We start from the raw sequence: 288,358 nt of genomic DNA, 5'->3' as shown, positions 1-288,358 counted from the left end.
AGTTATTTATGTTGTGGCTGAATCCTTCAGTGTGCCACTAGACCCAGACAAAAATGACAATGCCAGCCCCATTGTGGAACAGTTGTGAAAATTCCTTCAGCTTTTCATGTATAAGTTTCCCTGCATTCTCCATGTAGCTGGCAGCAATATTGTGCATAATGCACAAGAAATGCATATGGTGGGATTAGAAGTGGCAAAATCCATGAATTTTTATACAGAAAGTTCCAAAGTTGAACTCATTTATTTGCAGTTGTGACCACTCGATGTTATTGATTGCTATGATTACAGAAAAATTAACCTTTGATTCCCAATGCTTAGATTTAATCTCATGAATATGGCAGTGGGATGCAAATAAAGAAAAGGATCAGTTGAGAGTTTGAAAACTCTGTTTATATTCTTGACTCAGACACTGATCTGCACCATGTTCTTCACAGGCTTCATTTTTCTGTGCTTGTCTTTCATTCCTGTTTTGCAGATTATAAGTAACATTTTCAGAAAATATTGTCTCTTATTATGTGCTTCTACTATGCCTTATTTAATGAGGTGCCAAATTCATTGAAGCCTCTAAACTTAACTATACTGTACATAACAACCCATAATGCACTGAAATCATCCTTCACAAACTGAAAATTAAAGTTTGTTTTTCCAAATTGCCATTAGCTTCCTGTGCTTCTGACAAAAGCCTCTGCAGTTGTTCATGGACTTGTCCCACAATTTTCAGACAACATGGCAGTGTTTAAAATGCAAAATGTGAACATATCTCTTAGATAATCTGCACTAAATCATTCATTGCTGTGGCCATTAAATAATTTCCATGTATATGGCATGGTCTGCTATTCTTGCTTGGATGTTTAAAGTAAATAATCACAAAAAAGTAAGCAGAGCTGTGTGAGCTCCGTGTACACAACAACATATATTTAGTTTAAGAAGGTGATGCTTATACCAGACAACTGGCATAATTTATAGCGCTGTGAATCAAAACTGACATTTCAAGTTGGGGCTCTAAATTCCTTCTTGGTGTAATACTACAACGTTTTATGAGACTACACCAGAAACTAACACAGCCCAACAACAGAAAATTACTATCTGCCACTTTGGGTTTGGAAATGTGTTGTGAAAGGAAAATGCCTTTCTTACTGCAGACTTGAATGTCTCTCAGTGATGGTAATTAAAGACTTGATTGCACAGATATTTCATGAGAATGGCTCTTCCTTGTTCAGTCGTGTCAGTGATAGCAACCAGATATAGGTATACAATAGATAAATTTGGGTAAAAACCACTCAAGGGAATAAAACCAGCACTGTTTTTCCACATCAAGAATAGGTTATACTTTTTTAAAAACTATATCAGGAAATCATTACAAACTAAAATGTCTGCATGTTGGAAGACAACCTTCACCATTGAAAGGAGAAAAACAGAAGTGAAAATTGTACTTTTATAGAGGATGAAAGTACATTGAAGCAAATAAAAATGCGTTGAAAGGAGAAAAACAGAAGTGAAAATTGTACTTTTATAGAGGATGAAAGGAAAATCGCAATGACCAACATTGAAGCAAATAAAAATGCAAAGACTATAGAAAGCAAGAAGTATTAAAGTAGGTGAAGATTAAACTTGACAATACATATTTTGGAACAGTTATGAATGAGGCTAGAACGAAGAGCAAACTTTCTGTTGTAAACTATATTGGTGGTTCAGGAGCTATACATGAGTCCATGCTCTGCAAATCTCCCTCTAGAAGCTATCCTGCCTTTAAAGAGACTCTCAACACCCTGACAAAGGTTGATAAACTCTGAAGGCAAGTCTGGGTAAAGACCTAATGCAAATATATACTGCACACAGCATAGAAGGCAGCATAGGATCAGGGCCTTTAAATTATAAATTGCTTAGGACAGATATAGATCATGTCTGGTTTCCTCTGGGAGGTAGCTCTTGTCTGACACAAAAAAAAAGGCAACTAGTGGTAGTGTCAGGTATTGTTCATCTGTGAAAATACTTCCAGCTTTACAAAAGGAAGATGTATTCTGCTACGTCCCTATGCAGGGCACAGCAGAGGCCACAGGACCAGCTCTCCGTGTATCTCCAAGCACAATGACCACATCCATGATGTAAAGAACCAGGCCATGGGATGAAGCACTGGTGTGCCCATGGAGAGGGTGCAGAACACCCTCCTGGGCTGGGCATTGTTCAAGGGATAAGGAACTGCAGACAGGATGGCAGGAGTGAAGCTACCCTGTTTTGAGTGGGAAGAGAGCAGGTGCAGTGAGTGCCACGCCATTGGGTCTTGGGGTGAAAGGATGGGTTTAGCCTATGCTATGTACTTGCCAAGGGGTTTCTGTGGGAGAAAATCATCACTCATTTGTGGCATACCAGCACAAACCAGCACAATACCCAGTAGCAGTGCCAGACATCTGCTGCTCCAAGGGAAGGTGGAAAAGGGGCTTGGCTCAGCCAGAAGTACCTGGCATGGGGGAGAGGAAATCCTTGCTAGTAATGTCTGTGGGGACTAACATGTTCTCTGGGCCTATGCCACCTCCTGTTCTCACAGGTATCTAGCTGGAGGAAAAAAGCAATAGCAGCTCTGGCTCATGGGGCTCCACAGTCTCACAGAGAAACTTCCTTCACTCGCAGCTCTCCCTCAAATCAGCTTGCAAATAAGCATGTGGGGAGCTCACTCCTCTGCATGGCCAAGTGAGATTACAGACAGCATTTCACTTGTGTGAGCCCTTTGGCAAGCACCCACTGAAGTGAATGATTACACAAAAAGTCAGTTATTCTTCTGTTCAAAAAAACTCCTTTTTTAAAAAAGGAATCAACAAAGCAAATTTTCCGCAAAGTCATTAAACAAATTTTAGTTTAAAAGAATTTATCAGCACTGAAGGATTCAAAGAAAGAGAAGAATTAGGGAAGCCATACCCAGTTAAAAAAGAAGAAAAGAGAAGAGAGGGGGGAGAAAAGGAGAACTGATTTTTTTCTGAATGTTTTCCTTAAGCTGAGGAAGTCAAAATGATCATGAAGAAGAAAGGAAAAATGTGGCATCTGCATTAATTGGCATTAAGCACTTAAAACAAGAAGCTTGAATAAATGTGCAAATTTAAATTTTTTAACTTCTCCTTTCTATCCCTCCTCATTGATATTCATAGGGCAGTAACCACTCTTTGCAAACAAAGATGAAAAACAGTATTTACTCTTGCTGGAAAATGCAGCTATAATTTATTATGAATGCATTCAATTTGGTGTGAATCACTTTGTAAAACTTTCATAATATAACCCAAATAAGAGCTAGACAAAGAAGTAGTTTTTTCATCCAGTCACTAAAGAAAAAGGGGAAAAAAAATATAATCAGTTGAGTTTGAATCAAAACAGATATTTTATGGTTTTTGGAAAATAGGGATTATTTTAGAATTAATCTAGTTTGTAATGACTTTTGCTTTCATTTTAGAACCTTTTTTTTCAGTGAGTTATTATTAAATACTAAAGATAAGTTTCTTTAATAAACATCAAAAGTAAACATTCTAGCATTCCTAATTTTTTTTTTTTCAGAAAATTCAGTAATTAAATAATTATTTTAAAATATAATATCTGTTTTACTCTTTATTCATCTAAATTTAGCTATGGGTGATTCATACTTGCAAGCAATTTCAGTGCCCTAAAAAATGCTGGTTTATACTATTACCCCAAAATTCACACAATTTCAGTAAAAAACAGGAGCTACTTCCTATTTGTCTGGAGTTCAAGTCTGCACCTGAAGACTCAGGATATATTTTGAAAATGAATGTTTATTTGCTTGGCTTGGCCTGACTTTTCTTGGTTGAGTAAAACCAGGCCAAGTTCCAGTAGACTGCAGTGACTTAAATGTTTGACTGGAAACTCCTGAATGTCTTTCTGAGGAGTTTCATGCTGAGTGCTAAAATCTCTCAGCAAGTGAGAACAACTCTACCACTCAGGTCTACTGGCTCTCAAAGGTCCCAAGCACTGGAGAAGTTCATGCAGAGCTTCCTGTAGTACAGACAAAATGGAGATTGACTACTTCAAACATCAGGACTCAGAGCTGGGCTATACCTACCAGAGGTGGCCTGATAAGAAATCTGCCCTTAAGGCTGCTATTAGAGTGGGAAAAACAAGGGAAAAGCATGCTGCTGGGAATGGACATCCTCCCTCTGCCCCCAACACTTGCAACTGCTCCCCACAGCCCAGCAGAAGCAAAGACTTTCCAAGCCATGGCAGAGGGGAAAGCAGGAGCAGGCACACAGCAATGGTGGTGGGTGCCACCAAGGAAGGTTTGGTTCCACATCCTGCCTCTAGCAGTGGCCAGGAGAGGCTGGGGAAGCGTGTAAGTGAGGATAAGCATGCAGCAATGTCCCCCTGGCTTTGAGCACTCTTTGAGCTGCAATGCTTTCTTAGTCAAAAACAGCATCTCTGTGTTCTACATCCCTCAATGGGTTCTTCTTCTGTGGATTTATCTGATTCCTTTTGAAGCCATGTAAACTTCTGGCATCCTTAGACACTTGTGCTAATGCCATCAACAATATAGCTATGCTTTCTGTGAAAAAAACTGCTTTTTTTATTTTGTTAAACCTGCTATTCCATGTCCTTATTTGTGCACCTCCCTACTCACCATTCAAAATTTCTGTTCCCTCCATCCTCAGGCAAATTTTTCCTATCAGTATACCAAATTTATGTAATCAGTCTTCATCTGGAGATTATTTCATAGTTTTGAACATCCTATCAACCTTTTCTAGCTCTGGTCTACCCTTTCTGAGAGGCAGGGGATAAGAACATATGCAGTCTTCAAGACATGTCTAACTCACAGACTTACAAAGTACTTTCTAACCTTCTCTTAATAATTCCAAGTGTCAATTCCAGAGTCAACCCCTGGTGCATCAGTTTACATCTTCCCACATGGAATGGTTTCTGCTACATTTTCATTCAGCCAGAACCTTAAGATACTTTCAAAACTCTCCTGAATTGCTAGTTCTGTTTCATAAAGCTGTGTCACCTTATTTTGTTGACTCCTTGAAACAGAGCTGCATGTATTTGAAAGCACAGAGTTCAGCAATGATCTCTGTGGGTTTCCACTGGTGCATCAACCAGGAAAGCAAACAAATCAACCTTTTATTTTATTTTCTACCTCCAGACTGTCTATTTAGACACGCTAGGATCCTTCCTTTTGTGCCCCAGCACTTTATTTCCTTAAAAGCACTTGATGAGAACTTCCTCAAAATGTTTCTTGGAAACCTAATAGAACATATCAAAAGGATTTTCCAGTCCAATATTGACTGATTGTTGGCTGATTTCCTCAAAGAAATCTGCAATTTATGAATAATTCCCTAGGTAAACACAAGGATTGGGTCCCACTTAGTAAATCATGTCTGAGTATGTTCACTGGTTCTGTTCTCTATGATAACAGTCACATTTATATATGCTCATTGTTTCCATTCTTTATTACAGCTACTACCAATTTACTAAATGCACTTGTCAGATTTGCTAAGCTTTATATATCCTCAACTCCTCCATCAAGTCTTTTTTTTCTGAAATTGCATCATTTTATTTTCATAAGCAAGGGGGAAGTTTTAGAAAACTGGATGCCAAAATTAATAGTTCACTCCTTTCATAGCTAAGTTCCTACATAACTCTTAAGTGAGCACCACATGCTCTGGATGATTTGTTGCTATTCTAGTTTTAAAAAGTCCAAGTTATATAAATACGTAACTTACATATTCCTACTTCAAAAATAATTATTCCTCAAAAATAATTATTTCTTTCTTTATGTTATGATGAGTTGGATGATAATAATCCTGATTTCACAGTATTTTTTTATATCACATCAGAGCTATTTATACACAGCCACCACAGAGAGCATGAGGACAGGCCAACCCACAGTGAAATATCCAGGAAGAATTTATGGACCACATTGCACTTTCCTCAATGCCCTTCCCCTCCTCCTTCTTTGGAGGGAGTACTGACAATGGCTTTTTGCTAGTCAAGCAAAACTGGTGTTTTATCATCTTCCCCAAAGCATTTGTAAACTCTGAACCACAATCTGGCCCCTTTTGTTTTATTTGCATAATATGACAATTGAGTATAAACATTCCCTTTCTCCAGTAATCTCAGTTTAAGATAGAAAATGGGGTATATAGAGTACAGAGTATATAGGGCATATAAAGTACAGATTAGATACGGCTGAACCTAACTTTGAAGTTGTTGTATTTATGTTAAACATTAGTGAAATCAGAATCCTTTCTTTGGTGCAGGGCTTGATAAATAAAGCAAAAAGGAATAACAAAAAGTAGATTCAAATAAGCGATGTCTACACATATTTGCTTAGGCAAGTGTGCTTCCCACCACTAAGAGCCAAAGACATTTCCCTCCTCATCAAGGCTGTCACAGGAAAGAAACCTGCCTGTGTGAGCTAGAATGATACATTGCCCAATCTGAACATTCTGGGGAGTGATTCTGAGGTGGTCAGAGCCTTCTTGCCACAGAATGGCCATGACTCTGTGTTCTATCTGACAGCCACAGCTCCTGTGTGGCTTAGGCAATGAAATGACTGATCACACCTCCCAGCAAAAGCAGGGTTACCAACACTGGTGTAGGAAAAAGGTAAATGTCAGCATGTGGCACCTGGGCCTGTGCAGCTTAGCTCCCACTCACACACAAAGGGGCAGCTCTTTGACACAATAACAGCTTGGCAGTGGAGGAAGGTGTTTCCTATTGCGGGTCTAAGGCAATCCGAAATTCTTTTAATATCTGAGTTTTGACTAAAAGTCAAGATCAATTGAAAATGTTTTTAGCATAAGACCTTTCAAGGGAAAATGCTGATTTAGTTAGCTACCTATAGAATAGTAAGTTTCATTAATTTTTCTCTTTAAAGAAAACCCTAGAAGGTTTTAAAACTGTCAAAACTGTTGTTAAACTTTTTTAAAATTTCAAATATGGAGTTACTTGAAGTATGAAAAACAAAAAATAAATCTAAAACCTTTAAGGTCAGAATTGAAAGCAAGAATGGTGAACCTATTGCAATATTTCAGCAAGTGCAATCTGCTTATCCGTTAAATTATATTATTCCTGTTTAAAAATACATTTTGATTTTTTCAATCTGCTTTTAGACAAGAGGAGTCTTTTAAATAGTGGAAATTCACACAGAACAAGCAAATTGATTCTCTTCCCAATTCCAGCTAAAACCTAAGTTCGGAATTGTCCATCATCCTGTGCTATTTTTGGCCACATATTAACGAATCATATAGAGCAGAGGACAGTCTTGTACTTGGGGCATTTTGACAAGTAGGAAACACACAAACCTTTGCAAAAAATCCTGAAGTTAAACCTTGAAATGACGCACACTGAAGTGTGTATTATGTGTTTACAGCACTCTAGTATCTAACTTTATTTAAATTCAGGAGCCAAAATGTGAGCTTGGTGAACTGGGTGGAAATTTTGCTAGAAAGTTAGGTGGGACCTGGATCTGCATGGATCAAATTTCTGCATGGAAGTGGCATTGATTTGAGGGTTTGCATCAGCAACACATGTTTTATCAAAGCATCCTATCTCACTTTCATCCCACTGCTGCTGCCCCTGATGTTACCATGCTGACCTCTTATTCACACCACAGTTTTGGTTTCCTATGAAACAGAGATTTGAGTTCAGGATTTTACTGATAACTTTCAAGGTTGTTCAAGCCTTGACCCCTTTGTTGTTGCACAACCTGGTCCACATTTCTGCTTCCTTTCGTGACCTACTTTCTGTTTCTCATTTATCTCCACTTTCCCATCACTTTTTAACTCGGCTGTGTCAAAATACAGTGCTTTTGCAGAGTTGACCCCAGTGTGGTGGAACTCCATTCCTCTTGATATCTCCAGATTTGGGAGATAAATTCCCTCCCTCTACCTCTCCAAGATGTCAACAGCCTGTCTCATAGGGTACAAAGTGTGGTCAGGCCATGTGATGCAGCTTTCATTTCCCCCAGACATCCTCCTTCTTCAATTTTTTAAAGTGAAGGTCAGACTATGTAAAAGAATCAGAGCTCACAGCAGAATAATTGGAGTCATCTGAGACTCACACAAAGGTCATGCAGGTTAGTGCTTTTGAGGAATGTGTGATAAGGCAGTGCCTGAGAGATATTTGTGATATATTTGTGCAAATATTTCTGCTTAGTGTAATTTATGGGAGAATTTTAAACAAATTCTAACAGGGATAAAGCCCCTTTTCCTCTGCTTCTTACCATAAAGTTTATGAATGTTGTGTCCAATATTGGACATGCAAAGTTCATGTCCACTTGTTTTCCTGAAAAATACTCATTGTAGTTGTTGTTACTACTGAAAGCTTTCTTCCTACACAAATAACTTGAAGACTATCTAAGAATTCATTGCTCCTTTAAACTATTGCTTTTCAGAACAGCACGCTTTGATTTTGAGAGAGGTATGAATTAACTGGTAAAATGATAATTGCAACGCCATATTGACTTGGCTTAGAAAAATCCTTTGGATTTTGCTCACATAATTTTGTATTTCAGAAAACCTGGAAACAGTTGCACTGCTCACGTTTCTTAAACTAAAAAAGGAAAAAATGTCCTTTCATATTTTTCCTATATAACAACAACTTTTTCATTACTGTTCCAGGCTATTTTATCTTGGTTTTGAATTTTATTATAAGAATTAATGACACCAGTCAAGCATGTTTCTTTATTAAGGTGTTTCTTACTGTGAAGCATTGTTGACATCACTGCAGATTCTTGAGTGAGGGCTCCAGTATGGTTAGCACTGAAGGAGGCTGAAGAAGATTTTGTAAGTAACTCAATTATTTATTTTGGTTGAGCAAAACTTTGAAAGTCATAAGAACAAACTCTAAGAATATCTAGGGTGTTCTGCTGCTGCCCTTACCAAAATGCTGTTTTCTGTATTTGTGACCAAACTCCGTAGAGAGAAGATTTTAATACAGGTCAGGAATGAAGGTTATAACTTGTGGGGCTAAATTGCTATGGACAGGAAGTGGAAACTCTGGTGTGGATGGAGAACTTGACCACACTAGCTTGGGGGTTTGTAAAAACATACGAACAAAGAAAGAATATATTTGTGCTCTAACCTTCTCTTAGAAATAACAGTGTGTTTTTCTTTCTGTCAGTGAACACTTCTCACCCAATGCCAACTTGTCATCGTGTAAGTCAACTTGAGACATTGAGAAAAGAAGTAGACAGAGAAAACTTTATCTCTTGCATTCAGACTTTCTGGAACTCTGAAAATAATAAAAAGCAACAAATAGTAATCTCTACTTTGCAAAAACAGAATTCAAACCTCTGTTTCAGCATTTTTTAGAACTCAAGCAAGAAAAGCACTTTCAAGTGTATATTTGGAAAATCAGCACTCTTTCAATCTATTTACAGTTCACCTTTCCAGCTGTGCAGTGGCCTGACTTGTGTGTGCCATTTCAGGGCAGACAAATGTCCACAGTGATACAACAAAGCTCGAACTTGCATTGAACTTTATCAATTTGTGAAGTCTCTCGGGCTCAGGTGATTTGGACCTTTCAAAGAACCATTCAGTTAAGCCCTGCCTTGGCAAGAACAAATACTTGATAAATGTTTATCGCTTCATACCACACTTCTCTCCTAAGCTGACTGCCATGTCATCAAAACTTCATCAAAAGTTCCACCCAAAAATGGATGGAATTCAGAAAAGTGACTATATCAAAAACATGTGGTGTTTTGCCAAAGGGAATGATTCTTCACCAGTCCCTCACAGTAGGCCTTTACTTTACAAGCAGAATTAAGCACTGCTTCCAAAATCTGTTTCCTGCGTAGTTTACAGACCTTTTCAGTGATGCAGGATTGTTGGGTTTGCTAAACAGCAAATATATGAGTTGTAAACATTCCTCAGGAGAGCAGCATCCCACAGCATAAAAAAGGGAATTATTTCCCCCCACTCTTTTCCAGATCTTCTGAAGTATAACAGATGGTTGTTATTATTTCTCCTTTTGGTTTCTATTCCTTTTATCTTTACCCAAAGTATTTCACCACCACATATTTGTATTGTCAAATTGCACCATGGTGGAATTATGCACACTTCTGGAATGTGGGATGATCCCTTCAGATCTTCAGCTTTCCTACCACTTCCAGATAACTCCTCACATTTACTGACATTCTGCTTCCGAGAATCATTTTACAAATTACATACATTCTCATTCAACCTAAATCACAATCTCTGCTGTTTAGGGCAGCTTTCAGTTCTACTATTGTTTTTTTCCTTACTTTTAATTTCAAAACATCTGGATATTAAAATACTTGTAATACACAGTGTCCTTTACTAAAAATTTGGTGCCAGAGAGCATCTCATTCTGGAAAAAAGACATGATCCCACAGTACTTCCAGTTCTATGTCACCACCATGTTTATAATTTCTTTGGTACCTTGTTTTCTTCCTCCAGACATAATCCTGCAGAGCTTAAAATTTTTCAGATATATCATTTAGACTTTCATTTTTCTCTTTATCAGATCATGACTGTCTCCTAAGGAAACTATCTTATCCTTCATTTTCATATGGGCTCTTCAAACAGCAAAAGATACCTTTCAATTGTTATCATATTGTGGGATATATATATTTTTAATTAACATTGTTCTGGAAAAAAATTTAATTAAATCTGTGATCTGTTTGTAACTCCTGTAGGAAAAATATCAGCTGGCACTCAGTTAGTTAAACTATTGGTTTCCATTTATACTGCTCTACTATAATTATGTATACAATTTTCTCTTGGACTCATTTGTTCAGTCTGGCTATGATTAATTTCACAATGTTCATCATGATTCAAACAGATCTTCCACTGTACATAGGCTTAATATTGTACTCATATCATACCTGTTAAATAAGCTATTTGTGCTACTTCAGCACAAATATTCTCTATCAGTTGCATTTATACTACAAGACCATTAATTCTGAGTAATAAAGCAAGACACATTTTATTCACATCTTACACTCTTCTGAAGATAAACATGTTTATCAAAATTCTTGTTATGGTTGGTGTTTGTGGGATGGGGTTCAAGAAATTACAAATTCACTTTGGGGAAAATATTTCTTCAGAATGCTTTACCCTGCCTGTGGTCCCAAGAGCTATGTCTTCAATGTGCTTGAAAAGGTTTCTGTATGAGCAACAGGAGCACAAGTTTTAATTTGAACAAAACAGGTATTATAGAAGAAGCTGCATATGAAAGCAGCAAAAAGCCTTTGAGGTTCAAGAGGCCTTTATTATCTTCCTAAGGGGCCTGTTTAGCTCTGGCATGAAAAGTAATTTATATACATTTAGTCTTCTTTATTTTCATAGGAATAATTATTTCTTCCTGTTGCGTTTTTTCATCTGTTGCTACTTTCTCCCTAGTGCAGTTTAACCTCTTTGTAACATATAGTTACAAAACATTGCTTGCAACATTAATTTCAAAGATGTATCCCAACTTCCTTTGAAGGTGGCTGCAGTTCAGCAGCTGCAGCACTTCTCCCCAATTGAGATTTTCCCCCAAATTTAGTTAGCTGGTTTTATGAAAGAGGAGTGGAACTGCTGACGGTACAAAAAGCAGAAAAGACAGGGTCTCACAAAAGTGAAAAGGAACAGATAAGCAATGACAGCCTGACTTGTGGGTTATTTATAAATGGCATACACTTCTGCTGGAAATTATCTCTCTATCTAATATGTATCAGAACATCCTTGCTACTCTAGCTTTACTTGCACAAGTCAAATGTCAATCTGGCTAGCTCAATAAAGGGCCAATGTAGCAGGTAAAAGGCATCTAGAAATGGTCTCATATCAATGAATTGATTTGCAACTTAGATTTAAAAATTAGGCAATCCAGAGATGGCTGAATTATTTGTGTGATTAATCTCTCACTGAAGCTGGGAAGCTGAGAGCAAAATATCCCTAAAATGAATGACCTCCTAAGCAACTCATAGAGGACCATATTATAGGAAAGGAGAATATAATTTCCCAAAGTTGTCAGCCTCCTGTGCCCAGCTCAGGTTTGCAAAAAGAAGCTGGGCACTTTCTCTTTCTTACACTTCCTTCAATAATACACAATGCTTCTGTAATTCAAATTGCACTCTTTTTGTTGATACTGATTGAAGCAGAATATGATCTAGTTTCTTTTTCCTCTAGTAAGCTGGTTTATATCTGCTGCACAGAAAATAAACCATAAAAATGTGGTTTTGTCAGTTTTATGCAAGTAGACAGGACTGAAAGACATGTGGGGTTAAAGGTTGAAACACTTTCAATTCATCATCCAGCCCTAGCTTTTAAGTATTTGCCTGTTCAATTTTGCAAGCACAAGACAGCAATTATATGTGGAAATTGAGAAATTAGAACTCTTATCAAGCTCAAGTATTTGTATAAGGGCACAATTTCAGGGGAAAAAAAAATGTGTGTTTAAGGTCATATACAAGGACTGAAATGTGGTTTGAAAGTGCCCCTGAAAAATACAGAATCTGTTAAATGTTTGCTGACCAGAACCCCTATACCTGTATGTGGAGGGCAGTGGTTCCTAAAAATGCCCTTAAAAATGATAAGCATTTCTCCATAACTTTATGAACAGGGAATTTTGGTTTTTTGAACACATGGTGTCTCTGAATATTTCCAAGAATTATTATTATCCAGCTCCATAGAGATATAAAGTAAGTGAAAAGCACTGAGTTGAACATTCCACAAACATATATAATGAGTATTTAAGCTCTGAAAATTGTTTTCACTATATACAACTACTAGGTTTTGCTACATTTAAAATCGTATGGGGCTTGATTTTCAGAATAGTCTCATTTTTTACTCATAAGAAACGGCTGAAATTTTCTAAGCAAAAATTTGCACAAGTGTATTATTCAATGACTGATCCTCCTTCCAAAAACCAAAAGCAAAGGAAGGACTCACCTATAGATAAGGAGATTGAAACTATCCTTTTTTTATTTCCATTTCTTCTTCTTCTTTCAGTGTCAGCTTTCTCACTCTTTCCCTTGATCCATAGGTGAAATCAACTTGCAAAGTTTTCCCCCTAGTCAGATATGAGTGGCTATCCCACAAACAAATAATCTGCAAGATACAGATCCCACAGACTGAAAGCCAGATTGTTAACCAGGGACTCTGCATCTCCAGTTCATCAAAGCCTCTATTCTGCTTAGAAAAAAATGCAGCAAATTTAGACCTCACAATTTCATTTATTCATTTATTTATATTTATTCATTTAGACCTTGTGATCTAAACAAGACCTTGCAAGTTGATTCAGCAATGCTTGCTGAAAGCTGATGAGCTCTTTCTAAAGACAAAAAGACAGGTAGATGCTTATAAGCTAATTGTTTCTCTACTTATCTTCAGAACACACATCATGGCCATATGGAACACAGGACTGTGGCAATCCTTTTAATAGGAGCTGTAAAACCCCAAACCTTTTAATTCATTTTACCCAACTGAAAGGTTTCCTTTTCAATCAAAGAATTTTCTGTGGGATGGGAATTTTAAGAACTGACTCTCACTTTCTGGAAAGTTAAATTGTGCATGAAACTTGCAAAGTTTGCTTGTAGTGATTAGAAGCCGGTGTCCGTATTCTGTCTCATATACTCTGTGCAAACCAGGAACCATATTGTTGCTCCTGGCTTTTTTTTTTTTTTTTTTCATTGTCACTATCACTCTCTTGAAAAGCTGGGATGAAAACTGTTGCTACAGTGATTTCGGGATAGGTGGTGAATTAAGCAGAAATAGTTACAATTAAGTCTGTTCACAAAGTGACTGCACACAACTGACTATGAAGAGCTGCCACTGGCCCTCAGAAAGAATTGAAAGTCAGTTCTAAACAGAAAACTTGGGAATGCCTTGAGGTTTACCATAACCACATCCTTTTTTAAGTATGTTTATACATTAGAAACAGTGCTCACTCAGGGGTAGGACAGTGCCCTACTTTTGTATCAGCACAAAGTCCCAACACAGTAGTAGTTCTACAGTCAAAATCCCCTCTGTCAGTGCTACTTCTTTCACTCAGGGCCCAATGTCTAAGGAATATCTTCAGAAGCCATCTGGCAATATTAACTGTGTCTGCCTGACATGAATTATGCCAACAAAGTCTTTTGCATTTCCTTGACTCCTGAAGAACAGCAGAGGAAGGAAGATGAGCCCAGTATTTGTCTAGCATCCAACCATGTTGCAGTGAGGAGTGGGACAGTTTGTTTTCAGAGAATGCACAGATTAGGCTGGTTTCAGTCTCTTATCAAAGTTTCTGCTGTCTTCTGCTGCAGGGCATGTCCCTAGCCACATGTACCCCAAAATGTAGATTCCAGTGCAGAAACAGTATTTTACAAAAGAAAATAAAGTTCAACTGCAGTTTTGAATAATAAAAATTCAAATAGCAACACAACTCAATTAGAATAGTAATAACTGGAACATAAGTGAAAACTTAAGAGCAGTTTGGATACTCATCCTCCTAGACTCCTTCAAGTAACTTGCTGATGGAGTAGCATGATGCTCTAAAGGTAATTATGCTGGTAAAAAAAGGTGAAAAAAGTTTCAGCTATTTGCCATGTTTTTTCAGATTCATATTTCATTTTGATATGAGGATATCTGAGGTACAAAAAGCAAAGAGAAGATGAAAAAGACTTTTGTTACTAAAGGAATATTTATTTTAGTCATCTTGATTAGCCTAAGTTGTTATGTCAAACAATTTTTATTCTGTTTATGGAATATAACACCTCTATAGGCCAGATGTTCAAAATATGCCTGAACTCAGTGCCTAGTTATTTGAAGCAAAATCTCTTGCACAAACCCTTTTTCCTATTGGCAGATGACAGCAGAAGTGATTGAAATCACTTTTACATCAATCAGGTTTAAAAAAAAATTAAAAAGCAGGAACAAATGGAGAACAGGACTTCTGGGTTTAAAAGTTGTTATTTGTTAACACAAACAGTAGCTGACAAAAGAGAACATGAATGTGACTTTGGCATATATGAATGGAGATCACACTAAGTCTCTGAAAATTTGACCTTCACTAAATTTGCAAATTGTTTCTTATGCTACCCAAACAGTGTTGTACTTGTCACATAATAACAACCTAGATTTAATGTTAACTGTGCCTGATAGTTTAGGTATTTTTATCTTTCAGAGCTCTAGTTTTAGGGCCAAGTCAATGCTGTAGATCCTTCAACTGTACTGGAAATCTCCAGTGATTATTTTTCCCTCATTCACTGAATATTCTCCCCTCATTACACACAGTGAAATTCCATTAATATCAATACTGGTTTGGTGTACAGAATACACAATACAGATCCATACTGAAGTTCAAGGATCACAATTTTGCTTTCTGTATTAAACTTCAGCTCTTTTATTGATTTTTTTCCTGCCCATTCTCCTCAAGGATAAAACTAAATTGCTTGCAGACTTCATTGTAAAATTATAAATTGAGGGCAAAAGAAAAAAATCACTGATGAAACCTGTAGTGATTAATACGTCAAACAAACAAACATTCCCAATTTCCCTATGTCTTATTTCCTCATTTTGTAAGAGACACTGAAAAATAGCCTTAAAAATGTAAAAGTGAAATATTGTCTTCTTTCTGGGGAATAGAATCCACAAGTTTAAATCATTAAACTATAATTATACTCTGAACATTGGAAGGATTTACAGTAAAAATATCAAGTTGAGATTAAGTCAATAAAATTAATCACTCGTAACCCTGAAGGAGCAAAAGGGTTGAAAAATGCTACAAAATTGAAAGCTACCATGAGCAAAGGGACTCAGGGAATTCATTTTAATTTACCACAGCCAAGTTCAAATACAAGCTGTTCTTTGTTATCCAAACTGAGGTATTATTTTTCATACAGACGCTCACATCTGACCAAGCCATAATCACATACTGTAGAGCTTTCTTTATCTGATTGTAGAAGTTTCCTGTTTTAGTTAGTTTCCTGTTATATTCCATAATATATTAACAATGAACTGCATATGGATGGGGTGGTGCCACAGAGTGGACTCCATTCTGCTCACCTAACCACATCTATCGGCGTATTAAGTGCCTTAAAGCTGGGACTTGAGCTATGGTAAGTAAAGTTGGTTTTTAGCCACCAATGTCTCTCTCTTACATGGGCCTAACAGACATTTTATATTGTGAATTCTTTGCTTTTTCAGCAGCACAGACAGCTCTCCTGCAGTGGTCTCAGTGGTCTAAGAGCAGATTATGAATTGCAATAACCTTTTCTCTCTCTTCTGGGTTTAATGATTGACCATGCTGTCTAAAACAGTTTTTCGTGGACAGTACATTTGTTTTGGGGTGCAGTCCTCTCCACCCCAAAAGGAATGCACTGTCAATGAGAAACTGTGAACAGCAAATGTAGCCATGTCCCTTCCAAGGATCCACATGCTCTGACAATGGGCAGAGACTTTTTAGTAAAAATTACTGAAGAAATGAGGTGTGAGTATAAAAGGTTGAGAAGGGCATAGGAAAGGTGTTAAGGACAAGTGACCAACCCCCTAAGAAGTAATTTGTAATTCAGATAGAACATACTTTCACTTTTGGATCTGAAGTGACTTGGTACCTCTACTCTGAAAATCAAGATGTATCTGTGAACTGTGAGACTGTGCATTATGGCTGAATTTTAATTTGGCTGCAGAGATTTAGGTTCTTCCTCTAGGCCCAAGAAAATTAAAACCAATTAATGAGATCTCTTTTGCTGCAGTGTAACCATCTCTATTCACTTCAGATATTAGCCATCTGATTTTACAGCTACAAAAGTGGGGACAGCTGTGTTTGAAGACTTGGAAGTAATGGAGAGAATTGCTTAATACATGATGTAAAGTAACACTTCCAAGTGAAATCAACCAAAGTTCAAAGATTTTTTTTTTCAATGAGTGCTTTGAAAAACTACCAACTGAGGAACTATTTATGTTACCAGAAATAGTGAAATAGGGGCTGCATGAAAAAGTATATATGCCATTGCCCATTCATAAGCAAAATCAAACATCATAGCCAATATTTGCAGTAAAATAGTTTCAGTGAGAATATAACCTGTGATAGTGCAGCTCCATATGATCAGCCTGACATGGTTTTCTTTCCAGAATATTTGCAAGAATTTGCTGAAACCTTAGTTTATTTACAAGATTTTCACCAAAGCTAGTTTAAATAGACATTTTTCAAAAAATATTTCCAGAAACATATAGCGGCCATCTGCAGGCAAGTTTATTTCTGAAAAGACATTTATGAATTTACATCCAACATAAATAAAGAACTGTTAGGCAATTAAGCTGGAAAAATGTGCATTTTTCAGACAGAAAATAAACATTTGTTTCCAGCCAGTTGATGTACAAGTACCACAATTTAAAATGTGAAAACATAACTTTCTGCACCCAATGTTGAGACTGACTTTCTGCTTTAAAAACATAATGTCTAAGTGTTCTTGATGATATGATTTTTTAAATTCTTCTCCATGTGGAAGATGCTAATCTTAAAAGTGATCTTCACTCAAAGCTTTATTCTTATTATATATGCAAGACTGTCTTAATGAGTTGTGCCATGCCACACTTTTTTAGGCAAATGCCTGTTTCAAGTCAATGAGAATTTTGCTTGACTGTCCTTGAAAAAGGACTTTAGGACTAAATGTAATTCCTGGAATTATTTACATATCACCTAGGATATAGGCAAAAATGTAACTTTATTTTAGGCTGCAAATTCTTAGGCAGAAAGCACTGAAGAGCACTATAGTTTTGCATCAGTCACTCTATTGTAAAGATAATTTTGCTACCAAGCCCCAGTTTTCATCACTTTCCTCAGCTAGTACTTTTGGCCTGGAACATTTTTCCCTTGTTTCCATCCTCACTGATGTTCCCTATATTTTATACTCTACATGCTTGAAGAACATCCAGCTATTCCTTCAGATATACAAGACTTAAAATAATGTAACAATATTTATTTAGCCAAAGATCTGATAAGATATCTTTGGAATAGGTTAGGCAAAAACTATTTGGCTTTAAAATATTACATGTAGAATCTGTGTAGCTCCTTGTGAGGAAACTGACAGATTTTTGTGACAGAAGAGTTGTGAAAGAAAAGAATGAGATTGCTACAAGCCATACTGTTTCCTAAGGTGTATATGAGGTCTTGGTCCAGCAGCAAATCAGAGGATGATTTTCCTTATCTATGTGAAATCCCACTAGCATTACTAATAGGAAACTGCATTAATGCATTTCTTAAAATTAGTCTTAGAATTACACAGGCTTGGGTATTCTTCTGGGATTACAAAATGAGTGACCAATGAAGAATGTGACACAAGGTTGTTCATTTTTCATTCAGTTGGATAAAACTGTATTTCTTATGCACAGGAAAAAATGAGGTGACACAAGCATACTGGTCTTTTAAAGAAAATAATTATAACATAGCTATTTGGAAAATTATTTTCCTGTAAATAATAGCTACAGATTGCTCTTATGCTCTAAGCCATTAAAGCTGAAAAGAATAAGAACATTACAAGTTTTTAAACTTGAATTGAGGAATTGAGAATTGAGGTGTGGTTCCCTGACCTGCTCATGGAATAAAAATGTGTTTGGAAGGAGTGAGCTAATGGTTTCTGAGCTGTGTTGTCCTCACTCCCTAAAATCTCTAACAGCATTAGCAGCTCATCCACATAATTTGATCTCTTACTTAATCTCCATAGTATTAACTTTCACCCACACTAATATTTATATAATCTTTGGTATTTACCTAGTTTTACTTTACATTTTGTTTTAGAGAAAGGAATGGATGTGGAGGACAGGTCCATTAGTGTCTGTGGCACAGGATGATCTAGATGCACACCGTGGCTACACAAGTCCCTATAGAGCTGCTGAGTGCCACTATCAGCAAGTTAAATTAGAATAAACCTCTTGCTGTACTTGCCCTGTATCTTATATATGTACCCTAACTAGTCAAAATTGTCCACCATCAGAAGGAGGAGTCTGTGCTAGCTGGGTTTGGGGTTATGTGGTACATTTTTATATTCCTAATGTTTGCATTTTCACGGTACTCATCACAGCCTCAGCTGCGGGCCAAGACCCCCTCCACTAGATACTGTACAAGAAGAACATTCCTGTCCAAAAGGACTTCAAATAAGTGGAATGGATACACTTTGTCAGAGAGGAGCACAGAAACACCAAAACAAGTAAGAAGGTGTTTGCTCACTACACAGAGAAAACAAACAGCAAATCTAACTTCAGCTCTCCATTCTCTCTATGTACTGAGGGATGCAAAGTAACGCTGATGTTGCAAGTCATATGCACGGTAGACTGAATTTGCACCCCTTGCCTGTGGTTAACAAGACACAGGTCTCTGCACCATGGAAACCAAAAGCTGTGATGTCTGTAGAGAATGGCAATGCTGCAATAATAGGTGGAAACCAAACCCCAGTTCTAAAGCCCGTGAGCTGCAACACAAAGGCTACCTGTGACAGAAACTCTCCTAGGGACACCTGAGAGTGTTCAGGTAGTAGGACACAGAGTCCTACCACCTGAGAGATGTGGAAATCAAGATGATGGAGACATCACTCCAACCCAGAAACTGAGACCACTGTGTGTTATCTGAGAACTATGGTAGCACATCACAACCTTTGCTCTCCATTATCTTCAAAGAAGAGTTTACTCCATGTCTGTGCAAGTATTAAACTCTCTCTCACACACACATAGTTTTTATTTCCCTTTAAATTATATTCCTTATGACAGGCAAGGTGAATTTTAACCTGTATAGGAGTTCAGAAGCACAACAACGTTCAGAAAAATCAGTTCCTAGATGCACAACAGCCACATAAGGTCTTGAACATCCATCTCTCAGGTATCTAAATCCTCACTGTAAACCATAGTAAAGTCAAGCTAATAGTCTCCTGGTGCTCCACTATTCCTTGTAAATTATTTTCTACATAGATTGCAATTAAAGGGTTCCTAGAGTTAGCTAGTCCTATAGTCCTCAGTAAAAAGGACTAGAGACTCCATGGATTATTTCCTCACTAAATGAGACTTAAAGTACTACTTCCTCATAAATATATGCAAAGTCAGACAAAATCTTCCATGTCTTGAAGAGAGATTTTTTTAAAATCTGGAAAGTTGTCTGTGCACAAAGAAAAAAAGAAAATAAAAGGATACAAAAAAAATTAAAAGAAGAAGTAGCAAAAGTAGAAAAAGTTTAAAAAGTAGAAGTAGTAGAAGAGAGGGGAAGAGGAAAAAAAACTAAAAGGAGAAAAAAAAATAGAAAAAGGCAAAGAAATGAACCCATATTTAAGCTTTACATTTTGCGTTCCTTAAGAATCCTGCTTATTTAAAACAGACTTTGGAAATGTTGCCGTAGTTTCAGACTGCAAAGCAACAATTTGCAATGCTAAAGATATTTCCTTTTGGAGTACTAATTCAGGATCTCCTTTTTTTTCTTGATTTAAGAATATTTTAATTGGAAAGATTATATTTTTTTTAGTTCACTTAAGCAAGCAGTTTTCTTCTAAAATATCTAGGTTTTCTGTTAGCACTGTTAACTACTTCATCTTCCTTCCTATGCACATACACGTCATGTCTGGAGCAAAGCTAAATAAGAACCACATGTTCCATATAAACATTTAGATGCTTTGCATATAGATGGTGCTTAGCTGGAACAACTATAAAGGAATAAACCAAAAGGAAACAGTAGGTGAAAGACTCAGCATTTTAGTAAGAGAGCAGGAACATAAGCAATTAATCATTAATGTGGAAAAAGAAGTGGAAGGAAATGGGAGGAGGAAAGCAGTTACTACAAGAGAGGAAAAGGTTTGGTTAAGCTTACAGTCTAGGTGAACCTCACCCAATCACAGCTTGAGTGTCATCTAAAATACACATCCAGGGCTACACTCTGCCTTGATAGAACCAGTGTCAAGTCCTAAACATTCATTTTCCGTAGATATGAGTAGGAAGAGAATTTCTCCTTTCATCATTCCATAAATGTTCTGGATGTATTGTTTACATTTCAAGTGTTCAGAATCAAAGACAACAATATAACTCAGACAGGATTAATTGCATCTGGTAAAATGCAGAGTAACTCTCCTAAAATAAACTCTGATACTTAATTTTGTTGAGTAAACTTCAATAGAGTTACAGAGATTTATCATTGTGTAACTCAGACCAAAAGCTAATTCAGTCAAAAGCAGTATCAGAGTGAGTAGTGCCAGACTTGTCAAGCCCCATACTTCACACACGAGATATTCCTCTGGCTCCATCTTGCTCTCTTCAATGTGGTGTTTTTGTCTCGGGTGACCACACAACAGCTCCTCAGCTTCCCTCCAGCTCTGGGATCCAACATCAGGTAGATGAGTTTAGATTGCTGACAAGTCCTGTTTGGCAGACAGGGCACGGGGGAATGGGGAGGGATGCTGGAGCACGCTCCACAGCTGGCAGCGGTTGGTCTGCAGGGACATCCCACCCTCCAAGTCCTGCAGGTAGGTAGCAGTTCCCCAGCTGCAGCCTCACTCCACTCTTTCCCCATGTGGCCCAAGACCCACATTCCCTCTAAAAGCAGAGCATTTCTGTAAAAGCAAAACTGAGCTCTTAACCTCAATGACAAAAGTATGTAAAGGAAATTACTTCAATGACTCTCATTATAATGAAGAGTTTTCTAAACAGAACCATAGGTTTACAGGTAAGGTGTCACCATTGTACGAAATTTAACATTTTCTTAACATTTTGTAGGACATGGTGGTTCATAACTATTGCATTTTTCATTGTGATCACCATAGTGATGCACTATAAATTCAGTGGACAGTCTCTGTGAAATATATTTTCCTTCTAAAAAGAAAATAAAAGAAAAGAAAAGGAAATCAAATACTCTACACTGCTAAAGAATGTTAAGTGTGTATTCTTTTTATTTGCTAGACTTGCAGCCACATCCTGGCCAAAAAATGAGAGGCAAATGAGAACCAAAATTTTCTGAGAAGGGCAATCCCTGTACATTACATAAACCTATATAGCAACATCTTCAGTTCTTATGATGCATAAAAAAACAGATTGCTGCTTTCTGAAAATTTTTGCAAGCTCTACCTGATTAGTGGATATTCCATTGTTCATTAAATTACTAATCAAAATATTCCTTTATTGTTAAACCAAATTATTGAATAATAGTAGTCCCTGGTTACAGTCCTACTTTTGATTTTGATTTGCAGAGGTAGTCCTGCTACTTTGAGATTATTTCCTACAAATGGGGAAAAAAAAAAAAAAAAGACAATGAGTTTAAAGATTTTACTTGCTCCAGGCTACAAAATGGTTAAGATCCAGATTCTGTCTCCATCTTGCCAGGCCTGGGAACAATGGGGGCTGGGAGACAGGGTAGGAGGTCAAAACCAGTGAACTTCAGTGACTCTTTTATCTCCATCTTCCATCCATTATCTTCATCACTCACGTGAAATTGTCTTTTAAGGATAATTAGGAAGCAGTTTAGTTTAGAGCAGCCCTGTGGCTGTTCTAAAACAAATGGTTAGAAAAAGAATGATCGAAAATAGCTTCATTTTTTTTCTGACATGGAAGCACATGGGACTTAATGAAAAATATACAGAATTAAAACCAGAGAAAGCTGAAGATTTCCTGGCTCTTAGTTCTGTCTGAAACTCCTTATTCCTCATTCAGACACAGAGGGACTTCAGAGCTTCATTCAAACTAAATCTATAATGGGATTCTCTACCAGATAAGGGTATAGGTCCTTGGACTACAAATTAGGAAGGAAAAGTCACTGAATTTCACCAGTGATCAACTTTTCAGTTCACTGTCAAAAATATAAAATAGATTGAAAAAAATTGTTTGAATCTCAGTGATAATAAGTCTTTCTTGAATCCTCCTAAAATAAGCAAACAAAAAAAAACCAACTTTAGAGGAAAAAATACTTTGTTAATTTTTTTTTTTTTTATTTCAGGTTTCTTCCCACTCTTGAAACAAAGAAAAAGGCTTCAAGAGGATGAAAATATACATATCATGCAGTCTGCATCTCACTGATGCTAACCTAATCTATCAACAGTCTGGGAAATATGTGGCTTGACAAAGGGAAGCAGATGTGCTCTTAATCCTCCTAAAGCAAACTATGGGATGGGTATCCTCAATCATCCAGAATGGTTTTTCTGGTGCCCTTATGTCTCTTGGTAAAGGCTGAACAGACTTATTTGTCATGGAATTAGACCTTCACTTGGGATTTGTGTACTTTTTAGTCCTTTGATCAAATGTCTCATATTTTACCTTAACTGAACCTTCATGGACTTTTGAAGATAATCATTGCTTTCCATTTTTCATCAGAGAGAGCTACTGGCATGAGCAATCATCCCTCTCTGCAAGCACTTCTCTTGAAATTAGGAAGCCACTTGCCTAGCCTACTGACAGGCAAATAGGATACAGTAGGTGCCAGATTCAGGCTTTTTTTTCAGAGAAGAGTTGTTAAATCTTTGCTGCTTCATGTTGATTGGAAGCTTGATTAATCTTTCACAGATGAGATCCAAAAGAGGTGAGAAAACACCTTCAATGCCAAAATGGAAGTAGTATTCATTACAGCTTGTTGGTGACCAAGATACCACGGTTTGTATAACAGAGTGTGCAGAGAGCAGTCACTGAGCTCTGCCTGACACTCTCTCTAGCACTGTGTATATGGCAGGCTAAGGCATTTCAGACAATTTTTGAGACAGGAAAGCTGCCTTTACCAGTTTTCAGTCAGATTCTTTGTTGATGAAGCCAGATGTCCAACTCAAAAGTCTGAAAGGAATACACCTTGTATTTAAATACAATATGCACAATGAACTCAATTCCTTTGGATTTTGTAGGAAAGAATGGAGAGCAGATCAATGCAGTCATCAATGAACAGCATTATCATGAAAAAAGTATGAGCTAGGGTCAAATCAACAGTCCTAACTCTGTTATCAGCAATTTTCTCTGAGACTAGAGCCCCCATTATCATTATCTATTCCACAGATTCATCAGAAAAAGAAGAGAAATATACAAAGTATTCTTCACTGCAGCAAATCCAGACTGACTTTTAGCTACTGCTCTAAACACCACCAAAGCCAGGACAGAGTCATTCAGAATTTTGGAAGTCGGTAAGTGGTTCATTTCCTCTGTACACAGTGCCCTTGGCAAAACAGTGTGTGCAGTGCAGTATAGCAACCCTCTCAGCTTGACTGAGAAAGTAGTGTAGAACCTAACCTCCTAACCTTTGCTAGAACCTAACCTCCTTTAAAAGATATTCAAAATTTGGTGTATTGAATTGATTGCAGGACAAGGCATTGTGCACCATCACACAAAAGATCGTGAGTCTTCTGCATGTCGGAAAAACAAAACAAAGGGCAAGCAATTACTTATCAATACCACATAATGAGGCAGACAGAGCTGTGGCTGAAATACAGGGCTCGTGCCACCCAGATCCATGTGAAAATTGTGAGGCCACAGTTTCTACAATCACATTACTTAACCTCTGCATGTCTCATTCTCCTCCAAAGTAAAACAATATGCCGTAAGACTTTTTCATCTTCAATTTTTCCTTGACATAACTGGTGTGCCTAGCATTAATAGCACACTTGGAAAATATAAAGTACTCTGTAGAAAGCAGCAAAAATGTTAGTGGCTAACGGCTTGGTTATATACAGAAGGAACTAAAATATGGAATTAAACTGCTACAGGAATATTCCACAGAGACAGTGCCACAGGAGCCTTCCAAAGCCCAGACTAGCTCAGATAATCAACACAAAGAACTCGTTCTGTGGTACTTTGCAACTCTGGAACTGGACCCTAGTGAACCATGATTTGACAAGATTTTTATGCAGCTGAATTGCTCATTGACAATGAGCAATTTTATTGCGCTAAGTATTTTATTGCGCTAAGTAGAGAAAATGGGTTGTTTTGTATAAAACTGACTTGTGATACCGGAGTCCTGGATTCAGCTGCCATCTCTACCACGTATTCCTATAGGACCTTGAGCTAGTCAATTGCTCTTTCCATTCCTCAGCTCCCCCTATGTAGCAATTTCATCAGCAAAGCTTCTGGGATTGACAAAAGAATTGGTGGAAAAAGTTCTACAATAAGTATTGTAGATTGTATATAGCTATCAGGGCATAAATTGTACAAAATCCATGGCTCTGTATCTTCTAGACAGAAAGTGTGTGCAAGTATTCCATTTTGCAAAGTTAAAAATTTCATCTGGTTCTATTTAACATGTTCTTAAGCATCCAATTTTTTCTTTCCCTTAGCTGCCAATGTTTTTTGATTAGAAAACATTTTGTTCTCAAAGTCTCGCCATGCTTTCATTGCCATGTTTTTATGAACTAAGTGACAGAGGAGATAAATGAAGGCTCAGCTGTCCATGGTTGGAAAAAAAGAAAAAAAGCAGTTAAAAATTTAACAATAGGGCATAAAACCAAGAAAGACAGATGATTATCTAGTGGTTACTTCCATTAAGTGATTTAGAAGGATGAATATTTAAGGAAAAATTTTAAAATATTGTTTTCCTTGACTTTTTTGATTTGTTTTATGAAATAAAACCACAACCCTTTCCCCACCACCTTTAAATTCCATATATGACCCTCTAAATCAATTACATTGGCACAGACAATGTCAAAGAATATAACCTGGTACTGTAGGTGTAAGCCATGATGAATATGAAAACTGCAGTAAAAGGTTTGAAATCATTTAGTAGCCATGAAACCAAAATCTAAGTTGTATCTTGTTTACTGAATTGCCAAATATAGCCAGTTTTACCTAAACAAGATTTCTGTGTAGCCATATATTGAATATACTCTCAGACTTTCAATTTAGCTACTCACTGTATTTCACAATTCAGTGCTGGTCTTTGGACTGAATTTTAGTGTTGCACTCACCCCACCTAGCTGCAAGCTGCAGGAAAGCCAGCTAGACAAAAACAAAACAAGCCTTATGAAAAAGAGTGCAAATCTAATTTAAATAAAAGACAGAATGTTATTTTTTACAGAAATAAACCTTGCAACATTTTTAGTTGTTCTCTCTCAGTACTGGTTAATAACTCACCGAGAATATATTCTATTGTGTGTTACTAACACAGTTGCAGCACTTCTGCACTTTACAGAAAATCTATGTCACAAAAACATTCTTAAAGGTGCACAGTAGCACACTGAGAAGTTTAGAAATTTAAAAACTAAAATTCTTTAGGAAACAGAAGTAATTTCTTTAGTTTGCATGCACTATGTTTCAAACTTTTATCAGTTTGAAACACTACCTTCCCCTATGGAGAAACAAACCAAAACCAGATCAACAACTTGATGATCTCAATTCTCATCTGCTTACACAGCAGCACTCCATGTCCTCTGTCTGTCTCAGTCTCCTTGAGAACAACATAGTCCTTGCCCCTGGGCACATGGGGGAAAGGTTCCCCTGCCCACTCTACAGAATCACAGATCACAGAATATTCTGAGTTGGAAGGGACCCACTAGGACCATCAAAGTCCAACTCCCAGTCAAGTAAGTTTTAGTAAGGCTTTGATTTCCAGACAATGCTTCTTGCTAAGAATTTAACAGAGCTGCCCTTTCCTTTCCCTTGTCCCATTTGTTCTCACTGCCACACAAAGGGAATGAGTTAATACAGAGCGGAGGAGAAGGGAACAGAGAGCTCAGCAGAAGACTTGAGAATGAGCATGGTTAGAACACCTGCAGGAATAAGACTTCACAGGTAAAAGGGGCTCAGGAGTAATGGGCACACTGGCAGGAATCCCAGGTACAAAACAACTGTTTGTACAAACTAGTTATATATTTACTTCTGCCTAGTAAAAGGTTGTAAGAGTTTCCTGTGCTTTGTAGCACATTATTGGCCATTTGTAGATGGCATAAAGAAGAAATAATTCATAGTGAAACAAAATGCCGTAGGGGAGGGAGGACATAAGTGGAGAGGGATGGAATTTCAGTTAATAAACTGTAAATACATAGTTTCAAATAAAAATTTATTAAATAACAATTTATACTAAAAGCATTCTTTTTTTGTACTTAAAAGCTTCCTTTTGTGAAATAAGAGGTAACTAAATGGGTTGCTATGTTTAGAAACCATTGACATTTCTTTAAACCCTTTTCTTGTACTTTAAAGTGAGGCCCGAATTTAAGATGGACTTAGCAGTTAAACAGGACCTACTGTCCATTGCATTTTCAAGAAAACAACCAATAAAGAGGGAAGCTCAGTTTAGGGGATCTATTAATAAGCTCCATAGCTGAAAAAGAGCTTGCTGACAGTGAGAAAAAGCAGAAATGACCTGTAGAAATCACATCTCCAGAAATTCCCTTAAATGTGATAATGGGTGTACCCTGGTGGTCTGTACAAGTGAGAGAGAGCAGAGAAGCAGGAAATCAGGGACAAAGATAAGACTATAAACCAGCAAACTACAATGAGTTCCACATAGAGCCTAGAGTAAGTAAAATGGCTACTTTTCTTGCTTTGGGGAAAATGTCACCTATAAGCAGGCTAAAGAACTGATAGTTTTATTATTTATTATTTTTTTTCTAAAATTTGCTAGCCGTTTCTTTGTTATTAATGGTAGTTGCAATGCCACCACATTGGCTTGCTTACATGTGCTGTGCCATGAAAGTCAGCTGAGTCCCTCCAGCCTGTCTCAGAAGTGAACTTGCACTGTTGTTAACAAGCAGGGCTCTGTAACTGCCTCATTTCCCCTCATGTATGAAGATCTCATAAAAGCCTACTCCCTCAACACTGGTGATTTCTGCTTCAAACCAGCCCTGAAAATTCCTTCTCCTACAAACCCTGTGCTAAATGAATCAACGGTGCACTTTTTACTTTCTTGTTTAAATGTGGATTTTGGAAGCTTAGCAGAAAAACAGAACTCAACAAGAACATCTTTTATCATTGATAACTATATTAATTCCTCGTCCTATTCTCTCACTACTGCTTGTTTCCATAATATAAGTAATTATATAGAGTCAACTCCGATTGCAAATTCTTTGGGACAGTGTTCTCATTTTTGTTAAATAGCTGCTCTGTTTTAGGAAGGGATATTGAAAATTAGAATCATCATGAGCACACCCGGCACTCTTAGTCAAAGGTGCTGCCCTTCCCTAGGATGTCATGCAAATTCACACAACTTGATTAAATCGGTCAGCAGTGAGATCTGAAAAGGTAAAATAATAGTTTGTAGTTTCTTGTACAGATATAATAGAATTTCAGCTGGTGGCAATTCTCCTCCTGTTCCACATTTCCTCCAAGTGAAACAACATTTCCAAAACAAATAATTTTAAGGGAGCATATGGCATATAAAAAAATAAATGTCTAGGGCATCAAAAGCCCAAAGTAATTTTTATTTTGACTGCCAAATAAAGTTTTAAAATTTCTTTTTGGCTTTGCATACAAAGAAACAATTGTGAGGCTTTTAGTGGCACTTTTTCTGTCTCCCCTTCATCTGAGAAAACTAGCATTAATCATTAAAAGTCTTTTAAAAATACCATAAACATAGAATTTTTGTGCCAGTGTTTCAGCTCTATCAACATGAAACATTTGGAATTCCTTTTGCCTTCAGACTTCAAGTCATCTGAACAGATCCTTTTGCTTTTTTTGCCCTGGTTCCCAACACCTCAGTTCTAATCTAGAACCTTTTTAACCCATTCCTTTGGACAGAAAGTTTCAGGCAGCCTTATTAAGGGAAGTGAGATCTGTATTTCTTGTTCTGTTACAACTGCATTGTCAAGGGCCAATCTCAGATAGAAAAGTTCTATCTTACCTTAAACTAGTCATTCTGTTCTAAGACTGATTTACAAGTAATAAATTTTCAGTTGCCTTGCTATATTTGGGTCTCTTCTTATATTTTCTGATTTCAGATTGTGTCAGGAAGAAGCTGATTCTGCATTTATTTGACTGGAAAATCAGGATATTGCTTTCTACAAAGATTCTACTCTCAACATCTTACAGCAAAGGCTGTGTGCCATTCACACATATCATTCCTAACAATAGCAAATCTCTTATTTGCAAAATTGAGATGTGCTATTTTCACACAAACTACTACACTTAAAAAAAATTATCTCATTATTGCTCTTTCTAATGTGGGGAAAAGAAAGAAAAATAAAATTAAATTATCATTTCCCTCCTGAGGGAATATTTTAAGTAACACTTATGCCTCTCTCTACAGTAAATTGGATCTTCCTGAATAGCTAAGTTTATATCTAAGATCATCTGTTAGCAGAGAGGATTTGCACTCCTACAGCTCATGTCTGCACATTTCCTATGTATGAATACATGACCTCCTACTATGCAGTGTAATGAAGTCAAGGCCATAGATATTGTCATAAGATAGATTGTCTTTTTTAATTACCTCTGTTACTGGGCTCCCAGGGCATCAGGCATGTAAGAAGCTTAACAAACACTGAAATGTCTACAAATAGGAATAAGTCCCAAGACAAGTCCAGGTCAATGTCTAAAGTGTACTGAAAGTTAAGACACCTACTTAACTGAAGCAGCCAAACTAAAATAAGTATTTCTGTCATCAGCAGCCTCCCACAAAATGCATAAAACTCTGGTAGGATATTGAGGTCAGTCTCACCTCTAAATTTATCAACATGTACATAAATTCTCTTCTTTACCACAGAGGAAAGAGCAGTGTTTTCATTTCTGTTAAGAATAATTTCTTTAGAAGGAAACTTCTAGAAGTTCATACAAACTGCAGATTCTAATGCAATTATCACTTTGGGAGTTCTGTGCTTACTCATCTTTCTCTCAAATCCAGACCCAAGAGTATTTTCAGTGAAAGACACAATGGCTGATCTAGACCAAATGGACCTTATACATAAGGTTGTTCCCAGAAACAATGTGCTTCTTTGTATTTGTTTCAGGGATGAGTTAATTTTATTCTTAGTAGCTCATACAGTGCTGTGTTTTTGATTTAGTGTGAGAGTATATTTGGTAAGACACTAGTATTTTTATTGTTGCTAAGTAGTGAAAACATTAGTGTGTCACCACCTTAATCCCTAAGTCGAGGACTTTTCAGTTTCCTCTGCCCTGTCAGATAGCAGCTGCACAAGAAGGTGAGAAAGGGCACATCCAGGACAGCTGACCTGAATTGACTAAAGGCACATTCCATACCACAGAACATCATATCCCAACATATGAACTCCAGGAAGTCAGCAAGGAGCTGCAGGTCACTGCCCCGGGGATAGGCTCTTGGTGAGCAATTGTATCACTTGTTTTTCCTGGGGTTTATTCCAGCTTTTCAAGCTGTTTTCTATAAGAAAGGAATTGTTTCTAAAAGTATACACCGCATATATAAAACACTTTCCTACACAAAGTACATGTGCAGGCCTTTGCTCTCAATTATCTCAGAGTCCAGAAGTTTTTTTCGAATCCCCCTTTATGTCAGAAAACATGATAGAAAATTACTTCCCTCCTGAAATTTATTCTCAGTGTAGAAGAAACACTGCCATTTACCATCTCTAGCTGGCTGGCTTTGGCCTTCTTGGCTGTAATATAAGCAAATTATTCTGCAATAAAGGAAGAGGATTTTTATTGGGTTTTAATCCTTCTCCATGATGCTGAGACAAAGTGGGTTTAACAACTCAGGCCTGTATAGAAACTTCTTGTGATTTATATTGTGGCTTCTTTAACAGCTATACAATTCCTACTCTGCCATCATTTCTCCCCTATCATAGCAGTTTTGCCCAGGTCTGCCAGTAATATACTGCCATTTTTTGTTTATCTTTAAAATAGCTATCATCCTAGTAATACTGAAGAGTGTATAGTCACATAGAGTAGGAGAGTAAGGAAAGATGTTTGCTTTCCAGAATGATTTTTCCTCTTCAGAGGAGGTGGCTTTTTTCCACTGAGAAAATTCTGCAATGATAAAGCACACACCATTTACAATCTCTGATAAGAAGCAAGTAAAAACTTTACTAGAAAGAAGAATGAAAAAGCATAAGCAGAAAGATTCCTACCAATTTTTTCAGGGAAAGATTAAAATCAAGGATGGAAACACTGAAAACATAATTCTGCTTTTCTGAATATTGCAATTTAAGAAACATACCTTATTCATAAGGTATTTTTTAAGGCTGCACAATGACAAAACAACTAATCTTTCTTACATACTTTTCATATACAATTGCACTTTTTACATTCCCTATTAGACTAACATCAATGATCACACTGACAAGATACATATTTTTCTGTATCTTGCAAAGTTCAAGTAAAAGACTCCAGAGTCAAAGAATAACTTTTTGGGAGGCATCTTTAGAAAACACCACATTCTGTCTCCATCTTACAGCATGCTACTTACAGAGTTAGATCAGGTCACACAGGCAGCAGTCAGATACTGAAAATTTGCAAGGATGATTATAGCACAGATTTTCTGGGCAGTCTGTTGCTTCACAGACATAGAATAGCCATTCTCATTGTTCATATCTAATCAGAAATCCTCTTTTCCTTGTCCAGGCTGGACAACTGCAGTTTTGTTAGCATCTCCTCATTCGTCAAGTGCTCCAGCTCCCTGAATGTGTCTCAGTGGTCCTACAATGGACTTTCATTTTATCAATATCTCAGCTTCAGACTAGAGATAGTCTCAAAGCACATTCCCATTATCAGGATGGCCTGAACAGCATTCAGTGGAAAATCAGGCCGGGTATATGAGCATCTACAGAGATGTGTATTTTCACTTTAAAATCAAAAGCATCAAATGGGTCTTTTCTTACCAAGAAAGGTCATGTCTGCTTTGAAACATACTGTGAACTTTATATCTCATATGTACATTAATTAATTGGAATATAATATCACATGAATTACTTCCAAAGGATTCTATACTCTGATTTACTGCTGTCAAATACAATGAGCTTTACCCTTTCTAGTAACCAATGGTCACTCATTTTTTTCCAGTTAAAAGCTGCTATGGCTGTATTTGGCCTTTGTAAAATTTCTGCTTTCACATACACACTAATAAAAAAGAAGTTAGAGTTTTTTGTTTCATTCTCTGCATTCGCAAATAGAGAGAAAATACATATTCCTTAACAAAAACTCTGGGTTGGGGTAAATGGTATAGAGATTTGTCATTATTTGTAACTTATCATGCAGTTAAATTATAACTTCTAATAATTAAGTCATCTTTCAAATATATCTCCAATTATTGTCCTAGTGATTTATTATATTAATCCTCTACCAGTAGTAAAAAGGAAGGAATTGCTGTTCTAGTCTGGCATGTTTCATTCCAATTTTTACTCCCTATAAATGTGTTACAGTCCTTCTGCTGGCAGTCACAGAAACTCTCTATAAAAGCAGCATTTACTGCAGTTTCTTTCAGAGCCAAGGAATACATATGAAGCTTGACATTCTGGAGTATCTGTTTTCAAGCACTGATCTACAGGAGTTATTAGAATTATTGCTCTTACAATTTTACACTGTCTTAAAAGTGCAGCTTATGGCAATTTTTATGTGTTCACTATAAAGGAAAAAAATGGCATTGCATAAAAATGAATGTTGAAATGGACAAAAAGTCTTCATACAGTCACTGTAGGTCCCTAGGATGTTGACCTTTTTGGTTGCTGGTAAACAGCATTATGAAAAATAAAACCAGTCTCAGAACTCCTGAAGGCCCTTCTCATCTTAATCATGCACCAACTGCAAATTTAGAAAACCTGATATTTCAAAGGCAATTACTTCCACTGACTCCTGAGGGATGTGCATAATTTTTCTCTTATATCACTTTTCTCTTGAAACAGTAACAGCTAGACAATTAAAAAATCCCATTTTTGCACTCTGATTTTCTGCTGCAAAGAAAGACCAGCCCTCTAATCATAACACTTTTGAAATCACAATTAAGACAGAAATGAAACTCAAGTTCTTACTAAAAGACAAAAACAACATTTCTCTTTTACAGGAGTCAGGATCAAGCCCCCATGGCACCCATGCCCTTTCCAGACACTTCTAATAAGAAGAAATTGTGAAAAACACAACTGTGGAACTAAATATACAGTAACAATAGAAAACTAAAAAAACTGCATATACACGAGTTCCTGGATTAGATTTTTCCTAGATTTCTGACCAAAGATAAATGACTTGGGATTATAAACAGTAGCCTAAAAAGGAGGAAGAAACAAAGGAACTCAAACTTGCTTTTAGCAAGACTAAGTGAAAAGATCAGTTGTATGATCAGAAGAAAAGTGCATGTATGTATGTATTTGGAGGCCTTGCAATTTAACAGTAGAAACAAATCTGAAAAACAAAATTATCCTTCTTTATATTTTAGGGGCATCATGTTACTTATTTGTGTATGATAAGAACCCTCTTAGAGTAGTCTGATCAGCCATGAAGGCTTCTGTAGCCTTTAATGAAACTGCCCCCAAGATACTGTAGGTAACAGACCCACTTTCTTACATCTCCTTCAGTCATTCATTACAGTCTGGGCCATCACTGATTCCATTGAAATCCTAAGCAGAAGCACAGCAACACATCTCTAGAGGTCAGTTACCTTCACATTTGACGAGGTCAAACATAAAAGCTTTCTTACAGCCACTGTAGACCCAGTACTGACATTAGTACGTTCCAGTACTAATGTCAGAACATTTCCTTACAGCTGTTTATTTAGGGAGAAAAATATTAATAAACTTTTTCAAAACAATACAACTTTTAAAATTACATAATCTGGCCAAGGAATTTTCACACATTAGGTTCTCTACTCATGAATAATAGCTATACCAAATTAAGCAACAGGACATCATTTTGGCTTCAAATTTCCATTTAATTAGGACAAAATTGCCACTTCTATAAATTTCAGTTATAATCAAGCTTTTCCAGTCCTTTTATCCAGCTGCCTAATGTACTTTACAGAGAATAGAAGGGTTTATTGTTATATGTTTAATGTAGATTTCTAGCTGTATGAGACAAACTATTTTATCAGTGAAGCTTCTTGATGAAGGAAAAAGGACTTGCAGTTAGTGAAGACCAAGTCTATCCACAATCCTTTCAGCACAATCAATGGACAGGATTTTTCCCTTGATACCTGTAAGATTTCTTTCAATGTGTGCATTAGATAAGGTTAAAATACCAGCCACACAACCAGAGATAGCAGTTCTCAGTTCCTCTCTTTGAAAAATGCCTGCAGAAACTCCATGTAGTTACTTACTTTCTGCTCCAAGTGACCAAAACATTTCTAGAAATGGTCTTTAAAAGGCCACTTAGTTTTTACTGTACACAGGCAACCTCAGGCACTGGGTATGTCACCTACCTGTTCTAATCTGCCCAAAAACATTTGTGCTCTGTTCAATTAATCACAAAGGTTTTTAGGTCACAACCCAAGAAAGTGAAAACCAGTATTGTTTTTCTCCACATTGCTATTACTATAAGAATTAAGATAGGACTCTATCCAATTTTCCAGAATATTTTTAATTTTCACATCACCCATGGTAATGTTTTTTCTCAATGTTTTCCAAGAAACTCATAGGATAAGTAGTGTTAGATGATGCTGCTAGCTGCTTCGGTCTTCAGGAATTGCTTCAGGCCCTGCTTGTGATCAATCTCCTAAGAACACACAATGGCTTTTGTCTAACTATTTTGACATCCACTCTGGCACATGCCAAATTGCTCTTTGTGTGATTCTGCACCACCACTACTCTATTATGTTCTTTCTGGAGCCAAAGTAGTCACCCCTACAGCCCACACAGAAAATCTAATAGCGAAAAGTCATTAGAGATCTAATAGCTAGAAATCACCCACATTAGAGAAGCAAAGTGTTCTTCACAAGTGTTGATCAGCTGACTGCCATGGGGATCAGAAACTGCATATACCCTCACAGGACTCTTCTTGAGTGGTTCTTCATGTGGAGGTAAGCTAAAGAAAAACCACACAATGCAACCAAGTTGGATGAAAAAACAATATACTGACACTTATTTTTTTTCACATTGGCTGCAAATAAAAAAAAGGAAAAAATTCTAACTAAAATAAGAAAAGGCAAACAATTATTTTTTAAACAGCTAAAAATGATCCTACAAATTAGTAGTAGCCTAAGCTGTTAAAAAGTTAATTTATACTTCAAACTTGAAAGCTCAACACATGAATGTTTGATCTTACTATGGAGCCAAATTACATTACATTAAAGTTTCAAAGCATCATTTTAAAGAAATGTAAAACGGAATCTCCCACCCTCAGAGGAGGAAAAGCTAATATGAATTGAATCTTCTGCTAAACTTTCCCAGTTCTGCATGACCTCAGTTTCAGAATATTCAGCTTCATGGACTCCTTCCTGAGAACCAGTAGAAATTATGGCCTCTAAAATGCCATCCAGAATTTTCCATTAATGTTTTCGCCCAGACACTCCCCAATTACACATTATAAATAAGTGTTCTAAATAAGAGTTCAAGAAGGAGTCCTGTAAGGACAGCATATAGGTTTTTTCCTACAGCAATATCGTTCCAAAGGAGGTTTTGTCAATAAAAATGGGATGTCACAACACCTGATTCTGTCTGACTTTGTTTCATGGTTACTAAAAAATAATACATTCCATTTTGTAAAGATTAACTATTATACAAAATCTTATTACAGCAATAAGATCAAAAATTTTATAATTGTGAAAAGCATGCCTTTTCAGAGACCCTCTTTACTTAACAGAAGTGTATTTCAGTTGAGTTTCACCACAATGTGTCATTTCTTGGGCTTTTAAATAAAGTTGGTTGTACAAAATGCCCATGTTTTCTAATTTTCCAGCATGGACACACAGCTCAGGAAATTACATCACTCTTCTAGTGCCAAAAATCAGATTGGAAGTCCTAAATCTCAGCACACTTTCTCAGCCAGTGACGCAAGCAGCCTGCTAAAGTGAATGAAACCTTTGTCCTATTCAGTGAAACTTGGATTTTCGTGTCTTTTTCACGAGCTCTAAAAAATCTACCTGTTGAATATATTAATGAATTAAGTTTCAAAAGGTAAAAATCTCAAAAATGACAAAATAGGTTTCGGAATAGGATTCAGGCCTTTAAGTTTCAACTTGTGGCAATGTTCCTTCTGGCAATGATTTTTAAATAGCAATCAATTTTTAGTTTTAAAAAAAAAGACCATGTTCATAATATGATCCCTTACTTTGTAATAATTGCCAACAATCATGCTGATTCAGAACAGAAAATAGCCACTGCAGTAACACCAAAAAGAACACCAAGAAGCCACTTCTTTCACCAAGTGTTATATCAATAATTTAGGAAATGCTTCAGCCGAAGATCAACACACCCCAGTACAATAATTTAAATGTAGCTATCGATATACTAATATAGTTAATGGAGATCAAAATTATGGTCCAATCCAGGTGATTATACAGTATATGTTTACTTTAGGGTAAGCTGATTCACTTTGCAGTCTCTGTTCGCTGTTTAGCAACTCATGTATGACACGAGGAGAGGCCTTAAGCTACAATCCCACCAAAACAGTACCTGATACCATCTGTTTCTTCCATTTCTTTAATTTCTTCCACCAGTCTTGTTTTTTGTTTGGGTTTCTTTTTTTTGTTTTTTTTTTTGGTTTGGGTTGGTTTGGCTTTTTTTTTTTTTCCTCCCAAATGGCATGAAGCCAAGTTATAAATAATACTCATGACACGGAATTCTCACACTGTTAAAACAGGTCAGTGAATTTAGACTACAAAGCATAAAAAATCCCAGTGGTAACCCCTCAAGAGCATAGAATCAACCTGTTAGTTTTCTTGAAGTAGCAGATATATACATCCATCAATCTTTGTCTTTCCCCTACTGGAGCATAAAAAACTTAAAGAACAACACCCAGAGCACATCAAATAGAACACTGATGAAAATCACCACAATTTTTTAATCAACAGTGAGTGCCATGAGGTCTCCTCATGTTTGTAAACGCTCAGCATGTTTGAGCAATACAATGTCAGTCTTTACAAGAGCTAAACTTGTGTCTTTAAAGGAATATGAAGTACCATGCATCACTTCCAGCTCCACAGCAGTTAAGAGCTTCTGGAGAACCACTTCAGAGCTTAGATACTGTCATTTCTTGGAACAGAAATGCAGTGAACATGAGGTCATGCAATATTCTGGAACAATATGATTGAGGCTACTCCTTTAGCAAATACAAATCAAGTTCTGGCACTGTTTTGTTCTCTCCCTTCAGCTCTAATGTCCTGCACAGAAGTTTACTAGTTAAGCAGTATTGCTTATTTCTCTACACCAGGAATTCTTTTTTTTTTTCTGTCTTGGCATCAGAACCTGTTCATGACAACAGTTCTACAGAACTGTTGCAACTTACACCTCCAAAGGACAAGTAAAGTGAGTGGAAAATTACCCAAGGTCCCTTCACTGGGGCCAGTGAAAGAAGCAGTTTCCCTAATTAGTAGATGTTTTTTTCCTCCCCTAAAGCAAACTTCCCAGGCTTTACATTTACCTGTGCAAATGGTCCAGTAAGTGCTTTATTTTGTTTACACTGAACTATAACCCAACAAAGAGATAAATAGATTAGCTCTGGATAATCATGGATCTGCCATTTCTAGTGCTGATCAGACATGTGGGGATCACAGCAGCTGTGTCACAATTCTGCTCACCTCCATCATAAAAATATACAACTGGCCCATGTGAATGGAGAAGTTAGGAACAGTATAGAATTGCAACAGTAAATATTTATTCATGCACATGAGGTGTACCAGCCAACATGGGGCACCATGAATGTGACTTTACACAGTTTCTTTTAGCTTTCCTACATTCAGGTACAACACAATTTGTCTAATCACTGATACCCATGCTGCTGATAAGCAATCATAGTAAAACTTTGCAAAGCAACTATATTTTTCCAGGATTCTTGCTGCTTGTCTGCTGATCCCGATGTCCCTGGAGCCAGTCTTGCCTGTTATCTATGATACAAGATGACACTGAGAGGGTTTCAAAGACGTGTCAGAGAGGCTGGGATGCTGGTGGTTATCTTGGTTGTCCAGGCATATCCTTTATCCTTCACAGACAGCTCTAAGCTTCTCAGAAGCAAAGGCATTTACTTCTAGGGCCAGGTAGTGCTTTAGTTTGTTTTACTGGAGCATGAACAATACTACAGTGTCCAATAAAATACCACAGTTCCATTGCATTACAGTATATAATGTATACATTAACTAACATATATATTAACTAAATCTCATACTGGAAAGACTGACATACATATATACATTAGGGAAGGGAATTTTTCTAACAATTCACCACAGTTCCATTGCATTACAGTATATAATGTATACATTAACTAACATATATATATTAACTAAATCTCACACTGGAAAGACTGACATACAATTATTAGGGAAGGGAATTTTTCTAACAATTGCCTGATGTGTTGCAGCTGCAGGTGGGCAGTGCAAACGACTTGGGCTCGTCACCGTCCCTCTTGCAGAGAGATTGTCTGGTCTGTGCTCTTCCCTTGTACCAGCACAGAAGACATGCCCCGTGTGTCACCCCTTGGCCGGGTTAGACTGCCCTGCTGAAGCAGCACAATCCTTTACACGAGCTCATCAAACCCCATGGGGGATCTGTTTTCACCTCACGAACTACGAGCCACGTGCACTGACCACAAACCGTGGGGCTCCTCAGAGCCTCCGATCTAAAATCAGCCGCGGGTGTCCGACAGGCCCTGCCCTCGGGCCGCATTTCCAGAGCCGTTTTACCCAGCAGCTCTTTTGTAGCTGAGCCAGTCGCCAGAAGATGGCAGTAAACGATAAAATATGCTTGAATTTCAGTCGCAGCTATTGCCCGCAAAGATGTGCTCCCCGGAAAGACTTTTTCAGAAAGGCTTCGATTCACTGCAGCAAGCGGTGGGCTACAAACCGCTTGTGCTCAACTGACGTAGTTTTTAAACCGTCGGGTTTGTAGCAGCAGGTAGGAAACAAGTTGTTCTTTAGAGAATGTTCAAGTTTGGTGACAACAAAAGCTGGAGTCATGCAAGGGAGCAGGAGCCAGGAACACAGGCTGGGCAGCTCCAGGTGTGGGGCTTTGAAAACACTGAATTGTTTGGGCTGGAAGGGACCTTTTAAATGTCATCCAGTTCCAACCTCTCCACCATGGGCAGGGGCACCTTCCACTAGAACAGGCTGCTCAAAGCCCCATCCACCCTGGCCTTGAGCATCTGCTGCCATGGGACCTGGCAGCACTCAGCCCTGTCTTCACAGAAGGGCTATCAAGAAAAACAATAAATCTCTCTCAACAGGTAAACGATTGGATCTGCTGTAAAGTCCTCAAGGTTACATCTGCAGCATCCAACCAAGCACTGATCACAATATTTTGTGGGTAAAACAGGAGCAGCATGAGGCTCCACGGGAAAGCGACCATACCACATTCCCACCTCCTGATGCACACCCAGCGGGTTAGGTCTGGCTGAATTTGCAGTGCATATTTTCACAGCAGTTCCATCATCATAGAATCACAGAATCATACAACGGCCTGAGTTGGAAGGGACCTCAGAGATCATCCATTTCCAACCCCACCACCATGGGCAGGTTGCTCAGAGCCCCATCCAACCTGGCCTTGAATACTTCCATGGATAGGGCATCCACAACTTTCTGTGGGCAGCCTGTTCCAGTGCCTCACTACTCTCACAGTAAAGATTTTTTCCTAGTATCTAATCTAACCCGGTTGTCTTTCAGTTTGAAGGCATGCCTCCTTGTCCTTTCACTACATGCTCTTATGAAAAGACCCTTTCCATCTCTCTTGTAGGCTCCCTTCAGGTACTGCAAAGCTGCAATAAGGTCATCCCAAAGCCTTTTCTTCTCCAGGCTGAAATAAATCCTTTTGCCAGGGTGTTAGTGAGGTCTTTGGAAGTCCTAAGTACTTCTCCCAGCTCTGCTGTGTCTGTGGAACTCTTTATTTGTGGTGGCAGGAGATTTTCCTATGAGTACTAAAGCTAAGTCTAGGATATTCTTTGTTCTTACCAGTACTTATGGGATTACATGACCTGACATACCAGCTCTTTTTTCCCCATATATAATACTCAATAAGGCATGAGTTCCAGTGTGGTACCATGATTTAGAAGTAATCCTTATTAAGTAATGACATTTAAAATGTATTTTGAAACTTGCTGAAATATGAAAAAAACCCATATATTTTCCATTTTAGCACCAAAATGTATTAAAATAGTTAAAGTTTTAGGAAGTTATGGCTTCTTCAGATTTTGTAATTGTTGCCTGGAGCACTTCATCTCAGATACTGTCAGAAATTCTGGAATTTCTAAAAATGCACAGGGGATGCTGATCTGTCAGGTAAACAATCTGGACAAATTTGAAGAGAAACTGGTATACTCACTGGTGAGTGGTATTGTGCTGAAATGTGGACATTCCATTAAATTATTAATTTCTTCCATGTTCTAAATGGAGTTTCATTAATTACACTTGACCATATAAAATAGCAGAATAGTAGGAAAATAACTCGCTTTTATACCTTCATATGCAATAGGCTGAAGAGATTCTTATTCTGAACCTTCATGTAAACTTGGACAATTGTGACCAATCATAAAGAAATATGTACTCTAATAGTTCTACATATTTAATATACAAATAACTGATTTTTGCTAGAAATAAATCTTTGTTGGTACCTCAAATATCAAGTGCCTATTTGAAGCTTCAGGGTCACTTAACTAATTAGCTGTACGAGTTGCAAGCTTACTTAAATTACCTTCCTTGATATATTATGCCTGCAGAATAAATTATTCATCTCACAAAACTTCTTAGGTAAAGAGTCTTGCCTCTTCCTAGTTACAGTCTTTTCATTAAAGCAACAAACAAATACCAGAGTATTTATCTTAATTAATTAAATTATAAGGAATAGAATCAAATAGTGAATGCCTGGATCATATACATGGAAAGCTTTAGTGTCTGATTTCTTCTGTTGCCTCTTATAACAAAATTTACTTTCATTTAGAAAAAAAAAAGCTTGCTGTACAGAAATTTGATGGGACACTGGTTGGAATGGTTAATATAGGTTTGTCTAACTTCACAGCTGCAGACAGGGGTTAAAATTACATTTTTTTCTAATTGTTTTTTCTTGTGTGGGAACATTTCATTTTCATCCTCAGTGCCTGTTTTTTCATAGACTTAGGTACTTTCATTTAGAAATACATATAAGAGAATAGAAATTTTAGCTGTTACATAGGACCTTGATTCTAAAATATTCATCAGTTGCCTCATTTAATAAGTTTTCATACTGCTATGCCTCACCAGTGATTTCCAAAAGAAAACAGATGCAAGAAAACAGAAAAAAACCCCAACAACAAAAACAACCATGCTTTAAAAACCATGTCTTCCTTACATCTCCAGCTCACCAACTTTTTAGCCACCAAGCCTAGCTGTTTGTTCTGTAATGGTATCTGTTCTGCACTGCTTTGAAGGAGAGAACATTTGTCTCTTTCTGAAACACAAGCTGGTCCTAACATAAATAACACACCTATATGTCCCTATGGCAAACGTTTTTATAATATGCAGTCGGACTAGCTGAATAAAATAGATCAAGTTCTACCTGAAATTTGAGTTAACTTCCACTTGCTAACAGCCAGTTAACATAAATAGGTAATCAGTAATCAGCAGTACCTACAATGGGTCTGTGAAATCGGGAGCTTTACATATCTTACCTGAATCACCTGCCTGCTTCAAGCAAGCCAACTCAGCAGCACTCTGGGAGACTTCAGTGTTGAGACTCCAGTGCAGCTGAAGAGCAGATGGTAGGAGACAGACTGTGACAAAGGCACAGGTAAGATAGTCATTAAGTCAACATATTTTTCATGCAAGCTCACACTGAGGTGGAGGTAAATCTGTTTGGTTACCACGCACTGTGACAGGTATGCACTAAGGCATTTCTGTACTTCATTCAGTACCATCTGCCACGCAACTCCCACTAGATACAGTGGAAGCAGATGCATGTCCTGGTCAAATAAAACCTTCACCATGGTTATCTCTCAGGGGTGTCTCTTATTTTCACACTTGATCCCTTTAGTATTCACTATAATAAAAAGTGTTTTCCCACCAGGTCGATTTTGAACAGCAGGTCAAGAGTTACAGCAGAGCTGTTGGACATGCTGTGATGGTGATGAAAGACATCCCCCTCCTCCCTTGCCATTGTCTCTGATGGGCAATATGATTTGTCTTAAGGTGGGAACACCAGGTGGGAATTGCAGGAGGAATGATTTGGATGCTCACATAATCAATCCATTACAGAGATGGGGGAGTTGTGGTGATTGCTATTGACTTTGGTATGCATCAAAATCTATAAAAATCTGCAAAATCGATAAAATGCTCCTGCAGACTGGGCCAGCTGCGTAAACTGGTATCCTGAGGTTGCAGGCAGATATCTGGTGAATCCCCAGCCCCACAGGGACACCTGGGGACAGGGTATGTCCAGCCCTAAGACAGGGAACACTCTTGGGTGGGTGAGTAAAGGTGCTAAGATCTGGTAAAACACAAAGATAAAATCCTAAAGTACCTACATAGGTGCTTTGTAATTCTGAATTCTGCAAGGCCAAAGACTGTAAACCTGTTACTTTGTAGCCAAACCTGCTTATATTATAACCTTTTACACCTGCTTATATTATGTACTGCATTGACAACATTTAAATGCTGTATTAGCAACAAGTCTAATCATAATAATCTACATAATCAGTGTCATATTTCTCATGCCTGACCAAGAGTCTTCTCTCTATCACTCTGCTACATATACATATAAGAAGGTCATATGCATTAATAGGAGGATTACTCCTTCACAAACTATATTGACCAAATACAGGCATTCAAAGCTAAAACAAACAAACAAAAAAACCAATTTCTCACCACAAAATCAAAACAACACCAAAAAAAACCAAAAAAAAAACAAAAAAAAAAAACCAACCCAAACCAAAACCACAAAAAAGACAAACCTAAAAAAATCTTTTTAATTTAAGAATTTAAGTTTAAAATTAACAATGGCATGATTATTGTATTGCTGCTAGGAAAACATCTGACTGCTGTCAGGTATTTTTTTCTTACAAGATGGATCAGGGAATCTTATGTGATCCATATGGGAGTCTTTCATTCTGATATGATTTTTCAGGAAAATAAATTAAGAGTTTCTATTGTTATTAAGAGGTATTGCTGAAGTTATAACACCTGAGAATACACAATATCTGTGCTCCTTACATGTTGGAAGAGGTTCTATATGCCTGTAATTTTTTTTTTTTTTTTGTATATTATTTGTAATTTACCAGCAGCATATTGTGATCTGACAGCTCTCTGATTCTGGCTTCAGCAGACTGTGACAGAATTTGAATCTCCTAATCAGAACTTTGTGATTATCACACATGGTCTTTAGGCTTCATCTTTGGTTTCATAGTCCACTAAAGCGCCACAAAGAAAGTCACCAGGCATACATTCTCTGAACAGTGAATAAAGGAAACAGAAGAGGTAGGAAGAATGGGGAGTCTCATTGTTAGAGAAAATGCTGTAGATGAAGAAGCCTTTGTCCTTGCCCACAGACACAACTAAAAATTAGGTCTGATATTCAGAGATGTTTCAGTGCCATTTTATATATGAACATTTTTCAGTAATAAATTTAATTCTAAATAAAAATAATACTAGGTCAAAACACCAGTTCTTCTTGTTTTGGAGAATGTCTGATCTGTATTTCTTACCTTGTTAATCTGTTTCACTTTGCATATGCTGTCAAAAGCAGTTTACATGTTTAACGTATGTGAATTTAATGAGTGTTAGAGTTATTCAGCACTTTCTTACGTTCTTGGGCAAGTGAACATTATTAGTCAATTCTGAGAATTAAGCAAACAAGATGAATGCCTTTCTGTAACTGAAAGTTTAATTGGCTAACCAAGTTGTGAATTCCAGACAGCTTGCCCTGCATGAATGATAAAGTAGGAATTAAAATAGCTGAAGTAGGAAATCATACTCTATGGGTTTAGGGTTTTTTCCTCCTAGGAGAGAAAGTCCTGCTCTTCCAATGTTGAGAGGATATGGAAATATAATTCCTTGAGATATTCCATCTAGTAGTTTCCACACTATTCTATTATAGTTTATCAGTATGGTTACCGTGACTTTCATAGTCATGAATTAGGTGTTAAGCTAAAATCCAATAGAATTACATGGATATAAATCTGTAAGTAAAAGGAAAATTAGGCAAATCAATTCTTAGCATTAACTAAAGAACCCATTTAATTATAGGATTTAGAAAGTTTGTCATTATCTTCTAAATTGGATATTTACTGATAAATTATTATCTAAGTGTCACATGTGTGTGAAATTCTACTGACATCTGATTGCTAGTCCTACAACAGGGGCATCTAACAGTCAAGAGGAATGTCACTAACACAGAAATGACGATTTATTTTTCCCTCAGGGGTCTCTGGGCCTTTGTAGTTGCTGGGAAAAAAAACCTATTTGTACAGGCTTTGAGGAGGTAATTCAATTTACTGACTTAGGAACATATTTTTAAGAAATTAACTCAAAATTATGTTCCTATAAAAATATTTCCTCTATAATAAATTCTTCTCATTTTCACTTGCTATTTTCCTCTATAACATGATTTTCCTTAGTGAAATGGCAAAGTCTGAGAGCTTTACCTGAAACAAATGTCTTGCTTCAAATTTTAAACAACAGATAATGCAGACATTTTTCATTCCCTATGATGGACGGTGTTTTCTTTTTACATAAATGGTATACATTCCTTTTTGATAAAGGTTGAGAACATTGTTTGGTAAACACAGGAATGCACATGACCTGTACCTATTAACTAATTATTTCAGACTTTCCCCTGAAATGTAATGGAGGAGGAAAGGAAAATCTTTTAAAATGTCAGATTGTAGATGTAGTTTACTTTGGTAGTCATATGGGTGTTTTGTTGCTAGGACACCTAATTGACTTTTTAAAAAACTTGTTTGTGGTCAGTAATACTGTGCAAATACTGTTTTCTTTTGTATTTTTGTTTGGTTTTTTGGGGCATATCCTGTCTTTGCTGGAAAATTCAGACAAGGAAAGAATGTATACTAAAGGAACCATATTCAAAAGCAAAGCTGAGATCTAAGTTAATTCCGAAAGACTTTGAGTTTTGTATTTAGTAAAGCAGCATGATTCCAAATGCAGAATAAGGAATCCGTTCCCATTGCAGCTGGTACACGTTCCCGGGAAGCCTTTTTCCTTCCTTTGTGTGTAAGCCTGTGCCATCCATCGCACCATCACAAACGGAACCCACCTCAGGGGGAACTGAAAAAAAGCACAATAGGACCACGTGATAACAAGTGCTGTTAGCCTTTCAAGGCACACATTAAGAAGACTATTAAATTATCTCAGAATATTGCTCTGTATTTGCTGAGGTATAGAAATTGTATGAGCATTTAATTGCCACGTGCCATATTCCCCATTGTGCTTTTAACACACTTCTTCCAGCCCGTCTGGCACGACAAGTGCATGGCAAGTAATTTTAACAGGGGGGGCTACAAATCCTTTGTTGTCATCCTTACACAGTCTGCGGCACACGCTCGGGAAGCTCGTTGTATTGCCAAGCCTTAGATCGAGCTGTAGGGTCCCTGCAATTGTGTGAGCCGCGCGCAGGAGCAGGAAAGCACCTGGAAAACCAGAACTGTCAGAATTCGCCTTCTCGCCAGAGACGCGGGATTGGCGGGGCAGCAGAACTGGGGTGCTGCCCGTTCAGAGCCCGTGTCGCAGTCCAGCGAGCGCCGGGCGCCTCGGCAGCGCTGTTCTTTTGTGGGCAGCGGGAGCCCCCGCCTCTGCCCGCAGGGCGCGGGGGTGTGGAGAGGGGTGTGGAGGGGGGTGTGCCCACCGGCGCTGTGCGCGCCCGCTGCCCCCGGCGCCGCCACCGCCCTGCAGGGGTCGAACCCTCTCCTCCGGGGACGGCTCCGGCGGGACTTGGCGACAGCCGGGCGGGTGGGGGTCGCCGGCGGGCAGAGGCGCCGGGAGCGGCCAGGGCTCGGGGAGGAGGTGCCGGCGGCGGCGGGAGGAGGAGCGGGCGGCCACACGTCACTTTCCCCGGCCGCGTGTTTACGTGGAGCTGAAGATGGCGGCGCCGGTGGCCCCGCCACGGCAGCTGTCGTCGCTGTGAGGCGGGACGGGGCCGGACCGGACCGGACCGGACAGCGAGCGTGTGCGCCTCGGCTGAGGGGAGGGCGCGGGGCGAGCCCCCGCTCCTGCTGCTGGTAACACCCTGCTCTCCCGCACAGACGCCATGGAGGACGAGGAGCGGCTGAAGAAGCTGGAGGCTGGGAAAGCCAAGGTAGGAGGAGGAGGCGGTGGCGTGGCCGGGAGACAGCGGGGTGAGGGCGGGGGAGGTTGTCAGCGGGGCCGGGCCGAGCCGCGCGGTGCGGCGGCGGAGCGGGGCTGCGGCAGGGGCTTGGCGCGAGGCCCCGCCGCGAACAAAGCCGCGGGCGGAGGAAGCGCTTTGTGCCGCCCGCCCCGCGCTCCCCCGCCCGCCGCAGGGCCGGGCTGCGCTCCCGCCCGGGCGGTGGGTGACAGTGCCCGGCGACACCGGCCCCCGACACCTGGCATGCCACAGGTGCCAGTCACGGGGCCGGACGGTGACAGCCCGGACAGCGCCCGCTGCGGCGCCGGACGGAGGAAGAGCCAAGGAGGAAGGGGAGAAGGAGCCTTAACCTCATTACCCTTGGCAGCCGAGGCGCGAATCCCGTTTACCTCATAAGCCTGGGAAACCCTGTGAACCTTTAAGGAAGTTTATGAAACCGACGGCTGTTCTCAGTGTGGACCTAATGCCGTGAGAGAGGATTAGCGGTGCCTCCAGCGGCGCGGCGCGGTGCCCGTGCCGGCGGGCTGGCAGTGCCGTGACTCCCCCGCGGGACCCCGCCGTGCCCGCCCGCACCGCCGTGCGCCGCCACCGCCTCGGGGCTGTCCCGCGGCTCAGGCGCTGCTCTGCGGGCTGACCCCAGGGTTAGGCGGGGAGCTTATCATTTTACTCTAAGCATGGCTCAGTACACGCCGGCTGCACAGCGTTTCGCCTTCTGGGCAGCAGACCAGACTACACTTCAGGAGGACCTGTTTTTAACTTCAAAGAAAGCTTTGGTGTGTTCAACGAGATAAGCTAATTAATGGCATTCTAGATAAAATTAGTGTTTTGGCGTTAGGTATCATCTATTTCCTTCCTGTAGTTATAGCTAAATGATAAGAGTTCAGAAGTTGGTCAGTCATTCATGCTAAAGATACGCATGTAACTTGGCAGGAGCTAATAGCAGAGGCGAAATGAAGACAAGCTAAAGATGAAACTATGAAACATCATTTTCACATCTTATTTGTGTGTACTATAGAAAAGATATAGTTCATCTGCAAAGTATTGAATAGGTATTTTGCTGTATTAGTAAAAAACTTCTTAGTGTGTTTCTGTTTGAGTTCAAACTGTCTGTTGGGAAAATCTCCTAGATGGAGTTGTATGCTTATATAGAAAAACCTGTTCCTTAAATGCTTAGTGCAAGAGTGCTGTTTGCACAACATTATATAGTACTCATAAAAGGCACTGGGACAAATTAGATCCTGGTGGCAGTATATTCTGTTACAGACTGGCTAATTCTTTTGCAGAAAATTAGAAAGTAGTTCATAAATGAAATGGTTGAAGTAGATTTGCCAGTATTATAAAGCACAGTGAAGAATTTAGATTTTTCTGCCCATGTTGGCCTGGGGTTAGAAAATTAATGACAATTACTGAAAATTGAACCAGAAGACAGTAGTCTAGCAGGAATTCAGTGGCTTCCTTCAAACTTTGAGAAAAGCCATGTACAGTTTACTAATTCATTCTGTATTTTAAGAGTACTGCCATAACTTTCACTATTATTCTAGTCTTTTCTGTCTAAAACCGAATGCTGTTCATGTAAGTTTTTGCCTGAAGATTTTAGTATTTTATGCTTTTAAATGTCCCCTGTGATCCAAGTCATTATCACTCCTTAAAACTATACATGGTTTATATGAAAAGGGACTATAAAAGCACTGTGAGTTTTTTCAGATTTTTTGCTTGTCTTCTGTGTTGCATTTACCCCATTTTTACATGTGAATGTAAAAATGTGTTGTATAGTGGAGATTAGGTCACAGTCTTTCAGTGACAAATGTCACTGATAAAAGCAGAAAAGAAGAAATTGTGTTAGCAGAGAGTGAAAGCAGGAGTTCCTCCTGCAGTTGCTTTTCTTGTTTTCAAGCACATTCACAGAAGTGTAATAAGTGCATCTCCTAAAATTGCTTGGCTCCAGTGGGTATTTTCTGCATACCACAGCAACAAGCATCCAGAAAACCTTTGAGCTTTATCACTTGAGAGTTATTTAAATAAAGTAGCTGAGAAAATGTGTTTAAGTGTATGTTGTTATTGTGCCAAAACGTGAAGGTATTGCTATACTGCAGACACCTTAAACCATCCACCTGAAATTACAAACTTTAAATAAGATGTTCCATAAACTGCAGGATGAATGTAGGTAATTGGGAATCTGCTAAAAGAGCCTAGTAGATGCCATGAAGGTGGCTGGTACACTGCTAACTGTGGAGTTATTATACACTGTGGAGTTATTCAGACTTGAGACCTGGATTCTGGTTTGGTTTGGTTTCTTCCTTGTAAAGTCGGCACTGCTAAATCTCAATGTCTGCATGTTAAACCATATGAACTCTCTTGTAAAGCAACCATTTGGTTGTTTTATAATATCAAGTAGGCAAATGTAGCATTTGGTTTTGTGTGCATTGATCTACACTGAAACTTCTTCTTGATGACTTCTAAGACATTGTCCCCCCACATAGATCTTTTACAGAGAAGTGTATTAAAAGTGGATTTTCTGCAAATTAATTTCCTTCTGAGTCCTCCTTTCTTGTTACTGGAAATGAGAAGCTCTCTTGTGAATCTCACCTTGATTGCATGGTGCTAAGTGTAGTCAAGCCTGGCAGAATAGGTCTCAGTGTGAACACACAGCCTTTGCCAGTACATGATTTGAAAATTGAGATAAAAAGTCTTGATGTAGGCTCACCAATATTCATGTGTACCTGCTGATCTTCGGAGACTACACCCAAGTGTGCATTATGAAGCAGTTTGCCCCATGTGTTGTTGTTCTGTCTGTTACAAGTCTCCAAAGGCAAGGGAGGCACAAAGTTAAATTCAGTCAATTACATGCTTCCTTTTCCAGACCTGTAGTCATTCATTTTCTTTTGCCGTGAGTAAATCTGCTGAATATTAACCCAGCCTCTAAAAAGTCTGTCTCCCTTCCATTGAAAATGATATCTCAGTTCCTCTGTAGAACTCCCTTCTCTCCCAAACAGGTAGTTTCTTTATCTTATCTCATGATGTCATTATGGAAGCAAGAAGAGTGTGTGTTAGAAAGCCAGTTAAGGCAAACAGTGTTGACTGTGGTGGAAACTGGAAGGAAAGATGTGTGCCAGCAATAGAAATATAGATGCATGCTGTAAGGTTGATCAATGTCCTAAAACACAGTGACGTTAGAAACACATCAGATGTGTTTTGTGCTTTGCTGAGGAGATTCTGGAATATTGTTGGTGGCCTGAGATAGTGAATGTGTATCTGGTCTTAAAAAAGGACTACGGAGGATGGTGGTTGAAGATCTTGACATGGCATACTACATGTGGATTCCTGTGTGCATCAGTTTGCTTGGAAAGCTCATCTGACATTAAAGATTATTTATTCTAGTTGGGTTGGGTATTTTAATTTCATGTATGTATTTAGCAGCTTAGTAACTGGCTTTTCTTATTAGGGTGTGGGACTGTCCTGATCAGCTCTCAGAACTACAGAGAGTAGTTTGCGAGCTTCAGAATGAAACCACGTGATTGGATTCCCTTGTCAGAAAGTGGCTGAGGGTATTTTGGTGTAGAGCTTCTGAAATTTATAAAAATATTTTAATTTCTATGCACACAGATGCACATGAAAGGCACAGCTGTTATAACTGGCAAAATTGAGATGAAGCTATCAATAGCAAATTTTGTGGAATGATCCATTTTACAGTACTGAAATTTAGTTAGCAAAGTATTTGAATAAGTGTTTAAATTTCTAGTGAGCAAAGGGCACTCCTTAGCTGTATGATTGTTTTTCCTATGGGAGGGGCAAACAAGGGAACGACACTAATACACTTTGTAAGTTCTCTTGTGTTGGTCTAGGATTTCAAGTCTAATGTTAGAATACATAATTTAGTGTTTTGTTTTTCAAAGCTTTTATGAATGTTTGAAATACATTGTTGCAGTGTTTTAAGAAACGGTGTAATTGTTGGAGAACCTGAAGAAATTAGTGATTTGGTTTCGTTTAAACACTTGAGAACAGAGGCTGTTACTGCTTTTGATCTATACCAGAAAATCACTGAGCAGATGGAGCAGTGATGTCGGCTGGGGAAGCTCTAATGGCTCTCAGTGGACAAGTATTACAGGTTGTATAACTAATTTGGCAAGTTATCTTCACAAATTGAATAGTCAAAAGAAATAATTGCATATTTTGTCATCTGGTCATGCATGTAAATATTTCAGATGGCTGGAGATGAAAATGATATGTATTATTAAAATAGCATTGTCTAAGAGTCTGGGAATGTTTGGTGTTTGCATTGCTATGTCTTTCTTTTTTGAGAGGAGAAAAAGATTTTCCTCACTCACCTTTAGCCTCCTTGGACTGAGTAGTTTTGGAAGTCTCAAGGAAAGGTGTTGATACATTTGGGGCTTTTTTTTAAATAAAACACTCATGCAAACATGGAATAGTTATGTGACTCAGTGATTAAAGCTCTAATTTAAATCCCCCAGAAGTACAGATTGTGTGTAAAACACAGTCTTTTTAAACTCCCTGTGATTTACCTGAAGAGGAAAAAAGGCAGCATCTCAGTGGTTATTAAAGGGTTTTTCATCACTGAAGTCACAGATCACAGAATATTCTGGGTTGAAAGAGACCTACAAGGATGATCAAGTTCAACTCTTAAGTGACTTAAGACAGTTACATATGGGGATTGAACCCACAGGAGTGCTGTCAGCACCATGCTCTAACCAACAGAACTAATTTAAGAGTCAGTCAAATTAAATAGATTTGAAACTTACATGTCATTAAATAGCTGGGCTATTAACACATCATCTTTTGCTTTGAAGTGTAGACTGTTCATTTTGTTTATCCTGTCAGCCTCAAATAACTTGAGCAAAAATAAATGGAATTATGGAAGGAAGAATGTAGTTTTAAGTCTGCATTTTCCTACTCTCCTTTTCTCTTAAAATAAGTCATATTTGCCATATCACAAAGTGCTGATTTCACCATAAAGCCCTAGTCATTGTGGTCACTCTTCATAAATTAAGGACAGAAGAAGCTTTTTGAGTTAAAAGTTCACAGCATGGCAGTGGTGCTTTCTGTATCTGAAGATGCTGGTGTGTATAAATGGACAAGACAGGAAGCAACTGGATCTTTCAAAAGTTTCCTGGAAAAATGTGGGAAGGCTTTGGCTTGAGAGTACAGTGAAACTGAAAAAAATACTATAATGAACAGTTTATTTTAAGGAACTCTTTTTCTTGCACATGAAGATCCTCAGAAATCTGTATCAAATCTAGTTCCTGGGCATTCTTTTGTTCTACTGTAAAGCTGTTTCTTTTTCTAGGTCCTACTGAGCTTGTAGGGTTTGACTTCTTTTCGTTTACAGGTTTCAGTCTGCTCTCCAGTCTGCATGTCTGTCAATTTTAAATGCAAATAAGAGAAGGTATGTGGAATTGCATGTGTATATTTTGATTATGAATATGAGTAGGTTTAAAAGCTTATTTTGTGTTGCAGAGAAAATCACAGATATAAGGAGTGAACATTGCCCTGGAGAGAGCACATGTGGTTTTAAAACTTTTTTTGAGTAAAAGAAGATAGCAAAGAAATTGAGTAGAGGTGAGGAAGGAGCAAAGTGTGAGGTGTTCAGCTTGTTGTGCATGCATTTATTTTTGTTCAAAACAGTGGATGTTGTATTGTAGAAAAAGAGATTTTATATACATTTGAGATATAAATATATTCAGTCTAAATAATTGATTGCTACTGGGGTGGTACATAAGCTTGGGTGAGAGATTAAATGGAAATCCGTGAGACTATTTTCAAGACACATTATATGGGTAATAGCAGAAAAATTGGAATGACTAGTTTAATTTTTCTTATGAGGGTAATAGGACCACCAGCTCATTACAGTTTACTCAGTGTTCTTTTCTTTTTTCTTTGAAAAAATAAAAAGAAAGTTTAATTTTTTTCTCACATGTTCAAATTTTTATTGACTCTATTGGGTATTTGTTAAAAAAAAGGTACTTCAACTGAAATCCGGGATTTCAACTCTATTTCACATTGAAACTACTAGAAGTCTTCCTGTTTCTGAGTGTGGTTTTTTTTTATGTTGTTGTTTTGATGTCCATTTCCCTCATTCCAGAGATCTGTTCTTGCTTTTGATACAGGGCTTGATAATTGGTTTTAGATGTTATTGTCAATGCAGCCTTTTATTCAAGTCTTTAAAGTAGCTCTCTACTTTCCAGTGGTGGTGCAACATAGAACGAGCTGTAATTTATACTTGTTTTCTGCTGTGAATGCAGAGAAATATCAATTCAAAATAATCTTTGTTCTTTTGCCAGTTTAGAGAGAATTGTTCTTTAATCCAGAATGCTAGTTCATTTCACAAAAATAGAGAAATAAGCACAGTGTTGTTGGTAGCACAGTGAAAGCAAGAAATGGCATTGCAAAACTGCAGTTTAAAATGTTTTCTTGCTCCTTGTGTAAGGAGAAAGAATTACAGAAAAGTTGCTCTTTGCCTACTTTCAAGACATTCTTAATTTTTGTGCAAGTCTCTCCCTCATTTCTGCGGTCTTCTTTACAACTACTTATTTTCTTAGTATGTGTGTTGCAATAGCAAAACAGAGATGACTGCAACATTTGTTTCCCTGTTATAACTAGAATCCAGAAAAGGTTGTTGGTACTTACTTGGAAATAAGCTTGATCACCACCACAAATTAATTCTAAAGGACTTTCAGTAAAGTGCATCTGATACTCCCAGGAAATTGGACTTTTTGGCATATGTAGGTGTTGCCAGAAAATCCTGTATTTTTTCCTGACAGGGAATAACCAAACAACTAGATGCTTTTAAATACTGGTGTACAAAAGTATTAACTGTAGAATAATACACGGTTACTCCAGCATATTAGAGTTTGGAATAGTGAAAAATTTGATGAAAATGAGGACAAAAGAAAATAAGGTTGCTGAAGTAGGTCCAACTTTGTTGAACCTACCGTATATTGCAACATAAGGTTATATGCTAGTAGCACAATTGTTGGAAATCCTAATTGAGGGTCTGAAAGCTCTGTCTTAAATTACCTGCCCCACAGAGAGAGATTTCAAGGTGTTTCTATGTATTTGTTTCAAAATAAGTTTGTTACTGATACATGCTAGCATGTCACTTTGAATTTGGAATTATAAATGTACCACAGTTCAACAGAACACAATTGATAATCTCAGTCTATTAACCGCTATGCTGAAACATAAATAGTTCTTGAAATTTATGTTGATGAGATGCTTGTCTGTTGACTGCAAAGAGTTGGCACACCCTATTGTGTTGATGGTTGTGGTGTTCCTGTTTATTGAAGGAAACCTTGATCTTCGTTTTCTTGTGATTTCTTGAGAAGCCTACATTTTATAGCTACCTTTCCTACAACCAGTGGAGAAAAGACTGAACAATTAATAAAAATGTTCAGATTTCTTAGAATTCTTAGTTTCTTGGAAGTATGAGTTCTCCTGCTTCTCTCTTCTAAAAAAGAGCCTCAGCAAGCTCCCAGATGGAACAAATTCAACAGTTGTCAGCTGGCAAAGGAATGTGACACTCTAGATACCAAACACTAAGTTGAGGGTAATGAGGGAGTGATCAAATCCCAATTGTAACAACACTGAGTTGTAACATCATGGCAAAACGAAGAAGAGGTGGTCTATTGGACTATGCTTCTAAATCTCAAAACATGAAGAAATTTTAAAACTCTTGACAATGGGAGATAATAATGATAAGAGACTATATACAATTTTTGTGATATTTTCTGAGGAAAGCCTAGATTTGATGAAAACTGTGCTGCTGTGGCAAAATTGCAGGATATCTCTAAAACTACAATAGCAAGCAAGACCCAGGAAGATTGTTGGAGTTGAAGAGATGGAGTAAATGGGATTGTTCTGGCACTGAACGTGTTTCTGTGCAAATATTGATAAAACAGGTGTTCCAGAGAATAAGCACAGTAAGTTGCATAACATTTTATTCAAATCTGAGTTCAGTGGTAGGCTGTGATTTGATAGAAGAGGTTATCCCTTAATCCTGCCTTTGTTTGCTGACCTTTTTGCTTTACTTAAACTCTTCCCTGTGAAGAAACCTCCAGTATCCAACCACAAAACAGGGAAAATATTTAAGTATTTCTAAATCCATTTAGATTGTTTAAGGGAGGTAGCCAGTTTAACGTAAAACCTATATATTTGCATTGAGAATATATATTTTTCAATTAAAAGGTATATAGGAAAAATGTCTTACTATAACAGGTAATGCTCAATAGCAATGGTAAGAAAACCCTGTCTGGGTCTGTTCAGTTGTATGCTGTGTTAGCTAGCCTCATTTGCTGTGTTAAAAGAAATGAAGGATGTCCTGATACAAGATTCCTTAAAGATGAATGTGTTAGATTTTCTTCATTATTTGTATATATTCTAGGAATTCAATTTAGCTTTCTTAAAAAAACCAAAAAACCAAAACCAAACAAAAAGTGAAAACAAGACTCCAGAGACAAGTGCAGTTTTGTGAGCAGTATCAATGTCTTTGTGAGCTTGCTTTTCTCATAATTCAGCAGCGTGTAAAAAGTGATAAAAGCCTGTCAGCATCGTACAAGCCTGTCAAGCCTTGCACACTGAGCATGAAATTCATACAGTTGGTTCTTCCCTTATGTCTGCTCAGCTCCTCTCAGAGCTGTCTCTCTCTCACAAGCTGCAGTTTGTGGGCTTTATTCTCACTCTGTCCATTCGGTGCCAGACGTGCCACATGGTGGGAGTTAATGTAAAAGTTATATAAACTAGGTGGGAAAATGGTGAAGCACAACTGAGTTTGACTTCTTCTAAAATATTTGCAATTTACTAGAAAAGAATCAAAACTATAAATATCTCTTAAAATGAAAATTTAAGTTTTATTCAGTTTCTATATGGAGTTGAAGCACAGAGGTGGCCAAAATGCATATGAATAATAGCTTAAAAATGTATTGAAATTCTCCAGAATTTCTGCTTTTGACAGCTGAACACAATGTTCCTGAAAAGATTGCATTGACAACTGGATGGAAGTCATCATATCACTTGTGTTTATTAACAAGGAGTGGACTGCTTAGCAGGAACTGAATTTAAACAATTGATCTGTATCTGAAAAGCTGATTGTCTTGCTGACAAAGATGTAACCTTTCCAATTCTGTGCCAGTTGGCACTTGTCAAGTTAAAAAAAATTATAATCTTGTGTTCGTTATTAATAAAGCCTTATTTAGACATAGTCTGTTCATTCTGAAGGTGCCTCTTTCTTTCAGACTTCTTGGTTAACGAGAAATTAGATGCTAACACAACTCTTGAGATCTTGCTGTGCCTTTACATTTTTTCTCTACCTGTTGGGTTTATTTCTCTCAGCTTTTGATCTTTAAATATCTCTGTTGTAGCTACATTTTTACTAAAGAGGACACTGTGGAGAGGAAAAAATGTAGATGTATTCTACATAAATGCAGCTAAATTGTTTCCTGTTAAGATGAAAAAGTTAAATTTGCATGAATCAGGATAATGTAAACAGTGCATAGTGCATAGAGACTTAAAGTAAATCAATATTTTATGTGGAGAGGAAAAATGTAGATGGATTCTACATAAATGCAGCTAAGTTGTTTCCTGTTAAGATGAAAAAGTTAAATTTGCATGAATCAGGATAATGTAAATAGTGCATAGAAACTTAAAGTAAATAAATAGTTTGTGCTTTTTCTAACATCTAAAAATACTTTTGTTGGCCCTTCTCAGCCAATATCTAATAAACTCTTCTTCCTCTTTTAGTATAATGACTAAATGTTACCATGCAGGAGGGAGGAAAAATATGCATTGTTGGGCAGTGCAGGACTTCTGCTGATCAGGAAAAACATGCAGTGGGCTGCAGCCCCTTTCTTGAAGCATCAGCACAAATGACAAATGCTTTTGTCATTCAAGTTTTCTTCCATTAGCTGCCTAGAGAAGTCTGGGCAAAGCCTCTTCAAATACTGATTCTCTCCATGCAATTCATTATGTGTTGCAGTATTGTTGCATCTTTAAACCCTTTGCTCTAGAAATGGTAGTTTTTTAAAGTTAACTGATTAGAAATTGCAGTTGAATAATTGCAGTGTGTTGTGGAAGAAGGAACTATGGAATCTGGAGTGGAGTATTGATTAGGATCCCACAGGATGTAGTAGTTGCCTGACTACAATTTTCTGTGGATACATCAGGACTTTTGTTGTGGTTTCTAATCGGTATTCATGATTTTTGAGAAACAGTTGATTATCCCCAAGCTTGGGCCCTGGAAGCCACGCTGATGCTTGATAACACACTGTAACCACAGCTGCAGTTATCCTGCAGTTATCAGTAGGACTCTCTATGTGCTCATTAGGGAGTCTCAAAAGACTGGCAAAGAGTGCTCTTTAAACGAAACAGACTTCTCTGAATGAATTGTCAACATTAAGGTTCTTGGGGATCTGCACAACTGTTAATAGGAGACCCCCTTTAGGTAACTAGGGCTGGTCTGACAGGACTCGCTGAAACCGTTAAAGATTTTTGACACTGTGTGATATCATCTCATAAGCAAACCAAAGAGTTGGTTAAGGTACAGTCATCATTTCATGTTACAAATGAATAGTGAATACAAATGAATACAAATGAATTTGACTTAGTGTTATTTGTTTTAATGGCTTACTCTCAAAGTAGGTGGTCATTCAGTCTTCCACAAAGCCTGTGTCACTCAGTATTTACATTATTAGCTGTGGAAAGAATGTGTGTTTGTGTGTACACAGTACTAAACTGAAGTGCGTGGCAAACATAGTGAAGAGGCTTAGACTTCAAAATAATCTGGTGCAAAAGGATATGGAAGCAACTCTCAAGGCTTTTTTTGCTTCTTTGTGGTAAGGGCTGTCCTTGGGCTTTCCAGGTCCCTGAGTTTAATGACAGAATTGGAGGGCTGAACTGTACAGATCAAATGGGGAACACTTAAGCAATTTTGACGTATAAACATTTATGGGACTGAGTACAATGCATCCCAGCATCCTGCAGAAGCTGAGTGCTATTGTTACAAGGCTATTTCTTCGCTCATCTTTGAAAGGTCATTGCCTTCAGAGATTTCAAATGAAGCAGGAGGAAAAAAGCAAACATCAGCTCCATATTCAAGGAGGATGAGGAGTATCAGGATATGTAGGCAGGTCAGCCTGGCTCTGGTGTCTGGGAAGATGATGGAGCAGATCTTCCTGGAACCTATGTTCAGGCACAGAAAGACCAAGAGCATGACTGGAATTTATCAAGGGCAAGTTAATTGTCCTCTGTGATAAACCAAATGTCTCATGGATGGGGAGGGAATGGTGGATGTTGTTTACCTTGACTTTAGGAAGGCATTTGATGTGATCTCTAAGAGGCTGTTTGTGCAAACTGGAGATAGGTGGCTTGGATACATGGTCTGCAAGGTGGGCAGAAAATTAGCTGGACTGCTCTGCTCAGATTGCTGAAAAGTAGTGTTCTTCAGGTGTACAGTTGGATATTTTGTAAGTGACCTGCATTGGAGGGAGTGTGCCTTGTGTGTCCTCATGGATGGTACTGCCTTAGGGAGGTTATTGAATTGAGGCATAGGCCTTCTTATCAGAGGCACTTGGACAGTCTGAAAGAACAGGCTGGCAGAACACTCGGGTTATTGAATTGAGGCATAGGCCTTCTTATCAGACACTTTGACAGTCTGAAAGACCAGGCTGGCAGAACACTCATGAAGTCTTAGCAGCATGAAAGATGGTAGAGGAAAGTTCACACACTTTCCCATTGGCAGGAAGGAGGAATTTTTAATTCCATTTCATTACAGGGCTGTAAAAGTAGCCTACAGAATGTTCCAGTGACTAAAAGAAAGAGGTGATATTGTGTCATCCACTTTGAAGTCAGGAAGGGATCCTGCATTTCTCAGTAGTGGCCAGCAGGGTTGTTTTCATATCCTGAAACAGGAGGAGGACCCCCAAAATTGATTTCTGCCTACAATCCCAATTTTGGAATATTTTTTGTTCTCACTACTTCTTTAAGCCAAGTTGTGCTTTTCTGATGTGGTCAACTGGGGTAGGTAATATTCTTGGGTTTTACCTGAAAAAAGGTAAGAATAACTTGAGGAATAGAATTATGTTATTTAATAGCATTATAGCTGTTACCTGGATGATAATGGGCTAATGTGATCAAATACTGATTGAGAAATTAAGGGGTTCTTCTTTACCTCTCTCCTGCTCCTGCCCATGTAATTATTTCATTGCAGCATGTATTGGGGTGGCGATCAAATACTGATTGAGAAATTAAGGGGTTCTTTTTTACCTCTCTCCTGCTCCCCTCCCCATGTAATTATTTCATTGCAGTATATATTGGGGTGGTGGGAGAATGGAGGAAATGGACAGATATGTTTATTTTTCCCAAACAACTGCAATAAGATAATCCTTTGTGTTGGGAGAAATACATTCAAATACTTGATTTCACAGTGCCAGATTAAACACAATATAAAGCTAATTAAAAAATACAAATAAATAGGCATATATTAGTACTATACTGTATCTTAAGGAGCTGGGTTAATCTATACAACAGAAGGCTTATATAAAAAACTGCATTTTTCTGATGTAATGCAGTAAGATGACTAGCAATTAAGATAATTTATGATACTGTTTCACTCCTTCCATGCTCCCTAAAATAAGTCTTTATTTTCAGGTGTTATCTTCATCTATTCAGGTTGGGGAAGAACACCTCTTTAACTTGGAACGTAATGTCCATGTAACTAGTTGTGTGAGGGAAATGCATTTCAAGTGTTTTACAAGAAATCCACTTGAAGTAATGTACAGAATGCTATAAAACAAGAGAAAGTGAATTTGTTCTGGGGATTTTTCTTTGGTTAAAAACATAGATTTTGCCTACAGTTATTTCTTCCATAAATGCATGTAAGCAAAATATAAATGAGTCTGGTAATGCTCAAAATTAGAAACATGAGAATCATTATTTTCCTCCTCAAAGCTTTTTATTTTCTCATTGCATAGTTTTAGTCTTAATTGTTCAATCTTTATAAAAATGAAAAATGTCAACTTTAACTTTTAAACGTGTAAAAATTAATAAGCAGAATGAAGTGTCTGTGTTACATACAAACTTGCAGGTTGCCAGTAATTTGATTGACAAGCACTGTATGGAGTTCCTGGAGGCAACTGTTGCTTCTGCATACTTTTGTATTTTTAGAGTTGCCTTCTAACTGGCAGGCACAGATGGGCATAGGTGATGATTTTTGTATGTTTCTGAATTAAATAAAATATTTATATGGTATTTTAAATTACATTGTCTCAATATCTTGTGTTAATTACTCTATATGGGTTTTGATATTAATTGAGAAGTTAGAGTGTGGGATTTTTAGAACTGATAAGAAGAACATTTGTTCTCATTAAGCAGTAAGTGCTATCTTGTGGTAGTAGAAGTTTAAAGTTTTCTTTAAAAAATTATTCCAATTTGACACCTTTATCATGCTGATAATAAAGAATGTTCTGCCACAAAATCACAGTAAGTTGTTTTAGTGGTATTAAAGTCAAAAGACCATAAAGTATTTAGGACTGCTCTTACCTAGAGTTTAAAACGCTTTTAGAGAAACCTTCTGAACTTCTGTTTGAAATATCAGGCTTGTTCTGCTTGTCTGTGAAGTTCAGTGTGCTATATAACTTTTTCCTTCCTCTCAGATTCCTGTTAAAAATGAGGGCTAAAGTCGTATTCTAGGATATGATAAATTGCAGTTATGTGTGTTTAATACAAAGAAAATTATAAATGAGAAGAAAAATTAGCACATAGGAGATATGAAAATAATTTCTCTTCTTCCAGAACCAGACTCACCTCTTTCCATCCATTATTACCAAAATTTAGATTGAAATTTAGCCTTGCTTTGGGCTCAGGGAAAAGGTAGACTCACTTTTTCACTCCCTTACAGTCTCAGGAATGTTTTCCTAAGGTTATTTTTTGGGGAAGAAGGGCAGCATGGGAAGAAAATTACAGAACAAGGCAGAAATTTGCTGACTACCTGACTGCTTCTAGTATTTAATTACATAGTTTCATTGCTTTTTAGACATTGCTATTCTGTCAGACATTTCTTTTGAATTGAGTATTTTTAAGACCTAAATATAGTGGAATTAACATGCTTATATGCTTAATCATGTTACTGTATTGCAGTTGTTTTCCTAAAATAGTTACCCTCTAAGAACTCCAAGGGATTAATTAAAGGAGTCTCCAGCTGTTGATTTAACTATATTTAGTCAAACAGCTGATACAACTATATACTTATTAAAGAACAGGTGTTAAAACTAGTTGCTTTAAGAAGAAATAAATTGAAGTTACTACATAAGGAATCCTCAGATTAGTAGTAAATTTATTTTGGTGATACATACAGATATATGTCTGATAACTTGCTGCTTTCCAGAAATTGAAATTCTGAGTAGATTAATGTTTTAATGCTTATATTTATGCTGATTAATGTTTTAATGCTACTATGCTGTAAAATAAATATTGGGTTCATTTTTTTCATAAGCCTGACTGAAGCTCACTATCTGTGAAAGTCCATTACTTCTTTTTGTATTTCTTGTGGTTTGTGGCATATTAATCTTTATGGTTTATTTAAATATTTAATTGTGAACAGTTCATGAGGTATGATTCTGCAGGAAAGAATGAGAAAAATTGATCCTATTTGTAGCTCAGTGAACTTCACTGGGTCAGTAGAAATCAACTGCAGTAAATGTAAAGCCTAGCCTACAATTTTGTTGAATCAAACACAATATTGAAGGAAATAGCAGATATAAAATTGCAACCTAGTACATAGTTTTAATGCTCAAGTGTTTTTTTCCTTCTGCTCAGGAGGGCAGTATCTGCCTTTTACTTTCAGAAGATAACTTGTTTCACAAGGCTGAATTCATCAAGAATTGAGTGGGAGATAAGTACTTAAAATCTTAAACATATATGTAATTATACAACTACAATGCAGAAACCTGTTAAGGAGTTCACCTTTATGAAATAATTGTGGCTTCTGTCTAATGATTTTTCTGTCAAGTGTGTTTTGTTGGCAATTATTAATCTATTCCAAAGGCTTTAAATGTGATACCTTTTGCAAGTTCCAGCCTTTTTGATTGTTTGTTAGTTGTTTGCTTTTGTTTTACCTGTATCTTCATCTGATCAGATTTATTGAGCACAAGCTTTGTCTTGATTGCTGTGTATGCCTTAAGCCAGTAGAAACACATAGCAATCTACCTTCCATTTGGTTGGTGTCATGTATCATGTGTACCCTACCTAATTTAGTCTAATACATGCCACCAGTGGATTAGTTTTATTAAGTTATTCTTACGTTTTAACACAGTATTTGACAACTTTGAATTTTGACAACTTTTCATTTAGATGAAGGGGTATCATGGTGTTAGATATCAAGATCATGATAGGTAGGGTTGTGTCTCTTTTTGGAGCTCAAAAATTTTATGTATTATTCTGCCTGTCACAGCCTCTGCCACTTACTGTTCAGCTGTTAAGTGTTACTTATCATTTGATAGCTTGACTTAAAAGACCACAGATCAAATTTTCTGTGCACTTCCTAAAGTCTGTCTTATGTTTGTGTCAGCAAAACATATTACATCCTGTGCTTTCATTCATAGGAAACTGATACTAAAATCATAGTGTAGACTTATGTACACCTTTAAAACAGCAGCTGTTTCAGTTAATACAATCTCATCTACATTTACATCTTGTTTAGGGTCCTGCACTTCCGTGAGATTACTGTTCTTGAATGGATGTCACAGCTGAAGTTACCCATAGCCTTATGTGGATACCAAAACACCCCAGAAAAGTGCCTGAAGATAAATATTGATACTTTTGTTTCTAAAGGATGGTAGGATAACGTGTTCATACAGTCCAATGAACAGTACTGTAACTGTATGGAAAACAACTAATGCTTTCAGAGTATAAATCTAATATTAGGATGAGTTTTTAAGAATGAATATATAAACCCATCTTCAGGGTGCAGATTTTCAAAAGACTCTTGTGAGATGTGAAGGATGACATGGCAAAGCAGTGAAATTTTCTAGTTCAGAAATTAGTGGAAAACATCATATAACTTATTAAAAACTTGCAATTTAGCAAAGTAGTAAAACCTTTCTTTGCTCATTCTTTTATAAAAGTTACAATTAGTTGTAACATTTGTATCACCATTATTAACATTTATTCAGTAAAACTTTAGCTCTGGTCTGAAATTTACTATGGCAAGTTGGATTATTTTAGAAAAACTTAGGGAGTAAAGGAAGAAACATTTTAAACTCCATTTGTTAACATCGTGATAAATCCTCCTACTTCCCCACCTCTCCTCAGAAGTTGTTTCAAAAGGTTTTAGGACATTGAAGACTTGACTGTGCCGTTTGGGGTTTTTTAAGCCTAGTTGAAGAATATTTCAGGACCTAGTTTTTAATTAAAAGCTGGCGTTAAACAGAAACCTGGTGGAGCAAGAGTGCGTTTCCGTCGGTGCAAAACTCTTTTGCCCTCCTGTTGTTCCTCTGAAACTTGGCAAAAGTGACTGATAGACAGTGCCTTTTGAGACAGCACCCAAGTGGTGATCCTCGTCACTTAATGGAGAGAAAGTGAGACTCAGTTTTATGTCAGTGCCTTTAGCCTGGATGGCCAAAGATCCTAATGTTTTAGGCTTCAAGTATGGATGATCTGTGTTTTTTTAAGAAAGCAGCCCAAAGCTTCTGTTGCCCTCTCATTTTTGTCACTAACAGCTTGTACCAATCAGTTTTTTCCTCGTGGCTTTGGGAGCATTTGGTACCAATGTGGATCAGATGATTTTTTCACCCTCAATATCACCAGAGAGGCAGCATTCAATATAAGAAGAGTAAAATTAAAAAGTAGGTAGGATCAGTATATAAATCATTAAGGTGGAAGCAGTTTAGTTAAAGACCAGTTGAGCAATTTTTTTAGAAGTTAGTTTGAGACATGGCTTTTGTTGAAGCTGTCCAGCATTGAAATGTGCTTGGTATACTTGTGTTAGTCATTGTAACCTGACTTAGAGTGAATTGTCACACACTTCCATTCTGTGTCCAGAAAATACCCCAGCTGTAATGAACTTAGCTGGTCCTAGATCTGTTCCTATTTAAACTCTTGGGACGGGGAAGAGCAGACCAGATCAGAATTCCACTAATTCTGAGGCTTTCCAGCTCGCAGTGCCATCTGGCGGGGTTCATTCCAGTTCAGCGCCCTTGGTAATTAGCACTGCCAGCAGTACTCTTAACTTGATAAAGACTGGCTAAAAAGAATCGCCCGAGGTGCTGTTCCTCTCATTATCCTGTGTTGTCCTTCAAGATACCATAGCTATCTATAATTGTAAATTCTGGTGATCCCGTTGGTTTTCTTCAGAGGACTCCAAAGGAATGGCTGTCTCTGAAGCAGAAAGACTCTTAGACTTTTATTTAGGAAGATGCTAGGTTTTCTTCTTTGGAAATTTTCTTATTATCATCAACTAATACTCATGAGCTACTTAAGTTTCCATAAGGGGAGACTTTCTAAGATCTTGTTCGAGCTGTTTGAGAAAACCTGGCTGTGAGTGCAATATAAAAATCAGTAGATTGAAAATTCTTCATTTCTGGGTGATAATTTCTTGTTCATTCAGCCTAATGTTTCCCATTTAGTAAATTCAGCATCTATTGAATAGAAAAAATAACCTAAAGCTGTGTTTGGCTCAACAGATAAGCAGATTGAAACTTGCAAAGAACATTAATTCTTTACTTACAGGTTGGATTTTCAGCTATGTGACATAATATGTTTAAAGTATTTGCAGGTTGCTTGCTCATTTATCTTCTTTCTGTGGGTTTTTATCTCAGGATTTGAAAAGAGTTGTGATACTCTCTTATTTGTTGATTAGCAGAATGGAACCAGTAGACTTCACTAGGAAGACGTCTGTGTATTCTCTGTGTTGGCAATTTTTCATTCACCTTACTTTCAGTTATCCTTTGCTTAGTATAGACATTGGGAACCTAGAAGGCACTATAAACTTACCTATACTTCAAGAGTTAGTGCTTTGCCAAGACAACCATTAGTGCTTGGACCTTCAGAGAATATGACAAAAGTGACAAAGTGCCACTTTCTTCTCTAATACCTTCTCTTCAGGGGACAGACTAGCTTTTACAAAACTTGATAGCCTAACAGCAGATGAGTTTTAAACAGCTCAGGTGAGGTTTGCCTTCTAAATCTCAGTGTTGTTTTCTCCATGACTCTTGTGGGTGACAGAGATTATGGCAGGTATTTTTTCAGTTGTCCAGGGTAAGGTGAGATGGATAAGCTTAAACCACAGCAAATGTCCAACTTCTAAACCATGCCAAAATTTCAAATGCAGGTTGCCTTTTTTAGTTGGTCACTAGTGGCTTGCAGGACACTCCAGTTAAGAATTCTTGAGATGTATATGTGCTTAATAAATTATCAGAACAAATGCCACTTCAGGGTTCTGCTTCTTGTGTTACTGAAATCTTCTGTAGGAATAATTACTTACCTGTGGTCAAAGGGAGTAGGCACTTGCCCTGTCATTGCTAGGGCAGGTGACTCTTAAATTAGTCTTTCACCTTATAAGACAGTCTGAATCTATGTATTTTGGTTTCACTCTCAGTAATCTTTCAGAATTTATGTGTTGTTATCATTCAGTGATGGGGGATTAGTAGCAATATCATTAGAAAAGCCTGAGCCTTTCTATCACAGGACTGGTTACGATCCGTCATGATGAGTTTCATGATATATCCCAGTGTTACTGTGTACCTGCAGCCAGAGTCTGTCTGGGTCGGGATATATCATAGTTACCACTTACACAATATAGTTTACCACAATGCATGTTGTACATTCAAGGTGCAGCTTAAAGTGGATTTTGTAGCATTTGCTCTATATGCAGAATAACTGTACCTTTCTGAGGCAAATTTGTGCCTTTTGTGTTCGAGGAAAGTTTAAAGCAACACCTGACAAAAAATTCTATTTCACTTTTTCTTCCCCTCATTATGCTCGGTTGCAGATACTGTTCCTGTAGAGACTTTCAGTGTGCTAAATTGGAAGTTCAAAATATGTTTTCTACACTTAAATAAAGCATTTGCATTGAAGCACTGAAGCCAGCATTTGTTTGTTAGGCTTATTGGGCTTTTTCTGCTCTATTCTGAGGCAGTCTCAAATAACAAATAATATTATTATTTTCAAATTCTGTTCTACAAAACAGGACTGCATGGGGGCTTTTCAGTCATACCATAAGTATTTAATCACCAGACTGATGTTTTAGTCATTTACTGTGGTAGGCATTGAGAGTAATTTCAAAGTTGAATGGTTTCACTTCATTGCTGCCAGGGCATGCTGCTCACTCTGGGGTGGCCTGCCAGGTTAGCTCTCTGGTCCTCTTCAGCAGAGCTACACACCACCCTGGTGAGTTCCCAGCTGTTACTGCCATGTGGGATAGTTCCATCCCGGGTGCAGGACATGAGGTTTATTTTTATTAACTCACATGCAGTTCTTGTTGGCCTCGGCTTCCAGCACAGTCTGGAAGTGAGGTCTCACTATATGGTGGCTCTTCCTTCTGCTTTATCTGGCTTTCCACCACTTGTGTTGATCCATGAGCTTGCTTAAGATGCATTCAATTTTATAATCCAGATTATCTATAAAGAATATTACAGGGCTGTCAGTTTGTCTTTCAGCCATTAACTACTGTTTTTAGCTAGAGACCAGAAGATTCAGAAGTCCTTGTCTTCTTACATTGGATGAGTGATCTGAATGTGACCTGGTCCAGCACAGAACATTTCTCATTGGACACCAGACTGTTTGAGAGCTTCTGACAAAGAGTAAATCCTTGTATGTGAGGACATGTTAATCTGAAGTTTAAGCAGAGTCTGGAACATCTTTTGAAGTGATAGTAGTTGAGAAATGCAAAATCATGGTGTGGATCTCCATTCATCCTCTTTTTGTACTGTGTAAAAATAAAAAAGTGTAATTACTTGCTTGTAGCAGCTTGTCTGAGGTTCCTTTTTGTTGTCAGTCTGTAAGTTTGTGACTCATCCTTCTATACTTCTTCCTTAAATTAATTTAAAAAAAGAAATAGGGGTTTGTACTCAACAGAAGCTGTGAGAGTGAGCAGACCCTGCTCTTTCTGTAAGAAGTGCCTGTGGCAGTGAATTGGAGATGAGTTTGATTTTAGAAAGTTGAAGTTTGAATCTAATAATGTTTGTGTACAGGTACATGAAGTGTGACTGTACAGCTGTACTTGTACAGTATGTGCTGTACCTATGAATTTCTTCACTATTAGAAGAGGTTTTTTAACTGTAACTACAACAAGTATGTTTTATATTATTTCCAAACATCCTTCTTTGGAAGCACTGAGCACTTTCAATTTCTGTTATACTGTAATACCTCTGAAATTGAGGCTGCCCAGATCTATTACATTATCTGAGAATGTTAAGGAATAACAAGCATTCATAAAGCAGCATCCAGTTTTAAATGGTGTAGAATGTGTTTCTGTTCTAAAAAGTATTTTATGCATGTGAACTAAAAATATAGCTATTGATGCTTTACAAATGTAGCTTCATTGATTTTCAGGGATGTTTTTCAGTATTGTCTTCTACTGGTATATAGGCAGTGATTAAATGTTGCAGCTTTTGTTCAGACATTTTTTGAAGTGCTTAAGTTTCACATTATGTTGGAGCCAAATTTTATTTTACTATGGACTTTTACTCTAGAAATAGTTTGGTCAGACCATATTTGAAACTAATCAATGGACAGTGTTACCCAGTAATCCAGATTGCTGGCACAAGTGCCAAATGTCAGAATTTGCCGAAGGTAGCTGAATAAATAGATAATGCTGCTGTTGTAATTGTAGCAGTACATTAGCTATCATAATTTACATGATTTGCACAAGCAATCCCCTCCACTCTGCAAGTTAGTTCACTTCTGTCTCAAGAGTAAGTATTTAGTTCCTAACAGCAATTGATTCTTCTCTGCATTTCTGACTTTCTGCCAGTTGGAGGATAAAAAGTGAAGGTAATGTTGTACCAGGGTGTTGGTAATTTTGGTGCAGTCTGTGATGAGGAAATTGGTGCTAGTATATTGGTTTGGGAATAATGAGTAGGAAGTTATAATTAGAACTAGATAAATGCATATGTCATCTAAATACCTAAGTTCTTCTATTCAATTGTTCTTTTGCTGTGGGAAATGATTTTTAAAAGTATACCCATTGTCAGTCTGCATGCTGCTCTCTTTTAGTCCAGTGACTCTCAGTGTTTTTCTCTTTATAACAGACATCTTGTGACAGAATTTAGTGCTAATATCCATTTCTTCATTTTCAAACTGATGGAAAGCTGAGTAGCTGTTGTAAATGGCACTTCTGAAAATCTGGAAATAAACAAATAATTCTTCCTGCGCAATTTTATTGTCCCTTTTTATGCATTAAAAGGAAATAAACATATTTTCATTCTCATTTCATTGTACACTGGATATTTGATAGAAATATTTCAGACAATAATTTATTTTTTTTCTAAATGCTATGAAGTGAACATGCCTGTTTCCAAGAGTGTTGGGTTTTTGCCCAGAAGCAGGACTTGAAAAAACCTGTGAGCTGGGAATTGCAAGTTGTTAGTTTATTTAGTTGCAAAAGCTCAGAGTCAAGGAGTGAAATCGATTGCTCTTCACGGCTGAAAAATACAGATGGAATTTTTAACGGAATTCAGTACTTGCTTGCAGGATCCAAGCAATGTCTTATCAGCATGGTGGGAGAAGCTGGAGGCAATGTCTTGACAGATAGGTGAATAATGTTAAAAAATGCTCTGGATTGGTTTTCACATGTGCTGAAAATGCATTAAGTGGATCGTGGCTGACTGTGTTCCCAGTGCTTTCCCAGGGTAAGGTGCTCATTCTCTTTTGGTTCTCAGAGGTGTATCAATGGAGACAGCCTGTTCTGAATGTCCTTCAGCTTCTGTTTCTTTGCATCCTTCCTCCTTGAGTACCTGCTGTGTTTACATACTTGGCTCTTGTTTGCAATTTTTGTAACTCAGCAGAGACTTGACATTGAATTGTTTCAAATCTGCAGATTCAGAACTGATGGAAGCAGCATTAGGTTCTCCACAGGCTTAGTTGTGGCCTGGGGGACAGGATAAGACATTGTATCAGTGTGTATTTGTTTCACATTTTGTTCATGCTGGAAAAATACATTTTTCTAGAAATATAAAATCTGGAAGTATTTTTCTTTTTAATTGAAAATTTTAATTCTAAAGAATTTCTTTTCCTTGGCTCCCATGACTGCTGGTAGACTTTTCCTTGCTTGTCATTGGAACCATGATAGATTCTCAACTGTAGTTAATGAGAAGGAATTTGCTATCTGAGACTCCCCTGTTTTGATATGAGCATCACAGAATGTGTTTGGTCTGCAGTAGCTTTTTGCTGTGCTGCTTCTCTTATTTCTAGTTTTAAAATTTGATTAAAAATATGAATTTAAAGTTATGTTGTATTAGTAGCTGGACAGTTCTTTGTGGACCTGAATGTGTGGGGTTAAACATATTATGATTTGTGCATGCATCCATCACTACTAGTGCAGTTATTTCCAAAGTCCTAGATCTTCATATGGAATTTGTCAGTTGAGAACTTGTGTAATACAAGAGTGTAACATTTTCATTTTCACATGTGTTTAGCTTTCATATGTACTCATCTTTGTCAGTGTTTAAAGAGGAAAAAAAATAGGATCTGCTTGTAACTGACATGGTAGATTTTAATCTGTTAATTCTGAAGAAGTGAAAGTCAGCAACTTTGAAAGGAGGGAAATCTGGCATGCCCAGATGCTTCAGTTAAAATATGCAAAATACTTGAGGAGAGACAAGGAGTAATTCATTCGTCCTTGAGCTACACATCTAATTTTGTAGACAAATAAAGACTGTAAAGCTGCTTTAAAAAAGCCAACTTAACTTTCCATTACAGAAGGTTTCAATCAAGTTGGGGAAGAGAGTTCTTGACTGGTGGCACTACATGTAATTTATTACTTTGAAATAAAACATTTGAAAAAGCAAAATCTCTCAGTAGTTACACTTGAAGTCAGGTTGTTTGCTTTCTCTCATTGGGACATTTGAACAAATTCTGCTTTTCTTTTTGATAAAATGAAAATATTTTATTGAGATAAACTTAAGAGTTTTAGGAGGATGTAGTAATATACTAAGGGAACAACTGGAACCTTTACCCTCCCCATTTTTGAGAAACTAAATAATTTTGAGAACCTAAATCTCTCATTAGTTGGGTTTGGGCGTGTTTGGTTGGCTGGTTTGGGGTTTTTTTCTCTTAAACTTTGAAGTAGAAGGAGACTTTTCTTTCTTTTCCTGTGTAGAATTTTTTAATTTAATGGATTTTTCTGAAATTACAAAAGATACACATTTTAAAAATAGAAAAAAAATCACAAAGTTGAACTAATTAGAAAAGTAATAGGGAGGAGGTAAGTATTAAGTACTTAGGTGAGCATATTTGGCTCAGCACATGTTCAGGTCCTCCTCCTGTAAACAGAGCATGAGCCATATGCCAAGCTGTCGTCCTAAGAAACCAGAGGAAGCTGAAGAAACCTACAAAGAAATACAAGTAAAGGGGCAAAAGCGTAAACCAGCTGCAAGTCAGAGCTGATCTCTCAGTGATGTATTTAGACTGGGGCTTCTCAGCTCTCTTGGGGCCAGATGAGAGCTAGAAAGCCCTTCAGGTGGCATCTTGCACTGTAACCAAACGGTGACTGGGAAAGGGGATCCGTGTGCCCTGTTCAGTTTGGGCGTTCCTGAAGAATTTGGATGGAAGCCTGGCTTTCTCGACTGGTGAATATCACGAGCAAATATGCTGTATTTTCTATATTTGTTTTCTTACAATTGCAACGTATTTGTTTAAGAAAACATGGTATTTGAGTATTAGTTGATGTTGAAAGTTTAAAGCTTTAGAGTCTTTATTTGTATGCTTTACACTGGAGCTACATTTATGAAAAGTATTGTAGTACATAATGTTGGATGCTTCAATTGGAAAGTAATGATTCTTGTTTTCAGGTTTTATTGGTAAGATCTTTTTAGTTTTGAATTTTGATTGATAAACCCTGATGTGCTTGTTTTACTTACTTGAACAAAACTTCTGTTCTTGTTAAAAAAAAAAATAAATGGATTTCCTTGTAAACCACTGTAAAGTGATTAAAAGTGATAAGCTCTTCAAAAGGCAGTGTCTTACTCTATTTGAATAGCTTACATACTAATTGGTTTTTAAACTGTGTGCCTGGCTCACCTGTGACTTTTTGTTCATCAGCATGTTTTGCTACAAGGTAGTGTGTCTTGTAATCTGCTCACTTTCTGGTATTAGAGTATTTCCTTAATACGTATTTTGCTACTTTGCTATTTCTTTGTGTTTTCAGTAACTTGATCAGCTTTTTGTGTTATAGCAAACTTTTTTAAAAGCTTTGTATGATGCTTGCTTGAAGAGAAGTTTGCTTTTATCTGTCTCTGAAATAAAAATTATAAGGAATTTCTGTAAATTATTTTATAGTTCCTATGAAATTGAAAAGTGAGATCAGGCTATTTAATTGCATTTGTCCTTTATAATGACATTTGTACCTTTACCTTTGAATGTTTTGATTTTTAGGTATCAGTCTGTGGAACAGTAACTTGCGTATATGAAACTGAAAAGGAATTAATTGAGTGTTGGTTTACATTTAAGATTTTGTTAAAGCAAAGTATGTAAATGGAAAAATAATCTGAGTCTGTCTCACATATGCAATATTAACTTCCACCTTGTTTTCACTAGTGATTAATTTGAAGTTTTATGTAGAATAGTGGGTAAGGCTTTGTAGAGGATGTCATTAGTAATGAAGAGGAAAACTTTCACCTTTAACAAGATTTTGTCTTCTCTACAGCTTGCCCAGTTTAGGCAGCGGAAAGCACAAACTGATGGTCAAAATGGATCAAAGAGGCAGAAGAAGAAGAAGAAAACAGCAAACATCAAAGATGAAGAATCAATACAAGATGGGATTGAGACCGATCGATCTCGAAGTGATGAAATATCCACGTGCAGCAGTCGAAGGGGAGGCGCTGCTACTGCTGACTTTGCCATTATCAGGACTTTGCATAGTGGAGAAATTATCAAACACACCCCAGCTTACACCATTGAGGTAAGTTTCTCTCAGGCTACAAACAGTCACTTTTGTGAGTGAGTGAGTGAGTGAGTGAGTGAGTGAGTGAGTGAGTGGGCATAAAATAATCCTTCATTTTGAGAGTGGGAAAAAAGCAATTGAATGAGATTTTGCACACTATTTCCTCTCTTCTTTTGTCTAACTTAGTATGTCCAGAGAAGACACTTTCTACTTGACTGCTGGCATAATTATTTCATTGTAGTCAGTTCCCTGTAGAGTATGGATAGTGTGTTTGTACTTCTGTACTCCTTAAATGTGCATAGATTAATTTTGTTTTATTAGAAGTTGCAAATTGCAGCGAATTTTTGATCTTTGTACCTATGGCTACACCAAAATGCAAAACTAAACATCTTTCTTGTATTCATGATGTAATTTGAGTCACTCTGGTTAATGAGGACAAGGAATAGATTTAGAAATCACTACTGAGAACTGAGTGGCTTAAGAGATTGTTGAACAGTTACTCTGCTTTTACTACTTAATGAAATATAATCCTAATTGCCACTGGCTGAAAGTACATGCTCTGGGAAGTTTGGAAGATGTTGTGTGACATACACTGGCCATCCAATTTAGTTCTGAGTGGACATGAATTCATGTAATGTCATTACAGATAGAAGGGACAAGAAAGGCTGATATTATTTACAGAATAATTTACTACATTTGTGAAACCAGTGCTTCTAAAATGACATGAGTGGCATTCTGAGGAAGCATCTGAGTGCAGATTCCCAGCCCTGTGCAGATGAATACAGTAATTTTTGAAAGATGTAGTGCAGATGAATGCTCTGCATTTTGACTTGACAGTCCTGTGCTGGGATAGAAATTTGTAACCATTGTAACCATTTTGGTTCTATTATTGAATTTCCAGCAACTGAGGACTAACTGAGAAATTACACTTTTTGAAATGTTTTCACGTTTTGGTAAAAAAAACCAAACTTACTGTGGTGGAGGGGCAGACAGACTAAATAATACATGCAAATGAAAACTTGTTAAATAATTAATCCATTTATTTTACAGTTTTAGCCTATAATACATAATACAGTTTTAGCCTATAATATATATCAATAATAGATGTAGCAATATATCAGTACACTAGACATTTTGAACCTTGTAGTTATGTGCCTTTAATATGTAGCTTTTATTTCTTAGAAAGCACATGTTAGGACTTCAAAACTGTAGTAACTCAATAAAACTATCTGTTCAACAATTTTCCTGGAGGAGGTAAGAAATTTGATAACAGAATAACTATTTTCTTACATGAAGGTATGACTTCTTTGCCTTCTAGGAAAAGAGAAAAATGTATTTTATAAAATGAATTGGATTATCTACAGCTAATGAGAGAGGAATGCTAGGGAAGAGAGGTGTTTAGAGACCCACTTAAACTGTTGTTTTAATAATGCAATAGCCTGAATAAATAGGACAACGGTATGAATTACTTTCCTTGATCAAATATATTTTGAAGTTGCAGACGGACTCTGCTAATGGATTTCCTTTGTTAGGATAAATGTCTCTAGTACAGTTGGAGAAACAGGATAAAGTACAGAGTCATAGAATAACTTGGGTTAAAAGGGACCTTTGAGGTCGTCTAGTCCGATCCCGAGGGTCTAATTAGATCAGGTTGGTCCTAGTGGCCTGTGTTGGCCTCTAAGTGCATACAGTACAGGACAGATGATTTTAGAAATGGAAAAAATATCTGCATTGCAGTTGCTAAAGATTGTATGCATAGATACATCTTAAGATGGGGTATAATTTTTCTGATGTCCGTCTTACTCCCAAAGCAACTTATCTTCTGTTTAAATAAAGAAATTTGGAGATGCACTGGTGTTTCTGGTTTGTTGGGGGGTGTTTCTTTATTTCTTTTTTAAAAAGAAATTTTTGTTTGTTTCTTTATTTCTTTTTAAAAATTCTTTAAAAGAATAAGCATTAGAATCATGTAAATTTATAATTTGACTCTATTGAGTTACTTAGTGACTTCTAAACCAGTATTCATTTCCCCAAAAAAGGAAAAATGCCCTGGTCCCAACTGGGAGGGCATTTTTCTTTGTTAAATGTGGTCTGTAGCCTCCTTACTCATACTACTTAAATAAATAATTGATATTTTGTAGTTGGAAGTTGGATGGCTAAAGTCTTTGCAATATTAAAAGAAGAGGAAAAACTCTGAAAGTGTTTCAGTGAATCTCATAATTTACTGGTTTTAGTTTTACAAGTGCAATGATTTGGACAGAGAGCCTGTATTACAGTAATTGGATTGGAGCTTGCTGAGTTGAGATGGCAGCCACTGTAATAGGCAGTTTCAGGCTAATCTCTGCCATGGAGAATTACAGCTTTGAGCTGTTTGCTTTTTCACCCAGCCTTAAGTCGTTGTAGGTTGCTGTGTCAGAAGAGTGAGACAGGATTACTGGAAGCATTATGTGGGATCATTTTCAAGCTAAACTTTGATTCTACTTATTTATTTTATCTTTTACTGGAACTGATATTTAGAATTGTTCTTTCTGTACCACAAAATACAGACTCAGAACATCTGACTATATTGTCTGTTTATCTGAAAATCTTGGTTGGGCTTCTCAGTGGTAGTTTTGTGGGTAGAAGTTTATCTCCCTGCAGTTCTTATAGTATGATTTTAAGTCCCCAGTGGAATTAGCATGTCCAAATACAAGTAAAAAAAGTGTTCTCTTACTCAATATGAATATCAGAAAGTGAAAGAGAGACACTCCTCTGAGAGGTTATTTCCATTGTGAAGGCAGAAGCGTTTCTTTTCAAAGAGGACAAAAGTGTTTAGAGTACAAAGAGGTTTTTTGCAGTCATCCAGCTGCCTTTTTTGTTTTTTCCTTCTGTGTTCCTAAGGGTGAGTTCCTCTATCCCCCTGTGTTCTCTTCAGTTGCAGAAACTAATTAGAAGAACTCTGGAGGAACTATCATTGTTTAGCCGTTGCATTTTACATTCCATCTGAACTCAGTTGTAATCTCTAAGATTTCCATCCACTGTCAGAGGAACAATTTACTAAATTTCTTAGAGAAGTGCCAGTTGGTATTTATTTGGTCTCTTTTTTCATGTTGAATGCTTTTTGTCTTGTTTTCACAAAGAGAATATTTTTGTCTTTATTCTGTTTTTGTCTTTATTCTGTATTTATTCTATAGTGTCCTTTAGGTGTTGACATTCATAGTGTCCTTTTCCATATAGAGGTAAAAATAACCTAAACCACATCATAAAATGAACTGGAATCAATTAAAATATTGGGTTTAGGATTGCTTCTTTTTGTGACTTCTGCAGCTAAAAATGGAAGAAAGCAGAAGTCGCTTCTAAGGTAGATAATTGTTGACATCATCTTTTCTGGGAAGACTTGAAATGGTGGATTAGAGCACACTGCTTTGCAAGAATGTCCTAATGCCAGAAAAGCAAAAGAAATTAACCTGTGTCACAGTAAAATTGTCCTTGAGTCGCCTGGGTAGTAAAAGCTATTATATAAAGCTTCTTAGAAAAGAAAAGTTCAAAGTTCTGTGATGAAGAATACCTGCTAATTGACTAAGGTTGGATTAGTAACTTGTCTTTTGGTTTTTAAAGGTCCTTTTGGTAATAGTTTTAGAATAGCTTAACTGTTAACTGAAGTAGATGGTAAAGCTCCATGTTCATTGTTTGATTTCTATGAGGTATTCCAGTTGTTACTGTCTGAGATTTTGACAGACAAGGATCAGCAAGTGATTAAAAAGGAGACCTTGGATAGTATTCTTGAGAACTGACGAAGAAAAGTGGGAGAAATAAGAAATTATGTAAGCAATATGGAGAAACAGTGAGGATGCCTCAGTGAGAAAAGGTGTTAGTGGTGAATGTGGTAAGACATTCCTGTGATGGAAGCATGATAGCAAAGATCAACTAAGGGCTTTGAATAGAAAAGAGCTATTCTGGGAGGTACAGTAAGGTGGAGGAATTGAAAAAAAAGTGGATAAATAAAATGTCATAAAAATTAGCCTAGTCCCTTCAGATAATGGAGCATCCATTGAAACATGTTTTGAAATTGAAGAATGAAGAAAAGCAAATGTTTGGAAATAGTCTGTTCAGTAATAAAGTCAGTGCCACAAGAGAAGGTAATAAATTCTCAGCAGCATATGGTTCTGATTGAAGCCAGTCATTCTTTCTATTCACAATCTGGTCAGAAAATTGCCAGGATAACTTGCCAATTTTATTAGATTCATAAGACAACCTCTGGTATAATGCCTTCCTTTATCTCTGTAAATACTCTTATATAATAGATTTACTGGCACAGAAATTACCTGTATTGGAGAATGGTTTCTGCAATTACAGGGTATTTCACTTTAGATTAAACATTTATAAAGCCATGTTACCAAAGAATAGAGACCTAATTGAATGTGTAGGTTACCACTATTGATGGTGTTTTCTGATACCATCAGAGCTTTACGCACTGCAGAGTTCAGTACCTCGCTGCAGGTTATATGCAGCTTTGGCAGCAGTTTATCTCCACTGAAATACACTCAGTTTAAATTTGATCATAGTAAATTGGTGTGGGTCATAAATTACCAGGGAATCTGAGTTGAATGTTTTTTGATATTAGGAGCTAAGGAAGACATGATAAGGCAATATAAAAGAATAGCCCTTCATATTCAGAACGTTCTATAAGTATTAAAGGCCCATAAGGTTCAGGATGACCTAAAGAGAGGTTTTATATCTGGCATATTCTGTTTACATTCTCTTTGCCTCATTTCTAGTCATGGTCTCCTTAATTAGACTTACTTGTGATCCTCTATGAATTGCTAGAAACCCATCTGAAAATGGCAGTCAAAATAACTTGGTCAATAATTAATCCAGCCTTTTGTAGTTACATTTTTGTGACGGTTTTCACTGAGGTCATAAAAAAGTCAGTAGTTTCCTTCAGGTAGAATTCTGTTCCATGAATATTCAGTCTATACCTTCATCCATTGCAACTGTATGTTGGTTCTTGCAAAATATTTTAGTGTCACCTATGGAAGTTTTCCAGAGAAATATGAAAATCACTTCGCAGGTTTTGTGGCCAGTTATGTATATGAGTTGTTTTGTGAATTCTGGGGTATTGTTGGGTGCCCAGTGTCCAAGAACATGATTTTTGAGCAGTACTTAACTGCATACAGGAACAAGTTACTCTAAAATGGGCCTGCTGTATTCCACAGGCCGATACTCCTTTTTTTTTTTGCAGTATTTCCTCTGGTGTATATGGACAGAACTTTTTAAATTTTTCTGAGTACTGTTACCATTAAAGGCACCATCTGCAGAATTGATGGAGATAGTTGCCTATAAAGTCTTTGAGATATCTCTTCAATGTATTTTAGCAATCAACTACATTGTCAGTGAAGAAAATACTAAATAAGGTGTTTAAGTATTTTGCTGGAAGAGAGTAACCATTTGCAGCAAGAAAATGCTGTGGAACATAGTTTATAGAATACGTGCAAAACAGCTGCGAGGATGTAACAAACACCTGTTTCAAATTCCATGAAGCATTGAGAGACCTGATAAATAGCCTTCTTGGCATTATCCTGTCAAAGATTTTGTGTTGCTAGGAGTGCGTAGTAAGAATTTTTTGAAATTATTTCCATTGAGACTGGACGCCTGTGGCTCAAATGAGCTGTGTAAAACCTAATTACTTTTGTTCACCAAAGAAGAATTGAAGCATACAGAACAGGTAGCTTGATAATGGAAGGAACTGTATTTGAAATAAAGTTGGTCAGGTCTTATTTAGGAAGTAACATAGCTGCTTGGAGGGCAAGATGACTGCCTGTAAAATGTTAACTATTTGTAATGTTACAGATTCTGATAGTGAAAGAATAACATGAAGTCTTACAGTCTGGAGTGTAATGTGTCAGCTCATAGGATTTAATTCTCTTTAACTGGTTTTTTAGCAGGGTTTGGATGATCCCCTTAGCACAGGAGACAGTGCATTTAACTGGAGTTGATTTGGCCATCTTTCTGTCCTTAAAAATCATAGAATCCCTTGGCAAAACTGCTTGGTTTTAACATGCAAAGATCTAGATCCAGGACTGAAGTTGGCAGTTTAGAAAGATTATTTATGCTGCTAACAGGAATTGTACACCTAAACTGATGGAGTACTATGTGGCTTTGACAATTTTATAAAAAAAAATAATTTAGGCTTTTAAAAAAAATTATTTTAGATTGGTATTCAGAAAGGACCAGCAATATATAAACTTCAAAAAAATACAATATCTGGCAAAATTGCCATAATAAAGCAAGATAATTATTTTCAATGATCAACTTCCTATGAGAATTAGTATTTTCTCATTCCACCCTAAGCTTCAACCTACAAATTATTTGCCTTTTTCTATAATGATCTACTAGGTTTATCTGTCTATAGTTTATCTGAGGATGTACAAATTAATTTTTTATCTTCCTTATGAACAAGAGACTGTTTTTATAATTTAATAGCATTAAAAGCAAAACTATTGAAGAAGTGAGACTACTTGTTCCTGTTTTTTGCATGTTGGAGAAGTGCCTATATTTCATACTGTATATAAAGATTTCTTGGAGAGTTCTTAGATCTAGCTATATATATACACCTTTATAGTAACTCTTCAGAGCTTCTATAGGAATGCTTCTGATCATTCTTTGTGAAGACTCCTGAATTGGAACCATGAAAAATTGTGAGAAGAGAAAAACTATATATTTTTTATCTCTGTTATGAAAAAAAATGTGGTTTTCTCTGATTTTGTTTTCTTCCAGAGGATTTTGTCCTAGACCAAGGACATAGGCTACAAACAAGATGTAATTTATTTGTATGAATGTAAATGTACACAAATATTGATATAAATAATAGGAATAAAATATATTTGTGTGAAAATGAAATATTTTACAATACTGATTTTATATTTCATAGCAGAAACGCTTTTGTCACCCTAGGGTTTTAAAACATAATTTTGATTTCTCTTTCAGTTCATGTCTTATTTTTGAGGTGGACCTGGGTTTATTTTTTAAAACTATATGCACTGTATGAATTTTAACTTCCAAATAACCATTTTAAGGTAATATTATGCACTCTGTACATTAAACAATACCCTTTGTTTAGGTAAATTATATTCTGGAGCTGCATATTGGATTCAAAATATGTTGAATCAATGTTGTTAGGATTGTAAAAACTGCAGAACTTCAGGAGGTCTGAGTGGTAGATTATTTTGAAAAAAAAACCAAACAAAACAAAACACAATTGACATTCCAAATTTTATCTATGTCTACTGATTCAAAACATGCCATTTTCCTTTGAAAATAAGCCTGACAGAACTCAATAGAAAATGGAGACATTTAATGTGAGGCTGGCTAACATGTTAAGTGAGTTTTGGACAAGGTCTATTATGTGCACCTAATTTTTGCCAAAGTAGTTCTAACTCACGGTGACACTTCTCAAGTTTTCAGGTTTTTCTTTCAAGTGCACTTATTCCATGGCAGTGCGCCTTATACAATATTTTATGTATATAATGTATATTATTATAAATATATAATTTGCATACATTCCCACAAACATTTTGATTCTCAAACTTCGCACACTTTATGTAGTTCATCAGGATACACTGTGTTCCATTCTGGCATCTGCCATGGCACATCTATGCTCAGTTTGTTAAGGCTTTGTTCCCTTAATTCCTCTACTTCATTAGATCACAAGATTTGAGTATTTGTCCACTTATTTTCCCTTGGTTTCCATGGAAGCTGAAGGATGAGTGTTTGTTTTAAAATTCTAGTCAGCTTCAAAAGTCTTGCATGTATGATAATTATGTTCTATACAAGATTGTGTTCTTAAGCCAGCAAAGTTCCTAATTAGGTGAAATAGGTATAGCAGAGACAAGTTCTTTTCATAGTATTTCTTAATTCCTAAAAAAAAAAAAAACCAGAAAAGTAAGTTTCATTTTCAAAATATTTTGTACCTGTAGTTATGTGAAGATTTTATCAGGTAATTATAGTGTTTCTGTGATCATAGTTCAACAGCAAAATGACTTGGTTAAAGCTAGGATTTCAAGCAAGTGAAGGTGACCATTGCTGTACATATACTCTTATTAAATTCACATACACCTTGGTGTTTTCAAATACTATAAAATGTCTTCTTTAGTATCTTTAGAGTGCCATCATTGTAAATATTTTAATATTTTATTTTAGCCAGAAAGTGAAATTTCCACCACAGTAGAAGATTACAGTTCTGAGGTAAGACTGAAGTAATGCTTTTCCCAGCTTTTCTTTCAACCTTTTGTGTTACATGTTTGCTGCAATGCTGTGCATAGTTTTTCAAATGGAGAAGGAAAGAAAGAGCAGATGTGATATTATGGACAAATCTGTTGCGTGTTATTACTGGTATGATCAATGTACCATTAAAGCAGGCATTATGTCTACTCCAAAATGGGATGGCTACTGTAATAAATAATGCAGTATATACATAAACTGTTGTAGCAGTGTCATCCTTAAGGTCACATTAGTGCTTTGTATTACCAGGGGAGTATTGGCTGTGCATAATCTCTACTAATTTTCTGTGATAGACTATTTAACAAGTCGATTACATTTTAATGAGTTTCAAAGCAGCCTCAGTGACTGGCTGAGTGTCAGCCTGCTGGTGGGAGATGATGAGTGATTGCCTGTGCATCGTTTGTTGTTTAGCTGGTTTGTTTTCCTTCACTTATTGAGCTGACTGTATCTCATCCCATGAATTTCAGTTGCTTTTGCCCTTCCAGTTCTCTCTTCCACCCTGCTGATGGGGGAGTGAGTGGCTGGAGCAGGGGCTTAGCTGCTAGCCAGAGTCAGCCCCACACATTGGCATCTACAGCTCATCTCTGTCACATTGAAGGGTAGTTGTGTGTGTGGAATTTGGGTCCTGTCAGATAAAACAGTTATGTTTATAAGGAGTAAACTACCTCATGCATAAATGTTGGTTGAGAACATGCCAGCAGAAAATAGCCATGGAACATCTGAATACAGTAGGAATTGGTTTTAGTTTGAAAATCTAATTTTTCATGTCTCAAACAATCACTTTGTGTAGGGACAGTCTGGGTTTTATTTTGCAGTTCTCTGTGCTAAACAGTTTAGAACAAACACACCCAGAATCTTAAGCTTGGCAACAAGTAAGAGGGGATGAAGTAAATCGAATTAATCTCATTGCTGTTTGCCATCAAGAGTGTGGCAGGCATACTTTTGAAGAACTGCCATGACTGTAGTGCACCTTTTTAGAATATGCATCACCATGGTATGTGAATATTTTTAAATGGAATTTGCAGTATGTGAAGAATGAACCCTTGAAAACAGTTGACAATGTAATTAATATTCATGTATTTTGACAAGTAAGATATTACATATTTTATGAAGTATGGATGAAATTCTGATCACTTTTAAGGTGATAGGAAGCATGGCTGGAGACTGATGCAAAAGCTGAAGGAAACATGTCTTTGCATAGGGCAACAAAATACAGAAAACATCTGGTATAATGCCTCATGGTAATTGTGGGTGTGTTGTGATTTTACTGTTTCAGTTTCAGTTGAATTTAAAGCTCTCATTTTAACATGAAGTTTCACATCTAAACACTTCATTTTTCAAAGATTTCTATAGATAATCTGCAGAGGATATTAGGGAGCAAATTTTCAAATACTGAAGACATAGAAGAGTAGAATTGCTGAATAGGTAGAATAAGAATGGGAAGAATAGAAGTATCTGAATATTCCTTAAAAAAAATACAGATTTCCTAAAAAATGCTGTGGCAGATGCATTACTAGGCAGTTCTTATTCCTGCAAAAAGACTTTTTACCTCACTGAGAGTTATTTTCTAAGACATAAATATGCAACACAAAACTCATGGATACTAGCATGATAATGGTTCTGGTGAACAGCAAGCTCAAGCAGTCAGATTTGTCAACTTTTCTAATAAACTCTTCTTAATTAAGAAGTATAAGCCCTCTCCCACAAAACCCCCAAAATATGCTGAAATTCATTTTCCCAAGGTAACCTAATTGCTAATTTTAGCTAAGTTTCATATAGTCAGTCAGTTGTGACATAACTAGAAAATTCAGGAGAGGCTAAGAACATTGACAAGCGGTGATCAAAATCTAAATACTAATTTTTAGGAAGTATTAAGGTGTCTATAATGTACAAAAAAAGGTGGAGGAGGAAAGAAAACACGAGGTAAAATTGTTAATATGTTCCAAATACTTCTGTATGTTTCTACTACCAAATCAAACAAATCTTTTAAGCAGAACAGTATGTATTGATTTATGCTGAGCATGAATTTATTATTTATAGGGGGAAATCTCTGTAATAATAGTATTAACTTTGTAAGTAGCTACATGTTACATATTACTGCTGCTATTTTTGAGATACAATTTCTGGTCTTCTGAAGTCTAAAGAACATTAGATAGGGTACAGTGATTTCATAAATGTAATCCTGACCTCTGGTGGCATTTATCATGAATCACTGCCTTTATCCAGTGGTGGAAGTTGGTTTTCCGTGTGTTTCTCAGAAAGAAGATTCCTTTCATTTGCCTTAAGCATGTGTATTAACTGATGCAGTAGAAATGAAACCTTTATTTTTATCCATTAGACTACAGATTATATTTTACTTTATAATACTAAATAATATTTCTGTGAATTATTTTGAAAATGCAATGAAGGAAGAACAATCAGACATAATGTCCTTTGAGACTTCCATAACCTTCACTTGTTTCATATTGTTTGTTCACCAAAACTGTGACTGCTCAGTAATGTATTGTAAAATTGAATCTATTCTTATTTTGTGATTATTTGTTCATGCAATTTTATCCAGAGCTCTTGTTACTTCTTGGTTCCATTATGTTAAAATGGTATGTGGTTTGATTCTTTCAGTGTTTAATTGTTTCCTGGGGAATGTAACTAAGCATATCATAAGTAATTAAGGCATAATAATGTTTCAGTTTTAAAGGTGAACTGCAAAGCTTTTAAAGAAGAAATTATAAGAATCCACATGAAGAGCATTTATAGACTTGCAGAAGATCTCTAAATGGGTAAATCACTGGGACCATAAGTCAAAACACACAAGTCCTGTAGGCCTGGTTTAGCCATCTACTGACACTCAAGTTGGATCTGAACTACTGAATTCATATATTTCAGATGAGTGGAAAATTAATTTTAAATTAAGATATTTTGGAGCTAGTAACTCATTGCCAACTGTTTGTCTGCTCTTCCACAGCAGAATTTGTCATGCTAGGGGTTGCCAGGCTGCTCCCAAGATTTCCCTCAACACAGCCCCCTGCTGTGGCTGTCTGGCTGGGGTTTTAGACTGCAGTGCAATTTGTTGCCTTGTCATGTTTCCACTTGCACTTTGCCAGAAGACATTTGAAAGAAGAAGGTGTCAGATGAGAAAAGCATGGACTACCATGTTACTGTGTGGATCACTTATGTGATGTCGAAGAGTTACACTCCCATGAAATGGAGCAGGATTTTTGATGTTCCACACAGTTGATTTGATGTGTGTAGCAAAATCTCTAAGTTAAAGGTCTTTTGTAGAATTTTCAGCTGCTGAGCAGTCTGGAACAGCTAATGAGATAAGACTTTTGTGCCTTTCCTGTTAGCTTTTGTTATAGTGTCTTTGGTAGTCGCACATAGCCATGATTCATGGGAGAAGTGTATCCACTGTGGTAGATTACAGTGATTGCACACTGCATCTTTATCAATTAAGCCTAAGTAAAATGGGAGTTGCAAAGGGGAAAGGAAGGATTTCATAGTAGTTTCTATTACACTACTAGTGTTGTTAATCTGGGACATGTGCCAAAATCGGAATAAAGATGTTGGTGCCAGGCGCTGCGAAGACATTTGTGTGTCTGAAAGTAGAGCAAACATCTGGCAATACACAGATGATACACAGTGCCTCTATGAGTTGCCTGGACTGCTGTTTGCTGCAATTTTCTTTATTCCTTCTAAACTAAGGTAGTGATCTCTGTGCTATTTTTTTTTTTTTTTTTTACTGGGAAAATCAGAGATTGAAAGGACACTGTATCAGCTCTGCAGATTCTCTAATGCAGATTTATTCATTCGCCTAATACAAATTCAATGACTGTATTGATCCCATTTATAACAGTGCACTTATTGATTTGCTCAGGCGCGATAGTTATTTGTAAGTAAGCCCTGATCTAGGCTATGGCAGACATCTGAGCAGCACTGCTTCTTTTTTGATTTAAAGGTAGTATTTGGATCTCAAATACTATGCTACCTTTCCATTTCTAGCATCATTATTTTTTGTTTAAGACTCTGATGTAATAGTGAGCTCTGAGGAGAAATGCAGCTTTTCTTGCTTTCTCATTTTTGAACATTGGTCTGCTGTTTTAAAAGCCTGCCTGTCTGTTTGATCATTACTCATGTGTACACAGCGTGCTCTTTCCATTTGGATTTTTTTTTTACCTATAACTGCTGCTTTGGCTTGTGCTTGCTTTTTGGAGATTTTCTGGCTTTGGTTTGTACAGTCAGTAGAACCAAAATTCTCATAGAAGCTGAAAAGGCTTGGAGTCTTAGGTGAGTGAAAGAGGATTTGTTTTCAAATGTCTTATGTCAAATGTATAATTTATTTTTTTCAATTTCATGAAATTCCTTCAAATTGAGAATTAAAGTCTGTGGTGCTACCTTTCATCCCCTATCAAGAGATAGGTGACTTTCAGAAAGACTAAATCTTGTGGTGTATAAAAATCTTTCAGAAAGCATAACTATGTTTAATAATATATAAAAATACTCAAGTTGTAATTTAAAATGCAATAGTGCTGTATTTTAATGATTTAAAAGATAAAGCTTTGCATTGACCTTTAAATCTGAATTCCTTTGTTTTCTCTAGATGTTGATTGGTAACAAGGTTTTTGTTTTTTGACAGTAGTATTTATTTTTGCAATTTTGGGTGTTTTACCTGTTATCTATGCTTACTTTGATGCAATTTGCCATATAGAAAGCTATTTTGTATTTCAAATGAAATAAATTTTTGTAGCATAACAATTCCCATGGGTCTGCCATATAAGATTCAAGTAAGTGGAAAACAAAAATCAAGCATTATTTCAAATAATGTATTGAGAAATTGTCTTTATACAGGTAAATGGTTGCAGTTTTGTGACAAGAACAGCTATACCTGCAGACTTAATCAGGGTACGGTATTGCAAATTGAATTGGAATACTAATGGAGAATACTAAACACCTCAATTTGTTTTGAACAAACACTGTGTTGCTGACTAATACTTTATTTTGCATGCCGTGCTCTACATCTGCATTGTTTGCTATATTAATATAGTGTATCCTTAAACTTGAAATGCAAACCAGTTTAGTCCATCTATTAAGGCTAAGGTTATAGAGCACAACTCGCAGAAACGTTTTGTGTCAGTGCTTTTCAGGTGTGAATTATACTAACAAAGGAGGTTACCATGGCAATAAGATCTTTGATGCTGTATTGTATGTTAATGTTCTGAGGTGGCATTTCGTAGAATTTGATGCTTGACTTTATTTGCTGTGATAAAACATAAAAAATGGCATGTAAAGGAACTTGGATTGATTTAGGAAGAAGAATTTGGAGTTGAAGACATTCATTCAGAGCATGGAATGCAGCACTCAAACACACAGCTAGAGGTGATGGAGAATCAGTTGGTTGGGAAGCAGCAAGAGATTGAAGAACTAAGCAGAGAGATAGAAGAAATGAGGGCAGCCTATGGTACAGAAGGATTGCAACAGGTATAATTACCTTATGTTGCTTTCTACTTGCTATTTGGTTACATGCAAAAATGCAGAGCCTCACTGGAAAGAGTTCACAGTAATAGTAGCTGTTCAGAATGCAATCAGTGTGTGATATAGAATTAATGAAATGTAATTTCAGTCATATGCCATGTGTTCTGTTACTTTGAATGGCATTTCCATTGTGTGTCCTTTTTCTCTATATTTTGTGACTAAAATTGGAATTGTCTTTGCAGTGAGATTCTTCAAATTAGGAATGGAAAGACAATTTTCTACAAGAAAAGTCCTAATTCTTCTCTACTTATGCAAAGACTTTAATGTCTTCCTGCTCCTCCAAGATCAAAAAAACCTCAGGTTTTACTCCCTAAGGAATAATATAACTGAACCAAAATGTATTTGTATGTCAGATTTCACAGTGTGAAATACAAAAATGACAGCGTCAGAATGTTTTCATTTAAAACACCTAATAATTTGGGTTTACAGGAAAGCGTTTCTTACTTTAAAAATACCATTGCTATATAAACTTAAGTTTTAAAGTAAAGAATATTCTTCCAGTTTAAGCCAGTGGTGCAGTGCACTCAGGTCAGTGCTTTGTTGTGCTTTATGTCTTACTTGTCTCTCTCCCAGTTTGGATTCAGGTCATGTCACTGTATTGTACTGTTTTTTTGCAAAGTACTATAATTTTTTTAATATATAATATTCAGTTATTTTTGCCATTGCATTGTTGTTATTATTATTATTATTATTATTATTATTATTATTACTACTACTACTACTATTATTACTATTGTTATTAGTGATAATAGATGTCATTTTATCCATCATAGCACCAGTTACCCAGAAGAGGTGGTTTATTATTCCTTTGTTTGGTGTTGAATTTTAATTACTGTGTCTTGAATCTGTTGTGCTAAACATAATAGTCATGATCACAGCATAATAAAGAAAATAAGTATTTCTAATGATTGTAACTACTGTTAATTTTCCCTAAAAGAATAGAAAGTGAAAATGTTTTTTAAAACTGCATTTTTAAAATGGCTATAATTACAATTTTTAAACTAAAATAAAAATTTACTTAAACAAAATTGAGCGTTTTTGGGTTTGGGGCTGTGGTACAATAATATTTTAATTCTTGCAGTGTATTTTTGTTTATAGTGATACAGTACATAGTATGTCAGCTGAGAAATGCATATGGTTTATTTTTTGGAAGAAACAAAAGAATTGTAAAAGGGGAGTGGGAAAGATAGTTGTGTGCTTTAGTTCTGTCTTTGCCAAGAACAGAGATTGACTTTAAAAAGTTGGAAATTATATTACATGATATGCTTTGGAACTAACGTATTTACACATTCATTTTCCTGATCTGTTATTAAGTTTCTCTACTATAACAAACATTTAGTGTTTTCATTAGGCCTGTGCTTTTTTTTTGGAGTTTACTCCAGTGTTCTAAAAAGAACTTTATCTGGAAGCATTACTATGTTAACAGCCAAGATTCAGCATATAACTTGGCGACGTGTTTTTGGGGAACACTGGAAACAAAGCACTTACAGAAGATTACTAATGGTTTAAGAAATTTGCAGTATGTAGAGAGGAGGCTTCCACTAGCCTTAAATGAGTTCAAATTGAGAAATAAACTTCATACTGATACATGATTATATAAAGGCACACAAAAATATTGCAGATCAATACTGTAGAATTTCTGACTGCTTGAATGTAATCCTACAAAAAATTAAAACAGTTGGCAAAGATTTTTTTTCTATTCTTATAATTTCTTCATCATTACAAATTACAAAAGTTAAATATGCTGTATCCTTTTTGCAGCTTGAACTGATTTTCTCATGTAGTTGTGAATGATTTCCCTGGGTTCACAGTGTAAGATACTGCATGGTATCTATTACCTGCTTTACTACAAGGAATGCTGTTTGTTGCACTTAAAGTGAGAGATGATATAACTTGCATTTATTGTGGGAAAAGTGTGTGAACATGAGTAGTTGTACAAAGCTGCTGCAACACTATTAGTAGATATTCTGGCTTCCTTTATGACGGTTTGTTTATGTGGCCACACTTTTTATTTTAAAAACAAGTTATATATTCAACTATATAACCTTCTTAAAAGTTCAGCTTTTGTTATTTGTTAACTATATTTTATGGAGAGATCATGTATTGTTCACTGGGGGGGGATACCCTTTTTCTTAAATTTTTACAAATAGAGCTTGTGAAAATATAAAAACTATACTTGTGAGACCCCTTTTAAACAGAGGTTAGGAATAACTTATTCCTACTTAACTAAAAAAGCTAGTATTTTTGACTGTGGTTTTCATGTGCATTAATAGTTTAAATTTTATCTTTTACAGCTACAAGAATTTGAAGCTGCTATCAAAAAAAGAGATGACATTATCACTCAGCTCACTACTAACCTCCAGCAGGCACGGAAAGAGAAGGATGAAACCATGAGGGAGTTCTTGGAGCTTACTGAGCAAAGTCAAAAACTGCAAATTCAGTTTCAGCATGTAAGTTATAGAGCTGCCAACATTTATTTGGGTTTGACAATAGCTGTCACTTTGGAGGTTCCATAAATAGGTATTTCCTGTAGAAATTTTTTTGTGCATTTTTCAAGGATCAGCCTCTTAGCATAGACCAGGAGTCATTTTCCTGATCCTACAGTCCTATGTGTCACAGTACATAATAATTAACTATAAAATTATAAATATTGGTCTGTTTTCTTTCCTATTGTGTGGTAATAGCTTCTGATAAATGCTGAATTATGGCAGTTATCCTGGGGAAAAACACTTGGGTAATTAGTTCCCAGAGCTTTGAGCAGAAATGTTCCCTTTGAAATCAAAACATCTAGTCATCAGCTTCCATGGGCCACAGCTTCACGCTCCAGTCCTTATATTTTTAAATAAAAGCTTCCTTTGTGTGTTATTAAAATGTCATTTAAATAACAAAGTGAAGCTTCAAAAAGCTTAAGGGAAAAACACTTGGGTAATTAGTTCCCAGAGCTTTGAGCAGAAATGTTCCCTTTGAAATCAAAACATCTAGTCATCATCTTCCATGGGCCACAGCTTCACACTCCAGTCCTTATATTTTTAAATAAAAGCTTCCTTTGTGTGTTATTAAAATGTCATTTAAATAACAAAGTGAAGCTTCAAAAAGACATTTCTTCTAAAACACATGGTGATTGAGGTGCCACAGGTACACAAACTACACCTTACAGTGTTGCAGTTGAATATTGTAGTATTTCATGCTGTTTAAGTATATTATATAGCTTACTTTGAGCTTCAAGGGGGTTATATTCTGAAGCCTAAGATTTTATTATTAAAAATGTGATTATGGGCTCCATAGCTGCAACTAGTTAGTTTTACTACATATTGGTGTATCTGAGACACTGCTGTCCTATGTTAGCTCATCATGAATATTTAAATAATATGAAATACCTTTTTGTTGGTTGGCCATCCCAAATGAATAAGGATGTTTGACTTCCACCAAAAGAACTTAGAAATCTTTGACTTGTGGTGTTGAAGAAGAAAGTAAGGATCACTATATCTGTATGTAGCACAAGTGTTTTCTGAAAAACCTGATGTATTTTAGGTTTTATTTCTTTAAAATTCAAGTTGCAGGCAAGTGAAGCCCTAAGGAACAGCAGCCACAGTTGCACAGCTGCTGATTTATTGCAAGCCAAGCAACAGATACTTTCACATCAGCAGCAACTAGAAGAACAAGAATGTCAGCTTAAGGATTATCAAAAAAAGAACGAAGAATTTGAAGAGCAGATTACACATCTTCAAGAGAAAATCATGACATATGAAATGGTATGTTCCTTACTCTAAAGATCGCTTTTCCTAAACACTTTTCAGGATTTTGTAATTTCTTTGAAATAAAAAAGCCAAAGCACAGGTAGTGAGTGTGTTGCATAGAATACATGCAACAATTTTAGGTTTTTGACACTGTTTCTGTTAACTAACACATAATATGTATATCATTCAAAAATGAATATTTTATGTCAGTATTATATATTATTTTTATAAAAGTTGTGGAAATATTTAGAGCAAATTATGAAACTATGTTTCATGTGTTAAAACACCTTCAATAAATGACATTATTAAAAAAAAAATAATTTTTACCTGCTTGGACATTCTTCTCTGCATTAAGCAAAGAATGAATTTTTTCCTTTGTGTACCTTTTTTATTAGCCTTTGTGGAAAACTTTTTAAAACCACCTAAAAAAATCAAATATTATTAAAAGTGATAAAGACACTGGGAGTTGGAAAGAATAGGGGAGGAGCATGATGACATGGGTAGGGTAGGAGTTCTCAGTATTCCAAGTGTACAGGAAACCTCTAAATGAGGTCAACAAATAATTTATATTTATGATTTATAACTAACATAGCCTCTCTAGACTTCTAAGAAAGACTAAATAACTAGTCTGTAATTGTTCTTACATATTCAGGTAATTAGCTAAAAATAAGAACATAAATTTCCTCTTTTTGTTTAAGGAAAAACAGAAGAAAGAGGGGGAAGATTTGAGTAAATTACAAGAAAAAGAAGCATTGGTTGAAGAGCTGGAAGCAAAACTTGGAGAAGAGGAAAAAAATTCGTTTCAGCTAAAGGAAAAACTATCAGATGTCAGCAAATTACTTGAAGAATTGAAAGAAGAGATTTCTTTAAGGAACCAGCAGATAAGTAATATGAAAGTTGAACTTACCACCTACAAACAGAAAGAAAGACAATGTTCTGATGAAATAAAACAATTAATGGGAACTGTGGAAGAACTGCAGAAACGATGTTATAAAGACAGCCAGTCTGAAGCTGACATTGTGCAAAGAATGGAATTAGAGACACAAAGGAGACTGGCACAACTTCAGGCTGAATTAGATGAAATGCACGGCCAGCAGATTGTACAAATGAAGCAAGAATTAATTAAGCAGCATGCAGTGGAAATAGAACAGCGTCTTTTGCAACAAAAAGTAGAATTGGAGCAAACTTCAAGTCTTTGTCTTAATGAGAATGTTAATAAAGATCAAATGCATTTAATGAATATTAAAATTAATGAATTGAATGCGAAATTGCAGGATGCTGATAAGGAAAGGGAGAAAATAAAGCAAGAATTGTCACAACAGATGGAAGTTATTGCAACAGAGAAATCTCTTCAACAAACTAGAATTGAAGATCTTCTTCAGGAACTGAATTTTTCAAGAGAGCAAGTTCAAAGGGCCAAGCAAACTATGGTGGATATGGAATGTAGATTAAATGAAGCTGAAAAATACCGGTTTGTGATTGAAGATTTAAAAACTCAGCTGGCTTCTGCCTCTGAATTTAGGAAAGACTTGGAAGTAAAACATGAGGCAGAAATCACAAATTACAAAATAAAACTTGAAATGCTAGAAAGGGAGAAGGATGCAGTTTTGGACAGGATGGCAGAATCTCAAGAAGCAGAATTAGAGAGACTGAGGACGAATCTTCTGTTTAGTCATGAAGAGGAACTTTCCAGGCTTAAAGAAGACTTAGAAAAAGAGCACTTGGTGAACATGGAAAGCCTTAAACACAACCTGAATATGCACCATAAGCAGCAGTTAGATGAAGTACAAAACGAAATGAGTCAAAAGATAGAAGCCATGCAATATGAAAAGGACAACTTAATCACAAAGCAGAATCAGTTGATTTTAGAGATTACGAACCTCAAAGATTTACAGCAGTCCATTGTAAATTCTAAATCTGAAGAAATGACACTTCAAATCCGTGAACTGGAGAAGGAGATTGAAGTGCTTAGGCAAGAGGAGAAAGAGAAGGGTACCCTTGAACAAGAAATACAAGAGCTGCAGCTTAAAACTGAGTTGATGCAGGAACAAATGAGGGAGAGAGAAGATACCCTTCAAAAAAAATGTTCAGAGCTAGAAACACAAAATAATGTTCTTAAGGGGGAAAATGAAACTCTGGAAGAGAAATTAAAAAATATGTTGGTATGCTCTGAGGAAAACTTCCTTTGTAACAGTAGTGTTAGCTCTAAGACAGAAATTTTGGACTTGCAAAAAAGAATAGAAAAGCTGATTATTGAAAATGAGCGACTTAAAAACCAGAACAGTATCCTCCAAGAGGATACTGAAAGGCAGAAGAATGCCTTTTCATTGACTGAGAAAAAACTTGAAGCTAGTTATAAGGAACTACAGAAAGAATGTGCAAGTCTTCTGACAGCAAAAACTGAGTTAGAAGAGAACAAGAAAAAGCAGGAAGCTGAGTATAAAGGCAAACTTAAAGCTTTGAATGAAAAAATCTGCCACTTACAAAGCAATAGACCAGTTTTGTCTAAAACTAAACCCTCTGGTTTTGAAGGAAGTAAAGAAATAAAAATGTCCAGGGAAGACATATTTGAGGCTGGAGAAGTTGTTGAGAAAGATGCAACCGAACTTATGGAAAAGCTCCAGATTACACAGCGTGAGAAACTGGAATTATCCCTGAGGCTTTCTGATCTCTCTGAACAGTTAAAGTCAAAGGATAGTGAAATCTGTCATTTAAATGAAAAAGTAAAATCCTTAAAAGATGAGAAAGAGCAAATTCTAGTAAAATGTAAAGAACTAGAAGTCACAATTAGTAATGTTCAGAGAAGAAATAGTAGTAGTAATGACTCTAAGAAAAAATGCTCTAAAGGAAAATCTCTAAAGACTGCTACTCCAGCATCTGAAAGTAGGAATAAAACCCCTGGTTCAAGGAGTAAAGCTGATGAAGGAAAAAATTCAAGAGGTAGTCTACGTTCTGGTAAAGACTGCAGCCATGAGGTAACAAAAAGGAAGGAGATCCAGCAAAGGCTGAAACCAGAGCAGCAGTCTGTTGGGGAACATGTGCATGGGACGCCAGACGGGGTGACAGAGGAAACATCATTACCAGCCATTACACAGAGTGAAAATAACCTTCAGCAGCAAGTGGATGCCTTAAAATCAGAACAGGTATGTGATGTAAAACAGTGTAGAAAATACTTTAACTTTATGAAAATTTTTAGGAGCTTGCACTTAAAAATTTGCATCATATTTTTTCCAGCTGGCTGCTTTCAAGTATAGATGTGTGTGTCAGTGGGGGAAAGGGTTGTGGCCACTGGCTGAAAGTGATTATATGAATGACCAGAATTATAAGCACAGTCAGTGTGTATGAGGATGCTTTTTGAATGGAAAAAAAACTCTTCCTTTGCATTTAATTAAGTCAACAGCAACAACAAAAATGTAAGAAGACTACCAGAACACTTCATATTTTGATGCAGCATTTCACTTTCTTAAGGGAAAAACTTATTTTAGACATAATTTTTAATTCTGTGATTAGTTTTTCAGTTCTCTTAAGTACTCATTCAAACAGTATAAAGAATAATGACATGTCACGAGTCATCTTTGACCAAACTCCTAAAATATCAAACTTGTGAAATACAGAAATTGTGAAATACAAATATTTTGTTTTAAGAAACGTATCTGGATGTGATAATGAGAATGAATATCATGCGATTCTAACTATAGTTATACGTTTTGTTGGCACAATTTTGTTTGTATTTCTCAGTATTGTAAATTAATTGTAGGTAGCTTGGAAAGAATTCTTATTTATCAATACAAATAGCTAGGTACTGAGTTACCAGTATTTAATTAGGTGGTGGAATCATAAATCTATATATAAATTTAAATTTATGTACACTGATGAAGTTCTATAGCTTGCTGCAAGCTGCATGCAACTAAGTGTTCTGTGGAAATAGATGTTAAACAGACTTCTACTGTTTTTTAAACTTTTTTTTTGTTTTATGAAAGTCAACCTAACAGTGAACTCGTACCACCAACTGCCTGATATTGCATTGTAGTTCATTCATTTCCTAAGAAATAAAATCACAAGCAAAGCCACATTGGAAACAGTTGTGAGATTATAAAAAAGAGCTTTTGCTTTGTGATGGTTTGGTTTAGGCTTTTTTGTTTTTTTGACAGGTTGATTGGTTGGTTTGTTTTTATAAGGCTGTGATAAGGGTCTTACAATTTCCTGCCGACTTCTACTGTTTTTTAAACTTTTTTTTTGTTTCATGAAAGTCAACCTAACAGTGAACTCGTACCACCAACTGCCTGATATTGCATTGTAGTTCATTCATTTCCTAAGAAATAAAATCACAAGCAAAGCCACATTGGAAACAGTTGTGAGATTATAAAAAAGAGCTTTTGCTTTGTGATGGTTTGGTTTAGGCTTTTTTGGTTTTTTTGATTGTTTGATTGGTTGGTTTGTTTTTTATAAGGGTCTTACAATTTCCTGCTATACAACTAAAAATTGTTGTGGTCTAGAGGTGTCTAAAAACCTTTTCAAACTTCAGCTCTAAGTAGGTCCCTGTTGGCATATCCCAAACATCTTGTTTCTTTAGCAATAACATCCCCAAATTGCAGACAAAACTACAAGCCTTGAAAATCAATGTTTTTAACGTCTGCTAATAATACAATCTTTTCTCTGTGTTTACAGTGCACTTACTTAACTGCTCCACTAATAATGATATTGCTCTTGCTTCATTGGGTTAAAATTCATTGGGATTTTATTGCTGCAAAACAGGAATTGAAGCCTATTGAGTTTTATTGATTTTAATTTGATTTTTAAGTTGAAGAAGTGTCTTACTATTTTGTTAAAACCCAATTTTCTAAGCTATGTATGTTTAAATTTACCTTACGCATACCATATATGCAGCATTCTATTCAACACATTATTAATCTCAGAAATTTCTAAAGACAGGTCTTTCTATTTTCTTGTTTCTCATTCTTTTAAATTGTGTCTTTATATTCAAAGACTGATTTACAGCTGCAAATGGAAGCACAGCGGATTTGTCTATCCCTGGTTTATTCAGCTCATGTAGACCAGGTTTGTGAGTCCTTGAAGGCAGAAAAAGAGAGTGCACTTTGCAGTCTTAAAGAGGAACTTGTTCACAATCATACGCAAGAGATGACTGATCTTAAAAGAATGCATCAGCTGGAGCTCCAGACCCTGAAATTTCAACAAGCAGGTAAGTTGGCCAAAATTATGAGAATGAAGCTCTATATGAAAAGCTGTGTTAAAAAACCCCAACCAAACAAGCACAAGAGTTTGTGCATTTGGCTGTCCAATAAATTGTTTTTATATCATATTTTGAAGTATTTTTTTTCAACAAATTGTTTACCCAGTACATGCAGTCTATTACTGAGGTAACTTGGAAAAAAAGTATGTAAAAAATAAGGAATCGAAAGTATTACAACTCATTGTTTGCTGTTTATATTAGCTCAATTAATTGTGAAGAACAATATGGTAGATTCGCCTGTAAGGTGAAAAATAGGCAAATTCACCAGCAAAGTATTTGACTCCCTGAACACTTTAAGTAAACTTTGGGACTGCTTTTTGCCTCAGTGAACTTTTATCTTATCGTGATGGTTTTCTATCTGAGGTTTTCTGTTATACCATGTTTTGCCTTTGTTTAATTGTTTTGCACAAATTCTTCTCCCTCCACTAAGTATCTGTATGCTTTTATCTTTCTGGAGGTCAGTAATACACAAAGCCATTTCTTATCTCTTGCTCCTCTAGAATATGCAGCTCAGCTGTGATAATTGAAACTGTCCATGTGTTGTAACAACAAAGAGGGGAACAAAAAAAGTGTCCTTCCTCAAGTTGAAGAGGCACCCTTACTGAGGGAGGAAATTAGACCTTTGAAAAGTTGTTGTGCATCTAGTGTTTAAAAATAATATGAATAATTTGTATTCATAGATGATGAAGAGAAATCCACACAGAGACTTATAGAAAAACTGAATGAAGCTGTCACTGAGGAATGTTCCAGGCTCACTCAGGTAAGACTTAACCAAAATGAAAATTTAGAAAACAAAAAATGATGGTTAGTGAGTCATCATATTTTTCTACATTATTTTTACAGGTTTTCTTTGAGCTTTTCTCTTTGCATTGATCTCAAAATAGAGACTGCTGAACCTGAGCTTCCAAAATAGTATTGCAAATGGTTTTGTATTTTTTTTCCCTAAACTTACATCCTTGTCCAGACAAGTCTTTTGTCTTACACATAGTCCTAATCTTCTAGCTAATGTTGATCTCATCTCTGCTAGTTTGGAAGTACTTTTTTCCTTTCTCTTTGTTTCCGGATATATCTTCTTGATTCAGGAGTCTGGTGTCACTCATAGGCGTCCTGATACACAGGACATCACCTCTCATATCTGCAGTGGGATAGGAATGTCTTTCTTAGCTGCAGTTCATCTTTCAAAGACTTTAAAGTGTCAAACTACTTAAAAAATTACTGTCCGTGTTGTTTTTAGTAAATAAATATTACAGTCAAAAATGGAAGCTTATATTTAGTCTTCATCTGCTACCTATAGTAATATTTTGGCATATCTTTTTTTCTAGAGCAATAGTAATTGATGGCCCTTATGGGTGCTTTTTGACCATTAATCCAGTTACTTATTAGACTTATTTCTAGATAAATTAAGCTGCTTTTGTCACTCACTGTAAGTTTTAAAGTCTAAAATACTTCAGATGGATGGGGTTTGTGGTTTGGGGTTGTTTTCCTTCTTTACTGGACTTTTTTCAGTACCTTTTTGGGAAAGTGAATAGCAGAATTTTAACTTGAGATCCACCATAGGAGAGATTAGGCAGGACTTCATGATAGCTCACAGAAAGTGGCAGCTAAATGAGAATGCTTGGCATGAGTTATTTCACAGTGTGAAAAATGCTGCCTGTTTGTACGATCCTTTTGTAGAGCTGTCAGAGAAATTTTGGTTTTACTTTTCTAAGTTGAATATGGGTTTTTTTGAGTACAAAATCTTTAAATGAAGAATCCCACAGTGCTTTGAGCAAGCAGTTTCTTTTCAAGTATCAGTTATCTTCAGAAATCATATGGATAAATCTGTTTGCCTGCCCATTGTGAATATGGCAGTATTCTGCTGACCACATAGCACCAACAAACATAGGGTATTCTGTTCATTACTTGCTTTTTTCTGCCATACCCTTTTGTTTGATTTGTTCAGCACTTAAAGAACAAGAAGAGCTGTAATGCCTAAAAAGATAAAAATTTCTGCTTTAAGGAATTCCTCTTTTAAGTAAAATTGCAGCTTATGAGAATGAGACATTTAAAATGTAAAGTTGCTTCCCACATTAATAAAGAGGGCTTTTCTCTACAAGATTTTAATACATGGCAGTTCCAAATTAAATACTGATTTGGAAACATATGCATTTATGCTTTAACTGAAAACTCTTTTCATATCTGTTTCTTTTATCAGGAGTTTTAAAGATTGTCTTTGTTCTTAGGATTCAACAGAACATTTAAGCCATCATTTTCACAAAAGTTAATGCTCACAAAATACTACTTTTTCCTGGTTTTCTTGTTTTCTTTATGAATTATGATTGATAAAATAATGATAAATTGTTTACTTTTCACTTTGATTTGTTATGCAGGTTTTGTGTGGCAGTCAGAATGAACATTCTTCAGCTGCTGTAGAAGCTGTTGACAGGGAACAGGAAAATTTCTGTAAACCTGATGTGAAAGAAAAACTGAGTATAGAATTACCAGTACACAGAGATCAAGCTCAAGGTAATGACTTTGTACTATCATGCTGGTCAAAAGTACTTATTTAAAGTATTTCAGACTGGCAATTTTGCCATTACTTTTTCAGGTACTATTCATGTACTTAGATAGCTCTTTCAGAGATTTCCTCATTATTCTGAACCACTTTATTTTTGTTATGGTTATTTTTTGGGCTGTTTCCATTGTAATGGTTATTGGTGGAAAAAGGTTTTTGGGGTTTTTCTCTTCCTCTTTTTGTAGAAGAAGCTAGCAGTCCTACCAAAAAAAATACATGTGTATCAATACATATAAAACCTAGTTAAAAATCTGGAAGGGCTTCATTTGTTTCAGTATTTTGTAAGGTTTGTCAGACAATTCTTCAGGGCAGAGCTTGTGAACAAATCACTTGTGTTAAAATTTGTGGTAAAATGTTTGTTTTCTTTTTTTAAAGTCCCTGATTCTTTGTGTAATTTAGCTGTGCAAGAACGTATGGATGCACTTCTCCAGAAGATAATGGAAGAGTACAGCAGGCTGAAAGCACTTCAAACACAGCTGATGGCAGAGTGTAAACAGGTGAACTTTTATAGCATAAGGTATATGAGCATTTGAATTTTCTCTGCTGCACGAATTCCTTCTGGATGGCTGAGGAAGGGTTTGAAAATGTGTGTATCCTGGTTGAGTGGCAGAGCAGTGCAGTGATTTGAGAACATGGAGAAAGCTGCTGTCCATGTCACAGAATTGTGGACTGATTGAGGTTAGGAGGCACCTCTGGAGTTCATCTAATCCAGCCCCTCGCCCAAAGCAGTATCAGCTAGGAAAGATTGCCAAGGACTGTGTCCAGCTGAATTTTGATACTCCACAAGCCCAGTGGTCAACTTTGCCTTCTTCAGGTTATAAATGCCCAGCTCTTCCACGTCTTCTAGTACAACAAATACTCCAGGCCTCCCATCTCCTTTGTTACTCTGTGCTGGACTCGTGCCAGTATATCCATTTGTCTTTCATACTGGAAGTGCAGCACTGGATATAATATTTTTGTGCTACTACTAGACAAATTGTTGTTAATTGCGTTTACTTGCTTATTATTTAGGTCAAGGAACCAAGTCTATCTTCTTCAGAAAGGAGGAAAGAAGAGGAACCTATCCATATGGAAATAGGAAAGAAAAGTCTGCAGACTCCTCCACAGAATCTAATGGGTAAAAAGATGTATATGCTGTTTTTAATATATGTATATTCAGAGAAAAAGAAAAGACAAATTACTTTTAATTTTAACTGATTTATATCTTACTACAGCTAGAACATAAAATATTTTTTCTGATTTTGCAGTACAATACTCTGATTTTCTCAATTCTCTAAATTCTTTCAGAAGTATATTCTGTGATACATTTTTGGTTTAGTATTTTTTAGTTTTCCACAATAACAATTTGTTACCCATATAAAATATTATATTGCAAAATGGAAGATGAGGTTATCATTTTTTGTTACAGAAAAGTAGTTGGCAGGATGTCAGACATTTTTTTAACTACATTAATTATTCAGTCCATCACTGCTCCTTCCTTCCTTCCTTCCTTTTTCTTTCTTCCTTTCTTTCTTTTCTCCATCTGTCCTTCTCACCCCCTGCTTCACACAACCTCTATACAGATCCTACAATTCAAGAATACTGTTCAAAGGAGATAGGGAACCTTAAGAAACAACTTGAGGAGCAGCATGCTCAAGAACTGGAACACCTCCGGTCCTATTTCCAGCAGCAGCTGAAAGAAAGTCAGGAGAGGTACACTGCAGAGCTTGTCCATCTGCAGGATAAGCTTCAGATTGCTGGGGCATCCTCTGACCACACAAGGTATTAATCAGTTTTTCAATGCTTATAACTTTGCACTCGTTCAAGGAGTGTTTCAAATAACCATCTGAGTTCTGATTCAGAATCGGAGACATTCTTTATAAACATATTGCTCTTCTGTAGTTTTGTTCCTTCAAGAGTTGTAAGAGACTCTTATGAAAAAATGACATAAACATTGCAAATTAAAAAGTGTGGCATTTACAGTTACTAGAGGAAGATTTTATAAATGGAATAATGTATAAAAGTAACTTCATATAGATGAGCTTTATAGCAACAATTTCAAAACTTCAACTCAGTAGACCACATTTAGTCCTCAAAACTCCAGGCACTATCCTTTACATATAAAGACATCTTGTGCAGATGTAGTTACCTGAAATTAATTATTTTCTAGAATGATAGTTAATAATAAAGTTTGTGGTGAAATTTAGGCCCATTTAGCACATTCTGGTTTTCATCAAGTCATGCGCAAAATACTGATATTTTAAAAATTATTCTTTCTCCTCTTTGCTTTTTGAACCTTTTTAGTGTATCCTCAGATTCTGAAAGAAAGTTAAAAGTCTTCAAGAAAGTAAAGTGCACAGAAAATCTTCATCAGAGAAAAACAGATAAAGCATTAGAGGTATGATGTAACTCAGTTGATAGCTAATATATATATATGTATGTATGTATATATATATATATGAGTGACATAATTTACATGTTTTTCTTCTTAGATTAAATTGAAATATGGACTAAGTAGATTAAGGTAGTTATCATCTTGGTATTGTTCTATACTATTAGACAGTACATGTTAGGGGAAAAATACTTATTTTTTTCTGAAAAACATATCTGGGAATTATGATCAAGAAAACTTGCTTTATTGATGCTGGGTTTAAATTTATTTTCTTAATTTTATCTTTGAAACAAGAAGTTTCAGTTGGCTGATTCTTACTAAAGTGGGAGACAATTCATGTTCAAATTCTGGGATATCTTCTGGAATCTTTAAAATATTGTGACCTTTCTTTAAACATGAGTTATGAAAGGAGCAATTTAAGTGAAATACCAGGACTTTTGTAGTACATGCTGCACAGTTTAGGAGAAATTTTGGAAAATAGCCCCAAAGATTTTAAGAGACCAAGTGCAAATTGGAAAGACCCCATGCATTCCTTTGCTAGGAGTGCTGGAAACCTGGCTCAAAAATTCTGCATTTTGCAAAATAGTAATGTTTTTTGTGCTGTGATTCTGTGCTTACTGATCTGGTTTCACTGCATTAAACATCTCAAATAGTGCTGGGAGGAGAGTTGCAAACTCAACTTTTAAAATTCATTTTGAAGTAGAAACAAGGCAAAGTGGTCTACCCAATTCTTCTGTGTTGTGGTACAAAATTACATGATTTGTATGAGATGAAGAAAACCTAACTGAGGAGAAAAGTCTCTTGCTGGATTGAAACTTGAAACTGGTGAAGTAAAATCACAAATACCTGATCTAAGATTTCATGTTTTACTTACAGCTTGGTAGGGAGATTGAAATGCAGAATGATCTGGATGTTGTTCAGTTACTCCAAAAACAATACCAAGAAAGATTAGAAGAAGAAGTAGCAAAGGTATTACTTCTATTTCTTTTCTTTAAAATATGTTTTAAAAATCTGTCATTTTTATTTGCCATTTTCAACTATTCGGGCAGTTCCTGTAGCATATGCTAATATTTGTATGATTTATTTACAAAGAATAGTTTCATTTGGCTTCTGAATGAGAAAGCCTTAAAAAATTCTGGAACATTTTGGAGTTTCTTAGTTATCTGTCCTATTCCTGACTCATAATTTCTATTCATATGGGTTGTAGTGGTAGTGTTTAAAACTTAAAGGAAATGGACAACGTGCTACCATATTCTGCACTAGAATTTATTTTAAAAATTCAGAGACTTAGAGTGTATTTCTTGCTACCATAGGCTTATCAGTGGGTCAGTTCAAAAGACTTTTGGACTTAATAGTTTAATATTATTTTCTGATCATATTTTATTGTGCATTTTATATGTCATGTAAAATTAATAGTTTTTTTTTTTTTTGATCTGGTGACTAAAACATGAAAAGTAAAAGTAAGATTTTATAGGTAGAGTATATTTGTTTGTGGATTTACTTACTTTCTGATTTGAAAAAAAGTTTCCACTTTTTTGCAGAATAAAAAAAATATTCTCTAATCTGATGCCAAAAAAAAGCCCCTTCTTTATGAGGAAACAAATGTTGCATTGGTTAAGATAAGTTTAAGTTCTTAAGACAAAGTCACCTTTTTTGGAAGGGAAGAGTTTGGTATTTTCAAGTGTAACAATTCTGTATTTATTATACTATTTTTCACACTTTTTGTAGCTTGTGCTATAAATCACTGTATTCTAAATCTAGAATAGAATTACTCACATGATTGGGAAAGGGCTTTATTTGTATTAGCGATATTTAGCAACACAAAAGTTATCAGCCTGTTGTAACTGCAACTGCATCTAGTTAGTGCCAGTAATTTCTTTCTGCTTAAGTAAAATTCCTGTGCTAAGTATCACGCACATGGCACTGCTTTCTTTATACAGCCCAAAATTCCATTTCAGTCAAACTTCTACATAGGATGCTTGGCTAGATAGAAAAAGCTTAGCAGAGCCTGCTCTTAAGTCTGTTTGCCAGGACTTTTTGAAATCATCTAATAGGATCTTTTTAAAACAAGCAACAACTTGATATTTCCATGCTAAATAATCGATTGTAACTGAAAACAGCATTGCAGTTCATTAAACTACCTTAAATACAACATGTCTGTGTTTTAAGACATGATCATTTTCAGGATGGACAAGATATCTTTGTCCTTTTATCTTTTTGTTTTCTTCTGGGAACTTTTGGTACTTACATTTTTATTGTTGATGGTCATCTGTGAGACTTCTTCAGTACTAGGAGATAATGTGAAGCATAAACTAATGCAGACTTCTCTTATTTTTTCAGGTTATTGTGTCAATGAGTGTAGCATTTGCCAAACAGACTGAATTGTCAGGAATTGCTAGGCAGAAGGAAGAAGCACCAACACAGATTGTACATCCAGAGAGAATACATTTTGGAATTAAGAAGCAGCACAGTGAGGAAGAGGTTGACAGCCTTCTTAGGAAAGCAACTGGAAAAGGCAGTAGGAATGAAGAAGGATTGAAATCACTTTGCAAGGAACTCAGTGAGGAGTCTGGAGAGACCAATTCACTTGGAGAACAGCTTCATTGTAATAGCAGCCCTGATTGCATATTAGGACAGACGACACATAAGTCAGTGATTTCTGAAGAACTTCTTTCCCATAGCAAAGGTCTTACAGAAGAAGAAACACCAGTAAGTGTTAAAAAAACAGCAAAGAAAAAATTAAGATGAAAATCCCATTTAAATGTTTCCTTTTCCCTTTCAAAGGGTTGACAAATTCAGACCTAAATTATCTACCCTTCTTTCCTGTGTACTATGCCTGAGGAAGGGAATATGATGCCAGCTGTATTGCAGACAATAAATTGTTTAAGGACTTTTTAAGCTAGGTTATATTTTAGTGGTTGTAGAAAGAACAGATTAAAAATAGTGCTTAAACAATTTGAGTCTCTTGTGATAAAGGATATCAACCAAACACAAAAATGATTGAAGTGATGTAAACATATAGTTAGCATTTCACAAACATGGGGTGGAGCCGAGCTAAAATAAATATGATAAAAAGGAGTCATAAAAAGCATGAAAGCTAATATTGTTGAGATTTATTGAAAAAAAAGAAATTTTTAAATGCAGAATAATTCTAAGCCTGGACTGTCCAAGAAGCAGGCAACACGATAATGCTTTCATTCCGGCTACTTTCATTTATTAAAGCATTTTCTGAAACTTATTTAAATACGTCCTAGGAACATTTAAATTTATTTAAATACGTCCTTGAAAATAAGATGCTAAAGTGGTTGCACTGTTTCAGCACTCCGGTGAGATGGTGGCACAGGACACAGGCACAGACACATCCAGTCAGCTGCTGTTGTACGAGGAACGCTTGGAGGACATGCGGCAGGAGCTCGTGCGGCAGTACCAGGAGCACCAGCAGGCAACCGAGTTACTGAGGCAGGGGCACATGCAGCAAATGGAGCGTCAGAAGGAAAATCAAGATCAACTCTTAGCTGAGCTGGAGAGTCTTAAGGTGCAGTTAGCTGAGGTAATACAGAATTCAACCAGTGAGTTAATATGGGTTAACAAAGGAACACCACCAGGCAGATTCATATTTACGCATTTATATCTGTTTAGAGGGAGAGGGAGGCATGCACATATTTATCATGTGCATGCATACACACTTGTGCACACACACAAGTGTGTGTGTGTGTTGTGTATATGCAAACCCATATATGCATATATTTGTAGAAGACATATTTCTTTAATCAAAGCTCAGGCTGTGATGTATTGATTTAGACTTCTGCAGTGCTGCACAGCAGCCAGAAGAGAGCGATTGTGGATGCACTGCCAATCGTGCCACCTCCCATATGCATGACCCTGTGTAGGATGCAGGTTAGCAGCCATTTACATCAATGAAGCCACCAGCCATGACTAGAAATACTATAAAATTCTTACTTTTTCATTATTCTGATTTGAACCATATCAGTGGCTTCCTGCAACAATGTGGTTTGGCATTTTAGGGTTTTCTTCCCCAGTTCTGTGAGATAAGTCCCTACCAGCTTTTAGAATTAAGCAATATCTGTGGGGCTTGGTGGGAAACATCAGTGTTTCTTTGACTTTTCAAACTTAACATGCTGTCACTCCGTATCTATTCAGAGCCTACAGTAGGTGTGTTAATGTAACTCATTAATTTATCTTAATTAATAATACTTCAAAAATAATGCCATTTATAGACATGTCTTTCAAGGATTCCTTCCACTGAAAGACGAAGTAAAAAGAATCCAGAAGAATAAATCTTGCTCTGATTTAATTTCAACAGTGTAACATTACCAAAATGCACATGAAGCTAGTAATCAGTGATTTCTAGCATTTCTAGCATTCTTTGCTGTCACTGTGGAGTGGAGCTTCACACCTTTCCAAACTTGGTTCTGCTCTGTTTAAGTTTGGGCTCACGGAGTTCTGGAATTTAGAAAGCCATTCACTTGTACCTTAGGAATCCTTTCCAGCAATATCAGCTGTCTCTCCTAGCTGCTTTGAAGGTGTCCTAGAATAATTTATCCTGATAATCTTTCCTTTTGATATATGCATACTTTCTCCTTTTACCTTTTTTTTTTCAGTTTGTTAACAGTATTTTTGTCAGGGTTGCAAATTCCTATAACTATAAAAATCACTAAGTAGAACTTAGGCTGCTGTTTTTTTATTTGTTTTTAATGCCTAGTATGTATGTTTATAAGAACTGCATACAAATGTATGCATTATGTTTAAGCCATGAACATTTCTAGCTTTTCTAAAAGAGAATGTGTGTAGGGTTTTTATAAAAATAAGTTGCTATTATTACCTTTTTTTTTTCAGTTTGTTAACAGTATTTTTGTCAGGGTTGCAAATTCCTATAACTATAAAAATCACTAAGTAGAACTTAGGCTGCTGTTTTTTTATTTGTTTTTAATGCCTAGTATGTATGTTTATAAGAACTGCATACAAATGTATGCATTATGTTTAAGCCATGAACATTTCTAGCTTTTCTAAAAGAGAAAAAAGCTTCTCTAAAAGAGAATGTGTGTAGGGTTTTTATAAAAATAAGTTGCTATTATTATCTTTTTTTCTTGTGCAAAACATGTTATAGCATGTAATATTCAGAAATTCCCTCCAGTTTACATTGTGACGATTGTATTTCCTAAAGAGCATAAAAATGGTATGAAAATCTTAAGGAAGGTTTAAGTACTTTTTAGCTGTATTCCATTCTAGAGAGCTTTCAGTGTTTTTGTAATGATTTAAAGAGACGGACTGAAATTGCATTGTTCAGTGTCTGTAAAGAATTAGAAGTGACAGGACTCACTTGACTCAGAAGCTTAAAAAACTGTGTGAGCCTCTATAACACTTCTTTCTTAGCGTGTCTCAATGGAGAATGACAGCCTGGTTACAGAGAGAGAGAGAATGCTTTTAGAAGAGCTGGAATCATTAAAACAACATTCTGTACCCGGAAAAGAGAGACTGTTTTGTGAGTTACAAAACAACAGCACACAGACAGAGGTAAATATGGACTTTGACTTTCTGGGAACCGTGGCATGTAAAAGCAGTACAAGATTCCTGTTCGCTGTTACTTGTTCTGTGTAATATATTCTCCTAAAAGATGTTGGGTATTGCTGGAAAAGAGCAGCTGTAAGATTCAAGAGGTGGTAGAGGTAAACATAGCTTTTTTACTTTAGGTAAACAGAAGCTGGTTGAACAGCTTGAAGGTGGGGATTATTACTACAGCTATTTCCTTAAGTAAACTCACTTTTTCATATTGCTATAGCAACACAAACAGAAAATACAACAGCTGCTTAATCAGTGTAACAAAGTTCTCTCTAATTGGTCCTGCCTTGGATTTCCTGGTTTGTTTTGTTAATATTTTTTTCCACATAGTAAGAGTATTACTTGATTTGTAATTTGGTGCAGAAGTATTAAAAAGGAAATGATAACTCATTTAGGTTTTAAATTCCAAATCCTGCCATATATAAGAAGAATATGTTGATTCTGACATGACAGGATTCCTGTCCTTTTTGTTTTCTCTCCCTCTGCCAAAACTTACTCAGAACGAAAATGAAAACCAAAATGATGCAAGAGAGCAGCTCTTTGAGCATGAAGATGGGAGAAGAAAGCCTGATGAAACATCTTCAGCTCTTCTTTCTTCTAAAGAAAGGTGCTTAGAACTGTTAAGAAAATATTTTTCTTAAATTTTGTTAATCTTGTTCTTACTGTTAAGATTAATAATATTTATAAGCTTTATTCTGATTGATGATAATGTGCATCTTTTGTTCTAGAAAACCATATTTGTAAGTTTATGTACTTTAGGTTAAATAGTATCATATTTTTATAAAGCCTAACAATGTAGTTTTGTAGAGGATGAGACAAATCTTAGACTATTTTACTATATATTTTGTATTACACGTTGAATCATAAACATTATTTATACACATATATACATATTGTGTGTACATATGTGAATTAAGTTTATATTAGTACGATTGTTTTATTTTATAATATCAGTTGAATATTCTGTAAAGTTTTTCATCTTTGTAGAGGGGCAATTTTTTTAACTGTCATTTGAGGAAGGATTAATTTTATAATGAATACCAGGTGAAAGCAGACCTCTGCTTTAAAAAAATAACTAGATAAAATGCCAAGATAAAAGTAGAAATAGTGATAAATACTTTGACTTTTTACATATTTTGTAAAAAGAACTGACTTTTAACACAAATGTGTATTTAGTATTTGTATGATGTAGGGTTTAGCCTTAAAAAAGAAATCTTATTTCTGTTGCAAATCTTTGTTTGCAAGGGTGTATAAAGGCTACAACCTACTTGAAAATCAGGGAAAGATCAGAGGATTGATTAGTTTCTGTCCTGCAGGCATGTTTTTCAGAAGGCTAATGAAAAACTCATGAAGATTCTTTTAGAAGTTGTGAAGACAACTGTAGCAATGGAGGAGACAATTGGTCAGCATGTTCTTGGGTTACTGGATCGGTCTGGGAAAGTCCAGGCTTCCAAACAAGCTGGTTGGGACACTGAGACAGAGGAGTCAATAAAACCCTGCATCCGTGTGGGGTATGAAAAAGGTACTGATTGTATGGTTTTATATTCCATAAGAGGTATCATTTATATGTTTTAATGATATATTTAAATACTCTTAGCTTTGATATTTTAAATTAAACTTTTTTTAAGGAAAAAACCCACACAAGCTATTTTTCATTTGCATGCATATGACATCTCTGTTTAAGAGACATTTCAGGAGTTGTTTGGGTCATGCTCCACACCAGTTACAGCTCACATCTAGGGTCCTGTTGCAAAACCTACAGCAGAATGGGAAAGTGGTTGAGAAGTCAAGAAAAAAAAAAAACGTTTCTGTTGATGGAGGCAAAAAGACTGAAACATAGCTCCATGGCATATTGCATCACTTACGACCTCCTGTGCATGTGTGGGGAATGGGAACTAGTGTCAGGGGCTGTATCTCCAGCAGTGCACTAAAAGTGCAGAGGCATGCTGCTGGTCACTGAGGGCAAGCTGCCACGGGGCAAGCCTGTATATGTGTGCTCATGGACTTCATTAGCTTCCTAAAGAAGTGTTTGCATGCAAATCCAGTTTTGGACACAGTTCCAAGAACTCACTGCCAACACTTGCCCATCAGCTGTTTCCAGGAGTGCTAGTTGGCACAAGACTGAAGGAGCATTCTGATGTTATAGTTAGTTGCATACCAGCATCAAAGAACTCTACTGGGCTCTGTTTATTTTCTTGTGACAGCACTAGGATAGTGTCTGTCCGTTTCTCTTTTGGGCAAGAATAGGTGCTCTATTTTACTGCCATTTAGGTACATTGAGGTTGTGCACATGTGTCCTGGGTGTTGTGGGGAGCTAATGACCAACAGATCAGTTCAGTCTCAAACATGTTGTACACCTGGATTTGGCTGGAATTTTAGCTGCTAGGAATGAGAAAAAGAACTGGAAGTCAAACAGTACATTTCAGTATTAAGAAAGTGTCTATTACAGGATAATAATACAACTGGTAAATGTAAGTGAACTTTACCTCTTTCTTTCGAAATGTAGATTATTGCATGTTATTGATTCCATCTGGCTTTAAATATAGGTCACATTAAGCCTTGGGGCAAGTTAAGAAAGGTTGCATGAATTTGTAGCACAGGCACATCTTCAGCTGATCACTCAAAAGGTTATCTGCAATGAAATGTAGCCTAACAATAAAGTTGTAGCCTAACAATTTCTGAAGTTTTCGAGTTAACAGCAGTTTTTTTTCTTATACTTCTTTTCATTTTAAAAAAAGGTAACTCTTGTTTTCTAGGCAGATAACTGTATTTAGTTGTGAGAAAAATTATCTTTTCAAACTTCAGGCTTTTGAGGCTTTGCTTTTTTCCTCAAATAGCAGATTGGATAACTAAGCTTCTGGTCTTATTTTTTGGTACATTCACTTTTTGTCTGCTCCTGCACATCAGTGTGTATACTTGTGCATGTCACTAATTATCGTCATTAACAATTCTTAATATGGATTGCTTGCATTACATATATGTAGAAAAACACAGTTAAAAATACCTCTTTTTTACTTTTTTGGCTTTCATAATGCTACTGTCTAAGCACAGAACATGCCCTGTAATTGGAATGATTTGCTAATTTCTTGTGAAGCCTTCTGATGAAAGAGGACTCTCTTCAGGTAGAAGAAAGCTTTATTCCATTGTTAGTGACAGAATGTGTTTGCCATTAATGTATTTTGAAGAGGTATGTAACTCCTGTAAGAAAGCAGGTGTCTGTTCTTGTAATGTCCCTCCTTGGTACAGAGCACCATTTGAGCTGCCCGCCTACCAGTGGTTTATTCCAGTATCCTTTCTGCGTGTTTCCTTACATCCAGAAATAACAATGAAAGAAGGAGTAATCAAAGTAAAAAGTGAAAATTAAAGAAGAGCTAAGCTTACAGTAGCTATAATGGCTGAATGTCTGGTTTGTATCTCTGGGGCTGTATTCACAGTTCTCCTTTTTTGCTCTCAAAAGGATACTGGAGCATCCTTTCTGCCACTGGGGTCATGCAGCCATAGTAATAGTTGTACTGTTTTATCAGCTGAAATATTTGATCTTTCTTCAAATGGAATTAGATGACCAATTCTGTTAGTGTTTTCAACAATGGGATTCTTGTGATTCATATTCTATACTAACACTTAAATGGCTTGAGCGGACAAATTTTAAAAATTTTCCCCATTATTTTATGGAATTTAGAAATATGTAGACACTGTTAGGTTTTTTTTAACTGTGCATGTTATTGTATTTTCTAGTACCCAGCCAAACAGATCTTCCTTTTTAATTTGTTAGGAAATCTGTAGGAATAAATTTATACTAATAAAAATCTAATAATAAAGTAGTAAAATAATGTATTTATTGAAGGGAATTCTCTCTGACCTTCTGAATGTAATCTGTATGTATTGACAAGCAAACTCAGCTTACTGTTTTTGCTGAGTTTCAGCATTTTTAAAAGCTGAATCATTAGGATCATATTCTTATAACCGCACCTGATTTATAGAGAGCATTTATAGAGGGACATTGACTGGGTTATCTGCAAGCACAGGATTTTATTTCTAGAAGAGTGAGTAAAGTTCAAATTTCAGTCATAAAACATATCATTGGAATGGCATTTGTGCTCAGTAATCTGGTGAGTTCACTTGGGTAGAGGGACTGCAGTAATGTAGGTTGCTCTGGAGAAGCCTGCGAGGTTACGGCATTCCTTGAATATTAAACCCTCTTGACTTCTGAGCTTCTGAGCTCCTTGTTTCTGATCAGTGTACCAGGAAAAACGGTAGTAAATAGCTAAACACTGCACTGCCACAAGACTGATTTATTGTTTCCAACTTGTAACCCCTAAGCCCAATTCCTAAGTGGAATCCCAGAAGTAAACTGAGATACTGGCTCTACATGATGCAAAATATGTATTGGTTCATAAATGTCAGGTGGCAGCTCGTAAACAACTTCTGTATCTGAAACTTCTGAGCAAGCACTGTATAATTAAGCACTTTTCTTAAGATTTAGTGGGCCATGACATCTGATGTGCTGAACTGCATGCTCCATGGCAAAGGAAACAATATAAACCTTTGTTTCTTTGGTTGATTTTTTTTTTCATTACCAGGAGAGAGTTTACACAAAGAGATGATAGTTTTACTTCAGTCATTTTTATTATATATGAATATAATATAAATATAATATTTTGTATTGACTGAAAAACAAAAGTACAGGACAGTGGAATTTGATTTAGTTCTGTTAGGGTGGGAGACTGAACAGCCATATAAGGATAAACAAAATGTCGATTAGACATTAAGCTGCCAGGGGTGATTAATGAGACTGGGCAATGTTTCTATTTCTTGTTTCCACCACTGAAAATCATGTGGAAAGATGCTGTCCTGAGCTGCTGTGTATTAAGACCATTTTGAGGGGAAAAAGATACAGAGACTTTTACTGTGCAGTTAGGAAGACATTTAACGTGAATTTGTATTCTTAAGTTCCACTTTGTAGAAATCATAATATGGTTGTCTACATTTATCATTTGGATTGCCAACCCCATTGTATAAACAGAATTATGACAAGTTTTTTGTGCATTTGATACTTTTTGGGGTTTTTTGTTATATTTGAGATTACTAAAGTTTCCATGTTCCAAATTATACTTTTGGTGACATCTCACTTTTTCTTTCCTCATTTTTTATAGTTATGTTTCAGGCAAATTATTTTATTTTTGTTTTGTTTTGAGACATTTCATATAGCAAAATGATGTTTTAATGTTGATTTATTTTGTATTTATTGAGAAGAAATGGAAGCTAATTACAAAAGAATTGTCATAAACAAAACAAGAGTTTTGAGTCTTGGTATGAATTCTTGGAGGCCTGTTGGTAGTGTTCTGGTCACTGGCAAGAAGAAATAATAATATTAGTGATATTATTAATGTAAAAGACATATTCTGAACCTGGATTCTAAAATGTACATTCTGAGCTGCCATCAGTGTTTTTAAGTTTTTCTTCAGAAGTTTCCAGACAGACAGTTCAGATGGTTTTGCAACCAACTGCATATTTCTGCAGTCATTTTGTATAATCTTTATTTTTGTATTTTACACACAATCATCATTGCACAATTCAGATGTACCTCACAATCAAATCATTTACTGAAATGAAAGGGTGACAGGACATGAATTATGGGTTAAACCTGAGAAGGAAAACAGGAACATTACCTAAATGACTTGTATTCCATCAGGAAAGCATTAGATTGTGCAATAACTAATATGTCATTGTTTTATCTTGTTTATAGCTGTGCTACTGTACTGTGGGCTTTTATTTTGTGAGATCTCTGAAGCTAAGCAGGGTCTTACCTGGTCAGTTCTTAAGATGAGTGGCCTCCAAAGAGCATCAGGTGCTGCAGTAAGTGTGTTGGTGGCTCAGTAGGGAATAATATTTTCCTTCAACTCAGTCTTTAACCAGTACTTTGGCACAGCATTTGGAAATACTTATGCTGTTCAATATCCATCTATAATGAAGGTCCTTTCTACTCTGAGGATATTAAAGCTTCTGCATCACTGTTGATATATTTTGAAACACCCAAACACCGCACAAATTTGGGTGGTAAGATATCAAAATGCTATCAAATATTAAATAGTGAAATTGTTAATTTTGCAGCCTTCCTTATACTGCAGGGGGTTGGAATATCAGGGTGTTGTGGGAAAGCTTTTATGGTCTGTAAACCCATTGCAGATATTTAGTGTGCTGGCAGAAAATGATTGCTAGCCGCTGCTAGGGTGATTCTACTGCAGGAGTTTGACTGCCATTGCAAGGTGCAGTACTCAAAAGTGCTTTGAAATCCTGTGTAGATGAAAGGTGCCATGTGAATGTATCTTCTGTTCATCTGGTTATTCGTTCTGGTCATTCATATAGTGTGCTTCTGTTTTTTCCCTTTGGAATGTGAAAAGAGTTTGTAACATTATATCCCTCACATCTAAAAGGAGATATGAAACAGTAATAATACAACTAGAAGAAAAAAAAATTAATGCATCTGCATTTGACAAATCTTAGCAATTTTAAGAGAAGAGTAAATCAAGGGAAACCTTCCTCAATTAAAATCACTATAGATTAGTTTGTTGTGTATGGGTCACATATATGGCTGCAGATATTATTGTCAGAATACTTGCAGGTAGGAATGAATATTAAGTACATTAGATGGTTAATCATGTTGCAGCTTGTTACAAAAATGCTGAAAACAAACCTCAAACTAGAATCTGACTTGCTTGATAGGTTCAAACAACATCAACAAGAGGGCTCATATTATTATATGCCTGCCAATATTATTTGCCTGCCTGGTTAGGAGGTGAAAACAAGACCTACCTACATTTTTAAAGGCAGTTTGTGAGATTGACCTGTTGTAATTTCAATTCAATTTCTGTAGCTAAACAAACTGTTCTAGTTCAGCAGTCACAATTTGTGGAGTAACCAGGAACTTGAATTCAAAGATAACCCAGCATTGAAACTTCATTGCTAAACAGGCATTGACTATTCTGAATTCATTTAGTTATAATGCTTTTCCTGAAAAATAAGATATTTTTGAGAAAATCCTAAGCAAAACCATCTACTTGTTTAAAAAATGCAGCATACCAAAATATTTACTTTAAATATATTCCAGAAATATACTTCATTTAAATAAATTGTCATTTAAAAACTCTCCACAGTAGCATTTATTTCTGACATTTCAGATCTGTCAGTCTAAGGGCATAACTCATCTTTATTTTTAAAAGACTTTGTCAACAATAGTTTCAACTGTCACGATATACCTACTGTATTGTGCTTTCATACCAAAAGTGTAATTTTAAAACATCTCAAGATTTTGCTTTCACTTGCATTGCTTAAATACAGCTTTGAATTCTAGATATGGCAGATTTGCTGTTTTCTAGAGGAATTACTATCAGCCTAATACCATAGGCAAACCTCGTGTGTCTGGCTTTTCAGAAAGAGTGGATAATGCCCTTAAATGCATCAGACCTCAGGAAGACTGAGAAGCAGGCAGGTGCCAGGTGGCCCAGCAGCAGGAACAGGAACAGTTGCGGTCCTGCTGCACTGTACTTGATTTGTTCAGCTACCCATTTTAGTAAATGTCAGTTTTTCACTAAGCACTAATAACCATGCTGAATATTGTTCTGTATTCCAGTCTGTTTGTCCTAAGAAGCTCTCTGAATTGCATGCATGCCTTTCCTTTTAGTCACTTGATTTTGATTCACTGACTTGAACAGTTTTGTGTTAATTCATAGTAACATAATTGGATGTTGGTGAAACAGGGACTGACAGTCTGGTGTTGGTTTTGTTTGGGGTTTTTTAACTGTTTTGTATTTTAAAGACAATCTTGCAAGTATTGTTGCAAGTTATTCTAAGTAGTAAGGGTTACTGATCATAACAAAGGTTCAAGGATGAGCATCAGAGCCCCTTGGCATACTGAAAGTATGTCTAAAATGTTGTCTGTTAATATCTCCTTTTCTCTTGCACTTCTGCTTCTTTTTAATTAACACATTGTTTATCTTCTTTGTGTGAATTTTAGTATGCAGTATTTCCCTTTCTGTTTTTATCTGACTAAGATTAATATTTTAATCATTTTGGACTTGCCTTTCTTATTGTAACTCAGTTGCACAGCTTTTCATGTTTGCAATTGCTTAGAGTCTTTGTGAAAAGGTAACTTTTTTTTTTTTCTCAGAGTCCTGCTCCTTATATCATGGTAGTAGTATGGAAGATGATGATATTAACATGTGGTCAGGAGCAGCAGGTGAAGGGCTGCTGAGCCAACATCTTGCAGAAAGTGGGATGGAAATAGATCCTGAAAATGAAGAGCTCATTCTGAATATTAGTTCTCGACTGCAGGCAGCTGTTGAAAAGCTTCTGGAAGCTATCAATGAAACTTCAAATCAGGTGGGATGATTTAATAGCGATGCACTTTAATTTATGTGTCTCAATGGAGCTTTTTTATTTATTTTTCTTGTGATTGTGTTTTCATAAGCCTAAAACCCATAGGTTCATTTTGACAGCTGTAAAATTGCTTCAGGTGCCTCCACCCAAAAAAAGACTTCTCCAGCATGACTTTACTGATGAATTTGCTTTCCTGCTAGAAATCTGCTTTGGTCTGCAGAGGAGGCCTGAATGTGGGGCATTCTTACCAATCTAGGGCAATCTTTCATTGCTCATACAGATCATCTGCGTTCGGCTGCAGCTGAGAGATGAGACAGGAGTTGTCAGAGCCCATAGAGCTTGTGAGGAGGGAGGATTAAGGGGAACTGTGTCTAGTTCTCTTGACAAACATTTTAGTCAATTGAGTAAAAAGGTGGAGCTCTCCTGCTGTCTCTTCCAACTGAGATTTAAACGTGGCCAGTTAAGCACATATCCACTTTGCTATCAGAAAAGGAGTCTGCACTCCAGCATTTATGTGAGGTATGTGGTTCAGGAATAGTATCCAGAAAAGAAGCGGTTTGCTATCAGAGTACTTTCTATGGTGGGATGCTAGTTGCTGTCTGGAGTACTTCCTTGTTAACTGAAATAGGAACTATATGCCTAGATCAGTTCAAATTACACTGCTTTTATCATGTGCTTTACTTTTAGATTGCATACATTGCAATTTGAAGGTGTCAAAGTATTTTCCTTCATGCTTTGTAGCTGAGACTTTGCCAATACCAGCTAGAGTTATGGCTCAAACACATACAGACACATTTTCTTCATTAATACAAAGATGGATTTATCCCTGGTGATTACATGTTTTTGGCTTTTTTTTCCCCCTTAAGTTAATAAAAAAATCCTTCTGTTTACACATTTTCTCACAGTATAAATATTGACACCTCTCTGGCTGTTGTGTAGAGGGACTTCTCAAGTTTGTCTGCTTTGCAATGTCTGCTTATTGGATTATATACAGTTCTTGTATATACCATGGATATAAAGGTGACTTGAAAATTATTTTTAAATAGTCAGAAACTGAATCTTTTAGTTTTTTCCAGTCTGCAGTACTTTATAATCTGAAACTTATTACAGGTAGAAAAGATTTTAACCTTTCCTCTAATCAGTTGTGTTTTGCATCCAGACATGTACCCATTTCTTCAAATAAACTTTAAAGAGCCAGAGGAAACCTGGCAAAATCTTCAAAGTAACTGCATGAGACCTGTCTGAACACACACTTTCAGACCTGAAGTGCAGTTTGAAACTTGAGGCAAGACATATAGTGGGTGTATTAATTCAAATTCCACCTGCTGGTGTTATGTATAGGTAAATAAACTGGGCCACTCCCCTGAACTCTTTCAGTTGGGAGAGACTAGCAGGAAGCCTTTAAACTAGCAGAGCTTGCAAAAGTTCTTCCTGTTGAATTAACTCCAGCAACAAGGATGAATGCAAATAATGACATATCTGTATTTTTTGTTCATTTGCCGTAGTGGAGTTGGAAAATTTTTAGTTTCAGTTTTGTTAGCTTGCTTGTCTGCTGCAGCGTTCCTGTGTGGGTAGACGAAAATTCTGCTTCCTTGCCTTGGAAATTATTTGCCAGTTGCTATTGGAAGATTTCTGTTGGTTTTTCATGTGAAACCTCTCTAAGAAGGATTTTTTAGGAGTGACCATATGAAGTTTTCTTTTACCTTTTTGTTTGGGATTAATCCACTCCTGAATTACTCAGCTTGAAAAGTGATCTGAGGCTTCCTGCTGATTCCGAGTAGGTTTGTCACCGTCTGTGCTGATATGTGTCTTCAAACTATTAAATGCATGTGTTCTGTTAGAAATTCCTGTCAGAAATTTCTAAAGCCAGCCTAGCTAGTGCCAAATACCCACGGGACAGTTGAGAAGACAGCAAGAGCAATATTTTTTGGAATGGATTCTTACCGCACCTACTGGGCATCTAATCTGTTTAGTGGTTTGTGGACTGAAGGCCAGGAAGAAGATACATATGAGGTTGAATCTCGTGTGCCTTTGCCATATCCTTTTCCTTTCACCGAACAGTTGGATGAGAATAATTCTGTAGTTGTAAATACCTCAATTTTTCACTTCAGCCACAAAAAAAATGGGCACATTTTGAAAGTTGTCTCTAAAATCTCATTGCCTACACCTCCCTATTCTGTAAGTATACAAGTTTTTAAAAGAAATTAAGCTTAAATAGAAGAGAATGCAGTGAAAAATTATATAAACTTGTCTCTGTTGTTAAAATTGTACTGGTGAGAGAGCCTTTTCCTAGTCAGTTTTCAGTGGACACTGAAGTGGGCACTTATTTATACAATTCTCTGGTCATTTCTAACATAAGAAGTTTATCAGACACAGAAATGTGTTAAATTCCAGATATTTGAGATTCGTTTTAAAGCACTTCAGTGTAAGTTATTACATTTCATTGTTCTCACTGAGAGTAGTTCAAAGTGAGGGAGAAACTGCAATCCAAGTTGATCCCTTTAACTTTGGTGCACTGACTAGTAACAGTAACTAGCACAAGCTGGCACCTTGCTTTCAGTGATCCTGTGGAGAAATTGTTGATCTTAAAAAATCATGTTTGTGTTTGTACTTCCTTTTGGTTTTGCCCTGTGATATTTTTAACAACACTTTGTGTTGTTATTACTGAAAAAAGCTGGAGAATAATTTTTGTTGTGAGTTTTAACCGAAAAATTTCATGCATTTCAGGAAGCAACTTTTACAGTTGTCTGTGTACAGTAAATTATCATATGTTTCCCTTTTATCCAAGGTGGGTGTTTCATTAAGCACTCGAAAATATAAGGCAAAAGGAAGGGTGTGCTGTGATTTTTAAAAATATCTCAAACCAGTGCAGATAGTTGCAGTATTTAGATCTTTCTTTAACTCTTGACAGAATAAATAATGAACATGTTAATGATGCCCATCTGAAAAGGAAGGCTGTAGAAAAGAATTGAGTATTTAAATTCAATGTATTATAAAAGAGAATGTATTGATTATTCAGATTTTCTTTTCAAAGTGTAAGTGGATAATTTTGTGGGCACTGTTCTATTTAATGTTCCTTAACCCATTTTTCTGAGCTTTTAAAGCAAATTCCTCATATTCACAATCATAGCAGGATTTAGTGAGAAAGCTTTTATAGTTTAAGAAATCAAGAGACAGAATAATTTATAGAAACTGTAGATGTTACTATCTTTCAAATATCTGCTAATAACCAGAATATTAAAAATTAAAAAAAAACCCAAGAAAACAAAACAAAAAAAAAACAACCCGAGGAGCAGAACACGTTTTGTTTAATCAAAACATTTTGTGTAATCAAAACTTCTAACAATGTTTAGTCTTTATGCATTATTTTCCTTTTGTAATTCTAATTTTAATTAGTTTTGAAATTATCATTTTGGATACATCTAAACTGTAAATATGCAATTTCACATGACATGGTTTTCCAGTACTTCAGGGTAGTGGCACAGTGAAACTGCTGTGTCTGTGTCAGTACATGTTAAATATTAACCCACCAGACAAGTGGAGAAGAATAAAAAAAAAATCATTAATAATTCTGCTAGGTTGACACTGTTGGAAGAAGCATTGCTTTACTCTCTTGTTGGTTGAAATGTGCAATATTCTGAAAATTGACATTTCCTTGGTGTTCTCATCAATCTTCATGTTAAAGAGAAAAAGAGGAGAAGCACCATTTCAGTCAATTTATAATAAGGATGCTGCCAGTTTTATACAATGTTTTTAGCCATTCTGAGTGTATGGTGAGTGGTAGCTTGCTCCTATTTAGTGCAAAACTGGTGTAGACAAAGGTGAGTCTAGTGTAAACTCATAAATCAGGAATTACCGGAACAAAGACACGGATTTAGCCAGGTGGCTCATGGAGTTCACTGTACTGACAAAGCCTGTTTGCTTAGACTTTTATAAGTCAGTCTTCATCTTGTACTCTGCAAATGAGTGTTCAATAAAGATTTTATCACATGTTTAGTGAAGTTATGTGAGGCTTCCAATCACACTGTAAAGCAACTGTGAATTAAATAGGAGTGATAGAATTGGTGTTTATCTAATTTCTGTAATTTTTTTCCTGTGATAGCTTGAACATGCTAAAATTACTCAGACAGAGCTCATGCGAGAGTCCTTCAAGAAGCAACAAGAGGCCACAGAATTTATCAGGTATCAGGAAGAGCTACAAGAACGTCTCAATGAGGAAATCAAAGCCAGAGAGCAGTTGGCTTTGGAGCTTAGTAAAGCTGAAGGTGAGTAGCTTTTTTGGTGAGTTGTTGGACTTTACACCTGCTTATTAATTGGGTAAATAAATTGCAAATTTGATCAATTTCTTTGTAAGTTTTAGAATTTATGAGCCTTCTGATAGTTATGGACATGATAACCTCTGGAGGTCCCTACCAACGTCAACCACACTGTGTTTCTGTTTTCCAATTTTGCTTCACTTACTGTGTGAAAATATACATGGCAATATTAAAAATAATAGGTTATGTATGTGTTTGGATCCTAAAAATTATTTATTTCATCGTAACATATTTGTTTGTGCAGACAAACTTAAATGTTGACAGCTTAAAATCATAAATAGTTGTGACTGGAGGGCACCTCTGGAGATCAACTATTCCCTCCCTTCGCTCAAAGCAAGATCAGGTAGAGCAGCTTGCCTAGGACCCTGTTCAGTCAGGTTTTGATTGTCCACAGCCTCTCTGAGTATCTGTTCCAGTGTTCAGCTAGCATCAATGAGGGGAAAGGAAAAAAACCCCAATCTTATTTTCATATGTTGAAGTGCAGTTTCTCATATTTCAGTTTGTGTTTGCTGCCTCTTGACCTTGACACAGAATCTTTATTCTGAATGTGATAATATGGTGGTGATAAGTTTCAGTTTGCACTGTTTGAAGTGGTCTTTTAAAAAGTGTATTTGCAACTGCATTAAGGAAGCAATTAAAAATTACAACATCTTACAATGGGGGAAATGTAATAATCTGTTCTGACATCAGGAAAATATGTTAAAATCTGACAGACAATTTGTTCTCTTATTTTGATTGCTGAATGTTTTGTAGCCACCCTACATTTCTGTCATTATATCTGATTAGCAACTGGAAAATATGCAAAAAACACCTACTCTATAGATAAGATCTCCATAGTTGTAAGCAGAAATATATTTTTTATAGTTTTGAAGTTCAGCAGACTTTTCTGTTTTAAAATGGGAACATAGAGTGAAGTTTGATAGTCAGATGTTACTCCTGGAGAATGCTACCCTGCCAGGCTTCCTCTTCTTTTTACACAGACAGATAATCCATCATGATTTCACGTGCTATTAATAGTTAGGACACACATAAGCTGAAAAGCAGTGCAGGTTTCTAAGCCACGTGTCTATAGTGTGCTGTGAGGGACAGTTGGTGGCCTGTCAGTTCATGCAGCATAAATGTTGAGTATCAGCAACAGCAGTACTGGCTGCAACATTTCAGTAGCTTTAGCAAAGCCAGAAAGGATGAAAATTGATTTCAGAGGGAATAGATTAAAATCTGAAGTAGGCATTACTACTTTTTTTTTTCCCAAGATTAAATTAAAATTGAAAAAGGATTGTTTGGAACATGCAAACATGCATGAGATGTTTGGAACATCTCAACATGCAAAAATATGAGGGACTCTTCAATATAATATAAATGACCTAAGAATTTATATTCTGACACATATGGAGTTACAAAATGTTTCATATTGAAGAATTTCAGAATGTAGGCAGCTATATGTCGTTGCTTTCTTTGGAGTTTAATATTTTGTCTTGACAGAAATTTTATTCACAATTCTTCAGTAATAAAGTAAAAATGCCTAATATGTAAGTACAGAATGGCTTTGTTGATTTGGTTCATGAGCAGTTCTAGAATATAAGAGAGAATTAGGTGTTAGTGTTAGCCTTTGATAAATATATTGCACAGTTGTAAGTTAGGTGCATTTGAAATTTATGCACTTTTAAATGACTGGCACCTTTTTTTGTTGGTGTTGATATAACAAAACAAAGATGTCATAGAACTCTTTTTATTTGACTTCTGCCCATTGAACTGAGTTGTGAGCATACTCTGACAAACGACATGCTTTTATCAAGTTCCTTAGGTAGGTATGCAGAACAGTGCCTTAGTTCATTATACATCTGATGGTACTCTGTCTTCTCTGGAGATTAAATGTGTCATTTGTGATCATTTCTTTCTTATCACAAAAACTGCTGCAGCTGAGACATTTTCAAACCTCTTGTGTTTTAGTGGTGTCAGATATGACTTATCTGATGTGATGGAAAAACTAATGCAAATTAGTTCACTGAACTCTGACAATTTTCATTACATCTCAAAAAAAAACCAAACAACCAAACCTGGCAGAAGTAAATACCACAATGTGTGATTTTAGCACACTTCATAACATTTTTGTGGGAGTGTGCATTCCGTTTAACCTGGGAATGCCCTCTCAACTTCAAATCTGTTAAGTATTCATTGTGAACAGCATCTCATATGGGGGGGAATAACCACTGGAGTTTGTATTGTTTTGAAATGTTGTTACTTGTTCAGTGTTTTCTATTTCAATATCCAGTCCTATATGTCCAGTCCTGTGTGTTCTCTGCATGGGTCTACATGATTAACAAATGTAAATACCTTTAGTTTTTCTACGTTCTCAAGACAGAGTAAAATCCATTTTAATACTGGCTCAAGACTGGATTTATAGTGATTTATACTGAATTTATTTAAATTTCTTATTTCTCATATTTTTCCTTGGCTTTGGAGTTCCTGCTTGCTTCAGAGGTTTTGTGCTGAATAAAAATTAAGAGCTATATTTGGTGTTCTGGTGTCTTTCCTGTAATTTGTTCATCATGAAAGGATAGCAAGGACAGGAGTAGAAATCGTCAGGTGTTAAGCATCTAACATACATGTGCATGCATGTCAGAATACAATAGTGACTTCAACAAGAAAAAAATGTTTTGTTTTTGATTGTCTATTAAATCTGCCTCCAAACTGATGTTTTACAGGCCTCATTGATGGTTATGCAGATGAGAAAGCATTTCTGGAAAAACAACTCCAGGAAAAAGTAGATATAATTGACCATCTAGAGCAAGAGCTGCTGTGTACAGGTAACAAATTGCAGGAGTTAGAGGCTGAGCAGCAGCAGGTCCAGGAAGAAAAGGAATTACTCTCCAGACAGAAGGATGCCATGAGAGCAGAGGCGGGGCCAGTAGAGCAGCGTATGTATTCATCACAATCTTTCTATGAGATTTGCTTATACTTCCAAATAAACAATTAGTTTTGGCAAAGGCTTCTCCCCATTGCCTTTGTGATCATTAGTAAAAAATATGATAGGGCCAGTTGGGACATTTTCACACCTGTTGCCTAATATTAGCATGACAACTTTTCTTGATTTTTAAACATGAAATGACTGAATTTTTAGAAGTGTCGAGAAATTACAGTTGTTCTTTAAGCCAGAGAAAGCTTTATCTCCAAAAATCTGCTTTCATTTTGATTACCACTGGAGATGGAATAGCAACAGTGGATAAGAATACTGTCTAAATACTTTCCAAACAGACTTAAAGACAGACTAGGAAGCATACCTACCAGAACATGATTGCACTACATGTGATAGCTGTATTTATTTTAGTTACAGAAGATGAATTTTTCTAATAAATTCCTCTTTCAGGGAAGAATAGCACAACAGTTGCATCATAAGGAAAGCCTTTTATCTACCAGTAATGAAAACTTTCAGCCCCAATTATGAAAATTTCAGATATACGCCATGTCAATGTAATCTAACTAATTGCTTACTCAAAAAAAGCATTTACCCTCATGAAGTAAAATTGTCTTTTAATTCTTCTTTAAACTAATAACTCAAATTAATATTTCATGTTTGAGAGGGAAAGAAAATGAGAACTCTAGTGTTTTAAGAAGTACTGATCTTTCAAGGATTGCAATGCTTACATTGTAAATAGCAGGATGAAGTAATAATTTTATCTAATTTCTAGAAGCTTATTCCAGTTTATAATGTTGCCATTTTTATACATTGCACATCTTGTGTATTTGCAATTTTCTGCAATAATGAAATTTTAAGAGCAACCTGCTTCTTCCTACTCTGTAATAAGGAAGATCCTTGTCTATGATTCCACTTTAGTTATTTTTTATATGGTTTAGGCTTCTAAATATATTAAAGTTATTTTCATATTTAAGAGCTGTAAGGACAAACAATTCTATAAATATGTGTAGGTACTTATATCATGCATACCAGAATAACTTGTCACATTCCCTAAGTTATCTCGACAACTTTGCCATTAAATGCCACATCTATCTTTGGCTTCATTTTCTCTTACGTTGTTGCACCACAAGAAAACTACAGCTGGCATGTGAATTACTTTGCTTCTTTTTTTTGTTTTCTCTCTCTCTATTCTCCTAGGCCTAGTAGATGCTGCAATCGATGCAGCTTCCCAAGCAGGTGTGTTTGTATGTTGCATGGCCAATCTGTAACCGGGTGGAAGACTTACATGTACTGACATTGTTAATCAGGATTATTGGGCTTTTGGCTTACTGACGTTATTTGTAATTCTTACTGGCCTGCAGCTTTGATGTTGTATTTCATACTCAGTTCTACGTTTTGCTAACAACTTGCAATTTCTTATAATTTCTAAACATAATAAGCAAATTCATCAATAACCATCATCTTATTCACAAATGAATTCACCTATTCACAGTTACTTAGATGGCATTTGAGAGATATTTTTGTAGTCTTTTATTTCTTTTTATTTCCAAATACAGCTGAGTCATTCACTGTGATAATTAAACATCTTATTATATTGGTATATAATGGTTACCTAGAAATGAAAATTGGTTAAATGCGATGTAAGATGATGGTGCCTGAAGGATCTTTCTTCTGTAGTGAAAGTAAATTTTATTATTTCTGTCTAAATATCAATGGTGTTTTTAAGATTCTCCAAAAGTAAGTGCACTTTGCCATTTGGGTTTTACCTCAAGGGGTTCATATGGTTATTTAATAGGCACTTCAGTGGGCTGTGGCTTAAGAGTCTTAGAGTGGTTTGGGGCTTTCCTGTATGTGTGCTTGCTGGCTTTTTCATGATGACTCAAAATTGGGCATTCATGCAGTCACTGATTTTGCAAGCTCCAGTTGCAGGTCAGTAATTTTCCTCTCTGTCTGCCCAGCAACCTTGCTAAGTCTTTCAGTATTTCCCTCAAATTATTTATATGTATCACATTAAATAATGAGGTCTGGGAATGGATTGATTTTACTGGCAATGGGGATGAGAAGAGGGTTGGGTTTTCTGTACATCACTGTTAACTCCTGTGCTGACTCTGGCTGTGGTTTGACCCCATCCATTTTCTTTTCTTTATAATTGTACAAAGGCCTTTTAATTGATATGAAACTTAAACAGGGGAGTGCTCTGATACAACTTCAGTAACAGTCCTTTGAAAGCTACCTAACGGAGAGTAATTTTAATATGAATTTGCTTCAGTCAGTATCATGATTATTACTCAGAAGAAAATATATTTTCAAAAAAAAGAAAAATAGTAAAAACCCAAGCCAGTTCACATCCTTCTGCAGATTACAGCATGGATACCTTGGGGAGTGGTTTTGCTTCATAACATTGCTTGCTATTTGTATCTAAAAGTAACAATGCTTTGATTATACTCAGAATTACTGGAGGAAACAGAAAAGCTAATGAAGGAAAAAATTGAAGTACAACGTCAAGCTGAAAAAGAGTATGATGACCTTCAGAAGCAAGTTAAAGTCTTGGAAATAGACTTGGAAGAACAAGTCAGTCGTTTTGTAGAGCTAGAACAAGAGAAAAATGCAGAACTAATGGACTTAAGACAGCAAAACCAGGCCTTGGAGAAGCAGCTGGAGAAAACAAGAAAATTTCTAGATGTAAGTATGGTAACAGGCAGATATCATGAAGATGTGGGGGTGGGTTGCACTTCTGCTGAAGTTTTGTTCCGGGAGAAATGCTAATTTTTTTCAGTTTTTCAGCAAACATAGGTAGATGGTAGCAAACATCAGCCATGTTATAGGTTCCAGCACAAGAATTTAATAACATTTTAAAAGTTGAAAATTAATTGGAAGTGCTTACTTAGTACAGCTCTGTATTTCAAGCAATATATAGTTCTTTTTTTCTGATGGCTTTTCATAATATTAACCCAGAGTTAATTTCTGTTTTTAATTTCTATTTATTCTGCGTTTCTTGAAGACAAACAGTAGCGAAGAAATAATAAAATATTTGCTTGGTATATTCACGGAAGAAGAATAAAACAGAACAGAAGAAACCTGCCGTTTTTTGTAAAATATTACTTGATGTGTCTGTACTGTGCTAATTTTTTGATTGAAAATATGAACTTTATTGCCCCAAATAATTAAGATATTAATGATATCTGCAATAGGTTCTGCTACCCTATAAATACTGATGTTACTGTTACCAGCCTCACATGAATGCAGGTTAGAAGTGATGACACTTAACTTGGATAGTTTTTTAATCAAATGGTGTTTATTTATTATCCACATAATTTCTTAACTTTCAGGAGCAAGCAATTGACCGAGAGCATGAGAGAGATGTATTCCAGCAAGAGATACAGAAGCTGGAACAACAGCTTAAGATTCCACAAAGGAGTCAGCCTGTCAATGAACATCAAACCAGAGAGGTAACACGTTTTGTTACTTGTACTCAATAAATGACAAGTTGATAGCCTTTAAGATATTATAATGGAGCTATTTTATGGTGTACCTACTCTCCATCCATTTGCAAGCCAGGAAAGTAAATGCCCTGAGGTTGAAGGTGTTGCAGGAAAGTGGGGGAACTGTGTTTTTTTAGGCTGTTTACTTTTAGTAGCAGACATACAGAAACTTCTTGACTTTCAATAAGACTCTCTCCTATAACTTAACTTAGAAAATCCACTGTTCTCAAAAGTTTGTGGAAACATTCAAGACTATTTTAGCAATTTTACATGTTCTTATGTTGTTTTTTGGCATCCTGTTTTTATAGCACAGGTACACCACTGAGGGAATCAAGTTACTGAGGTTTAACACCTGACATGTCGTAGCACTCTGTGTGTTCACCTGAACCTCCCCGCTGAAAGTCTGTTGGCACTGAAACAAATGTAGTGACTGTAGAACAGCAGCTCAAGGGAATCACAGAAAACTCTCAGACTTAGCAAAATCAAGAAGTGGCAGCAGTGTAAATGCTATCTATTATAATGCTTTTGCAGATTTTGTTTGATGAGCTGGTAGTCAAATTTTATTTTTTGTTTGTTTTCTTGTGTGCTGCTTTTTGATCAAGTCTGGTATTTCTGCATTATTTTCTTTCTTGATTTTCAGCATTAAAATGTCCTCTTTTACATTAGACTGTCGTTTTCAAATCAAATGCCTTACTGTAGTAGTTCAGTTGCTGTCATTCAATTCTTAAATATTAGCAATATTTAGTCTTCTGTATTATACAAATTTTCAGCATTAAAATGTCCTCTTTTACATTAGACTGTCGTTTTCAAATCAAATGCCTTACTGTAGTAGTTCAGTTGCTGTCATTCAATTCTTAAATATTAGCAATATTTAGTATTCTGTATTATAAAAATTGGTGGAAGGTGTCCCTGCCTGTGGCCGGAGCAAGTGACCTTTAAGGTCCCTTCCAGCAAAAAAAAAATTACGATTCTAGTCTATAGTTTAGGACCACAGTAATATGACATACATTTCTATATATGAGAGGAGCATGCAAAGTACTTACCTATTTGGAATTTGCAGGTTTAGAACTGTGTTTCATGGGGTTTCTAAATACATTTTAGTACGAAGGTTTGTATGAAATATGACAGTGTTCAGTCAGTACTATGTGATATGGTTATCATCAGCCTCTGTGAACAATGAATCATATGGAATTAGCTGGGTATGTGTTAAACAAAACATACAGAGCAATTCTACATCTATTTCCTTCTGTTGCCAGGAGTGTGCACATGCCTCTCCTGCTGACATTTTACACAGAAGGAGGTGGCTCTAGCGCAATTAATTTTCCTGAATCCAGGATGTTCATTTTCAGTTCATTTTGTTATATGTCTGGTTATTAGTTTTGGCATGGATAGCATATGAATTCCTGGTTAAAATTCTCACATTAAAAAATTCTCCCAAGAAAAGTTCAAATTTAATAGCATAATAAAAATTGTCCTGTTTGTTCAAAATCTATATTTTAAAATCATCCTGATTTATATGTATATGTGCACATATTTGTACACTCTTAAGGTAGCAGATATACTACAATGGAGATTGAAAGCATGCTGCAAAGATATGCTTTAACTGTGATTAAAATTTTGAGATTTCTACTTGATGTTTTTAAATTACAATTTTTTAGTGGGTGGAAAGACAGTAAGATAATGTCTGCAAGCACCACAGATGTAGGAGCTGGTTTCGATATAGGTGATGTTAAATGTGATATGCTAGAAATTACAGATGGGATTTTCAATAATGTATTAGATTTATATTCATCTTATCAAATGCAGTACATATCCTTACTATAGAGTGAACTTCAATGTCACAGTGTTCCTTGAAATATTTTGTAAATATACATATTTTCATTATTTATCATGCTTTTGAGAGAGCTGTTTTATTTTTCATAGTTGCATACTTTTTAAAATCCTCTTCTGCTTTGAGGCAATGCCATGACCATTTTTGGTTGATAACTAAATTTGTTTCTTACTGTTGTTTCAGCTTTGTCAACTTATTCCAGGGAGGATTGTCATAAAGTCTGCTCTAGACTTGATTTTTATTTTTCCATTTCTCTCTCAGGACTTTTCTGAGGTCACTTCAGACTGTGATGTTTCTCATGGATGGATAACGTCAATAATACCATCCTGTCAGCTTTATGTTCTGGTCCTCTTCTCTCCTATCTCTTGAAATGCTTTGAGTCTTCTACCTTTTGGCTACATCGTAACTTCCTAATTGTAAATACTCAAATCAGTTTCTTGAGTGGGACAAAGATTCCTTTCCCTGTCTCTTGCTCAATTACTCAGGTCTTATCTCTGTACCTCATACTGTGGATTTGTTATGCGTCTTTCTTATCTGTAATTTCAATAAATAATTTCTGAAATACAGCTAGAAATGGATAGATATTACTATCTCTGCTACTTTAGTTAATCTTGTAACATGTTGCTTCTGAAATACATACATCTGACCTACTGAGATTCAGAATGTTCGATCCCCCATAGAAAGTGAATTTATTACATCCCTGACATCTGTTTAGTCCCATTTAAGGAACACAGCAAGAAAACAAAGCTTCCTGTGTTTTATTGTTTAAGAATAGCTATTCTCTTCAATGTTAAAGATCCAGTGAGTTTTAGAATATTCCTGTATGTCACTAATCAGCTCATTCTTTTGGATAATTTTGTCACAGATTTTTAGAACTATGATTTTCCTCTGAGGCAAATAGCTTCTTGACCATAGGGTCAAGACATTCCATCCATAGGTGTTAAAGGCATCATTTTAGTGGGCTGCATAGGGATGTTGTGCTGCTTGCTTTTAACTGACTACAGAGTCTGAAGGCTTCAGAAGAACAAGATCAGATCTAGAGAGCAGGCGATGTGGCACAGAACATACCACATTCTTAAATAATGCTGTTTGTATTTGTTGGTTGTAGTACCACAGTATTCTGACTGTATGTTCTGTTTCACCTAAGGAGTAGGAGTTTCGTTATGGGAGAAAGAGGAATATTTTCTTCCCGTCAGAAATGCATGGTGTTGCTATTGCTAGCCAGCCCTTCCAGAGCAGTACAATATAATAATCTTGCCATCTTGTCATCAGGTTGAACAGTTAACAAATCATCTCAAAGAAAAAACAGACAAATGCAGTGAGCTTTTGCTCTCTAAGGAGCAGCTTCAGAGAGATGTACAAGAACGAAATGAAGAAATTGAGAAGCTAGAATGCAGGATAAGAGAACTGGAACAAGCCTTAATCATCAGCGCAGACCACTTGCAAAAGGTATTGCTGCTTTCTTATTTTCTTGGGACCAAAATAGTGTATTTTTTTAATCTGATAACTATTATTATTATTTCTGTTTATAGGTGGAGGAAAGGAAACAGTTTGGCACCATCATAGTAAAGGGAGAGTTACCTCTTGAGGTACAACTGCAAGCTGAACGAGAAGCTGTGGACAGAAAGGAAAAGGAGGTAAAATGCCTGTGAAAATTTCCATCTTTCCACTTAGATCTTGGTTTGTCAGCTTTTGCTTTTTGTTAAGCTTAGTGAACTATACAGATGAAATTTTTTACAGTTGGAGAGACAGCAGTCCAAATTCCTTTAAAATTCTCTCATGAACCATGATAGTTGTTGTTCTGTGCTAATATTTATGACTTGCATGAGTGTTTCTGAAATAAAAATTCAGCCCAGTTAAGCAAAACTGATTTTTTTTAGTGGTGTTTAAAATTCCATTAAGTTTAAGGACTCAGAATCTCACCAAGTACTCATTGGTTTCTGAAATAAAAATTCAGCCCAGTTAAGCAAAACTGATTTTTTTAGTGGTGTTTAAAATTCCATTCAGTTAAAGGACTCAGAATCTCACCAAGTACCCATTCTTTTATTTGTGCATAGCCAACCAGTTTACTGTAGACATTATACTTGAAATTTATAGCATTTAATTTTTGGTATGGCTTCCTACTCCTTTTCCTGCTCCTTTTGTTGGAAACATAGGTCACAAATCTTGAGGAACAATTGGAGCAGTTTCGAGAGGAGCTAGAAAATAAAAATGAAGAAGTTCAGCAATTGCACATGCAGCTAGAAATTCAGCGAAAGGAGTCCACTACACACTTGCAGGAACTTGAACAAGAGAACAAATTATTTAAGGTAACTGTGCAACTGAGAAGCCTAAAGATTTAGTCTTCTTCTTCCACAGAAATAAGTTCTTTGAAAATGCCAAGACACCAAATTCTTTCTCTTTCTCAAGCTATTCCACCATTCAACTTGCCAAAATACTAAAAGGCTCATATGATTACTTTCATTCTGTGAAATTTGTGTATTTTAATTCCTTGAAATACTCATACAGGAATATGCAGAAAATCCTATATACAACTGTAACATGTTTTTTTGTGGGGTTTTTGGGCAGGATGAAATGGAAATACTAGGACTAGCTATCCAGAAATCTGAAGATGCTGCCATAAAGGACCATCACTTAGTGGCTGGGAGGCTCGCTCACATCATGCAAGAAAAGGATCAGGAAATATATCATCTTCATGAGCAAATAGCAAAACTGCAACAGCAACTTGAAGTCACAACTGACAACAAGGTACATACTTCTGAAATCCTTTTCAGAGTCTTACTTTGTGCTGCTAGTTTAAAGGACAAAAAACCCTCTGTCCCCTACCAGTTGTATTATCTTCTGTTAACCCCTTAGTTTAAATATGCAAATGCTTGTATTTCAAGCAGTGCTTTAAATCTACTCTTTTTTTCCTTTTTAGTCTCATTTATGACAGCTGCTTTTTGCTTGCTTTTCTTTTTAATTATTCTATTTTATTTCTGCTTGAGTTCTTGTCTTAAATTCTTCTTCATTCCTTGTTCTGAATATTTAATAGTATTTAGGTAGCTGAATTCAATCTCCACATTCATTTTAGCATCTTCCCTCACATGACTTACACTGTGTTGTGCTCCAGCGACATCTGCTGGATCATGTTAGTTTTTAATGCATTTTTAGCAGTTAAACTTCTGAGCTCCATGAGCTTGTGTGAATGCTTTGTTCTCATGGTCGTGTTGGCAACATCTTTTATCCAGTTTCAAGCATGGAGGTGCAAACAAAGTGCTGTGTTTTATAGAAAGAAAGAAACAAAGAAAGAAGCAGACTTATCTTTTATTTACTGAGCTTTAACATCTGTAGCTTTCTGTTATTTTTCAATTATGTTATTTTTTTATTATCAGCATTACCTTCTTTTGGCTTACTTTCATTTGATACAGATAAAACACACTGATTTTTTTCAGTGGCTGAATTTTGCATTCTGACTATTTTAAATGTTATTTATTAGTCATAAGCTTTTACTCAAAAGCAAGTTAAGAACAGGATTTCTGTTATCCCTTGGTAGCTGAATGAACATTTAGGATAACATTCTACTTCAACATATTGAATCCACTAAAACAGGGCTCTGACTGAGCTGGAAAATTTCACTGAGTCTTTAGTTCAAAATTCAGTTATAGTGAAACTCAGTGAATAATGATGAAACTTGGAATTGGATTTAGGAAACTGGATTTAGGAAATATCATACCTAAAGAATCCAGAACAGTTCTGCTCTATACAATGACCCCAGTAATAGAGTTACTGTTCTTGCCTTGAGAAAAATACCTAGGATTCAGTTATAATTAATTCTGATTAATTACTTCTCCTGTTACATGAAGCTTAATTTTCTTAATTTCATCCTCTGACTTGGTTTTGTTTTCCAAGACATTAAATAATTACTCTGCTTGGTTATGAGAGCATAATGAAATATTAATAGATTATTCTTAGGTTAATCCCATTTCTAAGTCCCTTAGACATCTTCATCCTACTAAGTGCTTTTCTTTTAATTACTGTATCTGCAGTCTTTGGGCCTTTATTCCATTATGTTATCAAGAACAGAAACTGTTATGCTGAGTTGATAGCAATCACCAGGATCACTGTGCCTGTGGCAGTAGGGTTGAAACTATATGATCTTTAAGGTCCTTCCAACCCAATCCATTTTATGATTTTATGACTCATTCAGATTTTATTTAGTGTTTCTGAGCTTCCTCTAGTCTGTGGATTTTTAAAATTAAGTTCTTGGTTGGCAAACCAGCCTTTCTACTTCGTATGGTCACATTTATTTTTGTACATATTATACTTATTACAGAGTCACCTTATTATTCTACTTAACTAACTAAGCATAGTGACGTATTAAGTCATAAAGGAAAAAAACATGGCTATTTGAGTAATGAATTCAGTAATCTTTCATCTTTTTTGCACGTTTTTTTCATATTTGAAAAGACTCTAATAGAGTTCTTACCTATGTTAGATACCATAACTGATTTTATTTTCTTATATGTTTTTTGGATTATTTTTGATCTATCTTCTTCTGCCTTCTGCATTTCCACTGTAGAAGCGTTGTTCACTTCAGATCTCCAAACATTCACTTAAAAAAAAATCAATTTTGTTTCTTAGCTTTACTACTTAAAATCTTGTCTGCCTTTATTTTGTCTTTGTAAAGACAACTTTTTTGTCATTCTTCTACACTCAAATGAAATTTTCTTCCACTGTAATTTAACAAGAAGATTTTTAAACGAACTTTTATTCCTTTTGCTGAGACTTTTATTTATTGAATTTAGAGTTAATCAACACCAGTCATTCCATTTTTTGTTTCTACTTCTTTATTAGAAGCCAATATAAGATGTTTTCTCTTTTCTGCATCATAAAGTCATCACCTTCGTATTTGATCAGTTACATAATTTTATACATTTCTTGGAATTTTGATCCCCTTACACAGTGTTTAATTTAAAGTGTCTGTAGAAGTAATCTAGGAAAGTATTACTCTTACTCTCTTCATGTTTTCATGAGTCTCTGATTTTTGTTTGGATAGTCATAGGCATTATCAAGTAAATACTTCTGTAACTTTGTCTCTTTACTTTGATTTAAACTATGGCACAAGGAAATTATTGTGCTCTGGGTCTGTGTGTACTATTTGCCCTGCATGTTTGTGTGCATACCTGCATACATGTGTGCATGCACACATAAACACACAAACACATATTTAGGTTTGTGAGAGAAAATGTCACAGTCAACTGATAGGTGTTTTCTGTGGTCTCTGATTAAAAAGCATGTTATATTGGTATTTTTCAACACACTTAGTAAAAGGTCGGTCTTTTTTATTTACAATACATATTCATCTAAATTGGGTGTGTCTTATATAAGCAAGCATTTGCTTAAAATTCAGTGTTCCCTAGCTCTGTGAATGCTACAAATGCTTGAACTTCATCTGATGCTTTAATACCTATTTCTCAGTTCTTTAAGGTCGTGGGCTGCTTTCTCAGTCCTATTTGAACATGTCACAATTCTCATTAAAGCTTTAGAAGAGACATCACATTAAGAAATTCATTGAGAACTTTCTTTTATGAGATCTTTCAAAGTTTGATTAAACTGTTTCTGGGAAGAACAAACATGACATGGGTGGTTTTGTTTGGCTTTTTTCTCCCAGGTTATTGAAGAGCAAAATGAGCATATACGGGAGCTTGAAGCCCAGGTGGAATGTCTGAAAAGTGATCAAGAACGTTTGAAGAAAAAAAATGATGAGGAAGTAGAGCAGTTGAATGATGTAATTGATAAGCTTCAGCAGGAGCTGGCAATTATTGACCAAAACATACCAACAGACGTGGCTGGTTTTCAAGAAGATGCTGACAGTCCAAAACACATACTTGAAGCAGTTCTGGCAGAAAAGGAAGCTTTGAAAAAGCAAGTAGAAAACATAAATGCAGAGGCATCTCAAACAAAGAATGAGCTTGAGGAAACAAAGTTAAAAATGAGCCAGTTAAAGCAAGAAATAAGTATATTAAAAAAAGAGCATGCAAGAATAACAGAGAAGTATGAGTGTGCACTGGTCCAAGGTGATAAGTCAAAACCAGAAGACAGGAGCCATGGAAAAACTGAACAAGTGGAAGGAGACTTAGGTCGGGTGATAGATTTGCCAGATCAGTCCCAGCTTAGGACTTCAGATGAGAATGCAAGAGTCACCATTAGCAAGATGGAGGTACAACTGCAACAACTTCAGGCATGCATTAAGCAAAAAGATTCAGAACTCTGCCAGTGCTACAATGAAATAAAAGACGTGAAAGAGCAAAGCAAAGCTGAAAAAGAAACACTTAAAAAGAGGGTACTAGAACTGGAAAAGACACTAATGGAGAAAGTTGCTGCTGCTCTTGTGAGTCAGGTTCAGCTAAATGCAGTTCAAGAGCAGAGAAGATTCATGCAGGAAGCTTCAAAGTGTGTGGATGAAGCAAGCAAGAATGCCCAAACAGAGGGTTTGGGTGATAGAACTGAAAATGAGACAGAATCAAAATTATCACTCTTAACACAGAGGCTTAATGAGATGGAAGACCAACTGGCAATGGTAAATCGTAGCTTGGAGCTAGAAAAAGAAAATGTAAAAGTTGCTCAAAAGGAAGCTATAGTGAAAGAAGAGAGGTTGTTAGAGCTTCAGCAATTGCTAGAAGAGGTTAAAGAAAAACATAAAGAGGAGATTCAGAAATATATTAAGCAAGAAGAAATGCAGACATATCAGGTAAATAGATGCCATTTTCTTTTGTCTTGTTTTCACTAAAACCTGTTATTTTAAATAAGTATAATGAATGAAATGGTTCTTAATGAGAATAAGTATAGGCATATTCTGCTGTGTGTAGAACATTCATTTCTTTATTATTCCTGCAGTTACAAAGAAGAGAAGGATGTTAAGGATGTTATTTTAGGGGAACCCACTATCAGTTTCCATTATGTATTTAAAACACCTTACTTTTTCATGATTGTAAGGTGGTTTTGAATTTTGGACATAAAATTTCTTATTCTTAATTTGACTTGACATTGAATGGAATATAGTACACCTTTACATGGTGTGGAGGTAGAGACATAAGAATTAAAATTATAAAAATTGTCCAATACAGGATTCAGAATGATAAGAGATTATACAGGTGGTTTTGAGATGGAGATTATTTATTTATGTATGTTTTGATCTTGATTTGTTTTCTTGTTTTCCTATCTAAATTCCAAAGATATTCCCCTTCTGTGGCTTTTCCAGTATTCATTTGTCCACATTCCATAGAGCAGTGGTTTATTGCCTCTCAATTTAGAACCATCCGTCAAAATTCACTATGTTTGACAGTCCAAAAATGGGCTTGATGTCTCTGAATATGAGAGTTTCAGCAGTCATTGAACCCAGTACTGGACAAGAAAAAGTTCTGAGATCTTTCATCCAAATACAAATTGAATTAATGTCATGAATGTCTTATACGTTAAATAATATTATCAAACCTCATTTTCTACTCTCTGTTGACCTTCCTCCTGTGCTGTGTGGTGTATCCAATTTATGCTTGAGTTCAGTGAACTGTAAGATAGTCTTTCCTCCCACGGTCTTAGTCTTATTTTTTTGAAGCTGTGTTAACCCAAATTATATACATTTGTTTTCCCCTTTGGTCTTTTCACTTTGTAAGTTGGTGTGAAAGTGATTAGTGCTATGAAAACTTGAATATTTACCATTTTCCATGTTTTGTGTTGCCATATAGGTAGAAGCACAGCTCATGGAAAGTCAAAAAGAAAAAGTGCTTATTACTGAACTTGAACAAGTGAAAGAAGAGGCAGCTGCTGCTAAGGAAGAACTGAACAGTTACAGAGAAAAGGCAGAAAAACTTCAGCAAGAACTAACAGTAAGAACCAGAGTGTTCCATATTGTATTTAAATCAAATAGTTGTACAAGACTTACTGTTCAAATATGCATGCTATAGTTTGAAGGATTTTTTTTATCTTTTACTGAGAATGCCACCAAGAAAAACAGCCACTCTGTGCCCACTGTGAGTGGAACAGAGCTGAGGCTGTAGATCAAATATTCACTCGTTGCCAAAGTACTTCATTTTACTGCAGTGCAACAGTGGATCTACAGCTGTATTTCTTAGGAAATAATATGTGCTAACATGTGTCATAATTGCTTTAAAATATAACTAAACTGAGCTGTAATGGTTTAGAGGGTTGCCTGGATTTTAGCTGTTCTAGGTATTTGAAAGGATTGCAGTTGAGATTCTCCATAATTACAGGTAAAAGAGGCAAGTCTGTTACATCTTCAGGAAGACCTGTGCAAAGTCAAAGAGAACCTGGTTCAAGCAGAGGAGAAACTTGCAATTTACCTGAGAAAGAACAAAGAAATGGTGAAAACTGAAAGCAAGAAGGATGCAGAAATCTCGTGTGATTTGTCAGCCAGTGAGTCTGCTCTAACTGGAAACAGCTCTTCATCACAAACAGACAAGACTGTGGAAATCTCACCAGTCCTTGTTAAAAATGCAGAAATCCAAATTGATTTGCAAAATGGATGCTCTTCAGAAGAGATTGCAGACATTGTTAGAGAATTTACTGAAAAAATTGACCAAATGCAGGAACTCCATGCTGCTGAAATCATGGACATGGAAACAAGGCATATTTCTGAATCTGAAGCATTAAAGAGAGAGAAGTTTGTTGCAGTACAAGTATTGACTGAAGAATGTAATACTTTAAAGGAAGTCATAGAAACTCTACAAGCCAAAGAAGTATGTATTTTATTTTATAATTACTGAAATACTTTGGTTCAATCTTTTGCTCTTGCTACAGAAATTCCCATTTAAAATCTGCAAAGTATGAATCACCATATGCTCAGTAAAAAACTTTAAAGTGTTCTAATTTTTCCATGGCCCTGGAAGAGATTGTGAACCTCTTTCTCAGCATTGTAGTTTGCGAGTGTGCTCAACTATCAGGTATTTCCTTGTGCTTCTGCCTTGAACCTGCCCTGCTCTGGGAAATGTAGGTCACCCTGTGGAATCTCTCTCATATTCAGTTTTATTGCTTTGATTGCAACAGAATTGGTTCATGTTATTTCCCACTCCTTAAAAGTTTCTCCCTTTTTGAGTGTGGGTGAGGGGTTAAAGATTTGATTGTTTTCTTTTCTAAATACAGAGAATCCCAGTTTCTGGATTAGCACATTCTCCACCACATCAAGCTAGAGATGGAGGTTCTAGTGGTAAGAAATTTCTTTGTACAGATTTCAAACAGCATTATAAATTAAATCTTTTTTGATATTAAGTTTTCTGTTAAAGTGCTTGTGTTCTAAGAAATCAAAGCAGCTACTGCCCAGATTGAAGCAGAAGCCTGTTGCACCAGCTAAAGATTCTGGACACGCTCTGTCTCTTAATTTGGTACAAAAGGAAAATGTCTGGAGCAGAGATTGGTTTTAGTTGGGGCATCAGATGCTAATTATTTTCCTTTCAATTGGAGTTTCTGTATCCTTCTTAGCTATTACATTATCTCTTCAGCATAGCTTCATCATCTCCTGATAGTATTTAAAGCTACAGCTCCCTAGCCTGGGAGATGATGACAGGGATTGACTTCTCCAAGTGTAATAAAATTATTCGACTAATCTTTTACATAGGCAATGCTAAGCATATTAAGATTGGGTCATTTGGCACAAGTGTTTATGCAAGTAGTTGTTTGTCTTGTAAAACTAAATAAGGAGTTTTAAGTTTGGTTGTGGTTTTATTTTTTTGGTTTTGTTTTGCTGTTACTTCTCTGAAACGGAAAAAGAAAAGCTATAAAAGAGGTAGTCTCCAGGCTTAGAATGAACCCTTAGTGACATGCAGCTACCTGTTAAAACAACAGATGAAAAATACTTTTTTTATGCCTGTTCTTCAAAGTATCACAGTAATCCAGCTTTCATGTTTTTCTCTCTTTTTATTTTAGACTCCAGTTCAGACTGGAGTCAAGGAATGTATCTTGCTCAGACCCAGGGATCTGACACAGTATCTGAAGGAATAGATGAAGGTGAAACTTCAACAGATTTACTTCCAAAAAAAATTAAGGTAAAATGGACTCAATATTTTTTTAAGGAACAGGAGTGATACTACTGAAAGTTGAAATTAGTTTCTGCTTGATCATTGATAGCAGAACCATTTAGATAAGTTTTAGTGTTGACTATTTTAATACATTTTCTCACAGTGATGTGCATTTTTGCATTTAGAATTAGTCTAAATGTGAGTTTTATATCTGTAGGCTTGTTCTCAGTTATGATTATGAGAAAACTAGTTACAATTTATTGCAATTTTGTTGTATTATCAATAATGTGATGATCATATGTTACACAATTTTTTAGATTCTATTTTTGTAGCTATGTTATGAAGGCAAAAGTGTTTATCAGAAAGGGTATTATACTTTAATTATATATTTTTTAAGTATTTTGTGACAAATCTCTAGCTTCATAATAATTTCAAAAAGCGAATGGCTAAGCTCACCTGGAAGCTTCCCAGGACTGTTTTGAAAATGTCAGTTTCCATTTGTAGCTATTAAAAAAAAATTGATTTGACAGATGTACACTGGAAATTTTATTTGAAACTGAGGAAAAATACAAGTATTTAGTAAGTTTCTGTGTGACACATATAAAGGGCTGGGTGACACTTCTGTCCGACACTTCTGTCCTTGATATGAGGAAGCATAGTTTCCTTATGCTGATCAAATTAGAAGAACCAGTTTTCCAATACGTATTAAATAAGATTGCAATTATTATTGTTGTTAGTACTATATGTTGTTATTACTGGCATTACTGATTTTTTTTTTTGCTTTTATTGTAGGGTTTGCTGAGAGCAGTCCATCATGAAGGCATACAGGTGCTGTCTCTCACTGAATTTCCATACAGTGAAAAAGATCTGTCACCTCATAAGCAAAAGCCAGAATCTTGGCTAGAAGAAAGAAAAGCTTTCCTAAACACCATCTCATCTTTGAAAGATCTAATTGCAAAAATGCAAGTTCATAGAGAAGCTGAGGTATAAATAATATTGTAAGATTCTATCTGAATAAAAAATAATTTATTATAACCTTCTAAGATACATTCACTGTTCAGGTTTAAATGCTTAAATATTCTGTTACAATGAAAAATATTTTTTTAAATATGCCATAAAACTCCATATTGCAGTTCATGGTATTACAGCTTATATTTGTTCTTGTGTGCATTGATAACTTTTGACTGTAAAGGTCCACATAAGAATAATTTTATTTTGAAACATGTTCCAGTAGCAGTTTAAATATAATTTTTTTATGCTGTTATTTATTGGCTTATTAATCAGTAATCTGTTAGCACTTTTGCTTGTTAAATTACCCCAGTTAGACTCTTGGGTATATGCAGGTAGTTTCTATTACATCAGTGTTTCCTTTAGCAGGTAAAGTGGGCAGATGAACTTTGTGTCATTTAAAATGCAATCTTTTTCATACAGAATATCTGCACAATACCATATAGCATTGTGAGAGCCTAGGGAGTGACATGTAATATAGGAAAAATATAAAGAATAGTGTGATATAGTAACCTCAGTAGTAACTACACAGGGCTAAATTTTTAGTTACAAAAAGCTAAATCACCTCCATCTTAAACCAAGCTAAAAGTTCATGATTTGTGAATGCAGAAAAATTTGTAATATGTACAGTAAATGCATCCATTTGGATGGATGAAATTTACACAATAATTAAGAAAAGCTATATATTCCACTGAAAACACACACTCTACATAGAAATTATAATGATGTAATCTTTCAATTTTGCTCTTTAAATTGTTTTTGTACCACCCCAGATCTATGCAAGTACTGAATCTCCTGAAGGTGTGTCAGACTGGCGAGGAGAACTTCTGCATGCCATTCAACAGCTTTTTGTGAGGGAACAAAATGTTCTCCTTGCTGCATTTCAAACTGAACTTGCAGAAATGGGCACAAGAGATGCAGTGATGTTGATGAATCAGTTAGAGCACAGACTACAAGAGCAGGTAATATAAACCGTACTGTAGTCAAAGTGTTTGTCTACATTAGATTTTAATTTTAAATTTATAAACCCATTATAAATGTATGTCTTAATGGTAGTTTTGACAGACTAAGGATGAAAACAAAGTCAGACTTGCAGAATGGTGTCTTTTAAAAGAAAAATTATGTGGCATGGGAAAGAAACTTTTGGGTGCACAAGTTACGGAATATATACAGCCTTCACAGATCAATTTGAATTAAACACAGTTGTCCTGAGCTTGATGTCATTAAGTTAATTAGAATTATGTTACACTGTCTAAGAGAAAAGGTAGCTTGTTTATACAAAATAATTTGCGAGAAGAGAAGGTGGTAAGGCTGCTGTGGGACAGAGGGATGTCAGTTATCTCCTCTGGAACCTGGAAGGATTAGTGAGAAAATTGCAGTTTGCCAGGAAAGTGATAGCAGTTTTCCGTCTGTAATTTTAATGCCTAGAAGAGAACTAAAAAATAACAAGTAGTTTTTCCAAATATTGTAATAGTGACTTCATTGAAAATGTTTTGAATATACGTGGATTACAAATATATAAATAAAAGTAATGTCAACACCATAGTTATTCTCATAAAATCTGGAGTTTTACTTTGAAATGTTTCTAATGCTAATAGGCTACTAACCAGAGAGCAGCAATGGACAGTCTTCAGAATGCAGACAGAAGAAGTTTGCTGATGGAGATTCAAGTGTTACATGCTCAGATGAACAGTAAGAAAAGTAACCCCAAGAGAGAGCAAGAGATTGATTCAAAAAGCCAAGGTGACTTCTGTGGTAATATATGTCTGTTTCCAAATGCTTGCAAGGCAGTGCTTATTATGTTGTAAGTGACAAAAATGGTGACTTTCTTTGGTCTCTGATTTTGATATGTGTGTTCTGAACATGCATACCTTTCATCTTCTTCAATCTTATTTGACTACTTTTGCAGAAATTAAGATATTATCTATGTTCTTATGACTTGTATCAAACTGAAAGTGATACAAAGTTATGTTCAATTGCTATAAAAATGGATCTTGAATTTTAAGGCTGTTTTCCATGTATATGCTTCACTATTTAGGTTCAGCAGCTTTGAAATTATCTAAGTTGGATAGTCAGTCATAATGCAGAAACTAAGAAGCAATTAGAATGAAGAACAAAAGGTTCAGAGAACAGGTATACTTTAAAATTAAGTAAAGCTCACTGTCAGTGTTTAGTTACAATTATTAGGTCACAAGTATACATATGTAATATAACTAACTTTAATTGTGTTAAATCATTATCCAAATTATGCATATTGATATAGTTGCACACGTCTTACAGCCTTTAAGAAATAGAGAAGTTGAAGTGATTACTTCAAACTATTAAAGGTATTCAAGTATAAAAGTCATGGGTTTGCTTTTATTGCACTACTGAAAGAAAATATTATTTTAAAATGTCACTCTTAATAATAGCCTTGTGGTCGTGCTCTGGCTAGGAGAAGCTTTACCCCAACACAGTGTTTTTTCATGAAGTAATTTCCATATGAATGGTGCTCTCATTAGAAATGCTGGAGTATAATATGCAGCAGAAGCAGTTGCAGATTCTGGAGATGCAAGTGGAGCTCCGGAGTATGAAGGACCGAGCAGCAGAGCTTCAGGAGCAGCTGAATTCAGAGAGGATGATGGGTGCAGAGATGAAGAATGAACTTGCACAAGCCAAACTAGAGCTTGAAGCAACCCTTAAAGCACAGCACAAGCACTTCAAGGACCTAGAAACCATCAGGTATGGCTTTCAGTGTCAAGCTGTCTGTGTTGGCTGTGAAGATTGTCTTTCCTAATCTGAAACCATAATACTGATTTTCTTAAGGGGCTTAATGTCATGTAGTGTAATTGCTTCTCAGTATTTCTGTAAAACCTACCTGACAAAAATAGGCTTTCTACATTTGACAAAGAATATATTTCAATTCATAATTTGATTTAATACTCTATTAATTATCAAGTTCCTTTTTAAAATTTGTCACATTAGGCTACTGCAAACAAGCTAATAAATGGACCATATTTATTAAAGGTTTTTAATCTCTATGAAAATGAAGAAAAAAAATTGCAAAGTTAAGATGACTTTGCAAGTACTTCCATATGAAGTACTCTTAAATGTTGTTTTGATGTGGTTGGTAGCAGAATCCACAGATTTAGCACTTAGGAAAGCCATTATTATTTATGTCTGAACTAGAGGGATGCACCCATGAACAGTATCTTAATGTCCAGCTCAGAGATAACAAATTAGACTGGATCTTAAATTGGGATTACTTTACCTATTACTTTATACCCTTTACAGACCATCAGGAGCAAGTTTCTTTTTCAAACAGAGGCAAAATTGATTTGCAAAAAAATAGAAAATTTGGGTCATAGATTTTTCCTTTACCCCCAATATATTTTTGTCCCTTGAGAAACATGGCAGCAAGATGCACTTCCATGGCATCTTTAAGATTTTGTCCTGTGACTGGATAAAGTTGAACACTAACTGCCTCTGAGCCCCAACACTTTGTAGTGGCAGCTACAAAGGTAGCAGGATGGATACACTTGTTGTAGTTCTTGAACTGTGCAACTCTTTTGGGATTGAGTTAGTCTTGTCTTTCTAAATAGGCTTTTCACCGTTGCTCTACTAGACTAGCAGTGTTTTCAGTGCACAGGATGGAATAAATATCAAGTAACTGACTGTATCATGACAGGATTAGAGTCACTGCCTAATGTAAAGTTTGCCCATTTTTCTTTTAGGACTGAAGTTAAAGAAAAAGCAGCTGAGCTAGATATTCTCAAGGATACAATGGCCAATGAACAGAAAAAATCAAGAGAGCTACAGTGGGCTTTGGAAAAAGAAAAAGCTAAAATGGAACGCAGTGAGGAAAGAGGAAGAGAAGAGCTTGAGGTATTCCATAATCCCAAGAGGCCTGGGACATGAAGGAACATGAAAATACTCTTTTGTTTAACATTTCATCTCAGTTTCCATTTTTTGTCCAATGCATGCTTCATTGTTCTGTCTTCAACTGTAGGATTATATATTATCTAGAGCTGAAGAAAAATGTATAGAAGCTGTGTGGCAAAGTAGGAAAAAGGCCTGATGCACATTCCATTTAAATCAATAGGAATTTTACTGTGCTTTTTAGGCCCAAGATTAAAAGATTCTATAATGACTGTCAGTTATTCTAGGGGACAGGACATTGTTGATGGCTACATTCAGCCCCCACCACAGCCTAACTCATAAAATATAGTATCTAAAAATATGATTTAAGGAGACATAGTGTTTGTCACAATTTTAAAAGTCTGCAGTTTCAGCTCATGAAAATCAAGCTAGGGAGTTTACTTTAGGAGAAAATGCTTCATTAGTATCTTCCTCGGTACCTCTTCAGTATTTGATGTAGTGAAGGGGAGAGCAGGTATCCTGGTACAAGACAAAAACAAAAAAGCCAAAAAAGCAATAACTTCAACAGCATCGATTTATTTATTTGAAATCCAAAGTTGAAAAATCATTTTCACAGTTTTAGAAAGTAAAAGCAGCTGGCTGTCTTCAACTTCAGAACTACAGTTGTTTGTATCTCACTATAAAATATGTATTAAAAAGATGATTTTATGAAATAATCTGATTTTAGAATAAAGACATCTGTAATGTATTTTAGTATCAGATGTAACTGCAGCATTCTCAGAGTATTGCCACATTACTTGGGAATAGCAAAACCTGTTAAAAGCAGCATATGTAGAGACAACATATTTACAATTTATAGAAGATAATGGAAAGTATGCACAAATGGCTTTGATCAATTCTTATGTTTTCTTTTGAAAGGACTTAAAGTTTTCTCTTGAAGAGCAAAAACAAAAGAACTTAGAGTTAAGTAAACTTCTGGAGCAAGAGAAACAGCTGTCAAGTGATCTGCAGCAGAGAATTGAATCCCAAGAAGCACTCAGTGCTGCCCAGCTGACACGTGAGCGAGGCCGTAATTCTGAGTTGCAGGTGCTTCTTGAATCAGAGAAGGTTCGAGCTCTCGAAATAAGCAGTGCCCTAGAAAGGGAAAAAGAGCTATGTGCTCAGCTTCAAAGTGCTGAAGATAAGGGGCAAGCTGGAACACCTAATCCATCCGAGGAATTGCTTAAAGAGCTACAGAAGCAAATGGATGAAAGGCATGACCGTATAGTGGAGTTAGTAAGTGAGATGGAAAAGTATAAACTGGAATCTGTGCAAGTGAGACAGCAAATGGAAAAAGAAAGGCAGATTCAGAGACAAGCACTACAAGCAGAACAAGATGCTAACATAATAGTACAAAAGAAACTCCATGAACTAGAATCCAAAGTAGAAGACCTTCAGTGGCAACTTGGAGAAAAGAAGCAAGAAGTTCATAAATTAGGGAATGAAACAAAGAAGTTGCAGGAAATAATCCAAGATCTACAGAAAAAAGAGCAGGAGGATGAAGGAAGAAAGGAAGCCAAAAGGACAAGCCACAACCCAAATGAGGTACAGTAGTATTGAAAGTAATGTGTAATATTGAAATATACAATTTAGTTTTAATTCTTTTGCTCAATTATGTGTCACTGTGCCTTGACTCAATCTATAAAATAGCCTGCAGATTACAGAACGTGGGCACCAGAGAATGGAAAAGGGAAAGCATTCCAGTTTGCTTCCTAAAACTATACACATGCTTCCTCCTGAGAGTGAAGTTACAGTAGTATATAAGGAGGAGCACGAGCAGGAGAAATGCATCTGAGTGTATACACACACTTTGTGTCTCAGTACAGAAGAAGAACATTCCTTTCAGTCAGTGGCAGGAATGAGCTATTCCTGCTCAGGAATGCCCAGGTCACTGCCCTTAATCTTTAGTTCATAAACTGCAATAGGTCTTTGAAACATCATAAGTGATCTTCCAACAGCTTCAGTAAAGAGACAAGCATATGTATGAATATGTGTATGTTAGCAAACAAAATAGAAGGAAGAAATAAAGATTAAAAATCAATTTAAGAATTATCCTAATTTTTAGATGAATGAAAGTGCTGTCTCTATTGCCTCTAAGTTTTTCACTGTCATAAAAGATTAGAAGAGTTTTAAAATTATTTTTAAATTACTTTTAGAACTTTTTTAGAAACTTGCCTGTAAGAGGTAATTGTTGCTGGGTGAGTCATTTGTGAGTAATCGCAGAAAGGACTGACAGGAGACTTGCTTGCCTCTTTGCTGACCGTGTTTTTGCCCATCCTGACATCATTGGTTTTACCAGTTATTTGTATGTGGAGCCAGGAAGGAAATTTTTCTTTTCATCTACTTTGGCTACTGGTTTTTATCTTCTGAAGCATTGGAAACTACCCACATCGAGAGGCAGGATATTGAGTGTATTGGTAACTGTGACAGCAGCAGCCTTCCTGCCATGCTCATTTTTGTCCATCTTCTGCACAGAGGGAACTACCAGCACTGTGGCCAGCAGAATCTTCCCTTGGATCAGGTTAGCAGCAGCTGTTGGGGATTTTTCCCTTCCTCATCAGCAGATAGTCTGATCTGCTTTCCAGAACCTGCCTGGAATTTCAAATAATGAATCTCCTGCTGTTTTATGTGACATTCGAAACAGTCTGACTTTCTTCTTTGGTAGCACCCTGTAGGGGAAACAGCCAAAGGCAGAGCCATGGACTCAGGTTTCTTTGTGAGGGATAGCAGTTCTTCCATGGCAGTGTTGGGAGAGGTGTTCCTGTTACCTTGGAACACCTCTTCAGTGCATTGTTTTGCTTGTGGTAGCATCTGTGGTGTGGCTGCCTGTGACTGGAATGACCTCCATGACCATGGTGGTCTCTTTCAGCCCCTGTTCTTCTGACTATCAATTGGTTACCAAAACACATAGGCCCAGTTGCCCAGATTCCTTGCAAACTGGTAAAGGAGCTGCTGATGGAAGAAACAGAAAGGCTTGGTGACATCCTGCTGAGTTTTTTGAGTGGATTCACACTGTAGCTCCATGATTGCTAGTTCTTAGTCAAGAAAGACACTAGATCTTTCATGAATGATAGTTTAGTGCTACATTACAGCAGTGTTGTAGTCGCACCAAATTTCTTTCTCTCTCAGGATTATCTGTTCTTCTGTTTCTGAGTATGTTTCAAAATCATATGTTTTCATTTTACAGCACTGGATCACATACTATACATATATATGTGTATAAATGCATATTTCTTTCCAGACTACCTGGGATACACCCACTGACAGAACAAGAAATTGGGTTCTCCAGCAAAAAATGGAAGGGGCTGAAACAAATGAGTTGACTTACCGCACACTGACAGATCTCTCTGCTGCTACTGAAATTCTGGAAAAAGTCAGACAAAAGCTGCAAAATGCATCTCCAAAGCTGAAGCAGTTGGCTTGGAAAGCTGCTAGCAGGTTAGACCAGTCTTCAGCCATTTGGTTTAGTAAATAGCAGCCAGCAAGCTAATATATTGGGTTTGAATCCTAATTCACAGACTGCAGGATTTAATTGGGTTTAAGGTTGTTAGTTTTACTGTGTGTGCTGTTACTTGAGATATACTGATGGAAGACAGGATCACAGAGTATCAAGTGCTGCTGTAAATCCTATGTGTTTTAATAGGGTCCTTTCCAAGGCACAGCAGAATAGTATTTTTTTCTTATGAAATGTGATAAGGTTTATCTGGGTATGGTATAGGTAGAAGAATTTAAAACAATAATTAAATAATTCATCATGCATAAGGGGATGAATATAGGGATTATTGTTCTGATCATTGTCCTTGGGGAAAAAATTATTATGGCCAAGTGAAACTGATCTTGATTCTTATTTTTGGAAGGTTACTATCTCCATAAGATTTAAAAATATCATGGTGACAGGTCTGTGGGAGGTTTGAATCTGTTTTTATTTTGCTGTGATGGTCATTTAATATTAAACATTCCTTCTGAAACATTTGGGCAAAGCAGAATGCAGTATATCTGGAAAATACCCTAGGATTTTGATAACACAGATTCAACAGATTTTTAGGGAGCAGAACCACTATTTTAAATGTGTTTCATATAGAATATCACTGTCTACAAATGAGTGAAAACTGTCCTATACACTTTTTTTTTAAATCAAGACAATTTTGTTTAGAGTCACTTAGCAGTCTTGAAAATGTTGCCCTGTCTCCAGTAACTGCCAAGTGACTTGCTATGGATCCAGTGCATAGGAATCCATGGAAAGTCCTGTTAGTCTGGCTTGTGGTGTCAGAGTTGATCTGCTGTTGAAACCTCTTTTATTTCAGATTGCAGTTTGAAACAGCAGATGATCGGGACTTCATTTCAGTACAAAATGCTATTGAAGAAGTTATTTCAGAACTGAAAATACTGCCTGGATTGCCCAATCTGGAAGAGGTGAGTGTCAATGCTGTAATTTCGATGGGAGAGTTAGGATAAAGACCTGTGAGCAGAAACTGCAAGGAGTTTGTAATGAGTATTCTGACTGGAGTTTGTAAAGTATAAAACCCCCTTTGCTGGTGGGGTTTTTTTGGGGTTTTTTTGTTTTTTTGGTTTTTTTTGGTGGTGGTGGTGGTTTGTTTTTTTTTTCTTTTCAATTTTTGATGCTTTAAAAGTGGGTTTTCAACTTTCAAATCAAAACTTTTTCCAGTTTTATTTTAAATGTCTTCATCTCATGGCTTTTTCTTTAAGATACTTTCCTTTCAACAGTAATCCTGTAACTGAGGAAACTTTTCTCAGTACTTCCTGATATTAAAATCAACATTTAGTATTTACTGTACTGTGTTGACACAACACATTTACTTTAACTGCCTTGTATTTACCAAATGAAAGGCCACTGAAGGTTGAGTGGCATGCACCTGTGTAAAAAAAATGAAGTGAGGTAGTCTGTTGCAAAGAATTTGGCAGTATTTGATTTTTAAGTGGGCTTGATTTGGTCCCTGTATTTAGTCCTGTATTTTAAGCAAGGATTTTCAATGTAATTTGAAAAAAGCTTTTTCCTTTTCCTCTAAGTTAGATAAACATAAACACAGTAGAAAACTTGGCAAATTATTTTAGCTGGTACAATTGAGCTAGTATGAAAATACTTTGTTGTAATGTACAGGGTAAGTATAGACAAGAAAATCACCATGATTTGTAGTTTACATGTATGCTGAAGTTTTTTATATGAAGTTGATACAAAGCTATGATCATTATCTATAAATGTTTTTCACTGTAAGCCAGTTATTTTCAGACTGGCAATCTGGATCCAATAGAAGTTGAGTTTGGTTTTCTTTCTTCCTCGTAGCTGAAGATGGTGCTGCCGCCGGGGACTCCATCCAGCTCTCTGACTGAGAGGCTGCTCAGGCAAAATGCTGAGCTGACAGGCTTTGTCAGCAGACTGAGTGAGGAGAAGAATAATTTAAGGAATGCTCTTATGAAACTGGAGGAAGAACTGAGAAGATACCAGCACAGACAGCCTTCTGCAGACTATGTATGTCCTTGCTGGTGCTGATCTAATGAGTTATGTATACAGACATAAAAGCCTAATTTCTTGTCCTGGTCACCCTGTCTTTCTTGACTTCCCTCTACAGAGTAAATTGGTGTGAGTTATTCTTGTTCAGTGGTCAGTATGTCTCAACTCACTCTGTTAAGTGTAAAACTTAGTGATTTTACCCAGCTTCTTTTTGTTAACTACTCTTTTATTTTAAACGCTTTACGCTTTTTTTTTATCTCTGTCTCATCACCATGATAAGCAGATCCAGATAGATCCAGATAGCCATGAAGATCATGAAGCCAGTATGATCCAGTTGAAGGGACTTTTTTTCAGAGAAGCTGTATTTTCTGGGACATTGATTGGGCTCCTCAAGTCACTGTTTTTGAGGTGTCAGAGTGCAAGGGTGGCCTCAGCTCCAAGCACTGAATAGCTTTTCTTGTTAATTTTCTGAGCTCTCCACCAAACCAATGACTAGAATGACATGGCCTAAGCTTCTCCAAATCATATCACTCAAATTCAGTTTCCTTTGTCTTCAGTCTTCTAGGCACTTATCAGATGGAGTTAATATTGATACTCTTGTTGCTTCTGAGAAGGAAATGTGGAACAGAGAAAGGCTGTCGCTGCAGAAATCTTTGAAACAAGCTGATGCAGAACTCTCCAAGCTGAGAGCAGAGCTCAGGAGTGAGGCTTTCCTCAGAGAACTGGGATCAGATACTGAAAATGCTGTTTTAAGGGTAAGAAGATTTTTTTTTTCCCCCACATACTAATGACAGCTGCTTTAAAATTTTTTATTTGGGCTTATTTTTCATTGTGTTCACTCTGCTTTATTCTGAGTAAAAAGATACTAATTCAGTTTGAAAAGTTTCATCTTCAGGTACCTGACTATTATTTTTTCTCTCCAAGAATGACATATAAACACCTGTGTTGTCCTTTTGTATGTGCTCTATTTCTTGCTGTTAGGTGATCCTCAATGTATGAAGTTGCATTCAACAAGTGTGAGCAGCAGCACAGTCTTCTCCTGGTGCTGAGAAATGAATTATCACAGAAATGCTGTAGAAGTAACAATGTCAAAGGTCTTGGAACTGTTGTGATTCTTGGAGCTTATGGAGCTTTTTGTCTTTTTCTCTTGTTGCAGAGAATTTATGGCAAATACCTACGAGCAGAGAGCTTCCGGAAAGCTCTCATATATCAGAAAAAATACTTGCTGCTGTTACTAGGAGGATTCCAGGAGTGTGAAGAAGCCACACTGGCCCTCATAGCACGGATGGGGGGACAGCCTTCCTACACAGACCTTGAAATCATCACACATCATTCAAAGGGTTTCACACGATTTCGCTCTGCAGTCAGAGTGTCCATTGCAATTTCAAGGTAACCTGGAGGAAGTTACATTTCAAACAGATAGGACTGTGCTGTTTAATAAATACTTTCCTAGCTCTCTAGTGAAGTCTAGAAATTGTCATATTCCATCCTGTTTAAATGACATATTTTTGGTAGTCATGAATATAGTAGATACTTGTAGGGTGAGAAGGTGAGCAAAGTGTAGGTAAATTCTGCAGCAGAATTAAGCAGTCTGATTGTGGTTGAAAAGGGCTCAGTATCTGATAATCACAGATGGAGTGTACTGGGTAAAGTCATATTATTCAAAAAAATTATGAGCAGTTCTAAGGATTGCACTTATTTACAAAGGTTTTTTCTGCAACTTAATTTCCTTTAAAGATTAAAATCTTAAATGTAAGTATAATATAGATTTAGGAATTAATTTTCTTAATCTAGATAGTCCTTTGAATTTCACACGACTAAGTGTGAGCAGGAAGAAAAGAGGAAGAAAAAAAAAGTAAAGTTTATTGCTGCATAGTTCTGCCATGTTGCTAACCTTCTTTACAAAGGTTTGAACCCCCAGGCACTTCTGCTTGCTATTGTTCTGAGGCTTGTGTGTCATATAAATTCAAGGAAGTGTTCATGTACCTGTTGTGAGAATTTTACTCATAGTGCTCTGCAGTTGTAGTTTTGGGGCTGCAACAGAGTAAAAAAAAGTATATTTGGTATGATTTTAAAACACTGGTGTGGTGTAGCTTAGGTGTTTGAGCCATTTACTGTCCACTTGGACTAATACAGCACCTCTGGAATTGTACATGTGAAACTGAAAGCAGCTTTGGACAAAAGATGGTCTTTCTTAGGGATGTGCAAAAGGATGTTTCGTATTTGATACTCAGGTTTTAGATGCCCATGTATTAATTTTGCTTGCTGGTCAAGAAATTCTTAGAATTTCTAGAATACAAGAAGCAGATTACTTCTATCAGACTATTTCATTTATCCTGAAGCTTTTTGTTGTTTTTTTTTAAATTTGAAATGCAGAATGAAGTTCCTGGTTCGTCGATGGCACAGAGTTACAGGTTCTGGTAATCTGACTATCAATAGGGATGTCTTTAGCCAGAACACAGGTAAGTCACAGCCCACTAATGACTGAAAAAATTATATTCACAAGTCATACCACTGCTTAATAGAGATGGGTTTTAATTTTTATTATCCTCACGTGGAATGAATGGGGGCTGTTCCCTCTTTCTTTTGCTGTAATTGTTTGGATTAACCTATTTCTCAGTTTTCATGCTCAGCACAGACACTAACCTATTTGTTTCCTCTTCGTTTTTGTTTTGCTCCATTGTGGGTGGGATTTAAAAAAATAAGGAAGGTTTCCCTATGGAGCATGTTCATGAAAGCAGTTTTAGCTGAGTCATTGGAGTTTACGTAGGAGATCTGTACCACGGTCTTCTCCTTAGAACAAATGCTTGTCATTCTTTTGTTATAGGTTTAAGTTTGGGAAATAACAGTTTTCTGTTTGCTTTTTTGTGGGAGTTTTAAGGAGAATCAGAAACTTCTTTATTATTTACTGTCTGTTTAGGTCTGCAATAAAATCTTTGCTCAGTCTGTGGGAGTTTTCTCATTGACGTCAGTGAGGCCAGGATTTCACCTCTGCTTTTGCTTGAGGGAGTCTGAAAGTGGTCTACACTTGTTAAATGCCATTTTTGTGATATGCAAACAGAAAACTCATATCTGAGATTCCCAGAAGAGTGCCAAAAGGTCTTACTTTTTTAGTTTTCAAGACACTGCTTTTTGTATTTCTAATATTCTGTATATTTTGTATTTCTAGGTAATGAATTACGGCCTGATTCATTTTCTGGTGGCATGGATCTTTATGGAGAACAGAGGCATTCTTCTAGATCCAGGTGAGGCATAGAATCTCCTGGATCTCCTATAAACTTTCAATATAAGTATATTTCGAGTTTTTTATTATTATTGGCTTTCAGACACCGTTTAAGTAACTGAAAGCCTCAGTGTTTACTGCTAAGGTTTGTAACCTTTGATGCTGCAAGATTTAACTTTTTTGTAAGAATATGTCAAAAATGATGTCTCAGGCTTTGAGAGTGTGGTTACTCATCACAGCACACCCCTGCCAGTGAAACCAGACATTTTTCATCAAGGGTAACATTTTTATGAGTGCCGTCATACTTTGATGAGCTTATATGAAGTTGTGAGTTCAGATCTTCACTGAATATCAAATTCTAGCCATTTTTGGGTTTCATTTTCATGTAAACCACCTTAATATTTGTATTGTCTTAGTTTGTCATAACCATATTAGTTTACATAGTAAAAACCTTTAACCTATCTTAGCCAGTATTGACTTTTACTTACAGAGAGTAATGACAAGAGGTAGAATTCTGTAAAGATGGTGGTGTCCTTGTTGACACAAGCTTCTTAATAGAAAACTAAACTTCAGTCTACCATGGATTCTGCTGCAATCTCACTAGGAATGTGCTGGTCGGTCTTTGTCTCAAAAAAAAGCAGCAACAAATCCTGTGCAGTGGAAAGAAAAGGCCAGGGGGAAGAGTGGTTTCTCTGGCTTGGGCAGTAAGTGGCAGGGAGGATAAATGGGTTTGATGTGCTGGCTACCACACGGATACGCTAAGGGCCATGCAGGCCATAAGGTATTTCTGCCTACAGTATTTTGCTGTGTTGCTATTTTTACTCCAGATTTCCTTTTTGAAATGGTGTGTGTTGTTCTGTCCCTAGGCTCCACGGGATGCATGCTGATTTAAACCCAGTCTCCTTCGCCTGTCCCCAGCTGCAGAACTACGATCCCGAAAGGGCTCTGACGGATTACATCCATCGCCTGGAGGCACTGCAGAAGCGGCTCGGCAGCGTGCAGTCAGGTGGGGCTCAGGCACCCTCCCCAGCACCTCTGGGCAGCACAGGGACCACTGCCACGTGGGGGCTGGTTCTCTGAGATACAGAACAAACAACTTCCATTTCGATCTTCAGCCTTCAGAGGCATTTCTGAGCTGTAGCAAAAAGCTCACTTAAAATAAGATTGTAAAAATCTTTGAAAAGAGGTATACAAGCATGCTTTCATTATAGATTTTGAGATTATTGGTAACTATTTACTTCTTGATCTCTAATAAATGCACAAGGATTCAGTTGGCATCTTGTTAGGAGTTTAAGTTACATAGAGAAAAATGTACCCAGAAGATTGGAATGTGGGAGAGGAATTTTTTCTCCTACCACTTCTATTACATCTATTGTCCCATAGATGATGATTTTTGTACTGAAAGAGTAAAAAAAAAAAAAAGAGTACTGAAAGAGTACATCAAGAAAATTGTTAGAACAATGGGATAAAATTTATCAAAGTTGAGTTTTGTATTCTTGTGTTTGTCTTCCCCATCATTTGGGTAAGTTTTGTTCTTAAAAGTTTTGATCTATAAAACACCCTATTCCATCATTTCCCGTTAAAATCTTTCACACTTATTCAGCTGAATGTATGTACTTGTTCCAAGTAATCCTGATGACAATTTTTCTCCATCTTACAGGTTCGACTTCATACACTCAGTTGCACATGGGTATAAGAAGATAATAATACCCTTCAACATCTCCATCACTGGCAGTGATGCTAACAGATTGCCTTCTGTAAATCTGTGCTCTTTCTGTGCTTTTGTATAATGTGTATATTGTGGGACCAATATGAACACAGCTATACGATTGTATACAGTTCCATCCTGGCACACCCACAGAGACTGGGATTTATGGATGTAGGCACTTTGTGTTTATGGGAAAAAAAAATCTGAACAAAAAAAAAATCCCCAAACAACCCCCCCCTCAAAAAAAAACCCCAAACCCAAAACAAATCCCCCCACCATTAAATTACATGTATATTTGTGGAATGCTAATTTAAATGATTAACTTATGAAGTGTGTATTTATCAAACGGGTGCGAAGATGAAACTTGTGTATTAATTAAATTGAGCTACATTCAGCAAAGTTTACTTGCACTTTTTCTGGCAAGGCTACTGAAGTTACATTGACTCTCATAATATTTGCTACTGGCAGTGCAGACAGAATATCACTTGTAGAGACCTATTTTTGTAATGGTAGAAGTTTTGAATTTTATGGGTATTTTGTCAAAGTACTGAAATAAACATGACTTCATGCTTCTAACTGTGTTCAAGAACCGCTCCCTTATTCACATGGAACAGGTTGCTCCTGCCTGAGTTCCTCCTGCTTGTAGTGACTGCAGCTAGACTTTTTACAGATTCCAAAGTGCTGCTATCAGAGAGTGACAGGGACAAGCCTGGCTTCTGCAGACTCTGGTCACATCTGACAGGGCTGGGAGGGAAGAGCCTGTGTTCCTTCACATGCCATGACTGATACACAAGGTTTTAGAACAGTTACACTGAATTTAGACCAGGAAGGACACGACAAAACCCTGATTACATGAAGCACTGCTGAAGGGGACACTGCCCACTCCAAGAGAGAGTTTAAAATTTACTGATGAAATCTTTTCAAAAAGTTGTTCAGAGTTGAGCATGGAAAAATTACCCAAGACGTTTGTTTACAAATTTAATTCAAAATTCCCATGAGCCAGGGCTCATTACCATTTGTCATAAGCACTCTTGAACCAAACACCATTTAACAATCCTGCATGAGTCAGTACAAACCCAGACAACATTCAGCTATTTCACCTTTTTATACACATGTTATTTACAAAATTCATGTTGTTGGTATCTTCATATTGTTACTCTTACACTTGACATCAAACTTCCAGAGATCACCACTTTCAATTTTTTTTTAGAGAATTACTTGTTGCTTTCTGAACATAAGCATTTTACAACTACTTCAAGTTAGACAGTTAAATGGCTCATTCTTGAAATGACTTACCTGTGAACACTTTGAACTCTGCCTACCACTTAATTGTACAGTAGCATTTTCTTAAACCAGCCAAGACCATCCCTCGCTTGGAACAGGATCATAAATGCCAAAGGAGGCCCCACCAAGTACAGTCCCCTGTGGTGCCTGTTCCCAGCTGGGTTTGCTGAAATTGGGTACAGAGGCAAGGTAGGCAGCCTTGCCCCTTGGTTATCTGGGGAAAGTAATCTTCAATTATTTTTCAAAAGGAAAGAGTTCCATGTGTAGAAATTAGTTTTTCTTCATTAAGAGGATCTGGCATGCACCTTAAAAGTGTTACATCAATAGAAAAGATGCTTTTGCTTTAAAAATGCAATGAGAAAATTGTAGAACAAGCAATTATACACAGCAGCAGTAAACACTGTGGGCAAACAAAATAGATGCAAAACTTAGACATTTGGTAGACTACTGTTGCTTTCCTAACAGTAGATTCATCAGCTTCCATCTGCCACTTATTCTGTCACAATTTTATTCAGAAGTCTGTTAGTTCACACAACTTTAAAAAGTAAGGTTTTAGCGCCAGAGTTTACAGTGACCGCCTCTTGTATCTGATAACAGGGTTGTTAGGTGTGTGTATCATTGTTGTATAATTTATAGTTGGAAAATAGTTATTGATGAGATCAAATTCATACAAACGAAGCAAAGTAGACCAAATAGTCTTAATTTGAACATAAGCGAAGTTTTCTCCAATGCAGCGATGACGGCCTAAAAAGAAAGCCATAAAATGCAGTTAGAATATTTTATTGGATTGCCTTTGACAATCAGAAAACTTCAGAAGTTTTATGCAGACAATTCTCAACAGTCTGAAGCTCTGATGTTTCACATACCCCATTCTATTATTCCACCCATGTCTTATTTTTCCAAGTTGTCACTGCATAAAGCAGACGAGTAAGTGGAATGAGATTGTGCTGTTCTGTCCCCACTAGAAAGCATTCATTTATGTATCAGGGAAGAAGCATTTGCAACACAGAAATGAGATCAGCTCTAAGTCCATCACAGCAATATTTGCAAACTGTTCTGAAAATTGGTACTCTGCAGACTTTTTCTTTACCTTCAACTAAACTTGTGTTACCAGGTTTGTCCTTGACTTGAAAATATGTGAGTCAAGCTGGTGTGAGCCACCTCAGCACAACCTCACAGAAAGGGCTGCATTCTCTTACTCACCAGCCCCAAATGGAATGTATGTAAACTTCTCTCCAGCTGCTGGGTTATCTTGGAGGTATCTGTCAGGCTTGAAGTCCAGAGCATCATTCCAGGAGTCTCTGAGTCTGTGATTAACAGTGGGAGATACACACACTTGATGGCCGGGGGGAATATTATATCCACCAACAGTCTACAGGAGAAAAGACAAGACCCCACATGACAAAATGTCTCTATTTTTCTTTTTAAAACGTTACCTGAAGTGTTACATCATGAGGCTTTACATTTCAAGAGTTTTTGGCCAAGTGCATTTAAAATTACTGCAGCCTAACACTTCCTCTCATGAAGCACTTGAACAGGACACAGTGCTCAAGTAGTTGCAGGAATATTCCAGCTGTTTTAGTAAGGCTGAGAACTCTACAGAAGGAGGTTGTAAAAAAAAAAAAAAAAAGAAAGAATGAAATTAAAATTTATTGAGTGCATTTAAAATTACTGCAGCCTAACACTTCCTCTCATGAAGCACTTGAACAGGACACAGTGCTCAAGTAGTTGCAGGAATATTCCAGCTGTTTTAGTAAGGCTGAGAACTCTACAGAAGGAGGTTGTAAAAAAAAAAAAAGAATGAAGTTAAAATTTATTAAAAGCCTTTGACATTGAAGGGACATAGTTAAAAACACTGTGAATTTTTTTACATAGTACTGTACTTGTACAAACAAAGTTTTCTTTCAGATTTACCTAGCTTGTATTAAATGCATGCCAAATTTTGCCATTACAGCAATTAAAAGTACCTGGCAAACAAAAAAATGCCTTTGACATTGAAGGGACATAGTTAAAAACACTGTGAATTTTTTTACATGGTACCGTACTTGTACAAAACAAACTTTTCTTTCAGATGTACCTAGCTTGTATTAAATGCATGTCAAATTTTGCCATTACAGCAATTTAAAGTACCTGGCAAACAAAAAAATTGTGGCACCAAACTAAGCTCAAATAAGACTGACAAGAAAGTGTCAGTTTTGCGGAAGAAAACTGCACATGGCTGTTGCTAGATCCCAGAGCTGCTCTTCTCCAGATGGAACAATCCCTGTTCCCTCAGCCTCTCACCACCAGTGCTGCAGCCCCCTCCCAGCCAGGTGGGCCCTCTGCGTGTTTCACTTCAGTCTTTTGCTTGCTGGGGGCTGCAGGGGTCTGAAACTGGACACAATTCCACATGAACGTAAAAAATACAAAGTTCAATGTATTAATTGCTTTTGTAGCTCAACGCCGGCTATGCTACCACTGACAGAACCCCAGAATGCCATCAGCTTTCCTCCCTGCCAGCAAACACAGCTCAGATGTGTTTGCTTCTGCCAGCTGAGATACCTCTGACCTGGCCTGTGCTGCTGCAGTGAAATTAGCTCCAGGAGGTGTCCTCACCTGAGGAGTTCTGGCCATTCTCATCATGGTCATTATAGGAGGTCTAAGCCTTAAAGTTTCTTTTAGACAGCGATCCAGCAAACTGAGATCCTTGAGCTGAAAATAGAGATAAAATTATGTATCAAAATATAGCCAAGTTTATTCAACACAAACAAAATGCTATTTTATACTGTTTAAAAACATAAAATAGTGAAGAGTAAGCAGCTTATATTTACATGTACTTCATTAGCTACACTGATTATTTCTTTTCCATTTGATTCATTTGAGAAGGAAAAAATCACTGCCCATTGCAATCAAATACAACTACTGTCTTAGTGATTTGTCTCTTAAGTATTTTCTGTTGCCTAATTAAAGAACAATGTCACACTGCATTGCTTTTCTCAATGGAAATATGAGGATCTTCCTCTGGTACATAAACATAGGAACTGCAATCTTTCTAACGAACACTGATTAAAAAACAGTGACACTGCATTGCTTTTCTCAATGGAAATATGAGGATCTTCCTCTGGTACAGAACTGTCATTTATTAAATAAACATAGGAACTGCATTCTTTCTAATGAACACTGATTAAAAAACAGTATCAAGCTGAAAATTTACTTAGACAGGAAGAGAAGAGTAAATGTACTGGCAAACAGCATTATCAGAAAGATGACTGTGCCAATTATTATTTTAACAGAAAAGCATGTCACTGTATTTCATGTCTGATGAGCTTTTAATTTTTTTTCCTAAATAAGCATCTAAAAGTATAAAAATACCCCTCAGTGCTAATGTAACACACAAACCAACCTGGTCGTAAGTTAAGGGTGGCAAGTCCTCCCCACACACAGCTTTCTGTTCTGCATAGCACTGCTCCTGCAGGGCTTTGTCCCGGGCCAGGAAGAAGCCGAGCCAGGCGCTGGTGGTGGAGGACGTGTGCTGCCCTGCCAGCAGCAGCCCGATCAGCATTCCCGCTATTTCATCGTCCGTCAGCGCGCGCCCGTCCCTGCATCGAACAGAACCACGTGGGAGCTTCATGTGGTCACATTTCACTATTTAGCATTGTTATTTACAATGTAGTATTTACCATTTCTTCTAATGTACTTCTTACTCCTTCTACTCTTTTATTGTCTACCCTAAATGAAGAGGCAAAAGATCTTAGGGTAGGGAGAAGGGAGAAGAGAAGGAGAGAGACTCTTTAGGAGCCTTAAAGAAAATCATTCCTCAACAGCCAGCAAAGAGAAAGGAAGCAACCTCAGTCACCTCCTGACCACCAACGAAAATCTCAGAAATCTGAATAGCCATTGACAACTAAGTTTTAAACCTATTTTTAAGAATACAACTAGGACAAATTGCATGCAACAAAACCAATTCAGAATATGCAGGAGTGTTTCTTGGGTTTTGGTAGATAATTCTAACTAAAGAGCTCAAAGCTAAAGTAAATCTTAAAAACAAGTCTTTAAACTCTTGGCTTACTTGTATGAAGCATCAAGTAGAGTTTGGAGCATGTCATCCTCCTTTTCCTCAGACTTTCGACGTTTCTGGATAACCTTGTAGAAAATATTCTTTATTTCTCTGTGTGCTCGATCTCGTCGTCTGCAATTCAAAACACTTCCATTAGCAACTTTACACAACATAGCACAAAATGCTTATGAGCATTCGCTGGGATGTATAGAATAGCTTACAAAGAAGTGGTGGGGATAGGGGCAATCCAAACAATGATGTTTAGATAAAATGCTTAAGTTGCTTCATCTGTCAGTGCTGGTACCTGAAGCTCGGCAGAGGCAGCCAGCCTGGCAGCAGCCAGGCAGCGTGAGTGAAACCCCCATCCAGGTCGGCGTACAGCTGAGCCACCTTCTCATCCAGCAAACCTCGGATCTCCTTCCCATGCAAGCAATGGCTTGCTGTCAAAATGATCAGTTCTGAAAGGGCTTCAAACAGGTCTGAGGAAAGGTTCGAAAAACATTACTGAAATGTGTCTGATCAGATGTCTCTTTGAACAACTCTTTAATTAGATCATGGGTACCTTTTTTCTAAGGTATTTCTTTCTAGAAATTTTTCTAACAGAGTCAGTAATTCTTCCAAAGCAAGCCATTCATCACAAGCTCAATCCTTAATAAATGTAAGTTAAATACAAAGATTTAACCCTGAAATCCAAATCCATAGGATCCAAATCCAGTTAATTTTCCTGCTCACTAAGTTATTTTTATATAGTAGTCCTTAGACTACTTACTTAAATATCAATTTATATATTACCCTATTACTATGTTTACATAAAAATCATATACATTCAAAATAATTCAATATATTAAAATGTGACATGTATTATATTATTTTTATGCATTTAAATATAAGTATGTATGTTTAAAGAATATTTGACACTGTTATGCAACTGTGAGCTTGCAATGATGATGATGGGCAAGTTGGGAATGAGAGAAAGTAACACTTTTGTCACTGAGGTAACCGTATCAGCTTCAAGGATGCAGTTTTTCACTGCAGAAACTCCCAGGGCCAAGATCTTCAGCACAGGCTCTCTACGAAGTCAGAATTGCAGCTTTTCCCAGGGACTAGGAAGTGGTTACACTGAGCTGACTGATACCATCATCCAAAATGAGCAAAACTCATGGGTACCTTTTTTCTAAGGTATTTCTTTCTAGAAATTTTTCTAGCAGAGTTAGTAATTCTTCCAAAGGTGCACCACGAGCTGACTAGGACAGCAAAACTAAGACAGCCCTTCATTCCTTTCAGTGATTTTCTGAGCAGTTTTAGTCTCCAATAGTCTTACATTTGATTTTAAAAAAATCTGTATTTTCTTTCTTCTGATATTCAGTACACTTTTACCTACATAATTTTTAATTTCTTTTATATTGCAGTACATCTTTTACAAAAATATACTGCATTGGGCTTAAGTACTTCCCAGAAAACTGGAGGAAAAATGCATTTGATCCTTCTTACTTTTTTCTCCACATTCTCCCCATGCTTTGAAATACTCCTTTGTTTCTTCTTCAATCACAGATACATGCTGTCTAAACTGGGCAATGTTTAGCCCAGTTTTGAGCATCTTCTTCTGTTCCAAAAATATCTAAAAGAACCAAGACAGAATAAGCAATCAGTACAAGGACCATCATATTAATGTGACTAAAACTTATTAGAATTTCTACTATAAGAACATCCAAAAGTAAATAGGGATTATTATTAGGACTGCAGGGTACAAGAGATACTCAATTTTTACTATGGGTCAATACTCTGTTTTTCACCTTCTTTGTCTTTCAAGCAATAGTTCAGAAACATTCAAGTAAAATAATAGCTCAAAGGAGCTGCAGTTCTCTTTTGCAGTACCAAACAAAAAAAATTATTTTAGTATCTTAATTAAGCTTTATCCCGGAAGATACAAAATGCATGCAAAGCTAATAGCTCAAAGGAGCTGCAGTTCTCTTTTGCAGTACCAAACAAAAAATTTATTTTAGTACCTTAATTAAGCTTTATCCCTGAAGATACAAAATGCATGCAAAGTTGAACTATGAAATGTCCTTTAGATATTTAATCACAATCAGCCCCATCTTTGCAAAGTCTGGATTTAGCCTGTGTCCCCTGATATGTGGCCTCCTCCCCTTCTCTCCCTCTCCTGTGTTCTCTCAGGCAGAAGGACCCTGGGCTAGAAGTGACCCTTTCTTTTACAGAGCCCTCTGATCTCCCTGCCCAGGAAGTCAGACACAGAAGCAGGAGGCAAACTGCTTCCTCGGAAAACAGTGAGTTTCACACCCTTCTCACCTTTTCCTCTTTTTCTATGTACAGATTCACAGCTAACAAACCTACTGGTGAAAAGCTCTTCCTTAGATGAAACCATTCAATGTCATTGACAGGACATTGACTCAGAAAATTATTTATTTGGTTTTTAAGCCCTAATTATGAATGAGGCATCTGCCCTACAGCTCTGCACTGTACCATGAGTAATACACCAAAAACTGTCTTCGCAGCAAAGGCTCTGCATGTACAATACAGAATTAATAGAAAAGCTGCTTCCTAGAAACTCCTGTTTTGAGAATGCAGTGAGGACCCCAGCAGTCTGTCAGAGGGCACACATGTCAGAGAGCAAAGAGACAAGCACATTTTCCCTTGCAGCAGGCTAGCCAGTCCCCAGCTTGATGGAAACAGGAATAGCACACAGGAGTAAACACATCCTCTGCAATTTCAGCTCCTCTCAACAAAAAACTATCTGCAAGAGGCTTGGAGGGAGAAGGAGAGTGTGAATATGAGTTCATATATTGACTATGAATATTAACAATTACCACAATCACTGGTAAGTAAGCAAGTTACTAATTTTGAAGAATAAGGGGTGGTTCTTCCAAACACATGACTGAAAGTCACAGAATTAATAGTCAGCAGCTTAAGCAGAGAAAAGGGGGTCTCAAAAGAAACTTCAGTATGACCCATCAATTGCAAAATGCCAATGAAATTTTCTATGGCTCTCTAATTCCTATTAGATGTCTGAAATAAAATTGTGGTGGTGACAAAAAAAAAACCCAGCTTACCTCTAGCAGAATGCATTCTGGCCGCAACTGGCTGTGCTACCTCTCTAGCTTCATAGAGGGAAACTAAAGATAATCAGTGTCAGAGATAATTTAAAGGTCAATAGCAAACTCCCTGCATCTCCTTGCTGTAGAAAAAGAGTAACTTTTGTGGGGGAAAAGGATTTTTCTGGATCTGCAGAGATAATAGGAAAGACGTCCTTCTGGTATCAAAGGTATGAATTAAGCAGACATATCCACAGATACCCAAGGCTTACTGAATAATATGGTTATCTCTTGACTAAAGCAGAACTCAAGTGCACTCTAGAGAAAAAGAAAACCTAGGCTGACTGTAGAAAAATACTGAATTTCAAAAAAAGCAACAAAAAGCTGTATATGGTGGGCCAATGAGGTAGGTCTTCATTGTCCCTATGTGCCTGAAGTACAGAGTGATAAGAAATGCTTATTTGCAAGGAGATTACAGAAAATCTTATAAAACTGATGGATGAGATTAGATCACATCAAAGAAGTAGCTCTTGCATGAAGACAGACATTCAAAACCATCCACAAACTGAAGACCATGAAAGCAGAAGTCAAACCATCTGTAAGAAGTGGGTAAACTTTCACAGAATTAAGGACAAACCATGACCTTTAAGTTTCAAGCTGACATCCCATGACAGTCAGAATCCACAGAAGCACAACACAGTGAAAATCTGGCCAGCTTAGCAGCCTGATTCACAGATACTCTTCTGAAACAAGTATATACCAGAGAAGAACATGAGATGTATTGCAGAGAATCATGCACCCTCCACACTCCAGCAGCTGCAAAAGTGATTCACAATTCTATCCCTGACTTTTTGAGGAAGACCTCTGACTATGTAAACTGGTAGAAATAAGTCTGTTAGAATGGCCCCAGTCGTGGAAGAGATCTCCTAGGACACAAGAAATTATCTCCTCGTTATCCAGTCCTGCTGGTTCTCACAGGGATGAGGAGCTATGCAAATCCATCAAGTGGCAAAGAACCTACCAGCCAACCAACCAATTCTCCCCTAGACTGCTATCCACAATTTAGTACCTCCTGACAAAGGAGGAGACAACCAAGTTCTCCTTTACCTACTTAGAAAGTAGCAAGTTGTAGGTAGTTAGCTGTGTATGAGATTTCCAAAAGAACAGGGTAAGGACAACATGTTTATTCTGGATCATGGCAAAATGCCAACGTGGAGGCAAAGAGAGTAGTGATTAGTGCCCCTAAGCCACATCATTAATTGGGAAACAATGACAGCATGTAGGCAGGGATGAAGGAAGAGGTATGCTAAGGAGGAAAATAAACTGATGGTCACAGAAACTTGTCAAACGACTGCATTCATACTAACAAAATGAGGCCAGAACTGAAGATCCAAAAATAAAGTATATCACAGTGCTGCTTCTTCCATCCAACTACTCTGCTATACAACATGCCCTGAACAGAGTGCCAGTGGAGCAGGAGTGGCCACAGAAAAGCTGGCTTCTGCAGTTTGAGAGTCTGGCATGACAGGCTGCCCTCACAAAGAAGAAAGCAGCCAATGCTCAGCTCAGATAAGTTGGCTCCTGCAGTTTGAGAGTCTGGCATGACAGGCTACCCTCACAAAGAAGAAAGCAGCCAATGCCATGTGACACAGCCCCCGTGCTCCCATGCAGACTGTATGCTGCAAACATACACAGAATGATTTCTGTCCGAGCAAAACAAACCTTGTGGTTCAACTGTTAAATTATTAATCCCATGTCTAGATTTGGCATGGCATAAAGTTACCACTCTTAGGGCTTTCTCAGAAGAAACACCTGAAGTTGCTTGGAAGGAAAAAGTGAGCTGCAGGAAGCGGAATGCTGCAAGGGAAGAAAAACTGACTCACTGTTTGTTTCTCTATGGTGAGATTAGATGGTGTCAAGAACAGAAGATAACATCCAGAGTGATAAATGGCCAGGTGGTAAAGAAAACAAACTGAACACACCAGATTATCCAGAGGAGACTGTTTATCCACTGCCCTATGCCACAGATCATATGAACACAACCCCATCCCACAGAGCCAGGAGCTCAGGGCTGCCTACTCAGCACTGAAACTGCCCTGCTCTTCCATTGATCAGGAATTTAAAATACAAACCGCATTCGGGACGTCATAGGCAACTCCCCGGCCAAAGACCGGCGTCGTCAGCCGCGAGTACACATCCTCTGCGTTCAAATCCTCGTTTTTGCTGTTGAACAGCAGAGCAGCAGCATCACTGCCCAGCAGGTATGTGAATGTCTTGCCAACCATAGTGAAACTGAAGACAGGTCCATACTAAGAGAGAGAATAAACAAAAAGAATTTCTTTGAAATAACAACAAAAAACATTAAATCCCAATCTCGTACAGTCTTTCATGAGTTACTTCTTCTCCTAAAAAATATCCAGACATTTATTAAAGATAAATATATTTTAAACCACATTTAAATTTGTTCTCAATGTATATACTAGTGATATCTAATGTTATAATGAACACATGTGAGCATGCACATTTTAAAAACATTTATTTTAGAAAACGTTAATAAAAGATCAGTCACACTAAAAAAACTGGCAGAGAGATTGCAGCATATATTGACCCCAGGAATCTACAAACACTGTCTCAAAAAATTCTGGATTTATGGAGTTATGCATAGATAATTAGGGGCAAATAAGATTTTGAAGTTTAAAAGTCATCTCCAGCAGACCTTCACGCACCAGATTTGGCTTTCTCTAAGCTAACCAAGCTAAGGTTGAAGCTTTTAACTCCAGATTTAGACAATGTGAAACAGCTTGATAAATTCAATTTAATTGAAATTAAGGCTCTACTGATTTAGTTAATTCCTTCTAGGCTGTTACAGTGTAAAAACTACTGAGGTTTTATACACCAGCTCCTTTAACATCAGAGAGGCCTTAAAATTCATCAAGTTGCCCACAGAGGTGGTCAGCTGCATTTCAAGCTGGCTATAGATTGGTAAAGAATGTGAGTAAAGGTTACTGATTAGAGTAAGAAATAATTTCATGCAAATGACTTTTTAATTAACTTGTGATTCAGCTATGAGTATTACCCAAATGCACAAGCACATTTGTGACGTGAATCCCGAGAGCTCAGAAAACACTGATCTGAAGATCACAGAGCCTACTGTGCACACTCCATTCCAGATTTGAGATGGTAAATGAGAATGAACCGATTTTAAACAGGCCCCTGACAGAGAACTTAACAGACACATAAAAATACATTTGTATATGCTCAGCCAATCGTGGGAAAACATACCTTGTCATAAGCATTTTCCAAAAATTCAATGGGACTTTTTCCAAATGCAATTGCATGACCAAGGAAAGGGATGCCTGACGAAATAAAAGGTGGGTAGTTCTGTAGAAGAAAGAGAAAAATAAACACTGAATTTTCTTCAGAGATTATTACAGACTCATGAACTAATAGACTATTCTGAGCTGGAAGGGACCCACGAGGATCCAAGTCCAACTCCTGGCCGTGCACAGGACCATGAACAAGGGTGACAGCATGTGCCTGACAGAGCTGCCCAAGCGCTTCTCGAACTCTGCCAGCTTGGTGCTCTGACCACTTTTCTGGCATGTGCCAGTGCCCAAAAATAATACAATCACGTCCATTTACATATAAAACTGAGGAAGTTTTATATATATTTGCTTAAATTCTTTTGTGAAAAGGCCAACTTAAAAAAAAATTCAGTTATTCAGATAGAGCTATATTTAAAAGGAGCAAAGGTTAAGATAAAGTGAACATGATTAAGTCTTCCTACACTGCCTCTGAATGGGAAGCACAAGATTCTGAACTGAAGGCAACCAGAAACGAAACAGTGCTGGAGGATTTGTTAAACAGCCCCTCAAAAGCACCTTCAGCTTAGCACTGTGTATGAAACACATACACAGAGAGACCTACAACATAGCGAGAACCTTCTCTCAAGCTCCATCACGAAACGGCACCGGGAATGCCCCTGGGCTCCGCGAGCGCCTCAGCGGCCCGCGGGGCCGAGCAGCCCGGCAGGGCGAGGCCGGCCCGGCCGGAGCGGCCCCAGAGGCGCCCCCGGAGCCCGCTGGAACCGCCGCAGCCACCGGGCCCGCTCCGCCGCGCTGCCGAGGGCCGTCCCGGGGCTGCTCCCGCCCGCCCGGCTCCCCCGGCCCGCGGGCACCGTCCCTGCGCTCACCTTCTGCTCGGAGCCCAGGTGTCGCCGGTACCCCAGCTGGAACAGGTAGCCGAGGCTGAGCGCGAAGGCGGAGGCGGCCAGCACCAGGGAGAGGGGGTTGCCGACGGCCACCCGCTCCAGCAGGGACCCGCCGGCCTCCATGAGGTTCAGCATCTTCTCGGCGCCGGCCGCCATCCGCCGTGGCTCCGCGGGGCAGGGCGGCGCGGTGGGCCGGGCTGGTCCGAGCCCGTGCGGCGGCTGCCGGCGCTGGGCTGATCTCTGCCCATGTGACGATTGCCGGCTCAGGGCTCGGCCCCCTCAGGGCTCGGCCCCCTCGGGGCTCGGCGCCTCGGTGTTTGAGCTGCTGGGTGTCCTCGAGCACTCGGACGGCGCGGTTCTCCTCGGGGAAATGAGGCTCATGACGGTGAGCCGGCCCTCGGGCATCCCTGCCGGCGCCCCCGCTGACAGCCCGGGGCGCTGGTTTGTAAGGCTGCACAGCGCCCGGAGAACGAGGATGGCTTATTTGTGTTTAATTCCGGATGCGACAAATGTTTAATGTCAGAAAATCCGCGTGTTGTTTTTGAAATGAGTTTCTAGCAAGATCTAAGGGTTTAAGATCAAATAGTGCACAAACCTGCATTTGGAAACAGAGACCTCATCACAGCTGAGGTCAGCTTCTTGTCCACATACAGTTTTTTAACTCAACAGGCATGCATGTACCTTAATGCATTTACAGAAAATTCTGGTTTAGGTTAAGTCTTTTTGAGGCAGTATTTGTTCATCCCGTGAGTCCAGTCAGTTTCTAAAGTTTAAATGTGTAAATCTGGGAATACGAGCAGGAATCTGGTTAACCATTATGTACAATGAGACATTTCAACAGAGTATGGTTGCAAAGATTATCTGTAATGCTTTTAAATAAATTTTTGCAGAGTCCAGAAACCTAAATTCTCATAAATTCCCTACTTCATCTGAAATAAACTATTTATTTTCATCAGTTCTGAGTATTTTTAGTTTTATCAACTGGAAAAGGTGCAGAGGCAAAAGCATAAGCTTGTCACTGAATTAATATTCTTGTAGTTAGGTTTGTTTGTTTTTTTTTTAATGTGTAATATCCTGTGGTAAACCCTGTATCAAGGTCTCATATGTGCTAAGTATTACTAGATGAGTGGAGGTAGCAGAGAGCGCTTGTGAATGCTGAGATGTGAATGGAATCATTCCATTCTCTTCATATCAGCTGTGGGATCAAATAAAGTCTTCAATTTGCTGACTGCAAGCTCTGAAGTTTCCACACCCAAAGGAAATTCTTCACTGCTGTATTGACTGAGAAAGAGTTCCGTCATATTTACAAGCCTTGACAATTCTTTTGGAGGACGTGAGAGCTATCACTGGTCACTACTGACATTCTGCTCTGTCAGTTTATGAATTAAGGACATTTTTGGTGGAGTAGTGTCAGTCTCTTTCTTCCAAGGGAGAGGATTTCCAGATTAATTACCTATATACGAATATAGGTTTTACTTAATTTTTATGTAATTACTAATTATACTTAAATTTATATAGAATAGTAATTTTGTACACTATTTTTGTATCTTTAACTTATAGTAGTAACAATTAAGGTAAAGCAGAGCTTTTGCAAACCATGTATTTTTTCTGTTGAACCTGTTTCTTTTTTCAGTCAACAGCCCAGCTTCAAACTGCATCCAGCCGTATGCTGACAATGGTTGGGAAAATCCCACCTCCCTGGAGCAACTGTTCCCTGCCCCAAGCAGCAGCAGCAGCACATCACCCCAGGACCAAAGGCTTCCCTCCTGAACAAGCTGCTCACTGGGGGTCAGGGGAATCAGTTATTTCACTTGGTAAAATCCTGTCTGGTTTTTTTTGAGTTTTAAATTCTCAATTATTCTTTTGCCTTACAGGGCCTGGCTGAGTGTTCTACTCAAATCTTTGCCTTTGGCAGCTGTACAGGTTCTTAACAAAGTGCTCGTTAGATGGACTGCAGGTGGTGAGGCTGGGCATATCATGTTTACAAAGGCACAAGTGTCAGCTTTGCCCATCTTGCAGCTCATTTTCATTGTTTTTTTGTTTGATAGTGGTATTTAGTTTAGTTGTTACTAATGGTCTGTCTCAGTGGTGTTGGATTTCTCTCTGTTCCCGTTTTTTTATTTCCCTGCTTGCAGAGGAAAGGAGAGCACACATCTGCCTCACCCCAGCAGGCAGTGCAAGCTCCTATGTACCCAGGTGCCAGAAGCCTCTGGGACTGCAGAGTTGGGCCCCTGCTGCTCAGTGGTTCCATTCATGTGCAACATCTGCAAACCTCTGTCTTGCCAAAATGAACAGTTTCCAGTTTACCTGGTAAACTCCAGAGCAGTTTCCAAGGTGCTTTACCTTAATTTAGAGTCATTCCTCTGGTCCCCTCTGATGCTCTTCTTGCATACCTTACAAAGATGAGCCTGTTACAAACCACTGCTCTTTGGTAATAACACCTGCTTGGTGTAACATTTGGTGGCACTTTCATGCTGGCTACAAAAATAGGAACACCAAGTATGACTTGTTGCAAACAATTTATTAGGTAGTAATAAATAAGAATTTAGCAGAAAGGACTATACAGCAATAAGGCATATTGATAGTATAGTTATATAGGCAACTGACACACCTTCCTAACATTTTCCTCTAGTTTTCTAAGAAAGTGCTAGGTAGAGAAATGGATTTCTGATACCAGTGCCAAGTGATAGCAGGGATGCACGATGAAGGACCTGACTGTTGCATTATTTACCTTAAATAAAGCATAACAATCCATGAAAATTTACTGTTATTTAGGCCTGTGAAGTTTAAGTAGAAAATTACAGCTTGCTAAGAAGAATACAAAATACAAGTCTCCTGTTCATGTTTTTAACAGCTTACTACTTTAATTTCTCAAACTGCAGTTACTAGTAAGGTATGAGTAAAGTTACTATACAACAGCACAGTTCTTCACATTCATTTTAGCTTTTATTTGAAAACTTAGAGGCAAGTGCTAATTTTTATTTTTTTATAAAAGCTTTTTTTTTACAAAATATTGCACACTGTTCTAGCATGCAGTTTACACGGAAGAAATAGTCAAGTGCACTTAAAACCCTGAAATACAACCAGAAACTTCAAAGATTTGTGTTACAGATTCTATTTTAATGTACAAGGATATGTTTCAGACTGCATAGAATCCCACCTTATGCTTGGGACCCAACTTGTGGAGCCCCAACCCTGACTCTACAAAGAGCAGGCAGAATGCTTACAAACTGTTTCTGATGTCCTTGTCATCTTCATTCCTTCATCCTGCACTGCTTTTAGCCTGAAGAAACTGAATTGATCAGTAAGAAAATTAATTTAAGAGAAATAACTTAGTACCTCCTGTATGAGCTTTTGTTACTGCATATGTGTTGCAATCCAGGGTAGGATTTATAAAACTTTCTGAAGTCCTCTGGGTAAGGTTCATCTGTAAATCCCTGTCTCCCTCTCCTCCATACATACACTTTATATTGCACAGCAAAAGTAAAAATTCATTTTACAAAACAAGCATGCTAAACATTCAATATGGCTTCTGAATGATTTAAAGTATTTCCCTTTTGGCATCCTCATGCAGTACTTTAGAATAAATATGAATACAAAGTATGAGAAAGTTAAGAGTAAAAATAAAGCAAGCTAAAATGTTTGTCAGAAACCAAATAAAAAACAAGAGTTTATCAAAAGTAGTTGCTCAAAGGTCTAACTGGTCTTTTAAGCACATTTATCAATAGTATCTTAAAAATACAGGGTGTCTACAAAATACTGCAACATATACCACCTCCTTGATGTTCCACCAATGACACGAAAGGTAAATAGGTTAACTGAGACTTGCTTAATGGCACTGGTAGTCCCATATTTCTCTGGGAACAACAGCTTTACTGGATTCATGCTCGTCGAACTCGGTAAACCATTTAGATTTCATCAGCTTTATTGGTTAAGCTCAAGCCCTACAATAGTTAATATATGAAACACAAAAATACTTATAAAAATAATAGATATGTTGTATAGTTTTTTTTAAAAAAATAAACCATGCAGCTTCTGTACAAAGTTAAAAAAACTGTACAAATTGACTTTTCTATTGTGTAAAATTCATATACATGGAAGTCCTGTTACGAGGAGGAACAAGTTGTTTTTTGCTCAGCCATCAGATGCCATCTCATAACTATTGTTCATTTCCATCACTCGTTTCTTTCAGTTGGCATTAGCTGGCCATTTAATTTCATCAGGAGTTTTACAACGAGTCCTGCCTATGTAAAGGGAAGCAATTCAATTCTATCAGCATTTCAGAACTATGACAATCAATTACATGACAAAAGCAATTCTCAGTTTTATCCAATCTCAAACTCCATTACTTTTGATCATAAAGTTAGTGGTTCCAGCTCTCTGAATCTCTTTATATTTGGAATTAATCTAAGAGATGAGGGATTGGGCACATGCAAGAAACAGTTTCAATTAAACAAAAGGTTTATCCTAATGATTATAAATGCATTTTATGTATTTTGAATTCGGAAGGCTTCACACGCTAAGAAAACAAGCAAACATTCTAAAATATTAATAATAAAGTTTTAAAATAATTTTGTGGGGGCTTGGCTTAGGCTTCTTTTATACTATGCAAGGGTGGTTAATCTCAAGAGGCTTGTGTATCTAATTTAGGAAAAAAATAATTGAACATAAAGGATGTAAAATGATAGTGCTTACCTGCTTGGTATGTACAATAAAGCTCATTTTGTTTTCCAGACTGTGGATTTGAAAACACGTATCTCCATCTCCCAACTGCCACATAAAGCAACCGTACTTTAGGCTGAGGAGTAAAGCCTATGACCAAATGTAGGAAACTGTCACTCAGAAAATATCCTCCATACTTGCAAACTGAACTTCCCTTCATTCACAAAGACAGGATTCAGACATAAACCACTACATTCCACAATGCAGTTGTAGTTCATAAAGTAGTAAAGTGAAAAAACACAAGACTTTGTTAGTGACTTATAAAGACGTTAAAATCAGTGGAATTTTCAGTCAAGTTTAACTAAACAGCTGGATGGGAAATGACTTCTAGTACAAAGATTTTAAGAGAAGAGAATTAAGTTTTATAGTTATTACTGGCAGTTCACTTAAGCTGACCTTTGTTTCCATGTTGAGGAGGTGCAGCCCTTTTACGTTTACTCCTACATACACTTTGATGACTTTATGGCTACTTGAACTTGCTTTGGTGAATATCTGTCCTGTGAAAAAAGCTGCTCCGTAAGTAGGAATTTCCCAGCAATTCTGCAAGAACATGCGCTGAAGGTGATGCATCTCCTTACTGACACCTTCACTGGTGCTGAGATTCTAAAAATAAAGAAACAATGGCAATCAACAAGTCCTTCCAAACAGTTGTGATTGTTTGAAGAAAATCCACTGTTCAGTGCAATCCCTACTAAATGCTTATTTCCAAAGTGCCTTCCCATCAGCCATCTTCCTACAGCTAAATTAAACCTTGGAGCCATGGAAGGGCTCAAGTGCTAGAAGAGACTGAGGCAAAACCCAGAAACCTACATAAGCCTTGGAAATCTGAGCACAGACACACAGCCTCTGAAGGGCCCCACAGCTTTGCCTCTCCCAGAATTAACTGGGACTTGAGATCAGCAGCTGTGCACCCATCTGACACCAAATGCATCACAATCCTTAAAACGAAGTATTCTTCCTCCTTTGAGGGAGTCCAGTCCAGTGAGATATGCTAAGATGAGCAAGTACCTCCTTCCAAAAACATGGATTGTTTTTTTCTTTTCTAAGCAAAAGAGAGGTGCAGATTTCTTTTCATTAGTGGAGCCTTCATTCAGAATGAGACAGATTTCTGTTCCTTCCTCTTCAGTTAAGAGTGCAGCAGTCAGAACAAACTATTGCTGGAGTGCTCCTCAAACCAGAATAATAACAACCCCCTAACAAATAAAAAATTGGTTGGGCTGTGGACAAGATCAGAAGCCACGACACGAAGGAAAACACAAATCTTCCGCAGTTAGAGGGCCATGACTGTAGGTGTGGTAGACAGGATCAGCTTCTCTGGATCCATACCCTGCCTTAGAGCTTACCTGAATTCTACACAGCCATTTCTAACACATAAAATCTTCAGAACAAAAGACTGCAACTTCTTTCCCCTTCCCCCCATGCCCCACACCCCAAAATAATGTCCCAAAAGCAGAAGTCAAAAAAGCTAGGCTCATTCTTACATATAATTTGATGACAGAGTAGATGACTTTGCTACACCATAGTCTTAGACCACCATCACCCTCTCCTTCATCTCTATTAAAAAGAATAGGAATGATCTGATAATTTCTGACAAAAAAAGGTGTGAACACCAAAAGAAAGTTTATGACTGAGTAATCTCATGTCAAAACCAGCAAGGTTTGAAAACATTCACTAGGTGCCTCTGCAATGTTTCCTGGCAGCTACCTTTAGTGATGCACATCAGCTGGTACAGTTCTCTTTCTGACACACCTCACTTCATCCACAATTACTTGTGAAGACCACAAATTTAATCTGACCTCATTTGGAACTCACAGCCCTCAGTTAGATGCATTTTTACACAAGCAGCCCAAGTCCAAAAAATTTAACATTGTTGCTCAATTAACTGCTCTAAACAAAGGAGTTTGTGTATGTGTGTTTGTGCATGTGTGTGCACATCAGCAGCACTACCAGGTCCCTGAGATACAAGTTACACTGACAAAAAGGACTTTGGGGATCTATTGCTACAAGCGGACATGGAAATTTAAATCAGAGTAGATTTTTTCACACCTATGCCTGAACTGGAATTGTACCCAATACAGAGCTAACACTGAAGGTAAATGAACAGATAACAAACATATTGACTTCTAACAAAGAGATCTGTAACTGTACAAGAAATATATTCCACAATGAATTCCAAAAATTCAGAGCATACACATTTTTAGCTTTTTATACCAGTATTTCTGTTCATTAATTGACAACCAAACAGTCAAAAATGTTTAAGAACAGGATTTTCTACTACCTGCTTATTTATCTTACCTTGTATTCATGAAGTATCCTGTTTGTCCAATGAGGAGCTTTGCTTTTTAGTTTAGTTATTGGTACGATAGATTTAAGATTTTCTTCACTAAGAGAAAAACAAAGAGCAACAAAGCTTTTCTTCACTAAACAAAGTAAGGAAAAAGAACCACGTCTGCCACAGTGTACCTTCAAGTCATATACTGAGCTAGACAGTCAGCTCCTACTCCATCTTGCCTCATCAGATGAGATGGTTTCCTAAGATACAGTGCAATTCTCAGTTAATGAAGATCCAGCTTTACATTATGTGTAAATAATGTAAAGCTGTCACACATCATGGACGTGGCATGGAGAGGAAATGCCAGCAGAACACACAACACATACTTGGCTAGAGAGCAGTTTGGTGAATTCCAGGTTGGAAGCCAAAATTATATATAAAATGCCATTTACATCAGCATATCACATACTTAGAAAATATGACAGACTGTAGACACTCTTCCTTTCACTCCTGCAGTAGCACTACCAGGGACCCAGCCCAAATAATTTCCACATTGAAGTTATATATTATATTACATGAAAGAGAAGCTACTTACATCAACTGCCTTTTTAAAAAACCTAAATTGCAGAAAAGAAAAAAACCCAAAAAACTAAAAGGCAGAATGCAAGCCTTTACTAGTTTTTTACAAACAACAACTAGGGATATATTTTTGGAATTACCAGTCTTTTAATGAACATTTTTGTCAACCACGGAAAGAAAAACAGATTATGAAACTCCTCATCCATATGAAGAAGAACTATGTGAAAATGGATGGAAAGCATGTCCAAATGGCTTTTTATCTAGCCAAACCTATCTTTGCAGGTAGACCTGTTTGTAGAGCCAAAAAACTTCCACTGAGCAGGATGAACTTGGAACCACAGTATTGATAGGCCTCAGTGTGGAGAGGAGCACCACCCTGCAGCTGCTGGGAGCCAGCAGGGAGTAGTTTCATGCAAAACTCAGCTGCACTGAACTGCACACTTGTACAAGAGGACAATCCCACTTAAACCCCGTTCCCCTCATGCTCCATCGACTGGGTGTTCAGCTGCAGGACAATACATGCAAAAACCCATCAGGCCAAGGCAGCTCAGCTGATGCTGTGAATAAGAGAAGATGAGAAGCACAGCAGCATTCCAGAACAGCACAGCTGCAGTTCCATGAATGAAGTGAGGTGGAGACGGCAGGGGGTGAAGGTGCACACAGTAGAGAACTGGAATCCTCACGGGCTTAGATACTGCTGCAGAAATGTATGTGGGAAGAACAAGCCATCCCAAAATAGCTCAGCTACTGTTCTTCTGGCATGCAGAGAGAAGGGGAGAGAAAAATACCATCTGGCTGAGCCCTACTGGTGCTATGGGTTTGACTAATTTAGTACAGCATTTCTCCTGCAAATGACAGGAGACACAATATCACTGCATGGTCTGTCCAAAGAGGGAAAATCAGTCCCAGACATTGGTCCAACTGCCATAGTAAAATGTTTCTTCAACACTGCTCAAGGCCTCAGTCCTGTCAGAACCCTTTAAATAAATGCTGTTGTTTATTTTGGTATTACTGTATCTCAGGACAGATTTTACATACTACAGAACCTCCACCCCTCTGTCTAGGACTGCAATAATTAAGATAAATACATTTTTACATACAATGCCCAACTTCTATTAATGCTACAAGGGTTACATGATTACTCTGAACTGTAGCTCAGTGAAGAAAACCAACAAATACATCATACCTAAAGTCTGAGGTTCCATAGGAAGTGCCATCTAAAAATACTTAATCTAACCCATAATTTTAAATTTTAAACACATACTCACTTTAGAAAGCCCTGTTTATGTTTCTTGCTCTCATAATTTCCATAGACTATTTGTAGAAGAAGACTTGCCAGTGTAATCAGCTTTGCATCAGGTGATGTATAAAAACCTTTCAGTAAATTATATCTGGCCTCATCAAAAAGTATAAGAATAGCCAAGGGATCCTCAATCTGTTAAAAAATATTTAAATAATATTATTTCTTTGTAAAAAGGAAAATAAGCTTAGAAACTATGAATAGCATTTCTCACTGATTCAGAGACAGGAGACAAAGGTGTGATCCTGACTGAAGTGTACATTTTAGTGGTGCTTTGTAATAGAAGCATTGTTTTTCATTTACTTACTTCAACACTTCACTGATCTAACAAACAAATGAAAGGCAACTAGCACACCATACCCAATCTAAAAGTTCACAGAAATATCAGTATATGTGGATTTCTTCCCCCATAAATTCATTTTTGGTAATATGTTTGAATAATCCCATTGAAATTGACCAATTAAATAACTGAAAAACAACAGCACAAGGAATAAAATCAGGCAGGTTGTTTTTAGCTGTATGACAGACAGAGACTGACACATGGAGACATTGGATAAACCCAACTGAGAGGGTAAGAAAGAGAGAGAGAACAAAGATGGCAGGAAGACAAGAGAGAGGAAGGGAAGAATGTGAAGACTCAAACCATTACAGAAAAGGAGATGTCAGGTTTAAAAAAGTTTGGAAATTACTACAGTCACTATACACTCTGAGTGTTGACAGTCCAAGTGTTGTGAGTCTGACCATAATTTCATTCACTTCCAAGTCCTGACCTTTTTTTCTATTTCCAGTGGAAGTCTCACATCCCTTCTCAGGAAAAGCTGTGAAGTTTCCCTTTGAGGATCCAAGTTTGTCAGTTCAGTGAATATTTCAGGCCAGTCTCGAATATGCTGCAAAGGCTTGTGATATGGCTTCAGCTGGAGACCTAAAAAATAACAGGTTTGTTTCTAAATAAACAAACAGAATAACCCAGCACAAACACACACACATACACATAAATGATTAAATGCTGCACCAAACCCAGAGTACCTGAAATTGAGGACTCATTAACAAACCCTATGTCTTCCCTATGTTTTCTAAACTGCTATATAGAAAAGATTTTGAAAATATGGATTTATTGAAAAAACTCTTAGCATCAACTCACTAAATGCAATAGTTTCTCAAGAGTGAAGTGCTATTTAAGAATTTAATGGAGTACCAAGACTGGCCTTCAAAACACAGTAATAAAACACGAGAGACTCCTGTCTCTTTTATTGTGGCAGAAATATAAAGTCCAATAATCTTATTTCTGACAGAAAAATACAGATATAATTTGTCTCATAAATGTATCTGCCCTTTTTGTATATATATAAAAACCACAAACTTTTCAGAACAGACATTCTTCTTTTCAGAAGACATTCTTCTTTTTAATCTGTAAAATGTCTTGATTCTTAACAGGCTAAAGTCAATCAATGTTTCATGTTCTCTTGTGTATATGAGAGCTGAGAAATTAATACAGAGCTTTCAACTACAGTCATACTATGTACCAGAGTCTGTATCTTTGGCTTACTCACTCACCCTGTCTGTCCTTGGGTTAGCACTTGGCTTTTCCTAGGAGTGAGGCTCTAGGAGGCTGTATCTGCCTCACGCTCACTGCTCTGGCTTTCACACTGTGGCATTTCACATGATATGAAAAACGTAAATGGATACATTATAGTGCAACATCTTTCACTGGGAACAATCTGTTCATTTAACTTATCCATCTTACATTCAAACACAGAAAAGCATCATCTGTTCTACAAGCAAGAAACATACTGTCCTTACAGTTGTACAGAAACTGCAACATACTTTATAATGAAACTTGTCCATTAGTTGTTTGAAGCCATAAATCAAGAGCTCATTTTCAAATCTAGGCTAAATATCTAAAGAATTACTTGCTGTTACACAAACAATTTATCAGTGAGCTCTTCCCCCAAATGCAAGGGTAATACTTCAGTGATTCTATGACAACATTACATACATATTTAGAAAAGGCAAAAGCAGCAATACTTTAACCCTCAAACACTTCCTTTCCTTCACATTAACATCTGTGTTTAGCTGAGGGTTACACTAGTCATAAAAATACAACTGTAGCACTGGCAACAGTAAATAAAATTTTAAATGCAAGGCTGCTGTGTTAATGACACTCCCAACACAGTATCCTACCAGACCACAAGTGAGCTTTGTAATCCACAAGGTGTCCCATAGCTATCCTATTGTAGCAGTACTGTTGACCACATTATCTGAAAACATCCAACCACACTTGCTGACTCTTGGGCTTCCGCTTATCTTCTAGTATGTGTCTCAAACAAAAACTGTAATATCTTTTTATGCAGATCGGAAATACCAAAAAATACCACAAATATAAATATGACATTTTACATCAGAATTCACTCCCATCAAATATATTTGAAAACTTGTTTATCAAAAATTATTTTGATGCAAAACACAGGAAAATTCCTATGATTAAAGGACCTAATGAAAAAACATTAATTATCTTAATTAGTAGTTTTAAAACGACTGGACATTGGTAAAAACTACATGAATGCAAATTGAGATAGTCTGGGAAGAAAAATACGGATAAAACCAGGATAAGCTGCTAGTAAGGTCTATGACAGGCAAGCTGGAACAGCCTCATCTTCCTGGATGAAATACATTATAGGTGCCAGAGTGATAGAGTCAGACCTATCAAGGGTACCCAAATTAAAAGCTAAAACTAGAGAAGCTCTCCACAGCTCTGAAAGCAGTTTGAAGCCTGTCAGAGAGCATGTCTCCTACTCTCCTAAGACAGCATTACTTTTTCCTGAAGGCAAACAGAAATAAACTATGATAAACCCTCAAGGGTAACCATTGTCCCTTTTACTTACTGAGGTTCTCAGAACAGATCCAGATAGTGAAGTACTGCTGAGTTTCTTGAGACAGGCGCATGCCCTCCATGATCTGCTGGACAGTTGTGTTGTTTCCGTGTTTCAGCTCCACTGAGCGGTATGACCCGTCCATACGATAAATCCGTGCCTTTTCATACTACATAAAAATGGGCACATATTACACAAACCATTTGTTAAAATCCTTTCTGTTTGTGTTTCTAGAGAGGAAAGTAGTTTTACCATCAGCAACATTGGGAAAAAGAACATTGCACAACTCCCACGTATTTATTATTTACCCAAATTGCTTGTTTCATGTTCTGTGCAAGTTCTTATATTGTGTTTTTTACAACAATAACTCTAAGAAAGATCTTGCTGGTATTCTGAGGACTTCTGTCAAAGGCAAGTAGGTATTTAAAAGTTCCCAGAGGGATCTGTGCTCAGTGCCTATGCATATCCCAAAATGTTCACTTTGGTATTACCTATGAATTTTTCTACCCTATACTAAAAGAATTTATTTTTAGAGGGAAGCACCACCCTTTACTCAGAACTCACTACAAGAATACAATCTCACTAAGTCTTATAGTGCTCCTGTAATAGAATCTAAGTAAGTCTTATAAATAATAAATCATTCTCCCCTTCAGATTTCACTGAATTGCATGTGAGCCCATAGTGTGTCTTCTGAAAGACATATATAAACATACATCAGGTGCTTAAAGCATACATACTCAAGTCATAAATCAATGAACTGTCTTGTTTTCATTTCTGTAACAGATTAGATGTTTCAGCTGCTTGAATAAAAACATTTCAGGAATTTGTTATTTCTCTTCCTCATATCTACTAAGTCATCAAGAATTGAGTTCCTAAAAACTTCTGGAAAAAAAAGATGGATGGCTTGGAAAATGACAAGTGATTGAAAATGAGGTCGGAATAGAAAACATCAGTCTATTTTTGCTGCAGTAGTCGCTGTCATTCCTACTGCAGTAGTTTATAGGGGTAGTTTATATATTGTATTAATTAAATAGTAATACATGACAACATAACATCATGCATTACACTCTGAAATCTACTTAAAACGTGTCCATTAGTCTTTAGAATCGTTCACATGATCTACTGCATAGTAAGATCCTTAAAATGAAGGTCATCTCCTTCCTTAATTATCTTGGAAAATCATTCATGCAGAGTGAAATGAAGATAATTTAAAACATTAGAAAAACTGACAGGTTTAGTACCACCTACTTACAAGAATACAGGTTGCATCTGAAGTCAAGGAAAAGAAACAAGTGGGATTATATCATTTGACTAATTTTAAATCTAGTTCAGGATAAGAGGAATTGCATTGTACATTTTGTTTCCTATCCTGGCTCAATCTCCACTGGCTTCCAAGGAAGCCTGCACTGACTAACTGATGAAAAGCCTATTTCATAGAAGCCTGCATTTAGCCAGGTGAATGCTCCTGCTTATCAACTTATAAGACAAAAATGCATAAAGAAAGCTGATGGTTGCATGATCAAAAATAGACATAAAATCAGTAGCTCATGTGACGCTCCTGTAAGTAAATTGAAACATCATGTTTACATGTCTTACATGTATTTCTTGAGCCATGAAACAGAATAGAAACATTTAAAGAGACAAAATGCCAGTTTGCCAATATATTTACTCTAAATTTCAATGCGCTGCATCTCTAGTAACAGCCAGAAATGACCCTAGCTGTTCTAAAAGATTAAGTGTAAACTAACTATAAATTTAAAAATATTTAGAAAATAAACTCATACAGGTTTATTTATGGCTTCCTTCAGTAGTTTTGCAGCTTCTTCCCACTCATTTTGTTTGTTCTCTTCACAGACATTCAGTGGAGATCTTCCCTGTTGATCAGTAATGTGCTACAAACAAACAGAAACACCAATTCTACACTGATTTCACTGGAAACAGGTAAATATTTACACATTTTTAAGACAATTAAAATCCTTGATACCAGAGTTCAAACATTTAATTGATACACAATGGGAAAAGCAGAGGTAATCAAAAACATTTAACCATTTTTCAGTAATTGCTAAACAAGATCATTGATTTGACACCAAAATATTTCTCATACAAAAGCTAGAAATTGTTGCTAATCTGCTATTTCTATACACAAACAGAACTTACTCTGTCAATTTCAGGATGGTTTAGTAGAATTTGTACTATTTCAGCATGCCCACCTCCAGCAGCAAAATGAAGAGGAGAGCTAAGTTGACCATTCAAAAGATTTGGATTGCATTTCCCTTTCTCCAGCAGCATTCGAGTGGCTTCAACTTTTCCATACCTGCAGACATGTTTAAATCAGAACAGAGACAACAAATATACAATAATTTTTTTCAGATGATCCTAATTATGAATAAGTGTTTTATCAGATTGTCCTATTTATGAAAAAGTGTGGTTTTGTTCACACTGAAGAGTTTTAGCTTTCAAATTACACCAGATACAATGGAATATAATTAAGTTTGTAGAAATTAATATCAATTCTACACTTCTTTGGTAATGACTGGTCTAGTAACCATTGATTGGATTCATGATAGACAAACAGAACCTTGCTTTAAGCTAGATAAGTTTGGGTAGTCGCAGCAATTCAGTCATGGCAAAACAGAGTCCAGCTTTGTCTGGAAAAAATAATCAGTGTGAGAATCAGAGTTCAGCTTCTGCTTGTCATGCAGACGGATCCTGAGGATTCTTAACCCCCATGCTTATAACTGGTAACTCTTGTGTGTATTTGATGTAAAAAGTATTTACAAACTTTCTGACAAACACTAAAAAGCAAGTAAGAATGTGGGCTTTTTATAATCAAGTTTGATTTTCATGTTATGCCCATCATCAGACACACTGACTGCAACATATACAAAAGACTAACTTCAAAGATGAAACAAAAGCATTTTTATGACTGAGAAAAGCTTTCAAGCACTTAAATCGGATTAAATCACAGAGTTACAGTCAGACATGTTGACCTCTGTAAGTCACCTAGTCTAGCTTCCCACTTAAAGTGTGTCCAGCACCAAAACATGCCCATCTCAGCTAGTGCTGTGCTGTAAAACTGCTCACAGGCTTAAGCCAACACAGTGTGAAAGTTACCATGCTAAAGTAAACCCAGTGCCTCCAGCAGGAATTAGAATAGTCAGGAGAGATACAAGAAACAATAAGTGATGACATGATCTTCACAACTGGTCTCCCCAAAAACCATTCAAATTAAAATTATCTCAAAACCTGAAGCAATGTTTCTCTTCAAAAGGTTAACACTAGCACATATTATAATGAAAGCATAAAAAGTCTAGAGTTTTTTTATTTTATTATTATTTATTCTTTTGGAGGCTGATAAATTATATAAATGATAGCGGTAAAGAATCATGACAGCTAGAATGCACTAGATTGGCAAAACTATGCTTGACTCACCAGCATGCATAATGGATTGGTGCCCAGTGGTCACTATCCAACTGATTAACAGAAAACTTTTTATCCAGAAGGTGGCTTAGTAAATCAGAGTCTCCTTCACAAGCACTGCGGTGAAGAGGGAAATCATCTACCCACTGGTGTTCCCTACGAATTAAAAGGGGAAGCAGGAAAAACACCTTTCAGAAATACTACAATTGAGAATATCAACTTGTTAAAAGTTACAACACAACACTAATCACAGATCTACACGAAGAATAAAAGAGAAGTTCATGCAGCTAAAATGTGCCAGTATTCATACAAATAGCTTTTTTGTCATGCAGAAATCAAGCCACAGCTGTATTTACTAGAGTAAGAAATGCTTCTCTAATGTTTATAATTTACACCTTTCTTGATTCATCCTTTAACTGTTGTGTTTCAATACTTAAAGATCTCAAATAGAATTTCATTTAAAATATATATTTTTACAGTGAAGCATAAAGTAATAGAAATCTCTTTTTAAGTCTACCAAGTGCTACTGTAATAAAACAAAACAAAATTATCCATTAATGAAAAAGGAATGTAACATAATACTTGTCCTCTGTGACACTGCTCATGCTACGTTGCCACTTTTCTCTTTTAGGAATCTGAATCTTTGAATAGTCTGGGGCTCCAAGGCCAAAGTATGGATTTATTACCACCTTGTCAACCTGTGAAGACATAATTTAAACACAACTGAAAAAATATCTTACTGAGATTAGGCTACATGATCCCCCATTCCAGTCCAAAGTTATAATAGTAACATTTTATAATGAAAGAGAATTATGATCAAATATGAGGATTTGAAAAACTAGTGCACACTTACTGCTAAATAAACAGCTCTGGTGTGACCACACACTCATATCAAATAAATGAATGAACTCTAAAATGAAAATATATATATGTTTCACAAATACAAAATGAAAATATAGTTCTTACCCTATTGGTATACTGAAGGTCAGATCCAAACAATGGATTATAGATACACATATCTGCTTTCTCCAATGCCAGCATTTTACTCTTTATTTCCAGGGCTGTATAACCCATGTGCAATGAGCTCTCTGTTTGACCAGGTTCTATAGCATAGGCAGGGTTTATTACATTTGTTTTAATTCTCTCAAGAGGAGATGGTCTGAATAAAGCTGGGATGGAGTGAGACTGGGTGTGTCGTTCATCCAACCATCTGCAGGAGAAAATGAGCAAGAAATTAATTTTCAGGTAGAAAAGGATCATTTTGGTCATGCCGTCCATTATTCTGTTTGATTAGGGATTGCATATATGCTAATCACACATTTGAATTTAAAAAAATAATTATAATTTGCACAGCCAATTTTATAAGACTAAATTAGTCCCTGAATGTGAAATTTGTTAACCACACTCAGTTAAACAGTTGTGTTTGCTCAATTCTGTGTGGATGCAAACTCTCAAAGAGAAGAAGATTATACACTAAGAGTAACACGGGTTGTAACCACAAAACCACACCAACATTTCATTTACTTCCAGTTTTTTAACAGTACTACTCTGAACAAATTTTGAAACTTAAAACAGTTTTTTTAAGGGTGAGTTTAAATATCTGTACTGACTTAAGCTTTTCAACTCACGTGTTTCATTAGGGAAAGACAGGAAAAGGCAGCAAACCAGAAGGTCCAGTCTCCAAACTGCCAAGTCTCTTTCACATAGGCTACCAACTGCCTTTTTATAAAGCTCTGCTGAAGTTTATTCTCTTCTCAGTGCACTCCTACTGACAGTCCTGAGGAGTTTTAGAGTTTTTTATTCTGTGCTACAAGGGGAAGTCAGTACTGTACACCTGCTGCATTTTTCCTACAACATATGCAATATAACACAGGGCTCAGGACAAGTTGTTCATCTCAAGTTTTGGATAAATATATTTATACTGAATTGTTAAATTGTTTTAGTGTTATATTAAGTGGTGCATTGAAGGTCTAAAGGCAGGTTTGTATTTAGGTTTCTGCACATGCTTTCTCACAAGCGTGAGGTAATAATGTGCTTTGCTAGAATATAATAAATTCTGTTTAGTGATTGAGCCTGGAAATAGAAGAAAGAGAAGTAAGCACATGCTTTGGACATCTACTGACAGACCACTTGGATCTTGTCTGTCCCAGAAGCATATGGAAGGATGGCAGAAGGTAACCTGCAGTTCCATGCATATGCTTAGGCCTATTTTTAAGTCCTAAATCCAAGCTATAATGTCCTGCAAAAGCAGCATTCTCTTCACTTACTCATGGTCCTGGCAGAAAGAACAGCAAAATTATAGCCATTGTGCTATAAACACTCTCTAAGGTATTTTCAGTCATTTTCTCTAAATATTGGTAAATAAATTAGTTATGGCAGTTTGAATCTTTGAGAAGTATTGTTTCAGATTATGTGTATAGAGAATAAAAAATATAAACTATTTTCTATTATACCTCCAAGGCTTCTTGTGAGGCATGAAACACTTCTAAGTAGAACTTAGAGCCTGAAGGCATTCAGCGAGCAGCAAATAAATTTAACTGGCATGGTGGTATACATGGAAATACTACAACTCTACTAATAAACTGTAAAAACCCTACACACAGAACCTTTTAGGCAATAGCCTGTAGCATGATATTTTACATTAGCCCAAAATTTCAGCTAACTTTATTACTGCAAATAAGTTCATACCCAAGTGTGTCTGGTATTTCTAGGTTAAGGATACATTAAAAAAAAAACAATGAAAAAAACCAAAACAACAACAACCCCAAAACCAAAAAACCTCTTCATGTATTCAAATTTTAAACTACTATAAATCTGGCTAAACAACTAATCACCTTTCTGAAAGTTAATTCCCTACTGCAAATAAATTTGTGTGTCTGGGGAAGATGCATTCCTTTTCTACAGGGAGATTTAATTTAAATGCAAATCTTAATGGTATACAATTACAGGATATTTGTACTACACTCTGGCAAATATTCTTACTCAAATGACAATTATGTTATTTACAGAAGATTAAACATTATGATTTTACAAAACATTCACTGTGAGCATGAACTTCCAAAAAGCTGCTTGATTTATATAAACACACCATTCTTGAGTTTGCTAAAAGACTTTTAGAAATATCTTGTCAGCGTTTCCATTTCTGATAAACATGAAGAAAATACCATGATGATTTCCTTCTTAACCACAAGAATGCTATAAAAATTATGTGTTACACTGACAAATGATCTTTTAAATATATATTTGCATTTTGATCTAAAATATAAATGTTTTCATTTGAATGTATTTTTACTGATGGTGTCTCTTACTTATCCAAGGCAATTAACATTTTTGCAGTAAGCGTAGCAAAGTGTGTGCTGGATTCACTGCAGACTCTCATGATGTCTTGTAAACAGTAGAACACAGGGCATCCAGGACTGTATGTATATTTCGTATTATCTAAAAAAGAAACATTCTCTGAAGACACATCAGTGAGAAGAATCTTATTTTCCCTTCTGCATCTTTTGTAGTTATACATCCCTAATTAAGACTACACTTTAGGGTAGCCTTAATTTTCTCCAAATAATAATTGATAGCAATTACATAGAATCCTTACATAGCAATTCACAACCCAACAGGCTGGCCTTAAAACCCCTATGTATTCTGTCACACGACAGTGTGATCAGGTTCATTTGAAGAATAAATGTTAAATGCATTCTGTTACCAGAAAAAAAAAAAAAAGAAAGATGACTCAGGACTAGGAGGGACATGTATTGGTATACTGGTAGCTCCACAATGGTATCCATTTGATAGGTTTTATCAAGTGTTATGAGTAAGGCAAAAATGAAGAAGTTTCCCCAAAAGCACACATTTTACTTCTATGTAAATACTTCTAATATTTCTAAAATACTTCCCTAACAAGTAATTTATTTTGCTTTCTAAGGAATTTATTTACTGTTTAGAGACTTACTTATTCTTCTCTGAGTAGAGAACATTGAACTGAGTAGGAGTCTTAGAGTTGCATTCAGCAAGTTCTACACAAGTTAAGGCCTGTGTTTTGAAATATAACCAAATGCACAAATACTGCTTAAACCAGAAGTGTGCTATTGCTACAAAAACAAAGGCAATACATTAAACCAAAGGTTTCTTCCTTGACTTTAAGGGAGTTTTGCGCCTGCCTGCAACTTTTAATGTTTAAATACAGAAAAAGCCATATATGATATTAAAACATATTTTGTAAATATGTAATGTATTACATATTTTAATTATACATATAATCATATATCAATAAGACAGATATATACAAGTTAAAGATGTCATACAAAAAAAGGAAACCCTCAAGTGAACTTCTGCTAAAATGGGTGCAGCTTCACAAATCATGCTCAGTGTTACCTTTCACAACAGTTGGAACAATGTAAAGAGAGGCCTCCTGGCCTGCTTTCTCTCCATCTAGAGGAAACTTCTTCATTAACACCACACGCTTTCCTAGCACATTATTTAAAAACAAAAAACAGACAAATCACAAAACAATTAATTAGTCATCAAAACAAAGAAAAAAAAATCTAGAGTTGGATATCTGAAAGCTTACCAGACTCAATCTTCCTACTTTCCAGGAAGAAAAAAATATGTTTATGAGCTATAGTCTAAAGAAACTGAAGAAAATTTAAATACATATGAAAAACTAAAAAATATAAACGTGTATATACCCATTAACATGAAAAAATTATATGACTGTAGACCTTTTTAACTCTTCCAACCTCAGCTGCATATTTTAGCAGTGTACAAACTAAGCTGGGCATACTTAATGTTTGGGCCATCTGAGTGAGTTGAATTAAAACTCTCCAGACTATGTAAGGAACAGAGTATTTGCTTTTAGAAGGCATTCCTCTATATGTATTAATTCTGTTATTCTGTGTTTGCTGCATTATTAGCTCTGTTATATCCACTCAGCTGCAGTTACTGTCACCTGCAACATTTTACCACGTAAACAACAGAAATGAAGTCCACAGCAAAGACCAGAAATCCTTTAGTCATTATACTTTATACCAATCTGGAAATGTAATAGGCTGGCTAAAACAAATTTGTCAGCACAAGTGTGATGTTCTTTGCTGTATCAGCTATGGAACAACAAGTTAAAAAAAAGTACTCATCAAATTCTATCTGTGATACAGTTTTGCTAGAAATATTTTCATATAGATACTGTCTTCTGAACAACTGACTTTATAATCTATCAGTTCTCTAGTCCAAGTTTTAGCTGAAGTTATGGATACAAAAGCCACTTTGATCTGGTTTACTGGAAGTTTAGCTATAAATCTAAACTTGAGGTGAAGAAGCAGCACAGAAAAAGATTCATTTATTAACAATCACTTAGTGGGCATTTTATAGAGTTGGAAGGAAAAGAAAAACAAAGGTACATAAAAGGTTTTAGCTGTATAGTTGGCTTAGGTTTTTTTGATGAACCTCAAAATGGATCTTCTTTCTTTATACTAATTTCATGCTTTTGCACAACTTTGCCATGCCAATTTTAAAAACATTTTATAGTGCTAGCAATAGTATATTAGATTAAAATGGTCTTACCTTTAATACCCTGATTGGCTGGTGAAATTGGTTTGGTGGCTTCTAATACATAATCCAAGATGCTCTGGGTTATCTCAGTGCCTCCTTGAAGTTTAGTTTCTAGCAAAACTTTCTTTCTTTTTTTCTTTTGGCCTTCAATGGGAACTTCAAGCAGCAAAATCTTTCAAACAATAATGAAACCAAAGAAGTTTAAGCACAGCTGAAAGAAGCACAGAACTTTAAAAACTATTATTATTATTATTTATTATGCCACTGTAAAAGTAGTAACAAAATTCAAGAAGTACTAAATGTTGAGGAATAGAATGGTGAAGTCAGAATGACTCTGCAGCAGACTAAAGAGCAAAAGACAAGGCTACATTCTCTTCTATTATATTATAACTTATTTACTATACTATTTAAAAAGCCAAATAACTAATATATAAAGAAAATAAATAGTTTTACTTCATATGATTTAGCTCGATATTCCCGAGAATTGAGGCTAGCAGTATTTTTTGGACGAATCACAGCAACATATGCATCTCCAATGTTTTCTGGGTTTCCCATCTCTCCTTCTTACTTTATCACTGGAAATAATGAATAAACAGGAAGAAAAGGTTCAGCTGAAAAAAACATCCAACAGCATACTAAACTTCAGGATGCAGTGCTCATATCCACTGATGCTTTGCATTATTCATTTATTGTTTTTTAGCTGGAGAAATGCCAATGGCTGATATAATTCTGCTTCCTTTTCATGAAAAGAGAAAACAGGACGTCATACAAATTTGATACAAATAAGCTTATTCTCTAACCCATTTTTAAAATAAAAGCAATGGGTTTTTTTTTTCCACTTTGTAACTATCTTCCCCATTTTGCAAACCAGAAAAAAAGGCCAAAGAAATTCTGAACTCTGGAAAAGATGAGAAATTGAAAAAGAAAGCCATTTCAAAGTGACAAGCACTGTGATTTATAAATTGTGCTGTAAAAATTATTGCACTTTTATGAGTGCAATCCACATGGATTTCAAGAAAATACCTGGTTTTATCTCCCCCCGCAAAGTAGAACAGAGTCTTGCCTACAGCCAAGTAACAAAGCTGATAAAAATAAACTTTAATATGGATTCATTTACTTAGTTTTATTTCAGTGGGGCTGCAAACTGGTGCACAATTCATTCAAATCAAATTTCTGAAAGGAATACATCTTTAGGGTTTTTTTTTAACTGATAGAAGCATTTAGATTTAAGAAAAAGCTTTGCTTACCCTTTTGTTAAACCAAGGTGACAATTCCTAAAGTCACAAAATTGTATGGAAATTATATGGAAAATCTCCTAAAGCAAAATCACGTATCAGCTTCCAGAAAGAAGGTTATGTCTGACCATTTCCACCTTCCAGCTGATCATTTTCTTCATCTGCAAATGAACACCCTTTCATTCCATAGCATCAGTAAGCACATGCTTTTTGCAGATTAATTCCTCCACATATTTTAAACGTTAGTGTTTCTAGCTTCTCCACCTCTTCTAGAAGAAACAGAGGTCTTCAGATTCCTATGCCCTTAGTCCAGTATTTTTCCTGGGATCAATACTACCTGAAAAGATATCGAAAAAACCTCAACATAAATAACAATAATAAGCATGGATATTTTCACCATCAGTTAAAGATAAATACATTAATTAGAGGATTCAATGGTGGTGTGTGAACAGTATAATATCTGAAGAGAAACAGCTAATGATTTCCAGTAGCAAATTTACAGTATTTACATTAGTATTTAGTATGCTATTTACAGTAACATCTAAAAACGTGAAACAAGCAACATGCTGACTTATGAGAACTCATACTTTAGGATATTAAGAATTTTAAAAGGAAAAAGAAACAACCATCCCTCATGCACAGCTGGGAAAGGCCTGCTCCTTGGGTTTCCTTACAGGTGCTTCGATACACAGGGTTTGGGTCATAGGCTGGTGTGGAGGGAACCTGCACTGACACGGCCGGGTCACCTGATGACAGGTGGCGAATAAGCACTGTCACTTATGCCAGTGCTCTGCCACTGCTCTGCACTGAGTCCAGTGCAGAATGAGCATGTCCGTGAAACCGACAGCGCCGAGACTTGCAATACGACTCCAGAAAACAGAGTGAGGATGAAGGGGGCGGGGAGCGGGGAGGTGTCATGTCAGGACGTGACAATAAACACAACCAGCTTCAGAAAACACCCTCACGAACTGATTCTGACCAAGCCCAGGTGCTAACACCGCGCCCCCATTCTAAAGGCTGCCGGTCACCCAGGCTTCCCCCAGCACCGCCGACCCTTCCCGGCTCCCGCAGGACCCGCCGGGAGGAGGCGGAGGGCGGCTCCCGCCGGCACGCCCGGCCGCGCCACCCCGGCCAGGGAGGAGGGAGGCCGGGGCATCGGAAGCCCCGCAGCGCTGCCTCGCCTCGGCACGGCCGGAGGGCGACGGGCGGGAGGCGGCCCCGCACCCCCGCATCTCCCGCCCCGCACCGCCCGGCCGGGAAACGCCCCCGAACTTCCCCGGCCGCGCCCAGAAGCCGCCGGGCTGCGGCCCCGAGGGGCGCTCCCCCTGAATCCCCGCGGGGCGGGAGCGGCTCCCCGCGCTCAGCACCGCCCCAGGACCGGGGTGAGGGAGGTCGCCCCGGCCCCGCTCCCTCCCTGCCTGCCTGCCTTGCCTTCCTCGGTGGCGCCTGCCGCCGCCTGCCCGCCGCATCCTCCCGCCGCGCCCGCCGCCCAGGCCCCGCGTTCCGGCCTGCTCCGCCCCGTCCCCGCCCCGCTCCCTCCCACGGCGCGGTGGATCCGCTTCCCGTCGGAGCCCCGCGGGCCTCGGCTGCCGATGAGTTTCCGGGTCGGCGGCCTGAACTTGTGTTGCCGCCGCCGGTTGTTGACCGCGGGCGGAGAAGGAGGGAGCAAGCCGGGGCTGCGGGCCGGGAGCGGGAGGCGCGGCTGGCGGGCGGGGAGGCGTCGAGGCGGAGCGGCGGCCCGGGCCCGCGGAGCGCCGCCGGCAGCAGCTGTCAGCGCCGCCGCCGAACAAAGGGGCAGCGAGCAGGCGGCAGCCGCAGCGCCGTGCCCGCGCCGGGGGCCCCGGCGAGCTGAGTGACAGCCCCGGCTGTCCGTGAGGCTCTCACTGGAGCGGGCACTCCAGAGGGCGCCGTACCCGGAGCGGAGCGGGAGAGGAGCGGCCGCTGGGCACATGGAAGCTCTGAGTGCCGGGCGCGGAGGCGCCGGGAAGGGCCGGGGAGAGCCCCTGTGAGGAGCCGGTGAGTGCCCGCGGCGCTGGGCGAGGTTCGGGCGGGGGCTGCGGGAAGGCACGGCCAGTGGAGCCCGCTCGCGGGTGAAGCCTGGAGGCTCCGCACTCGGGGCGTCGGCAGCGCCGCGCATCGCGGGGGGGCCGGGCCGGGAGGCGGCTCCGGGGGCGCCTCGGTGCCGTCGGCAGCCGAGGGGAGCGGAGAGCGGGAGGAGGGAGCAGCCGGGGTGCGGAGGTGAACAAGCGGCAGGTTACCGAGGGTAGTGTGCAGGGGGCTGTGGGGAAGGGGGATGGCGGGAGCCGCGGGCCGCCGGGCCGGGGGAGAAGCGGGGAGAGAGGCCGCCTCCGGCCCGGGCTCTCGGAGGGCGGGGGGCTCGCCCGGGAGCTGGCCGGGTGGGGGGATCGGAGCCAGCTCCCGGGGCGGCCGGGACCCTTGTAAAGTTTGGAGCTGCCGGATGGCCTGGCTTCAGCCCGGTCTGGGAGCTGGGCTCATGCCCGCCTTGTTCGCAGCCGGGAAATCCTGCCTGGAAGGCAGAAGCGAAAAAGTGTGAGTGGTCGGAGTGGGAGCGTGTGCTGCGGAGCGAGCTGTGACAGTGACCTGGCTTCCTGGTTCGACAACGCTGTCAGAGTAGCCCTTGAATGAATTTAAACGCTCGCGATCTCGGGGGTGTGGGGTTTTTGGTTTGGTTTTTTTGTCTGTTTGGTTTTGGTGGGTTTTTTTGTTTGTTTTTTGGTGGTTTTTTTCTTTTTTAACCCAGTCAGTCGAAAAAAATTTAGTCTTGATACCGTAGCAGTTTTATGTAAGTAACAGTGTCCCTCTCCCATGTCTAAGCACATACTGGAAATTGGGCAACTTCTAAAAATTAATCTTGATAATTCATGACTAGTCTACCTCTTATTTACAGTTCATATAGTATGCACAGGATATACAGAGTCATGAAAACATTCTCAGCAAAAAGCTAATACTACAGCTTAAATTGTTTGCATGGATCCCTCCATTATGACTAACCGTCCTTGATTGCACCTTCTTTGAGTGCATTTCTGTGCTTACCAGTTCCAGAAATGGAGCTTTAGTTGTAGACATAACATCAATAATGTGCTGTAATTTAAGCACATTCATTGAAGAGAGAGACGGCTTTTGAGAGGATTTTGGCTGTAGAGGTTAGCAATGAGACGAGGCTGTGTCTTCCTTACTTGTATGGCTGTTTTATCCTTACTTTCATCTTTTTGATTTTCTGTGTGAAGTGTGGTGGATTAATTTCTCTTTAATCTCTTGCGTACAGAGGAAAATTCCTCTTCTTCCTTGGGGGGGAAAACAGGCTTTAGTCATAAGGAAAGCAACAGTGTTTTTCAACTACTTAGAACATGTGACTTGTTTCTTCACAGAAGCAAATAGGTAGAATTTACAGCAACTTTTTTTTCTTTTTTTTTTTGTTGATGTTGAAAGAGTAAATGGCTGTATTTACAAATCACAGAAGACGCTTCTGAAAACTGTAATTCTGGGCTTTTCTGTGATCCTGTACTCTGTCAATTCCTTCTTCAACAAATTTTACTTCAGTCGTTAATCAAAAGAATAATATATTTTAGTAATACAGTCTATTATTCCTGAATTACAGTATTGCTATAAGTCTACTAAAAAGCTAAACAATGTTGGTGGTGCTCTGTACTCATGTATATATGCATCAGCAGAGTATTATGAATGAAGATTAATTTTAAAAGAAGAATTACAACAGTGCCACTATAACAATAATGTCAAAAGCCAAAACCCAAAAGTTAGGCAAGTAAGTTTTATGCAGTCCCTTTTATTTTTGCTTGTGCCATACACATCTAGGTAGGACTAGGTATGTATGTAAGTATGTGACTGGGTTTATTGCACAGAACATGGAGTTTCCTGGACATAGTTACATATTGCATGTGAGTTTACATGTATCTCTTATGTGTTCCTGTCTGGCCTACACACTTCAGAAAATTAAAGAAAGCTAAACATGTAAATATGAAAAGGAATGCCTCCTAAAGCTGCCAGCTTTTATTCAATGGAACAACTATAAAAATGGTTTTAGAAAATGTCATTATGGTTTTTTTCACTGTATAAAGCCTTGTTAATGCTATGGTTGTTTTATTCTGTCCTGAACAGTTTATCACTCCTGGTCCGTGACATCTCTGCTGTGATTGCTTATCACTATGTTTCTTTTTGTTTCAGTACTAGGGCTTTGTTTATTAATCATTAACTAGTTTGGCTAGCAAGTTTTGTGATTGTTTATTTTTATTTTTGTTTGGTTGGTTTTTTTTAAGGTCCTTTTTGCTTTGTGTATTGAAGGGATTTTTTTGTTAGGTTTTTCTTGTGTTGTGGGGGGGTTGTTCATTTGTTTTTGAGGGGTTTTGTTTGATGGATTTATTTTTGCTGTTCAGATGTCATGTAGTTACCGTTACCTGAGTAGTTCATTAACTTCTCCTTGGAATCTGATAACTAGAGGTTGCTGTCGGCAGTTGTCACTGTTGAAGTTTTGTCAGCTTTGCTAAGGTGACTCATGCCAGTAAGAAGGAAAATTGAGAAGCTGGAGGTTACTGATACGTGTGCTGAACCAGTTACGTTTCTAATCATATTACTGTGTTCGCATAATTGGTAATGACACATAGCAAAGACAGATCTGTTTTACTTGAAGAGCAGCCCTGTGGAAATTCTGAAATGTTCAAAATTACACGGAAAATTCTGTTTTCAACATTATTATCATCAAGCAAGACTTTTACTGCTTTTGCTTCCTCATCCCAAAATACAATACCAAGTAGTTTTCCATGGAGCACTATAGAAATCACACTTATATATAAATTTTAGGGGGAAATATTATTTCATGCAAGATTATATTACATTTTACATTGAAAGTTCAAGCCAGAGATGTCTACCTAATGTTTAACAACTGCTGTTTTCTTCATAACTGCTAAATGTGTTCCAGAATTATTGGAAACAGACGCCTTAGTCTTTGTTTGTGACAGTGGAAGGCCAAGTGCAAGGTCTGCACCTGGGTCAGGGCAGCTCCTGGTATTGGCACAGGCTGGGGAGTGAAAGGGTTGGGAGCAGCCCTGCCGAGGAGAACTCGAGAGTGCTTTTGGATGAAGAACTGAACATAAGCTGGCAGTCTGCACTTGCAGCCCAGAAAGCCAGTTGTATCCTGGGCTGCATCAAAAGCAGGATGCGGGAGGGGATTCTGCCTCTCTGCTCTGCCCTGGTGAGAGAGACCCCACCTGGGATGCTGCATCCAGCTCTCAAACAGCAAAGACATGAACCTGTTGGATCGGGTCTGGGGGAGGGACACGAACATGGAGCAGCTCTCCTGTTGCTGTTGACCTCATTTCAGAGAGACAAGACACAATCTTTTAAGGAGCAAAAAAAGCTAGAACTTTATTTTATATATATAGAGTTTTATAAACCCTCCTGTGTCTATGGTAACAAGCTGTTATTGCATAGTAATTGGTCAGTCTTGGACAAGGTGTTTTTATGTGCAAGAAAGGGTTGTTTGTGAGATACTGTTTTCATTCTTAAAGCTGAGACACTTGGGATTGTTGAAACAGGTGCAGGAAAACAGTCTTAATCTGTAGAATTCTTTCACAGGGAAACAAGTTGGTTTTTGCTGTTGCAGGCTTTTGTTTTCATGAAGAGCTGCTAGCTTTCCCACAGCTATGTCGGACTAGGATTTAGTTTGTGAGGCCTTGTACAGGACGAGGATTTAGTTTTAGTGAGGCCTTGTACAGGCCTGCTGTTTGCCAGCACACCCTCCTGTGAATAAAAGCTGAGAGAGTTGGGGTTGCTCACCTTGGAGAAGAAAAGGCTCCGAGGAGATGCTGTTGCAACTTTTAGGTATATAAAGGGAGCCCGTAGGAAAGAGTTTTTACTGGGGGCTTTTTTTATCAAACAAGGAACAAGAGTTTTTAACTATTTTAGATAAGGGAAACACTTCTTTTGACCTAAAGCTTATTTGTAGTACTACTGAACTCTTCCTGTTGGAGGATAATTGCAGCTAAAATATGGGATGGGTGGGGGTTTATGGAGCAGCTGTGTTACAGTGTTGCAAAGAAAGTTACTCTTGTAACTTTTCCTGTTTAATTCTGTGCTGACAAGGAAGGGGACAAAATTAATCCTCTAAAAGCAAGGTATATATTTGTGCATAAGCTTACACCTAGAAATCAACATTTGTACACAACCTTCAGTATAGTAACATTATTCTTTGACAATAACTTAGTGTAGTTTGTATATTACAGTCACAACTATGTAATATATAAACTATTTATAGTTTACTATAAATTAATATATTATTATTAATTACTATAATAATATATTACTACTATTACTATATTAATAATTCTGTATAAAAATAGTTTATATGTGCAGGCTTCTATGTTGGAAAAAATTAATTAAATTTCTTGGGGATTTTCCCTACTTAAAGGAGTTTCCCAGTGGCTTGTGATTAGCATGTTGACACACCTGAACAACTTGCAGTAACATGATATGGAAGACTTCCTATGCTCTCTCTGCCCAGCTGAGTGCAGTGACTTTAAGGTGCAATGGTGACAAGTTCCTGCCCAATGTCATAGAGGTGTGGCTCTTCTGTGAGTGCCTTACCTTCCCAAATGCCCTTACATAATACCTAGGAGCCTCTGCCCATGAAGCCAAACAGTAACAAGGATGATGGTTCATCGAGCTTGGTGCTGCCAAGGTTAAGTTGACCTGTACCCTGCATCAAATCTGCTCCCACAAAGCAAAAAGGATGGCTCATTGTCACAGGAGACTCCCTTCTGAAGGGAGCAGAAGACTCAAAGAGAAGGACCAAGTTCTTGGGGAAGTCTCTTGCTTCCCTGAGGCCTGGGTTAAAGATGTGGGGAGAAAGTTTCCTATCCTGGTATGGCACTCGGACTAATATCCATTATTGATTTTTTTTTTTTTCAGGTAGTCAGCTGTGAAGTTGTAACAAGAAGTGTGAGGGAAGAGAAACTTCAGGGTCCTGGTTAAGGAATCAGGAGCACAAGTAGTGTGCTTCTCTATCCTTCCAGTTGCAGGGAATGATGATGATGATGTCGCCAGGCCTTCTGGCGACAGACGGTGTACACCTATCTCAAAGGGAGAAAAATATCTTTGCACAGGAGTTAGAAGGGCTCATTAGAAAAGCTTAAACTAGACTTGAAGGGGGAAACTGATAAAACCAGACTCACTAGAGATAAGCCTGGGGACAGCACACCCATGTTTGAGGGATGGTGTGCTAGTGATGGCCTTTGATCTTCCATTTCAGTGAAGACAGTGGATAAAGATCCATGTGACAGCAAAGACCAGTGGTTATCCATGTGTTAGAAACCACAGAAGCATCTGAGATTGGTCATACAGGAATTAGGACTTCTCCCAAAAAGGTGGATGTATAAATAGCCTGACTGAAGTGCTTCTGCTCCAGTGCACACAGCACAGGCAACAAACAGGAGGAGCTGGAAGCCATTGTGCAGCAGGAAAATTATGGTATAATTGTCATTATGGAAACTGGTCATTGTGTGATGACTCACAACTGGAGGATTTCAGTGGATGGCTGTAAACCTTTCAGAAGGGACAGGCAAGGAAGGAGAAGCAATAGAATAGCCTTGTGTTTTAGGGAGTGCTGGGATTCTCTAGAGCTTAATTATGGTGCCAGTAGGGTTGTTTATGGGTGAGAATCAGGGGTAAGGCCAACACTGCAATATCCTGATTGGGAGTCTCTTATATCTAGCCAGCTTGCAGAGGCAGACAAAATATTCTCTGAGCAGCTGTGAGAAGTTTTACTGTCACTAGCCCTTGTTCTCCTGCGGAACTTCAACTCACCAGATGTCTCTTGGAAATACAATGCAGTGGAGAGGAAACGGTCTAGAGGAAACAGGTCCCTGAGTGTCTGGAAGAGAACTTCCTGACACAGTTGGCGAGTAAGCCAGCTAGGGAAGGTGTCCTGCTGGACTTACTGTTCACAGAGAAGCAGTTCTGGTTGATGCGATGATTGGAGGCTCTCTTGGGCACAGTGATTGGGAAGTTACAGAATTTTCAGTTCTTGGAGAAGTAAGGAGGGAGTCAGCACTCCTTACTGTCAGCACAGAACTGTTACCTTGGACTTCTGGAGGGCAGACCAGTGTATTGAGGAGACTGGTTGAAAAACTTCTAGGAGGCATTCCTAAAAGGGACAGAAATCTAGGGAGGATAGACATTTTTGAAGAAAGAAATCCTAGAAGTGCAGAAGTGCACTTGCCCAAGGTGCACTTGCCCAAAGAAGAACTGTTGGGGAAGAAGACCAGCCTGACTGAACAGAATGTTGTGGTTTGAGATCAGGAGAAATAGGAGAGTCTATAGCCTCTGGAAGAATGGGCCAGCAGCTCAGGAGGACTAGAAGGATATCGTGAGGTTATCCAGGGAGAAAATTAGAAGGGTCAGTTAGAACTTAATCTGGCTACCACTGTAAAAGATGATAAAAAGTGTTTCTATTAATATACCAATAAGGAAAGGAAAGCCTAAGAGAATCCTCATCCTTTATTGGATGAGAGGAAAAACCAAGTGACAAAAGGAAAGAGGCCGAGGTACTTAATGCCTTTTTTTCCTCAGTTTTTAATAGCATGAGCAGCATTTCTGTGGGTGCCCAGTGCCCTGAGCTGGAATAAAGAGACGAGGAGCCAAATGAAGGCTCTGTAAGCCAAAGGGAATGCATCAGAGTTCTTCTATGCCACTGGCACACTCTCAGGTCTCTGAGGCTGGGTGGGATCCACCCAAGGGTACTCATGGCACTGGCAGAAGTGCTCACTGGACCACTTTCCATCATTTGCCAGCAATCCTCGTTAATGGTGGAGGTCCCAGGTGACTGGAGGTTAGCAAATTTGACACTCACGTACAAGAAGGGTTTGAAGGAGGATCTGGGGAACTACAGGCCTGTCAGGCTGACCTCAGGGCCAAGGAATGTCATGGAGCAGATCATCTTGAGAGCCATCCCATGGCACATACAAGACAGCCGTGGGATCAGGCCCAGCCAGCATGGGTTTTTGAAAGCAAGGTCCTGCTAGACCAAGCTTATCTTCTAGGACAGAGTAATCTGCTTAGTGGATGAGTAAAAGGCTGCAGAAGTCATCTACCTAGACGTCAGTAAAGCCTTAGACACCATTTCTGACAGCATTCTGGAGAAACTGTTTCCACTGGCATACTCAAAAAAAAAGTGTCTGGATGTCCAGGCTCACAGAGTGATGGTGAACAGTTACCTACAGCTGGTGACTGGTCACTAGTGTTCCCCAAGGCTCACTCTTGTGGTCTGCCCTATTGAATGTCTTCACTGATGATCTGGAAGAGGGGATCCAGTGCACCCTCAGTCAGTTTGCAGACAGCAGCAAGCTGTATGAAAGTGTTGATCTGCTGGAGGGTAGGAAGGTTCTGCAGCAGGATCTGGACAAGCTGGATCAATGCAGAGGCCAGTGGTATGAGGTTCAAGAAGGCTGAGTGCTGGATCCTGCCCTTGGGGCACAACAGCCCTATGGGGCACTACAGGGTGGGATGAGTGGCTGAAAAGCTGCCTGCCAGAACAGAATCTGGGGCTTTGGTCAACATGATGTCAACTAGGGGTAGCCTGTGATATAACTTAGTGGAAAAGTGGTAAAAATGGTGGTGTCTAATTGTGAAAATTCTTACACAGTTTAATTTTCTGGTAATTGTCTTAATTAAAATAATTACTTCTGTAAAATGTCCTATAAGGATGTTAGTAATCTCTCACTCGCCCCCTCCCATCCCCACCTTCCTTGAGGAAAGATGTAGTTCTGGAGGTTTCAGAGCTTTTTTGGGGAAAATACACTTAATGTATAATTAAGTGCTAATGCTAACTATATGTTTTTTAATGGCATATTTCTTAATTGTTTTATATAGTCTCTGATCAATTGTGATTAAATGGACATAAGTTGGAAACTGATTCTCTGCCACAAGTACTTCACCTGATGGTCACTTTTCTTGGAATTTGGCATAGAAAATAATTAGATTTTTCTAGTTTATAATTTTGCTTTTTAAACAAGCCCTGCTTGTTCTTATAGGAGGTACTTTAAGAGATGGTAGGAGCATTGTGTCCTGGTTTTGACCTTGGTTGTAAATTACTATAAATGAAATAACTTTGAAGAAAAAATTCTATTTGATATATTTATCAATTTGAGTTTACTTAAGATTTCTGCTTCAGAAAAATTCCATAGATGTTAATTGGGATAGGCAATGCCCTCCTGCCCTTTCATTTCAAATGGATTTCTAAGAGGAATTTTTGATTACAAGAGTTACAAATGGTATATTTGGTACAAATGTTATGATGGTACAAAATGGTACAAAAACATTGTGTAGACACTCAAAACTAGCTGTATTAAAAAAATAGTATATATTTTTTAGGATGCTCAGATGAAGCTCTGATGATGATAATTGAAATATTTCCTGTTATGAGCCAGCCTTTGGAGAAAGCTGAAAAACTATGAGAAGATGTCATGATACATACTTGTCAATGTTTTCACAAATAAAATACATCAAAGACTGGTATTATTAAAATTTATTGTGGGCTTAATAGGAATTGTAGGACAGTTGTAGTTTATTAATGAACTCTTCTCTCTGCTAAGGGTTTGACTGTTGTGATACACAGTTGTATGTTTTTCTTTGTATTTCTGTTAGTTACTATGTGTGTAAGATGTGCAAGGCTGGATGCACACATCAGGACTAATTTTTCACAGTAGCAACCTGTAAATGCTGTTGCAATAGAATTTTCCCCATAAGTATTTTTTTCTGATTAAGAAAAAAAATATTATTTCTTGCCTCTGTAAATTACTTGCAAAATTGTCTTTTTTTCAGCATTTTTTATTTTTTAGTCCAGGTGGCTCTGTTGTGTTCTAGATCTCTAAGCAGCTGAGGGACAAGTGAATGCGTTCATCTCCGTTTGTCCCCACTATGTTGGAAGACGACAGATAGATGTGTAGAAATGTTCTGGCAGAGTAGAGCCCAGAAAATTTCTTCTTAATTTCTTGAATGAAAAATGGTGAATTTCATCAATGTTGTGAAGAAACTGCAGAAATGTACCTACTAAACTGTGATGATCAAAGTTCCAGCTGTACTAATAATGCAGGTTATACGTTTTAAAATTCTAAGAACTTCATAGACTGGTGGAATTAACTATATATCCATAGGTTGGGAATTTTGATATTTTTAAAGCTCAAATCTTGAGATCCAGCTGTATAGCAGACTTCATGATAGCAAAACACAATTCTTCAGCAATGATCTGGCACATTTATTCTGTAGAAATTGATCTACTGTAAAATTGTACTAGCAAATAATCTAGGTCTATGAAGCATTGTGAGTTAAATATTCTAAGACAAAGCATTTGTTCTTTCTGAAAGAATTCCTGTTACTTGCATTCTCTGAAAGTTTGTATATGGAAGTACACAGCCTGCAGTACTGAGACATTACTAATAGCTCTGTAGCTTATTGCAGTATAAATATACAATGGCTGTTAATTTAGGCCCTTTTCCCAGACTTCTTGAGAGTCACTGACACAGATACTTTGTGTATTTAGTTCTCCATATTTAGAAGGATGTGTTGGAGAGAAATCTTTCATTGGAGCTATTTCAGTGAGTCACCAAGTGCAAACTGCCCATTAAAAAATACTGAAGAGGTTTTATTTGGTGACTTGTGTGTTGAAGTACAAGTTTTTTGTAACATCCCATTTACCAGCCTGTTAATTAGTTAAAATTAAACTGCATGGAAGTCTTTATCCTTTTCAGGACATGATAATTAGTATTCAGTAAAATTAAGTAGTGCAGCTCTGCATTCATAATATTAATTAACTACCTGGATGAGGTGATGGAGTGCACCGTCAGCAAGCTTGTTGATGACACCAGGGTTGTGTGGGCTGGAGGGCAGGGCTGCTCCTCTGAGAGACCTTGACAGTCTGGAGAAATGGGCTAACAAGAACCTAATGGCTGGTGTTCAGCTGAAAATGAGCAGAGGAGCAGAATAACTGCACAGTAGAACAGGCTGGGAACTGATGGATGGAGAGCAGCATCGCAGCAAATGACGTGGCTTTGCTGGTGGACACTGGGCTGGATGTGAGTCAGCAAGGTACCTTTGAGCGAGAATGAAGCCAGCCCCTGAGAGAAGTGAGTATTTCTGTCAGCTTGACATTTGTGTGACGGCATCAAAAAACAGTGTCTAGTTTTGTGCTTCTTGGTGTAGGAGAGGAGCTGACGTTCTGAAGCAGGCCTAGAGGAAGACTGCCAGGATAATTAGGATAGAGAAGCACATAATGTAAAAAGAAAAGCTGGAAGAGCTGGGTGTCCTCTGTTCAAAGGAGACTAGAGCAGCAGATCTTGTTTTCAGTTAATAGGAGGGTGCAGAAAAGACAGAACCAAACTCTTCTTGGAGGGGCTGGGTGATAGGGCTAGAGACAACAGAAAATATTGAAGCAAGGGATGTTTCAATTAGACATTAGGAAAAATTATTATTGAGGTGGTCAGATGTTGGGATAAGTAGTCTGAAGAGGCTGTGGGATCTCCACGCATGGAGATACTCTGAACTTCAGTGAGAATGGCATTGAGGAGCCTTGAAGCTCTGAAGATTGCCTTGAACAAAGGGTAGAAGCTGTTCACCTCCAGAGGTTCCTGCTAATGTAAATAAGTGCTTGCTCCATATCTCATGATATGGTTGCACAACTGTTTCCTCCCTCCTCTACATACAGCTGGTTCCGACCCAAGTGGTATGTTTGGCCCAGAGAGCTGTGGAGTTCTGTAAAAGAGAACAATATTGGCATCTTAAATAAACTGTACTGCATGGCTCAAACCCTGTTTTTTAACCTGACTTCTGTGTAGTCAAAGATTTTAAGTGATCACTTTAATGCTTTGAATTTCACATGTCTGTCATGAAATAGACTAATCCTTAATGAGATTTTTTTCCAGAGTGTTCTATGTTAAGTGTTTTTTTCTGTAATATGGCTTAGTATTAGTAGTAGTAGACCAATTACCGATGCATTCTTTCAGGCAATTAAATAAATTAATAATTGTAATTGGAATACTGGCTTATTCTGGTTTTTATTTGTTTGTTGAGTTTGGGTATTTTTTGTGTGGTTGGTTTGTTTGGGTTTTTCCCCCCCAGAAATTCATTAATTCAGACTTTCTCAATAAGCAAGCTGCCTGAAGTTTATAATTACTCGCTTATTAAAGAAAGTTTATTATTCCTTACTTAAGTGGAAAGTTAAATTTACTTGTCTGGAATAGGAGTTAGACAGACAACATGTTCTAGTATAAAATACTTTGTTGTAATCTTTAATTAATAAGGGACAATTTGGAGGGTTTAGTGTTTGTTACTCTGGATGTGTTTGCAATGTAAAGTGTGCAAACCTTAATAAAATAGTCAAAATTATTTTACTATAAATGTGATGTAAGTTGCCTCTTGATTTGGTCTTTATTTCATAGTAGTACCTTTTAAGTTCATTCAGAAATCCTGTTGATTTTTTGTTGCGTGTATTTTGCTTCATGTATATATGAGTAAGAAATCAGTATGGAGAACCAGAATTTTTAAATAAGTGCTTAAGAAGATGATTGGTTAACTTTTTTTATCCCTTCCCCCTTCTTTTAGCTATGTGTGTAGTTTTCTACTATATAAATAGATTATGAAGATAATGAGTCAAATTTCTCTTTAATTAGTCACAAGCCTGAAAAAGTATACTGAATTAATTTCAGTTTTGTTAGGTTGTGGTTTTAGGGTAGCCATGAAGAGTTACTGATAATTATGTCCTTCATTATTTTGGAAATATACAAAGGTTCTCAATTTTAGAATCTGCTCATGAGCTCAAGGGAAGAAATCCTACCCCACAAATTAATGTATTTTTTTGGAATAACTTCTGTATGAATAATATAATTTGTAGGAAAACCAAACAGTATTTTCTGTGAATCTTCAGCATGTTTTAGCTTCTTCAAAGGAATGATGACATTCAGATCAAAGCACACTGGGTTAGTGCTAAATGGAGGTGTTCAAAAAGGTTTGTTTGAAACATAAAACCTCAGTATGAACTTTGAACAGAAACATATTCTTGAAACAATCTACCCATGGCTTACTGTGAAACTAAATCCTTTCACATTCCTAAAAGCCAGACAGTCCACCCTAATCATGCCTTGTTTTAGTTACTGTATACTTTGTTTTCCCCAGTACTGCCTGAGCCTGCTTACTGTAACTCTGATGATTCCTGTTCTCTTTCTAAACTGCCCACCACCCTGCTGCTGTATCCAAACAGCTGAGGGCACACAAGAAATGTTCTGATGTAATAATTGTATGTTGTGGCCCTACAGTTGAGGGATAACAAATTATTTTTATTTAAATCTGCTACATTCTATTAAATGAAAGTGGCTTTAAAATCTGTCTGCACAGAGTTGAAGATATGAGAGCAGTATTCTGTTTTCAAAATGGATTCAATGAGATATGAGGCTGCAAAATGCACAGTTTTGGGCTTTTTTAAAATACAGTTTGCCCTTCCAATTGATTAGGAAATATGATTTCCATGTCACTCAGACATTTGATTCCATGCTGAAAAAATGAGCAAGCTTTTGCATAGGTGGAGTGTATGCCTCTTAGAGTAGGTGGTTCTATCATCCCCATTTCCTGAATGTTCCAGCCTCCTGCCTTTCTGTTGCAACTCAATAGGTTTTCATGCAAACCACTCAACCCTTTGAAAAGGGAGTCTCTTTTATTTATTTCCTCTCTTTATAGAGGTATATTTTCATTACTATATATTGTTAGTCATGGCTGGTTTTTAAGCTGTTAGATGTTTGCTTCAGAGATACTTCTTACTTTACTTTCTAACAAACAATCTTCCATTTCTTTTGTTTCTTGTCTGTTGCTTATTTTGCTCTCTCTCTTTTCCAGAGAGTAGTTTAGTGCAATTGGAACATCTTTCTTGCTGTTCAGGATGCTCTATTGAGTACATAGAGTGATAGCAGAGTAGATTTTTAAAGCTGTTTGTGCCTGTTGAAATTTTCAGAAACTGAAACCTTAAAACTTAAATCCTCAAATGAATATCCCAACTCTACTGATAAAATATTGTTTCTTCATATCTAGCAGGAATTGAAAAATCAGCTCCACAGGTTGTTCCCCAGCAAGTTTTAAGTACATTATGAAATATGGTACAACAGGATTAGCATTATAGGGAGGAAGGAAGATACTGTTCTTAAACATCTCTCTTTCCCAAAGTGCAGATGGAGAGGGACTAAATTAGATATATTTCTCATCTCTCTGCCCTTCAAGAGTGTATTTGTTCAAAAAGCTTTGTGCCAGTTTAATAGACTTTGTTCTCACTGGAGTCTTGCTGGTCCCCTGCAGCTACACTAAACCTTTTTCACCAATACCTGCTTTTTCACTGTCAGGGTAGGAGAGCTTGAATTTTTCTCTTTAGTAAATGCAAGCTCACCTTTGTCCTTCCACTGCCCATTTGAGAGGCATTTTAGTTGTCTTTCCACACAGGTCTTGCTTGCCTAGTGTCAGACACCTGAATAGCATCAGCTGCTGCTATTGACAATCATGAGGTTTTGCTTAGTGAAGTTAAAACTGGACTCAGACAGGGGTACCTGTTTTGCTGACATTTTTGTAAAGGGCTGAAGTTGCTATATCAGTTATTTGTTGTGAGTTTGCATCCTGATATAATTTGATACTCTTTTGTACACTGTCCAACATGGGATATTGCAAGTTTAGGTGCAATTTGCAGCAGCCATTGCTGCCTTTGGTACTGTGATGCCTGCTCTGCAGTCTCCCACTCCACCCAGCAACATTTTCTAGTTCATGCTCCATCCACTATCCCTTTCTGAGTATATGGCTGCTGTCAGAGTAATAGCTGATAAAATAATGCTGGACAACAAAAGACATTTCATGAGAACTGTTTTGATTTTAGCTAATGCAGTGGTACTTCCTTGCCTCTAGCACCCAACCATAGGCTTTGCACAGTTTGCACATTGGTGATGTTTCTGCCTCTGTCTGCACTTCAGTATGAATAAACACTGTTTTGAAAGTATTTCCACTCCACACAGTATGCACTGGTACAAATAGTCCTGCTCCCTACCACTGCTGCCATGCTCTGGATGTTTGGACCATCAGCATTCTGGAAGAAAAATCCAGAAGAGAGAATTAATCTGAGTTAGATCTGTTCTGCTTCTCTGTACAGTCACCAAAATAAACCAGCAAGGGAAATTGTGAAAGCATGGATGAACAGAGGGGGTGGATCAGAAACAAAAAAGGTCAATATCAGCTCTGATATCAATTAAAACCACTTAGGGAACTGCAGTGTAAGTTTCTCAAGCAACATTTGTGTCATAAAGATAGTGCAGGCAGATTTCCAGATTAAGTGCACACTTCATAGTAACTATAAAAATGACTTAAAAATTCTGAAGCTTTCAGGGAAAACTGATAGAGGTCTCACACTGGGCTCTGGGGAGGAGAACAGCCCAAGAAAATAAGTAGGATAGAGGAAAAAGAAATGCACTTTTGTGTGGCTTTTTTTCTGGTGGAGAGTGGGGGTAGGGAACATTCTCTTGTGGTGCCTTTTACTTTACAAGCAGGAAGAACTATACTTGAATAAGTGCCTGCATGTTACATTGGCACTGGAGCAGGTTTTTCATAAGGCAGTCACCAAGGGATTCCTGAGCATCACAGCTCTGCAAGCTGCTGAGACTAATACAGCTGGTTCCCCCAGCTTTCGTCTCGTCTGCCACTGCTTGTCTTTGCTCCTGCAAATCTCTGCAACTGGCAGTGGCATTTTTATTTTAACAAACTATGTATTCTTGAACCTTACCCCAGTGGATTTCTGTCTCATTTTCAGACAGCCAAATATAAGTTCCTAGTAAATGCAGGATTGATGATTGAACTTTTCCTTGGCATAGGTCAGGCTGCATAGAAGAACTGTTTCATGAGTCATGGTAGAAGAGGCTGAATGGGCTTGTCGAGCTGAAAAAGAGATGTGGTGACTTAACAGACAGCAGTAAACTCACTCTTCTACATCAGCAGGCTGGGTTCCCTAGTCTCAAGTGGCCATGCACCACCTTGGGCTGGATATCTGCTGTCACTGCTTTGCAGCCATGTTTGGTAGACTTTAAAGTCTTCCCTTACATGAGGAGGCATGCGTAACTGTGGAGGCAGCTGGAAGGGAACGCATGTCCCAGTCCCAGCAGCACCACCCCAGCAGGGAAAGCCCATGTACAGATGTCCTCTGTGACTTTGTGAGCGGCATTCGGAAATAGCACTGGCTGAGAGCCTCCTGTGCAGTGTCACTGACACCTCCCGCGTCAGGAGGGTGACCTGGATCTTTCTGTTCTGCAGGACCTCCCTGTCTAATGTAGCAGCAAATAAGGGACACAGAGGTCCTAAAAGTCACCTTACCTAACCAGAAGTACCAGATCCACAGGTGAGGTAGCTGTGCTTCAGCACTCTCAGTCATTCTTTTCTTATGACTCTGGGAACTCTGAAGCAGATGTGAATGGAATAGAGGCAGTCATGGACATAAACTGTGTGAACTCCACATTATGTATTTTGATAGTAGCTGGTGGTGTGAGCAAGCAGTATTAGAAATAAAGGAAATGTAAGTCTAGAGAATGCTGCTTTTCAGAATGCTTGCTTACGGTCACAGTAAGCATCTGTAAAAAAAGGTAAGGCAGCAGTTTTCCATGAAAAACCCCAAGCAACAGAAACATCCTACCAAAATCTGGGCAATACAGAAGGGTCAATGCGTGGGCAAGGCATCAAAGAATCTTGAATACTGGATACCAAGCCAAAGGCTTTTGCTTAGGAGGGGAGTATTACCATATGACCATTAGTAATCTGAGATTGAACAGATTTGAATCTGGTACCTCAGGTAGTCTGGTTCTGTGACAGTCCAGCATAACTGTCAATTACAATCTAAATCTTTTTATAATGGTTTCCTTTTTTTAGGCTGCAGTGTTCTGGTTCAAAGTGTAAAAAGTAAAATACTTTCTGACTGTATAAATAGTGTTGAATGCTTAAATCTGTTTCTGAATATAAAAATTCTCTTCATATTGGGAAAACTGATGAAAGTTTTCAGGTATGCTTCAGCTATGCAAGGGTTTTCTGTGAGGTGTCTCCTTGTTCTTCCCCAGGAAACATGAAGTGAAGAGCAGTAAAGAGAGTGACAAGCTTTACAGATTACGGAAGAATATGGGAACAAGAAAACTGGTAGAAGAGAGGCAACTTTGGGAGGAAGTTTCTTTTTATTTGTTGTTGCAGTGTAGTAGAGAGGAGTAAAAAGAAGCAAGGTCTGTATATGTGATACTTCGAACATTGTCAGAGTAAGAGAAAAGACTCATATGACTGCCAATGCTTTCCTCTCTCCTTCACAGCATCTAGCTGTAGTCTTTCCTTGGTAATTAATTCAGCATGTCTCAGAGAAAGAGGTCTTTCATGAGAAAATGGGGAGGGAAGTCTAAAATAATTCAACGCTCTTAAATGACAGAATATCACTATTCCATCTCAATGTAAAATTATATTTTGGATGTGTTTTAGAGGTTTCCTGCATTCTGGCTGAATCTAGCAAGGTAAAAGGAGATTAGCAGACACCATTCCTTCATCAAGTATTGTTTGCCAAAGCACTTGGTGTTGAGAGCCAGGGTCTGATTTTGTAGGTCTTATCTCATAACTGACAATCTGTGTTGAATCTTGTGGAGAAACTGTGAAAATTCTCTTTTGGTTTATTTTTTCAGTGCAAATATGATTTTCTTTAGAACTCTTTGTTAATTAAAACTGTGCAACCCCCCTGCATTTTGTCATATTTAGCCTCTCTCTTAAGAACTTAACTTTGTGACTGATTACTGGAGGTGGGTTAACATGATGCAATTTTTAAAAGATTCCAAGACAGGCTTGTTGGACAGCAGATGCCTCAAGCTGTTCCTGGAATTTTATGATGTAATAATTATGAATTTATGATGTAATAAATGTGATGTCCTGAGAATCCGTCAATTTAATACCATACTGGAAAGTCTGATCTCACAAACTTAAATTCTTTGAAGAAGTTGGCGAAAGACATTTGTATAATCTGGTTGAATTTTCAAGTGTTGCATCCCATGATCCCTTAGTTAGAAGTCTTAAACAATGCAAACAGCTTTGGGAAAGAGCACGTGTCCATAGCATGCAGAAGTCACTGGTTTAAAGTAGGTTATGGATGTGGATGGAAATAAAGAGACAGTTTTCACAGTGGGTGAAGGTTACTGATGGAGTCCCAGATACATCAGTTTTAGGACCTCTGCTGTTGCATATGAGGATAAATAATATAGAAAAGATGGTAATCAGTGATTACTACAAACAGTGCCCACTGCAAAAGTATTTTATGAGACACAGTGGTGGATATAGCTAAAGATTCATATGGTTGGGGGAACAAAGGAGTGCTCAATTTATATAGAATATTATTCTCTTCATTATTACAGTTCATAAACAAGATTTCGAGCTTATATTAAAAACTCTGAAGAAAATTAACTTAGTCCTTAGTATCAAAAAGTATCCAAAAAGTAAATGTAGTGTCAAAATAGAAGCTATGCTGCCATGATGTGAATCCGTTCATTTTGCATGTCCTAAATTAAAAAGGTGTTAGTGGTATTGGAAATAGATCAGAAAAAGCAGAAATAATCCTAAAAATGGCACAGAATCCACTTCTTCAGAATTAGGGCCAATCAATCTGTGAAGGAGCAAAATATTAGTATGATGTAAGGGTGATCACCTATAGAAGGTGATGAGATAGGAATCTCTAAAATTGCAACTGGAATGGAGAGAGCAAATATGGAAAGTTTCTTTGCTGTCTGCCTCTCAGTTCTTGTAGATAGTTAAAAAAATTTAACAAATTGCCAGTTATACCAGATATTTCTTCACAATGAATAATTAAGCTGTGAAATTTCAGGATGCTCTGTCTGTTAAAATTTTCCATAGATTTGGGGAGGTTTTGAACAACACAGTGGAAGAAAAATGCAATACAGGTTATTAATATAAACCTAGAATATCTACCTCAAAAATTTGTCATGTGGTAAATTGGTGGAGACTGGGAGACTGTTGGGTAGCAGTGTCCATCTGTTCTTGCCCAGTTTTTGTACTTTTCATTGGTCCACTCTGCTATTAACTCTGGACAAGGAATGAGATGAGAAGACAAGGAATTATCTCATCCAGTATAGCCATTATTATGTTTACAATACTTGAAAACAAAATGGGAAACAAAAATGCATATATTAGTAATGACAAACTTTTAAAAGAACTGAAGTTATATATTATCTGTTTGATTTTTTATTTGTGAAGTCTAAAACAATTAGAAATTTGGCTGCAAACCAGATATGAAGCTGTTTCATGAAAGCGCACAATAAATTGTATTAATTATTAAAATGTTGATGTATAAATAGTTGAAGTGGTAAATGAGGTAATTAGATTATCTAGCTATCATTAACATTTGAGTATGTATATAATGAAAATAATTTTCAGTTTGCCTTAGCTAATGTCTTGAAACAGAATTGCTGTTAGGAATCAAATTCTTTCAAAGTAGCAATAAAATAGCTTTTTCCTCATTTAGAGTCTCAGATATTTATTCCTAAGCAAAATTCAGATTTATTTTTGAGGATTAACACTTTTTTTTTACAAGTCAGTCTGAAATAACTTCCAGAACAGCAGAGGATTTTTACCAGTCTTTGTCAGACCTAATTTTTAATTTATGCCACAACCCTTCTAAATCTACAGAGCTGAAAAAAACCTGTAGGTTCTGCTTTTTTAGTTTTGTGAAGGCTTGTTTCATACTTTTGTAATTCCTCTTTTTTAAGTTGTGTGATGGAGCTATAAAAGGTTAAAGGTTTTACTTTTGTAGGCTTTTGTAGAAGGCAGGTAATTTTTCAAATTTTCAAACGGAAAATCAATTGAACTCAGAATCTCAAGAACATGCTGGCTGCAATAATCTATTACAATTTTTTAAGCATTGGACACTGTGGATGCAAACAGAAGACTCGTGAGTAAATGTGTTGAATGGATGGAGAATTCTTTATTTCAGGACAAGGTCAATCACTAACTTGCTGGACTAAAGAAATTTCTTCCCTTAGCACATTATTAGGGGATAGGAGCCCTTACTGCCATCAAGGATTCTTTATTTCTCAGTACCTAAAAACTTGCTTGCTTTCTTCTCTGGAAAATCATGGACAGTTGCACAAATCTGGGCACTAGTTTTCATCTAGAATCTGCTGGTCTACGTCTTTATCTTTTGCTGTATCAAGTAGCCATTTACCCAGGTCAAACATTGCTTTGACATAATAGTTTCGGATCATCAAGTCTGGCTGAGATTGTATCTTGCTTCAGATACCTTTGAACAGCCTTGTCTGCCTGCCTTTGTCTTTTAGCATAAGCACAGGACAGTGTCCAAACTGATGTCTGGATCTGGTTTAATTCACTCTTATGAAAATTGCTGTTGAAGTGGAAAACTGTTAAAAAACTTTGAAGGATTAATAATTTGATTATATAGGCCAATTATGTGAAGTATGATGTAGTCTGTGTGCTAAACCAGTAAAACAAAACCATTCCTAGCTTTCTACCGTTTTGCAATAATTTAAGACTAAAATCTAATGCAAACTGGTTAGCCTTAGCCAGTACAAATGCCACTGAATTTGTTGGAGCACAGATGCTCTTTTATTGTTATGACACATTTCTGCATGAACAGAGAGTTTTTTGTTTTCAGGCATAATAAGAAATTGAAACAGTGGATGCAATAGTGAAATGTTCCAGCAGACACAAGATGTAAGAATCTGGTGACCTGGATGTTGTGGTTCTGAATATAAAGTATAGGGTTTATATCAAAGTTTTGCTATTTAAGAAAGACTGTAAGAGATAAACATAACAAGACTTCTAAAAGAATGATTTAAAAAAATACTACATGTGTGATTCTATAATATTCTTTGGGCATGTGAGCTGAAGTTTATGCCAGGTGGGAGTGAGCAGAAAACTCCCCAGCTGATGCTCCCAAACTTCTAAGCAATATTAGCTGCGAAAAGAATGGATAAAAATTAAAATTAAAAAATATTTTATTTCTGTCATAGAATATCTGCTTTCTTTGCTTATGGCTTAGATTTTTAATATAAATACTAATTTTAAAGCACATTGTAACATTTGTTTTTCCTTAAGCTTGGATGTCAGGAAGGGTAGTAATATTAGTTGTTAGTTTATATTTCTCTCTGTTTCTGAAGGAAACTTCATTGTCCTGATTGGAGGGAGAATTGTATTGATAAGCCTTATAGGTACATACTAATTTAGAAAGATTCATCCAAAAATAAAATAAAAAAAGCCAGAATAAGGAATGTTTGTTTGGGATAATCACAATTCACCTTGTGTAGGCCCATTATTAATATGTCCTTTAGTTAAAGTAAACACTGACTAGTTCTGCCTTATTTGTCTCACATGACAATGGCCCATGGATGAGGAAAGTTGTGTAGAGTCCTTTCTCCTTTCAACCTAGTGCTGTTTTCCCTTGTTTCCTGCATTTTTCTTGCTCCTGGCAGTTCAGACAGGCTTGTTACTTCTGCTGCTCTTTTTCCACTGTCTTATCTGGTTGCCAGCAAGAATAGTGAGAGAGTAGGAGAAATGGCATGAGTGCTGTTGATGTCTTCTCTGGCTTCAGCGTGACCTCTGGATGTGATCACAGGGAAAATTCACGGGGAAAGCTCCATCAGGCACTGTGTCTGTACAGTTATTTATGATCCCAGTGTCTGTACAGTTACTTCTGGTGAAAGCTTAATGGAAATAGTTGAAGAATTTCTGTATTAAAATCATAAAGATTTTACTACTTGGGTAAAACAGAGTATTTTTTTCAGACTGGTTCTTGAAAATCTTTCTAATACTAAGCCTGTATAATATTCTATTTCATGTAATTCTGATGCCAAATAGGTCAGATTTTGCAAAGTGACTCTGGCACCTTGCATTTCTCCTTCTTCTGTTCCTTGCCTTACATGGGAAAGGTCAGTAACAGTCAGTTCTACACTGAACAGCAGTCATTTGTATTGTAATAGTGTCTGCATCAGTCCCTAGGTATGTTGATTATGTTAGTAGGAGAACTGATAAAAGAAGTAATAGAACTGCATGGCCAGCAGGTCAAGGGAGGTGACCCCCCTCTGCTCAACTCTGCTCTTTTGAGATGCCGCTTGGAGCACTGTGTCCAGCTCTGGGGTCACCAGTACAAGAATGGACCTGCTGGAGTGAGTCCAGAGGACTGTCACGAAAATGGTCATAGGTCTGAAATAACTCTCCTATGAAGAAATGCTGGAAGGGTTGGTTGGGATTGTTCAGCCCAGAAGCAGAGTAGAGAAGGCTCTGGGGAGACCTTCTTGCAGCATTTCAATAAGTAAAGGGGGTTCTGTAAAAGAGATAGAGGCTTTTTACAAAGGCCGGTTTTGGCAAGGCAAGAGGCATTGACTTTAAACAGAAAGAAGTAGATGTGGATTGGGCATAAAGAAGAAATATTTTATTATGGGGGTGGCAAGGCGCTGAAACAGGTTCTCCAAAGTCATGGATGCCCCATGATTGAACTCAGGTTGGACAGGACTTTGAGCAGCCTGGTCTACTGAAAGATGTCTCTGCCCAGGACAGAAGGGTTGGACATTTTCATCTTTAAAGATTCTTTCCAGTACAAACCCTTCTGTGATTCAAGGTCAGGTAATATTTGATTTCTTTAAAATCGTTATTGTCTTTCTGTTTTCTTTGGCTTGATAGTCATCTTGAAGCCAAAAATCATTATACAACAAGGTTGTGTTTCATTGTAATTATACTGGTGTCAAGAATAATCTTCCTAAATACAGACTGTATATGACATACTATAATTAAATTTTGTTATCCATGGCCTTTATGTAAATTGTTAAACTGTTTGTATGCAGTAGGCCAAATATTTCAGCAGAGGTGTTCTGGCAAAAGTTCAAAATACTTCTTCAAGTTATGTGTTTGTTTAAATTAATTTTAGATTAGATCCAATACATCATTCGCCATTTCCCTGCCAAAGTCAGAATTTTGCTGGCGGGTATATTAGCCATTTTATCAGAAGTTCATCAGTTGCAGTTCTCCTCATTTTCTGGTGTACATAAGATGGAAGTGACGATCGTTTCCGCTGCAGTTACCTGAATGGCTTGTTCTTAGCAGGGATAACTCTTGAGCTTGTGGGGAGTCAGCACCATGATAAACAGGATGCTTGGACTAAAAAGAGTTAAATTGTTCCTGAAGTTGTCTCTCAGAAATGTTGTGAAATGCTTCTTAAATATGGTGTAGAAAACATACTTTGTTACAGGAATCCATCTCATTTTAGACACACAATGATCTCCCAGATTCTGTGTTTAGACCTTAAATGAATGTATTGCTTTGAAGGAGTGCTGACGAGTTAAATTACCTCTTTGTTAAAAGGAAATTGATTTGTTCATTCATCTGAAAAAAATCAAGATCTCTTTGAAAGATCAGCAGGGTCACATTGTCTTTTAGCTTTACATGGAACAAAACCAGCACGTAAGAATGCCTCCAGGAAACAATAACAGTATGTGCATGTTTCTTTCTGGTCCAGTACGTTTGTTAACAATGCTTGTCAACTGTCTCAGACAGTTGAATGTACTTTCTTCACCTTCCACTTGAAAACATGGAAACAGATATTCCTTTCATGTAATCAGAGTATATTTCACAAAATTTCATCCATAGATATTTATGCTATTAATATACTGCACTAAATAGAGATTTAGTCTAGTCTTCAAAGTGTAGCTTGCTTAAGTGTAAGTAGGGAACTCTGACAAAATTGCATGTTCCTTGAAATGGTGTGCAGTGTTCTTTTCAGTGTTTTAAATTACTTGGGTAATAATAGAGGAAATACAGTAAGTGTTGGTTATTTTATTCAGAACGTGCAACCTGTGGAACTATCCCAGATAGAATCTACTGGTCCTCCCAATAGTATTCTTATGAGCCAAGAGTCAGTGGTAGTATACTGTGATCGTTGCTTTCCTCTGACATTCTCAAATCCAGCATGTTTTGTGAGATTGGACATTGAAAAATCTAGATTTATTTGTTTCCTCACCTTTTTACTTTATTTGAAATACATTGCTGATTATAAAACCAGTAGGTTTTATGTTGAAATGTATTTCAGTGTAAATGTAATGAAATGTAACTTTGGATTTTCGTTATTCACAAATGAGACTCTATGCTTTTAGGAAGGAATGATGGTTGTTGTGTGCAGTCTTCTTGCAGGTGCCTGACCTTGTGTAGCTATCCTTCCATTTGATGATTTATCATACAGGCCTCTTTCACATTTACAAGATCCAATAAGCGTATGACCCTACAAACTGATACTCTTGCACATGAAAACGCTTCCTCTGAGAAGCTGAGAAATTTCTGCTTCAGGAAGATGCTAAGGTTTCTAAATGGATAAGGGATTTTCAGATTTCACTGTGGAGTGTCCTCGTGAGCATCCTTGTGTTGCCATCCTGTTTAGTTTCACTTTCTGTGGATGTGCCTTGGCAGACAGCAAGTTTTTTTTTCAGTTCTGTCAGTTTAACTCCACTGAAAATTAAGTTGACATTAAAGCTTTTGGCTGGCCATATTCTACCAGAGGTTCTCCAGAAGGTTGGCTTTGGGCCCTCATGCAGTTTCAAACTTGTTTACTTGTGCTAAGGTGAGCAAATACAAGTACTTGAAAAATACATCCTGGACCCAGTCAAGGCCAGGGTCCAGGCACGTTGCACCTTACAGAGATTGGTCAGTCAAGTTCCCCATGAGGTTTTCTGTAGTTCTTTATGTTGCCTTCTTCATTCCTCCTTTCATGTTCTAGCAGTGCTCTTTGTCAATACTGGTTGTATTTACTCTCACTTTTTCTAGGCAGATCAATCTGACAGAAATACACAAATTTCTTCTGACTTTCTGTCCCATACAGCATCAGTCTGAGTCCCATCTGTCCCTTGCTCTGTGAATGGTTGCCTTGTAACTATTGGTGGTGATTTCTCTGTAGTTTTTGGCTGTTGAGTCTGATTTCAGAGACAACACACATTTCTCTTAAGCAGCAACCCAGCTCAGTTCAGTTCATCTCACAGCTAAGCAAAGTGTGTTTGAATGTTTTTTGCAGAGACTCCCATCCTCTGGGCAAGATGTGTGTGTGAGGGTAGGGAGAAACCAGAAAGTCAACACAGTGACTAAAGTGTGTTCACATGCTGCCAGCATGGAAGCTGTTGCACTGGTTAAGAATATTACCAGTCTCTGGTTCATAATCTTTAGTTTTTCGCTGATGCTGTCTCCTGTGAGTCATCATCTGCTGCTGCTTCTTTATACAGGTGCTGGGTGACACTTGTTCACTTCTTTGTGATGAAAAGGTGATGCTATCAGCGTTGGCCTGTAACACAGAAGTCAGACTTCTTTTATAGATCCTGAATAAACTAACAATGTTTTATGTGCTATACCTAAAGTGTACTGTTACTTTAGTCAGTGGAACAATCTATGGTGAATTTTTTATGCTAAAATGAACAGTGTGTTTGGGATTAAAATGCCAGAACTATGTCTGCATGTAGCTTGACTTAATCTAATACAACATCAAACATTTCTTTTTGTGCTTCTTCCCCTTCTGATCGAGATAGAGAAGGTCTTAGGGTGCTAGTGTTGGTAGGCTAGGTACAAATATTTTAGATTTTAGATTTGACCAGTCTACACAACCTGAAGATTGAAGAGGTAGCCCTAAAAAAGTTCTGCTGTATTTTATGCCTGGAACCTAAAAATACCATTAAGAAGAATATTTTCACCTGGGGGGTGGGTGGGCACTGGTATACATTCCCCAGGGAAGTGGTCATGGCACCAAGCCTGACAGAGTTCAAGAAACTTTTGGACAACACTCTCATGTACATGGTGTGATTCCTGAGGTTGTCCTGTGCAGGGCTGGGAGTTGGACCTCCATGATCCTTGTGGGTCCCTTCCAACTCAAGATGTTCTATGATTCTCTGATTTCTCTTGTATAACTGACTAAAGTACAGGAAATTAAATTACTAAGATTCTTAAGGCCTTGACAGGCAGTTACATTGGGAACAACTCCAAAGTGTTATCTGAATTTCACAGAACTTTGAGGGTTTTGTTGTTATTAAAAAAAAATTCTACAGACATCAGGCCCTGGAATGAATTTTGAAATGAATTCACAATTACAGGTGAGACCAATGGATATTCCAGAGCATAATGATAGAATGATGATTCTTTTGTTCCATCCTACCGAATTGCTGTTCACTAAAGGGAAAAAAAAGTATACACCACAACAGATTGCTCCTTTTAACTTGTGCTGCTGGATTTTTTCCTGTGACCACCTGCAGGAAGGCAGTCATTATCCAGCTATCACAATGTACCTTCAATTTGCCTGCACAGTATCTTGTCTCTCCTGCCATGTGTGTACATAACTACCCCACAGTGGATTTACCACACTTCATTAAAATGATGAATGCAAGTATTGGAGACAACACAGTTAAAAATGATGTAGCTATTATTTTAGCTACATCTAAGCAGAGTGTTTTCTTAAACTGCTTCTAGTCTGTGCTGCAGCTGGCCCAGTTGCATCCCTTTAAATGCAACAGTGCAAAAAAAACCCCAAGCCATTCTTAAAATCCTTTTTACTCCACAAACTACAGTTGTGAAAGAAGTGTGTCTGAAAGAAAATACTCCACCTGGATGAAAGTCTTTATGTCTGAGTCAGTAAGCCAAAGTCTCAAATTACTAAATTGAGCAATAACTTTAACCTTCAACTTGTGGGTACATATACCAGCATAAAGAGATTGCAACCTAAGTTGCTAGACTCTGTATCCCACAAGCATATAAATGAGGAAATAATTAATTCTCTCACTAGCCCACACTATGTTTTATTCAAGTCAACTCTCAACATTTTCCCATTTTCAACCTTGGTTTTTAAAGCACAGAGAATGTTATATTGGTGATCATTGTATGAAGGGTGAGATGCTGGCATAAAAATTATTTTTTTATTAATTCTCTCACTAGCCCACACTATGTTTTATTCAAGTCAACTCTCAACATTTTTGCCACTTTCAACCTTGGTATTTAAAGCACAGAGAAGGTTATATTGGTGATCATTGTATGAAGGATGAGATGTTGGCATAATTTTTTTTTTGTTGTTCTGCATTTTGATGTGTAAAATGTAACAAGAGTTTGATAATGTTAAGTCCTATTCACAGAGGTTTAAAGTGGCAGAGACACTTTCATTATTTCCTGTTGATGACTTAGAACTTTTGGCACAAACCTTAGCATATTTCAGTGTGTAAAAAAAACCTCTAAACACCACCACTCTTTTCATAACCAATTCTCAAGCTTTACAAGTGCATTTGTTACTTCAGACTTGCAGAAAAGTTCTCCCAGATACAGGTATGCAGAGAGAACAATTTGTAATTAATTAAAATTTGACAAATCATAAATCTTGACTATAAACATGTAAAAATTAGATTTAGCCTAACTTTTCCTGCTGCATCTTAGTTACAGGCATCTGTGCCATCCATATGTAAAATAGACATGCACATTTGAATGCTTCATTCTTAATTTTGTCTTCTTGGTAAAGTGAGCGGGTTTTTTGGGTTGTTGTGGGGTGGTTTTTTTGTTTTTGTTGGGGTTTTTTTCTTTTTTTTTCTTCTTTTTCCTTTCTTCTTTTTTTACTTTGTGTAGAGGGGAGAGGGTAAGAGAGGATGAAGAGCACTAACCGGGGCTTTTTCTGCTGTTTCTGGGAAACAGCCTGGTATTCTGAGAGTTCTTGAATATAACTTTTGACTTGCTTTATTTGTGTTAGCCTGTCCCAGAAGTGAGGATTAAAATTACCAATACCATAATGTGACACTCATCCTAAGCATACAGGTCATGAGGCTTTTTCGTAAACTATTGTTGTTTGTGGTTCCCTTCTGCAAAAAAAAATTATTTATAATGTAAGACAGACTCTGCAGTAAACATTTTAGAAACTCAGCTTTTAAAAATGAGCTGTTTAACTGCAGTATCCAAAGCAAATAAAATAGCTACCTTTTGAGCTAGCTGTGCTTGAAACAGAAGATGCTTTTAGAATATAATTTCAAAGTATTTCATACTTTCATCAAAAACAAGTATTTTTTTATATCTTTTTATCCTTTTTGTGTAACTAGTTTGTTATCACTTGTCTTTTGAAGGGTTTAGAAGCCAAGTAATGTACACTAATTTTAGTTAATGTATTTTATTTTAATAATATTAAGATTTAATTATGAGGAGCTGTGCAGTCTTCTTTGATCTGGGCTCATTTAGCTTTTCCAGAAGAATATTCTTATAGTTTACATGACAAACTACTTAAGAAGTAGTTTTTCAGGTTTTTAATCTGCAAATTGTACTTAAACTTTTTAAGGTTAAACTGTGTAATTATGAGTGTTACCTTCTAAAAAGAAAGTTGCACATGATTATTAGCTTCAGTCCTGATCTTTGTTCATTATATAAATTGTAGGGTTTTTTTGTGCAAGAAATATATAGCATTTTCTTCTCATTGTTAAACCAGACTATTTTGTTACTGGTTTTGATAGATTTTCTAAGCACTGTGATGCAGAACAGTCTGTCTCCCTTTTTTTGATTCCCCAAGGTTTAGAACAGCTGTTGTATCAACACACGCTAGTCCTACATTCAGTAAGAAATTCTGTTTTAGTACGAAAGCAATTAAAATGTAAATTGAGGAAGATATGCCATGTCATGAAAGACTTTTGTGTTCAATATGTGTTTCCTAAATGAGTGTTAGATGTCTGATGTTTCCAAAATACTTACCTGATCCCCCTTATACAATATTTTACTATTTTTTACAAATTTCTAGCAGGCACCTAGAAAGGAGGAACTCCTAAAATCCTATGATGTCATTGCTGTTCTTCTTCAGACTCACTTCTATGATGATGCCCATGGAAAAATCAATAGTAATTGGGCAGCTGGTGCAACTGCTCTCAGAATCTCACTGCTTCCTTGCTCTACTCACGTCTTTCTTTATCCACTCTTTTTTCATCTTGTACTCAATCATCAAGCTCCTATTAGAGTGGCTGTCTCTTTGTTAAATTTTTATTGAGCTATGATACCAAAGTGTTGCTAATAAAGCCATAGAAATTACTGTTCAGTGCTAAGGCAGAAAAGTGTGATGGCCCTGTTGGAGTTTATATGAATCTTTCCTTAAACTTTAGGGTGGGTTTTGTTAGGCTGGAACTTCCATTTGGCAATACAGTAAGAAATATACTTTCAAAATTAGAACTAGATGGTTGATGTTTGTATTCAGAAATATTATGGGATATATTTTTCAAACATTACATTTAGTTTTTCCATTTTATGTAAAATGATGTTTGTGGTTATGATAAATTATATAAGGTTGTGCTAAAAGGCCATGATACAGTTAGCACAGAGCTTGACAATTCAGTGAATAGATCTCCCTACCAAAAAAATAATCCTGTGTTTGTCCTGTAAAATTCTATTCAAGTCTCATTTTATTTAGATAAAATACTAGAAAATTGTCATGTTTGTGTGGTCTTTTTTTTTTTCCACTGTGATGTGGACACTAAAAAAGAGCCTAAGGATTTTAAATGCCAGGTTCATACAAAGAGGGAAGCAAGACCAGTGACACTGACACTACACACTATCCATGTGTGCCCAGGAGCTGCTGCAAATGCTTTAGCAACACCTGAGTTCAGCTCTCCAGGTCTCTGAGGCTGACTGGCTGATAACCTTCCAGGCCACTTCCCTGCCACCCATGTCAGAGGAAATGTCTGTGTTATATGCCCTTCACCTCTAAAAACACAAAATGACAGGCTGAAGGAGTGAACTAAGTTTCCTTTCCCTGAATGTCTGGTTCCATCTTTGCTGGTTAACTTTCTGTTCTCTGAGAATGTAACAGGTTGGAAGCTTTTCATGAAAGATAATTACACTAAAAGGCATCAGACTGGCCCCCTTTCAGCCATTCTCAAGTCAGAATTTTGTTGCATCAGCTGACATTTTGTCCTTTTTCTCCTTCAGTTGAGGCAGAGGCTGCTTTGGTGGCGGATGCAGTGGGGCTGTTTGCTGAAAGATGAACTGATGACTGTAAATGGGCAGATCTTGAATATTTTACAGAAGGGCACTCATCAACTGCAGCAGCTTGAGAGAGGCAGCAGCTGTCACATCTTTCTTTCTTCTGGACTTCCAAACATGCTGGGAGCCAACTGTTAGAGCCAGGGTACAGAGACAGCTTCTCCCTTGTCTTTCTGTGTTTCTGCTGACCTGTTTAATTGCAATTCAGAAAACAAAAAATAATACTGTGTGGCCCACCAAATTTCCAAAGCTTAAGAAGCTAATGTCTGTTGTGGTGTTAAAAATTAAAAACTTTGTGGATATTGTATGAAGGTGACAGACATTAATATAGTTTATCATATCATGTGTTTTCTGGGTTAATTTTGACTCTGTCACTTCTCTCCTTCCATTCTTTCAGAGATCAGTTTCTTGTTAGCACATCAAATATAAGCTGTTTGCCATCACCTGAAGGGCCTTCATTGACTATCCCCATTCTATCATCTTTCATTTTATTTTGATAATGTGATGGCTGTATTTACATGAGCCTTTGCTACATTTTCAATACCTCTGCATTCATTCTTGGTTTTGCGTTGGAGTTCACTTGTGTCTTTTCAAAGCCATATCATAGCTCTGTATCATAATCCTTCTTAGAATTCTCCCTTTCCTTCGACTGAGATTCATTTCCCTTGGAGTCTGGTCCTTTTACACAAACAAGTTTTTTACTCTTTTTTATTTCATTCACCTTTCTGCATCATGTCTGTGTCATATTTAGCCCTTTATTGGACACATAGTCTGTCAGCTTTTTAAAAGAAAGCAGATGTCACTACTTTTTTCACTGACTTCCATGGTGCAGTCTGCATATTCCTAAAATTTCCAGATGATTTGATAATGTACATAATAGTACTAACATCTTTTATGTTAGTAGTTGCTGATGACAGTACAACATTCTAATATATCCATACTGCATCAAAAGTACATAAAGTTTATTCAGTGTACAAAAGAATTAATGATTTTTGCCTTTTCTGCACAAAAATGACTTGAGCTTTTTTAGCTCACCCCACAGAGACCCTCACTTCTCCTGTGCGTTTCCACACCCCTGCCTAAATCCATTCAGATCTCATCTTCAATATCTCAACAGAACCACCCTGTCCCAGATTTCTCTTAGGTGCCTGGGGCACCATCTTATCTCCTTCTACTCTCAGTGTTCTCATTCATCCCTACCCAGGTTTGTTTAATGTTCCAGTTTGGGCAAGAAGCAGCATGTTCTGCAGCTGATGCAAGTTATCTGTGTGCTAATTTCCAGAAATAAATGCATGGAAATTGGTGCTGTTACGTTCTAATTTCAAATTATTTGTGCTTTTCTTAGTGTTACAGCCATTAGTGAGATCTTCATTATTGATTTCCATGATGATTCTGATATCTTTTAGGCATTTATTCTCATTAATTTAGTTTACAGTCTTGAGAGCTACTGGTGGTAGATAGGAATTGACAGATAATATAATACCACAAACTAATCTTGTTAAACTTAAGTGAAATCATTCTTTCAAGTTATTTTTAAGATCCTGTCTGTTGAATGTAATATGAACTGCTGGCTGACTGAACCAGAGTGTAGAACTTTTCTTCATAGACTAAAGGTTCATAGACTAAAGCCTGAAACTACCCAGTATGTAAAGTATGCAACTAGTTTTGCATCTGAAAACACATTAATTTATAGCACTGAGAGTTGTGACATAGTAATGTGAACATGCAGTGACTTTCTTGAAGAATATAAATATTATACCTGCGTAGTATCTGCATGTTTGTGTTTTAAAATATATCAATGACAGAAGGATACAAAATGCTGCAGAATCTGTAGCGTGATTGAATAATCTAGGTTTTGGTTTGTGGATGTAACTAGATATATGAAGGATGTCCTTTTGTGTTTGGATGAGTGCCTACTTGGTTCTTCCTTTGCTGAAATCATGTTTAGTATGTGGAGGCAGCTGATACAGCAGTGTCATTGCTACCTCATAACACCTCAAAATAAGGGTTGTTTTACCACAATTTTGTAGGAAAAAGGATTAAAATAAAGGCCACAACGGCCACCTCCCTCCTTCTTGAACAGACCTGACCACTCTGATGAGATTAGCTGATGAGGCAGCTGGTGACAACAGCTCTGGGGAAACAAAAGTGTGTCACTGCAGCTGTTCACCAGACTTCCTCAACTGCTTTTAGTGTGAATTTTATCTTCATCTTGATTCCCTTGGATTCTCTGCAGCTCTAGACCCCTTGCATTCCTCTGTTTCATCTGACTACAGGGCTGGAGGGGCACCAGTAACTGTGCTGGAAAGCCAATGTAGAAATAGTAGCTTTGAGATAGCCCCTCTAAGTTGAACATAACATATTGGGCAGCTCCTACCCTGTCTGATTTTATGTGCACTAAACAGTCTCAGTCCCTAACCTGCTGTGCCTGGCATATTTGGATCCCTGTGTGTGCTTTGTGGGGTGAAAGGTCTGGCATGGAGCAGTGTGGATGGGATGACTCACACACAACAGGGACCTCCTAGAAGGTTCACTGTGCTACCAGCTGCTGCCGGTGCTGACTCTCCTGTCTGTGCCCTGACATAAACCAACATGTGCTCTCTCCAGCTGCACATCCAGATAAGCTCCTGCTGTCCCCTGTCATGAGCAGAGATGCTCTGTCTGCCCTGTCTTTTTGCAGCTTAATCTTCTGGGTGCCTCCATCAGGTAAAAGTGAGAGGCTGGGGAGCACAGCAGCTGGAAGGTACTTGGAAGTACTGTAAGGTGCAGTTGGTTTGTGCCAGTACAGATGCCAGATGTTGTATGGACCCATTCATTGTAAATCCAAGTGTAAGGGGCTAGGTGTTTAGCCTAGCAGAGTTAGCAGAGCTGTTAAAATGGGGCCATGGTAATTTAACAGCTCTGCTTAGCAGAGCTGTTAAAATGGGGCCATGGTAATTCCTGTGTTCATGGGCATTCATCTTACTGGCACAGAAGGGTGCTGTGTACACCCACCTATACAAGCTCATGTGCTTCAAGCATATTTTAATATAATTTTCTTTAATTAAGAGTTAAAATTATGTCTACTTTATTGCATATTTTTGAAGAATTTTTCTTCCTTGTGTAAGAATTTTGCTTCAGATCTGTTCTGTTTTTGAAGTAACATCTAATTTTTAATTAATTTCTCATTCATGGAAATTCAGTGTTCATGCCAGTCTTCTAGTACAGGTCAATATTAGCCATTTCTTTTCCATAGGTTTGAAGAGTGTAGGTAATGAAGATATTTGCAGAGGGAGGGAGACCCACCGTTTGTCAGGGAAACGGTCTGTGAAGAATTGGGAATTTGTGTGCATTTACCTAGGAAGATTTCGGCAATTCATGAGGAGTGTTTATAGGCCCTATGTACTTCTTTTCTTCTTCACCTGCCTATTTACAGTGCTATAGCTCTGCATTTTTTCTTTTCATCTAGGAAAAAGAATTTTACAGAATAACTGGAATGTTGTTTGTCTTTTTTAGGCTGTGAAGCATGTTACAGAACCCCACAAGAAGTGGATGAAGGGGAAAGGAAGAAGTGCCATTGATAGCTAGGATAGCAACATGGGAAATACAACCACCAAATTCCGCAAAGCTCTTATAAATGGAGATGAAAACTTGGCCTGCCAAATCTATGAGAGCAACCCTCAACTAAAAGAAACTCTTGACCCAAATACTTCTTATGGAGAAACGTACCAGCACAATACTCCGCTCCATTATGCTGCTAGGCATGGAATGAATCGTATCCTGGGGTAAGCAGCATTTGAAACTTGGCTTGGCTGTGAAAAACTGACCTAGCAAATGCAAGAGTGTCAGCCAGGTTATAAACATCTGATGTGTGTGTGCATAGGTGTACACATATATGTGTATGTGTGTGTTACACAGAATTTGTGTAATAGAAAACATGCAAATTAGCCTATAATCACAGGCTGATAAACAGTCTTTAATTTTATTTCAGTATCTGTTCCTTTCTTGTGAAATTAGTCTTGGGCAGTTTTAGCTTGCTTCCTGAAGACTCCTACACTGTGGTTTTTGAAAGCAGTGACTGTTCCACTGTTCTTGATGTGTTTTCCTGTCTTTAAATAATCTGTTTACAAAGCTTTGTGGATAATACACTGATTGTAACTATTTCTAGATGGTACAATATATATTTATTCTTGTGTTATTCAGGCAGCTTTTATTTTTTGAGTTGGATAATAACAGTGAACATTAATGTATCGATAATAAGTAAGTGTATTGTTACTGCAGTCAACATGGATAGCAATCCCTAATATTGGCTATTTCCATTCTTTCTTGTTTTTGTCAGTGCTCTAAGATCAATTAAAGATTAACATCTTACTCAGACATTGCAGATACAAGCTGTTCTCATCTAGTATTTTGTGAAGGTAATACCAGGCAGACATTGCTAAACCTCTTCTTCAGTAAGCACTATTAGAGAGAATTTCATAAATAGCCTCTTCTTCGTGTTAAGAAACAGGACAGAAATAAATACTAAACTGTGTTATTGGTAATATTCTTTTCATTTTTTTTTTGTTTATTCTAAATGGGTTTGTAGTATTCATAAGGTTTGTTTTATACCTTATATGCTGTAACTTTACTAGCTTGCTGGCCTCTCACCATAAATTTTTCCTCAGTGTTTTAGATTCATCTAACCAGATTTTTATTTTATAATTTCTTACTTACCTCAATTTTGGCTAATTTTTTTTCTCTTCTTCCCTATGTAATCTGTATTTCTATTTTTAATTTGATGTTTTCATTTCATCACTGAAACTTTTTATTTTTCTCCCCATTCCTAATTCTTGACCTATAGAAAAAAGTTAACTAAAATGAATTTAAAATAGTGTCCAGTTTTTACTTAAACTTTCCATATTATTTATTTCCTCTGAGATTTTCAGATTATTTCTCTCAAGAAAATAGCTCTTAAGAAATTATAGCCTCATTGAGACAACAAGGACACATGAAATTGCACATATGCAAAGAAATAGTAATAATTACTGACTTCTGAGCAGTGCTTTAGTTAATTCATATTGCATCATTATGATGGAATCTCAACTGCTTTATATTTTTTTTAAAAAGTAATTTAGAAATGCTATTTTGTTACTAGCTACATAGGACCTTCAACATCTAAGTCTCACAGAATTTTTTTTTCACACATTGCAAACTAATGATCAAAAGAATAATTCTTTTGCCTTGTTTGAGTCAAGGGTTTGTCATACACTTTTTGTCTCTGAACATAGGGTAGATGTCTTATCTGCTGGAGTCTGGTTCTGAAAACCCAGACTGTTAGAATTGTAGCACTTGTGAGGAGTAATTTACTGAAGTTTTTTTGCTGTTAACTTTTCTGATGTCTTTCTAAGGGCTTGTCTTTAAGATGTACTGCACATAAATGTGGCCTTTTTATCTAAATAAAGTAGTAAAAGTGAATAAATGTAAGCCTTACAGTGTGTCTATTTGCTAAGTTGATAGTAGAAAGGGCACAAGTGCTTTGGTGTTAAGCTGCTTCTTTTTGATGCAGAAAGTCCTGGATATGGCAGGGGTTAAATGAGCTGATCATTAAAAGGAATGCTTTGATTTACTGATAAAGTTCAGTACTTAAAAATAAATTAATTTCAATCTCTTTGTATTTTGAGAGAAATTTACAATAATGAGATGTCCATAGTAGTATAACATATGTTTTTCCCTTTATTTAAAAAACATTTTAAATATTGGGGAATGTGTAGCACCACTAACTACAAGCTCTAGCATTTACTTGCATGCATACCATATAATTCAGGTTTTCATTACAGGCAATAGTATTATTGTGGGTGGATATGAACTGACATGTGTTTACAGTTTACTGTGTGAGATTTTCTCAAAATAGAGTAGTGTGATGCAGTTGTTGGTACACCTTTTGCATTACAGACTGCATTGAGAGAGATATTTTGGGATGATTAGAAATATCCTATCTGGCAGTGCTGAGGGTGGTGTGACTGGCCAAAGGCATGGTGAAAGCACAGGCACCGAGTTTGCAGCGAAAGGGACTTGGGGACATCCTGCTGCAGTGGTCTCAGAAGGAAAGAAACTAGAAACTGGAGAAGAGGTGAAAGGGTCACGAAGCAAAACTGCCAACCTGCACAAACTTGATTTAATCCAGCATGAAGTCTGCTGGCAGAAATTTAAGCCAACAAAAATTTCTCAATGATTTTGAGCTGCACGGTTATTATGCAGCAAGTATCTGAGTCATCTGGCTGCTGCACTTTTCATCCAACATTTATAGCCCAGAAGCAGGATCAAGATGTAAAAATTTGAAAATTTTCTGTTAATTTCTTTTCACAAGATTCAGCAAGATTTTCTTAAAATGCTATGATTGTTTCTTGATCATTTTAATGAGCATCATAAGAAACTTTAGTATACTAGGAATGTTGAAATAAAAACCAGAACATAGTCTACATTCCATTAATGTATAACTTGGTCTGCAGCCCTGAATAATGTTTACCTGACATACCAGTTTGTTTTAACATAGCATTTAATGTTTAAAAACCAAAAATTGCTGACCACAGCTAATTAGCTCAAGTGAGAATTTTTCAAGACTCGATCTCAGGCTGGTAAGCTGATCAGCAGAGAGGAGCCCCTGCTCCAAGGCTGGCACAGGGTAACCCTCAGCCCCCAGCTGAGGAGGTTGAGGAGTCAGGAGGAGTTGACAGAAGGGCATTGTACTGGGTTCATGGGGTAAGGTTTTGGTAGCAGGGAGCTCTGGGGATGGCATCTGTGTGCCCCCCACCAGGAACAACTGGTGTCTGCCAGCTCCAAACCTGCCCACCACTAGCCAAAGCTGGTGGTACCTCTGTGATTGCATACTTAAGAAAGGATGAAAAATGCTGCACAGCATCTGTGAGAGAGGAGTGAGAAATATGTGTGAGGGAAACAGCCATGCAGAGACCCCAGGCCAGAGAAGGAGGGGCAGGAGGTGTTCCAGGTGCTGGAGCAGAGATTCCCCTGTAGCCGTGGTGCAGGCTGTGCTGAGGCAGGATGTCCTCCCACAGCCCCTGGACATCCATGGAGAGCAGAGATGCACCCACAGCCCCTGGAGGAGCCCACAGCAGAACAGGTGGATGTGCCCTGAAGGAGCCTGCAGCCCATGGAGAGCCCATGCCGGATCAGGCTCCTGGCAGGAGCTGCACAGCCTGTGGAGAGCTGCTCACACAGATGCAGGATTTCTGGCAGGACCTGTGACCCTGTGCAGGACCCACACTGCAGCTGTGTGTTTCTGAAGGACTGTACTCTGTGGAGGAACCCACACTGGAGCAGTTCATGAAGCACCCCATACAGGAATTTTGAGAGCTTTATACAACGTCCACACTGGTCTCATCCCATTACAAACATTTATCCTGCTTCCCTGTGAATTAAGGTCTTGACAGAAGATTCGTATTCAAGAGGATAATTTAAATTTCGCTTCCTGAATGTGTATAAAAATATTACAGACAATTGCACTGGAAACATGTTCTTCAGAAATGGCAGTCTTCAGATGATGAAGCATATCCAATGCCCTCAGGCTTGTTGTTTTTGTTGTTTGCCTAAGGTACATTTCAGACCATCTGACTGCTTAGTTTGAAAGAATTGCTATCAATGTGGAAAGTTACTCACTAGAGTCTGGCTGTTGGTGAGGCACTCCTGATCTATGACAAGAGAACAGACTTCCCAGGGGCTGCTTGAGATGGAGTGACTGGAAATCACGAGGACTTGCTTGACGTTGAAAGGAAAAAAAAACCCCTTAGATAAACTGTCATTTTGCAATATATGTGGTGTGACTTTCAGTTTTGCAGCTTTGCTGGGAAGCTTTTTGGATCAGTGACAGATTTTCCTCATTGTGTGCTTCATACTGCTATATCTGAGCACTTTGCGAGTATTCAAGCCAAGAGTGGATTGTTGTAGCATTTGCTGCTGGTCCTGGCCTGAAGATGGGGGAGGAGGAGATGACAGAAACATGGAACTCTGGGGAGACAGAGGACCGGTTTACAAAGCTGATTTTTTCCTAGAACAAGAAATACAAGACTTTCTTGTTCCAGAGATTCTGGAAATTGAGGTGATTACTGAAACTAAAGAAAAAAAATCAAACCCAAACCCACTTTTAACATTCTTGATGTCTGCCATTCAGTAATAGTGGTCAAGCAACTGGCAATGAAGGCATAGCTAAGCCAGTCAGAGAGAAACATTGGTAAATATGCCTGGGATTTGTTCATAGGCAATATCTCTTGTTTCATTGCTATAAAATTAGGAAGTATACTTCACTTCAGAAGAATGACAGAACATCAAAATAGTGGTGGTTTCCTCTAGGCTATGCATCTCTTGGAATTTCAGCCACAGTCCTCTTTTGTTCTGCCTGTTAAAGAGATTTCAATAAGGACTGGTTCAAGCAATTGTAATGCAATCAAAAAAAGTATGTTGATATTTCCAGCATGTTGTAGAGGGTGAATTTGCCAGAAAACTTGTTGACCCCAAAGTGAATGTTGCATTCGTCACAGCACATTCAGGAATGTCTTTTCCCATGCCAGGTTTTGTTGGCTTTTCGTCCATTTGCAGTCATGTTGAAAATTAGTTTTGGATGATTTTGAGGGACATGTGTGTAGACTGTTTTTCAGAACAAGATTTCTCTGAAGTTTAGAGGGTATTAGAGGATTTTTATGCTGCAAAAATAGATGTTAAGGAAAAGTATTGATGAAAACCCTGTTCTTTACAGGTCATCTGGCTTTAGAGAAGTGCTTTAGTTGCTTGTTTTCTGATAAGGTTGAAGCTGCTTGGAATTTTTGATATTGTTTTTTTCTGGAGATGGAAATCAAAAAAAGGCTACTTCACTGTTTTAACAGACAGAATTTCTGTAAATATTTAAACTTTGAGATGCAAATAGTCCTAAATGAGTCATGCTGAAATCTTCAGAAAGGTGCTAAAATTCATATTTTTTCTTTATTAAATTTCTGAACATCTATTCAATGCTTTGACAGTAAGTCTAGTGTTCCTTTTTAAATTGCTTTCCTAACAGTACTTCTGATATAAATGTGAACAAAAGAAAAATAATAAGGTTCATAGCAGATCTTTGTCTAATAAGGGCAAATAGGAAAAATGTGGGGTTATTAACCAGAACTAGAGGATCCCAGTGTAAGGAAATTTGTATTGGATGTATGGATGTTTTCAAGTAGGTGGTTCAGAAAACTCCTGGAGGAATCTTTTTTTTCCTCATGTTTTTTCGTTCCTCATGGTAATTCTTTGAATTATTGCATTTGCTTGATGTTTACCAACTTTAAAGCTCATTTGGAAGAAAAGTCATTAAGGCATAATAGTTTTCTAAGCTACTGTCCTAAAAGTCCTTTTTTTAAGTTTTGGATTCTGATTTTAATACAAAAAAAACCCCACCCAACTATATTTGCTTTCTTCCACATAACAAAATAATTCTGTTCTGGTTTAATAAATTAAAATACATGATACACTACTTCATCTGAATAATTTATTAGAACGTCATTCTCTAGATCATTCACTTTGAGCAACAGAAAGCAAGCTTATTTTTAATTATCAACAATTATACAGATAACTATTTCAAACATACTTCTGTTTAAATTAATTTTATTCAGAAAAGTTTGTCTCTACCGGAATTACTCATACTAGGTCTCCTTTATAGTCAGTATACACATAGATAATAAATCTAGTCAGAATGATTAGTGCAGGCAACAGCACAATTCATGTATTGTGACAGTGACCATAAAGAGTTTTAAATTAAGGGTGTGCCAGCAGTGTCTCTTTCTTCCCATTGATTCAAAGGGAATTTAAGAGAACTGGATCAGCTGTAGTTGTCTGCACTGTAGATCATCAGAACTGAGAAGATGAATCTCATCCTACATTATACTAAATATGTAAAATTGAATAGTAAGCACCTGCAAAGTTGTAAATTGAAAACTTTGATGATTTTACAATATGAGACATGAATGCTTCTGTGGGAGATACTGCTTGTGGTACAGTGTTAAATGTTTTCCTTTGGTGGTGTGTGGTGAAGGATCTGTGCAATGTTAGGATCTAAGGTCCTAACATGGCTTTGTTGTCATTGCACTCAGCTGCTGAATTGGTTCTGTAAGGTCCTTTTTAGATTAGTTATTTTGTGTGGTTGTGAGTCTTGGTCACCTTTCAAATTCATTGGAATATGAAATACTGAAGGGAGCTCTTGATTAGATGAATAATCAATGAAGAATATGATCTCACAGGGCTTTGTGAGCATGTTTATAAAGAAGCGGGAGGACCAAGTGAATTGAAGTGCCCCTGATTTCAGTAGCAGAGCATCTGACTGGCTGGTAGAAAATAGTAATTTGTAAGGTAGTTTTCATCATAGTCAGTCTAAAAAGAAGTCAAATGATGGACAAAGTATAAATAGGAAGCCTTTAAAAGTGATCAGGTTTTTACTGTGACTAAATCCTGGAGAAAACTGCCAAAGACAGATGAAAACAGAGGAGCAGCCACAGATGTCAAGTAGCAGCAGTGGCATTTGCTTTGTTCCTCAAAGGCAGCCACCCAGTTGGGCACTGTCTTCTAAAATACAGTATGGCAGGCTGAAAAACTCAGACCTTTATCTGGCTGACTTCGTTGTTTTCCTTTCCCTAAAGCTCAAAATCTCAGTTAAAAGCAATTCTCACTGAGCAGACGTGTGGCCTCCCAAGGTATCTTCCCTCGTGTTCCTCATGCCTTCCTCACAAAATGCAAAACAGAAAGTAGACTTTATCCTAATCACACTCTGACCTACCAGCAAAGATCAAAAGCAAGCCAGCTGCTGTGTTTTTAGTTCCTAAAACTGATTTTTTCTGTCTGACTTCGATTATTTTAACCTTAGTAGGTTAAAGAGACCTGATGCTTATGAGTTTGTTGCTCACAGCACTGCCTTTGCTCTGCAGTTACAGCTGCCCCTCTTGAGTGTGTTATTGCTTCTTCTTGCTGCTTATTTTTTTTTGCACCCAGAGAAAACTGTTCTAATTTTACTTTCCTTGGTGGAAATCACACATTGCAGAGTAAGATTGTTTTGTTGGTGACTGGTGAAATGAGATCTATTAATGCAGTACGCACAAAGGTTTCTTATTCTGTGTTGTCTGTTCTCCTCAATAGAGCCATCATGAACATTTTACCACAGGCAAAGTACAATTTTCTTTGGTTTTTAGAGGAGTACAGCTTTGGTCCTTGCCAACCAGAATGACCACATCTTTATTTCAACTAATTTTGTTGCCAGGTAGAGTTTGTGACTCTGTCTAGCTGATTGGTAAATACTGAATCATTGTGTCAAATGGCTTCACTTCACCCTGGGGTTAGAGGCACATGTGCCCTCCTTACCAGAGAGATCTGTTGGCTCAAATTTTTTAGAAAGAACTCATTAATTTTTATATTTAATTGCAAAATCTAAGCAAAATATTAAGTGATGTTGTATATAGACCCAGTTTTTCTTCTGGCCAAGGTACAGATCGTGGATGATCTGATTTTTTTAAATTCACACTTTTTTTTTCTATTTAATGTAATGAAATTGCATCATTTGGACATCTAAGGAAAATAAAAATTAGTGTCATTAAAGATGAAGTGACATACAAATTGAAAACATCTTTATGGTGGAAGAGATAAAGATGAGAATTTCTGTAATACATTTATGGTTTTTAGAAATACAAATTATGAAAAACTTGATAGTATTCATTGTGTAATTTCTTCATTACTGCTATGTAAATAATGTCAACACTAGATAGCATACACTGCCAGGTCATTTACAAACTGATACAAAGAGAGTTGTCCTGTGCAGAAATACAAATCTGTGTGTTTAAAAGGTGACAATGAACATACTTGTTGGTAGTTTCATGTTTATTATTTCATCTCACATTTGTTTGAGACCAATCTAAAAGTAATAATCAACAGAGAATGTGGGAAGAGAATTCAGCGTGGATGGTCTCAGAAAAAATCTGTGCTCAAAGGAAGGATTTGGAGACAAGGCTAGAAGGATGGCACCTAGAATTAGTTCTGGCCATCAAGAGCTGTATATAAGAAAGGGCCAGAGACAGAGATGCAAATCACACAGATATTGCTTTACAGAGGACTGTCACAAAAGCTGCTGGTAAGCAGCCAGCTTCAGCGGATGCCACTTCTGATTTGGCATTCAGCTCTATTTCTTTTGAAATCCTACTCAGAATATTGAAAAAAAAGCCAGAAGAGGCATGGGATCTTAGGAACAGTCCAAGGGAATGCTAAACTTCAGTAATTCATAAATAAAAACAATAGTGTTCTGGTTACAAGAAACTTACAGGTGTAATTGATACATTTTTGCATTGGGAATTGTTTAATCTCTGTTTTGGTGCTGCTGTTCCTCCTAACAGTTGTAGGAACCATAAATGAAGCATACTTTTTCTTTGGCCTGCAGTATAACAAATATAAGGATTAATGTAAGAAATGATTAAGAGTCTTGGTGAAACAGAGAAGAAACTTTGAAGTACTAATAAATAACTTTCTAGTACTGTATAATGAATAACATTAATTATATTTACTGGATGTGGCTTTCAACATCAGGTAAAAAACAGTACTCCTCCCAAAATTATTTAAAACAGTAATGACTAAAAAGATTTCTTCAAGTGGTTACTAGTACACTGTGGTTGTTTTCTTATAGTATATTTGGGAGAAAAGTACTTTTAGGGAAATAATCATAGTTATTCAAGGTTGAGTGCATCAGTATTGGCCTATTGTGTTGAAAGCTGAATGATTCAATAATAGTATTAATTAAGTCATTGCAAATGAGTTTTAAATTACTGGATAACATGACTTGGCTCTTCTGTGTGTTGTTTTAACTCATGGCTTACCCATACTTCTCTTAATGCTCTTCAAATTCTTCTGTTAATACTAATACTTCTCTAAAAGCTGTGAGCTTTAGGTTCATGCCTGCACTGGAGTTTGCAGTGTAACTTTCTTCAGCAAGCTGTACTTACAAGGGCTGTCTACTTTATACAGTATATGTCAGTGTTTTGCTTTTGAAAATTGTTACTTTCACTGTCTTTGAGCATATTCAGACATGCTTTAGCCTCCAGCTGTCAGAACCAGTTTTATTATTTCATTTTACACCAGTTTTTAATTTTTTTTTCTACACATGGGTGCATTTTTGTATGTTTTTTATGCTTACAAATAATGTATAGAATCACAGAATGGTTTGGATTGGAAGAGACCTTAAAGGTCATCTAGTTCTAGCAGTGTGTATCTATATGTAGCAGAAATATATATAGCATTTGTTTAGAAAGAGAAAGAAACTGTAAATATGGTGGTTTTCAAGCCCCAAACATCAAAGATTTTATGCAAACCTGAAGAAATAGTTGTGTTGTTAATTTCCCAAAGTGAGGACATGGCCCAGTTGCTTATTATCCAAGTTCCCAGCCTTGTGATCTTGAGTTTCTTGCTGTTTTTGGGGTTTTTTTGCAAATACAGATAGTAGTAGGTGTGAATGTTACAGCCCTTTCCTTTTTGTCACTTTTTCAACACTTTTATGATACTTTTGTCACCTCAAGTTTGGATTCTGCAAAGTGCTACAGATTGAAGCAAAATCTGGAAACTGCAACTAGAGTAAAGTCTGTCTGCCTTGTGGTTAAGTGATATTTCCCATAGGCAATGCATATTTTCACTCTATCAGTACATTTCCAGGCAAAATTTAGCTTCTTATATCTCTGAAGTTGTGAGCCAAATTGCAGGGATCTACAGCACTGCTCTGTGAAAGTCTTATGCACCAAAATACCACTCTTAAAAATGGAGCCTTATTGAGTAATGAATCTGTGGATGTTAAATGTATTATTTGCCCATTTTTGGATGCTAGTCATTTCTGAACTTTAAGTCATCCAAGTGCCTCTATAGAATCTATCTCGTCCCCATCTTCTTCTCTCCCTCCTTTCCATTTCTCTCTTTTTGTCTTTGACATTCCCACCTTCCTTCCCCTCCTTTCTTTCTGTCTCTAGTTTAATACTCTGTAAAGCTAATTCAAACAAACAAATGCACTTTGGATAGTGTTTGATACTGATTAGTCTTACCATTTCATGTAATTGGCTCTGAAGCATTTTGCCTGTGTAGCTAAATCCCTTCCCTCTGAAAACAAACAAAAAGCCTCAAGGAAACAAAATATGCTGTTACTTTTTTTGACAAGATCTTTAATCTCAAGTTTGGCATATTCATATTTCCTAACAAATGCCTCTATCATGTCAGCTATCCTGGAAGGAGAGATTTCTCTAAGGAACATTTTTGCTGTCAAAACAGGGCAACACAGAGGAGACTGTTTTGTGTTTTCCTCTGAATACTTTGTTGCCATATATTTAAAAGAATGGTGTTTTAATAATAACCTTTGTTTTAAATTCAAACCAGTCAGATATTTTCAGGACGAAGAAAAGACAGAAATCCAATTGACCAAATAGCTATCAAGACATTCTTCCATTGCAAGACCAGATCATTGTGCCTAGTTTTTAATACCGAAATACTTGTCTAGACTATTTTCAATAACATCTGAAAGGGAAATTCCTGTCTACCCTGTGTAGCCTCTTTCTTTATTAATAAAATAGTTTCAGGCTTATTCTTTGTCCTGAACAAAGCATGAGTGAACTCTGAGAGAGAGAAAGGTGGTATGTATTCAGGGACAACAGAAAGAGGAGATGGTATTTAGACGTGTAGCTATAGCATAAGGCAATAACTGAGGTTATTGCCTTATGCTATAGCTTAATTTTTTTTGTCAAATTGGGTAAGTTTGTTAAGTTCTTCTCACCACTGTTCACCAGGAGCAATATTGTCTGATTTTGTATGTAGGCAACACCTGCTTTCATGTGGCTGAGCTGCCTGAAAGTGGTTGAAACTGGTTTTCCTTAGTCTTAAGGGTGTGGTCAGGGAAGGTGGAACCTGGTCCCCAGCACTATCTTAATGGGGTTCCAGAATAACTGGTTTTTTTCATATTTGCAAACTGTTTGGAGTTAGGGAACAGCGTGGAGAGGAGACATACAGTGACTTGTGCAGGATTTATGTGTGAGGGGGTTTATGGGAGCAGTGCAGGCATTTTTGCAGTGACTTCTTGAATGCATGTGCCATGCATCAGATTTATCTTGGTATTACCTTTCTGGGAACCTAAGGGAACAATACCTGTTTTTCCTCCCTTCACATGAAGTTCTTTTACCATTTCTGTCTCTCTGACCCCAGTACCAGTCATTCAAAGAGGTAATCTTTCCTCTGTCATTACCTACCATTTACTCACCCTTAAGAAAAAAAATTTTTTGTATACCTCAAAAGCTAAAGCACATTTGGATGCATGGGGCTTTTATGATTTGTCTTGGTTCTTCCATTTCAGATCTGCATTGTGACTTTCATAATCCTTGCTGGCAAGAAGCAGCAAGGGAGCTGTGTTGTCTCGGGTGTTGTTAGGATTCAGAGCTGAGATTCTAAGAATCAGCCTGTTGTTCTCCTTTCATTCCTAAGGTGATTCTTTTTGCTGGTAACATTGTTCACTTTGAACTGGCTCTGAAGTACTCAAGAGAACACTTACATTCTTGCCAGCTTCTATCACCTATATAGGGGAGAGTTTGCATTATGTTGTACTTCCCTATTGAAAAAGTCAATAGTCATTCCTCAATGTGTGCAGTGCTGACAGGAATAGTATTTATAATATTTTAAGAAGTAGTAAGTGCTGCATTTACATCTGACTAAAGATGATATGGCAAAGGAGAATGAATTTTTAACAAATTGCTCTGTCATTATCTATTTGCAAACTACTAAATGCACTACTACTCAGGACAGAGCAGAAGAAATAAAGTACCTATTTCATCAATCTTGTGCCTTTAAAACATTTATCACAATGCAACACAGAATTGTAGAATGAACTTTCTCATACATTGGCAAAGTAATTGTATATGGTACTTAATGATATTTCAATAATTCATTCAAATCTTGGCTCTTGACTTCTAAGAGAAATGGAGGAGAGCAGTCTAGTAGCATTTCCTTGTTAAAGAGCATTTGTCACTAGCATGGGGATCATAAATCTTTGCAAGAAGGAGAGTTGTCATAATCCACCATTCCCACTTCAAGGAAATGAATGGAATCATGTGCTAATTAGTTTCCATCTATTTCCTTCCCCCGTTGCAGAACTTTCCTTTTTGTTCGCGATGGTAACCCCAATAAAAGGAACGTGCACAATGAGACATCTATGCACTTGCTGTGTATGGGACCTCAGATCATGATCTCGGAGGGAGCTCTTCATCCTCGCCTGACACGGCCCTCGGAAGACGACTGCAGAAGAGCTGATTGCCTGCAGATGATCCTGAAGTGGAAGGGAGCAAAGCTGGATGAAGGACAGTATGAACGAGCAGCCATTGATGCTGTTGATAACAAAAAAAATACACCTTTGCACTATGCTGCTGCCTCAGGGATGAAAACCTGTGTTGAGGTAAAAGCTCACCTATAAGTTTATATATATTATGAGTAACTGAATGCACAATGTTTCACAAAGCTTTTTTTTTCGTGGGGGAGGGAATCTGTTATGTTATATTGAATTAACTTTTAATTCTATTTTTCATTAATTGGAAAAAATGCAAAGATAAACAGCCCAAAAACATACACTGTAGAGAAAAATGAAATCAATTGATTACGTATGCTTTAACTTCATGAAAATAACTCCTCAACATAAAGAAAACTCATGAAGTCATATAAAAATTGGAATTAGTTACAAGACTGTAACAGTGGAGATAAAGGTTTAAAGGTAGGCATAGGCATCTTGTATGTGTAAAGAGAAGTAAAAGAACAACCTGAGAGAAAATTGGAGCTCTTTTTATTTTGCTTTGCAGATGAGACTGGAAATGCTGTCCATGTTTCTAGAACAGATTTGATGTCTTTAATTTACAGTGTCCAGCCTTTTTAATGTTTGTCAAAGTAGTGGATAGTAATGAGTAATTGGGAGTAATTTTTAAAGATCTTGCCTCCAATTTATTTTTAAACTGTATCAAGTAATGAGAACTAGTATTTAATTGTGCTGGTAATTTAATATAAAGAATATGAGCAGACATCTAACATTTTCAAAAACAGCTAACGTCTTCATAAGTCTGTCTATTTTAACATCAAGATTTGTATTTTCAATGGCAACAATTACTTCACAGTTCAGCATTTGCATGTGAAATTTACTTTTTTTTCCTTCTGTTCATAATTTCATGTTTATTCAAACTGTGCTCTGTAACTTAGTATCATCAGGAAAGTTTAGCACCTCTTTTTTCACTTTCTCTTCTAGATAGCAAGTTCATATTTAAACAGTCAGGTCCCAGAACCTCTAGGACTTCACTGGTGACCTCTATCTGGAGTAAAACCTGATGATCTTTCCTAACATTCTCCGGAGCTGTTTTTAGTATTGGTGTTGCTTTCACTGCCTTCTAATTTTGTTCCATCACAGATTTAATCAGTAAGCTGCATATTCTAATAAATAGTTCAGAAGTTTCATATTTGAGTTTCCTTAGGACTCATGAATAGAAGTACCATCTGATTCCGGGTGTTTATATTAGTATTTGTTTTATTGATTTTTCTAGAACCTTTTGTGCTGAGACTTCAATTTGAAAGACTTTCTTTTGTGTCCTTCATAAAGTGTGTGTGGTATATCCACAGAGAATCCAACAGTTCATACCAGTTTTCTGCTATATGTGATATGAGATTTCTTTTACACTTTGTCCAGCAATCAACTTTACAAAAACATTAAAAGATTTACTGTGTGATGTTTTAAAATTATTTATTCTGCATTTTTATGCACATGGTATACAGCTCAAAAATTTGTCAGAGTCTTGTTTATTGTGATTTTGCATTTACCTTTCCCAGACTTTGTTCTTTGCACATTGTTCATCAGGAGACAACTTCAGTTTCTTATTTTCCTTATGATTCTGTCCTGTTTTTCTCTCTTCACTGATTATTCTGATGTTTCTGGAATTTTTTCCACGCTTACTTAGTACCACTTTTTGAAAGTGGGCAGTGGATTTCTTGGGTTTTTATGGCTTCTGCAAGTGTAATGACTCCTTTGGAATTGTTAATGAGTGGTTCTTTGATAAGTAACATTTTTAATTAGGTCTTACAGTCTACTCTGGACAAAGTCAGGACTTGCTTCTCCTCTCGTGTTTACTGACTTTTGTCTATTACCTAGTGACCTAGGTAGTCTGAAATTTTAATTTCAGAGTAATTTATTAGCTTATATATTTTCTTGGGAAATGCAGTGACAGAAGTTCCCTTTATTTTTGTGTTTTCTTCCCTGCAGCACTTTTATTCTTAGTAGCCATGTTACCTTTATTGTTATTGTTATAGTCGGGTCATTCACCAAATTTTTTTTTTTTTTGGTTGTTTAATTGCAGAATTGTATTTCACTGGTATTTCTTGGTAGAGTTAATTTGTTTATTTATCAGTTTGTTTGGGGTTTATTTTAAAAAGGGTATATAGCATCACCTTCTCTATGATTCTTGCATTATGTTTGCTGATTGTATTCCACCAAGTTTCCAGACATTGTCTGGAAATATTAAAGTTTGTAATTGCAATTCCCCAGCCTCAGATGTGCACCCCCTTGAAATGAATATTCTTCTTTTCCTTCTGGTTTTTCATTAGTCCTTTATGTAGAAGTTCAGGCAGGGTGTTTTTATTTCCAATATCCAACCCTTCTTTTATTCTGTTAGTATACAGATCATCCTTAGTTTTTTGTGCTTCTAATGAATGAAAACTCAGCTTCCTGATGCCATTTTCTATGCTGTTATTTAAGCTTCTGCCTCTCTGGTTCCCTGCTCAGTAGTGAGAGGAGTTAATAGGATGCTGCTGTTGGGTGCTGATACTTAACCTCCAGTAGCACAGCCTGAGCCTTGCCCCTGTACCTTCTCTTTCTGCTGCCCCAAGTTGTTACAGCTCCTCAAGCTCCACACCAGCAGTTTGTCTTCAACATGTGCTTAGAAATTATTTACATACTTACTGATTTTCACCAGGGAGGCAGGTCACCATGCAGTCTTTGCTAGCTGAAGTATGCTCAGACCCAGCTACCTATGTACGTGGTAACTGAATTACATAGAGGTGTTGTCTGGCTCTTTCTTTCATCCAAAATAAGTCATGGTTATAAGCTTGATTTAGAGCCTCTTGTGATGTGATTTATTTGTAAACAAATATCAGACTGTCTCCTAGGTCTGTGTTACTACTGCTTTTATGTTGATTGTCGAATTTTTATTCTTTCAGATTTGACAAAGAAACTCATTGCAAAGGACTATATAAGTTGCTCTTGTTCTCTTGTTTCAGTGCCACTTATTTGATCCAACTTCCTGATAAATTCTGCCTATAAGCATTTCACTCGCAGATGCTCTATCTATCCTTCCTGAAGATGAAACATTTGCTTTTAAAAGTATTTTTATTTTCATTATTATACAATAGAGGACAAATGTGCATTTCATATGAGAAAATGGGAGATAGCAATTAGCTCTGGATGACCTCTGAAAAATGTTGGTGAAAAACACATACATAAAATTATTTGACATAAGAAAAGTTTTTCTGGTCAAGAAATGGTTAACGGAAGAAAACTTTAGTAACAAATTTCCAGCATATTTCAATATCTAGTATTTACAAACTTAGATTTCAGATTTACAAGGGATTTAGGCAAGGAGTCTTCTGGCTGTTTCTGCCTTCATGTCCTACATGGGGCTATACAGTGGTGTTAGAGATAGACACACCAGTTTAAAAAGTTTCAATTTCAAGAGCATGAAGCAAATGAGCTCATGCAGCAAAATCCAGGCAGATTGTAATGTCAGAAAGAATCACAGCTGCTGCAGAGTGAATTGTGGTTCTGGAGCTGGGCTGCAGCTTTTAACTGCAGACTAAAGTCAATTAACTCATCATAAAAGTTCATGGTTTGTGCTTCTTTAAAAGTTATGGTTCTATTTCTCAGTGTCTGTAATGTGATTCATTCATTCAATCCAGGTACTAGACTGCTAGTTCCCCATTTAATTATATAAACTGGGTTATGTTCTCTTGACAATAGCTATTGTAATTGAGTAAACCATTTCTGACTCTAATTTGCTTTCAGTTTGTCTTTGAAGAACAATTGACAGTCTGATACACATGGATTGCTGTGGGCCAGAGTATGTAGTCCTAACTAGTCATGGCTTCTGCATTAGAAACACAATTTACACCCCAGGTTCTTTCTTTACCCATGGGATAGAAGTCCTTGGATCTGAGATATCCTAAATTCTCCATTCTGTGGTCTGTAGTCTTTCTAACTCCTTCAACAGGGACAGATTTGTGAACAGGAACACTACATGTCTTCACCAAGCCTGAAACCAAGATCAGTGAAGAAATTTAACAATTAGCTCTTTGTTCCTAGAGTATTTGAGGATTAAAATTCTTAAAAAAAAAAAAGAGAGAGAGAGAAAAAAAATATCCTAATCCTCAAGTTTTAAAAAAAAAAAAAAAAAAAAAAAAAAGAGAGAGAAAAAAATATCCTAATGCTCAAGTTGTCCTCCCTCTCTCCAGAAACTGAAAGTCTCGAGTGCCTTTTTCCCATTTTTTTGCAGTGGTTACTCTCACTTCAGAGCAGCATTCCTTTTTATTGTCTCCTTCACTTTCCACCACTTTGCAGGAAAACCCCAGTTCTGTATCTTTGCCTATCCCCACCACATCCAAATAAGAAAAGGAAACCCCACATATAGACCCTCTTGGGCAACAAGTCAACAAGTTGACTTATTCCAAGTTGATAGTCAAATGTACAGACTTGATACAGTCAAATATGCAGTCCATTCATGTGTGTTAGACATTTCCTCCAGGCAGAACAGCTGTGTGGAACCCATTGCTAAAGATAGTTTGGGTAAAATTATGTGCTTACCTCAAACTACTGAATAGACAATAATAACTTTCATGCTGAACAGATTTGGTTTTATGCATATACATTCCACACTATCACAGTATATTTGGCATATTAAATAGTATTTTTACAATTGTTTAAATTGCTAATATGATTATTTAGATTATTAATCTCAATTAATCAGGCAACACAAGACTTTTTAACAATGTTTCTAGAGAAATATGGCATCATTATTAAAAACTTGTTGCTTTGCATATTCCTCATCTTGCAGATTTGATTTTGAGCTGCATAAGTCTATGGAATATTCTTTCAAATATATTTATTATTCTTTTTCCTCGGAAGGTGTCTTAGTTGCCTCAGTTAAATTTCTCTTACAGGTTAAAATGAACAGACAGAGTATGATACTCAGATTAACAAAGTTTTGACAATGTTAAGAAGTTTAGATAGAACAAAGGTTAACCATTGGCCGTGTATCTTGGTAATTGTCCCAGTATCTGTATTTTTGCCTGATACTCTGCTATGAAGATCAAATACTCAATGACACTAATATCTTCTCAGCTAAATCTTGTCATTGCACTGGTTTGTGGTATTTTTGGATTTGCTTTTTTTTTTTTTTTTTTTTGAAAATGTGGGAAAGGTTTCCCAATCTACAAGAATGAGTCCGGGTTTGCAAAAGACATTCGATATTCTGCAGTGAGAGATGAAGGAAATTGTCTCTTCTACTGAAGAAAAAAATAAGGAGTGTCTGATCATGATCTAAAAGGCATATATGATGAACAGATAATTTTAGAGAAGTTTGGGGCTTTTTATAAGTATAAAAATTAGAACCTGAGTTTTGAAATACCCTTGATAGTGTTGTTACAGACATCATGCTCTGAAGGCAAGATGTTTATAGACTTAATTAGAAACAAGATGAATAATTTTAGTAATGATATAAAGGTGTCATAATAAATCAGCAGAATGGTCCACCTGGGCCTTTAAAATCTGTGGCATATGCTGTCCTTGCTTCTGTCAGGTCAGTTTATAGCAGGAGACCAAGTCAGCAAGTGAAGGAGAGCAGCACAAAGGTTTAATAGTTAGAGACTGCGTGTTGGGAAGGTTACTGGCAAGAAACAAGCTTGGTGAAATGGCACAATCCTGCACTGTATTAGAATTGCTAGAGTTAGTGTTATTTCATTTCACTTTTTTCATGTCCTCAGAAACAAAGTAGAGCTGCCAATAGTATTTTGTGTTCCTGGTGAACCAGTGTCCTCTGATCCGTCCTACCCAAGCAATCTCTTATTTTCTGTCAGCACAAGTGTGCAGATGGTGGAGTTGTACCCATGTAGAAAGAATATTTAAAGGTGTTTTTAGCTCCATCTTGACACATGCTTGAGGGTCTCAGACCCCTCATTTTCTCTGGGGCACTGACCATGTCAGTAAAGCAGAATTTTTGTCTTTAAAACCTAACTAATATATTATGCAAAATTACCTTGTAGTGTATTTCTTAGATTTTGTGGATCTGTGGAATTACTATAATTATGTGTGAAAGCAAGCAGTAATTTATTTAATAAACATAGATAATCCTTGTTTCTAAAGACCATTATTATTATAATAATTATTCTGTTCTTGGTTGGATTTTTTTGTTGTTGTTGTTGTTGTTTTGTTAACTCACCTTTTCTTTAGGGTGATATTGGAGTTGCTAATAAATAACTGCTTACTTTGCCATTTTACTTTTCAGCTTCTAGTAAAACATGGTGGAGATTTGTTTGCAGAAAATGAAAATAAAGATACCCCATGTGACTGTGCAGAGAAACAGCACCACAAAGAGCTGGCTCTTAACCTGGAATCTCGAATGGTATTTTCACGTGATCCTGAAGCTGAAAGCATTGAAGCTGAGTATGCTGCTTTAGACAAAAAAGAGGTCAGAGGATACTTTAAATCTGAAGTATTTTGTACATTTATACTTGTAGCAGTTACATTGTGGCACAAGTCTGCAAGTATTTCAGTAGGTACTGTACTTTGTACTTTGTATTTATAAACAGTTCTAGCGCAGCTCTTTATAATTTTCAAGTTAAGCTCTGATAACATAACAAATGCATTGTCAAAAGTAAACAGAAATTTTGTTCATATCTTAATTATGTGGACTGTCCTGTGGGCATTGAGGCTGGAAGAGATACAGTGAGGCCAGTAAGCTTGGAAACAGTTTCTGTAAACCAAACATTATTTAATTTTTTTAATTATTATTTCTAAAGATGCCTTTTTGTCTTCAAAATTAGGACAAAAGAAATTCTGAAAAGGAGAAGATCTGTGGAATAGAGTAGGGAAACTTCTTCTGGATCTTCCTGGACTTCCTGGGTTGAATGTTACAAAAATCACTCAAAACTGACTAGTGCAGGACTTTAACATAGTGCATTTGCTTTCTTGTTTTATAACATGATGCCTGAAGCTACTACATACCAGAGTTTGTATGAAAAACAGGTAATAACAAGTGGTGTTACTTCCAAGTAAACTTTTGAAAGAGAGAGACAATTCACTGACAAAAAAATTGGCTTGAATTTCGTTATGCCTTACAGGCAGCTGTGATTCCATAAAGATAAATTGCCCAAAAAGATTCTGAGTACAAGTTCCCTCCCCATTCATTATTAGATTTTAGTTAACTGAAAGTCTAAATGAAAATACATAGATAAATTATATGATTCAGTAAATATTACAAATTATATCTGTTTAAATTAAAAGACAGTAGATTTCTCTATGGTTACTCCCTTCAGAAATAGCATGGCTTGGCCTTTTACTAGCTGGCCTCACTTATGACCTAATGATATTTAAAAGAAAATACATGAGTAGGCTTAGATCACGTTAACTGTTCCCCTGAAAAATGCCACTCATTGTCACTTTTATTTGAGATTGAGCAAGTCCTTGTGATGTCCATTTAATTTTTGGACTATTTTTCTTGGATAAATTCAAATCTAAACAGACTTAATTAGATAGTTTATTCCTAGATGAGACATTTAGAGATGAGGTTTAATATATTTAGTAGGTTGAAATAGCAAATGTAATTAACTCATTTTAATTTGAGTATTTCCATGTAGAGGCATCCAAATTGTAAGAAGATAGTTTGAACTTTTATTCTCTCTTGGCAGAAACACTTCAAAAGTCTGCAGCAGTTTCTTGCCACAATTGCAGTTTACCACTCCTTTGGTTATGCAAGTAGAACTATTTGGAAGGTTATGTTTTCAGCTGGATCACAGCAATGTTTTGGCTTAAAAGAAGAAAAAAAATTGAAGAGTGGTTATATGTAACTGTATTATTTAAGTTGAATCATTGTTATCATCATATTTATACCAGGGGTTTGCTGGCATATACACCAGCACAGGTAAGAAGACAAGGAACTTACAGATTTGGGTGGGACAAATCAAGAGCCACTTGAAAAGGCTTTTCTGCAAGAGAAGATGTTGTCTCATGCCTGTTTAAGGTAGATGCTGAGCAAAACCAGCTGAAAGACTTGGTACAAGGGACTGTACAGTTGTCCATTTCACATACCAGGCCAGCTTTCCCATGTTTTCTAAATGTTCGCAAGCCAAAAAATGCCAGCCTGGAATTTGGCACACCAATTGATGACCTTGGGGATTTACATAGAGCAGTTCTGTCTTCACATCCTCCCTGCTGATTTTTCCCCCTTTCTTTATGACTTTCCAGTGGGATAATTTCTCTAACATCTTGTTTATCTCTAAGAGAGGTAAGTGCTGGCACAAGGGAGATGCCAAGAGCATGTAGCCAGGAGAAGTTAATCTTTCAGTCCTAGCCCTCAGAGTGGCTAAAACCAGTTGAGAAACCAGCCTTAGGAAGAGTTGCACTGAGCTGCAATCCCATTGACTGCATGTGCTCATCCTCCAGGTCAGTATACAAATGTCTGCCATGGGCAGTGACAGCTGCACTTACCACTGCCTGTGGTGATGCCTCTGTCAAAAGCCCCAGAGCCCACCTGCTTCACCAAAATTGCCTCTCAAGGATGATCATCTACTGTTTTCCTCTCAGTTTCATTTTTATATATTATTAAACACTGAGGCATGGACTGTACAAAATGCTTGTTTAGCATAGTATTCAGCTTGTAATTGTTGCCATTCAACATTCTTCCAAAACAGAAAATACTCATTCATGAATAATTAAAAAACTTTGCACACTAAGAAATGCATTTTTCAAAGGAACTGCATCTTTTGAATGAAGGTTACAGGAAAAGATAAAACATTTGAAAACCATGAATAGGATTTCTTCCCAGGCAGAACAGCTAAATGGGCTTAACTCCAGTGTTTAAGATCTGCAGTAGTTACTGGAATGATAGTACCCCCTATCTCCCCTTCAGAGCCTGCCATGTTTACAGGAGAACACAATCCTTTTTTACTTGATTCTTTGCTCTTACTTTGTTGAATAATCTCAAAAAAAATCTTTGATATGTAAAATCTAAATCTATCTTTTAAATCTAATTGAAGATACACTAAATAATATGACATAAAGTGATAGTTCTTAAATTGATTTTATAGATTTTGCTTGTTCTTTTGCACAGTCTTTTACATTGTGATGTGTTGTAGCATGGGAGCATGTTTGTCTTGGTGATGAATCCCTGGGATTCCTCAGACTGAAAGGGTCCTTCATTTCAATCAAATCATGCAATGTTTTGAATTTACATAAGAAACACCTGGGAATGAGCAGCACCTCAGAGCAGATGTTCCAGAACAGTTTTGGCTCTCAGTCAGACACAGTGAATTACCTTATGCAACAGCAAAATATATAATTTCTTCATTTCTTTTATGTATGTTCCACTGAATACTGAAGAAATACACTGCTAGTGAGTGTATCACAGATTTACTGTGTGAGTGTATAAAATTAGATGGATTTTTTTCAATTCTTGAATTGCTGTCATATAAATATATAAGTAATATAAATACCATTAGTACAAAGAGTTATCTTAAATTATTCAAATTTATTTTGTCTCTACAGGTACAGAATCGTTTATGACATGAAAGGAGAGAAGGGGACTACATTTACTTAAGATATATGTAGTCTCAATATACATATAGTGCATATAATTTTACTTGAATGACTTAAATGGAGTATAAATAATTTTTTATATATTACTCCATTAACTGCAGAACTCCATCCACCCAGAAAGAAGGATGTTTACATGTAGTATTTTGTCACCATTTAATTATATAGTCATCACTGTAGCAAAGAGTTACTTTGCCCTTATTTTAATGGTGCTTTAAAAGTGAAGAAAGTAATAATAGTTTGAAATGAAGTGTTAAAATAATCAGTTTACATACTAAAAGTACTTTCAGGAGGAAAAAAAAGTATAATTTATAATATCTAAATGTAAGTAATGAGAATTGGAGAAGAAAAGAATTTCAAAGAAGGGCTTTTGAAAATACAGAAGTGTTGGGATCTGTAGTGAGAAGCTCAGCAATGCATTAAAGTAGTAACTCTTAAAGTACATTTCAAAATCATTATATAGTTAAGTGATGCTAATATTGCCCAAGGTCTTTTTCACAGCAAATGTCAATAAAGAGTTCCTCCATAAATGACCATTAAAGAAGGTCACCAAGCATCATAAACTGTAATCAAAATCCTTTACATGGATGCAATCCTTTATGGCCTTGCAGAGATGTCATTAGTGTTCAAAGCAGTTAAAAACAAACCTCTGTGATATTACATCCTGGATGTACATCCTCTAACTAAAGACTGTTTCTTCACATATTTCTACAAGAATGTCTTGTACATATTAAATTTTTAAGGTTCCCATTGTATAAAGTCTTCACTTCGGAATTTCCAGATTGACCTCCTTAATAGTGCCAGTCTAAAATTTATTTTCTTTCAGCTTCTTCTGTGGGCTCATATGTTATTTTATGAAACAAATGTCTGATGTTTCAAACACATTCTTAGGGAATATTTCCCTCATTACTTAAAAAGATAAAATTAGGATTCTTAAAAACTGAAATGTCTGATGTTTCAAACACATTCTTAGGGAATATTTCCCTCATTACTTAGATAAAATTAGGATTCTTAAAAACTAAAGATCCAAAACTCCCTGCTGGGTTGTGTGGAATGCTCCAGCTGAGGTAATATAGTAGTCTGTTACTCAAGGGGAGATACTTGACAGTGTTTGACCTAGAGGCAGTCAGTTAAATATAATTCTGAACATATCTGCATTTCAGGATAAAATACCAGGTCCTAAAATATGCTTATATGTTGCAAGTTTAACAGAAAAGATATTTTTTCCTTATGATGTGTACGGTCTTCAAGAGTTGAGTATGGTTGTGCTGACACAGCTGATTGCTTTACAATTGCAGTTCAAAATGGAGTTCAGATTCAGTCATGACCATTCTGCTTCTATTTTTTTGCTGTACATGCAGCACAATTATAATCATTATGGCACACAGTTGTTTCTATCCTTGTCTCTCTGAAATGTTTTTAAAAAATTATCTCTTTTGTAATAAGTTAAGAAGGTCAGTCAAATTCCAGCATGCTGTTAATCCAAGTGGCCCAGATTTATTTCAGTGCAAGCCATTAACGTTCAGGTTGTCCTTTACTGAGTCATGCATGATCAGCACTGGAAGGACATAGAGAAACTGCCTGAACTTGAGCAATCAAGATACAGGTCAGGACACTCACAGGTCATTTCTCTTCTGCTTTGCTTGCTTTGTCGACAAGAGCAGAGACCCAGTGCAGGTCTGTGGAGCATTACTCTTGCTGATGACAAAGTTTCTAGTATGGAGAAGCACCTGTTTATTTCACTGATTAGCTAACAGGAGACATCTTTGTGTGAGTCAGTCATAAGCTTTAGATGCATTGTGGAGTTAATTATGATGTCTGGAATACAGGAAGCAAGTTACATTTTTAGACTAGGTGTCTCAAAAGAACAAAATCATTTCAAAACCTAGGGTATCCATTCTGCCCATCACTTCTGCCTTCAGCTTGTTATGCTTAAAGGGGCAGCAGACTTTTCCTCCAATTGCAACCTTTCAAGGACAGAACCAGTCTTTTGCTTTCTGGCTATGTATGCATGCATACATTTCTGTCCTTAAAATCTAGCACTGGTGAGTCCTGGATTATGGTCTACATAAAACCAAAATATAGACAGTAAATAATAATGCATAGTCTTAACTGTCATTATCTGTCACAACTGCTGCTGTGTCCGTCCGTCTCCAGTTGCTGCAGACAATTGCCATTTGGTGCCCAGGTTCCTGATTAGTTCTGAGCATGTAACACTTTATGTCAAATGCTTTAAATATTTTGTTAGCTACCCTTTAAATAAATAAAACCAGTTCATGTAAGAATAGTGGTTTTTACATATCCTTTCTGTATCCATTCTCTTTACAGACCCTCCCACTTTTTTTTCCTCTTTCTACCCATAGGGCATTTTCTCTGTGCAACACTAACAACTGCGTTATTTGCTGTCATAGTCTTCCTGTCTTAGTTTTAAAAATGAGTCTGCAAACATATGTGTGTATCTTAGCTCTCTTGATTGGGGCTAATTCAGAATCCTAAAATCATTTCTTTTTGTCTTTCTGATTTGACCTTTTTTAATGCTGTAATAAGGGGATGGATCTCCAGACCAGGAAGGCAGCTAGATGATCTGCTCTCTGTAGGGCTGTGAGAGTTGGCCATTGCTTCTCAAAAAGACTTTTGATATCTCCATGTACAGTATATTCTCAACCTTGGAGATAGCCAAAAGCCATCTGGGCATTGTCCTGGGCAGCTGGCTCTAGGTGACCCTGATTGAGGAGGAAGGCTGGAGCAAATGACATTTGAAGGTCCCTTCCAACCTCAGCCCTCATAGTGTTTCTATGAACATCTAATTGCACGTCTCATCTGTCCTATTGGGGACTGACTTTGCTTCTGAAAGAGTGGATATTGCCTCAGAAGATCCAGATACTGGGTTGTGCTCAGAAACTTCTCACTGTCTAATGTCTCAATGTATCCTCCTCCAGACCAATCCAGAATTAACAGGTCTCGATTAATGTATAGTCAGAGAATCTATATGCAATGTATGATAACCTGTCCTTTGTCTAGATCTTCTCTAAATCCTTAATTCAAATCGGATCATGCATTCTCATATCTGAGGGCTAATCAGTGAATCAAAGTTCATCTAGATTCTGTGAAAATCTCGCTTTTTCTTGGGAGAGAAAGAGTCAGGGTTAGGCTAGCTTATCATTTGAAGATGGCTTCCTGCTATAGTGGAGAACTTTAAGGAGTTCTCCGTGATACCTGAAAGAAATGCTTTTAGATTTTGAAGTTTACAAAAATCATACTATAAATATTACAAAGTGACAGTGTTTCCATGTAGCTTTGCATGGTCATTGCACGGTGAAAAAATTTTGTCCCCTACTGCCTCACAGTTGAGATGGTGATCAGTAACAGTGCTTTGAATGCTTTCTTTTTAATATTGTATTAGAGACTAACTTGAAAACATTAGATGTAAATTACCTTTTTTCTTCTTCTTCAAGCCATATGAGGGGCTTAGACTTCAAGACCTGCGCAGGCTTAAGGACATGCTGATCGTGGAATCTGCTGACATGCTTCAAGCCCCGCTCTTCACTGCCGAAGCTCTACTTCGGGCACATGGTAATCCCAAACCTTAAATGGCTAAAAAAACTGCTTTCAGCAAATTCAAAACCACAGTTTTATGCTTGCATTTTATTTCCAAGGAAAAGAGAAGTAATGGTTAATAGCAGGAAACAGACCACACAGTACTTTAGTAAGAAGTACAGCTGCAGTTTGTCAAAAAACATTGAGGCAGACAGGGAAGCTGATAGAAAAGTGATTCAAACTAGGAATTATAATGGAAGACAGTTTAACTTAAGCAGTGTGCAAAACAGAACCACCCTATTTTGGTGAGAGACACAGGAGTAAAACTTACATGGTTTTGTATGTCAAAAAAGTCAAATTCATCAAACCTATTTTTGTCTGATCATTGGTTTTCTGCAACTATGTATTTGTATATAAAACCAGCTCAGCATTTTTAAATGTATTTTTTCTTGCAATAAGAGCAGTCTGACCATTGTAATAAGTGGTTGGAAATTGCCTTGGGGTTTAAATTATATGAGTATATGTCCTTTGGAGGTTTTTTTATAGTTACACTTTTCATACAGGATATGCTTTTTTTCCATGTGCATATCTGCACATTTATTTTCACTGAAATAAGTCTGTATTCTTGTTCAGGTTAAACTGGGCTTGTCAGAAAGGGGATATACTGGATTCAGTGTGTTTTCTCCAGACAAAAGTATCTCTGAAACTCGGTGTAAGCTTTAGGCTTTGATTCAGTGATTCAAAACTTATGCTTACTGAAGCATCTGCATTGTTACTTTATGCCAAAGGAACTACTCAGGCAGTTAATGGTTTGCATGCTCATCACTGTGTTGCTGGATTAGGCTTTCATACCCTATTATTTTTGTGGGCTCCTTGTTAAAGTCAGTGGGAGAGGGACAAGTGAAATAGAAAGACATTATTTTAAACCCACAGCTTTTGGTACACTTTTATGAGGAGTTGTAGTACCTGAAACTCATCTCTTGTACATTATTTTCCATAGCTGGTATTTGTGTTCCTTTTAACACTGAATTAAGTAAACATGAACTTGTGCCAGTATGATAATATTTAAGGCACGGTCCTTCCATATATATTTATGTTGATTCTTTGTTCAATTCTTATATTTAAAATATGTGCAATATTTGAATGCTATGTTGTATTCCCAGAGTAGTCTCAGTAAGGCTAAAAATTATAAATACTAGACTGAGTAGGCTCCATAACCTGTGCAGATATTTTGAAGAGGAAAATTGTGGCAGTACTGTTCAAACTCTCAGCTCAGTCTGCAATTAGTTGAAAATCAGTGCAGTTGATGTAAATGGTGGAGAAATGTCTGTCAGCATCGAGCAAGCAGGAATTGAAAATTGAGAAGAAATCAGTCTGTGTTGGAAAGGTCATTCTACTGATGTTGCCTTAGTGATGTTCTGGTAACTTAATGCAATTGGCCAGTGCACAGAAAGAAGCACGGACAATTAGCAAGTCATGAGAAAGTCAACTGTTTTGTCTGTAGCTGTATTGATTCAGCTTAGTAAAGGAAATAACTCAGGTATTTACAGAGGTTTAGAGAATTAACATCAAATGACAAATTGTATTTTTTTTTGCATTAAATCTTGAAATTCACAAAAGAATAACATAGAAAAATAATAAGGTATGAAAAGCATGTTATAAATTCTTGGAAAGATCATACATATATACTAAGTTTAATAGTTTACAGGTATATAATATTTAATCCACCAGATTTTGCTTTCTTTTATTGTACAACTATATCAATTTATTGACACAGACATTAAGAGTATATTTACCTTTTTTCTTTTACTTAAGAGACAGAAGCATGTAGAATTAAAGCCAAGATTAAAGAAAATGTTACTGTGGCCGTCACGAAGGCAGATAACTTTGCAGTTTTTCTGCAAGTGTTTTTCAACATTGGTTCTCTTCTAATTCAGTATGCAGCAATGGATTTCAGGATAAAAAATAGGCAGTTCAACAAATACACCTTGTGTTTTGCTAAAATTCATAAGTTAGTGAAGAGAACAAAGTGGATCCATTTAGAGTCTTAGCCCTTGCCTATTTTAAAGATACAGTGCAACAAAGAAGGTCAAGAAAATGTCTAGGAAATTTTATCTGTATCTTAACATCAGTCAGCCCCTCTCTGAAAGGTTTTAAACTCAGGGTAGTATGAAAAAATGCTGTAAATGTTGACGTGTAATTGTGTGGGTACATATCTTCAAAGAAATTAAATTAAACTAACCTGTGATATATTTTAGTTTAGATAAGTAAGGGCCAGATCAATAAATCATCTGCAGCTCAAAGAGGTTTTTTTTTACAGAGGCAATGCTTTTACTAAATTTGGTGCTTAGAACACATATCTTTTTTTCCCAGTACTAATATAGGATAGGAGAACTATGTTTTCCTTATAAAAATAAAACATATTTTGGTTAATAACATTGATGTTTCTTTGGAAGTACCCAGCACTTAAAAAAATCCCCAAACTTTAAAATAGTTACTTAAAGCAGTAGGAAAAACTGGGAAATTTCTAATAGTTTGTGAAATTCAAGTTTGTCTGATCTGTTTGTAGTGTTGATGAGTTTAGATTCAAATCTGTGTAGAAATTTGATAAATTTATACTTAAATGAGAACTTGTAAGTATTTTTGGTAGAAAAAAACTGCTATTCTGAAGATATCTTTACTATTAATCGTTGGAATCGCAAACAGAATGCATTTCAAACAATTGTGAAGAAGTATTTGATTTAGTTTTAAGATATTATATTTTGTTTCACTAGTTTTTGTAAATAAATGGGCAGTGTTAATTATAAATAAAAGTAAAACATTCACTAACAATTATAGAATAAAATGTAGTGAGAATATATGAAATTTTCTTTCTACTCAGGTGGATCTTTTTCCCCCTAGAAACAATATTTATATGCATATATATATATAAAGACTGGAAACTCATTAAGTCACAATCTTCTTGTAACCTTAGTCTTCTTCGTGTATTTCCTGTCTTCATTTAAAAAAAAAACCAAAAACACAACAGACAAAATTAAATCCATATTAAACAATTACTTTTTTCTTATAAAAAATAAGAAAATTCTTTGGTGTGAAGGCTGGTATATTTTCGTATTTCTGCAATAGTCAGTAGAGTTCTGGTTTTCAGCCAAGTGTTCTAGCTGCTACAATTGCTGTAAATAAATAACAAAAATAATGTTAAGACATATTACAGGGAAAGGAGATGCTTGTCATGCAATTACATTACATATTATCTGTGAGTTTGTTCTCTGAAATGTAATGGCTAAAGTTCCATTCAATCGTATTTCATTGTAGTTATTTATTTTAATTATTTTTGTTTATTGTTCTTTTGAGGGTACAGGTACAAAATACATTTTAAACATTGTCAGGTGCATAATTTCCTCTATCTCTGTGTTTCTTGAAGACTGGGACAGGGAGAAGTTACTTGAAGCCTGGATGTGTAACCCGGAGAGCTGCTGCCAGCGTTCCGGGGTCCAGATGCCAACGCCGCCTCCGAGCGGGTACAACGCGTGGGACACGCTCCCTTCTCCGCGCACCCCGCGCACCACTCGCTCCTCCGTCACTTCCCCCGACGACATCAGCCCCTCGCCAGGAGACATGGACACAGCTGTGGTAAATTTATAAACAGATCTTAAACCAGCAGGGCTAAACAGCTGATTTCTAAACACAGTGCACCTGTGTAGACAGGGGAGCTGCCAGAAGTACCTCTGTGAAAGTATGAAGGGTTTCTCTTTCCAAAAGTGGTGAACAGGGAAGTTGACACCTTAAACATCTATATGATAAAACAGTTGAGCACCTGGCAAATACAAACCATTCTGTTTTTACCTTGGCTGTCATTCACAAGCTCTCATTTTAGACAGCTTCAGTCACATCAGTGCATTTGGCTCTTTTGAACTTTTCATCTCATCCCTATCAAGATGTTCGCTTTCATTGTATCCATTTCCCCGAATGTACGCAGTTCTGTGAACCCTGCCTTTTGAAAATTTTTTCTTTAGAAAACAAAATTGTCTTTGTCTGCATTTTGAAATGTCAGCCCACTAGTGTACTGTAAGCTTATAATTACTTTTACTATGTGTGGGCTGCTTCAAGCAGTTTACAAAGCTATTGCAAATTTGAAATATGAAAGCGCCTTTCATTAAAATCAGTGTGTCTCTTTTGGAAGACAGAGTTCCCTTTTTAATAATCCACAGCTGCAACATTATAAAACTATTGCTCCATGATCTAAGCATTTTTTTTTAGAATATTGCATGTGGTCTTTCAGATGGATCACCCCTAAATCTCATATTAAAATTAAGATCTTGCATTCCTGCATAGAAATATTTTATTTCTTTAATTGTAAAATGCTGTAAAAGAAGCTCTATCTATAGAAGGTATATTGTTATTGTACATTTATTTCCATTAGCAGTTAAATATTGTCCGTGAATAATTCCTAATTAAAATGTTGAACAGGAGATTGTATATCCTCAGTTTTACATTGAGTGTTTTGTTTTTCATTGATGGACATTAACCAGGAATGCAGGTGTGGGTAATGATTGCCATTATAGATCTGGTGTGTCTCAATCCAAGTTCCAGAGTTACACACTTAATGTTCCTGTTTATTTAAGAACCTTATTTGAACTATCAAATCTCATTTTGCCAGGAAAATGAAAACTAAAAGGAATAGATAAAATAAAGCCACAAGGTATAAAGCTCCTTTACATGTTTTGCATTTGCATCTTATTTTATAAACAGTTCTAGTAAATGTTTTTATTTGATGTTTTAACTCAGATCTTCATTAAATTCCTTACTTTAAAGATACGTTTTAAACAAAATTTACAGCTCATACAAATTTAAGAGATTCCATTTTAATGCATTGTCTAATATCATTTTAAAATATTTAATTTTGGCAAGACAATAAGATTAAATGAATGAAGGAATAATACATATCTTCACTGAGTTTTACACTTAAAAGCCTTTTTTTTTTGTTAGATTTTGTTTTGGCTGTAAGTCCTTTCAAAGTGGCATACCACAGGCTAACTTTCTGAAAATGTCATATGTGTATATAATACCTAATGCACTGAAAGTTGAAATACATTTTCATGGTGTCTTTGTTTCAATGACAAGAAAAATCCTTTTGTATTTCTTGAAGAGCATTAGTATTTATTTCCACACATAGCCATAAGCAGGGAGTATTTTCATCCCTACTCTTTAACTCTTTCAGAGTAAGGGTCTCAGTATTCAGTGTTACTTTTTCTTTGGTACCTACTTCTGTAAAATTCAGCAATTATATCTTATGTTGGAGTATTTGTACTGTAGCTTATTCTTCCTTTTGATCAAGTTGCAAAAGACCTCAAAGTCTTTTTTAAAAAATTATATATATGTAGGTTATTACTTAAAGTATTTGCTGCTGCTGTGCACTTAAGCTGCTCCACCTTGATTTAGACCTGACTGTGTGAGATGCTAAAAATTTCCTGTAGCCTCTATCAAACTCATTTCTAGCTGTGTGTGAAGCTGATGAAAAACAGCTCCATTTGCACCTAGAACTCTGAGATTCCAACACTCTGCAGGGTGAAGCACTTCCTGAGCTCAAGGACACTGCAAAAAGCAGCTCTGTGGATAGAGTTTTAGAGAAACAGAAATACTAAATCTTTCCCATTCCTGTAGCTTAAATGACACTTTTTTTCTGGATACAGCTTGATTTTCTTCCCCTGTTGAGCACTGCTTTAAATTTTTGCTGAGATTTTCTAACATAACTCATTCTGCTAACAATACAAAAAGCTTAGGGTATTTCTTAATCAGAAGCATTTTTGTCATTTACAGTGTGACATTTGCATGTGTAATATTTCTGTGTTTGAAGACCCAGTGGATATGCCTTGTGGACATGACTTCTGCAGAGCTTGCTGGGAGGCGTGAGTATCTGTACTCTCTGTCATGTGAGAAACTTTCATACTTGTGTGTTGCAGAGGAAAGGACAGAGTTGTGGTCTCAACAGCTAATGCTGAAGTACTGTTTGGGTTTCAAAGAGTTGCTGGTTTGAACCTATGGAATATTTTAGTTGTCACTCAAACAACCATTTCCAACTGGTTTAGGCTAATGTAATGTTTGTTGAGGTTCTGACAAAGCAAAATTCTTAGTCAAATGTTTGAAGCTTGTGTGTAAATAGATAAGCATACTCTTGATTCGTTCAGTGTGTGTGTGTGGTGTTGGCAGCATTGGGGTTTACAGTTTCTAAATTAAGAACATGCTTAATTCATCTCTGAGTTTAGCACACTAAACCTAGGCTGTGAATCCATTTCCAATCAGAAAAGCAATTAAAAATTCTTTCTTTATGTTGAGGGTTAGTAACTGAGGGGTAGATTTCACTTAGAAGTGCTATTAATCTAAGGCTCTTGTTACTGCTTAGGTCAGAGTAGTCATGCTAGTGAAAAACTCAGACATGGATAATTATGGTAGAATAAATATTAATCATATTTCCCAGCAATAATTATATCTGTGTGCAGTGCTTTGTATTCATCTGTGTCCCCATTCAGGAGATTGTACTACTTGATCTCTACCCCTGTAGTGTCTTGTTACAGCACCATTTCTGCACAGCTCTTCCTGCTGCAGATCATTTCTGTGAACCCATAGGCCTGGTGCTAAGGAAGAACACTTTGGTTTCCGTATGAGCTTTCCAAAGGCAGCGCTTTTCAGTGGCAAGAAAACTGTTAGTTGTGCTTCTCTGGCCTTGCAAATCCCTGGGCAGGATGTAGGAGTTACCAGAGATTGCTGGTTTGACGTGGTGCTTCTAATTTGGCTGCGGGACTGTGTGTCCTTTGTGCAGGACACAGGGGCCAGCTCAGAGCCACAGGCTCAGAGCCACAGTTCAGTGGCAAGGGAGGGTGGAATTCAGCTTTCTGAGCCAGTCATTCCTAAGTGGCTTGGAGCATAGCCAGGACTGAGTTACCCAGCTCTCAGATACGAATCTAAGATGGGATGAATTGACAGGTATCTCTGCCTTAACTGTTGAAGGATCTCAGGTGACTGCCTTAGAACAACTGCCTGTCCTTTAAATTATTAAAGTTGGAATGGTGTCATTCTTTTTGTCATATTAATAAGCCTGCTACAGCTTTGAAACTAAACAACAACTGTTAAGGTCCAGCTTTCAGCACATTTTTGAGATAGTTCTGTATTCAGACATTCGTGTCCAAAAGCAGGCCTAGTTTTATTAGCACAGTTGTAGGAAATAATTGCATATTAAATTAATTATTTCCTAGATCAATTACACATATATTCTGTTTCTGATTTAAGGTAGAAATAATGCTCAATTTAATTAAATAATACAGAGTTGTGTGATAAATGGCATGGATGGAAACCACAAACATAGGGCTAAATATTGCCGATGAATGAACTCACATTTGAACCGTTAAGTGTTATCTTTTTTATTTATGCTGTTCATCAAATTTGTAGCTCTTTTAAGCAGAAAGGGATACTTCTATTTCTCTATTTGAAAAGTAATCATTGTGAATACCTGTGAACATAGTGTTAAGTACTTTCACTTTTTATTCACAAATACTGACTGGCAAAATTCTGGCAGATTTTTGAATCTGAAAATTCAGGAGGGTGAAGCTCACAACATTTTTTGCCCAGCATATGATTGTTTCCAGCTTGTGCCTGTAGAGATCATAGAAAGTGTGGTTTCCAAGGAGATGGACAAGCGATACCTTCAATTTGACATTAAGGTAAATTATCAAACTGTTCTTGTACTCTTGAACTCTATTCCATTTTACAAAAAGTAACTTAAAGCTTCTGTGGTAAATGCTGCAATATATCTGTAACTTTCCATGTAGAAATTCATAAACAAATATGTGCAAATATGTATAGGCTCTTACATAGCATAATATCAATGTTTGCTGTACCAGTGAGAAGAAAAGAAAGAAAATTTTATTTATTCCTTAAGTAGAAATGCCATATTTCCACAGTCTGTTGCTTAATGCAATATTAATAAAATAATTTTATCAAACTCATTTTTGTAACAGGTGATTTGAAGGTTTTAATAAGTCAGAGCAGTTTGTGTTTGCAATGTGAAATTTTAAACGTTTTCTGATTGTTTTTACTGCATTCAGAAATAGCACCTGTTTCCTTTTAAAAAACTTCCTAGTACAATGCTTGGTATGATTGCTGTATATGGGTAGAGTAGTAGGAAAAACTTGATTTGGTTTTCCTGGGTTTTTTAATGTATTTGTTTTCATCATTGCAATTTGTTTTTAAAAGCAATCTTTTAATTCAACTTTCTTCTTTTATACTGGTGTAGTAATGAGCTAGTCTTGAGAAATGTGCTCCTTTATCAGTGGTGGCAGGGCAGAGGTAGAGAAATATTTTTTCATTTACAGTACTTTCTCTGCAACAAATCTCTTTATTGCACAGTGAGATGCAAATTAAATTACCAGATCTGACTCATCTTTTGCATATTTTATTTTAAGTGACTGTTGATCAGAATAGGTTTGAAGCAAAGTAGTGGAAGTTCCTTTTTTCTCCTCATTTATTAGATACAGTTTTTACAAAAGGCCTGTTACATTAACCAAAAAAGAGGGGAAGAAAATTACTGAGTTCTGATTTCTGGTTTATTGTGGGATTTTTGTTTAATCAGTAAGGTTTTCATTCTTTCCAACTGAAAGAATTATTTCTGCTAATGTGTGTATTGCCAGTGTGTATATAGTAGTTTACTGTAAGCCACATCACAAAAGAATTAACTTCCAGAGATTGAACATTTGTTTGGAATGTAAATAATTTCATTCTTAGTGTAAGTCTGAAGTACTGTTGTTACTAAAAAAAGAGTGGAAATTCAATTACTCCGTTTCTATAACGATATTTAAAAATCTATCCTTGTAGCTACAAGACTGTCCTTAGAGTGTTTTTCTTTGTTCCTTCAAAGGAGGACTATGAATATTGTTTTACATCAGGGATGAAATCTGATCTTATGTGCTAAAATATTTTCTTTCTTTTTTCCCCCCGACAGGCCTTTGTTGAAAATAATCCTGCTATTAAATGGTGTCCTATACCTGGCTGTGAAAGAGCAGTAAGGCTGACAAGACAAGGGTCAAATTCAACAGGATCAGATACACTCAGCTTCCCTATGCTAAAAGCCCCTGCAGTAGATTGTGGGAAAGGACATCTTTTCTGCTGGTTAGTGCTGGAAACTTACCTGCCTCTACATAAACTCACAGGCACTCCTGTTCCAGGGACTAATTAAGAAGTCCCACATGGCCAAGAGTGCAACAGGAATTAGTATGGAATGATAAATGACTGTACTATCCTCTATCCATGCACTAAATAATCTCATCTACACAAATATTGTAGTATTTTGGGGCACTGCAAAGATTTATAATCCAGTAGTCATTATTGTCTCTGTTGGGTGCAAAACAACAGCACGGAGTGTTATGATGTTCTGTTCTGAGGGAACAGAGGGAAAGTGGGATACTGGAACAAGGATTTTTGTGTCTGGATAGTTGTATAATCAAAACATGGCACAGTGTAGAAAACCAGCAATGTTTAGCTCTTCCTGAATTTTGTTAGAATCACATCAAAGAAGCTGGAGTTTAAAGGGGCCATGAAGGACCATTTCCTTCACACATAGCTATTCTGTTTGCAGCATCACTCCAATCTTTGTTTCACTTGAGGTTCAGCACTTTTTCTTTCTCTTATCTTCTACTGGGTTTTAAGATGAATGCAAGCTAAAGAAGGAGTAAAAAGCCAGATATTTTTAAAAACATCCCTCAAATTGCTGATCTTCAGCATTTCCTAGAAAAGGACATAACAGCATCAACAAAAGTAAAAAAATTGGCATATTTTTCCTTGATATTATCAGACTGACAATTTATGGCTATTGTAGTGGGACATCTTTATGTTCTTGGAAAATGAAAAAGTGTCAACCAAAGTACAGACATTCAGACAAGTTCAGCAATTCTTTTCATTTTTCAGTTGAAACCATTGTACCAGGACATCCTAAATCATCTGCTTGATTCCGGGTATCATAATTCTTAACCAAAGATGCTTCTGATTTTAGTTCTTTTCTCGTATGAATGAAAGGAAGAAGGGGAAATAAAAAAAAGAAAACAGACCTAATGAAACAACCACAAAAGCCAGAAAACATGAATTCCTGGTAAGGGGTCATTTACAATGGATGGAGAACTCAGAAAGAAGCAAATCCCATGGAAACAAACCAGAATTATGTTTTCTACCAATGAACATGCAATAAAACTTAATGCTATTCCACAAGCAGGTACCATCCTCTCATCCTTGCTTCTGATGTTAGAGAATCAATTTTTCCATTAACCTGAAGGAACCTGACACCACTTCAGTGTCATATTGACATGAACCTTCAGACAATGGCAGCTTCTGCTTCCTTTACATGGACAGAATGTACTAGCTCCCTAGAATGTTCTCTGAGAATGAAAATGTCCTCTGAATTACTAATTTTTAGGAGACATGGGGTTTTTATGTTTCCTGATATTTCTGTATATTTTTGTACATTAATGCTTTGAAATATTGCTCAAGCAAATATAGTTAAGGTCTTGAAAAATACTTCAAGTTAGCAACAAAATGTCCAAAAAGGCCTTTCTTCAATACAGAGTTTCCTAGAATTTACTCAGTTTTCATTATGCACCGCTAACAGCATCTCCAACAAAATGTAATCAATTGTGGCAAATACAAAATTCTATTCCCTTTCAGAAAAAGTATTCTGAATTATTTAAATGTATCATACATTAAAACTGTGCACAAATCCTCCATCAGTTTATTATCAGATCCATTCAACATATTAGAACCCCCTTCATGGAGTTTCAGAGGCACAAGGAATTGTAGCAAGCAGACACTTGTGGAAAATAGTCTTAGCAGGCAGGGTTTTGTACCATCAGTCCTCACTCCTTTCACCCTAGATATGGACAAGGGGCAGAGTCTCATTCTGCAGGAGCAACAACTCCTCAGCTGCACTTGGGACACCTGTTATAAGTTGCAGCAGTCTTCTGCTGTTTTGGTTCAAAATATCACGAGAGGGGAAAAAATCCAGAACTACATTCTTCTTTTCACCCTTCCGTGAAGTTTAACTTGTTGTGTTGAAACTTGCTACAGTTTTAATAAGTATGTACTGTGCCTTCATAAAAATCATCCTGCTGGGTATTGAGCGAGGCGTCTGGGGAGGCTCCTGCTGTTAACTGGCACAGCTGCTCGTGTGAGTTCCTTTCATCCACTGCTGTCAGGAAGTCTATCCAAAATACAGCTTCTATAAAAACTTTCATGAACAGTAGGCTTAATGCTCTTACTGTAGCAAAATGACATCCCAGCATACAAATGCTTGTTTTGGGGTGGGCTGAGGAAAGAGCTTCTTCCATGAGAAGTTGTTCTTGAACAACTGTTGTAACTGTCATCTATAGAGAGATAAAGATATAAAGATTTAGATGTAGATATGACTGAACTTCATTAAAAATCCACAAATCTACAAATTTGAAAGTATCAAAGACACATGACCCTCTTCCTACACCCCCTTCTATAAAAGATTGACTAATTAATCAGCTTTTAACTTAAAACTTGTCAATGTTAAATCCTAGCTAGTTTCAGTCCTTTTTGGCAACAAATACTATATACTGTGAGAGGGTCTTGGCACTGTTGAAGTCAATAATTTAAGTGTCCTATTGTCCCACAGATATGAAAGGTGTTAACTTTCAACCAAGGCTGAAATCACCTTATTACAGATCAGTTACTCATTCTAGTACAATCTTTTTAAGATCTTAAGTCCAAACCAGAAATGCATGTGTGCTGAATTTAAGCTTTTTTGTTAGCAGACTAGCTAAGGGTAAAAAAAGTTCAAAATTGTTCCCATAACCTTTTCTTTGTTTCTGAATTCCTCCTTAAAACGTGGACAAGGGCAATCAAAAGAGTATTGATGTAGCTTCTGAACCTGCACTGCAAGAGAGCAGTTCACCACTGGATCTGCAGCAAACTTGTGCACGCTCTGATGGAGCTGGTGCCCATCTGAAATTATTTGCCTTGATATGGCAGATGTCTGAGGCTATTTGCTGCCATTCCAGTAGAGAAAAAGGAGCTGTTACAAATCCAGAGTGCATACTGACACATCCACACTGCAGCACCATCTGGAAGCCATATATCTGCTGCCACTGTGTCCTAGTAGGAACTTCAGGAGAAGCTCAAGAGACTCATTACTCCACTGTGTCCATGTAAATAAGTTCAAGCCCCCATTTAAGAGGCTCTGGTGGAAGGAGTAAATATCCATAAATACTTAGTGCTGGTGTTGAAGGGCTTAAATCTTGTTCTAGATTAAAAGCTTGAATCTAGTTAAAGGTTGATTATTGCAACTGAACAGATGCAAGTAATTCTACATAAATATATTTCTGTTATAGCAAACTACCTACTTTTGGATGAACTCTGTAGTTTGGTTTACCTTTATCACAGAAACTATACGAGCACTTTTGTGGCACTAAAATAATACCCAGTTATAAGAACAAATTGCAAACCAGCTGATTTATTTCAGTTTGTAATTTTAAGAAGCTTCTCTCCTTTCCTGTGCCATTTAAATTTTTTATCAATAATAGTTATCTATGCTTGTGAGCAAGTAGTCTGAGTGTATTTTAAAATAATGTTATTTATCTGGCTTTTGTTTTCCTGACTTAATTAAATTCTGGGCATGTTTGTTTGGTTGTTTTTGGTTTTTTTTAGCTTGAAGCAATTTTGACTTTAAATCTCTGAGTTATAAGTAATTGTGTATACACCTTCTTTTTCAGGGAATGTCTTGGTGAAGCACATGAACCCTGTGACTGCCAGACCTGGAAGGACTGGCTACAGAAAATATCTGAAATGAAACCAGAAGAACGTAAGAGCCATGGAGGGCCAACAGGGAGGGAATGGGGGTTTTGCTGCCGTTTTGATCTTTTGATTTTAGACAGATTTATTTTTTTTTTAGTTGCATAAAGTAAAAACTGTTTTCAGCATTAGTTGAAAAATAGGGTAAAAGGGGAAGAAATGATACTCCTGAGTGAGGGGCTGCTTACATTTTAACTGCAGCATTATGGTTCTTTGTAGAATATTCCTCCCCACAAATACATGTGTTGTTCAAGCAGGGTATGCAAAACTCCTTCCCTTCCTTTTAAAGCTTTGTTTCATTAATTAGTCAGTTTATTCTGGCATAAAACTTAATTTTCCCTGTCCAATTTTGATTTTTAGCCCAGTCTGCTCCTGTGATTGAGTAGTGTTCCATGAAGATTTTTATTGCATTAAAACTAATTCAAGCCAATAGGTGATATAATAGTAAGGTTGAGGGGGAACTGCAAGGGAGTTGTAGGAAATAGCTTAATGGTATGTAACATTTACTAAAAAGAAACTAAGAAAGGTTTACACAGGACAGATATTTTCTTAGTCAACATTAACAAAAAAAGTAAAGATTGAATACAGCAAATTGAATACATATTAACTTGGTTGCCACCATTCAGAGCCTTTCCATAGTATGTTGTAAATATTTTGGAAAGCATAGTAAATTTTATAAAGAGGCAAAATACACCCTAGTTTGTCAAACTCTACCTGTTTCTTTCATATATGTATTTGCCCCTTATATGTTGTAATTGTCACATATACTGTATATAAATTTGTGTTAAAATGTATGGAAATACATGGAAATAATAAATGCATTAATATTATATATGTATAAATAGAAAATGTAACACTAAAACATATGTGAGAAATATGTATAGTGAAAAACTTCAATATTTTGTCAAGAAACAGGAAAATATGTGTCATTCCTAATCTGATTCTCACAAAAGATTACACTAGTACGATTTCAACCTCTCTGTTTTTGCATGCTCCATATCCTCCTGTCACCTCAAAAAGTTGTGGGGGTGAGTGAGGCCTATGAGGACGCTGCCAACTGCCTGTGGTTACTGACCAACTCCAAACCCTGCGCCAACTGCAAGTCCCCAATCCAGAAGAACGAGGGCTGCAACCACATGCAGTGTGCAAAGGTAAGAAGGACCCATCGTGGGATGTCTTGAGGAATCAGATTCAGCTTTGTATGTCCTGTATGTATTTTAGGACCACAGAGGTCCAAAACCCTCTGAAGGGTCATGCCTGGTAGCTAGTGGAACTTGTTTCAAGAATTGGATAATGAGCAAATGGCAGGTTACAGCTATTTAGATTTTAATGTTTACTGAAATCTGTTTGGCTGACAGGTGTACATTATAATGATTGAAATTTCATAAACACCTAAGAATAATTACCAATACAGTATGAAACAAATAATTGATGGTTTAAACATCATTAATAATGTAGAAGAGAAAAAAAACCAGTTTTAATTGGCAGATGTAAGATTTTAAGGAAGGCTTTGGTCTAAGGAAGGTTTTGCCTTACTATATTTTTCTTTTGCATTATTTCTCTAACATAGCAACAAAGCAGAGAACTTTAGGTGGAAAACTGTAAACAGGAATTAATCAGTAGGAATGAAAAGACAGCAAAGAGTGATTCCAAAGAAAATTTATTGATGACAGCAGCCAGAAAATTAGTCACAAGTTTTCACTGTGTTACCAAAATAGAAAAAATATTTTTGCCATGAGTTCAGTATCATTTGGAAATGCTTTTTCACACAAGTTAGTTAAAAGCAGCATATTTAGACATTTCTTTATGTTAGAAATATCTTATATAACTACAGCTATTACCTCTTTGAGGTAAAAAATAAGATAAAGGTAAAAACAAAAATATTTGTACCTCTTTGAGGTAAAAATAAGAAAGTAGAGAACACTTGACATAGTTGGCCTACAATAAAAGGCTAACAGATGTAGAAAGTAATTCTCTTTATTTTTCTGAAAATGTGCAGGTCTACTACTTTTGCTTATCTGTCCATAAATAGCTTCCAGTTATTTTGAAATTAACTAGCTGAACACTCGCTACTGAATTGAGAATATTTAACACAGTTTGATCTTCTCTGATGCAGAGAAGCCTGAATAAGTCACCTTATACTTCCTTGTAAGGTTTTACCTATTTTGAAAGCATTTTACTCAGTCAGTGCAGAAAAGGCTCACCTGGAATTAGTCACTCATCAAAGTTGATGTTCAGACCTCTCTTGCTTTAGTAGTTGTTATTAATATTTTGTGTCAGGTACACCACATGACAAAAACACCAGTAATCATGGTTTTTAAAGTAGTATTAGGGAAAAAAATTTCATTCTTTCTTGTGAATCTTTTCTGTGTTGTTTAAAGAAATGGGACTGGTTTTCTAACAATAACAAAAAAACCAGGCCTGATCAGCTGTATTTACCATTTGGTTTATTTCCTCCGCTTAAAACTTAACATGTAGAACCAACACAGTCTAATGATCCAAGGAACAAAAATGATGGCTGACATGGTTTGGTATGGTTTCATAAACAGATCTCTTGACTAAATAAAATAGGAAGGATGCTCCTCAAAATTTTTTTACACTCAGAATGCTGTTAATTAAGTTGTCCACAGAGGAATGATGATGCCTAACTGCAAATCAAAGACATTTCAACTTCTTTTTTTTTCTTTTCCTGTTTTTTTTGAAGTGCAAATATGACTTTTGCTGGATATGCTTAGAAGAATGGAAGAAGCACAGCTCTTCCACTGGAGGCTACTACAGATGCACTCGCTATGAAGTTATTCAGCATGTAGAGGAGCAGTCCAAGGAGATGACAGTAGAGGTAACAAATGAATGTGTGTATTTGAAAAACAGCACTAAGGTTGCAATTCTCCATTCAGGATAAGTGTAATCAAAATTCTTCCAAACCAGACTTCCAAATGGAAAAATACAACCTTAAACATATCAAAGAGACAGAAAGAAAGCACTGCTTATTGGTGGATGCATAAGATTTCTGCTTTTGACTTTGTTAACAACCACTGGTGACTTTATTCAAGTAGTTTTACTTCTCTGTGACATAGTTTCCTTTTGTGAAATGCGCATGCTGGTCCTGCAGTTAGCTGCTGTGCACTACAGAAGACATGCCTTAATTTTGGCTTTTGGAAAATTGCTTTAAATAGCAGGGACTGTCAGTGTGTCAATTATTTGGCTGCAGTATTTGCAGCCTTGTGAATTTCAAAAATTAATTTTGTGTCTTTACTTACTGGCACTCAGCATTGTGTACAATACTTTATATATAGTCTGAATAGAAACAGTTCACTATTTAATTATATTTAATGGTGATTGTTGTATTAAATGATAAGATTTATTTTGGTTTCTTTTGTCTCTCCATTATTTTCCAGGCTGAAAAGAAGCATAGAAGATTTCAAGAGCTTGATAGGTTTATGCACTATTATACAAGATTTAAGAACCATGAACTTAGCTACCAGGTCAAGCCATTTTTTACTGATGTTTGTTTCTGGTTTATTAATCCAAAAATAATTGTCTTATTGTATTTTATTTACTTTCCTTTTCTAGTTAGAACAGCGCCTTCTAAAAACAGCCAAAGAAAAGATGGAGCAGTTGAGTAGAGCTCTGAGTGGAAGTAAGTATTTGCTATGATCTGTGCCTTTCATTTGAAATCCCATCAACACAGTTATGGCTAAACTGTTCTTTTTTGGACAGTGCTCACATCAAGTCTGCTGTGTGATGTCATCCCTCCAGTACTAGAATTTGTAAACATTGTATGAAAGTTAAATGTACAGTAAATCTTACCTATTCCAAAGCCTCAAGGAGGAAGTAGCATTAGTAAGGTAGAAGCTAATGTTCTGTGCTTATTTCTTTTCATAAGAACACTGTGCAGTTACTGAGAACTTGCTGCTCTTTACTTGCAAAATATTTAACTGATATGCACAAAAGTAATGCTGACATCAGCAGGAAAATACTTTCCCAATGCTTGTTTCATATTGCAGCTGAGGGAGGCTGTCCTGATACCACATTCATTGAAGATGCAGTGCAAGAGCTTCTAAAAACTCGCCGCATTCTTAAGTGTTCTTATCCATATGGATTCTTTTTGGAGCCTAAAAGCACAAAGAAAGAAATATTTGAACTTATGCAGGTAATATGTGGATATATTTTACTTTCCTAAAGGCACTTTATTTTTTTATATTAGTTATAAGTGTCTTTTTGCCATTTTTGTAGTATAAAACTGATATACCTGTCTTACATTTGTAACCAAGTTTGAAAAAGTAGTTTGAAAAATTTTATATCACTTTGCAAAGGAAAAGGATAAGGACAGATGGAAGGGGAAAGTAAGAAAATTTCCTGTTATGCTGCCTTCTGAGTGTAACATTTTAGCTTCAGTCTTCATCTCCTTCTATAGCTTCTCTTTTCTTTCATTTCCTTCTGATGTGCTTGACATCTGGGAGGAGGCAAAACTGGGGGAGTGCCTGCCTCCTTTCTGTCCCTTAGGTCCCTTGAAGATGCTCAGTATTTCAGAGTGCAGGGAAATCCTGCTCCAAGCTGGAGGACAGAATGTAGGTCAGTAAAAGAGAAGGCTATGGGACAGATATTTTGGGATATTTTGGTATTTCATAAGGTATTTTCACGAAAATGGATATAATTCCCCTCAGTGTTTATGGAGAAGAGCTCTTCCTGATTTGCATTTCCCTGTAAAACTGTTTTTTCTGTGTTACTAACTCTTGCAGACAGACCTAGAAATGGTCACTGAGGACCTTGCCCAGAAAGTGAACAGGCCTTACCTTCGGACACCTCGCCACAAAATCATCCGCGCAGCCTGTCTGGTGCAGCAGAAGCGTCAGGAGTTCCTGGCCTCTGTGGCCCGGGGCGTGGCTCCTGCAGACTCCCCAGAAGCACCCAGGCGCAGGTAAGGCACCCAGAGCCTGCACAGGCAGGAGAGGTTCTTTTGGTAGCTGCCAAAGAGGGGGAATGCACTGCTGTCCTCTGACTGTGAGGTAGATGCTAAGTGTGGTGGTTGTGAATCACTGTGACAGTGATGCTTTCCTTGGGCATTTCGTCCTTGTGGAATTACAGCCTTTGGGGAAAAATGTATTTTTATTTTTGAGGATCACTGCCATGCGTGTTGCAACCTAAATTGCTTCCCCATTTGTGATATATTAATGATTAAATGTCATGGCTTCCATTTTACTTTTTTCCATCACGATTCTCACTAAATCCCTGGTACACTTCAAAAATCTCTTAAGTATTTGATAAACATATCAGGCAGTTCTGGAATAGTCAACAACTTTACTGTAGGGTTTTCAAAATTAATTTTGAATTAAGAATTAAGGGGGAAGACTTGTTATGTTTAGAGAGCTACAGTTGCACTAGTTTTCAGACTTCAATAGGTTTTGAAGCTCTGGAGGTTTTTCATATTTGTCTTACTTTTAAATTTGATGGTGTATCTTTCCATTTTATAGCTTTGCTGGTGGAACATGGGATTGGGAATATTTAGGATTTGCATCCCCTGAGGTAAACTATTTCTTTTTAATTTTTTAAACTTAGTTCTGCATATGCTAGAAACACAGGTATGATCACAAGCTGCATGAAGAGCTTCCTTATCTTGAGTCAAACCATTTCAAGTTGGTTGAGCTTTCCATTTCATTTATTTCACAATAGAAGGAAATATATTCATAGCTAATTGTGCAATGACTATAAATAATGCCTCTAACGTGGATGTAGTTATCTAAGGTGGCATTAGACAAGCTATTTCACATTCATTTTCCAAGTACAAAAGCAGTTTTAAAATTGAATATAAACTGCTGTGTATGTGCTGGAGAGCCTTAAAGTAATAAATGTATGAAATTGTGTAGATTATTTTTGAATGCAATATCAGTTCAACAGAATTTGACAAAAAGTTTATGAAATTTCCATCCTCTGTCACAATCCCGACAAAAACATGCAGTCATACCCCTAAATATTGTTACATATTTCAAATATTTATTTTTATTGTTATGTATTAAAGCAGGATGGAAATTGCATACTCAAATGACATTAATTTCTGCTACTTTACCAAGAATGAAAATTATAATTTTTAATTAATATTCTATGATCTGTATATGGGAAAGAGTAAGTAGTTTTTGAGACTCTGCTCTAAAAAATGAGAAGCTTCCTATAAAGATTTCCTTTATCATCTTAATTTTTAGTTAATGTTTTGAGAACATTAGATTAAAGCATTCAGTCAGGAAGGAAAATTCATTTCAACATTTCCTTGTTTGCTGTTTTCTTTCTAGCTAGTCATTGTTAAACATCCTAGAAAACTCCATGTACTTTTTTCCATATATTTCCTTTGCTATTGTTGGTGAGCATCACGCTGGTGAGAACATGGCTCGCTTCTCTACAAAAAATCAGCTGCTTCTCCTGTCCAGTTCCTTTAGTTCTTTTGAAATAATCCCACATCTGACAACATCAAACTCATTGTGATGTTACTCTGTGATTGATTGTGATGTTACTGATGACAGTGGAACTGGCTACGAGAAGAAGCTGGTAAGAAATGTGTTGAAAAGCTGTTTAGCAGGAGGTGCAATTGCAGCTGTGCTTAGATGATCTGCTTACGAGTTTTTATCATTTGCCTAAATGTGGCACTGTGTGATGCAAGTTGGTTTCTTTGCTAAGTAGCTGTCACGAATACTTGCAACCACCTATGCTAAAGGAATTGTATAAAATTAGTAATGGTCATCTTTGTTCATTTTAGTGAATTGCACTGCAAAGTATTTTGTGCAGAGCTGTACTTATTGCAAACAAATGAGAGCTAAGATCTGGTATGATTAATAAATCAGTGATCACAGTGATCATTTCCCATGATTCCTTTTCTGATTCAGAGTTCTATAATTATATATTTTTTAAATATTCCTGTTATATTGTTCTGTATTAAGGTTCGATTTTCTGTTGTTTGAGGCTCTGCCTTGCATTTAGAAAATCCCTGAGATCCCTAAAAGCTGGAAGAATATTTTAGAGAAGAATCACCTTCTGTTTGCCTTGTTTGTTTACGGTGTTCCATAGACTAACAACCATATACTACTTACTGTTGTTGAAGACAGAATATTGGACTAAATGGATCTTTTGTCTGGTCCAATAAAGCTACTTTTTGATGTTCTTACAATTTCCATGGATAAAAATCTGCCCACATACATGATTTTCTGACTATTCCTTTTGTCTTGCATATGTCATTATGAGAAAGAATTTGGTCTGAGAAAGTTCATGGAAAAAAAATATACTGTCATAATACCATCTACATTAATGAGGTCGTTGTGTAAGAGAAATAACTCTTCTGGATTTAAGCTTTAAGTACTTTAGATGTTGAAGAGTTAATTTAGGAAAGGAAAACTAATGGTACTGTTATCTTTACCAATTCATTTGGCCAGATGAATCCTTTGGATTATAGATTTCCCAACTTGGAGCTCACAGATGTAAAGAACAATATCCTTTTCTGAAGAGGAGAGCGAGTACCTGTGTGCACAGTTTTATTGCCTTGTGTGTAGGAATAACTGAAATTACACAACATGCTGCCTACACAGTTTCAGTGTCAGCTGGACATACCAGAAAAGATACCTGAAAATTTCCCTTCAAGCACAAAATTAGTTCCTTCATATTAGGAAAGATATGCAAATTGATCCAAGTATTAAGATAGTTAACCCTTGGGATGTTAGCTTGCTGTGATCAAGAGTCTTTTCCATAAATGCTATATAAACTGTCTAAGCACACACAATATGAGAAATGCAGGCTGCAGGAGTTCTAATCCATACGGTATGGCTTGTTAGCAGCTCAAGTTAAGCAGAAGTAGAGGAGATTTGTAATAAAAATTAAAAAAAAACATGGAATAAAAATCCATCATAGACTGTCCAGTAGAAGAGTGTCAGATGTGGCTTAAGACATTCTGGAGCCATAGTGTCCTGGAGGCTAAGAAAAATCTATCAAGTCCCAGTGTATGTCTAACAGCTTTCTGTTGTCTTTTCAAGGTTCTTTTCTACTGCCGATTGCTGGCAGCAGAGATTCTGAGATAATCTATTGGTCTAATTCACATCAATTGTTTTTATGTTCTAAAATCAGTGAGTATGCATTTATTAAAAAGTGTGTCAATAGGTGCATATACAAAGTTTGGCATCAAAGATTTTAAACAAGAAATGTGTTCCTGGAATTGTTAAAAAAGGAGATTGCAAGTATTAAAATGTTGGTAGTACATGTAATTTTATTTTTTTTTGCTAATTCATTGTTTTCTAGATCTAGGATTACCTTGGATCTTTTTGTTATTTATGTTAAGCGTCGCATGATACAACTTGCAATTCATTTTTCTGAAAGCAGGTGATTTTATAATAAGCATATAAAATCACACATTTTTTATAGAAAATGTGGTGCTTGTTACTCAGAAAAATAGTACTGCATGCTGCCCTGTGTTTTGTAACCTTTGGTTTATGCAGGAATATGCTGAATTTCAGTATCGGAGGAGGCACAGACAGCGTCGACGTGGAGACATGCACAGTCTGCTGAGTAACACTCCAGACCCCGATGACCCCAGTGAGAGTACATTAGGTACGGACCTCTCTGGGCCAGCTTCTTGCTCTTCCTGCTTCAGAAATCACTAGTAGTGACCCAGTGTTTGTTCTTCTGTGGATACACTTTAAAGAAGTTTCAAATACATTGCTGTATTTTCCAGGATACAACATAAAGGCTTGTCTCTGCAGTTTTTTTATGTGATCTTAGAAGTGTTGTTGACTTCACTGTGGCTGCTGCTGTTCTAAAAGAGAAATGCATTGATCTTCCCACTAACAACTTCTCAGCTGTCCAGCGCAGGTTTGCTTTTCTGAAGAAATTCTGGAGGTCACTCATACATACACCAAGTCTTCTACACCAATGAAAAGAAACAGTTGTGCATAGAATGTAGAGGCTACAGGCCTGTGGAAAAGCGTCCTAAGGTTGTATTCCAAAACTCTGCTCAGGGGCTGCATTGGCAAAGGCAAAGCCAGAAAAGAAGCTGGCCTGAGCTGGTAGTGCAGTCCCTTAAGGTCTCTCTGTGCCTTGGCTATCTGGGCTGGCTCAGTTCTGCCAGAACCTTAGCACAGGTACAGAAATTGCTTGAGCCCAAATCATACCGTGACTCTGCTTCTGCAGAGCTGCCAGTCTGTGTGCCAGTCTCTTAGCCATGCTGCACAAACTCTCATTGCTGTGTCTCAGGAACTTAACACATAGCTTGTTCTTTAAAACCAAGAGGAAAGATCCTTGATTGAGGAGAAAGGTTCACATGCATCCTTTATTTTAGAAACAGTAATCAAAATTTTTGTGAACTTTGGTTCTTCCCTATTGCAAATAAAATGCAAAACCATCTTGTTAGTTCAAGGACTGGATGTTGACTTAATGCTTGGATATAGTAGTGATGGCCAAGTGCACACTGTTAAAGCATGCAAGAGAATATTATTTTATTTCAGTCTATCACATTTTGAGTTTTGGAGTGGAAAATTCCATTTTCCAAAGTCAAAAGATTTACATTTATTTTTATTACAGAGCAGTTTTTTTCTGGAAACAGAATCTTACTTCTATTTTTTGTTGGCTTTAAGAAAACAGCAATGTCAGTAATTGCTGAAGTATTCCCTAACAACTCTACTCTTAATTGTGCTGCAATGTTACAGTAAAAATTATTATAATGTTAGCATTATAGCTGAGGTTTTGTCTTTGAAAGAACAGAGAAATGGGCAAACGTCATTTGTAATCCACCTGTAAATGCATCCTGTATTTGTGTCCACATGCAGTCGTTTTCAGGGCTTTCCATAAATCATGTATGTGCCTCAGAAGCACTTTGCCCCTGCTGCCCATGCTCCCAATGGCATAGCCCATGCTTTCACAGAGAAGGGTATTGAGGGCAGAAAGGACAAATGAGCCAGGCAGTCACTCCTAAAACAGCGGGATTGGTGTTTCACCACTGTGTAAGAGCTGATGTGGCAGGAGTAGTTTGGACTCTTTCATTTAGAGTGAATAAAGAAGTAAAATTACACAACTAGAATCCAGAAGGAAGGAAGAGATTCTGTCAGTAAGTCATAGTAGAGGCTTCCTTGCTGGTTCTTCAACCGCTTTTGTTTTGGTTGCCCAAACAGACACTCAGGAAGGTGGCAGCAGTAGAAGACATGGCACCTCCATGGTGAGTTCAGCCTCTATGGGTATTCTGCACAGCTCTTCGCTTCATGACTATACCCCTGTCAGTCGCTCTGAAAACCAGGATTCTCTTCAGGTATCTCCCCTATTCTCTTTTCCATTCTCTCTGCTTTGCTTGCTCTCCTCTGCTCTGCCTTTCTGTGTCATTTTTTCTCTGCAAATTTTCTTAATTCTTCAAGGAGAAAGGGAGAATCTAGGACAACAAATTACACATTCACAATGGTAAGAATTGCTAAACAATCACTGACATAACAATAGTTAGCTTTTAAATTGTGTTGTCAGCTCTGTTGGTAAATATTGATTCTGGTAAAGGACATGTAGGAATAATGAATGAATTTCAGATTTGAGCCAAAATTACTTTTCATCCAAAATACGTAACAAGATACAAGTTATATTCTGAGAGCAACCTTATGTGTTTCCACAGGCTCTGAGTTCTCTGGATGAAGATGACCCAAACATCCTGCTAGCTATTCAGCTGTCATTACAAGAATCTGGCTTGGCCATAGATGAAGAAACTAGAGACTTTCTAAATAATGAGGCATCTTTAGGAGCAATAGGTACCTCTTTGCCTACAAGACTGGACTCTGCTCCCATAAGCATAGACAACCCAAGGGGTGCTTTGAGCAGCTCTGAGCTGCTAGAACTTGGTGACAGTCTGATGAGACTGGGTGCAGGCAATGATCCCTTCTCAGCCGATCGTCTTCATTCCCACCCCTGCAGCGAGACAAGAAGTGGATTATACTCAACTTCAAGCGATGCTGATTCCAGCAGTCAAGATCCCAATACCAATGAAAATCTGCTTGGAAACATTATGGCCTGGTTTCATGACATGAACCCACAGAGTATTGCCCTGATACCCTCAACAAGTACAGAAACAGATGAGGAGTCACAGCAACCCAGCACTGAAGATGGGTCAGCAGGGCAACCAAATCTTACAGACACAAGGCTGGAGCCTCAGGAAGAGCATGCACTGTTTGAGGATGCACTCAAAAATGAAGGCAGAGGAACCCAAACAGAGGAAAGCACTTCTGAAGAAAACATTATTCCAAGTGAAACAGTATCACAAATTGGTGATAATAACAGGGAGGTAACAAGCACCCTAGATGCTTCAGGAGACAGTTCAAGTCAGACTCCTCAAACCTCAAGGGAATGGACTGAACATGTGCATCTGGTATGAATAAAAACTAAATCTGGAGTAAAGGAATAGCAGTGACAGATGGTACAGTATGTGGAGTAAGCATTATGGAGGCTTTGATCCACATAATTGCAGCTCAGTTGTAACCACTGACATAACAACGGATATTTAGGAGTTCTCTTGAATTGTAGTTCTTCATAATGATGTGAACCTTTCAAGGAATATCCTTTGCATTTAATTAGGTAGTATTTGCCTTTTTGCTCTCAAGAGAAAGGAATAAGTAGGTTGTATTCCACATTCCTAATACAATGCAGCATCTGTTTAGCCTTAGGTTGATGATCCTTAACTTGAAAGTACAGATTAAAGGCTTACACTGATTGTTTTGTTTTGTTTTCCTAAGAAATAGTTTATTCCATTTTTTAGAACTCATAATTTCACCAAAATAACATCTAGCAGTTCATTTGCATTTTGGTTTTGTTTTCCACAAGTTTTCCTTACTCGTTTTTCATTTTTGTTAGCAGTGTGAACGGAGGTATTTAATGCTTCTCCGTAGTACTGCTCCAGGAACAAGTTTTAGGGGATATTCTTTCCCTTTAAAATCAAAGATTTTTTCATGTCTATTTACAGTCCAAATGTGCCAAACTGTGAAAAGTTAACTGGCAGTAGCCTAATGAAACAGTGCAGTGTTACTCTATCCAACTAATCCCATAATTCTTAGCAATGGAAGAAACCACTGGGTAGCATTGCTTCTCCAAATTTAACTGGCATATGTTGCCATGGTGACTGCATTTAATTAAATGTAGCCTATATCTTAAGTTAATAAAACCTAATGCTGCTGTTAAACAGTTATTTTAAATATTAAAATACAGTGAGTTAGCAACAGCTATGCTGTATTTTAAGAGACACTTTAATGGAAGTGCAATCATAGTTCTTTGTTTTCATAATTCTACAAAGCATTTTATGCACTAATAGTGCAATTACTTTTAATGATAACATTTTATAAAAATATAGGAATACAAAATTTTCATATATTAGTCAGTCCCACAATTAAAAGATAATACATCCTGCTCAACATGTAACGGTGCCTTTGCCTAACCCAACTGAATAGTTGCCACAGTTAAACAAGTAATTCAAATTCAGTGTTTGTTCTGGAGTAACTATGCTATTAATTGCAAAGACCTCCATAAAACCACCCATGGCCTTGCCTTTACAGTAAATAACTAAACGTTCAGTCAGTGTTTTTGCATATACAAAACACTACTAGGTATTTGTTCAATTGCACAATATTCATTTGCTGTGTGATTACTGTTTAGTGTAAGAAAAAAAATTAAAATAAAAAAAAAACAAACCACAAAAAAAACCTTTTCCTAGTTGTTGTACCGTGAAAAACAAAAATACTGGTTCTAGATTTGCTTAAAAGCATCAATCTACAGTTAGTGAGATACAATGGTACAGTATGTAATTACAACTAGAATAAGTTGTTCAAATGGCTGTTTTAATTACATATAATCAAAACTTTTCATAACATGAGCAAAGTACATACACTCCATTTTAAGTTTTGCTTAACTGTTACCAGAGATTTGTTGATATGATATAAAAGTTTATTACTACTGAGTGTGTATAGGCAAGTGTCATGATAGCCAAGTTTATGTATTGATTACTGTGAGTTCAAGTGAGTGTTTTGGTAACTAATTCATGCAAATCCAGCTTTGGAACCTTGCAGTTACAAGGTTCATATTAGTAAAAAATGAAATAAGAATATTTTACCCTTACCCAATAAAAACCTTGTCCATTTTCAAGGATCTTTAGAGAGAATGAATTAGAATAGTCTAAATAATTTTCCAACTTCTCCTCTAGCCACCCTGCTCCTGACATAATATTGAGCCTTTGAAAAATACCTATAGGTATAAAGTCCTTCAAGTAAAATGGTCCTTCATGAACTGTCATCATGAATTGGTCTGAAAGTTGTTTAACTCACATAGCTTCCTTGAATGGTAATTTCTGAATAGAAAGATTCTCACAAAAAGATTGTGTATTGCATTGAGATGTCTTGCAAAGTTGCAGTAAGATATGTAAGAGTGCTCTCTGTGAAGATAGTGAAGTTTGTGGGTTCTGGTTTTATGTAATTTGGTTAGGTTGTGCAGTATATCCATTGTTTCCGTGTTACTCTTATGAGCATGAAATTAGACTATTAAATTTGTATTTTCTTGGTACTTATTTTAACACCATAGTCATTGACTTTACAATTCAAAAATAAAAGTTTGGCAAGACTATTTTGTAAACCTGTTAATTTTATAATGTAAAAAAATTACTCTAACCTTGAATTGTTATTTGCACTTTCATAGTCTATACTTGATACATTCCCACTTTATATACAGGTAGGATACTACAACCATGTAGATGTTTGGCCAAATGAATGCTGTTAATAATATGTAAAATTCTTTGATTAAACATTTATTACTTAAACTAATTCCGTTCTGTCTCATTACATCTTAAGACTTACTGTAGCAGGTCCTTGAGACTGCTGACAGACATTTTTAGGGTATGTTCAGTACTGTGCCAGATCAGTTGGACACCATATAGTAAGCTGAATGTTTTGATTTGTAAATATAAAGTACCATTAAGTATCATTAAGCTTTGAAAAGAAATCTAAAATAGAATTTGCCTTAATTGCTACAGCCATATTGTGCACTTGTTCTTTGTAGAGTGCCTCGTCACTATGAGTAGTGGTGCCAAAGAGGGGGGGCTAATTTTTGTGAAAGATTCTGTTAATTAGTGTTACTTAAGTGCCACTTAAGTGCCACTTAATATCCACTTTCCATTGTTACCTGGAAATTCCGGAGTGCCTCTGTTACATTAATAACACTAAACAATTTTGTTCATTGTTACTGTAACATCATCAGCTTCCTCCACCAAGCATGCCAAGATCATGGAATCACAGACTGGTTTGGGTTGGAAGGCACCTTAAAGACCATGTTGTTCCAATCCTCCTTCCATGCCCAGGGACACCTTTCGTTAGACCAAGCTGCTCAGATGGAGCAGTGATGGAGCATTCCCAGCTTCTCTGGGCAGCCTGTTCCAGTGCCTCAGCACAGAAGGCATCCCGCTGTAATAGGGAGGGTGGAGACAAGGAAAGCCAAAACAAGGACACAATGAGAGCCAGTTTCTTTACAAGCAATTGTCTGGCTCAAGAGACAGCTTTAACATGCCTTGAAAGAACCAAGTACTCATGGTCATTGTAAAGCCATCTCTGCCATTGCTTCACCTACCAATGTCCCTCGTGAGGGCCAAAAACCAAAGACCTCACAAAATCCAGGGTGAATTCCTGGCTCTACTATAAGTTCAAATGAGTAATTAAGACCCAAAAGCTGCAAAGACAGATGCATTTTACTTATGCAAGTAATAACTGTGCAACACATCTGAAGAATAGCATCAGTTGTGGCTCTGGGAATTAAGGGAATACAAGCTGCTTTTCTCACAGGAGAGCTGTTAAGTACAGAACCTTAGAACAGAACTGTGTGAAAATGTAGACTGCACCAGTCCGTCAGATTTATACCAGATTTCATGCATTTACAACACAAATATTTCTGGAGAAGCAGTCCATGTGCATCCTCTGCAGCTGTCTGTGGAACAGTGACACACACATCATAAGAGTAAAGAATTCCTCAGCTGTGAGCCAGCTGACTGTAGGGTAGCAGTAAGAAGTTAGAAGGAAGCAATGCAATTAAATCCACTGCAGAACAATTCAACTACTGAAGCAGGAAATGAGCAGTGTGTGCTGATTTGTATCACTTTCAATAAAAACTACTCACTGAGAGCTCCTGAGGAGAAATGGTTCTGTACTGACAGCCAGAGTGTCTAACACAGTCCCCCTCCACAGGCGGTGCCAACATTTTATTTCCTCCACTTCTTTGTGGAGTCTACATTGGAAGTTTCACAGAGCAGATACGGGCTCTGATGACTCCAAGGGCAGCCCTTTCTCTTACTGGGGTAAAAATAAAATAAACTGAAAATACACATTAACTGGAAGAAAGCATTTACTCTGCAACTTTAGCTGAGCTTACACAGTGCAAAATGCCTCAGCTGCATCAGGTACTTCCAGTCAGGCCTCAGACTGAGTCAGCCCACTCCAGCTCCAAAAAGAGGCTAGTTCTGTTAAGGAGAATCAGGAAACTGAAGAGGATGCTCAAAATTTGGGACTGACATTTTAAGGCTTGAGATCCTCTGGAGTGAAAGTACTTTAAGTAAAGTCCTGAGCCCCACCTCTCCTACCCATAACTACCAGGTATTCAGCAACTCTCAGAACATTTCAGCTACTGCCCACGATAAAAGACATGCTGGGTGTAATTTCTGACAAAACATCACAACCACTGTTCTTTGTGTCACCTTCCAGGTGAGGTAGGGATGATCAGACTGCACTGACAGCAATCCCTGCCTCTCTGGTCTTACACAAGGCCAACAGAATAATCATACCAAGAACACTGTAATCTCAAGGTGTGTTTTACTGGGGTTCCATTGAAATGACAGAACCACACTTGTCAAGATATACTCAACTAAAACTTTTTGACAACATAAAAATGGTTGTCTGAACCATTTTTTAATTATCTTACACTACCACCTCAGATTAGGGTTCTTAAAGCTTAAGCTTTATTCATCTGGGGTTTTTTATTCAAGTTATTATTTAAAAGCAGAAGGAATAATCACAGTGGATAACTTAACAACAATATACAGGAGCATATTTAATTAAGAGTATACACATATATGTAAACCACACACAGAAAAGACCCTGCACATGGTTTCAGAAAGACCAAGGGGTTAGAAGCCAGGAGTCAGGAAGACTGCAGAACTGGAACTGAAAAAAACAACTATTGCAATTTTTATTTGCTATCCATTAACAATAAATCTTATAAAATTCACAAAATAAAAACCTTCACAAAGTATTAGGTACTTATCTTGACAGAAATGGACATTGTCATGCATTTCTAGCCTGTTTCTACCCAGCCTAGTGAAGCTATGCCAACGTGATGGCAGTGAGAGGGGCCCAGCAGTGGGGGACTGCTGAGGTTAGGAACAAAGCAGGCAGAAGCTGCAAAAAAAAGTGGTGGGAAGAGCTTAAGGGCTCTGAGGGATCACTGATCTGCAAAATACAACTACAGAAAGATGCATTAAAGAAAGAGAATACAAAAAAAATGCACCTGATAAGTATAAACAGCTTGAAAAGAGATGAGGGTAAATCAGGATTTAAACCAAAACTGAGGAATAAATATGGCACCTGAGACAAGAAAGTCAAATTTGGTGTGAAAGAGGCAAGCAAGAGGTTAAACACAGCTGTCCATGAGCCAGTAGCAACCCAGGCACACCCTGTATCCACTGCATGCTGCATTAGGGGAGCATCTATTAATCAATCCCTGCAAATTATGGCTCTTTGTGTCCACTGAGGACAAGACAAAAATCAATTTCATTTGGACCAAAGAAGCTTCAAATAAACCCTAAGGACAGAAACTGAATATGAGAACTAAGAGACTGCAAATGCTCATGCATGACTGAGCATTTCTTTCATAACATCCCACTAGAAAAACATCTACAGGGGATGGCCCACAGCCATGTGAGTGGCAGTAGGTGAGGAACCACATGTTAGATCCATGGTTCCTACATTTGGCTCTCAAAGCTTCACAAAGGCATGTGTTCATTCCCTAGCCTTTTAAACTACTGACTTGGCTCTCAAAGCTTCACAAAGGCATGTGATACATGATTGAGGCTTCATGCAAGAGGGGCAGAGAATCACAGAGTGGTTTGTGTTTGAAGGGGACCTTGAAGATCACCTAATTCTAACCACCCATGCCATGGGCAGGGTCACCTTCCTTTCGACCAGGTTGTTCACAGCCCCACCCAACACAACCTTGAACACTTCCAGGGATGGGGCATCCACAAATTCTCTGGGCAGCCTGTTCCAGTGCCTCACCACCTTCAAAGCAAATGATTTTTTCTAAATATTTTATCTAAATGAAGGCCAAAACTGGCATATGTCGAGGGTAACATCCACCAACACTTTCTCCTGAATCAGGACAATCATTGCAGCCCATCTCCTGTCCCCTGATTTTCTGTTGAGCTAGAAGAGTGACAGCTATAAATCCTTGAATGACAGCACATGGCATCCCCTGCAAACAGGAACAGCACCAGAGATGGCTTCTGCTGCACAGAATCACAGAATGTGAGGGGCTGGACGCTGCCTTAAAGATCATCTAGTCCCAGCCCCCTGCCATGAGCAGGGACACCTCCCACTAGACCAGGCCTTATCCAGCACGGCTTTGAACACTGCCAGGTTTGAGGCCTCCCTGGGCAACCAGTTTCAGTGTCTTACCACATTCACAGTAGAAAATTTCTTCCTAATATCTAATATAAATGCTCCGTCTTTCAATTTGTACCCTGTCCTGTTCTGTCACTGCTGTTCCTGACAAAGAGTCCCTCTGGCTTCCCTGCAGGTCCCCTTCAGACACTGGAAGGTGCTGCGAGGTCTCCACACGACCTTCTCCAGGCTCACCAGCCCCAGCGGCACCGTCGGGCCCCGGCCCGCCTCCGTCCCTCGCCGGCACCGCCGGGACACCGCTCTCTGAGCCGCGGCTCCGGCCGAGGCCAGAGCAGCCCCTGAGGGGGCCGGGCTCCGTTTGTCCCGGGGCCGGGGCACGGCCGCCGCCAGCAGAGGGCAGGCCCGGNAGGGGCCGGCGCCGGGGCCGCTGTGGGCGCCGCGCTCCCGCCGCTCGCTGTCGGGCCCGCGGGCCCCGCGCCGGCCTCAGGATGCCGCTGGGGCTGAAGCCCACCTGCAGCGTGTGCCGCAGCACGTCCTCCTCCATGTGGAAGAAGGGCGGGCAGGGCGAGATCCTGTGCAACAACTGCACGGCCCGCTCGGCGCCGCCGCCCCCCGCCGCCTTCGCCACCACCTCGGCGGCCGCCGCGCAGCACAGCAACGGCGGCGGCAGCGGCGGCGGAGGCGGCGGCGGCGGGAAGCAGGTGAGGAGGCCGAAATGCAGCCGCCGGGGCCGGGCGGGGCTGGGCGGGGCTGGGGCCGGGGTGTTCGGGCCGTCCCCCTTGTGCTCATCCTGCCGTTCCCCGCAGAGCAAGCAGGAGATCCACCGCCGCTCCGCGCGGCTCAGGAACACCAAGTACAAGTCTGCGCCCGCCGCGGAGAAGAAGGTTTCCACGAAGGGCAAGGGCAGGAGGCACATCTTCAAGCTCAAAAACGTAAGGCGGAGCGCCGGGGCCGGGCTGGGGCGGGAGCCTGGGCCGGGCTGGGGCGGACACGGAGCCCGCGGGAGGAGTGGAAGAGAAACCGGTCATGGGAGTTCGGCACTCCTTCTCCACAAAAAATCCTGGCGGTGAAAACGTTAGCTCTGCTGCTTTGAGCTTTAAAGTAATAATGTTTGCTGGTTTTCTTAGAAGATAATGTATCTGTATGTTGTCTAAAAGGAGAAACTATTTCTGGAACTTTACGGTTGATTTGTTTTAATGCTCTTGATTTTCTATTTCTATATTATTTTCTTAGCCCATCAAGGCTCCTGAGTCCGTATCAACTATAATTACAGCAGAATCAATCTTTTATAAGGTATGGTTTATGCAAATCTATCGGCAAAAATGATTATCCTGTTTCTGTTTCCAGTGCCAAGAATTATCATGGACAGTGAAAGCACTAGGTGTACAGTCACAGAAACTGTTTTTCCTTGCCCATCAGCTGTGTCGGATTTACCATAGTTATTGCCGTTAAGTCTTGCAAGGTAGTTTACCTAAGCAGTTTAAATAGTTACCATTGTCCCAGGCTCTTTTTTTAATTAATTGCTGTCAGCATTTTTAAACTTAACTTGCACTGTGCAGAGGTCATGAGATTTGTGTGATATTTCCTACCTTAGGTGCAGAACATGTTTCCCATAGAGGGGGTGGGTTGCAGTGCCCCAGTATTTCAGCTGGCTCCCATTTGAGAGCTGGTGCAAGCAGTCCCTTGGGAACAAGATCTGTTGGCACTTGCAGTGGTGCAAGAGGGAGCCTTCTGACATTCATGCTTGAGAGCAGCTTTACCAGCCTGCCAAGGTGTTGGTGTTCTAAAGTTCTGAAACTTGCTTTTGTTTCCCAGCAGTACAAGCAAACAGAATGTTTTTTCCCCCTTTTCCTCCCCAAAAAAGTCAGAATAGGCAGTGGGAGACTGCACAGCCAGTGGTGGCCTGAGATTCCATACTCTCCAGGGACCTGATGCTTCATGTCTGGTATTCCAGATGAATCTCTTGTTTGCTGTTGACAGTTCAGAAAATAATTACTGTCTTGTGTGTTTGTTTTTATCAGAAATTCCTGAGAACTATGTCAAAGCTTCTGTCCTCCTTATGTAGAAGGTTGCTACTTTGATGCTTTGCAGTGTTGTTGTGAATAGGCTTGTTTGGGGTTGTTAGTGTTCTTTTTGTCTGTTTCAAAAACAAACACCTTTCTTTCATATGCCACCATTCTTTTGCATGTGGCTGAATTCTAGCTACCTTTCAAGACTGGCATAAATTAGGATAATTTAGGGTAGTGATACTTAATATATGAATCAGGATGTGAAGTGAAGCTGACAAAAACCAGGTTGTTTGATTTCAGTGTCATTTGTATGTCTTCTAGGGTGTATACTACCAGATTGGAGATGTTGTTTCGGTGGTTGATGAGCAGGATGGAAGAACGTACTACGCTCAGATCCGTGGGTTTATTCAGGACCAATACTGTGAAAAGAGTGCTGCACTAACCTGGCTCATTCCTACACAAGCCAGCCCCAAAGACTGCTTTGACCCAGCATCCTATATCATAGGTAATCTCTAAGCCTTCACTTCATGCAGCTACTTGGATGTGCCTATGCTAAAGCAGAGTTGTGTTCTTTAAATTAACATTTTAGCTTCACCAGGTACTTTATGCACGTTCTGCATTTTAGACTCTGATCTTGTAAACATCTAATTTACTGTAATAACACTTTTTATTTATCTTGTGTATATAATATGATTACCACTATTGCAGTGTGTGATTATCTTGTACTGTGATTATCTGAGTGTTTGTGGGTACAATTACAGTTGTGCAGCTTTAAAGATCAAATTATTGATAGGTTTATATCATAGTAACTTTGATTCTGATATACCAGTCCAAGTTGTTTCTTCTAAAGTGACCTGAATTACTTGATCTTTATCCTGGGTATTTAAAATACATAGCATGCAAGCACTGGCATAGAGACTGTTCTGCTACCGATGATAACATTAGTAATTCAGAAAAGTCCTTCTAACAGGCAGGACACAAATAGAATGTATTTTAAATATATTAACTACAGTATTTCACTCAAATACCAGAATGCTTCAAATGGGATGGGGGGGAAGTTCAGCCCAGCAAAATTAAAGGCAGAGGTTTCTTGCCTAATACAGGAGGCTACCTTCCTAGGAAAGTCATGGATTGCAAAGGCAAATTCTGTAAGGGAATGTTGGCTGTTGTGGCATATTTTTATTCAACATATTTATTTTTATGCCTTTAAGTTTTGTCTTTGAATTTTTTTTTCTAGGACCAGAAGAAGATCTCCCAAGAAAAATGGAATATTTAGAATTTGTTTGTCATGCACCTTCCGAATATTTCAAATCTCGATCATCTCCCTTCCCTACTGTTCCTACAAGGCCAGAGAAGGGCTATATATGGACTCATGTGGGACCTACTCCTGCAATCTCCATTAAAGAAACTGTAGCCAATAATTTATAGTTTTTAAGGAATACTTTGGACTAGTTATTTTGTGTGTATCCTCCAGTTTGTAAAGCCCTTACAAGAAGTTTTAAAAATTGTAAAATGTGCCGGTTTATTTTACAGATTATGATATTTATTTTTTTTAGATCTATCAGACCTTGGAAGTGGAAGTTTTCATTCCAGTTGATGCATCATTTTGGTGCTCTGCTCTTCAGACATTATTGCTCATCTTGGGACAAAACCACAAGTTTCATGTCATCTTTGGCTTCTGAAAGTTGCCTTTAGTATTCATTCTTACTTTTTAAGTTATTTTCCAGAAGAGGAGTTTAAAAGATACAATCATCCAGCATTTTATATGACTGTTTAATTTAGTTAACTGTGACTGCTGGTTTTATTTCCTTATTAACTAATTTAAGACTAGCTTCACCTAAATACTAAAATGGTCAATGATGCACTTAACAGTTTTCTGTTACATGGAGAGGAGTGTTCTACATGGATTTCTCCAGACTAAACCCTCATCCACAAAGAGGAACCCTAACAGTCACCTTTTATGAGAATTTTGTTAATCTGAATCTGAAATGTGGGCTATGTGTGTAGATTTCTGCTAAACTTACTTATATAAGGGCGTAAATTTCCTGGAAAATTTGATGCAAATTCAAAAATTAATGTTATTTGCCATCCTGGCATTCTCATTGCAGAAGTATATCTGCATTTCCTGAGCAAGCCAACACTGACATATGATTTGAGTTTCACACTGTTAATATTTGTTTGCCTGTTAGCTTAGACTCATAAAATTTATTTTAAATTGTTTTTTCAGTCTTCACAATTAATGATGGTAAGAAAAAAAAATGGTCAGGCAAATAAAATGAAGAAAAATCAATAAGGGAAATAAAAATTATTTTATGTATTGACAGTCTCAGCATAATGAGGAATATGTATAAATAGCAGAATGGGAGAAATGCCACATACCAATGAAGTTTTCTGCCCTAAACTTTACAAGCCAGTCAGCTCCAAACACAGAGAGATGTGCTTGTATGGCCTGAATTTCAAGGGCTTAGTGGTTCCTGCTGCTTGTGAAGGATGAGAGCTGTAAGTGGCCTTAAGTTTAAATGTACTGATCTTTTCCATTTTTTGTCGTTTGTATGAACATAATGTTGCACTAGGCACATTATTCTAACTTTATGAAAGGCTTTGATTTAAGATGTAACAGATTTGAAAGTCAGGTATTGACAACTTTTAATGCAGTGGGACCTGTGAGGGCAGGAACCAGACAGACTTGTTGTGGCCTGCAGCCTCTGTTCTGCCCTCTTCAAATACAAGGAAGAACAATCAGCCTTAAGGGAGTAGATGCTAAAGATAAGGGATACTGTCAATAATTCAAAATGCTCAGAAATTAGCAGTAGATTGGTAATACAGTGTTAAATCTTAATCTTAAATCAGTGTTAAATCAGTCACAAAGATGAGATGTGTGCCTGTGTTCAGTGCGTTGCAGTGATTAATCCCAAGTGCAGTGATTAATCTCGCTTCTCTCCACTCTCTCAATTCCTCTGGGTTTCTTTCTTCTTATTTCTTTATTAACAATTCAAGAAAATAAAAATAACAAATCCTATATTTACAGTAACCAGAGTAACTTCCTTAAATCAAATGTTTTCCTTCCTTTCTCTGCAGTCCACAAGGTTTTCACTGTCAAGTCCCTGTGCTGCCTCAGCATAATCCATGGACCTGTCCTCTTCTGTGGGCTGTTTTACCTTATCTGAATTACCAGGGTTGGAAAAGGCCTTGATGGTCATTGAGCCCAATGAAGCTTAGCTGTGTTCCTTGTCAAATCCTTATAGGAATAAGGAGGGAAACAATGCTTTACATTGTTTTGGTTTTTTGAGTTCCTACAAGGTACATCAATCGAAGAGTATTTTTTGCCATTTCCCTTATTTGTCAATAAATTTTAATATAAAAGGGACAATTCATTTTACATCAGAATACACCTTTCTAAAATTCAATGCTGCTGGCAATTCAAGTACTATACTTCCACCTGCAGAGAGCTATGGAACAACTTCCTTTAGTAAACACTAAGTATTTTTCTTTTAGTTCATTTTTTTATTATACTGGGAAATGTTAAAAAATAATTCAGATGAACAAGAATTCTGAGTGTAAGGTCTCAAAAGAGAGTGGATCTGCAGGCAATGACTGTTGCTAAAGTGTTACACTTCATTTATACATATTTGAATGGTTGCACTGTCCTGTTTTTCTTGTGTTCAGAACATCACCCAGTAACACAGGGAAAAAGATTAATTCTCCAGAAAGCTTCTTATGGATGGACATAGCTGAAGAGTGGGACCTCCAAGAGCAACGTCTCTGAAAATTCTTCATCTCTCTCATATTAAGAAAATGGAAGACAAAATGAAGACCTGCAAAATGGACTCAACAGCAGAAGGGATATCAGAGGATTCTGTGGGGACAGGTTTTGATGCCCTGCAGCTGAGGGAGCTGAGCTCAACCATTTCTGTCCTCTAGCTTGGCAATTCCCCATGACAAATTGTAGGTAGGTTTCATATTTGTATCACTGGACTATGGGTGGATACGCTGCTGCTGAATTCATGGCCTTGTGTTGAGCTCCAGAGTTGTGACCAGCCAACAGTAATTTTCATCTAGGCATTTTAGTTCTAAAGATGGAACTTGTAGCTAAGAACCAAAAGTCACAGAGCACGTATAAAACAGTGATTACCACGTAGACATGTGGCCTGTGCCCTGAGGCACACACTGTAGGAAATCTGTGGGAGGAGTAGCCCTTAACTTTCACATGAACTTTACTAAAACAATACTTACTGGAGAAGGGTTTCCATTTGGGCAATGGCTTTGCTGGGAGCAGAATACTTTCTGTGAAAATGTGATGCAAACACAATGGATAAATAAGTGTGTGGCTCCTTGAGCTCCTAAAATGAAGCTGGGGTTCCTCTCTTGCTGCTGTGCTGTGCTACCTGACAATCATCTCAGTCATCCTGGCAGAGGCTGGATGAGGCCCCTACAGCTTGGTATCCAAGCCAATCCAATAGCTTTGCTTTCATGTAATGCAGCCTTCAACCTTAACAATAATATTATGCAAGAAACAAAGCATACATGTATTGTGGTTGGTGATACATTATCTATTATGATTAATAAAGGCCCTAAATAGTCCTACAAAATAGAAGAAAAATATTAATAGGTGTAGTATTGAAGTTTCAACTGCTCTTTAAGTTACTGAATTAGAAAGACAAATGATAATTTTATTCTATTTTCACAGAGATAGAATTGGTATATCTGTTAGATAGGAGACTACATCCCTCCAAAATTATGGAAGATGAGCATTATGTGCCCAAGCAGAAACAATTTTACAAAAGTTAGTAGTTTTAATAGTTCTTTTTGTGTGCTCCCTACTACACAATCTTGTGATCACTGACAACAGAATTTTGTATTTGACAATTGTTTCTCTTTCACCCACACAGTCACGTTTACCTTCAGGAAGAGTACATTAGTTTTTTTTTAACTCAGCCCTTCTAGTTGGTGATTTGTTATTCTTGAACTTAGCCTACAGCTTCAGTGAAATTATTTTTCTTTTCTGGTTTGGTAGCTTCAATCACAAGAACAATTTCATGGACAACATCTCCAGGTGGTTCATGCCTCTTTATGAAATGCTTCAAGTGCTTGGATGTCTGTTTAATCAAACAGAAGTATTACTGGAATCTAGTTTTGATAGAAGGTTGTTTTAACCTGAACATATCAAGATTATCCTGTGCAGAGCATTTAGACTCAGAGCAGTTAACCCAGGCACTTGCTTACATATGGCAGTTTGGCTCCTGCGACATCTTTTGAACTCCTTCATTTAGGGAGAACAGAGCAGGAGTACTCCTTTTTTCTCATGAAGCTGTCTAGGGCCAAAGTTGCTTTCAGTAGTTCCACCTGTCTTCCTACACTCCATCAGTGTCCATGGGCACTTCCTTGCTGAAGACCATCACATCTCTGTGCCTTGGTCAGTGTAAAGTACCCTGTTGTAAACTGGCTCTGTCAACTGATCCAGGTTTGAAACACACACAACACCTTTCCTCTTAACACAAATCTCCCCCTAGAACTTCAGGAGGAATGTTCAGTTTTGTATTCAGATACTCAAACCCTTGATAATCCTTCTCAGTGTATGTAGAATCCTACATAATTGATGTTCCCTTTCTCTCCAATTAAGTTACTTTTGTATAAAATTACACTGTAAGGCTGGTTGTGGTGTTGAATCTGAATTATGTAAGCAGAATTTGGGAACCTCTTCTCTCCTAAGCCTAGATTTCAGTAGGTCATTAAAAATTAAAGCAAAGAGTAACTTGTCCTTTTAATCCATGTGCCCTTCTTATGTATCTATTTCCCAAACTGTGGGAATACACATACAGAATTTTCCAATTACCTCTCCTAAAGGAGGTTCTGGGAGCATTCTTAGGGCTCTTTTTCTAAACTATGTCATAAAAGACCATTGCTAGGCAAAGTAAAAGACTTGTCTCTTCTTTACAAGAAGCTGATTGCAAACTGAAGGAAATGGAAGCAGCTTTGGCATTTATTGTTTGCCAAAACAAAACCAAAAGCAACTACTTCATGCCTGCAGAGTTTGCAGAGCCTGACTATGGCTTAGTTGCTCCACTGATAAGTGGAAATGATATGTTGTAACTTAACATATCTACATAAGGCTATACAAAGGAACAAATACTGGGACAATGCCAAGGCACATATTGCAATGTACTTCCTTGGTGGGCTTTCTAGTCAAACAACCCAGCAGCTCCTGAATAAGTTGAGACCATCAGGAAAGAAGCATCCACCTCAGTTTTTAGTGACCAGCAATATTTTTGACACCAAGGTCAAAGACAGAGAAAAGTAAACTCTCTTCTAGAAAATTAGGCATTTTAGTTCTAAAGATGGAACTTGTAGCTAAGAACCAAAAGTCACAGAGCACGTATAAAACAGTGATTACCACGTAGACATGTGGCCTGTGCCCTGAGGCACACACTGTAGGAAATCTGTGGGAGGAGTAGCCCTTAACTTTCACATGAACTTTACTAAAACAATACTTACTGGCGGAGGGTTTACGTTTGGGCAATGGCTTTGCTGGGAGCAGAATACTTTCTGTGAAAATGTGATGCAAACACAATGGATAAATAAGTGTGTGGCTCCTTGAGCTCCTAAAATGAAGCTGGGGTTCCTCTCTTGCTGCTGTGCTGTGCTACCTGACAATCATCTCAGTCATCCTGGCAGAGGCTGGATGAGGCCCCTACAGCTTGGTATCCAAGCCAATCCAATAGCTTTGCTTTCATGTAATGCAGCCTTCAACCTTAACATTAATATTATGCAAGAAACAAAGCATACATGTATTGTGGTTGGTGATACATTATCTATTATGATTAATAAAGGCCCTAAATAGTCCTACAAAATAGAAGAAAAATATTAATAGGTGTAGTATTGAAGTTTCAACTGCTCTTTAAGTTACTGAATTAGAAAGACAAATGATAATTTTATTCTATTTTCACAGAGATAGAATTGGTATATCTGTTAGATAGGAGACTACATCCCTCCAAAATTATGGAAGATGAGCATTATGTGCCCAAGCAGAAACAATTTTACAAAAGTTAGTAGTTTTAATAGTTCTTTTTGTGTGCTCCCTACTACACAATCTCGTGATCACTGACAACAGAATTTTGTATTTGACAATTGTTTCTCTTTCACCCACACAGTCACGTTTACCTTCAGGAAGAGTACATTAGTTTTTTTTTAACTCAGCCCTTCTAGTTGGTGATTTGTTATTCTTGAACTTAGCCTACAGCTTCAGTGAAATTATTTTTCTTTTCTGGTTTGGTAGCTTCAATCACAAGAACAATTTCATGGACAACATCTCCAGGTGGTTCATGCCTCTTTATGAAATGCTTCAAGTGCTTGGATGTCTGTTTAATCAAACAGAAGTATTACTGGAATCTAGTTTTGATAGAAGGTTGTTTTAACCTGAACATATCAAGATTATCCTGTGCAGAGCATTTAGACTCAGAGCAGTTAACCCAGGCACTTGCTTACATATGGCAGTTTGGCTCCTGCGACATCTTTTGAACTCCTTCATTTAGGGAGAACAGAGCAGGAGTACTCCTTTTTTCTCATGAAGCTGTCTAGGGCCAAAGTTGCTTTCAGTAGTTCCACCTGTCTTCCTACACTCCATCAGTGTCCATGGGCACTTCCTTGCTGAAGACCATCACATCTCTGTGCCTTGGTCAGTGTAAAGTACCCTGTTGTAAACTGGCTCTGTCAACTGATCCAGGTTTGAAACACACACAACACCTTTCCTCTTAACACAAATCTCCCCCTAGAACTTCAGGAGGAATGTTCAGTTTTGTATTCAGATACTCAAACCCTTGATAATCCTTCTCAGTGTATGTAGAATCCTACATAATTGATGTTCCCTTTCTCTCCAATTAAGTTACTTTTGTATAAAATTACACTGTAAGGCTGGTTGTGGTGTTGAATCTGAATTATGTAAGCAGAATTTGGGAACCTCTTCTCTCCTAAGCCTAGATTTCAGTAGGTCATTAAAAATTAAAGCAAAGAGTAACTTGTCCTTTTAATCCATGTGCCCTTCTTATGTATCTATTTCCCAAACTGTGGGAATACACATACAGAATTTTCCAATTACCTCTCCTAAAGGAGGTTCTGGGAGCATTCTTAGGGCTCTTTTTCTAAACTATGTCATAAAAGACCATTGCTAGGCAAAGTAAAAGACTTGTCTCTTCTTTACAAGAAGCTGATTGCAAACTGAAGGAAATGGAAGCAGCTTTGGCATTTATTGTTTGCCAAAACAAAACCAAAAGCAACTACTTCATGCCTGCAGAGTTTGCAGAGCCTGACTATGGCTTAGTTGCTCCACTGATAAGTGGAAATGATATGTTGTAACTTAACATATCTACATAAGGCTATACAAAGGAACAAATACTGGGACAATGCCAAGGCACATATTGCAATGTACTTCCTTGCTGGGCTTTCTAGTCAAACTTAACTCAGCAGCTCCTGAATAAGTTGAGACCATCAGGAAAGAAGCATCCACCTCAGCTTTTAGTGACCAGCAATATTTTTGACACCAAGGTCAAAGACAGAGAAAAGTAAACTCTCTTCTAGAAAATTATTGGAAAAGTCAGTGCAAGATGTGGGGAAAATCTATTTTAGAAAATCTCTTGTCAATTTGGTTTTACCCACCCACATTCCTTCCATAAAGGAGTGGTGTAATGTGATAGGCTGTTTGTTTCTGACATCCCCAGTTCTGCTCTATTCTTTTTGATGCAGTGGGATGTAAACAGCACATAACATTTGACAGCACACATGCAGGAACAGCAAGAGGTTTTTTTGAAGGAATGCTTTCTGAAGTCTCTCCTTCTGTTTCTTCTCTAATAATTTCTAACAGTCAAACTCCTTTTAACAAGAGGCTGGTGTTTAATGGGGGGGATGATCACTGAAGAGTAACAAGCACTAGACCCTATCACATTATTTTTTCATTGTTAACAAGACATTTAATCTGTCAAGTACAGTCAAGTTTTGTGAAGGTTTTCTGTAGCATTTTATTACCAACCTTTGTTTTTCACAGGCCTGAAAAGCTTACTCAACGGGGTGTTTTGCTGCTGGTGCTGTTTCACTGTTCAGTCCCTGTCAAGGTCAGATGAATATGTTGAACACCACGGGTGTCTCTCCACAGCACTGGTGTGACACACATGCAGTGCTGGGGCACAGGCTCTGGGCTGGCCAGTACAAGGCATGGACATCCTGAACAATCCAGCAAAGGGCCAGTGACTGAGAGACTGGAAGTACAAGGAGAGGGTGAGAGCTGGGACTGTTCAGCATGCAATGAAGATGACTTGGTGGGGGAGGGAAACTTACTGATGTGTCTAAATACAGGATAAAAATATTTATCAAAAGCACAGAGATCCACCGCAAGACAATCCTACTTTAAGAGGATCCTCAGCAAGACAATCCTACTATGGGAGCCTCTATAGCAGCATTCTGTTAAATTTGCAGTATCCTCTCACCAAACCTAAATAGTGCAGCAAACAGGGAATTAATTCTGCAAATACTTAAGTCAAAAACAAAGCAAAAGAAGTCCCTATACAATGCTGTCAATTGAGTATACATTACAGACCTCAAAGGGTTTTTTAATAGCTAATGTATGAAAATGCTATCCCATGAATACAAGCACACAGAAATAATCTGAAAGGGAGCCCAGAAGCCAAAATTAAATGCCTCCTCAGCACTCAGCATGCATATACAAAAAGGTGTATCAAATGTTTGAGAGATGTATATGTTTAGACAGAGTTCATGAATATAGAAAAACATTTTGCCAGTTACAAAAGTTCAGCAAAATCTGAATATTTTGGTTTGCAAATGATTCAGTATTTTCAGTATTCTGATTAAAATATACAGTCCATAATACATTGTAATATGCACAACTATAGCACAAGCTTTCAAGACTTTAAACCTAGCAGCATGAGGAATTGCTGTATTACTTCATGCTTGGGATAAACTTGAAATTAAATAATCATGTTTTGTTTCCACATGTTTAATGTTTAGAAAACCTCACCCACTGCAA

General features: G+C 37.2%; 6 protein-coding genes across 21 annotated transcripts; 4 read left to right on the top strand and 2 right to left on the bottom strand.

Moving 5' to 3' along the window:
- Positions 1 to 45,831: 45,831 nt before the first annotated feature.
- AKAP9 (A-kinase anchoring protein 9) lies at positions 45,832 to 151,388 on the top strand. Of its 9 annotated transcripts, none has more exons than XM_039713156.1 (51): positions 45,832 to 46,162; positions 71,055 to 71,309; positions 79,467 to 79,511; positions 84,390 to 84,443; positions 84,849 to 85,019; positions 87,368 to 87,523; positions 88,628 to 88,825; positions 89,518 to 91,953; positions 93,797 to 94,010; positions 94,742 to 94,821; positions 96,431 to 96,566; positions 96,991 to 97,112; positions 97,627 to 97,732; positions 98,178 to 98,376; positions 98,899 to 98,992; positions 99,863 to 99,955; positions 101,327 to 101,695; positions 102,306 to 102,536; positions 104,381 to 104,521; positions 105,067 to 105,173; positions 105,883 to 106,088; positions 112,734 to 112,945; positions 117,045 to 117,207; positions 119,964 to 120,176; positions 121,373 to 121,411; positions 122,625 to 122,857; positions 123,505 to 123,624; positions 126,761 to 126,937; positions 127,021 to 127,125; positions 127,645 to 127,797; positions 128,057 to 128,236; positions 131,142 to 132,221; positions 133,216 to 133,356; positions 133,741 to 134,226; positions 134,630 to 134,693; positions 135,410 to 135,528; positions 136,294 to 136,485; positions 137,283 to 137,471; positions 138,108 to 138,252; positions 139,011 to 139,230; positions 140,223 to 140,373; positions 141,286 to 141,951; positions 143,648 to 143,844; positions 144,711 to 144,819; positions 145,709 to 145,894; positions 146,434 to 146,631; positions 147,033 to 147,265; positions 148,253 to 148,338; positions 149,046 to 149,121; positions 149,966 to 150,105; positions 150,760 to 151,388. In XM_039713156.1, the coding sequence occupies exons 1-51, from the start codon at positions 46,115 to 46,117 to the stop codon at positions 150,801 to 150,803; spliced, it is 11,778 nt and encodes a 3,925-aa protein (XP_039569090.1). In that variant the 5' UTR covers positions 45,832 to 46,114; the 3' UTR covers positions 150,804 to 151,388. The 9 variants fall into 9 exon arrangements, with proteins under 9 accessions (XP_039569090.1, XP_039569097.1, XP_039569081.1 ...); XM_039713163.1 differs by having other exon boundaries at positions 89,509 to 91,953; positions 97,015 to 97,112; XM_039713147.1 differs by having other exon boundaries at positions 89,509 to 91,953.
- A 270-nt stretch (positions 151,389 to 151,658) lies between these two features.
- On the bottom strand, positions 151,659 to 163,636 carry LOC120504063 (lanosterol 14-alpha demethylase). Its single transcript, XM_039713224.1, has 10 exons — positions 163,370 to 163,636; positions 162,460 to 162,558; positions 161,310 to 161,486; positions 157,619 to 157,745; positions 156,432 to 156,606; positions 156,140 to 156,259; positions 155,474 to 155,669; positions 154,687 to 154,782; positions 153,295 to 153,463; positions 151,659 to 152,835 (listed from the first exon to the last, which is right to left on the bottom strand). Exons 1-10 carry the CDS (start codon positions 163,541 to 163,543, stop codon positions 152,657 to 152,659), a joined length of 1,512 nt encoding a protein of 503 aa, XP_039569158.1. The 5' UTR covers positions 163,544 to 163,636; the 3' UTR covers positions 151,659 to 152,656.
- Positions 163,637 to 165,889: 2,253 nt separating this feature from the next.
- Positions 165,890 to 185,663, bottom strand: KRIT1 (KRIT1 ankyrin repeat containing). Of its 4 annotated transcripts, XM_039706315.1 has the most exons (17): positions 185,342 to 185,663; positions 184,548 to 184,669; positions 184,107 to 184,266; positions 182,922 to 183,014; positions 181,859 to 181,988; positions 179,517 to 179,760; positions 179,133 to 179,248; positions 178,563 to 178,706; positions 177,288 to 177,444; positions 176,915 to 177,022; positions 175,143 to 175,299; positions 173,031 to 173,182; positions 172,229 to 172,395; positions 170,405 to 170,492; positions 168,506 to 168,712; positions 168,083 to 168,199; positions 165,890 to 167,631 (listed from the first exon to the last, which is right to left on the bottom strand). In XM_039706315.1, the coding sequence occupies exons 2-17, from the start codon at positions 184,647 to 184,649 to the stop codon at positions 167,563 to 167,565; spliced, it is 2,211 nt and encodes a 736-aa protein (XP_039562249.1). In that variant the 5' UTR covers positions 184,650 to 184,669; positions 185,342 to 185,663; the 3' UTR covers positions 165,890 to 167,562. The 4 variants fall into 4 exon arrangements, with proteins under 4 accessions (XP_039562249.1, XP_039562259.1, XP_039562269.1 ...); XM_039706325.1 differs by lacking the exon at positions 184,548 to 184,669; XM_039706335.1 differs by lacking the exon at positions 184,548 to 184,669 and having other exon boundaries at positions 185,594 to 185,612.
- Positions 185,664 to 186,245: 582 nt separating this feature from the next.
- On the top strand, positions 186,246 to 187,181 carry LOC120499609 (basic proline-rich protein-like). Its single transcript, XM_039703504.1, has one exon. The coding sequence runs from the start codon at positions 186,246 to 186,248 to the stop codon at positions 187,179 to 187,181; it is 936 nt and encodes a 311-aa protein (XP_039559438.1).
- On the top strand, positions 186,929 to 272,482 carry ANKIB1 (ankyrin repeat and IBR domain containing 1). Of its 5 annotated transcripts, none has more exons than XM_039706294.1 (20): positions 186,929 to 187,345; positions 219,911 to 220,179; positions 232,559 to 232,859; positions 238,987 to 239,169; positions 245,747 to 245,864; positions 249,253 to 249,461; positions 251,649 to 251,737; positions 253,402 to 253,546; positions 254,824 to 254,990; positions 258,602 to 258,690; positions 259,701 to 259,831; positions 261,385 to 261,519; positions 262,079 to 262,165; positions 262,254 to 262,320; positions 262,688 to 262,833; positions 263,423 to 263,601; positions 264,155 to 264,206; positions 267,170 to 267,263; positions 268,820 to 268,953; positions 269,302 to 272,482. In XM_039706294.1, the coding sequence occupies exons 2-20, from the start codon at positions 219,992 to 219,994 to the stop codon at positions 270,052 to 270,054; spliced, it is 3,267 nt and encodes a 1,088-aa protein (XP_039562228.1). In that variant the 5' UTR covers positions 186,929 to 187,345; positions 219,911 to 219,991; the 3' UTR covers positions 270,055 to 272,482. The 5 variants fall into 5 exon arrangements, with proteins under 5 accessions (XP_039562228.1, XP_039562235.1, XP_039562205.1 ...); XM_039706301.1 differs by having other exon boundaries at positions 267,152 to 267,263; positions 268,820 to 268,863; XM_039706271.1 differs by having other exon boundaries at positions 186,930 to 187,345; positions 267,152 to 267,263.
- Positions 272,483 to 276,720: 4,238 nt separating this feature from the next.
- Positions 276,721 to 280,651, top strand: GATAD1 (GATA zinc finger domain containing 1). The gene is made up of 5 exons (XM_039706356.1): positions 276,721 to 277,020; positions 277,126 to 277,251; positions 277,553 to 277,612; positions 278,650 to 278,833; positions 279,566 to 280,651. Exons 1-5 carry the CDS (start codon positions 276,808 to 276,810, stop codon positions 279,754 to 279,756), a joined length of 774 nt encoding a protein of 257 aa, XP_039562290.1. The 5' UTR covers positions 276,721 to 276,807; the 3' UTR covers positions 279,757 to 280,651.
- Positions 280,652 to 288,358: the final 7,707 nt, after the last annotated feature.

Source organism: Passer montanus, unplaced genomic scaffold (genome assembly GCF_014805655.1).
Source record: "Passer montanus isolate IOZ18808 unplaced genomic scaffold, ASM1480565v1 scaffold10, whole genome shotgun sequence".
Classification (NCBI taxonomy): domain Eukaryota; kingdom Metazoa; phylum Chordata; class Aves; order Passeriformes; family Passeridae; genus Passer; species Passer montanus.
The sequence above is the reverse complement of the archived record's forward strand: the minus strand, read 5'-3'. Positions and strand labels throughout refer to the sequence as shown.

What these genes read in the sequence shown, in the direction of transcription:
- AKAP9 (XM_039713147.1), top strand. Translation starts at nt 46,115, where the DNA reads ATGGAGGACGAGGAGCGGCTGAAGAAGCTGGAGGCTGGGAAAGCCAAG. An exon ending in ACACAGAGATCAAGCTCAAG is followed by an intron (nt 96,567 to 96,990) that starts GTAATGACTTTG and finishes CTTTTTTTAAAG; the next exon opens with TCCCTGATTCTTTGTGTAAT. An exon ending in GCTTGGAAAGCTGCTAGCAG is followed by an intron (nt 143,845 to 144,710) that starts GTTAGACCAGTC and finishes CTTTTATTTCAG; the next exon opens with ATTGCAGTTTGAAACAGCAG.
- LOC120504063 (XM_039713224.1), bottom strand. Translation starts at nt 163,543, where the DNA reads ATGGCGGCCGGCGCCGAGAAGATGCTGAACCTCATGGAGGCCGGCGGG. An exon ending in ACCTGGGCTCCGAGCAGAAG is followed by an intron (nt 162,559 to 163,369) that starts GTGAGCGCAGGG and finishes TTTCTTCTACAG; the next exon opens with AACTACCCACCTTTTATTTC. An exon ending in TGGAAAATGCTTATGACAAG is followed by an intron (nt 161,487 to 162,459) that starts GTATGTTTTCCC and finishes TCTCTCTCTTAG; the next exon opens with TATGGACCTGTCTTCAGTTT.
- KRIT1 (XM_039706315.1), bottom strand. Translation starts at nt 184,649, where the DNA reads ATGGGAAACCCAGAAAACATTGGAGATGCATATGTTGCTGTGATTCGT. An exon ending in ATCGAGCTAAATCATATGAA is followed by an intron (nt 184,267 to 184,547) that starts GTAAAACTATTT and finishes ATTGTTTGAAAG; the next exon opens with ATTTTGCTGCTTGAAGTTCC. An exon ending in ATGTTAATTGCCTTGGATAA is followed by an intron (nt 179,761 to 181,858) that starts GTAAGAGACACC and finishes TTTCTCCTGCAG; the next exon opens with ATGGTTGGATGAACGACACA.
- LOC120499609 (XM_039703504.1), top strand. Translation starts at nt 186,246, where the DNA reads ATGTCAGGACGTGACAATAAACACAACCAGCTTCAGAAAACACCCTCA.
- ANKIB1 (XM_039706271.1), top strand. Translation starts at nt 219,992, where the DNA reads ATGGGAAATACAACCACCAAATTCCGCAAAGCTCTTATAAATGGAGAT. An exon ending in TGCAGAGCTTGCTGGGAGGC is followed by an intron (nt 251,738 to 253,401) that starts GTGAGTATCTGT and finishes AAATTCTGGCAG; the next exon opens with ATTTTTGAATCTGAAAATTC. An exon ending in ACCACATGCAGTGTGCAAAG is followed by an intron (nt 259,832 to 261,384) that starts GTAAGAAGGACC and finishes TTTTTTTTGAAG; the next exon opens with TGCAAATATGACTTTTGCTG.
- GATAD1 (XM_039706356.1), top strand. Translation starts at nt 276,808, where the DNA reads ATGCCGCTGGGGCTGAAGCCCACCTGCAGCGTGTGCCGCAGCACGTCC. An exon ending in GCGGCGGCGGCGGGAAGCAG is followed by an intron (nt 277,021 to 277,125) that starts GTGAGGAGGCCG and finishes CGTTCCCCGCAG; the next exon opens with AGCAAGCAGGAGATCCACCG. An exon ending in CAGAATCAATCTTTTATAAG is followed by an intron (nt 277,613 to 278,649) that starts GTATGGTTTATG and finishes TATGTCTTCTAG; the next exon opens with GGTGTATACTACCAGATTGG.